At 45.7% G+C, this 219939-nt stretch overlaps 11 protein-coding genes across 65 annotated transcripts; 4 read left to right on the forward strand and 7 right to left on the reverse strand.

Annotated features, from left to right (window-relative positions):
• SEMA6C (semaphorin 6C) lies at positions 2295 to 16443 on the forward strand. 19 transcript variants are annotated; one of them, XM_021089881.1, is made up of 21 exons: positions 2298 to 2575; positions 4545 to 4594; positions 6301 to 6472; positions 7295 to 7403; positions 7877 to 7991; positions 8298 to 8361; positions 8520 to 8576; positions 8934 to 9035; positions 9262 to 9352; positions 9563 to 9682; positions 9874 to 9962; positions 10267 to 10484; positions 10744 to 10875; positions 11166 to 11318; positions 11553 to 11726; positions 11989 to 12135; positions 12443 to 12520; positions 12648 to 12703; positions 12877 to 12921; positions 13303 to 13398; positions 13803 to 16443. In XM_021089881.1, the coding sequence occupies exons 7-21, from the start codon at positions 8544 to 8546 to the stop codon at positions 14846 to 14848; spliced, it is 2580 nt and encodes an 859-aa protein (XP_020945540.1). In that variant the 5' UTR covers positions 2298 to 2575; positions 4545 to 4594; positions 6301 to 6472; positions 7295 to 7403; positions 7877 to 7991; positions 8298 to 8361; positions 8520 to 8543; the 3' UTR covers positions 14849 to 16443. The 19 variants fall into 19 exon arrangements, with proteins under 19 accessions (XP_020945542.1, XP_020945543.1, XP_020945544.1 ...); XM_021089883.1 differs by lacking the exon at positions 7295 to 7403 and having other exon boundaries at positions 2295 to 2575; positions 9563 to 9659; positions 13800 to 16443; XM_021089884.1 differs by lacking the exon at positions 7295 to 7403 and having other exon boundaries at positions 2296 to 2575; positions 9563 to 9659.
• Positions 24843 to 58934, reverse strand: GABPB2 (GA binding protein transcription factor beta subunit 2). Of its 11 annotated transcripts, none has more exons than XM_005663482.3 (9): positions 58587 to 58934; positions 52049 to 52194; positions 49928 to 50095; positions 48867 to 49061; positions 46079 to 46217; positions 37148 to 37264; positions 32923 to 33108; positions 29714 to 29844; positions 24843 to 29566 (listed from the first exon to the last, which is right to left on the reverse strand). In XM_005663482.3, the coding sequence occupies exons 2-9, from the start codon at positions 52154 to 52156 to the stop codon at positions 29267 to 29269; spliced, it is 1344 nt and encodes a 447-aa protein (XP_005663539.1). In that variant the 5' UTR covers positions 52157 to 52194; positions 58587 to 58934; the 3' UTR covers positions 24843 to 29266. The 11 variants fall into 11 exon arrangements, with proteins under 11 accessions (XP_005663539.1, XP_005663534.1, XP_003125819.3 ...); XM_005663477.3 differs by having other exon boundaries at positions 52049 to 52188; positions 58587 to 58900; XM_003125771.6 differs by having other exon boundaries at positions 52049 to 52156; positions 58587 to 58757.
• On the reverse strand, positions 60969 to 66653 carry MLLT11 (myeloid/lymphoid or mixed-lineage leukemia; translocated to, 11). The gene is made up of 2 exons (NM_001244607.1): positions 66498 to 66653; positions 60969 to 62315 (listed from the first exon to the last, which is right to left on the reverse strand). The coding sequence occupies exon 2, from the start codon at positions 62307 to 62309 to the stop codon at positions 62037 to 62039; it is 273 nt and encodes a 90-aa protein (NP_001231536.1). The 5' UTR covers positions 62310 to 62315; positions 66498 to 66653; the 3' UTR covers positions 60969 to 62036.
• Positions 66916 to 75556, forward strand: CDC42SE1 (CDC42 small effector 1). Of its 4 annotated transcripts, none has more exons than XM_005663461.3 (5): positions 67388 to 67527; positions 70602 to 70920; positions 71458 to 71568; positions 72539 to 72627; positions 73302 to 75556. In XM_005663461.3, the coding sequence occupies exons 2-4, from the start codon at positions 70867 to 70869 to the stop codon at positions 72611 to 72613; spliced, it is 240 nt and encodes a 79-aa protein (XP_005663518.1). In that variant the 5' UTR covers positions 67388 to 67527; positions 70602 to 70866; the 3' UTR covers positions 72614 to 72627; positions 73302 to 75556. The 4 variants fall into 4 exon arrangements, with proteins under 4 accessions (XP_013852618.1, XP_005663518.1, XP_020944230.1 ...); XM_021088571.1 differs by having other exon boundaries at positions 67402 to 67527; positions 70738 to 70920; NM_001190193.1 differs by lacking the exon at positions 67388 to 67527 and adding an exon at positions 67647 to 67705 and having other exon boundaries at positions 73302 to 73954.
• On the reverse strand, positions 76048 to 78312 carry C4H1orf56 (chromosome 4 C1orf56 homolog). Its single transcript, XM_001929664.4, has 2 exons — positions 77240 to 78312; positions 76048 to 76367 (listed from the first exon to the last, which is right to left on the reverse strand). The coding sequence occupies exons 1-2, from the start codon at positions 78242 to 78244 to the stop codon at positions 76347 to 76349; spliced, it is 1026 nt and encodes a 341-aa protein (XP_001929699.1). The 5' UTR covers positions 78245 to 78312; the 3' UTR covers positions 76048 to 76346.
• On the reverse strand, positions 79017 to 88501 carry BNIPL (BCL2 interacting protein like). The gene is made up of 10 exons (XM_001928011.7): positions 87979 to 88501; positions 86719 to 86814; positions 86456 to 86520; positions 85986 to 86216; positions 82442 to 82624; positions 82132 to 82234; positions 81575 to 81706; positions 79889 to 79975; positions 79603 to 79701; positions 79017 to 79155 (listed from the first exon to the last, which is right to left on the reverse strand). The coding sequence occupies exons 1-10, from the start codon at positions 88020 to 88022 to the stop codon at positions 79119 to 79121; spliced, it is 1077 nt and encodes a 358-aa protein (XP_001928046.4). The 5' UTR covers positions 88023 to 88501; the 3' UTR covers positions 79017 to 79118.
• On the reverse strand, positions 89117 to 113841 carry PRUNE1 (prune exopolyphosphatase 1). 4 transcript variants are annotated; one of them, XM_013997183.2, is made up of 9 exons: positions 113712 to 113841; positions 111928 to 111998; positions 104272 to 104364; positions 103379 to 103581; positions 100666 to 100850; positions 99021 to 99179; positions 97389 to 97483; positions 94707 to 94865; positions 89289 to 90984 (listed from the first exon to the last, which is right to left on the reverse strand). In XM_013997183.2, exons 3-9 carry the CDS (start codon positions 104308 to 104310, stop codon positions 90556 to 90558), a joined length of 1269 nt encoding a protein of 422 aa, XP_013852637.1. In that variant the 5' UTR covers positions 104311 to 104364; positions 111928 to 111998; positions 113712 to 113841; the 3' UTR covers positions 89289 to 90555. The 4 variants fall into 4 exon arrangements, with proteins under 4 accessions (XP_013852639.1, XP_013852640.1, XP_005663542.1 ...); XM_005663485.3 differs by lacking the exons at positions 111928 to 111998; positions 113712 to 113841 and adding an exon at positions 111661 to 111908 and having other exon boundaries at positions 89120 to 90984; XM_013997185.2 differs by lacking the exons at positions 94707 to 94865; positions 111928 to 111998; positions 113712 to 113841 and adding an exon at positions 111661 to 111870 and having other exon boundaries at positions 89117 to 90984.
• MINDY1 (MINDY lysine 48 deubiquitinase 1) lies at positions 113595 to 126335 on the forward strand. Of its 3 annotated transcripts, none has more exons than XM_001929665.7 (10): positions 113595 to 114321; positions 118580 to 119390; positions 119715 to 119772; positions 121115 to 121179; positions 121999 to 122157; positions 122782 to 122884; positions 123248 to 123390; positions 124905 to 125096; positions 125393 to 125548; positions 125804 to 126335. In XM_001929665.7, the coding sequence occupies exons 2-10, from the start codon at positions 118938 to 118940 to the stop codon at positions 125882 to 125884; spliced, it is 1410 nt and encodes a 469-aa protein (XP_001929700.1). In that variant the 5' UTR covers positions 113595 to 114321; positions 118580 to 118937; the 3' UTR covers positions 125885 to 126335. The 3 variants fall into 3 exon arrangements, with proteins under 3 accessions (XP_001929700.1, XP_020945550.1, XP_020945549.1); XM_021089890.1 differs by having other exon boundaries at positions 114004 to 114321; positions 121999 to 122055; positions 125804 to 126333; XM_021089891.1 differs by lacking the exon at positions 121999 to 122157 and having other exon boundaries at positions 113721 to 114321; positions 125804 to 126333.
• On the reverse strand, positions 119415 to 138936 carry ANXA9 (annexin A9). 12 transcript variants are annotated; one of them, XM_021088525.1, is made up of 14 exons: positions 137173 to 138935; positions 136666 to 137057; positions 136383 to 136473; positions 136091 to 136196; positions 135219 to 135313; positions 134841 to 134969; positions 134053 to 134143; positions 132823 to 132902; positions 132597 to 132656; positions 131876 to 131960; positions 131640 to 131735; positions 131496 to 131554; positions 127804 to 127926; positions 119415 to 119484 (listed from the first exon to the last, which is right to left on the reverse strand). In XM_021088525.1, the coding sequence occupies exons 3-14, from the start codon at positions 136455 to 136457 to the stop codon at positions 119473 to 119475; spliced, it is 1011 nt and encodes a 336-aa protein (XP_020944184.1). In that variant the 5' UTR covers positions 136458 to 136473; positions 136666 to 137057; positions 137173 to 138935; the 3' UTR covers positions 119415 to 119472. The 12 variants fall into 12 exon arrangements, with proteins under 12 accessions (XP_020944184.1, XP_020944183.1, XP_020944178.1 ...); XM_021088524.1 differs by lacking the exon at positions 119415 to 119484 and adding an exon at positions 124359 to 127578 and having other exon boundaries at positions 134856 to 134969; positions 137173 to 138933; XM_021088523.1 differs by lacking the exon at positions 119415 to 119484 and adding an exon at positions 127039 to 127578 and having other exon boundaries at positions 137173 to 138934.
• CERS2 (ceramide synthase 2) lies at positions 145752 to 155483 on the forward strand. Of its 5 annotated transcripts, XM_001929667.7 has the most exons (12): positions 146467 to 146572; positions 149250 to 149438; positions 151487 to 151660; positions 152112 to 152229; positions 152430 to 152548; positions 152771 to 152828; positions 152956 to 153006; positions 153219 to 153311; positions 153497 to 153625; positions 153837 to 153943; positions 154077 to 154230; positions 154399 to 155483. In XM_001929667.7, the coding sequence occupies exons 2-12, from the start codon at positions 149428 to 149430 to the stop codon at positions 154537 to 154539; spliced, it is 1155 nt and encodes a 384-aa protein (XP_001929702.4). In that variant the 5' UTR covers positions 146467 to 146572; positions 149250 to 149427; the 3' UTR covers positions 154540 to 155483. The 5 variants fall into 5 exon arrangements, with proteins under 5 accessions (XP_005663547.1, XP_005663548.1, XP_005663546.1 ...); XM_005663490.3 differs by lacking the exons at positions 146467 to 146572; positions 149250 to 149438 and adding an exon at positions 145752 to 145904; XM_005663491.3 differs by lacking the exons at positions 146467 to 146572; positions 149250 to 149438 and adding an exon at positions 145865 to 145961.
• SETDB1 (SET domain bifurcated 1) lies at positions 154780 to 188217 on the reverse strand. Of its 4 annotated transcripts, none has more exons than XM_005663488.3 (22): positions 187891 to 188049; positions 186736 to 187006; positions 185214 to 185365; positions 175517 to 175551; positions 174521 to 174620; positions 173788 to 173913; positions 173420 to 173621; positions 172787 to 172860; positions 171568 to 171758; positions 170460 to 170589; positions 169244 to 169406; positions 169002 to 169157; positions 167529 to 168152; positions 166684 to 166800; positions 160524 to 160693; positions 159168 to 159796; positions 158536 to 158564; positions 158290 to 158422; positions 157854 to 158019; positions 157257 to 157468; positions 156637 to 156725; positions 154780 to 156172 (listed from the first exon to the last, which is right to left on the reverse strand). In XM_005663488.3, exons 2-22 carry the CDS (start codon positions 186993 to 186995, stop codon positions 156055 to 156057), a joined length of 3876 nt encoding a protein of 1291 aa, XP_005663545.1. In that variant the 5' UTR covers positions 186996 to 187006; positions 187891 to 188049; the 3' UTR covers positions 154780 to 156054. The 4 variants fall into 4 exon arrangements, with proteins under 4 accessions (XP_005663545.1, XP_005663543.1, XP_005663544.1 ...); XM_005663486.3 differs by having other exon boundaries at positions 155350 to 156172; positions 169002 to 169160; positions 187891 to 188094; XM_005663487.3 differs by lacking the exon at positions 187891 to 188049 and adding an exon at positions 188093 to 188217 and having other exon boundaries at positions 155352 to 156172; positions 169002 to 169160.

Here is a 219939-nt window from a genome sequence, read left to right on the forward strand (position 1 = left end):
CTGTACCACCGAAGGACCTGAGCCACTGCAGTGGTAGCATCGGATCTTTAATCTGCCGCACCACAAGTGAACTCTGGTATTGCTTTTTAATCATTTAAAACACATGTAAGTCTTGATTTAATTCAAATTAATGGTCATTTTCTTAAAGACTGGGGCCACATCCCACAGTGGGATTGTACTTGAAGTAAGTGCTTATTATTTATTGGATTAAACTGAGATTTTTAATTGGGCCCTATTTAAATGAGTTCCACCTTACTCCCCATTCACTAATCTATTCAGTGAGCACATATTTGAATACCTAAGCCCTGTACTATGAGTGCTGGGGAGATTTCTTTCAACCTCTAAGTATTTATGTATACACGTATATATATTATGGCTGCACCCACAGCATAATAGTTTGCAAGTTCCCAAGCCAGGCACTGAATCCGAGCCAAAGCTGTGACCTATGCCCCAGCTGTGGCAATGCTGGATCCTTTAAACCACTGTGCTGGGCTAGGGATCGAACCCCAAATTCCATGGTGACTGATGCCGTTGCAATTTGGTTCTTAACCCACTGTACCACAGTGGGAACTCCTGTCTATATTTTGAGGTATCTTTCTCCACTTTTTTTTATTTTTTATTTTTTTGCTTTTTAGGGCTGCTCTTGCAGCATAGGGAGGTTCCCAGGCGAGAGGGTTGAATAGGAGCTGTAGCTGCTGGCCTACACCACAGCCACAGCAATGCAGGATACGAGCCTTGTCTGCGACCTACACCACAGTTCACGGCAACACCAGATCCTTAACCCACTGAGCAAGGCCAGGGATTGAACCTGGGTCCTCATGGATACTAGTCAGTTCGTTAACCACTGAGCTCTTTCCAGCTTTTAAAACAGCCCCAACTGGCCACTGAGTTACCTTGGACCCAAGACCCCCAGCAGTTACCCTTGTGTAAGTATTGTTCCATTGTTTCTGATGCTGTTTGTCTGTTTCACCTCTGCCTCTGTGACTGTGTGTGTATATGTTTATTATCTCTTGCTTATTACTTTGGGGCTTAGCCCAGTCGGTGATGCTACCCACCCCAATCTCAGTCCAGTAAAGGATTGTCTAGAAGTAGCAAACCCCTGCCCATCCTTTCCTTTAGTCCAGAGGACCAGGATGTTTGTGTGTGGGCAGGGGGGCACTCAGATAAAACTATCCAAGAATGCAATGTCTCCCATGCCACCCACTATCCTGGGAATTTTGAGCACGTCTTTTGTCCCAGTCCCCACGCAGGGAAGAATCTTAGCAGGCAATACCAAGGTGGAAGCCAAGCAGTGCTGTCTGAAGTAGCCTCATTCTTCCTCCCCACTGACATTCCTGGGATCAAAGGGTCTTTATGGAGAGTGTGGATGGAGAAGGAGCAGTTTTGCTGTTAGGAGGGCTGCCCAGGGCCCTCTGAGGAATGACGGGACATCACTACCCATGTCTGTGGGGCAGAAAGTCTATGTGGGGTTGGGGAAGCTGGTTACTTTCCCTCTCAGGTCTCCATGTTGCTCCTCTTTCTGTGTGACTCTCTGAGTCAGTTTGTCTCAATCTCCACATCTCTCTTTTGGCTTCAGCCCCGCTCACCTGTCTTATTGGATCAAACAACAGCCTGACTGCGGGCCACCCTGCCTTCCAGGCTCCTTAGTTCCTGGCCTACTAGCCCAAGCCCCTCTTGCTTTGACAGCAGGGATAGGAGGGGAGGAGACGGGGATGAGGAAAACTTCCTGGTGACATCTTCCTTTCCTTTCCCATCGCTCAGGCCCTCAAGTGCATGCTAGGCCTCCCTTATCCTGGTCAGAATGAAACAGAGGAGGCACATGGGAAGAAATAAAGGGGTTGATGTAAAAAGAATAGAGAGGAGGAACAGAGGGTTGGGGGCAGAATAGGGGGGAGGTGCACCCAGGAGCAAGGTAGCCAGAGCCATAGGAGATGAGAAAGGAGGGAGAGAGGGTCACGCCAGCTCTGATAGCCCAGCCCAGCTCAGGTCCCCCGGGTTTCCTGTCTGTCTCTCCTCCCAGCTACTGGCCCTTCCTCTCCTGGTGAGATGTTTCCCCAGGGCTTCTCCACGCTAAGTGTGTGACCCCTCTTCTGTCCTGGTCTCGGGCGACTGTCCGTGGATCTCGCGTCTGGCTTTGGTCTCCAGCTCAGCCTCCCCGCCAGGCCCTCTCGGTGGGCGGTGCTCTCGGCACCCCTCCTCCTCCGAAGCCTATTGGTGGAGAGGTGTCGAGAAGGCGGTGTCTAGCAGGTCTCTGAGAGCTGGATTTGTGGTGGGGACCCCGAGGCGGGCCGAAGGCGGGTCCGGCCGGGAGGCGGGCGGGGCGGCTGGGGCCCGGCCCAGAGCTCCGGGCGGTCGCATTGTTTTCCTCCGCGGAGCCGCGGCAGGAGTGGGGTTTGCCACTGAGACCCGGAGCCCGTTGGACCTGACAGCGCCCGGGAGCCCAGATCTGAGCTCCATCCAATTCGGACGCTCATCACATCTCGCTAAAGCCCCCAACCACGGATTGCGAACTCGGCGCGGTGCGCGGCCGCTGCCCGCCCGCCGCGATCTCTATTCCGCTGACCCGGATCTCGGAGCAAGTACCCCAGAGCAGGGCTGGGAGGCGGGGAGGGTCGGGGCGCCGAAGGCTGGGAGCAAGGTTCCGAAGTGCTAGAGGGACCTGGGAGGGTGCCATCGTGCTATGTGCCTGATAACGGAGAGGGTCAGCGGAGTTGGGGTGTGCAGCGGGAAGAGGGGCCGTGGCCGAACCTCGTCACGGTACTGTTGGACACAGGGTCTGGGAGCCTCTTCCAACCTGGCTTCTTCGAGTCACATCCCTCGGATTGGGGAGCGCGAAAAGGGATTGTTTGAGGCGCGCACTGCACAGAGGGTGGAAAAACCTGGTCCCTTGCCTCCCCAGCAGGGAAATTAAGGCTTCGAGACCCGCGGAGAACCGGACCCTCTCGTTGCCCTTACAGGGATGGGAAGGGAGATGCATCGTTCCAGACTTTGGTATTACGGCTGCACCTCTGTCCCTGTGCAAGCGGGAGTCTGAGCACCTCCCAGGGGATTGGCTTGAGCACAGAGTCGGGAATGAGGTCCCCAAGAAACATCAGTCCTAGTGCCTATCTCCTTCTTTCACCTCACTCGCCCTGGGGCTTTGTTAGATCGAGGTCTTCCAAGAAGGAGACCAGCTGCCGACTGCATCTCGAGCCCAAGGACCCCGCTCAGCGCTGGCCCCAGGCCCGCCTTCATCGGTTCCAAGCTTCTGGCCCTGTTTCCCTGGCCTCGGAGACCCGCCTCTGTTCCCCAACCCCCGCTTCCATTCGGTCTGCGCCTGCAGGCCCCTCCAGCCCCTCCTCCCGCTAACGTGGCTCTGGGACCCGGTCCCGGCCCAGACTCTGCTACCCGCCCCTCTTGGAGCCCCAGATCCAGTGAGGGGGAGACACGTCGAGCCCCTGGCCTCAGGCCCACCTCAGGCGAGGCTCAAGACACCTGGATTATCCTTGTTGGGGGCTGGGTGGGAGAAAGGGTAGGTAGGGAGCCTGGGGCTGAAAGCTAAGAGTGGGGGGGACTGTCTTGGAGAAAGGAAAGCTCCTGTTCAGCGAGGCTCCTTGGTGCGTCCCCTCAACCCTCCAAAGGAAGGTGGATTGGGGCGTGCAACCAGCCTGAGGGCTTCCTGCTATTGTCCGCAGCCGGGTCTCCCCTTCTCCATCCCTTCCCCAGCCCCTGATAGAATCTGGCCTTGACCTGGGCCACTCCCCAGAGGTGGCTCTGCAGGGCCAAGAGGAGAGAAAAGGGCTGTTTCCTCTTCCAAGCAAAGGGAGAACCTGGGAGAGGGAGGAAGAGCTGGCCAGGTCTCCCCCATTTGGAGCAAATGGGGGTTATGAAGCAGCTGGGATTGGTCCCTGCAGGGTAAGCCTTTGCCCAGGCCAGGGGTAGGATGGGGGCAGCTCAGATGCTGCTCCCTAGAATCAGCTATGGGAAACCCTCTTAAAGATACATCACAGTTAAGTCTAGGGGGCCAATGCAATGGCCAACCAAGTGTTTTCAGAGGCTGAACTAATCTAGTCCAAGGTCGGGGGTAGGGTGGAGAGAGTTTTGGTGGGAGGAAGGCAGGGCCTGCTCTCAGGAAAGAAGGAAGGGGCTGGGGGTGCTTGCTAACTGAGCATTTTGCCAGGAAATGAAGAGCATGCAAATGAGATGCAAATTACCCTCTATTGTCCCCAGCTAGGGCGCTTTTGCTAAGGCTGCTGGATTCTGAAGGTTTTAATATGGGAGTGGTCATCATGCCCCCAAAACTCTCCTGGTCACCCCTTTTCCCAAGACTGGTCCTGCAGTTTCAGGAGTTTCTCCCCAGACCCTGCCCCTGCCCTCACATCTCTAGGCATGAAGCAGGGAGCACCTTTGTAATCAAGCTCAATGTCAGTGTGCCCCCACTTCCAGGACAGCATCTCACCTACTCTAGTCTCATTAGACTTCTCTTGAATGGTCACGTTTACTTTTAAGGGATGTGGTAAGGAGATGTAACTCAGTCTCTTCCCTCCTGTCCCTTCTTCCATCAGGTCAGAGGTCTCCTATCCCCCTCAAACCCCCAAAGGAGTCACCACTCCAGGTAAGGAAAGGGCAGCAGGTCCTGAGAGCAGGGGCTAGAAACAGGCAAGACCTGGGAGCAGGAAGAGGGTCTGGCTGTTCTCCCCTCTTGCCAGAGGCTGAAGTTGTTTCCTGGGTGAAGATACCAGTTGCCCAGGGCAACTTGTGGGGGGGGGCAGAGGGGGAGGATAGGAGACAAGCTGTGTCCCTTTCTCTTCCCCTGGGAGCACCAACATCCGGAAACACGGTGGGGGGGTGGGGAGGGAGGCTTGGCCTTTCAGCACCAGAGGGTCGTTAGCTAGCTGACTGCTTTGCCCCTGGGGAGGGGGTCATCATTAGGTGTTCTACCCCTTCCCTTCCTCCAGCTCTCTTGGGACTCTATCTGACGTCAGCCTTCCCACCAATGACGCTGAATTGGGGGTGGGGTACACTTGGATCCTGACTCCAAGGGTGGAATTGTTGGGGAGATGGAATGAGCTGGGCCTGGAAGCCCAGGGTCTCTTCTTCAGGGGATATGGTGGGACAGCAACTAAGGATTGGTGAAGGATAGCTGTCTGTTCACAGAAAAGAAGGAGTCTCACCCTTTCTGACCTGATTTCCTCAGCCTACCCAGCCCCTCACTTCAGCTTCAGAGGGAGGCAGTAAGCTGGTGCACACCTCCCACTGTGGGTTCCAGCCAGGGTCAGCTTGACTGGGGGAGGCTGATGGGTGGGAAAGAGGGCTGTCTCACTGTCCCTTCCGCCATATGTTTTCCTGGACTTTGGGCTACACTTGCCTGCCTGTCATCGAATTATTTATATTTTCATTCCAAGACAGCCTGAAGAGGGAAGGAAAGGAAAGAGGGACATGTTCAGCCACATCTCCTCACCAGTATAGCCCCTTCTATGCCTGGCTTCTCATAGGGGGCGGGTCCACTCTTCCCCCCTTCAAGCACATGCAGTGGTTCTTAGGAGTCAGGGAGGGAACAGGGGGCTAGAGAGCCTGGAAGGGGGCACAGTGGTCGGGCAGACAGCTGCAGCCAGAGCTAAATTTAGCCTCTGATCTGGCTTTGATGCAGATTCATTTTTGGCTAAGAAGCCCCCCTTCCCCCTCCCCTCCCTTCACTCCCTAGCTTCTCTGTAGCAATGGGAAGGCCCCTGAAGCATGAGTTTAGACCAGGACAAAGACTCCTAGGCTGCCTCCCCCACTCTGTTCTCTCCCAACCCTAGACAGGATGATGGCTGCCTTGCTGCTGCCTCTGCCAGGGCACAGTGCCTAAACTGCTCCCAGGGTGCCGTTGGGGGTATGTGAGGGAGGGGGAGGCAGACAGAGTACCCTCTTCCTCCCCCCAGTGCCAAGGAGTCACTATTTATAATTTTAAGGCTTTAGTGTCTAATTATAGCTGAGAAGAGGTTAGCAAGAGGGGGCCAGGAGGTGTCACCTACCAAATGTCCCAGGCCCAGTCAGGAGAGAGGAGGAAAGGCTGAGTGAGAAGGCTGGGAGGGGGAGCGGGTGTGTCCTGTCCTTACCTGGGGTCATGCTGGCAGGCCTCACACCAGCCAGTTTGGGCCAGTTGGAGAGGGAAGGGCCTTGAGTGACAGTGACAGCTGGCTGGGCTGAAGCAGGGCCAGAGAGAGGGTTCTTTTCCCTAGTGCACTGGGTCTTCTGGGGATAGACCAGGGGAGGGGCCCACCTGCTTCAAAGGTGGAGGGAATCTGCCCCTTCCCCAACTCTTCTGCCTTCTTTCAGGGCCAGCATATGGGTGAGGGGGCACCCCCTGGGGCCTGAGCTGCCCCGCACAGGATGCCCCGTACCCCCTACTTCATGCCCTTGCTGCTACTGCTGCTGCTCCTCTCACTTCCCCACACCCAGGCGGCCTTTCCCCAGGACCCCCTCCCTCTACTGACCTCTGACCTACAAGGTGAGTGCCCGCTACCATGGCCCCTCTGGGTGAGCTCAGCACTCAGTCTTGGCAACTAGACATTGAGACCCCTTGTGTGGGTGGCAAGGTACAGGAAGGCCCAGGGAAGCTAAGAGCCTGACCAGAAAAGGAGGGCAAAAGAGTGAGCTGGCACCTCACTCAGTTCTGTCACTGAGTAGGCTCGTGGGCCTACTTTTTTACTTTGAGGCAGCCGTGTTTGGAGGTTAAGAACATGGATTCTTGGCCAGACCAAACTTGAGCAGGTTTGAATCCCTGCTAAGCTGCTCACTAGTTCTTTGAACTTGTCAAGTTTTTAACTTTTTGTTTGCCTCAATCTCCTCATCTACAAAATGAAGATAAGATAATAATAGTATTCTACCTCATAGAGTTATTTAGGGATTAAATGAGGTAGTACAGGTAGAGTGCTGAGAACACCGTCTGGCACAAAGTAAATGCTTTTATGTGTTTGCTATTATTAGCTACAAAATGAACGCTTGAGATTAATTCAGTGGTTCCCAACACCTCTTACCTCGCTCTCCACCACTTCATCACTACTAAGTTTAGGTAGCACTGTAAGGGAAATCATAAGCCAACTTTTTCTGAAAAGGACCTTTATCTATTTGCAAGTTCCTGTTATATACATAGGATTGAGAGTAATTTTAAGGATGAAGGGACTACAGTTGGGTTATTGAGAATAACTGTTGGGGGACAGATAAGAATAGCAAACACGTGTGCCAGGGCACTAAGCACTGCATGTTAAGTCATCTCTCCCTGAATTCTGGGCTCCCTTTGAACGCTGATGACTCTGGTTTCCATGATCAGGCCAGGTGGATGCTGGAGTTGGTCAGAGGAGGCAGAAACCTTGGAGGGCTGAGGTGGCCTGTGAAGAGCCTTGAGGGGAGGGTGCAAAGAGAGGGCTAGGAGAAATGGGGTGAGTAACTGCTCCAGGTGGGACAGTGTACCATGATGGGAGTGAAAGGGAATCTCTAGTCCTAAGGCAGTTCCAAAAAGGGGGTGGGCTCGGTTCTGGAGTCAGACAGACCTGGATCTGAATTGGGGTGCCTGCCACTCCCAAGCTAAATGAACTATTCAGATTTCTTCATGGCCTTAAGCTTCAGGTTCCTCATCTGTAAAATGGGGCCAATGTTAAGTACCTACCTCATAGGGTTGTTGTTTGAAGTGAGACAATGTCTCTAAAGTGCTAACACAGTGCTTGGCCAAGATTAAGTGCTCAGAGTTAGCCGATGCTATATTTATTAATAAGCTTATTAATAGCTTTATTAATACCTCACAGCTCATTTCACATATTATGTCTGTGGCTGGGTTTCATCTGGTTGGAGAGGGTGTTGAGGGAGTGTGTGATATCCTGGCCAGCCCTCAGCACCACCTCTCTGTGCCTTCTAGGTATTTCTCCATTATCCTGGTTCCGGGGCTTGGAGGATGATGCTGTGGTTGCAGAACTTGGGCTGGACTTTCAGAGATTCCTGACCCTGAACCGGACCTTGCTAGTGGCTGCCCGGTAAACTGGCCGTGGCACCATTGTGGGGCTGACATGCATGCTCCTGGGCAGACATGGGACCTGCATGGCCACTGCAGCATCTTGCAGGGGACACATGCAGGTGTACAAGCCATGGGACATGAACATGCTTGGATCCAGAGCACAATTGCCAAGGCATGGAGTAAGGGGGAGGGGAGGGGGCAGGAGGTCTGTACTCTTTGTCCCTGAGCGGCTGAACCTGGGCAAGGTGGGGGTGGGGGTGGGGGCTCAGGAGTATAGGTGGGGTGCTGTGGCTTGGCTCTAATTCCTCCTTGCTTACCCCTTCAGGGATCATGTTTTCTCCTTTGATCTTCAAGCCCAAGAAGAAGGGGAGGGCCTAGTGCCTAACAAGGTGAGGGGCTGTGTGGGAGGAGGCTGAGGCATGGAGATGAGGCTGGTGGGAAAGTTTAACTGGGATCAAGTGGATGGGAAGAAGCCTCCAAAAGGAGCCATATTCTGAGGTGGGTCCAGGATGCCCCATGATTTTCCCTGTCCTACTTCTTCCTCCAGTATCTAACATGGAGGAGCCAAGACATGGAGAACTGTGCCGTGCGGGGGAAGCTGACGGTGAGGAGTGGGATGAAACTCTTAAGGGAAAGAGATGATCCTGCCTCCAGGCTCTATCCAAGTGGCCCTCCACTGTGCCCAATTCCCCCTCCCCCCAACTTCTCTCAGGCCACAGAGGAAAATATATAGGAAAGGGAATTTGGGATCTTTAGCTTCCATTAAAAACCTTACGAAAAAGAAAAGTGAGGTTCTGAGAGCCAAAGAGCCTTCCCAAGGCCACGGGCCTAGCAAATAGCTTAGTTAGGACTTTATCCCACATTGCTCTGACTGGCTCAAGGGGAGTAGCCTTACTTTATGTGACCCTCTGTCTCAGTCCCAGGAAGCCGTGTCGCTGACCTGGTATTTTGGATTCTCTAGGACGAATGCTACAACTACATTCGTGTTCTTGTTCCCTGGAACTCCCAGACACTCCTTGCCTGTGGAACGAACTCATTCAGCCCCATGTGCCGCAGCTATGGGGTACAAAGGCGAGGGGGTGGGACATCAGGACCTAAGTGGGAGGAAGATTCAAGCTGGGCAATCAGTTCAGTGGGGATGGACCAGCTGGGGTGGGGGAATGGGAGTGCCCGGAGTGGAGGGGTCCTGAAGGGTGGGGGAAGGAGGCAAGGGGACATAGGGAAGTGGGCTATGGAGCCAGACTCCCAACACCCCATGGGTTCCAAGAACCTGCTCCCTCTGCCTCCAGATAACTTCGCTGCAGCAGGAGGGTGAGGAGCTGAGTGGGCAGGCTCGATGCCCCTTTGATGCCACCCAATCCAATGTGGCCGTCTTTGCAGGTGTGCACCTGGGCATGTGAGAAGCAGGCAGGTGGCTGGAGGGAACTCCCACATTAGCCCCTTTCCCAATTTGGTCTTCCCCTTGTGCTCCTGAGTGGAGGGCTGAGGTAGGGGTCAGGGCCAGGCTGAAGTAGTGGTGTGGGAGGCCCAAGAAAAGCCAGACCACAGATCCCTGAGCCCTCCCTTAACCCCTGTTATCCACCCCTCCAGAGGGCAGCCTGTATTCAGCCACAGCTGCGGATTTCCAAGCCAGTGATGCTGTGGTTTACAGAAGCCTTGGGCCTCAGCCCCCACTCCGCTCCGCCAAGTACGACTCCAAGTGGCTCCGAGGTCAGGGCGGGCCTAGGGGAGGGAGGCTGCTCTTGGGGAGGAGGTGCAGGGGGAGTACTTCAGCAGGGAGCAGGCAGGTGGTGGTAGTGGTGTGCACGTGTGCAAAGGGGCTGAGTGGGGCTAAGTGGGGCTACGAGTTTCTGAGCAGGCATAGATACTCTTCCATACCTTTCCTGTCCCTCCCTCCCCAGAGCCACACTTTGTCCATGCTTTGGAGCATGGAGACCACGTCTACTTCTTCTTCCGAGAGGTCTCTGTGGAGGATGCTCGGCTGGGGAGGGTAAGGAGGTGGGCACCAGGGGTGGGTAGCTAGAGGGTTCTTTCTGCTGGATTCTGAGGAGCCAGTCAGGGGAGTCAGCCTGGCCCTAATCTCTACAAGGCAACCCCCTGGATTCTGATCCCCGAGCTTGGAGAAGCCTCCAGGCCCCTGCCCCTCCGTTCTGCCATGTCCCTCACCTTGACCCAGATTGACCACACCACACCCTTCCTTTGCTATCTAACCTTTGGCTCTTGGTGTTCTAACTCACCACATTGCTCTCACCCCACTGGCCCTGGGGCTCTTTCTCATAGTTCTCCTCCCCCAGGTGCAGTTCTCCCGTGTGGCCCGCGTATGTAAGCGTGACATGGGAGGCTCACCTCGGGCCTTGGACCGCCACTGGACATCCTTCCTGAAGCTGCGGCTCAACTGCTCTGTCCCTGGGGACTCTACCTTCTATTTTGACGTCTTACAGGCCTTGACAGGGCCTGTGAACTTGTATGGCCGCTCTGCTCTCTTTGGGGTCTTCACCACCCAGACCAATAGGTTGGTACTAGTCTAACTAAAGTGGCCCAATCTGTTCCCTGCCCCACCAACATCCAAGTTCCTCTCCGAAAATCTATTGATGAGGGCAGTGAGGGGGAAGCTTCATTCGAAGCTCCATTCAAATGCCCCCCAGGGGCTGTCCCACCCTCTCAGGCTCCCCTCTAATACGGTACATGAAGGGGAGCTGCAATGTCTTACCTGAGAGGAGCTATGCTGTCCCTTCCAACACCTAGCGCACATCCTTTTCTGGCTCCCTCAGCATCCCTGGCTCTGCAGTCTGCGCCTTCTACCTGGATGATATTGAACGTGGGTTTGAGGGCAAGTTCAAGGAGCAGAGGAGTCTGGATGGGGCCTGGACCCCCGTGTCTGAGGACAGGGTCCCCTCCCCCAGGTACTCAGGATGGGGGTGGATCTTGTGGGGGAAGAAGCAGGCAGGATCGGCTCCCTAAATGGGATTGTGTGGAGGGCAAGGTGATCAAAGCCTGGGGAGGAGGCTGTAGTGCTTTGGCAGTGGGACCAGAGAGCTGTAGCAGGGAAGGGAAGCAGTAGTGTGCGTGTCTGTGTGTAGGCAGAGTGAGGATTATCAATCATGTTTGGGAGCAGTGGGCTCGTGGTGGTCACAGAACCTAACCAAACCCCAGCTCCCTGCCTTAAGGCTGCCTCTTCCTATGTGTCCACCAGGCCAGGATCCTGTGCAGGAGTAGGTGTAGCTGCCTTGTTCCCCTCTTCTCGAGACCTCCCTGATGATGTCCTGACCTTCATCAAGGCTCACCCACTCCTGGACCCTGCCGTGCCACCTGCCACCCATCAGCCTCTGCTTACCCTTACCAGCAGGTATGGGGCTAAAAAATGCTCTCCACTGCCCTCCCCAACTCAGCCATTCTCTTTCTCTGACCTCACAATGTAAATCATATTGGTAGAAAGAAGAACTCATCAAAGTGGAAGGGAAAAAGCTAAGAAGGAAATGCTGTCTGGGCTGGGGGAATGGCTCAGAAGGGGGCAGTTAGACACATGGACTGCCCCTGAAACACTGGTTGGTTTGTCCTGATCTGAGACCTATCCCTCCAGGGCGCTACTGACCCAAGTAGCTGTGGATGGCATGGCTGGTCCCTACCGTAATACAACGGTCCTGTTCCTTGGCTCCAGTGATGGGACAGTGCTGAAGGTGCTGCCCCCAGGGGGGCAATCTGGGGCCCATGAGCCCATTCTGTTGGAAGAGATCGATGCCTACAGCCCCTCCCGGTGAGCCCTTTGTCCAGCAGCACCCCCTGCAGAGATGGGGTGTGAGGTGGTAGATGGGGATATGGGGATAAGGCGGGAAGTCCAATATTGGAAGTTGTGGGGAAGAGAGAGGGGCCTGTCAAGAAGCTGGACACTCAGGAACCCTACCCCCATGAATTGTACTCAGTTGCATGTATGCCTCCCTACCTTCTGTTCATTAACTCACTCAAGGAAAAAGGTGCCTCACCTGTCCCATTTCTGATTCCTTCTGGCCTCACCCTAGGTGCAGTGGGAAGCGAGCAGCTCAAACAGCAAGGCGGGTCATAGGACTGGAGCTGGACACTGAAGGTCACAGGCTTTTTGTAGCTTTTTCTGGCTGTATCATCTACCTCCCTCTCAGTCGATGTGCCCGGCATGGGGCCTGTCGGAGGTGAGAGGGACCTGAGGCCAGGCCCTGCCTGGGTGGGCTTCCTGGGCAAGCAGGCACACAGGAACACAGGCATTGGGGGTGGCAGAGAAATGTAGAGGACAGTTGTGTGTGTTGGGCGGGGGGGGGTGTCTCAAGCATTCTGCAGGTGGGCAGTAACCATGGAGTGAACTAGGGATTGGGGTGGATAGGATGGGAGGGAGTATCAGACTAGGAGTCTCCTGCAGACCAAGGTGAGAGTAGAAGTCAGGGGAATGAAATGTGATCAGAGTGGTGGGGTCCCAGCCTCACATGACTCAGTTTTCCCTAGGAGCTGTCTGGCTTCTCAGGACCCATACTGTGGATGGGATAGCTCCAGAGGCTGTGTGGATATCAGGGGACCTGGTGGGTAAGTGAGGGGCCTCTGGATCTCCTGCAGAGAATGTTCTCCACTACCAAGAGAGGAAACTGTGGATTAGGGTGGGGAGTGGGGGCAACATGTATACCTGCACTGAGCCACCTCCATCTCCTCCTAGGACTGATGTGGATCCAGCTGGGAAACAGGAATCCATGGAAGTTGATGACTGCCAAGGTAAAGAGAAAGGGCAGGGGCAGCTGTAGCCATTGCTGTGCATGGCTCTGATGGCCATAGATACACCAGGTGTGGGCTTTTGTTTTTCTCTTCTGTGGCACAGCCATGCTCATCAGTTCTTCAGGAAGCTTCCCCCTGTTGCCATCTTCACCTTCTCTCTTCTTTTTTCATAGATGGAGCTACTGGAAGTCAGTCTGGCACAGGTGATTCTACTTACGGTGAGTTCGGTTATCCCAACTTCACCCTCTCTTGCTTCACCCACACTCACCCAAATCTGTGCCCCATGGCAGCAACAGACCAGCACCTTGGACACCCTGAGAGTCTCAGAAAAATACTTAGCATGTAGCTCAGGGCTTGCTAAGTCACCTTCAAATACTTAGCATGTAGCACAGGGCTTGCCATATAACATGTACTTAATAGTTTTTGAACAATAAACAGAAGAATGCATTGCATAGTGCGCCCTTCCCCATTCCCAAAAGAAAGTAGAGGCTGCAGTTCTGGACCTCTGGATTCCAAAGGGGGTGCGGGGGACTTGCTGAATGGGTGTCAGAGGTGGAGAGCAGGAGCCTGATTGGCTCTGACCTGGTCTCTGTCACTAGTGCTTCTGGGTCGTGACCCCTCCCCTGAGACCCCCAGCCCCCCCAGTGATGCCCAACCCCGGCCCCAGTCTTCCACTCTTGGAGCTCACACTCAGGGTAAGGGGGCTGGCTGGGAGGGATAGGAGTGAAGTGTGGGGCTGCTGATTCTTGAAAAATTCTTAGCCCCTCACTGGTCGCTGTTTGGTGCTCACTAATAATGCCTGTTTGGAGCTGCCCATCCTGAGAAAGCTGGCCCTCCCAGCCCCACCTCCTTCAGCACCCGCAGATTTGTAGTCGCTCTTGGCATGGCTAAGAGGGCCAGAGTCGGGATGGGGACTCCCTAGGCCCAAGCTCTAGCTCGCGTGTGAGGGGCAGTTCGGTGGGCTGTGTGTGTTGAGGGGTTGAGGGAGGTGATTCCTGAAGAGGGTCAAGGCTGTGTTGGAGTGAAGCGGAGCAGCAGCAAGAGAGAAATGACACTTCGGAACTTGCCACCCTCCACTCTCCTTCCTCTCGGCCAGCAGGCGTGCGCCGAGACCTCCCCCCAGCCTCAGCCTCCCGCTCGGTCCCCATCCCACTCCTTCTGGCCTGTGTGGCTGCAGCCTTCGCCATGGGCGCCTCGGTCTCTGGCCTCTTGGTCTCCTGCGCTTGTCGCCGCGCCCACCGACATCGAAGCAAGGACATCGAGAGTCCAGGGCTCCCGCGCCCTCTTTCCCTTCGTAGCTTGGCCCGGCTGCACGGGGCGGGCCCAGAGCCGCCGCCGCCGCCCAAGGACGGAGAGGGGGCGCTGACGCCCCAGCTCTACACCACCTTCCTGCCTCCTCCCGAGGGCGTACCCCCGCCGGAGCTGGCCTGCCTGCCCACCCCGGAGTCCACGCCGGAGCTGCCGGTCAAGCACCTTCGCCACCCGGGAGGGCCGTGGGAGTGGAATCAGAACGGGAACAACGCCAAGGAAGGCCGGGGCCGCACCCGGGGCGGCAACGCGACCGGCGGTCCCGCGCCGCGCGTGCTGGTGAGGCCGCCGCCGCCTGGCTGTCCCGGGCAGGCCGTGGAAGTCACCACCCTGGAGGAACTGCTGCGCTACCTGCACGGCCCGCAGCCGCCTAGGAAGGAGGCTGAGCCCCCGGCCGCCGCCCCTTTCACCTCGAGGGCGCTGCCGCCCGAGCCCACCCCCAGCCCCACCCTCTTTGCCGGCTCCTGCCTGCTCCCTCGGGACTGTGCCCCGCCTCGGAGGCTGGACGTGCCGCCGGAGGGCAAGGGCCCGGCCCCCGCCGCCAGGCCTGCGCTCTCTGCCCCCGCTCCCCGGCTCGGGGTCGGCGGTAGCCGGAGGTTGCCCTTCTCCACGCACCGTGCACCCCCCGCGCTGCTCACCCGAGTCCCCTCGGGAGGCCCCTCCAGGTACTCTGGGGGTGCCGGGAAACACCTCCTGTACCTGGGCCGGCCTGACGGGTACCGGGGCCGCGCCCTCAAGAGGGTGGACGTCGAGAAGTCTCAAGGGCCCTCGAAGCCTCCCCTCGTCGGGCCTCCCTCCCAGCAGGTCGTCCCTAACGGCAGCCATTTCAACTTTTAAAGGGAGCTGCTCCCAGGCCTCACACCGGACCCTTGAAGTCCGCGCCCTCAAAAGCCAGAGGCGTGGACGCGCCTCCCATGCCAGTTCACCTCCTCCTCTCCTTGTTCTACACCTCCAGCCTTCCTGGACTCTGGGAGTCTCCCGGGGCCCCTGCCTGCCTCGGGTTTATTTATTGACTGCTGCCTGTCTTTCCCCCCCGTCCTCGAGAGAGGAGTGGGAGGTGAGAAGCTCGCCCCCTCAGTGAGCCAGCTTTCGAGGGTAACTGGCCCACTCCCACTCCCCCCCCTCAGCCAAGCTGCCTTAACTCGCCCCTCCCCCCGGGCTTCCTCCACAGACTGGGCCCCGGGCGGGCCGCACGGCGGACGGACGGGGCTGGGCCACGCGTGTTGTGTACAGAGTCCTCGGGCCTCCTGGGACGTGCCTCCTCCTACTGTGTAGGAGCCTCCGCTTCCCAATACAGCTGTGTCCCCGAACCGCTGCCTGACTTTACTCGAGCAGGGGGCGGGGCGGGAATCAGTCGGCTGCTCAGAGCGCGCCTTTGCCCCAGAACCTCTGCCTCCGTCTTGGCCTTGAGCTCTCTCCCGAGTAATTGGGATGGCTGCGGTCCCACCGGGGTTAATCAGGAAAGGTTTCCTGAAGGAGGCAAGCGAAGAAATGGTGCGTGGAGAAGAACCAGGGCCCAGGAGACGCAGGGTAGAAATTTAGGTGGGGCTAGGGAGGGCGCTCAGAGCACGGTTCTGGATTGAGGTAAGAGGGACTTTTTCGTAGCCTGCTCTATGGGGTGGGAGGAGGGTATTTTCGGAGAAATAAAATGAAGCTGCAGCGTAAGTGATTGACGTTTCACGTCAGGAAATCTTGTCATTGAAAAAAAGAATTTGGCTGGAAGAGCCGGGGTCGCATGAGGAGTAAGCTGTAAAAAAAAACAGCAAAGGCTTCAGTCCTGGTGGAGGCAACGGTTTACTCCAGTCGTTACCTAAGCAGCAGCTCCCTTTCGCAGAGGGAGGAAAGGGTCGAGCAGCGTATTCCGCCGCACGCATGCGTAACCGCTTCTCGCGGCGGGCCGCAGCATTGAGCTCCGCTCGCCGGGGATCAGCGAGCTGGCGGCGGGAGGTTCCTCTGGTTCGGGCTGGCTGCACAGAGCTGTCTGTTACTCCCGCGGGCCAGTGAGAAGGGCGAACAGGACGGTCTGCCCCACCCACCGCCGCCAGCTAAGGACACTTAAGGCCTCGCGCGGGTGGTGGCAGCTTTTGTGGATTTACAAGTCTGGTGTTTTACCGGCTCGTGTCTGGAGTATCCGCCGGGTTGGGGCCCGAAGCCACCCTCCCACTGGCGCCGCCTGGAGGCCAGACCACGCCTTGCAGCTGAGGAAGCCTCGCCAGTTGCTCTCCCGGTTCTTTGCCTGAAAGCCTTAATGAGGTAGGAATCCGCTGGGTGAAGAACCCTGAGATGGTTTCTAGCTCCGCCCTTTACAACTTGTGATCCTGCCTAGTCAAAGCTGTACCTTAGGCCCCCATCTGAAAAATGGGGTTGAGAGGCTCAAGTACGATAATGTATGTGAAAACTCTATAGGAGAAAACATGCTATCTTGTAAAATACCTCCAAACTCACGCTTCGGCTATTATTCCTAACTACATCTGCTTCTACTTAGTTATCCATTTCCCTTTGTATCCTTATATTTATAGATTTTACCCTCAAGCTTTTAAAATGCCCTCTGAACACTTTTCACGCTTAGGTTAGCTCGTTCCATCAAATTCGGTCGCCCTCCAAGTCTCCTCTTTGTGCTTGGAGCTTGTTTCACCTGTTTGGAGAGGTCCTTTAGATCTTTAGATTTCAGTTTTTCTCTCACTGGTTGCCTTACCAAAATACTCTGCAATCATTGCTAGTTTCTAGATACTGCAAGAGAGCAAGGAAGGGGTAAAGAATCTTTACAATCACCTGACTTCTTTATCCTCTTCAAACCAAGCCAAGAAAAAGATTTTTTTTTTTTTTCCTCTTCTTCTTTTTCGGGCTGCACCCACGGAATATGGAAGTTCCCAGGCTAGGGGTCAAATTGAGCTGCAGCTACCGGCCTACAACACAGCCACAGCAATGTTGTGGGTTCCAAGCTGCATTTGTGACCTACATCATAGCTCACAGCAACCCTGGATCCTTAACCCACTGAGCAAGACCAGGGATTGAACCTGCATCCTCATGGATACTAGTCAGGTTTGTTACCACTGGGCCACAAAGGAAAAATTTTTAAGGCTGCAATCTTTCATAGATTTGTCCCCTCTGAGAGACAAATCTCACAAAAACTTCAGTTTTTGCCTTGAAGGTTGTCACAAAGCAAGGGGCAAATGATCAAGTATAGACCCAAAAGAGAAGTACAGTAGAAATTTAACCTTGTGACTCTGCAGACAGCAGCAATTTACAAGTTAAAGTCCTGGTTTCAGTTTAATTGTGAAGTATGTTTTAGTATTAATAAAGTATTGCAACTTCTCAGAAACTTCTGGACTCTCAGAACCTTCTCAGGGCTAGTAAGAGCAACTGTGGGAGCTCCAGTTGTGTGGCTCAGCAGACACAAACCCGATTAGTATCCGTGAGGACTGGGTGCGATCCCTGGCCCTGCTCAGTGGGCTAAGGATTTGGCGTTGGTTGCTGTGAGCTGTGGCGTAGGCTGGCAATTGCAGCTCTGATTTGACCCCTAACCTGGGAATTTCCATATGTGGTGGGGGTGGCCCTAAAAAGACCAAAAAAAAAAAAAAAAAAAAAAAAAGCAACTGTGTTGCAGTGAGAGCAACAGTTCTTAGATTCTGCCACTTAATAGTTTTATGGATGACCTTGGCAATTCAATTAACCTCTCTGTGCCTCAGTTTCTGTTGTAAAATATAGAAAGCAATATGCCAACAGGGGTTTAGAAAGCATCATATAAATATATGGGTTTAAATTAAGTGCTTTGTGGGAAATGGTTATTTGCCCAAAATAGACTCCTACCAAGAATGCAATTCATTAACACTCATTAAATAGCTCAGCCTGACAGAGAGCAGTGAATAATAAATTATGAATGGAAGCATTATTATCACTGACAAGAAAGTGTTAAACATGATCCCAATTAGGGAATCTGCTCATCATCTTTTTTTTAAATATGAGGATATTTTTACCTTTATTTGCTTTTTAGGGCCACGCCTGCAATATATGGAAGTTCCCAGGCTAGGGATCAAATCAGAGCTGTAGCTGCCTGCCTACACCACAGCCACAGCAATGCCAGATCCAAGCTGTATCTGCAACCTACACCACAGCTCCCAGCAATGCTGGATCTTTAACTCATTGAGTGAAGCCAGGGATCAAATCCACATCCTCATGGATACTAGTCCAGTTCTTAACCTGACTGAGCCACAACAGGAACACCTACATTAGGATATTAGCTCAAACTTTTTCTTTAGGAAAACCAGAACGTACCAACAGGAGGATAAAGTTGTCATCCCTAGGGATTTCTAAGCTGATTTCTCAGAGGCATCCTGGGAGGTTATGGAGAAACCAGAGCCCCAGTAGGCAGAGTCCATCAGCTTGTATAAAGCTTTGGGGACCTGAAACACAGAAGGTTCTACAGTCACAAAGCTTGAAAAGCTGTTCAGCATATTGGGTTCTTCGGGAGCTAAGTCACAGGAGCCTGAGCTATTATTGTCTCTCAGATTTATATCTCCTTGATGCCACTACCCCACACTTGGGAACCACACAGGTATGAGTCACTCTCTGTTACTTAATCCAGCAGTTGACCCTTCAGAACTGTTGACTCAAAAGAATTTAAGGTTATACATATGAGAGTAAGGCTGAAGTACATGGATAAAATATGAAGTCTATGAATCCAAGAGATCACCTACCTTTAGGGTCCTAACAGGTAATAAGTAGTTGACAACTGGAAATAATGAAGGGCTACTTTTAAAAAGTGTTGGCAAGGGATAAGTCAGGAAAAAGCTTAGTAATAGCCTTTTGCCTGAAAGGACAAAGGGAGGTAATGGTTACGGGGACTTGGGAACAGTGGCCTTGAATCAAAGGATATAGCTAGGCCCAGGTGACCCCAAGGGAGGGAACCTGGGAAATCAATACACAGATTTCAGTCTTTTCTCTCCATCTAGTCTCCTGCGCAGAGCTTCCTATTGATTGAATCCAACTGGAAGACAAAGTACAGGGAGCTCACTGATATCATGCAGGTTAGCCTCCCCGGAAAAAGCACAAGATACAGGAGAGAGGGGAGTTATCTGAAGGAAAAATAGAAGATATCCAGCATACCTGGAGATGAAAACCCCATCCATTCCCCACAAGAGAGCTTATCTTTAACACTCTCCTTGCTCAAGTATTGCTGATCAACAGCTTTGCAGAGATGCCGCATGGATTCTTTTTTTTTTTTTGCTGCCCCTGCAGCATATGCAGTTACCTGGGCTAGGGTCTGAACCTGTGCTACAGCAGCAACCCAGGCTGCTGCAGTGACAAGGCTGGATCCTTAACCTGCTGTACCACAAAGGAACTCCCCTTCCTGGATTAGTTTTGGAGCAAAATTTATTTGGGGGATTCTACAGGAAAGGCTGCTTGGAAAAGTTACTTATCAATTTCTTTCTCTTTTTTTTGGTCTTTTTGCCATTTCTTGGGCCGCTCCCGCGGCATATGGAGGTTCCCAGGCTAGGGGTTGAATCAGAGCTGTAGCCACCGGCCTACGCCAGAGCCACAGCAACGCGGGATCCAAGCCGTGTCTACAACCTACACCACAGCTCACGGCAATGCCGGATCGTTAACCCACTGAGCAAGGGCAGGGATCGAACCCGCAACCTCATGGTTCCTAGTTGGATTCGTTAACGACTGCGCCACGACGGGAACTCCTACTTATCAATTTCTTAATTTCAATTTAAGATGAATTAAACTGCCCAAAGTCAACTGAGGTGGTATTGTGATTAAAGGACAAACTACAGGAGTTCCCATTGTGGCGCAGTGGAAATGAACCCGACTAGGAACCATGAGGTTGCGGGTTCGATCCCTGGCCTCCCTCAGTGGGTTAAGGATCCAGCGTTGTCGTGAGCTGTGGTGTATGTTGGAGACGCAGCTCGGATCTGGCGTTGGTGTGGCTGTAGTGTAGGCTGGCGGCTATAGCTCCGATTAGACCCCTAGCCTGGGAACCTCCATATGCCACAAGTGCAGCCCTAAAAAAGGACAAAAGACAAAAAAAAAAAAACAAAAAAAAAAACAACAAAAAAACTACAAAGGAAACAACACTAATAACTCTATGTAGAAACTGTGGTTTTATTTATTTTCTTCTTGACCTTTTTTTTCTTTTTGGCTGCCCCTTGGGCATTTGGAAGTTCCCAGGGTAGGGATCGAACTCCCATCATAGCAGGGACCTGAGCCACACCAGTGACAATGCCAGATCCTTAACCTGCTGTGCCATTGGGGAACTCCAAAACTGTGGTTTTAGAAAGAACAATTTTTTTTGAGTTATCTATATACTGAAGATAATACACACCTTGCAAGATAGGTATGTTTCCGTGTATGCAAACTACTTAGCTCACTGCCAGACATGTTAACAAAAGCTAAAAGCAAAAAGCTCCTATTATGATACTAGCCTATCTCTTAAACATCATTTTACTTTACAATGAGAACTTTCTTAAACTTCAGGACTGGTTATAGGAGCAGAGTGTAGTCCCATACTTGGCTCAGGGGTGCCCTATATTCCTAACTACCTTAGTGTTATCTATCAGACATCTTGCACAAACCCTACACAGGTGTAATTATCACTAGGTTACTCCCACTTAAACCTTCTCTTGCATTTTCTATCTACCAATCTTCCTGGAACAGAGGGCTCCCTTTCACAGAAAGAGAAAAATCTTAGGAAAGCTGCCCTAGTTCACAGTTGTTTTTTTTTTTTTTTTTTTGTCTTTTTGCTATTTCTTGGGCCGCTCCCGCAGCATATGGAGATTCCCAGGCTAGGGTTTGAATCTGAGCTGCAGTCTCCGGCCTACGCCAGAGCCATGGCAACGCGGGATCCGAGCTGCATCTGCAGCCTACACCACAGCTCACGGCAATGCCGGATTGTTAACCCACTGAGCAAGGGCAGGGACCGAACCCGCAACCTCATAGTTCCCAGTCGGATTCGTTAACCACTGTACCACGACGGGAACTCCCCACAGTTTTTTCCATCATTTAAAAATATTACCCTTCAGGTAACTCCAGGTTGCTATTTCTCCGGTTGCTATTTCTCCCATTCCCTTACAATTTTCCCATATGCCTGATGATTTCTCTCAGTAGGATTTTATTCAACAACATTTTCAGTTCTTTGCTTCTCAAGGCTCTTCAAGTTCCTACTCTTTTTTTTCCTCAGCAAAGACCATATATACCAGATACCTGTCAGGATAACCTTCTAGTTAATATATACACAGCATTTGTTGACTATATGTATTTATCAAAATGCAATTATCTAGGAGTTCCTGCTGTGGCACAGAGGAATCATCGGCATCTTGGGAGCAATGGGACACAGATTTGATCCCCAGCCTGGGACAGTAGATTAAGGATCTGGTGTTGCCACAGCTGCCGCTTAGGCCACAACTGTGGCTTGGAAATGCCCTATCACTGCTAAACATTGACTTTGAGAGCTTACCTGGACATTCTAATGTTGAACACTGATGCTTGTATGTCCTTGACTTTAGTATTATCCTCTGTTATTTAAGAAAGGCATCTCTATTGCCAATGGAGCAGCTTTTGAGAACACTATACACTAGATGGGGAAACCCACCTAGCCAGTCAGATGGGTCTGTTCAACTTGCCTATCGATGGGGACAGTGTCACAACCAGACTGCTACTCATATTTACTTAATAAATGTGTGCTAAATTGCCCTGAGATAACAAAAAGCACCTTATTAGCTAAGAGTACCTGAGAAGTCAACAGAGCAAATCCACTATTTCCAAGCCTCCCTGGGCCTGATATTTCCCCCACCCTGTATCTTAACATTGACTTTATAATCACATAAGGCACAGACTCATTTTCTTCAGCTACTATTCTCCTCTCTTGGTTGTCTGCTTTTAAGGAAGTGAGTGGGGGATGAAAGAAGGAAAGAAGATATAAATTTAACAAGCCAGTCAAAAGCTGTCTCCATTCTCACTTTGGTTCTTACCTCAAGTTACTCTGCCTGTTAAAGTGTACCAGCTGAGGGAGTTCCCGCTATAGCGCGGTGGATTAAGAATTCCGGTTGCAGAGTTCCCATCGTGGCTCAGTGGTTAACGAATCCAACTAGGAACAATGAGGCTGGGGGTTCGATCCCTGGCCTTGCTCAGCGGGTTGGGGATCCGGCGTTGCCGTGAGCTGTGGTGTAGGTTGCAGACGCAGTTCGGATCCCCACGTTGCTGTGGTTCTGGCGTAGGCCAGTGGCTACAGCTCCGATTTAGTTCCCTAGCCTGGGAACCTCAATATGCTGCGGGAGCAGCCCAAGAAATGGCAAAAAGACCAAAAAAAAAAAAAAAAAAAAAAAGAATTCAGGTTGCTATGGGGCATAGGTGCCAGCTCCAGTTTGGATTCAATCCCTGGCCCAGGAACTTATATACTTGGGTATGGCCATAAAAATAAATTTTTTTTTTTGCTATTTCTTGGGCCGCTCCCGCAGCATATGGAGATTCCCAGGCTAGGGGTCCAATCGGAGCTGTACCCACTGGCCTACACCAGAGCCACAGCAACGCGGGATCCGAGCCGCGTCTGCAACCTACACCACAGCTCACGGCAATGCCGGATCGTTAACCCACTGAGCAAGGGCAGGGACCGAACCCGCAACCTCATGGTTCCTAGTCGGATTCGTTAACCACTGCGCCACGTCGGGAACTCCAAAAATAAATTTTTTAAAAAAGGAATATCAGTTGAGGAGTAGTTAGGTAAGGAAAAGGCAAAGGGTGTGTGGGTTAGAAGAGACGCCCAACGGGGAAACCACCCGCCAAAACCTTCCTGTTGCTCCACCTTCATAAACTTGGAGGGGGAAAACTTTTTTTTTAAATGGCCACACCCATGGCATATAGAAGTTCCCAGGCCAGGGACTGAATCCTTTATCCCACTGCTTGGGGCCAGGGATTAAACCTTCACCTCTGCAGCAATTTGAGCTGCTGCAGTCAGATTCTTAGCTCCCTGTGCCACAGTGGGAACTCCCAGACAAGAAAATTTGATATTGAGGTTTATCTGTGACCAGGGAGTAGATACAGTGTTTTCCCAGGAGATAGAAACAATTTTAGTGACACCTAAAATTGCAAGACTTTGACATTTTATTAAGAAACATCTTTTTATTTTGAATGATAGTACAAAAACTGTATATATAATATAGATCTGTATAGGTATACATACACACAAATGCTCACATACACACACACATTCTCATCAGAATCAAAACCTATTTTATTAAAATCCTAAATAAAAAAGGAAGTATATTTAACTTTTCCTAAAACATACTGTACATAAAGCTGTTAGACAACCTGAAAAACTGAAGATGTTTTAAGAATCTAAGTACCCCATCTTCCCTTTCTCTGCTCCCTCCAACACAAATGGCCTTGGCAGAAGGACAGTACATAGGGCAAAGCCAGAAAAGGGAGCTGCTATCATTAATGTTGATAGAGCAAAATGCCTGAAACCAACTAGGAAGCATAGGACCTAGATTAATTCTCAGAAACAAAACCACTTAAGAATAAACAGAAAATATATGGTAGGGAAGGTGGGGAGTAGAAAGGAAAGATTAAAAATGATCTACTAATTAAGTTCTAGTGCCTGGGAAAGACTCAATGAGATAAAAACAATGGGGTCAACCTAAGCAGAAGTAGTTAGAAAAGAGGAGGACAGAGATAGGCAATCAGAATTTCCTGCCATTAACAAGCCAAATTGCTACGTAGAGTCTAGAGTCTAGGGATATCTCCACTCCTTAATTTTAGAGAGCCTTAAAAAAAAAAAAAAAAAAAAAAGCAGCACCAGAGGTTCAAAGCTACTTAATTCAAATTCACATCCTTCTTGTTCCTGGTCTCTTGTACATATTGGCATAGGAAATAAGGTACTAACTCAGAAGGGGTAAATATACATAGAATGGAAATAGATAAGAGCCTAGAGCAGCACATAGGTGGTCTTGATATGTATTCCATTCTAAAGCTCCTTTTCTGGTCATACAGACATCATCATAAGGAGTGGAGAATAGGAGGCCATTCTCCAATAAATTTGGACAAAACCAGATTTCTACTCAATATTAAACTTCTGGGAATAGTTCACTATAGGCCTCAAGTCTTCTAGCTCTATAGGTCCATAATATGATTTATTAGGAGAGAGCCAAAGAAGCTTTCTCAAAATGATCTTTTTAAAGGCTGAGATGTCTATAAACTAGGAAAGGAGATGTACAGAATGTCTATTCCTTCTGCCATGGATCTTTAGGATTTCTTTCCCGTTCAGAGGTGTAAGAAATTGTACAAATTCCATTCAAAATAGCTGCCGCTGGAGTGGAAAGGAGGCTTGCTCTGTTCTGTGGAAGGGTAGCTCCATCTCTACCCCTGACATTGCTCTGAATCTTTCAGTTTACATGATGTCATCACACTATATGCTAAAGAAATCTCTGCAAAGCTAGGTACTGGCTCTCCCTAGGGCCTCACTCCTCAGGTTTCTCATTACTGCCTGCTGAGCATGCCTTTAAGAAAAGGGCCAAAGTAATGCTTTTTTTTCCCTTAGCCCCTTTAAATAATTGAAAGAAACTCCCTAATATGTTTAATGAAATAAAAATATTTCCAGTTTTTACAAGGTACTTCAGAGTTGAACCTCATATAAACAAAGAGAAAAGTGGGGAAATTCATATGTATTTATAAACATAAACAGTAATATGCACACAGCAAAGGAGTGTTAAAATGCCCTGGTCACAAAGTACCTAACTTTAACTGGAGAGCCTTCTGGTAAATTCATTCCTTTTACAGCAATATCAAGAAAGAAAGAAAGTCATTTTACATGCCATAGATTTCTAACATTACTGAAAAGACACAAAAATTTTAATAATGCAATGGTAAGGGTGACAAATGGGAAGAGACAAATCCAAAAATTATGAAACATAAATCTGACAGAGAAAAAGAACATCTTTTAAGGTGCTGAGTTCAAAACACAGAAAACCTAAAGCTAAGTTCTCTCATATTTAAAGAGACCTCAACTCTGGCATTATAATTAAGTAATCCCACTGAGGTAGTGGTAGGAAGGGAATGTACATTTATAGATTTATAAGTAATTTCCCTGAAGCCAGGAATAAGAACAGAAATACTAAGATTTATTTATTTCAGGAGGTTTCCATTGTGGCCTCAATTGCTCAATGGGTCAGGGATCCGGTGTTGCCAAGAGCTTTGGTGTAGGTCACAGATGTGGCTCGGATCCTGTGTTACTGTGGCTGCGGTGCAGGCTGGCAGCTGTAGCTCCAATTTAATCCCTAGCCTGGGAACCTCCATATGCCAAGGATGCGGCCCTAAAAAGACAAAAAAAAAAAAAAAAAAAAAAGAGAGAGAGAGAGAGAGAGAAATTTCTTTCTCTTTTTTAGGGGAAAGCTTAAGACCAAAATTTAAGTATAGGGTCTAAAATTCTTATATTAATACTGACATTATTAAAGCAGCTTATTTTTTTGGCCATGCCTATGGCATGTGGAAGTTCCCTGGCCAAGGACTGAACTCTCACCAAAGCAGTGACCCAAGCCATAGCAGTGACAACACCAGTTTCTTAACCTGGTAGGCCACCAGGGAACTTCTAAAGCAGCTTTATTTTATTTATATATTTTTTTGGCATTTTATAATGATTTTAATTTTTTCCATTATAGCTGGATCAGCTTTATTTTAAAGTAGGCAAGGAGTTTCCATTGTGGCGCAGCAGAAATGAATCTGACTACTATCCATGAGGATGTGGGTTCGATCCTTGGCCTCACTCAGTGGGTTGGGGATCTGGCGTTGCCATGAGCTATGGTGTAGGTCGCAAACACGGCTTGGATCCTGTGTTGCTATGGCTGTGGTGTAGGCTGGCAGCTGTAGCTCTGATTTGGCCCTTAGCCTGGGAACTTTCATATGCCATGGGTGAGACCCCCCAAAAAAGCAAAAAAAAAAAGTAAAGTAGGCAATCATCCTAGACTCCAAGTTTCTTCTGCTTAAGTACCATCTCTGAACCCCTTGTCTGGTATTTAATTCTCTGTAATTCAACCTTGGCAATAAACCAGCTGGACTCTCTTAATCCAGAAGATCTAGCAACATTTCCCCAACTTTCATGGCTGATCAAAAAAAAAAAAAATTACAAAATCATAAAACCATATTGCCTTTTTTTTTTGGCTGCACCCGTGGCAGCAGGAAGTTCCCAGGCCAGGGATTGAATCCAAGCTGTAGCTGCCATCTCCTCTACAGCTTCAGCAATGCCAGATCCTTAACCCACTGTGGGAATTTCAAAACTGTATTGCTATTAATAACTTTAATATTTAACTTCTGACTACTTCAAGGGATCCTGACCTGCCATTCTCTACTGCCATACAACTACAGGGCAAATCTTTCTTTTTTTTTTTTTTTTTTTTTTTGTCTTTTTAGGGTCGCACCTGCAGCATATAAGTTCCCAGCCCAGGGCTCAAATCTGAGCTGCAGCTGGAGGCCTATGCCAACGCTGGATCCTTATCCCACCAAGCGAGGCCAGGGACTAAACCCGCATTCTCATGGATACTAGTCAGGTTCTTGACCTGTTGAGCTACAACGAGAACTCCTAGAGCGCAAATCTTACTTCCCTTCTCTAGGATGCTAAAAGGTCTATGCCAAGTAAATAAACACAAATGTCTTTTTGCTACCCACCACTTTCCAGTCATTTCTCTTCTCTCTCCCTATCTCAAACTTTCCTTTAACACTCTATTCCAGAGACCCCATCATCAAAAATGACTTGGCTATATTCAGTATTTTTCTTGGTGGGAATGATAGGTTCTTACAGAAAAAGAATAAGAACCTCTAAACAGTTCCCTCAAACAGTAGGGCCTCTGCATGCTCATAAGGATGGAAACTCTCTGCCCCTAGTCAGAAGCTACCTCAGGGAGTGAGGTGGTTGGGCCTGGATATCTTCTGCAGAGTTAACCTCCACCCCCTTAACAGGAAAGAAAAAAATGAAGGAATTAAAGTCAATATATAGGAGATCCTGTCGTGTCTCAGTGGAAACGAATCTGACTAGTATCCATGAGGACTCGGGTTCGATCCCTGGCCTCGATCAGTGGGTTAAGGATCCAGCATTGCCCTGAGCTGTGGTGTAGGTCACAGACGCAACTCAGATCCTGCATTGCTATGGGTGTGGGGTAGACTGGCAGCTGCAGCTCTGAATTGACCCATAGCCTGGGAACCTCCATATATCCCGTGGGTGCGGCCCTAAAAAGATAAAAAAAAAAAAAAAAAGTCAATATATATACCAAGAACACACACAAAACACATCTAAAGTGACATTTGGTCCCCCTATAGTTAAGCTAAACTCTGAAATGGCACACAATAGCAGCTGATTGTTAGCACCTGATTCACAAAGACTCAGAAAAAGGAAAACATTGCAAACAGAAATAGGACAATGTGACAACAGATACTACAATTTTACCCTCACCGTTACCTAGGCTGTTCCACTGCATTTCTCCATCATCCCTAACAGTGCAGAGTGATCTCTGATCATTTGGGAAGCGCTCAGTACTTGGTCCATGGAGAAAACGTAGCTAAGGTTGCCAGTTGCCAAGATTAATTTCAAAACTGATAGTTTTGTCTATAAGCTTCTAATAGCCAATTCTGTTTGTTAAATTTGTTTTCGGGAGTTGTATTTTCAGTCTATTTTGAGCCCCAAATGATTCTGCATCTCTAGAAAACTACAGCACATAACTTCACTAATCAAGGTAAATAGAACCATGTTAACTGTCAAGTTTTATTCCAAATTAAAAATGTATGTTTTCCCCATGATCGCTAATTAAGAAAACCGCATTCTAAACAGTCATTCAAATGTTTACTTGGCACATCTCCCTCTGGTTGCTTCTAATTTACAAAAAAGCAAGTAAGCAAGTCCAGGATGATGAGGGCACAATTTCAAAGGCAATAACCTCTGTAAAATAACCTTTCTACAATCCCTTTCTCTCCATCCATAGTCTTTCTTTAAAACAACAAAACAACAAAAAAAGCCCCTTCAAGCTGGCAAAGAAATCCCAGCAACAAAACACTTTTTAAAATGTCTAGGGAAAGGGAGTAGGCATACTGTGAGATAAGGCATAGTGTAAGGTGATGAAATAATCTTTGGTTCCTTACTTAATGGCACTGACAATTATTACTCCCTTTGCCAGCCCACACTGAGCACCTATAAGGCACAAAAGCTCTGTACAAGGCCTGACCTTAAGGAAACAGAGCCGTTTACTCACACCAAATCAGATGGGAGAAAAACTATACAATATACTTGGCATTCATCTCTGCCGTGCCCCGCCCCTGTCTTTTCTTGCATATGAAAGGATACCATGTAAGCTCCACAAAAAAGCATGTTAGAAAACTCAACAAAATTTTATAAAATTAAAAAGTTGACATTAAAGCTTGATATTACATAAATAAATGTTTGGAAGCAAGTTGTTCTAACAACAGACTACCCTCCTGATTGTAATTTTATAAAATCCAGCCAGAGCAAAGTTGGTATTTCCAGACCAGATTGTTTCCTAACTTGGCTACTTTCCAGCATTGTAGAAGCATAGCCTGGAGGATTTGGGGTTTATACACACTTCTCCCACATCAATAATTTTTTTTTTCTTTTTTTCCTTTTCAGTATTTAAAAATTCTGTTTCAGTTTTTTAAACCGGCATCTGAGCTATGGACACATAATGGATGCAAATTTAGTCAGGCAATCACAACTTTTTTTTCAGTGAAATTAACTCAGGATAGTGGGGAGTGCCTGCCTGCTCCTTTGGAAGTGGAATATGTTTCTTTCTCTTCCCCAAAGCTTGCTTCTAATACTTTCTGCCAAATAGTTTTCTTCTCTAACAAGTACACAATAATAAATCTAAGGCAAATTTTCAGGTCACTTGATGGTACAACTATTAAAGGCTCTGGGTGTTTCCATATTAAGAATATTATTTTAAAATCTTTTGAAAATCAGTCATTTAGAAAACAATCAATGTACAACATCCAGCATTTTTTTTTTTTTTACCTCTATGCTTAAAGCAATGATAAGAGCTGAGAAATGTGGTCCTTATTCTTTTGGTCCCTCAGAAGACGTGTTTCCTATATTTGTCTTTGAATTTTCCAGTTGCATTGAGAGCCTTCCTGAGCCCAAGCATTGTACCTTGCTATAATTTTCTTCTTTAGGACTTTCTTAATTTGTATACAATGTTTGTCCTCTGTATTTTCTTTTAAAAAGAGGAGAAAGATGGACACAGTACAAGTTGTGGCCCTTGCACATTAAGATGAAACAGTTTCCATGGAAACTCCAGTATGAGGCTCTGTGGTCCCTACTGCCCTAGTCATTTCCATCTCTCTCTCTTCCATCTCCCCCTCTGTGACCACTACAGCATCTACCTCAGCCACCTCTTCAACCATTGTGAAATCAACTCCATTGGGCTGTTGTCGGGCCATGGCCTCTAGCTTGAGGCGGTACTGTTCTGCCTCCTGCTCTTTCTTTAGGAGCTGGTTTCGGTATTCCTGGGCTCTTCGATTAGCCTCCTGGAGTTGCTGCTGAAGTAGTTCTCTTTCAGTGCCCTCCTATAAAAGCAAACCACCACAGGTAAGAATTCCTGACCACATGTTATTCAGAAAGTAGACAAAAAGATAAAGAAGAGTTCGGACCTTAAAAGTTCTGGCTTTTGAGTCTTTGCCTTCTCTTTTCTCCACCACTGCTAAAAACATTACCTTGCTTTCCTCCACACTGTTTGTCATTTCTTCTATCCTTGGTTTCTTAGTCAGTGGCAATTTTTCTGCTTCTTCTGCCTCTTCTTCAATAACAGTCTCCTCTGCAACCTGACCAGCAGGTACAGTCAGAACTATAAGCCAAAGGACACCAATTGGAGGTGATGAATATATAGTAAAACAAAGAGGTTTGCTTAAATTATAAAATAAACTAAAATATATTCTCTGATCTCTCTCTCTTTTTTTTTTTTGTCTTTAGGGCCATACCCATGGCATATGGACGTTCCCAGGCTAGGGGTCTAATTGAAGCTGTAGCCACTGGCCCACGCACGGCCACAGCAACACCAGATCCGAGCCGAATCTGCAATCTACACTACAGCTCACGGCAACACTGGATCCTTATCCCACTGAGCAAGGCCAGAGATCGAACCTGCAACCTCATGGTTTCTAGTTGGATTCGTTAACCACTGCGCCACAACGGGAACTCCATTTATATAACGTTCTTGAAATGACAAAAGTACAAAGATAGAGAACAGATGAGTTAGTGTTTGCCAACTCTAAGTGGCTGTAGATATGAGTAGCACAAGGGATTCTTGTGACGGAACTGCTTTATTGCTCCACTATGGTGGTGCTCATACAAATCTACACATGCACTAAATTGCATAGAAGGCAAACTCAAAAATGAATGCATGTAAAACTGGAAGAATCTCAGTAAGGTTGGTGGATTGCACAATGTCAATTTCCTGTCTGTAATATAATACTAGGATTATGAAAAAAATGTTACTATTGGTGGAAACTGGGTGATAGACATACAGAATCTCTCTATATTATTTCTTACAACTGTACATAAATAAATCTACAATTATCTCAAAAAGTTAAAATTATATTTAGGTATCAGTAGCCTTTATGATTTTTGTTTAATGCAGAATATTTATTTTGTTTGGCTGATTTTAAAATTAGCTTGTATTCCTTGAATGCTCAACTGATGACAGTGGAAAGCAGCTTAGATATCTAAATGGAACAGAAGTCTTGTCTAAGATTAAAAATTCATTACAGGAGTTCCCATTGTGGCGCAGCAGAAACGAATCTGACTAGGAACCATGAGATTATGGGTTCAATCCCTGGCCTCACTCAGTGGGTTAAGGATCCGGCATTGCTGTGAGCTGGGGTGTAGGTCACAGATGCGGCTCTCGTCCGGCGTTGCTGTGGCTCTCGCATAGGCCAGCAGCAACAGCTCTGATAAGACTCCTAGCCTGAGAACTTCCATGTGCCGCACATGCGGCCCAGGAAAAGACAAAAAAAAAAAAAAAAATCATTACAGATAATTCACAAAATCTCAGTTTTCCTTCTTTGGGCCTGGTTAAACAAATTTGTAAAAAGTAGTATAGTTTAGGAGTTCCAATCATGGCTCAGCTATCCAGGCACTGCAGTGACAATGCTGGATCCTTAACCGGCTCTTCTACACAGGAACTCTAGTAATTCTTTTTATTTTTATTTTTTATTTTTTTGTCTTTTGTCTTTTTTAGGGCTAAACCCATGGCATATGGAGGTTCCCAGGCTAGGGGTCTTATCGGAGCTACAGCTGCCAGTCTACGCCACAGCCACAGCAACACCAGATCCAAGCCAGGTCTGTGACCTACACCCCAGCTCACGGCAATGCCGGATCCTTAACCCACTGAGTGAGGCCAGGGATTGAACCCATAATCTCATGGTTCCTAGTCAGATTCGTTTCTGCTGACTTCCGTTCCATTTAGATATCTAAGCTGCTTTCTACTGTCATCAGTTGAGCATTCAAGGAATACAAGCTAATTTTAAAATCAGCCAAACAAAATAAATATTCTGCATTAAACAAAAATCATAAAGGCTCCTGACACCTAAATATAATTTTAACTTTTTATTTTGAGATAATTGTAGATTTATTTATGTACAGTTGTAAGAAATAAGATCTGTCGTGGTGCAGCAGAAACAAATTTAACTAGGAACCATGAGCAAGGCCAGTTATTAAACCCTCATTCTCATGGATTTGGCGTTGCAGTGAGCTGTGGTGTAGATTGCAGAGGTGGCTCAGATCCTGCGTTGCTGTGGCTCTGGCATAGGCCGGCAGCTACAGCTTAGATTTGACCCCTAGCCTCGGAACCTCCATATGCTGCAGTACAGCCCAAAAGACAAAAAAGAGAAAGAAAAATAACTTTTTAGCCAAAAGATATGTGCATTTTTAATACTTACATATATTGACAATTTGGTCTTCAGAGGATGCATAAATTTACACTCTCATCAATGATTTAGAAGAGTGCCTGTTTTCCCTTGCCCTTGACAAAATAGTGCTTTAATGATATCTCTGTGCAATATTTATTTTTATTTCTGTTGCTATAAGGAAGTAGTTGAAATTATTGTTCTATTTTTCAGAATCATCACTAGTGAACTACTGGTTCACATTATTTGCTCTTTTTTCTACCAGATTATTGGTCTTACTCACAAAATATATATATATTAGGAGAATTAGCCTTTCCCAGCCTGATTTCTATTTCTTTTTCAGAGCTTTTTTGCCCACCTCTCATTTATTCTCTCATTGCCTTATTTTTAGGGGTGTGTTGAGTATCTAAAATATCTTTTTTTTTTTTTTTTTTGTCTTTTGTCTTTTTGTTGTTGTTGCTATTTCTTGGGCCGCTCCCGCGGCATATGGAGGTTCCCAGGCCAGGGGTTGAATCGGAGCTGTAGCCACCGGCCTGCGCCAGAGCCACAGCAACGCGGGATCCGAGCCGCGTCTGCAACCTACACCACAGCTCATGGCAATGCCGGATTGTTAACCCACTGAGCAAGGGCAGGGATCAAACCCGCAACCTCATGGTTCCTAGTCGGATTCGTTAACCACTGCGCCACGACGGGAACTCCTAAAATATCTTCTAATAAACACTTGTCGGGAGTTCTCTGATGACCTAGTGGGTTGAGGCTCCTGCGTTCTCACCACTGTGGCTCTGGTTGCTGCTGTGTGGTGTAGATTCGACCCCTGCCTGGCCCAGGAATTCCCACATACTGCCTGTGTGGCAAAAAAGAAAAAAAGAATACAAAAAAACAAAACAAAACAAAAAACAAACAAACAAAAAAACCAAACAAGGAAACAAGGGAGAACCTGAAATAAACATTGCAACTCTCATTTTAACAACAATAATAATGATAATAAAATAAATAATTGCCTAAGTGGGAAAACTCACCTTGCTGTCCATCTTGCATAGTTACAATAAATGGCTGGCCAATGCCCCCAGTAGGGACTGCAGCCTGGATATTACCGAGGGGGACTCCATCGGTCACTATGGTGATGACTCTCTGGCCTCCACTCCCCACCACTTGCTGGATTGATGAGTCAACAGAATTTCCATCTATGATTTCCTCTGAATTACCTAGAGATGACAAAAGTAAACATAAAACTTCAGCTTTGTGTTTTTAAGGGCCTCACTTGGTGGTATATGGAAGTTCCCAGCGGCCTACACCATAGCCACAGAAATGCCAGATCTGAGCTGCATCGGCATTATTTTCTAAAATGTCTTCACTGACATATTTATTAGCTTTCACTAAGAATGGGTTCTATGTACAAATGCATTCTTTTTTTTTTTTTTTTGTCTTTTGTCTTTTTAGGGCCACAGCTGCAGCATATGGAGGTTCCTAGGCTAGGGGTCTAATCGGAGCTGTAGCCACCAGCCTACACCACAGCTCATGGCAACGCTGGATCGTTAACACACTGAGCAAGGCCAAAGATCGAACCCGCAACCTCATGGTTCCTAGTAGGATTCATTAACCACTGCGCCACAATGGGAACTCCTCCCCAACATATTTGATTTTGGAACTCCTTTTTCTGGAAGCACCTTGAAAGTTGAAATAAATCTGTGGAGCTTATTAGAATATATATATAAATTAGAATAGATCTATTTCTATAAGAAATAAGGGCATTTAGGAGTTCCCGTTGTGGCTCAGTGGAAATGAATGTGACTAGTAACCATCAGGTTGTGGGTTCGATACCTGGCCTCACTCATGGGTTGAGGATCCGGTGTTTCTGTGAGCTGTGGTGTAGGCTGAAGCTGTAGCTCTGATTCAACCCCTAGCCTGGAACCTCCATATGCCATGGATGTGGCCCTAAAAAGCAAAAAAAAAAAAAGAAAAGAAAGGCATTTAATAGTGAATTAACAAAATATATCCAGAAGTCAAAGCAGATAGACAAAAACAGTAGGTGGCTTCGCCCATTTAACAGATCAACAGTAACATATATATAGCACTGACTACTTACTGTGTGCCAGGTACCTTTCTTTTTTTTTTTTTGTCTTTTTTGTTGTTGTTGTTGCTACTTCTTGGGCCTCTCCCACGGCATATGGAGGTTCCCAGGCTAGGGGTTGAATCGGAGCTGTAGCCACCGGCCTACGCCAGAGCCACAGCAACATGGGATCCGAGCCGAGTCTGCAACCTACACCACAGCTCACGGCAATGCCAGATCGTTAACCCACTGAGCAAGGGCAGGGACCGAACCCGCAACCTCATGGTTCCTAGTCAGATTCGTTAACCACTGCGCTACGACGGGAACTCCCAGGTACCTTTCTAATAAGAGCTTTATATGTATCATGTTGAATAAAAATTTTCATTAATAGATGCATATTATTGCCTTTGGAATGGATAAACAATGAGATCCTGCTGTGTAGCACTGGGAACTATATCTAGTCACTTATGGAACATGATAATGTGAGAAGAGTCTATACATGAATGTGTAACTGGGTCACCATGCTGTACAGGAGAAAATTGAAAGAACACTGTAAACCAGCTATAATGAAAAATAAATAAAAATCATTACATATAAAAAAACAAAAAAGAAGATTTTCAGCCTGGGAGTTCCCCTTGTGGCTCAATAGTAATGAATCGAACTATTATCCATGATGTGGGTTCGATCCCTGGCTTCCCTCAGTGGGTTAAGGATCCGGCCTTGCCGTGAGCTGTGGTGTAGGTCACAGACGAGGCTCGGATCTGGCATTGCTGTGGCTGTGGCGTAGGGCAGCAGCTGTAGCTCTGATTTGACCCCTAGCCTGGGAACTTCCATATGCTGCAGGTGTGGCCTAAAAAGACAAAAACCAAAAGATTTCAGTCTTGCTAGTTGTTATCCCTGATGACTATTAGGGGAAATAGTTTGTACTACTAAGAAATTTCTGTATCTCAAGAGTCCCAAGTAGGATTTCGCAATAAGTGGGGTAGAGACAATCCTCATGAGACACACTCAGGCAATTCAGTGGAAATAGACCATTCATACTTCTTAGAAACAAAAAATAGTTAAATGTTACAGCCCAAAGGACCCTAGTAGATAATCTAATCCAACCATCATGCCAAAGATGAGGAGACTGAGACCTAGAGAAGTTAAGTGATTTATCCAACATCAAAGAGCAAATCAAAAGAATAATAAGCACAAGTTTAATACACTGCTTTTCCCTCTGTCATGCTGCTCACTCATACACATTTGAGGAGAGATCTTTATGACTGCTGCTAGTTGGAATAACAGGATTGGAGGAATGTTCTCAGCACCCAAATGTCAATGGTAGAAAGAAATCAACAATCTGCTTTGATTTATGATGGAGCAGACTGCCAGAGGGTTCCAGGAAGATTCTTAGATGACTACTTAGCCCTACCTATGACTCTCTGCCTCCTACTTATATGAAGGCTTACGTCTTTTCCGTGTAGGCCACTAGCTTTGGCTAAATGACCTGAAAACTTTCTGTTTTAAAATCAGAAGAGGGTAGTTCCCATCGTGGTTCAGTGGTAATGAACCCAACTAGTATTCATGAGGATGATGGTTTGCTCCCTGACCTTGCTCAATGGATTAAGGATCCAGCATTGCCATGAGCTGTGGTGTAGGTCGCAGAAGAGGCTAGGACCCGGCGTTGCTGTGACTGTGACATAGGCTGGCAGCTGAAGCTCTGATTCAACAACCCTTAGCCTGAGAACTTCAATATGTAGCCAGTGTGGCCCTAAAAAAACCAAACCAAACCAAACCAAACAAAAATCAGAAGGGTACTATATAGGATATATCTGTAAAAATCTACCAGAAATGCCAAAATAACATCCCAGTGAAAATAAAGGCAAACCCACTGGAGGAACAAAGGATACAAAAATGAGAGAGGCAGCAGTTCCATGTATTTTTTTTTTTTAATGTCACTTTTTTTTTCCCCTGTCTTTTTAGGGCCACCCCCTCAGCATATGGAGGTTCCCCAGCTAGGGGTCGAATTGGAGCTATAGCTGCCAGCCTACACCAGAGCCATAGCAACACAGGATCCAAGCCGAGTCTGCAATCTACACCACAGCTCACAGCAATGCTGGATCCTTAACCCACTGAGCAAGGCCAGGGATCGAACCCGCAACCTCATGGTTCCTAGTCGGCTTCGTTAACCACTGAGCCACGAAGGGAACTCCTATTTTGATACTTTTTTAAAAAAACTTTTTTTTTCTCAGGGCCACATCCGCAGCATACGGAAGTTCCCAGGCTAGGGGTCAAATTGGAGCTGCAGCTGCCAGCCTATGCCACAGCCACATCAGATCCTTAACCCATTGAGAAAGGCCAGGGAACAAACCCGAATCCTCCTGAATACCAGTTGGGTTCATTACTGCTGAGCCACAATGGGAACTCCCATATATTTTGATACTTTAATACAAAATATTTAGGCTGCTATTTTGAATTACTCTATGATAGTATCAGTCAAAACATAACATAGAAAGAGTTCCCTAATGGCCTAGTTGTTAGGATTCAGTGCTTCCATCATTGTGGCTCAGGTTCAATCCCTAGTCTGGGAACTGAGATCCCACATAAAACCACTGCACGCAGTGGCCAAAAACAAAACAAAACAAAACACCCAAAACATAACATAGAGTATTTCGAAAACTCTGCTAATATGAGACTAAACATTTCAATCTGATGTAACTGCAGTCAGGGCAAACAAACTTGAAGCTACAAAAACACAAAGGAATATTTTAGTCATTCTCTGATATTATTCAGTTGGCTGATTATATCAGTTATTTTTCTTTCTGATGCTCAATGACTCTACATCCCTTTTTCCTTTCTCCTAGCTATCTCTAACCACATTTTTTTTTTTTTTTTTTAGGGCCACATCTGTGGCATATGGAAGTTCCCAGGCTAGAGGTCGATTTGGAGCTACAGCTGTCGGCTACACCACAGCCACAGCAGCATGGGATCTGGGACACGTCTGCGACCTACACCACAACTTGAGGCAATGCAGGGCCCCTAACCCTCTGAGCTGGGGCAGGGATAGGACTCGAGTCCTCATGGCTACTAGTTGAGCCATGATAGGAACTCCCTAACCATAACTCTTTAACATTTCAGGCAAATTAAATCTGCTGGAGATTTTAAAACAAAAGAAGAAATGGTGATTTACTCAGCAGATATCCCTTACCTACCTGTGGCTCTGTGTGAACTGGAGAGGGGGGCTGATGCCTCAGCAAGAGCTGCAAGGGTGGCCAGCACTGAGGTAGTAGAATTTGAGAAGTGTACTGCTGAGGAAGCATGGGGGTCACCTATTTCAGTAAAAAAGGCAAATGAGGTCTGGTGGAGAGAATAAATTGAGATGAACTAAAAATGGCTTATTAAACAAAACTCAGCTCTTCACTCTAATGTCCTTAGTCTTGCTCTCTAATACAAACTGTTTTGTCATGCAGAAGTGAGGCTGCTCCTCATATTGGCTATTCCTGTATTCTTTAGTTCTCCTCACCTCTTAGTAATTGGACTAATTACTAACAAGTCTTTATAAATTATATATGTATAGTAAAATTATGCCAATCAGCATGTGTAATTTTATCTCCTGACTGAAATGTGACTGATACACTTACTTTTTTTAGTACTCTTAATTTTTAAGTTTTCCCACTACCTATGCGTAAAGATTCTTTCACAGAGCAAAGAATCTTTTCCCTTTTTTTGGCTGTGCCTGGGCATGTGGAAGTTCCTGGGCCAGGGACTGAGCCTGTCCCACAGCAGTGACCCAAGCCACAGCAGTGACAATGCTCAGTTCTGAACCCACTGAGTCACCAGGGAACTGCAAGAATACTTTTCTGATATGATTAATCTACTTAATTTAACTGGTTTATAAATTTAAATTTCAAAAGATTTTTCCATTAAAAAGATGGATTACCTGTATGATACCCTTTATAGCTACAAACTGGGTTTTTTTTTCCCCCTTTTTAGGGCTGCACCCTTGGCACAGGAAGTTCCCAGGTTAGAGGTCGAATTGGAGCTGCATCTGCTGGCAGCCTATGCCACAGTCACAGCAATGCCAGATCCAATCCTCATCTGTGACTTACATGACAGCTCTCAGCAATGCCGGATCCTTAACCCACTGTGTGAGGCCAGAGATTGAACCCGTGTCCTCATGGACACTAGTTGGGTTCATTACAGCTGAGCCATGATTGGCACGCCCCTATTTTATTCTAATTCTCTCATAAAATACTCAGGGAACCATGGAACTCCCATTGTGGCACAGCAGAAATATACATATACACTCAGGGAACCAAACAGTCTGAGTGGAACATAGTGCTTGACCTCTAGAAAGGAGACTGTATGTATCTATTGACTACAAAAGAGCAATATTCAAAACTACAGCTTATACCCTCATTTTCCTATTTTCATGTTTTTCTTATCACTGAGACTATCCTACCAAATGCTGACATAGGAACACACAAATGAAATAAATAAGGAGAGTTCCCGTCGTCGCTCAGTGGTTAACAAATCCAACTAGGAACCATGAGGTTGTGGGTTCGATCCCTGGCCTTGCTCAGTGGGTTAAGGATCCGGCATTGCCGTGAGCTGTGGTGTAGGTTGCAGACTCGGCTCGGATCCCATGTTGCTGTGGCTCTGGTGTAGGCTGGCAGCTATAGCTCCAATTCGACCCCTAGCCTGGGAACCTCCATATGTCGCGGGAACGGCCCAAGAAATAGCAAAAAGACAAAAACAAAAAAAAAACAAAAACAAAAAAACAAAAAAAAACCTCCCAAAAAACAAGGAATAGCAATTTTTAGGGTTTTTAATTTTTTTTTATCTTTTTAGGGCAGCACCCATGACATATGGAGGTTCCCAGGCTAAGGGGTCCAATCAGAGCTGTAGCTGCTGGCCTACACCTACACCACAGCCACAGCAACGCCAGATCCGAGCCGTGTCTGTGATCAACACCACAGCTCACAGCAACACCAGATCCTTAACCCACTGAGCGAGGCCAGGGATTGAACCCCCAACCTCATGGTTCCTAGCCAGATTAATTGCTACTTTGCCAAGACAGGAACTCCAGGAACAAGCAATTTTTAGATATATCCTTCATGGAGGTTGGAATATATGTGACAATGTCAATGTCACTAGTAATAAATAAAACAACGCTGTTAATATTTTACCACAGTTAAACACCCCCCCACACACACACAATAAGGCTTTTTTTTTTTTTTTTTTGGCTTTTTAGGGCCGCACCTGAGGCATATGGAGGTTCTAAGGCTAGGGGTCCAATTGGAGCTACAACTGCTAGCCTACACCACAGCCACAGCAATTCAGGATCCGAGCCTCATCTGCAACATACACAACTCACGGCAACGTCAGATCCTTAACCCACTGAGCAAGGCCAGGGATCAAACCTGCAACCTCATGGTTCCTAGTCAGATTCATTTCTACTTCACCTTCGAGGGAACTCCACAATAAGGCTATTAATTAAAGTTCAAGTAAGACAAACATCAGGTAGGCCACCAAGCTAAAGAAGAATACCTGGGTAGAACTGCTTCATTAGAAAGGCATTATCTGCTTTTAAGCATGATTCCAACCGAAGTGTACTTTCCCTTTGAGTCAAACATAAATGACTCACCCAACTTCCCCTCAACAGTAAAATTAAGAAAGAACACTTGTGAAATATTAGATGTAGTATTCTGACACACGCAGTTCAAACTGAATAGAGACAATGCAAATTACCTCTTTAGACTTATCCCAGGGAGTTCTAGGAAAAGTATTTTATTGTTCAATGTTAATTGCTTGGGGAGTGGGGGGGTGCACTGAGGGTTTGGGATGGAAATGCTATAAAATTTGGTTGTGATGATCATTATACAACTATAAAATGTAACAAAATTCATTGAGGAATTAAAAAAATAATGTTAATTGCTTCATTCTCCTTAATATAAGACCCTGTATCTAACAAACTAAAATGTGCACGGTTGCTGTTGCTTTTGGAAGGGAAATGGCATTGTTAGTGACAACTTGTTACTTGTTCAAAATGGGGGTTATATAAATAAGATTTTTAGACTAGGATTTAGGGGAGTGTGCTATGATCAGCTATGCAACCTCAATAAGTTAGTGAAAACTAAATCCAGAAAAATAGAGTAACTTGCCCAAGGTCGTATAGCTAGTAAATATAAGAACCCAGATGAGAACCTATTTCATTGGATAGCAAAGCCTCTACTATTTATGAATCAACACAAAACAATTTATTTATTTACTATTATTATTATTTTTAGGGGCGCACTCACAGCATATGGAGGTTCCCAGCCTAGGGGTCAAACTGGAGCTACCACTATAGGCTTATGTCACAGCCACAGCAACACAGGATCTAAGCTGCGTCTTCGACCTATACCACAGCTCAGGGCGACGCCAGATCCTTAACCCACTGAGGCCAGGGATCAAATCCACAACCTCATGGTTCCTAGTCAGATTTGTTTCCACTGAGCCACGACGGGAACTCCAACACAAAACAATTTATATTTGACTTTAGCGTACATCTTAGGATTCTGCAGAAAGAGGAAATTTATCTTCATAACGTTGTTTTGCCCTGATTCATGTTTAAATTAGCGTGCCTTCCAAAATCATTGCAGTTTGATAGTGACACTGATGATGAGGAATATCTTTAGTCACAAATGGGAAACTGAAAGCAAACTTTGTAATCTGGATTTTGGTATCAAAAATATTCATCAAGGAGCTCCCATCATGGTGCAGCAGAAACAAATCTGACTAGGAACCATGAGGTTGCAGGTTCGATCCCTGGCCTTGCTCAGTGGGTTAAGGATCCGGCGTTGCCGTGAGCTGTGGTGTAGTTTGCAGGCGCGGCTCAGATCTGGCATTGCTGTGGCTGTGGCATAGGCCATCAGCTGTAGTTCCAATTCAACCCCTAGCCTGGGAACTTCTACATGGCATCAGTGTGGCCCTAAAAACATTAAAAAAATATATATAAAAAACTTAATCCAGTTGAACAACACAATCTGAATTTGTCTTATAACTTTTCTCTTTTCCTTTATCTACACTGATTAAGCATCTGGTAGGCCAATCCCCTAAACCGGAATAGCTAGGTAGAACTGCTGCATTGGTTAAATGACATTGGAGAGACCAGCTCTAATTATGTGAGGGCTCACCAATTTCAATTTGCAGCTGTCAACATGCAGAAGAGAGAAAAAAGAGTAGCTTTGCCAAAGGCAACATGACAAACAAGATGTAGGTCCATGGGAATCAAGGCTAAGAATCTCTATCTTGAATGTCTTCAACTTTACCATTATAGATATGAGTTTGGAGAATTTTAGCAGTTAGACTAAAGACTTAACTCTGGCTCTTTTTACATGTTTATGAATATATAACTTTACTGGCTTCTAAGAATTTTTGTACTACAAAGCACTTATTCTAATCATTGCGGTTTGAACTACAACAAATTCAAATGGTTGTGTATATTCTGATAACATGTATATATATGTTTAAGCTAAACTTTTTTTTTTTTTTGCTTTTTTTTAGGGTCGTACCCACAGCATATGGAGGTTCCCAGGCTAGGGGTCAAATAGGAGCTACAGCTGCCGGCCTACATCACAGCCACAGCAACGCTAGATCCAAGCAGCATCTTCGACCTACACCACAGCTCACGGCAACACCAGATCCCCAACCCACTGAGCAAGGCCAGGGATCGAACCTGAAACCTCATGGTTCCTAGTAGGATTCGTTTCCGCTGTGCCACGATGGGAACACCTAAGCTAAATTTTTTGAATCATCCAACTGAAAACTAAAGCACAGTGATTTTATTTAAAAGAAATCTTTTTTGGCCATGCCCACAGCATGTGGAAGTTCTCGAGCCCGGGATCAAACCCATGCCACAGCAATGACAATACCAGAGGCCGCCAGGGAATTCCGGACAGTCACTTAAATGAGAGTTGATAGCCTATAAAATGGTCACTACTGCCCCCTTGTGGGCATATGGAGTTCCTGGGCTAGGGATCAGATCAAAGCCACAGCTGTGACTTATGCTACAGTTGTGGCAACACCAGATCCTTAGCCCACTGTGCAGGTCCACTGATTGAACTTGCATCCCAGTGCTTCAAAGTTGCTGCCAATCCCATGGCACCATGGTAGGAACTCCAAAACTAGCTATTGTTGAAGCCATGCTATAAAATGGGTACTGAAATATAGTATCTCAGTCTCGGCCTTCCTGTTGTGGCTCAGGGGAAATGAACCTGACTAGTATCCATAAGGCTGTGTGTTTGATCCCTGGCTTCACTCACTGGATTAAGATCTGGCGTTGCTGTGAGTTGCAGGGTACATCGCAGATGCAGCTTGAATCTGGCATTTCCATGGCTGTGGTGTAGGCTGACAGCTACGACTCTGATTTGACCCTTACCCTGGGAACTTCCACATGCCAAGGATGTGGCCCAAAAAAGACAAACAAAAAACAAAACAACTCAGTTATCACAACAACCTCATAAAGTATGTATTATTGTATCTCAACTTTATATATAAGTACAGAAGCTTAGAGAAGTAAGTAGTTTTTCCAAGGTCAAGCATCCAGTCAGTTAATAAATTGATATTTAACACAGCAGTTCTGAATGCAAAAATTCTATGTATAATGTATATATATATTTTCTATTTTACCACACTGAATCTCAAGAGTAATACCTCATTCAAGATTTTCCTTTGATACTTTACGAACCTAACTGTGAATATAGTTGCTTTTTCAAAAATTTTTTTGCTTTTTGAGGCTCTACACATGGCATACGGAGTTTCCAGGCTAGGGGGTCAAACTGGAGCTGCAGCTGCTGATCTACACCACAGCCGCAGCAACACAGGATGCGAGCTGTGTCTGTGACTGACACCACAGCTCATGGCAACGCCAGATCCTTAACCCACTGAGCAAGGCTGGGGACTGAACCCGAGTCCTCATGGATACTAGTTGGGTTCGTTGCCACTGAACCACAATGGGACCTCCCTTTTATATTTTTAAAATTTTTTTATTTTTTGTCTTTTTCTAGGGCCGCACCATCGGCATATGGAGGTTCCCAGGTTAGGAGTCTAATCAGAGCTATAGCTGCTGGCCTACACCACAGCCATAGCAACTCAAGATCCTTAAACCCACTGAGTGAGGCCAGGGATCAAATCCACAACCTAGTGGGATTCGTTAACCACTGAGCCACAGCAGGAACTCCCCCTTTTATAATTTTAAATGAAAGTCAAAAACAGAAAAAGAGGAGTTCCCTTCGTGGCTCAGTGGTTAACGAATCCGACTAGGAACCATGAGGTTTCGGGTTCGATCCCTGGCCTTGTTCAGTGGGTTAAGGATCTGGCGTTGCCGTGAGCTGTGGTGTATAAGTTGCAGACTCTGCTCGGATCTGGCATTGCCGGTGGCTATAGCTCCGATTCGACCCCTAGTCTGGGAACCTCCATATGCCATTAGATCGGGGCCAAAGAAATGGCAAAAAGACCAAAAAAAAAAAGAAACCAAGAGTTTGTCGGAGAGTTTATTTAAATGAGGACATAAGTTCCCTCACTGTAAAACAAGTATTTGTATGGAAATATTGAAAATCAACTCAATTTGTTACTTTTTATTTTTATTTATTCATTTACTTCTTTGGCCGAACCCGTGGCATATGAAAGCTTCCTGGCCAGGGAGTGAACGTGAACTACAGCTGCCATCCTATGCCATAGCTTCGGCAATGCCAGATCCTCTAACCCACTGTATCAGGCCAGGGATCAAACCTGAGCCTTCACAACCACCGGAGCCACTGCAGTCAGATTCTTAACCTATTGCAGCATGGCCAGAAACTTTACCCCTTTCTAGATACTTTTATTAAAAATGAAAAAAAAAAGTAAAATAAAAACATACAAGTCTCAAAAGATCAACACCTATCTGGAATCTAATGTACGGCACAAGTGAACTCTTCCACAGAAAAGAAAATCATGGACTGGGAGAATAGACTCGTGGATGCCAAGGGGGAAGAGGAGGGAGCAGGATGACTGGGAACTTGGGATTAATAAATGCAGACTATTGCCTTTGGAACGGATAAGCAATGAGATCCTGCTGTGTAGCACTGGGAACTGTATCTAGTCACTTACAGTGGAGCATGATAATGTGAGAAAAAAGAATCTATACATGTATCTGTAACTGGTTCACCATCCTGTACAGTAGAAAATTGACAGAACACCATAAACCAGCTATAATGAAAAGAATATATATATTATATATTTTAAAAAGATCAATACCAAGTGGTTTTCTTTGCTACTTTTTGTTATTTATGTTGTCAAGAACAAATTAAAACTCATACTTCAGCCAAGTAATCACATGTACTTCTTTTTTTAAAATTTTCTGTCTTTTTGCCATTTCTTGGGCCACTCCCGTGGCATATGGATTTTCCCAGGCTAGGGGTCTAATCGGAGCTGTAGCCGATGGCCTACACCACAGCTACAGCAATGCAGGATCCAGGATCTGAGCTTCATCTGCAACCTGCATCACAGCTCACGGCAACGCCAGATCCTTAACCCACTGAGCAAGGGTGGGGACCGAACCCGCAACCTCATGGTTCCTAGTCAGATTCGTTAACCACCGAGCCACGACGGGAACTCCAACAAATGTACTTCTTTATATCAGCACTTCCACAACCATTTATTGCTTATTCTGCTTCATTTGTTACTGCTTTAGGCTATAAGCATTTAACTATTTTCCTTAGCAGTACCATTTTAAAGCACTCTTATATTCTTTCTTTCTTTCTTTTTTGTCTTTTTAGGGCTACACCCAAAGCATATGGAGGTTCCTAGGCTAGGGGTCCAATTGGAGCTGTGGCTGCAGGCACAGCCACAGCCACATGGGATCCAAGCCACACCTGCAAACTACACCACAGCTCACGGCAATACGGGATCCCCGAACCCACTGATCGAGGTCTGGGATCGAACCTGCCTCCTCATGGATGCTAGTCAGGTTTGTTAACCACTGAGTCACAACGGGAACTATAGCACCCTTATATTTTCATGTTGGGGGTCAGACATAACATTTCAACAAATTAATCTATAGAATACTTTATTTTAACACTGTAAGCACTCACATATAATCCCAAAATATGATCTCTTCTCCCAAAAAGAATAAATGCATTAGCTTTAAAATCTGATATAAATTTCCTTCTTCTCCTTGGTTTTTTTTTAGGGCTGCACTCACGGCATATGGAAGTTTCCTGGCCAGGGGCTGAGTCAGAACTGTATCTGCTGGCCTATACCATAGCCACAGCAACACCAGATCCAAGCTGCATCTGCAACCTACACCACAGCTCTTGGCAACACTGGATCTTTAACCCACTGAGCGAGGCCAGGGATCAAACCTACATCCTCATGGACACCAGTCAGGTTCTTAATTAATTGGCTGAGCCAGGATGAGAACTCCAAAGTCTATTACAAATCTTTTATTTGTGGAACGTTTTTATTTATTTATTTATTTATTTATTTATTTTTGTCTTTTTAGGGCCGCACCCATGGCATATGGAGGTTCCCAGGCTAGGGGTGGAATCTGAGCTTCAGCAGCTGGCCTGCACCACAGCCACAGCAACACCAGATCCGAGACTCGTCTTTGACCTACACCACAGCTCACGGCAACGCCGGATCCTTAACCCACTGTGTGAGGCCAGGAATCGAACCTGCGTCCTCATGGATACTAGTCAGATTCATTTCCGCTGAGCCATAATGGGAACTCCAGGGGAATATTTTATTTTATTATTTTTTGCTTTTTTAGGGCTGCACCTGTGGCATATGGAAGTTCCTAGGCTAGGGGTTGAATCAGAGCTGTGGCTGCCGGCGTGTACCACAGCCCCAGCAACATGGGATCCAAGCTGCATCTGTGACCTACACCGCAGCTCATGCAACGCCGGATCCCCGACCTACTGAGTGAGGCCAAGGATCGAACCCATGCTCTCATGTATGCTAGTCGGATTCATTTCCTCTGTACCACAACAGGAACTCCTGTTATTTGGGGAATATTTTAATGAAGGAGTGGGTATCAGAAGGGTATCTATTCATCTCATAGGAAACCCTGGGATTCTGTTCATTTTAAGTCTAAAATAACTGCCAAATTATCAGAATATTACCTGAGGTTGTTTTGGTGTTGGCTGAATTAACAAGGCTTGCGAGGTTGACAACTTCTCCTGACGTAAAGATGAATGGGGTAGCCATAGTCACAGAGTTGGCTCTCTCAGGATTAGCATTCACCTGATTCTGCATTGCTTCCTACAAAACAAGGCAGGATATTTCAAAGTCAGAACACTTACTAGCCTTAATTATACAGTAACGCAACAGCCATTCCCCCCACAATGCTCTATCAGACACACCTAGTTCCCCCACACAATGTCCCAGGGACCTCAGAGTACTCATTAAGACACTGTTTTTTTTTCAGACCAGGGCAACGGAAATGTTAGATTGTTTCTCAAGTTTATTTCTACTTCAGGGAGAGAAAAAGAAAAAGGCGTATTAATTTGCAAAAACTTCTAGACAATTCACTTAACCTCTCTGGATCTTGTTTTTTAGTTTGAAAAATGAACAGGGTAGCCTAAAAAGTAATTTCCAGTACTAATATTCTACGATCAATTATCTACAAGACAATGTGCTAGCTGGAGATCTCTGCAGAGAATCTACAGAGAAAAATATTCTCCAGAGTTTTGTCTGACTACTTCTTCCATTCTGCCATTGAAGAAATTCCTAAGAGAGTACATAACAAGCAAATAAGCGAGTGCCAGATTTTAAAGTCTAGTTCCACATTCTGCACTTTTGCTTCCATGGATATCTGCACAACTTCAGTGTAAAGATGCTTATCTTTATTTCATTTTTTTACTTTCATAAGCAGTTTTCTATAAACATGATCACTACTAAAATTAAAGTCCTATTATCAAAGGGCTCTAAACAAGAAACTGAAAGTTGAAGAGGATAACCAGTCTATAGGGAACCATTCATCAGGAAAAAAAAAAGGCTATTTTTTTATATATAATTACCTCCTTGCTAAGAGCTTCAATTGAAACAGATTATCCATTCTCTGGTTACTGTTAAATTCATTTTTGAATCTGCCTCTTCTATAATCCATTATTACTTCCTTATTAATTCAAGCCCTCATTGGCGATAGCCTGGCCTAATGAAAATCACTGCGTGTTTCTTTCTCTTTCTTTTTTTTCTTTTTAGGGCCACACTTGCTACCAGGCTAGGGGTCGAATCAGAGCTACAGCTGCTGGAATATACCACAGTGGCAGCAACTCAGGATCCAAGCCACGTGTGCAACCTACACCACAGCTCATGGCAATGCCGGATCCTTAACCCACTAAGCAAGGCCAGGGATCAAACCCACATTCTCATGGATCCTAGTTGGGTTTGTTAACCGCTAAGCCACAAAGGGAACTCCAAAAAAATCACTATGTTTCTTTAGCATTAAGTATCTTCTCTCTCATGTGGGCATACCATACTCTAAATTATCATCTTTTAAAAAAATCTAATCATATTAATACTCTATTTAAAAGCTTCTGTTGGATCCCCATTGCCCACAAAATAGTCCAAACTCTTTTGCATGCCATGTAACACCCATATGCCATGTTCATAACCTAGTTTAAATCTCAAGCCTTAGCTCCTGTCACTCCCAAACTGCTTTTCTTACTCAATCTCTAATCATAGAACTATTTACTCTTTCCTGAACATTCCATGTCCTTTCAAACCTGTGTCACTGATTTGCTTTTTCTAGACTAGAAAATAATTTCTTACATCTCTGCCTACTTCTCCTTCAAAACTCAGTTCAGGAGTTCCCGTCGTGGCACAGTGGTTAACTAATACAACTAGGAACCATGAGGCTGCGGGTTCAATCCCAGGCCTTGCTCAGTAGGTTAAGGATCTGGTGTTGCTGTGAGCTGTGGTGTAGGTTGCAGATGCAGCTCGGATCCGGTGTTGCTGTGGCTCTGGCGTAGGCCGGTGGCTCTGGCGTAGGCCGGCGGCTACAGCTCTGATTGGACCCCTAGCCTAGGAACCTCCATATGTCACAGGTGCAGCCCTGGAAAAGACAAAAAGACAAAAAAAAATTTTTTTAAATAACAAAGTGAAATTTTCACAGAAAAAACAATGTCTAAAGCCAAATAAATCTTGTTCTTATACTGGCCACAACATTGCTCTTCGATCACCATGAATAATTCAGGGCTTTACAGAATGTTAATTTAAAAAAAAATTTTTTTTTTTTTTTGTCTCTTTTGCTATTTCTTGGGCCGCTCCTGCGGCATATGGAGGTTCCCAGGCTAGGGGTCCAATCGGAGCTGCAGCCACCAGCCTACGCCAGAGCCATGGCAACGCGGGATCTGAGCTGCATCTGCAACCTACACCACAGTTCACGGCAACGCCGGATCGTTAGCCCACTGAGCAAGGGCAGGGACCGAACCCGCAACCTCATGGTTCCTAGTCGGATTCGTTAACCACTGCGCCACGACGGGAACTCCTAAAAAAAATTTTAAGGAGCTTCCATTGTGGTACAGTGGAAACGAATCCGACTAGTATCCATGAGGCTGGTGTTCAATCCCTGGCCTCACTCAGTGGATTAAGGATCCAGTGTTGCTGTGAGCTCTGTGGGTCCAGACGTGGCTCAGATCCTGCATGGCTGTCGCTGTGGCACAGGCCAGCAGCTGTACCTCCAACTTGACCCCTGGCCTGGGAACTTCCATATGCCATGGGTGTGGCCCTAAAAAGCAAATAAAATAAAATAAAACAAAAAGTTCTAAAGACACTGAGTCACAAGACTGACATACTGAAGTACTACTTTAATACGATAGGGAAAATTCAGTTTTGATTAAGCTCCTATAAAAAATTCTTAACTTCAACTGAAGCATACTGAAGTGGTATTAAAAAAAAAAGCAATACCTGAAGAATGACCAGAATCTCAGCATTGTTTTTCTCCAGGGCTATGTCAAAGGCAGATTTATCAAACTTGCTGAAAGCATGGACATCAGCTCCGTATTTGATAAGTAGCTCTACAACATCTCGATGGTGGTGCTCTGTGGCCCAGTGCAAAGCTGTCATCTTTAGCATGTCCTTGGCATTCACATCTGCACCATTCTGTCAGAGAAAAGTAATTTTTTCAGATACTGGTTATGGTAGCATAGGTGCAATATTCCATCACCAAATACAGAGGATTTCCATAGAGATTATACATATCCAAATTTAGAAATATTTAAGAACTATCAAAGGGAAAAACATGTCTCAAATTCTCCTGAGTGCTGATTGATATAACATCCTACAGGAGAGGATCTTTTAAGGACATCACTGGGAAATTATAACAGATGGGAGAGAAAGTGGAAAAGAACAGATTTTTGTTGCATTTATTAACAGAGTGCCCGAAAAAAACAGGCATAAGTGCAGAGAACACCTGCAGAAGAAAAATGAAGAAAAATCAATAAAGTCTGTTTAGCCTTTAAAAAAATTACACATATAAATAAATATATAATTAGAAAACAAAATCCTAAAGCCATGACTCTTGAAAGAGATGCAACTTAATACTATAAACTATCCTAAACTTAATCTTTCCCAACCTAGCTTCCTACTACCTGTTTCAGTAAGAAAACAAGGAGGTGTATGTCTTTTTATATATATATACATATATATATATATATATTTTTTTTTTTTTTGGTCTTTTTTTGCCATTTCTTGGGCCGCTTCCGCGGCATATGGAGGTTCCCAGGCTAGGGGTCTAATTGGAGCTGTAGCCGCCGGCCTACACTAGAGCCACAGCAACTTGGGATCCGAGCCACATCTGCGACCTATACCACAGCTCACAGCAACGCCGGATCGTTAACCCACTGAGCAAGAGCAGGGATCGAACCTGCAACCTCGTGGTTCCCAGTCAGATTCGTGAACCACTGCGCCACGACAGGAACTCCTTTTTTTAATATATATAATATAGACCTGCCACTATTTTCCTTTACCCTAACGAGCAGTTCCACGATGTGTGCATGTCCATCAGCTGCAGCCATATGCAACGGGGTCCTGTCCACTTTGGTCCGGGCATCCCTGCTAACCCCTGCTCGAAGGAGCACTTCCGCTGTGGAATAATGACCATATTGGGCTGCAAGGTGCAGGGGTGATGTTCCAAGCTGTGGGAAAATAATACTTATTTAATAAAAATAATACTCATTTAATATCAACCATACGCAGAGTCCTAAATCATTACTGGAGGGATACAAATGAACAAGTGATAAAGTCCAGGTTTTTGTCCTTGGAGAGAGAGTCTGGTTGGGCTGATAAGCTGAAGAAATGACTTTTTTTTTTTTTTTTTTGGTCTTTTTGCCATTTCTTGGGCTGCTCCCGCGGCATATGGAGGTTCCCAGGCTAGGGGTCTGATCGGAGCTGTAGCTGCCAGCCTATGCCAGAGCCACGGCAACGTGGGATCCGAGCCGAGTCTGCGATCTATACCACAGCTCACGGCAACGCCGGATCCTTAACCCACTGAGCAAGGCCAGGGATTGAATCCGTAGCCTCATGGTTCCTAGTCAGATTGGTTAACCACTGCGCCATGACAGGAACTCCAGAAGAAATGATTTAATTAAAATTAGTAAAGAAATGGGCAAATAAATATACCACCAATTAAAATAAGTGCTAAGTACAATGGAATTAAGTCAGGTGGACTTATCAGGTAAAATTCCCTAAAGGACATGGTTTTAAGCACGGCTAAGAGGAAGTATAAAGTGGACAGAAAAGAGCATTCTGAGTCAGGGATAAAAGGAAAGCATAGGTAGGTTCAAAAGAATTCTTATGGGAGTTCTCATTGTGGCTCAGCACCAACGAACCTAACTAGTACCCATGAGGACTCAGGTTCAATCCCTGGCCCCACTCAGTGGGTTAAGGATGTGGCATTGCTGTGAGCTGTGCTGTAGTTTGCAGACGTGGCTCAGGACTCACGTTGTTGTGGCTGTGGTGTAGGCTGGCAGCTACAGCTCCAATTCGAACCCTAGTGTGGGAACTTCTATACACCGAGGGTGTGGCCCTAGAAAGAAAAAGAAAAAAGAATTCTTTGGAAAAGAGCAGAGATTAGAAAGTTATATATGTGCAATTTGGAGTGCAAATTTAATTGGCTGAAATAGAAGTTTGTCATCACAGTAAAGCAAAGCAAAAAGACTGATGAGATGAAGTGCCAAAAAAAAAAATTTAGCAATGTCAGTAGCAATAAGCAAGTCTTATAAGAGTTACCTATCAGCATCCATCTTGGCCAGAGATCTATTCTTTTCTTTGTGTTATGCTCTTTATTGTAAGCCTATTTTGTTTATTCTTTGCTTTTCATATATTTGGCCTCGGTGCCTACTGGATTTAACTCATATTGCTTTTTTCAGGTCTATTTATAGAAATGCTAATCTCATAGGTTTGCTTTCTTCCTTTTTGTAAAGTGCTAGGAACTTGCTGGCCTCTAAAGTTATGAATTCATCACTCTAGAATAGAGGACACTGCTCATCAGATTGTTAAAATTAGGTAATGCTTACCAAAATCTGTGAATACTAAGCAAGTCCATGTTATAACCTGGACCTGGATCTTCTGAGATTCTGTTCTCCAAGACGGCTGTCTGAACTCATGAAATTACCCCTTCCTCTTTAATGTTTTTTTAGCAGTGGTAAAGGAAACAAAATGGCTAGACTATTCCTTATTAACCAAGACATTTTGGAGAAAAGGAAAGGAGTTCATTAGTTTAGAAATGCACTCTTACCATATTGACTTTGTTTAATTTCTAGCTAATTACAGAAGCCTATAATCCAAGTGCAATCCAGGGAGAAGTAAACCTTTAGAAAATATTCTAAAAAACATTATAAAAAAGTACAAGTACATAATGCCTTACAATTACCACCTATATGTCCACAGGAGACCCTTTCAATTTGCTAAACTAAAAGAAAAAGAAAACTACCCATTCAGATGAGACAAGAAAAAAAAAAAAAAAAAAAAAAAAGAAACTCTGAGGAGGCTGAGGTAGAAAGGGAATGAAGAAAAATCTATATAGGCTGTTTGGCCTTTAAGAAAAAGGCTGGTAACAGCACATGCTGGGAATAATTGAGAGAGCTTACCCAGTCTGTGGTGAATGGGGCACCATTTGCCATTAATGTTCTGACTTCATCATCTTGGCCTTTTCTTGCTGCTTCTAGCAACCTCTTCCCCAAGTCCACCAAAGACATCTTTATGCATAGGAACACAAGTTTGTGGGAAGCTATAACTTAAACACAAGGAAAGCTTCCTGTAAAATGTTTTTAGAAGACTTCTATCTGTATATATGTAATACAATTCTCAAGCAGACTACCAGGTAAGGCACTTCTTTTTTTTTTTTTTTTTTGTCTTTTTGCTATTTCTTGGGCCACTCCCGCGGCATATGGAGGTTCTCAGGCTAGCGGTCGAATCGGAGCTGTAGCTGCCAGCCTACACCAGAGCCACAGCAACGAGGGATCCGGGATCCGAGCAGCGTCTGCAACCTACACCACAGCTCACAGCAACGCCGGATCGTTAACCCACTGAGCAGGGGCAGGGACCGAACCCGCAACCTCATGGTTCCTAGTCGGATTCATTAACCACTGTGCCACGACGGGAACTCCAAGGCACTTCTTTTTGACCTCACCCAGCACAGTCAGATATTTGAGAAACTTTTAGGCTTTAAATTATAGTTCCCTCACTTTCTGTTTTTTTTTTTTTTTTGTTACTTTGCCATTTTCTTGGGCCGCTCCAGCAGCATATGGAGGTTCCCAGGCTAGGGGTTGAATTGGAGCTGTAGCTGCTGACCTATGTCAGAGCCACAGCAACACGGGATCCGAGCCCCTTCTGCCACCTACACCACAGCTCACGGCAACGCCGGATCCTTAACCCACTGAGCAAGGCCAGGGATCGAACCCGAAACCTCATGGTTCCTAGTCGGATTCGTTAACCACTGCGCCACGATGGGAACTCCAGTTACCTCACTTTTAATCTCCAGAAAAATACTTTGGAAATATGTGAACCACATTACTGCCTTTCTAGCTTAAAGAATAAATAAAACAGCATTTCCTCCCTTTTGAAACAACTACGAATAGGAACAGTATGTTACATGGAAGAATGAACAGAAAACAAAGGATGCTGACTCAAGTTAATGGCAGACATTTTTCCAAAAAAAATTTTAACCATATCGGTGTAGGTACAGTGCCTGAACAAAGAGAAGTCACCGCACCTGTCCAAAGTGTCCTAGCAATACCTAGTTTTTTTTTGTTTTAAACAAAGTAATCAGCTTGGCCAGGTTATATACTTTGTTTAAAAGTATAATTATGTCAGAGTTCCTGTCTTGGCACAGTGGTTAATGAATCTGACTAGGAACCATGAGGTTTCGGGTTTGGTCCCTGGCCTTGCTCAGTGGGTTAAGGATCTGGCGTTGCCATGAGCTGTGGTGTAGGTCGCAGACGCGGCCCGGATCCCACATTGCTGTGGCTATGGCGTAGGCACAATTAGACCCCTAGCTTGGGAACTTCCATATGCTGTGGGAAGCAGCCCTAGAAAAGACAAAAAAAAAGTATAATTATGTCGGAGTTCCCGTCATTGCGCAGCGGAAACGAATCCAACCAGGAATCATGAGGTTGTGGGTTCAATCCCTGTCCTCGCTCAGTGGGTTAAGGATCTGGCGTTGCTATGGCTGTGGTGTAGGTTGTCAGCTGTAACTCTGATTAGACCCCTAGCCTGGAAACCTCCATATGCTGTGAGTGCGCCCCTAAAAAGCAAAAAATAAAAAGTATAATTATGTATAGGAGTTCCAGGCTTTATCTAAAGAAAAAAAAGTATAGTTATATCTAAATATATTACAGCTTTTCATTTAATAATGTGGGCATTATTAAAATTTTTGTGGGAGTTCCCATTGTTACTCAGTGGCAACAAATTTGACTAGTATGCACAAGGATGTGGTTCAACTCCTGGCCCTGCTCAGTGGGTTAAGGATCTGGCATTGCAGTGAGCTGTAAGATGTGGCTTGGACCTGGCATTGCTGTGGTATAAGCCTGGGAACTTCCATATGCCACAGGGGCAGCCCTAAAAAAAAAATTGTTTTTTTCTCTGAAAGCTCATAGGGATAAAAGCATCTGAGTAGGAAAGCTGTTTTTCTTCCCTTGTAAAAGGCATATAGCCAAATCTTGGTTAATTAGGGTAAAAAAAAAAAAAAGAAAGCTATTGTTAAACACAAAATTGAAAGTAATAAACAATGGAAAGTAAGTCTGTTTAAATTGATGGTTACTGGGGCGTTCACTGGTGGCTCAGTGGGTTAAGGATCAGGTGTTGTCACTGCTACGATTCTGGTTACAGCTGTGGTATATATAGGTTTGATACCTGGCACAGGAACATCTTCATGCTCTGGGTATGGCCAAAAAACTTATAATATAGATAAAAGGTACATCACCAAGCTTTAAACACTTCTATAATAATGGATCACAAAGTCAAAGAATGCCCTATACAGGACTGTGTAGAAATACTGGCATGAAGCAGGATTAAATTATCCTAATAGTGAAATTTCAGCTCTATTCTCTACCACAAAAAATATTCAGTTGTACGTTGAAGTATCTGCTTAAGGAGAAATCTGGTTTGCTTCACATTTCTGGGAAGCTGATACCTGTGGAAAACCAGATCCTTTAAATAAACTGATCTTATCCCACTGTAACTGGTGTTTTTAGTACTTGAACTCCAGCAAAATTTTTCTGAACCATCAATTTTGTCCACTATAGTCTGCTTTCATACATACGTTAATTTTTTTTTTTTTTTTTTTTTGCCGCCCCGAGGGATATAGTGTTTCCAGGCCAGGGATCAGACCCGAGCCGAAGTTGTGACCTAAGCCACAGCTGCATCAACACTGGATCCTTAACCCACTGTGCTAGCTGGTACACCCAAGACATTGCCAAGCCAATCCTGTTGTGCCACAGCAGGAACTCCATATATACATTAATTTTATCACTTTTCTTTATGAGTCTGTGCATCAGTACCTCTAAATGACCACTGACCCAAATGTTTCCTCCCATTGTTTAAATAGGCCATCAAAAGCCTTATTTCTTTTTTTTTTTTGTCTTTTTTTTTTTTTTTTTTTTTTTGTCTTTTTGCCATTTCTTGGGCCGCTCCCGCGGCATATGGAGGTTCCCAGGCTAGGGGTCCAATTGGAGCGGTAGCCACTGGCCTACGCCAGAGCCACAGCAACGCGGGATCCGAGCCGAGTCTGCAACCTACACCACAGTTCACGGCAACGCCGGATCCTTAACCCACTGAGCAAGGGCAGGGACCGAACCCGCAACCTCATGGTTCCTAGTCGGATTCGTTAACCACTGCACCACGATGGGAACTCAAAAGCCTTATTTCTTACCATACAAAGATATCGTAGTTAGGAGTTCCCATTGTGGTGCAGCAGAAACGAATCCGACTAGGAACCATGAGGTTATGAGTTTGATCCCTGGCCTCGCTCAGTGGGTTAAGGATCTGGCATGGCTGTGAGCAGTGGTGTAGGTCGAAGACCAGGCTCGGATCTGGTGTTGCTGTGGCTGTGGTTGTGGTATGGGCTGGCAGCTGTAGCTCTGATTCAACCCCTAGCCTGGGAACCTGCATATGTCACGGGTGCGGCCCTCAAAAAAAAAAAAAAAAAAGATATTGTAGTTAAACTTTGGGATTAGAATGTAAACAGGCTGTTACATTAATTATCTAACATAAAAAAAAGTCTCATAGAAATGTGTTCTTCAAGGTTGTTTTCTCCCCCTATTCTCACTCTTTTTTTTTTAGTTAATCTGAAGCATCTATGTTAAACAAAAAAAAGTATACTTTTTTGGGGGGAGGATCTTTTTTTGTCTTTTTAGGGCCACACTCTTGGTGTATGGTGGTACCCAGGCTAGGGGCTGAAATGGCGCTTTAGCCGTCAGCCTATGCCACAGCCACAGCATCACCAGATCTGAGCTGCATCTGTGACCTACACCACAGCTCACAGCAACCCCGGATCCTTAACCCACTGAGTGAGGCCAGGGATCAAACCTGGGTCCTCATGGATGCCAGAGTTTGCTAACCGCTGAGCCACAACGGGAACTCCCTAAAATGTATTTTTAAAATAACTGGATTTGGGGCGCACTATGTGCCGTTCTATCATATACTATGACAACACTGGCATTATCTACCAGATAAGAAATGCAGCCTAGGAATAAGCATGTCTGGCCTCCTTGATTACTAAAAACATTCTCCCTTACTGGATGCACCTCCACTTTCCCTACACACAAAGAGAAGAAACAAAAATCTCATCTAATTTGCCTCCTAGAATACTGGAGATGAATAAAAAAACAGAACCCACACCCTTTCCCAAACCAGCACCCAAGAATTTTCAATAACATGTTTTAATAATTGATGGAGTGCTTGAGCTCTTGACCACAAAGTACTCTATTATCAGAAAGTACTTCCATTCTTTTTTTGTTTGTTTTGTCTTTTTGCCTTTTCTAGGGCTGCTCCTGCAGCATATGGAGATTCCCAGGCTAAGGGTCTAATCGGAGCCGTAGCCACCGGCCTACACCACAGCCACAGCAATGCCAGATCCAAGCTGTGTTTGCAGTCTACACCACAGCTCTCGGCAATGCCAGATCCTGATGGAGGCCAGGGATCGAACCCACATCCTCATGGATGCTAGTTGGGTTCGCTAACAACTGAGCCACGACGGGAACTCCCTCCATAGATGTTTTTAAAAAGAGATGAAAAGTCTACAAATAAATGCTGGAGAGGATGTGGAGAAAATCAGGCTCTCTTACACACTTAGTGAGAGTGTAAACTGGTGCAGCCACTACGAAAAAGAGTATGGAGATTTCTAAAAAAAACTAATAGAGTTGCTATATGATCCAGCAATCTCACTCCTGGGCATATACCCAGAAAAAACCATAATTCAGAAAGATAGAGAGTTCCTGCTGTGGTGCAGTGGGTTATGGATCCAGTGTTGCTGCAACTTTGGCATAGGTCACAGCTGCAGCTCAGATTCAATCCCTGGCCCAGGAACTTCCATAAGCTGCAGATGTGGCCAAAGAAAAAAAATTTTGAAAAGATGTTTGCACCAGCATGTTCACAGCAGCACTATTTCCAAAACCCAAGACATGGAAACAAACTAAATGTCCGTCAACAAATGAATGGATAACAATGTAGCGCACACACACACACAATGGAATATTACTCAGTCATCCAAAAGATGCCATTTGCAGAAATAATGCCATTTGCAGCAAAATGGATGGAGATCATCATACTTGGTGAATTAAGTCAGAAAGATAAAGACAAGTACCATATGCTACCAAGTATGTAGAATCTAAAATACGACACAAATCAACAGGAACTACAGAAGTTCCCTGGTGATGCAGTAGCTTAAGTATCTGGTGTTGCTGCAGCTTTGGCACAGGCCAGTGCAGGTTTGATCCCTAGCTGGGGAACTATTGCATGCCATGAGTGCTAGGGGGTGGGGGGAACCCAAAAAGCAAAAAACGTATTTATAAAACAAAAACAGACTCACAGACATAGAGAACAGAATTGCGGATTCCAAGGGGGCTAAGGGATGGGAGAGAGAAGGACTGAGAGTTTGGGATTAGCAGATGCAGACTAATATATACAGAATGGATAAATAGCAGGATCCTACCCTGTAGCACAGGGAACTGTAATCAATTTCCTCTGATAAACCATAACGGAAAATAACACGAAAAAGAATATATTTCTGGCACAGAGGGTTAAGGATCCCCCGTTGTCACTGCAGCAGCTTGGGTCATTGCTGTGGTGTGGCTTCGATCCCTGGCCAGGGAACTTCCGCATGACATTTTGATTTTAAAAATTAAAAACAAAAAGAGTTGAGAGAGAAAAGTCCTTCTGGTAAGAGGGAGAGGAATGGGATGATGTCTGCTCACTCAAGGAAATCTATGAGATTATCACAATATTATAAGCAACAAGACTTCAATAAACTAAAAAATAAGGAAAAAAAATCTGTGAGAATAGGAGAAAGCTAATGGCAAGGAGAAATGAAATCGAAGAACTCATGATTTGCCAACCTTTTTTCCTTTTTCTATTGCACACGTCCCCACTGGGCCGCCAGCTGTACAAACAACCCTGCAAGAACTGGAGGCGGGGCCCTTGCTGCTATTTCTCAGTTTACTGAGCTCACTAATAATCTTAAGGCTAACACTCGGGTCAGAGAATTAGAATCTCCGTTTTCTCATCTATCACAACTCCCCCAGCGCCTCAGCAATGTTCAGTCTTTCTGGAAGAGTCAACTTGTGGCAGGGAGCCAAGGTCTCAGCCTAGAGGGCCACCCCCGGATCGGGCTCCGCGCTGCCCCCTAGTGGTCACCTCTGTGGCCTTGCCTTCCCTCGGTCCGGCTCCCCAGCCCCAGGTCTTACACCCACCCCCTTCTTCACCTCCTCCTAGTCCCCTCCCCTTCCTCCCGGCAGCATCCCCTTCCTCTTCGTCCCCTTCCCCCAGCTAACCCCGTTCCAGTGAAGGGGCGCCGCTCTGTCTGCACCCAGAGGTCCGGGGCTGGGCTAGGAGGCGGTGCAACTTCTCAAGGCAGTCTTCCTTCCAGCCCTGACGCCCCCCAGAGCCCAGACATCTCTCCTCCCTCCTTACCTCCTCGTCCGGGACGCTGCCGGCTGTGCTTTCGCCGAGCCCGCCAGTTTGGTCCTGTTTCCTTCTCTAGTTAAAGCTCCCTGTCAATGATGGTTACTTTTTGGCCTTTTCATATATACATATTTTGGGGGCCTTTAACCCCCCCTCGTGGAGAAATGGAGGCTGCAAAATGGCGGACCCGGAAGTGAAGACGGCGAATATAATTTCTGGCGGAAGAATCTGTGAAGAGAATGTGGTTAGAAAATCCACATTTGCACTCGAACAGAAGGGTGATGCACCCCTGAGGCTCATTTTCTATTCTCCGAAAGTCTTTTGAGGTGAAGTAGTGCGTATCTATGTTATCTCAGACGGGACTATTTAGCGAGGCGGAGGATTGTCGATTACGCGTCTTACGTGTCATATAGTTCCGGTAGGGGACGGACCTGATGGTTTGTTTTGGCGCCAAGAATCCCGGCGAACCACTGAGAGAAACTGATCTCTGCCTTGGGTTTGCATTTAGCTAGAAGCAACCAGTTTAGGGGCCAGTTTAAGGTTGAAGAGGAAACTGTTTCTCTGTCTCAACCTCGGGCGAAGATGTTTGGGACGTTGCCTGGATTTGTGCGTGAATTGAGCTCTGGTGCCCGACGGACACATTTCTAATTACAGCCTAGAGGTAAAGAGCCTAGAGCCGAGCTGTCAACTCAATGAAACAGATATCGGAGTCTTGTTTGAGGGGGTTGGAGGTGCTGAAAGGGGATGGAACGGGAGTTTGCAAATCCAGTTAGCCACTTTGTTTACCAAACAGTTGATTCCTGTCTGCACCCACCTTTCGCCGTAAGCTGAAGGACAGCGACAAGTTGGGAAAGAAGACCTTCAAAAATAGGTAGACATAGAAAAGGACAGATCACTGCTCCATTTTGTATTCGATTTTGGCTTTTGTCGTTGATGATGGGCCTTTCAAACCCTATGGGGAAGATTTACATGGTTCCCCTCTTTTCTGGATTTCTCTAGATCCTCTTGTTTTTTTGGTTTTTTTTTTTTTTTTTTTTTTTTTTGCTATTTCTTGGGCCGCTCCCGCGGCATATGGAGGTTCCCAGGCTAGGGGTTGAATCGGAGCTGCAGCCACCGGCCTACGCCAGAGCCACAGCAACGCGGGACCCGAGCCGCGTCTGCAACCTACACCACAAGCTCACAGCAACGCCGGATCGTCTACCCACTGAGCAAGAGCAGGGACCGAACCCGCAACCTCATGGTACCTAGTCGGATCCGTTAACCACTGCGCCACGACGGGAACTCCCTCCTCTTGTTCTTTAAAGGACTTAGGGCATAATGTCCCAACTGGTATTTACGGCTTCCCTTTTTATTTGAAGGTCAAAATCTTATCTCATTCATGTTTACATCCTTAGGTTGTCTGGCTCAGTGCCTCATATAGTAGGTACCCATTAGCTATTTGTAAATCAGTACAAATTGTTTATTTTTTATCATTTTTTATTTTTTATTTTTTTTAATTTATTTTTTTCTATTTCTTGGGCCGCTCCTGCGGCATATGGAGGTTCCCAGGCTAGGGGTTGAATCGGAGCTGTAGCCACCGGCCTACGCCAGAGCCACAGCAACGCGGGATCCGAGCCGCGTCTGCAACCTACACCACAGCTCACGGCAACGCCGCCGGATCGTTAACCCACTGAGCAAGGGCAGGGACCGAACCCGCAACCTCATGGTTCCTGGTCGGATTCGTTAACCACTGCGCCACGACGGGAACTCCCCCAAATTGTTTATTTTTTAAATGAGGCAAGTTATAAATAAGCATATAACATATTTGGGTTAATTTGTTTCTTTTTGTAGGCACCTAGGCTGAGATGATGAACGGCAGACTTAATGCCACAGGTACCTCCTGAGGCATCTAGCATTATTACCTCAAATACTTCGTTATTGGGCAAGCACAAGAGTGGCTGGTTACAGCTTTCTCCCAAAACACTTTAAATAATTTTGAGTTGGAGTTGCCCTGTGGCTCAGCAGGGGACTAGTATTCATGAGGATGTGGGTTCAATCCCTGGCCTAGCTCAGTGGGCTAAAGATCCATTGTTCTGAGCTGCAGCGTTGTGGAGGATGTGGCTTGGATCCAGTGTTTCTGTGGCTGTGGTATAGGCCGGCAGCTCCAATTCGACCCCCAGCCTGAAAACTTCCTTATGCTGCTGGTGTGGTCTTAAGAAAAATAATAATAATTTTAAGTTGATTTCACCCTTTTTCTTGTCACCTATCTGTTCAACATAAAGTTCATCATTTTAATGTATAAAGGCTACTCAAATCCTTCTTCCTCAAAGTTAATATTAGATATTATGTATAAGCTGAACGTGGGCGCTCTGTACTGCTTCCCTTGTGGAGAGAGAACTAAGAGTCCAGTCCTGGGATTGAATGTCTTTATTAAAGAAGTGATTAAATGGCAACACAAATCACCAGAAGTAATTTTGGAAGGAGTGGGAACAAGGTGTAGGGTCAGAGTGTGATTGTTCATTTTATTGGTCTCAAGGTGGCTGAAGAACTATGCCTGAGGCCCATTGATCACTATTCTACACTGCAAATGCCAGAGAGCAAAACTAAAATACTAAGGACCAAACCCTGTGCCATTTAGAAACTGAATAAAACCCCACACAGTATCACAACAGTCAGCAAGATTGCATTTTAAGATATGAAATCCCAGTGATTTTCCTCAGCTAGAATTTTCAGCCCACAGCAGCAAAATTGTAAAGTGAGTAGGCTTGAAGAAGCATATATATTGTAACCCTTTTGAGAGCGGTAAGTATTTCTGAAGTGATTCATTGCTTTCCTCTATTGTCATCTCCCATGATGTATTTTTTTCCTCTTGTTTTATACCTTTAACTAGTTCCAATTTCTCTGAGAAAAAGAGTATTACAAGAAGGAGCAGGATCAAAAAAGCAGGAGTCATCACCTTCGCCTTTCAGAAATCCTACAGTCTTGTGGCAGATAATCTCAAATTAAAACTTGCAGGGATTTCATTAACCCTTGAAGAAATATTTGTGTTTACTGGCCTGGAGCCAGAAATTAGAAAGTTTTGAGCAATCTCGAAGCTAATCAAAATGAATTAAAAAAAAAAAATCAATCCTCCATCTTGCACTATTATATGACTCTCTGGTGCCCTCTTTGGGCCTGTTTTCTGGAATTAATATCTAGGGGAAGAGGAGGATTCCCTGTGACCCAGTACTCCATTATTTTGAACCCTTTACTTTTTGGCTTGGAGGGATTTCGAGAGAAAATGATAAGAAAGATAGATAAATAAATTAAATAAATAAATAAATAAATAAATAAATAAAAACACAACTCTGGCAGATTCATCAGCACCACCTCAACACAATAGAGGGGAGAAGGCAAGATTGATAGGGCAAAGGGGTGGAAAGGAAGGGGTTTGAAAGGCAGGCAATGAGGGCATGGTGGTGGGAGAGAGAGGTCTTGGGCTTAGAGCAAGTCCAATTCGAAGGACTGGATGCTGGCAATGGGAGCTCTCCAAAAGTTGAAGGTGCTGTACTCAAGGAGGGCATCGCCTTCAGGGTTTTTCTCCTGTTCTGCTCCGGTTGCTTGCCCCGTCATTTTGCCAACGCTGCTGTCCTTGATCTTGTAGGTGGATGTATCTGATAGACCCAGGCCTTCCAGCTCCGACAGATCCAGTTCTGGAATGGGCATCCTCCAGAAAAGAAAGGAGCTGTACTGGCTACTCACAGGGTCCCTCATAACTTCCTGGAAAGAAACCACTTGTCAGTCTTCATGCTACAGCCACCTCTTTGTGGCCCATGGCCTTTCCTGACTTGGAAACTTTACATCGCCATTTGCCTCTGTACATAGTCCAAGTTCCCTAGAACAAGCTTCAGAAATCTTTCTCTATTGCCATGTTCTATGATTTCCTAACTCCTCCCCATCTTGGAATGGCTTATTTACTGCCTACTGCTTAGGTCTGGTTTTCAAGGCCTTCCAGAATCTGGCCCCATTCTTCCCAGCAGCAGTTCATTCTCTGCTATAATTGTGCTTATTCCTATCTTGCTTAACTCTCTCCACTCTCCATCTTAAAATACTACCCAAGTTTCAAGACTCCATTCAAGTCCCTAGGGGAATCTTTCACCTGAACTCTTTATATTTTACATCCTTGATTTCTTCCTGCCTTTGGTTTAATAGGTCATGGTACCTCTGAAAGGGTTTCCATGATTTTCTACTTTCTGTTTGCTTCCTGGCTGTGTGTGTGTGTGTGTGTCTTTCTGCCTTTTCTAGGGCTGCTCCTGGGACATATGGAGGTTCCCAGGCTAGAGGTCGAATCAGAGCTGTAGCTGCTGGCCTACGCTAGAGACACAGCAACTCAGGATCCCAGCCGCATCGTCAACCTACACCACAGCTCATGGCAACGTCAGATCCTTAACCCACTGGCAAGGTCAGGGATTAAACCCGCAACCTCATGGTTCCTAGTCGGATTCGTTAACCACTGCGCCACGACGGGAACTCCTCTTCCTTGCTTTCTAAAGCCTACTAGAAACTTGCCTCTTCTAGGAGGAGGTGCTTAAACTTAGCACCATCTACCCTATTTCTTTCAGCATTTCCCACAACACCTATGGAGTTTTACCTGACTAAATCACTTTGGGGATACAGATCACTGTTATGTGTCTTGCATAGGGATAATCTTTCTCCTTCAAGGGACTGAGAATTTCCCCAAGAGTAGATACCAGTCTACTTCATACCTTTTTCACAAGTGCTGGGCTTTGCACACAAAACACATTCAAGGCTGCTGATAATTTTCCCTCACTAATACAGTGAATACCTTGCCACTTTCATTTGTAAGCCCACAGATAAACCTTAACAGCCTATTTCTCTCCAACCTACCTCTCCTTCAGAGCAAAACCCAGGTGCTAAAAGAATTTTCTTATGCTATAACAGGATCTCTTTTCTCTGATCCTAATGCTAGAGCATACCTTATGATAGAGCAAATGGATTGGGAATTTCAGGTAAGGAAAGTAAAGTTTAGACCGGAAGAAGTTCCGATAACAGATACTTTTCCTGGTTTTTTTTTTTTTTTTTTAATTGCCGCACCTGAGGCCTATGGAAATTCCTTGGCCAGGGACTAAATCCCAGCTGCAGCTTTGACCTGTGCCACAGCTGCAACAATGCAGCATCCTTTAACCCACTGCACAGGGCCAGGGTCAACCTGCACCTTTGCAGTGATCCAAGCCACTGCAGTCAGATTCATAACCCACCATGCTGCAGCAGGGACTCCACTTTTTCATGTTTTAACTGAGTACTTCTCTCACCTTTTCTGCTCAGCCCACCCACACTCTAATGTTAGGCTATTATACCTCCCTGCAGCCTCCACCCTGCTGCTTACTAGCCAAGGGAAGAGGCAAAAAGCATTGGTTGAAATGTTCTCGAAGGATCAGAAAGAACATTCCACTGCTTCCAAAAATAGAACCCACATCTCACAAAGCCGGTCCAACACTCCATTGGCTCTCACCGGACCTTGAGACTCCTAAATAGTTGCCTGAAATAGGTTCCAAAATGTCCCCATATAATGTGGCGGAAAAAATAGGCCTTAATCTAGAACACAATTATGTATGAGTGTAGGGGCTTTCGGAATGGAAAATAGATAGACTAGGATGTTTGAAAGTGAATTCTGAATTGCTCTTTTTCTTAGGTTCAAGCTCCAAAATAAACTCTGGGAACTAAGCATTACTCAGCAGAGAAGCTGCTTAGAAGGAGGGTAATTCAGAGATTGGAACAGGGTGGGGGAGCACGCTGGAAAGGTGAAGTCATCATCCTGTGATATTCATCCCTGATCATCTCCACAGTAACATGTACAGAGACATGTGCACAGAAAGCTACAGAAAATACTGTTCTTATCAACCAATCAACCCTGTCTTAGGTCTGAGACTATAGACCCTAAGAAGCAAACCTTAGAGTCAGCAATGTGATTGTCTTTTTCCCACAGGGATTCTTCAAACTAACATACGAGTTATTGGTCTATCTAGCTGCCTTCCTTTATATCCCCTCTCTTACCAGTCCTCTCCAGAGTGAGCTTAGTACAATGCTGGGCACAAAATACGTTCTTTAAAAAATAGAATCATAGGAAAAAAAAAAGAATCATGGGGGGTCATGAATTTTAAAACTAGAAAACACCTTAGAAATTATTCAGTCAGTTTGGGTAGGGTCTCATAATCCCCCAGTCTGATCCTTTTATTGTACATTGATAGTTGCCTACAGCCTTATATAATCCTATACCAACATTCTCAAAACTTGCAAGAATTCTTAATTCCTAAAGAACGGATGTTCAATGAGTTAGCTGTTGATTATTTCTGTGATCCTGATCTGAATGGTGAAAAATGCAAAAGGCAGAAGAGAGCAAGATAGAATCTGAGAAAGAGAAAAAGCTCTCTGACAAACTGAAAAAGATCCTTATCTTACAACCAGCATATATATATATATATATATATATATATATATATATATAGAAACTGTCCACACAATTGTCTGGCAGAGCTTCTCTCGTGATTAAAAAAGCTAGAGGAAGTTTTATAAAATATTAACTTTAAAGCTCTATAATCTCTAGCTTTGCCATTGACTCAGAAATATGTACATAATACCAAATGCATCACATTGCTTGACATTCAAGAATGTTGACTACACTAAAAATTGAAGCTAAAATACCCTTTACATTAGTAATGAAATTTTTCAATTTAATACAGTATGAATTTAATTCCCAAGTACCCAGATTTTGCATAAGGTCCCTTTTTAGCTAGCTTTCTCTTCCCCAGATATTCTCTACCCATTTCTCATTTACTTATCTTAAAGGGCTTGGACAGTGTCTTGTACCAAAACACATGCTTCATAAATGCTTAGCACTATCCTTCCTTCATTTTAAAGCATTCAGTTATTTTAGGCAAAAGTAATTTCTAAATATCGTCTGTTCTTAGAGATACACAATTAGCAAATACATAGCATGGTGTGGCTCTCTCTGAGCCACACAGACACACCCAAATACCCTTTGTCCAGACCCTCTGTGGGAATCCAGGGCCTACCCAACAGGGCCTTGCTGTGTCATGCTGCCACCAAAGAAGGGAGGACAAGGGATGGTGGTGGAGGGGAATGGAACCTCTCTGGCATCTCATTGTATGTGTCTTATTCTAGGCTTGGATCTTCTTATTAGCCATGTCTTTCCCCCACATATTTCACAGAGAGGCAAATAAGCATTCCTTTTCCAGAATTTGCTCCCTAACTCTTGTGAATTGTATAGATTTCAATATGGGATCAGGCAGTTCTCCAACACAGAGGCCCCTACCTTCCTATTTCAAGCTGCCTCTTTCTTTGGAGCAAAGGTTTGAGAATGGGAGGAGGCTTAAAAGAAAGGTCAGGATTAATCTCCATGTCATCAAATCTCCCCCGCAGAATCCTTCCTACCAAGACGAATAAGTTTGGGGTGAGGGTAGACAAAGCAATGGCACACGACAGAAAAAAAAAAAAAAAGAAAATACAGGGAAGTAGAGGTTAGAGGGACACAGTAGGACAAGAGATTCATCAAAAACCGGGAGAACAAATTACAGCTTAAAAGAAAGATACTAGATAACTAGACTGAAGATAAATAAAAGAAATAATTTTATTATCATCAGGGCAATATAGGCAAATTGATCAATGGAATGAGATAAATGCTGAAAAATAATTACATGTAAATTGTTAGAAATTAATCTAAAGGATTATAAGGCATGGATGGAGATCTTAGCAAAGACATGTAAAACCGTGAACAAATTACTATCTGCTGTTCACAGCGCTGCCTTCTCTCCTCTTGAACTATCCCCCAACCTCATCCTCATTTGGGGTCTTCAGTCTAACTAGAAACAGCTGCTCTTTATCTTTGCAGCCCCCTGGCCCCCCTCCCTCAGTTTACTTTACCTGTTATCGATGAATTATGAGCGTGTTCCAAAGATGGAGGGAGTACCTCGGAGCTCCGGTGTCTGCTCTGGGCTGGAGAAAAAGAAAGCTACTGGGGTTTTGACGGCTTTGTCTTCTCACTCCCTCTCCCTGTTCAGTGACTGAGTCAGTCTGCTCAGTCTCCCCCTGCAATGCAGCCCCTCCTAAGAAGGGCGGAAGGACTTCCCGCCCCCTCCCTGCCTGACTCGGCTAATTCAAATGATAGGTTCCAGAACACGTTAGGGAGGGAGACAGGATTAAAGCATCTCCGTAGGCTCATTGGTCTGCGCAAAGATTCCTGAGCTCTTCCAGCACCCCCATGCTGACTGAGGGTGCAATGAATGAGCAGTCCGTTGTCCTCTACTTTTAGGTCTATAGATTAAATATCTTAACTCTATTGATGGAGGAGAGGAGTGTCCTTTTATTCCCCAATTTGATTTCAGGTTACGAACTGTTTTTGAGAATCAGAAAAATTCTCCATCCTTCCCGATTTGCCTCCCCACCCTCCCGGCGGGTAAATACACCCAGCTCTATTCCATCTGGTATAGGGCACAGGAAGACTGGGGGCTGTGCGTGCTTCTGCAAATCTCTGAAAAAGGTTGGGGCCGGAGGATTTGGGGGCTCCGCTTCCTCTTGCCCCGCAACGTCTGGCGCGCGAAGAGATAGTGCGATTCCGGAGGGTCCAGCTTGGATGCCAGGCCCTCCTCGAGGGTCCACTTTCCCGGGTTCAACCCGCAGGGGCGGCGGCCCCCGGGGGCTTCCGAGGCCCCTCCCACGTCCCTTCACAGAGCAGTGCCTCCTTAGTCCAGAGTGGAGCTGTGCGCCCGGCTCCCAGCCGGACGGGTTTCGTAATCGCGTCGCGGCCGTTTCCGCCCTCGGCCAGCCCCACCTCTGCCGGCCCGCCCTCGGCTCCCCACCGCGCCGAGGAGCGAGCCCGGGAACCCCACATTGGCGGGCACCGAGCGGGGGCCCCCCACCAGCTGCCGGACGCCTGGATGCCGTAGCAGAGCAGGTGAGGACTGGGAGTCGGTCGCTCGGCCGGTGCGCCCCGCCTGCCCAGCCAGGCGGAGACGCACCGGATGCTGGGGGTGGGGGAGAAGGGCGTCCGCGTCTGCCGAGATGCTGGGTCGGTGGCAGAAGGGGTGCGCTCGGTGAGTGACCGTCCCTGTCCACGCTCGGGCGGTGCACAGGTGAGGCCCATGAAGAGTAGAAGGGAAAGAAGGGTCTGGAGTGTTGGGGAGTTGGGAAGAAAGTCTCTTTTGAGACTCAACTAGCCTCAGTGTTGGCTGTGCCGACAAAGTGAAGCGGAGCTGGTCCGGGAGAGTCTAGATCTGAGACAGGCAGCCACGGAAGGCAGTGGCTCAGTTGGAAAGATTCACAGAGAGGTCCCAATCCTAATTCAGCCTCGGGAGGAGCAGAGACTTTCCAGGTAGAGTTGGGGGTGGGGGTGAGCAGAAATGGAATCTATGTCACTGAATATATTGGGAAGGGGGAGTTTTTAGGGCCTAGCTCTGTTTCCTCTTGAGCCTCCCCAAGACCTACCTGGGGAAGGACACAGTTGGTCCTGGGGCAAATGCTTGTCACTTGACTGAAAGATGGGGTTCACCTCTATTTCTCTAGAGCCCCCGCAGCAGCCCTCCATGTCTGGAGGTCTCCATAGGGGACCAGCTGCAGTCCTGGGCTCATAGCCAGAACAGCCCACTCCATTCTCTCAGTTCTCTTTCTCTTTCTCTCCAGCTGCTTCTTGTGAAGGCTTGTCAGGCAGCGGGTTGGAGGCCTTGAGGCTGGAGGCAGCGGGACCGGGAAAACCGGTTTGGGGCTAGAACAGGACCAGGGAACTACCTCTGTACATCCTTCCTCCCTGGAACCTTTCTCCCCACTTCTCACTCCCCAGTAGTTTTAAAGCTCTTAAGCTCCATTGTGACCTTGATGTCTTTCCAGCTCTGCATTTCACCTTACCTACCAGTTCTCTGCACTATTTGGCTGTCAGGATGCGGCCTTACGTGATCTAATCCTGACCCCTGCTGCTGTTTACCCAGCCCCTTCCCCTTTATTGTGGGGTTGAGACAGTGGGTAGTGGGTTCAGGTGCTCTTCCTCCTGGACTTTCCAGTTCAAGACTTGATTTTTCCTCAACCCATTCAAGATATTTTAAAGGAGAGTGGCAGCCAATCACTCTTACTTCCTTTTCTGGCCTTGTTCCCCTCCCCCGTCTCCACCAGCACATTCACCCTGCCCGGTTTTCTCCTCTCACTCACCCCACCCCCAAGTTTCAGAGACCCTTATGTCCTGTGTCCTAGGGAATGGAATTTCCTGGTCACTCCTCATCATTATTGGACATTTCATGCTGAGTCCCACACACAGTCTCCCTCCACCCAGCTCTGGCCAGGTCCCTGGAACAGGAACAGAAATGTCCTTGTTCCCTCCACTGCCCCTTTCCCTCTCTCTCCTCCTCCCCCTCTTCTCTCCTCTCCCTTCCCACCATCCACTTCTGTCCACTCAGCTTCGAGCGGGGTGGGGGTGGGGGCTGCTGGGGGAGAGGTCGGTCTCAGTACGACCATCTGGTAATGTTGGGGGTTTCCTCTGATTCTTCATTGTTTTCTTCACCCCCCTCCCCCCAACCCTTACCACCCGACACCACCACCATCATGACAAACCCTGTGACTGACTGACTGACTTCCCCACTGACCACAGCTCCCCTCTCTGGACAGCTCAGTTCTGACTTCCTCCCTGTCTCCTTACTCCTCTCCTCCGGTGGTGGGAAGGGAAGTAAGAGAAAGCCCAAACTCCTAGGTTCTATCATCCTCCAGATGCTGTATCTCCGTGTTTGTGTGATCTCCCCTCAAGGCTGAGAAAAAGCTCTCTCAGTCCTTAGATCAGTCTAGGGTGCCGGAGTATGAGGGTTCCAGTCCTGGAGGGCGGGGAGAGCCCTATTTAGGCTAAAGTGTAACTGCCCTGTTGGAATCTCTGAGGTGGCTTATATTATAGAACCAGGGAGTGCAGTGAAAACAGAGGAAACCCTGCAGTAATGAAGAGGGAAGGACGTTTTTCCTTGGAAGCTCCTGCTATTGGAAAGTTCCTCTTGTCTGGTTGGCTGATGAAGCTCGGGGGTGGAAGTGGTGAGGAGGGAAGAGGGAACAGGTCACAGCATGAGGGGAGCGGGGAGGGAGGGAGGCCCAGGCCCTATGGGGTGTGAGACAGAGCAAAGTGGCACGATAGGACATGTGAAGAGGGTGGAGAGGCTGGGAAAATATTCCTCATGGGACAGAAGATAGCTGGCGCAGGTACTTACAATCTGTGCACAGATGATCGCTGTAAGACACACAGAAATACGGCCTTGCCACTTGTGAGCAAACAGAAGTGCACACACAGGAGTGCATTGATATAGAACACAGATAAAACTGTGGGCAGCCTTCAGGAAGGAGCTCAAGGTCAAGTAATAAAGGAACTCTTAAATGGCCTCTGGGAGGGGTTGGATCTCAGTTGAGGGAAATGAGAAACAAGGGCAGGGACCCAAGAGGGAAGAAATTCCGCACTGTAGAAAGTCTTTCTTAGGTTACAACCTACTGCAATTAGTCACCTAGAACCTAGGCAGTCAGGGCCTCTCTTAGTCTTAAGAAAATTAGGTGTTCAGGGTAAGGTAAGGAAAAAGGGAGGGTCAGGGGTGGAGGCCTTGTTTGTGAGAACCAAAAACCACCATTTCCTCTTCAAAGTCACTTAAATGCCCCTCCCCTTCTGCCCTAAACCGGGGAGAAGAGAGGTGGAGCTTGAAGCACCCCCACACTTTGCTCATTTCTGTCAGTGTCCTTTGGTCCCCTCCCATCGTCTCACCCCAGCTTCTAGCCCCCTTCTTCTCCCCCACAACCAGCAACTAACACTCTTTAACCCCTCAGTGCCCTTTTGGTTCTTTTCCTTTCTCTGAGAGTCAGACTTTCAGATCCTTATGTTTGGAGAAGCTTAGTGTTGGTTATAGGACTAGGGCCTTTAAGGGGGAGCCAGGGGATACGGGCTCATCAAGAGGCCTCTCGAGTGGGGGAGGGGGGAATTTCTCATAACTTTTCTTTTCTCTTTACTTTCTGCTCATCCAGGGTTCCAGGTCTGTGGAAGACATAATCTTGTGCCTGTCTGCACACCCACCCCAGTCTCTGGCTTTGCTAGTCTCAGGGTCTAAGACACTGACCTTCACTGCTCAGCTAAGGGCTCCAGGGACTCTGCTTTCTCTAGACCTGTCCAGCTAAGTAAACCCAGGGTGGTGCTACGCCTGAGGCGAGTGAGGCGTGGGCAGTTAAGGCACCAGAGCAAGAGCCCCCTGGGGCCTCAGGCAGAAGACTGAAACTGGAACCATCAGGGAACATGAGTGAATTTTGGCACAAACTGGGCTGCTGCGTGGTGGAGAAACCCCAGCCGGTGAGTCTCCCCAACCCCTATAGAAATCAGTTACCATGTCCTGAGAAGTAGACACATCATCTAGGGGCTGCCGTCCAAAAGCACACTTCTTGCCTCCCTCCTTGTCAGGATAGCTTCTATGGCCAGGCAGGTGTGTACACGGGATAAAGGGGACTTGGTGGACGAAGTGAAGAGTCCTAGCTATCACTTCCTGTTCCTGTCCATTCTGAGTTGGGCAGGGGTTGTAGGTGACACTTACTACCTGTCAGTTTTCCCCATTGTTTCCTCATCAGCCACAAGTGACTTTGACATGTCCTTTCTTTGTCCAGTGTTCACTCTGCCGGCCACTGCCCTTACCATCCTGCCTGTGTCCTCTCTATGTTTATGTCATTCCAGCCTTGCTCTTCATACCCTAGTGATTTCCCTATTGTAATGCAATATGCCCTTTCCCACCAAGCCCTTAGCTCTTCCCTTAGTGGTTTTTCAGACTCTTTTCCTTTCCTCCACTGTGACTGGAGGAAAGGGCTTCAGGCGTAACTCCCTATCTTCTCCAAGCAGAAGAAGAAGAGGAGACGGATTGACCGGACCATGATTGGGGAACCAATGAATTTTGTCCACCTGACTCACATTGGCTCTGGGGAGATGGGGGCCGGAGATGGACTTGCCATGGTAACGAGGGAATGGGGAAAGGTTGATATGGGATTGTGGCCTAGAACTGTGCCCCTTATTAAAAGTATAGAGCATAGCTAGAGGCATAGAAGAATACCTGAGGGAGTTCCTGTCGTGGCACAGTGGAAATGAATCCAACTAGGAACCATGAGGTTGTGGGTTCAATCCCTGGCCTCACTCAGTGGGTTAAGGAACCGACGTTGCCATGAGCTGTGGTGTAGATCGCAAATGTAGCTCAGATCTGGTGTTGCTGTGGCTGTGGAATAGACCAGCAGCTACAGCTCCGATTAGACCCCTAGCCTGGGAACTGCCATATGCCATGGTGCGGCCCTCAAAAGACAAAGAAAGAGAAAGAAAGAAAAATACATGAAAGAAAGCAAGAAGCTAGGGTTCTAGTCCTGGTCACAGGCTGCATAAATCTGAAATCTGGCATTTCAAGTCTCTGGTCTAGGCTTCCTCATCTTTGTAATTAACAGATTGTTTCTCTTTGGGATGGGGGATATATATATATAGTTACTTGGAGGGATTTTTCCAAAAACCATAACCCTTCCTTCTATTAATTAAGAACTGCTGTCTCATCGCCACGGAAGTCATACTGTGGTTGGAGCTTTCGGGCAGGGAAAAGACTGAGCATCTCTGTCTGAAATAATGTTTGATATGCATTTTTGCTCTCTCAAAATAAGGGAAATGGGCTTGGAAATAGCAAAGGAGTCTTTTCACCACCAGTTATGAATCTCAGGTAAATATGAGACAGGACCTCACTAGTAAAACCTATTTTATCTCACTCCCATAAAGGCCAGTGTGAAGGGAGGCATTGAGACTTCCCTTGGAGGAATGGAGGTTAGTTATAGCCTTTTCAGACTGATTGTAGGGAGGTGGGCCAGCCTCCTCCTTGGAGGGCCCAGGGGGGAGGTCTCTTTCTCTGCCGTATGAAGACCTGGTAGAGGGTCTCACATGTGCTTTTTCACAGACAGGTGCAGTTCAGGAGCAGATGAGATCCAAGGGAAACCGAGACAGGCCGTGGAGCAATTCTAGGGGCTTGTAGCTCCAATAGGAATGGTGAGTGATTAGAGAAACCCATCCAACACTTCCAGCCTCCTGCCTCAGAACCGTGATCCTCTGCAAGACTGGGAAGTGAAAGGTGGAAAAAAAATTAGAATGGAAGGGTCAAGAATGCAGGAACTCCTGTTGTGGCTCAGCAGAAACAAATCTGACTAGTAACCATGAGGATGCAGGTTTGATCCCTGGCCTCGCTCAGTGGGTTAAGGATCCGGTGTTCCTGTGAGCTGTGGTATAGGTCACACACGTGACTCAGATCTGCTGTGGCTGTGGCATAGGTTAGCAGCTACAACTCCAATTCAGCCCCTAGACTGGGAACCTCCATATGCTGAGGGTCAGCCCTAAAAAGACAAAAACAAACAAAAAGAATGTAGGCTCCAGGAGTTCCCTGGTGGCCTACCAAGTTAAGGGTCCAGCATTGTCACTGTTGAGGCTTGGGTCACTGCTGAGGTGTGGGTTTGATCCCTGGCCTGGGAACTTCGGCATGCTGTGGGTGTGACCAAAAAAAAAAAAAAGGGAAAAAAAATGTAGGGTCCGGAAAAGCAGAGAGAAAGGGATATGCAGGTAGGTAGATAGAAAAATGAGCACACTGTGGGAATAGTTAAGAGCCTGAACCAAGTGGTGCCTTTTCCCTAAGGTTTTCTTCGAGGCTAAGCTTTTTTTTCTTTAATCAGGTTCTGCTGTGTGTCCAGCCTTCACTGTGTCCAGCCCAGAAGAGATGCTGTCCCCACCAGATGCCCTCCTAGAATCAGTGACCCCAGGGCCCTTCTTTTCCCTGTCTAATAGTGCCTCAGAAGACTTGGGGGCTGGACTCCCTCTACTCCCTCTGGCTGTAGCCCCTCCTGGAGATGGGGTCAAGGCAGCAGGACTGACCAAGTGACTACTAGTTGGCCAGAGGAGCTTAGCTGAAGCCCTGGACACTCTCAGATCTGAGATAGGAGTTTTCTGGGAACCTGGAATGCGTTCCCTTCTCCTGAATGATGGTCTAGGTGCCATATGTTTTTAAACTCAACCTGGAACTCCTTAAATGTGGTAGGTGGGTGAGCGAGATTACCGAAGCTGAAACCGGCTTTGCTGAGAAGCTCCCTACCTCCCTGCCCTTTTCTTTCCTCCTGGAATGAGCTGAAGCAGACGTCAAGCAGGGGCTGGGAGGTGACCACTGGCTAGCCTACTCTTTCTCTTTAGATCTCAGACTTTAAGCTCATAGTCCCTCAGTATTTCTCTGCCAATACCAAGGTCTTTCTCTAGGGAGGCCTCTAACCCTATGTTTCTTTAGCATTGCTCACCCCCTAAGGTCTTTACTTTTTTAATTAAAAAATTAATTTAAGATGATTTCTCTTAATTATCCTCATCCTGCTACTACCTCTCTCCTTAACCCCAACCCTGCCCACAGCCCTACTGTTTCCCATTGGATAAGAGTTAAGGGGCCAGTCTTAACCCGAAGACATTCCATTAAAGTCTTGGGCACCTCTGCCAACCTCTCTGCTGGCCTAGTCAGAGCAGGAGGGGGATCTGGAGAGAAACCCAGAATGCAACAAAACTAGGAGTTATGTCTCAGGGTAGCCTTACTGATCATGGAGGATGGGAGTGGTGGTGAGATAAATAGGTGTAAAACAATCCTCCTTGAGTATTCTTAAGGTCCTCACAGCGTGGGAACAGGAAGACCTCTAGAGCAAGTTTTCTCAAAGTAGGCACTTTTGGCATTTTGGGCTGGATTAATTCTTGGAAGTGAGGGACTGTCCTGTGCAGCATCTCTGGCCCACTGTAGTTATGACAACCAAAAATGTCCCCAGACTTGGCCAAATGTCTCCTAAGGGGCGAAATCACCTACCGTTGAGAGCCGGTGCTCTAGAGTCAAGATATTTTTCTCTTAAGTGATTTCAACTTAATCATCCTAAGTCTGAGCCATGGATTAACTAGGGCCCCTTTTAAAGTAGCCTCAATAGGGCTGCACATAATCTCAAAACATTTCTTTATTCAGTGTATTGCTTGTGTTTGCATGGGTTCATGTCTCTGTGATGGACGTCTACTGTGCCTCTTGCCCTTACGCTCTCTGGAGAAGGGGTTCCTGCGGTGTGGAGGCATGACCAGGGTATAGGGAGACTGGGGGAGGGAGGGAGAGAAAGCAGTAGAGCAGTAGACATCCCAGCTTATCCTCCCCAAATTTAAAGCTCTGTTTCTGTGCCCCAGTCCTAGAACCAGACGCAAATAAGACTCAGGGAGTTTTGTCTGAAGACCAAATCCCACTGCCCACCATGCTGAAGTCTTTAGGTGGGAAAATAATGTTGGAACAGGGTCTTTAGGCACTTTGTTTTCTCAGGTGTACTGGCCCCTTCTTTGCAGGATGATTTGGGAGGGCAGAACAGATGAGCTCCAGCCTGCTGAGAAAGCAGGGGTCTCATTAGCTGGGTAACGGGAAGCATCCTGTTTGATGGGAGTGGGGGTCAGGAGTGTGGGAACTAGAATCTATTCTGCTGACTCCACCAGCCTTCCAGTCCGCCCCACCCACAGTGACCAAGGTTCTAAGTTTTTCCAATTTCAGTGTATTTCCTGCAGTTTTTTGGTGTCTAAACTTGGTCATAGAGATATCCCAGTTCAGTTCCAGTCTAGCTAGTTGCTCTGAAAGTAGCTCATCTTGTTGCCCTAAAGTAGCTCAATAGCCTGAGGGTTATACTAGATCTAAAGGGTTAATAGGATAGGGCAGAAAGATGGGGGACTCCTGGACTCTGGTCACCCTGATCTTGAGCCTTATTCCTATTCTTTGGACACAGTCTTTTGTGCTCTCACCTTTAGCTACCTTCTCTAATGTGTATGCTGCCATCACTTGAACAATATTTAGAGTGATGGGAGTGGGTTTGAGAGTCATAATTTATATTAAAAAGTGTTGGACTTTTAAGTGCATTTTCAAATAAAAAAATTTTAAGTAAAATAGTCCCAGAGTAATCACTACAGGTGTGTGTTCGGTTAAAGGTTAGACATGATTGGAGTTCCTGTCGTGGTGCAGTGGTTAATGAATCCGACTAGGAACCATGAGGTTGCAGGTTTGATCCCTGCCCTTGCTCAGTGGGTTAAGGACCTGGCATTGCCGTGAACTGTGGTGTGGGTCGCAGACACGGCGCGGATCCCGTGTTGCTGTGGCTCTGGCGTAGGCCGGTGGCTACAGCTCCGATTAGACCCCTAGCCTGGGAACCTCCATATGCCGCAGGAGCAGCCCAAAAAATGGCAAAAAGACAAAAAAAAAAAAAGGTTAGACATGATTAATGAAGGCAACTCCTAGAAAGTGGCTGTCAATGGAATTTTGTGCCAGCTTTGCCCTTTCTGAGGAGAGAAGGCTAAATGTTGGGAAGACCACCATCACTTCCAAGAGCTCAACTCATTGTTCTTCCTGTTCCTTTTTCTTGGCATTCATCTGAGATTTTTCAAGTCTTTAAAGAAGTATTTATTTAAAAACAACTTTGGAAATGAGGATGATGAACAATATGAACATTTTTATCCTGGGGGACAGGGAAGCACCAAGCCAGATGCTGCTGGCTACGTTGTTCAGTTTTAAGATTCAAAACACAGTGTCTGCCCCCTCAGGTACCTCTGAAAAAGACACAACACCAAACAAAATTTTTTTCCTAGTATTGTTTTTCTGTACTAAAAATATCCAGTGGGTGCTGGGATTGAAAGAGGAGTGGTTGAAATGCTGACATCTCCTCTTGCAGATGAAGTGGCCACTACCTCTGATTTCTGTTTATCTGGGTAAGGAAACAAAAAGGAAAATATCAGAACCACATCTTTTCCTTTCCTTGCTTCATCTCCTGCTCCCCACAGACCCTTACTCTCTCAACACTACTGCCCACCATTTATGCTTCTTTTTTATATTGGATAATGGTATTGGACACATAAGGAGAAAGACAAAAACAGAAATAGGCAAAATGACCATATATATTTTATCCTTTTTCCCCTCTTTCATAGTTACTGTCATCTTGAGAATAATTTATTTGGTAGCTCTTTTGGTAGAGGAATAACCTCCCTTGGGAATTCTTAGGTTTCTGGGAATAATCCCAAAAGGACAGTTCTTTGGGATAACAGTGGTTAAGAACATCGGCACTAGTGTCAAATAAACCTGGTTTAAATCCTGCGGTGACACTGCCACTTATTAGCTTTGTAAACTTGCTTTTTCACCGGCAAAGTGGGAATTATAATACCATTGGGTTGTGAGGCTTGATCATGGTAAAGTGCATGTTAGGAAGACCTCAGACATTGGTGGCTGTTAGTGTTAAACTGCATTAATAAGATGAAAACTATTCATATCGTCCATATTCATTAATTAGCTTCACATCAATGATTCTTTATCTATAATCTTAACAATTTGTTCAATAATCATCTAATGATCAACAATATGTGTTGCCTAACATTCAAACAGCAGTTGCTCGAGAAACGATAGGTGGATTAATGGCTATAATATTCACATTATTGTTACACACATGAATGCATATTATGAATCAATAGCCAAATACATAAGTAACAGTTCCTGCAGACATGCTGGCTGGCTTAGCAGGGTTCTGGATATCAGGACTTTTCAGGTCCAGCAACAAAGATTGTGGCTAATCATTAAAACACTTACTGGTTGCATCTCTGTGAACACTGAAGACAGGCTGTTCCAAATATCCTCCAACCCAATCCTGACCCGTTTCCAAAAAGCAAGGGCTGGGCTGGGACCGGGACTGGGGAAAGGGGTTGGTCTGAGTCTGGGGACAAGAGGGGGAAAGGTAGTAGTGGTGGTGGCTCTGGTTGTGGTCTGAGTGGTGGTGCAGCTGGTGTCAGGGCAGAGACCTTTGTCCAGGGGGCACTCCTCCCGATCGCGGTTGCAGGGGCATTGGTGGTAGGTGCAGGGCCGGTGCTCAGTGCGGAGTTGGCTCAGTGCCCCAACTCGCAAGCGCCCAGAAAGGCCATGTAGTTTTCCAGCCCGGGTTCGGCTCATAGTTCCGGACTTGCAGTGGCAGTGCCACGGGCCCCAGGGCATCAGCACCAGTTGCAGATCCTCAGGAGCTGGCATGGCTGTAGGTGAGGGTGGTGGCCACCGGTTGCGGGTGGACCCTGCTCTTGACCACTGGTTCAGCGTATTGTCGGAGGCCGACAGGTCCGCGGCGGCCTTCCAGGTGGAAGGCAATGGGCTTGAACTCATTTTGATTTCAGGATCCTGGCCGTTGGCTGTAAATATTGGGGTTGGCCCCCCAGCTGTATTGGAAGTCGTAATGGGAGTCTCCAGGCTGGTGTCATTCCTTCTGGCGTAAATCACAACCCCTTCTTCCAAAGACCCATCCTCTTCTGCCGACAAACGCGACTGGCCACCTGTGGACACGGTGGAGGCCAGGAGCTCGGCAGCGGCCGGGCCTGCCAGGCGGTCGGCCACGGCCACGACGTCGTCCTCATCCTCCATCGTCACCCTTACCCTCGGGGGTATACGGCTCCGGGCGGTGGTCCGGTAGGTGCGGGTCAGAGGGCCTCCAAAGCGGAAACTGTCCCTCTGCGTCGCGGTCGAGGTCAGGCCTTGGGCCCCCGCCGCCGCCCGGGGCCCCAGACTCAGCAGCAGCAGGGCCCAGAGCAGCGCGTCGGCGGCGGGGACCATGGGGCTGGACGGTGTGGGGCTGGGAGGGAGGCCGGGGCTCACACCTTCTCTCCCTCCTTCGGCTCTCTACCCACCAGGTCGTTAGAACCGAGGCCCGAGGGGGAGGGGCGGGGTCAGAGGCGCGCGCAGCCACGCCCCTCCCCCAGGCCCGCTTCCCGCGGGGCGCCGGGCAGGCCCAGGGGCTCAGCTGAACGTCCCAGGGAACCTGTGCTGCAAGGACACTGCGCCAGACCTGACCCTGGCCGGGAAGGGCTTTAATGTAAGCGACTGGGGAAAGAGTAGTTCACGTCCTTGGCGCAGAGCTTAAATCTCTCGTTGAGTTTATTAGCCACTACACATCTGAATTTACTACAGAGGACAAAGACAACAGGTTTTGAAAACGCCCCTCCCCAGGCTCACAGGCAGCAGCTGCGACTACTGAAGGAAAGTGGAAAATAGAGGCGTAGACCTCTGGGCTCCCACCCAGGAGGAGCCCTGCCCTTCCCATCCACCCCTCACCTTCGCAGACTGCTGGAATACCCCAGATGGAAGGAAGCTCAGCCCCAAAGGACCTCAGATTCAAAGAGATGAAGTTATTTGCCCAAGGTTCTACAGCTAAAGCAGCACAGCTTTGCACTTTCCTAAATCAAATGGCATTGCATGCACCCCTCCAGCTGAAATGAAAGTCACCCAGCAGATCAGCTTCCAGACCTTGGAATCCTGCTCTGAAGGCAGGGCCATGGAAGGAAGGACACCCCATTGAGATGTGCAGATCCAGTGGTAATGAGGTTGAGGATGAGATGATTTACAAAACCAGTTCAGCTGTTTCAGGGGTCAGGGTGTAGGCAGAGCAATATCTTTGCTTGGTCCTAAGGCTCTTTATTCCAGTCCTACACTAGGTCCCTCCTGAGCCATGGAGATCCTGGTCCAGCCTAGGAGCAAGAGAGGGAAAAAAGTGGTACAGGAGCAGGACCTGGGTTTTACTCAGGGACTTAGGGAGAGAAGCCAGGTGAACTGGAAGAGCTATAAGATTAGATGCTTGGGTGGGTCTTCATGTAGGATCCTCTCCTCCTTAGCAGCCCTCTCCCACTGGATATTCTCTCCTGTTCACTGCCAGCACATTCCTTCTTAATCTCTAGAGCTGGTCTGAATTGTCTCTAAATTCTGGGGTCTGATTACTCCTTTATTCCTTGATGCACTTAATAGGAATAATTCTTTCATTTGTTCTTACTGGATATAGTAGTAACCTTAATCTCTCCTCTGAAAGCAGAGCCTCTGTCTTTTAGTTCTTTGCATCTTTCCCAAAGCATTAAGAAAGTGGGAATTGGCTTTATACATCCCATCCCAAACTTTTATCCTCAAGCTCAGGCAGGACTCACTGTCTGACAGCTTCTGGGATGTGGACCTGATCCATGGAGATGAGTTGGGCCAGCTCTCCAAGGCTGTTCAGAAAACGGATCTTTCGTGTGAACTTGGAACTGAAAAGAGAAGATCAACCAAGTGTGATTTATGCTGGGAAGAGGGCTCCAGGAGAGCCCTTACAAAGGAAACCAAACAGGTAGAGCGGTTAAGGCTAGAAAGAGTCAGGGTGGGGCAAGGACATCTTAATCTTGACTGTGAAAATGGGGAGAGGGGAAAGGGAGTCCTTGTCCACCGAGCTAGTACCTGATGAAGGGTCGAAGCAGTGCCAGGAATGCCTTCACATACCATGTAGCGTGGACAACCACCAGGGCGCGCAGGTTCTTCCGGAGCCTGAAGAAGAATAGGAGACCATCCTGTCTTCTTCCACCTTCAGTACAGCCACCTTCTGTACTTCGCTTCTCTAATTTCTAGATTTCTCTGACAGTTGGGTCTAATCCCCGTTCCTCTAACTTCAATCTCAGCTCTACTCATCTTATTTAGCTTCCTCATTTCTTTTTTGGTCTTTTTGTCTTTTTCTAGGGCTGCACCGGCAGCATATGGAGGTTCCCAGGCTAGGGGTCTAATGGGAGGTGTAGCTGCCGGCCTACACCAGAGTCACAGCAACGTGGAATCCGAGCTGCATCTGCCACCTGCACCACAGCTCACGGCAACGCCAGATCCTTAACCCGCAACCTCATGGTTCCTAGTCGGATTCGTTAACCACTGCGCCACGATGGGAACTCCTAGCCTCCTCATTTTTAAGAAACTCTCCTTTCAGAATACCTTAGCCTAGTTTTATCTACCCAACTTCCTTCCCGTGCCCTGTGCTCGCATAGTCCCTTTAGAAGACTCCTCCATCCCTCCATGACCAGGACTATCTCTAAAACTTCAGGTGAAGAAGACTGATGAGGAGGAAAAAAAGAAGAGGAACAAGAAAGGTGAGCAAATGGAAGATGGAGGGAAGAAAGAAAAAAAGAAACATTGGTGTGTGGGGATGTTCCATATGGATCAGGGATGAAGGCAGACAAGAAAAGAAGAAAAGGGAGTTCCCCTTGTGGCTCAGTGAAAACAAATCTGACTAGTATCCATCAGGACGTGGGTTCAATCCCTGGCCTTGCTTGGTATGTTAAGGATCTGGTGTTGCCGTGAGCTGTGGTGTAGGTCACAGACATGGCTCAGATCCTGTGTTGCTGTGGCTGTGATGTAGGCCGGCAGCTGTAGCTCCAGTTCTACTCCTAGCCTGGGAATTTCCATATGGGACAGGTGCAGCCCTAAAAAAGTAGAAAAATAAATTAAGAAAAAAAAAAGAAAAGACAATGGCGATGTGGAAAGTGACATAAATGGCAACTCTGTGAGAAAAGGAAAGGGTGCCTTCCATGTGAGAGGCAATGTACCATACTGATTTATTTGATTTTCACAGATACTCAATGGCAAAGGTATTATCCCTGCCATTTTACAGAGAAGGAAACTGAGTCCCAGAAAATTTAAATGACTCACCCAAAACCATACACCTAGTAAATGGTAGAGGCAAGATTTAAAACTAGACTTTCATGGAGTTCCCATGGTGGCACAGAGGAAATATATCTGACTAGGAACCATGAGGTTTTGGTTTGATCCCTGGCCTTGCTCAGTGGGCTGAGGATTCAGTGTTGCCATGAGCTGTGGTGTAGGTCGAAGACTTGGCTCAGATCCCGAGTTGTTGTGGCTCTGGCGTAGGCCTCGCGTAGGCCGGCAGCGACAGCTCTGATTGGACCCCTAGCCTGGGAACCTCCATATGCAGTGGATGTGGCCCTAAAAAGACAAAAAACCAAAAAAAAAAAAAAAAAGGGGGGGGGGAGTGTAGAGAGATAAAGAAAAGCAGAAGAGACAGAATGGAAGAAGAAGGAATAGAAAAATGGAAAAGAAAAGGATAAGATAAAGTGTGGTAGCCCTTTTGTCCTAGAGGCTCACCGCCCATCCAGGGTATGGTAACATTGGCGTAGCCAGCTCAGAGGTGGGACTTGGGCCCTATTTGTGCCTCCACTCAAGTGAACAAGCAGATAATTTTCAGCCACCAGCAGCTCCAGAGTTCCCACCATGTACCTGGGGAAATGAAATTGTTAGGGAAGGTATATGTTTCTGGTTGTAGGGAGTGAGAGGGACATTATTTATAGATTCTACAATCAGTTACTCATCATAGAAGCCGCTCTTTTTTTTGCTTTTTTTTAGGGCTGAACCCAAGGCATATGGAGGTTCCCAGGCTAGGGGTGGAATTGGAGCTATAGCCACTGGCCTATGCCACAGCCACAGCAACGTGGGATCCAAGCTGTGTCGGTGACCTATACCACAGCTCACAGCAACGATGGATCTTTAACCCACTGAGCAATGCCAGGGATCGAACCCTCATCCTCATGGATCTCAGTCAGGTTTTTTATGCACTGAGCCATGAAGGGAACTCCAGAAGAGACTCTTTTTAACTGTGCCCTCCTAAACATCCTCCCTGGAACCCTTTAGGCCTTCCACCTCACCTAAACAAGTGTTCCATGACATAGGTGTAGTTGGGGATGCTGCTTCTGGGTAAATAACAGGAAGCAAAGAGGATGACAGCATTGAGGCCATCACCATGGTAGCCTGGGGAATGAGAAGGGGAAAACTCATTCACTCAGCAAATAAGTGTTGATGGACAGTGCATCTATTTAGGTTGAGAGACTTTGAGGGACTCTAGTTAGTTGCTGGAAGGATTCAGGAAGGATTCTGAACCCAATAACTGAGTTTCCAGCTCAGGTATTTTATTCAAGAAGTCACAGTTCTTACCCCTCCACTTATGCCAGCTATTACCTCCATGAGATAAGACTTTCTTGTAGGGCTCAATGACAGTCATGTCCACTCGCTGCTCCCGCTGTCCTGTTCGGAACACCCTCCAGTGATGACCATCTTCTCCAGCCACATCCCACACACAACCTCTGCCCAGCCTTTCAGCTGCCTCACTGGCCCCTGGATCCTCTGCCCGGGGCAGGTCATCTGAAAAAGAGCGATGGGGACAGATCAACAAGGCAGAACATATACCTTTAGTATCTTGCAACTTCCCTAGACTCCTAGAGTTTATTACTCCATTCTCTAATTCCTCAATTTTCCCCCCATGACTCTAGCCCTAGTTTGTCCAATCAACCCAACCCCTTGCTGGTTTCTCTTTCCTGTGACCCATTATCCCTATTTTTTCACTAGACAATGGCCTGGAGGTAACCTTGCACAATGGTAGGTTGATGGCCCTTGCCGTTTTTTCCAGATTCTTTCTTCCCATGCTTTTCCTTCCTCGGGTGAGCTCATCTCTCTCCGTGTCTTCAACTACTGCCAGTAAGGTGATGATTCCTCTCTAACTGAGACTTCTGTCCTAACGCCAGTCCCATAACCTTAAATGCTTAGAGTGAATACCTCTATTTTGTGTTTCTCTATCAACTCCAAGTCACCAGACTCCAAGTGCAACTCAAACTCATTCTCGTCCTCCTCTCTCCCATACCTCCTTTCTTGATGCGTGACCCCAACCACTTAGCTGCCTGAGAGAGAACTCTATGTCATCTTTCTGCTCTACTAGCCCTTAAGCCAGCTGGGCCCCAGTTCCTCTTCCATCTACCTCCATGATATTCTTTTATCATTCTTTCCACTATTACTGTCCTGGTACATGTTTTTAGCATTTTTCATTTGAGCCTTAGTACTAGCCTCCTAACTTGTCTCCCTGCCTCTTGTTTGTTTTCCTTCATTCCACCTTTTACACCACTGCTAGAGCTTTCTTTCCTCCCCTACGTTTTTCACTCAAATGGAAATATACTATGGGCATGAATTCTGCGTGATCTTTCCATAGCGATAGAAAGAACTGCTTTGTCTTTAAAAATTGTGGCCTAGGAGTTCCTATTGTGGCTTAAAATGTTAAGGACCTGATCTTGTCTCTATGAGGGTGTGGGTTCAATCAATCCCTGGCCTTGGTCAGTGGGTTTAGAATCTGGCGTTGCCATAAGCTGCGGTGTGGGCCACAGCTTCTGACTAGACCCCTAGCCTAGGAACTTCCGTATGCCATAGGTGCAGCCATAAAAAGAAAAAAAAAATTGTGGACTAGTATTTAGGATTCCATTGCATCGATGTACTATAAAATAATTAATATCCTACTAATGTACCTTTAGGTTGTTTTCAATCTTTTCAAAGTAATTAAATCTGATCATCTTACTCCCTTGATGAAAACCATTCAAGGGACTCCCCATTGGCTACAGGATAAAATCAAAACTCCTTAGAGTGGCAGGAAGAGCCTCAATGATTTGACCCTTGCTTACTTAACAGTCTTTCGTCATTCTCTCTTCTCCTCCCAAGAACTTCATATCTGTGATATAAAACATACTTTGGTTTAGTTCTGGGCTCCTAAAATAGCTCTTGATAAAGATGAAGGTAGTATCTTCTATTTGTAACAAGTTCCTTTCAATCACACAAGTTTATGATAATGAGATGACCTTGCAAAGCTCCTCCAGAGGGATAGCTCATTGCCAGGGAACCAGCCAGGTGATCAGAGAGTTGGAACTTTCACTCTCTGACCTTTGAGGAGGGGAGAGACTGTGGTTGTGCTAAACCACTGAGAGTCAGTGATTTAATCAATCATGCCTACATATGAAGCCTCCATTTAAAAAAACTAACTGATGGAGTTCCCGTCGTGGCACAGTGGTTCGGTCCCTGCCCTTGCTCAGTGGGTTAACGATCCGGTGTTGCCGTGAGCTGTGGTGTAGGTTGCAGACTTAGCTCGGATCCCGCGTTGCTGTGGCTGTGGCTGTGGCAAAGGCTTGGCAGCTACAGCTCCAATTCGACCCCTAGCCTGGGAACCTCCATATGCCCGCAAAGAAATAGCAAAAAGACAAAGGAAAACAAACAAACAAACAAAAAAAAACCTAACTGAAGGGGTTCTAAGAGGTTCTGAGTTGGTGAACATGTGGAGGTATTGGGAGGGTGATGCACCCCCAGAGAGGAGCTCCACACCCCTCTCCACATAACTTGTCCATTGTGTTGCTTCCTTCTGGCTGTTCCTGAGCTGTATCCTCTTATAATAAACCTATAATCTAGCAAGTAAACGGCTGTCTTAAGTTTTATGAGCTGTTGTAGCAAATTATCAAGCCTGAAGAGGGGGTAGTGGGAACCTCTGATTTACAGCCTGTCAGTTAGAAGCACAGGTGACAACCCAGACCTGTGACTAGTGTCTGAAGTCTGGGGGCAGTCTTGTGGTTGAGCCCTTAACCCGCGGTGTCTGTATGAACTCCAGTCAAGTGTCATCACTGAATTGTAGGCCATCCAGTTAGGGGAATTGGAGAACTGGTTGGTGTGGGAAAACCTCTACATTTGGTGTTGAAAGGGTAGTGAGTAGAGAAGAAACAAAATTTTCCTTAACATCTAAATAGTCATGCTTTATACTCTGAATCCCTAACATGCTGTGCTATTGTCCACGTTGCTTCTTCCACCTAGAATGCCTCTCCAGGTACCTGATAAGCTCAGAATTGCCTCCTCTGTAATGTCTTTCCTTTTTCTTTCCTTCTTTTTTTTTTTTTTTTTTGCTTTTTAGGGCTGCACTCACGGTATATGGAGGTTCCCAGGCTAGGGGTCCAATCAGAGCTGTAGCTGCTGGCCTATAGCACAGCCATAGCAACGCAGGATCCGAGCTGCGTCTGGGACCCACACCACAGCTCATGGCAACGCCAGATCCTTAACCCACTGAGCGAGGTCAGGGATTGGACCCACAACCTCATGGTCCCTAGTTGGATTTGTTTCCACTGTGCCACGACGGGAACTCCTGTAAAGTGTTTCCTAACATCTCAGGCCCAGCTGACCTTTGCCTTTTCCCTACTTACTCTGTACCCTATACACGTGTTGGTCATAACATTTAACTGCACTCATCTGTATATATGTTTATCTCATACTAAACAGAGAGCTCCCTGAGGGTAAGGATTATCTTATTTTATTTATTTATTTATTTTGGCTGTACCTGCGGACCAGGGACTGAATCCGACCTGCAACTGCAACTTACACCACAGCTGTGGCAACACTGGATCCTTACACTGCTATGCCACAGCAGGAATCTTCTTATAACACAGTTCTAGCTCAGTGACAGCATATAACTGTTATTTAGTAAGTTTTCCTTAATAAACAAAGCACCCTCTTCTTCCCCCTGCCCCCGTCCCCACTACTCCTCTCAGATTTGATCTATAGGCTCTACCTTTCCATTCTGAGGAGCTTTTGCTGATCTAACTTCTTGATTCCCACTATTAGTTCTAACTTCAGTCCCATTAAATCCTCTTGAGCTTCTTCAACTCTGGCCTCTACTTCTACCAGCTCAGTCCTCAGCTGTCCTTCCCACCTTCCCATTCAAATTCGTGTCCGCTGTCCAGCTGCTCCGAGTCTGAAGGTGTCTCCAATTCGTCTACCTCCAGGTCAGAACTGCCATCAGGAGAGGAAGGTACAGAGTGGGTGGAAGAAGCTCCATTATCTCCAGGCCCTTCTGTCAGATTCAGCTGCAACTCTGGGGCAGTCAGACGCTTACGCATGGGGCGCTGGCCACACAGGGCTAAGGTGCTGGGGGTACCTGGGGCTGGAGAAGGGGGAAAAAAGAAGAGAAAGGGGTGTGTGTGTGTGTGTGTGTGTGTGTATGTGTGTATGTGTATGCGGAGGTTAGAATTTCTGTTTGTGTGATAATAGGTGGTGAATTCTAAAGAAGGACTAACACAGGGGCCATTTAGGAAAATGGAAGTGGAACGGCAAAGGGACAGGGTAGCCCAACATGTCCTGGAACTAACCAAGAACTTGAGGCCTGGGTTCTAGTTCGCCTACCCGTCTGTGAGTCTCCTTTAGGGTTCTCAGGATCTTCAGAAGGGTCAGCCTCTTCAGGAAGCAATCTAGGGGGAAAAAGGTGAAAAGGGGGCAGCAGTAATGGCTAAAGGCATTAAGCCATCAATGTATCAATTCTCTCTCCACTATGATTGTATCACCTCTTCCTTTTCCCCACCTTCTGTCAAGTGCCAATTTACCATCCCCGACCTCCGCCCATGACCAGCCCTCCCTTTTCCCAGCCTCTCTCCCTCATACTTCCTCACCTAGGGAATTCTTCATCCTGCCATTCTTCCTGCAGCTCCAGCCCCCCAAGTCTCAAGGATGCTTCTGGCACCGCTGTTTCTGCATTTTCCCTGACCCTGAGATGCCCCGGAAAAAAAAAAAAAAAAAGATTATCATGAGACAAATTAGGCAGTGTTTTGAGGGAACTGGATAGTAGGTGAGAACACAGGAATGCAGAACAGTAATGAAGGTACAGAGCAGAGGGCACGCCTTCAAAAGAATTCAGACTCTTGTCTCCTAGATGTTTCTATCACTTTCACCACTTGTTGAAAGAAATCACGCCTAGGAGTTCCCATGGTGGCACAATAGGAATGGCAGCATCTCTGCAGCGCCAGAATGTGGATTTGATCCTTGGCCTTGCTCAGCAGGTTAAAGGATCCGGCATTGCTGCAGAAGTGGAGTAGGTCATAACTGCGGCTCGGATTTGATCCTATATCTGCCTGGCGGCAAAGAAAGAAAAAAAAAACAAGCAAGCAAGCAATCACCCCTGCTGTTGGGTTTAGAAGCAGAGGAGGGATGGAAGGTAAAGCTAATTATTTTTACCTGTGTGGCAGTTGCTCCACCCACACAGTAGGGGCGAGAGGTATTTCACATTACAATTGGCTGGAACCAGAAAGACCTGCCCAGCTGTCACTCGGCAAAGTTAGGGAAGATGGCACCTAGTCAGGCCTGCCTTTCCTTCAGCACACTGGGGAGTGGTTAGGGGACACCATGGCACAGATGGAGGGAGGGGAAGAAGGGAAGGAGCAAGAGAGATCAGCTGGCTAGGAGAACCTACACTTCTAATTTTGTTCCAGGTCAGCTTTCCCAATGGCCATTCGGGAGAGTGGGTATAAGAAAGAGTAAATTTATCACACGCAAAATATAGAAACTTTCTTTAAAAAGGGGGGGGGCAGTTCTCGTATAGCTCAGTGGGTTAAGTATCTGGCCTTGTCACTGGCAGTAGCTCAGGTTGCTGCCATGGCATAGGTATAATCCTTGACCCAGGAACTTCCACATGATGCCAAAAACAAAACAAAATAATATCCTGGATTCCAATTATCCTGGAAGCCCCTGTTCCCTAATTCCCATAACAAATGGATCTTTCCTACCTAAAGCCACCCCCACCCCTTCTCTGCAAATTCTTTTACAGTTTTGCCTCCTCTAAGAACTTGAGATTTGACTTGGTAAGAGCTGGATGGTGGGAAAGTCCCTCAAAATTAGTCACTCCTCGTTTTCAGTCAAGTTAGCCAAGAACTTACCCAAGATCCAATGTCTTTTCTCCTGCCTCTTGTAGAGTTCCCATCTTCACAAGACTTCCTGTCTTCTTTAAACGCTTGGCGTGGTTGAGGAGCTGGATGTCCCAGCTCCCCCAAACTTCTGTACCCTTCTCTGTCTCAGCTATTGTTGCTCTTGCCTCCGAGGAGGGAGGGGTTGAAGGGAGGTAACCTCACTTTCAAACAGGTTTTGCCACCTCCCTTCCCAAGGAGCAGGTTTGCCCCAAAGAAAAACCATGCCTATGTGGGGGCGGGTTTTGGGGAGGAGAGTACATTTTCTAAAGTGGCTAGTCTTGGGTGAGTCTAGGGAGGCAGTTTTCCACACCCTTTAAAACCATCTGGAAGCTGCTTAAAAAAAAGAGGGAACAGTAGAAATCATCTCGGTTTTTAAGACCACTCTGGGGGGAGTTCCCGTCATGGCGCAGTGGTTAACGAATCCGACTAGGAACCATGAGTTTGCGGGTTCAGTCCCTGCCCTTGCTCAGTGGGTTAACGATCCGGCGTTGCTGTGAGCTGTGGTGTAGGCTGCAGACGTGGCTCGGATCCCCTGTTGCTGTGGCTCTGGCGTAGGCCGGTGGCTATAGCTCCGATTCAACCCCTGGCCTGGGAACCTCCATATGCCGCAGGAGCGGCCCAAGAAATAGCAACAACAACAACAACAACAAAAAAAAAGACAAAAGACAAAAATAAATGAACAAACAAACAAACAAAAAAGACCACTCTGGGCCTACTTTTTGAGCATAAGCAAAACCAAGGACACAGAAGTGCATTATAAGGAGGGTTCTGGAAGAAGAAGCAAATTAAAGGAAAGGCTGGGAGTTCCCTTGTGGCACAGCAGGTTAAGGATCCAGTGTTATCACTGTTACAGCTTAGGTCACTGCTGTGGCACTGGTTCAGTCGCTGGCCCTGGAACTTCCACATGATTTGGGTGTGGCCAAAGGAAAAAAAAAAAAAAAAAAAAAAGGTAAAGGCTGAGGATGAGGGGAGATGTTATTTCCAAAAAGACACAATCGAAGGTGAATAGTAAGTACAGCAGAAAAATGGGAAATGAATCCTGAGGAGGTTAAAACAATTATCAGAGGTGAAGGCCTGATTATAGTTGTAAAAAGAGACAAGACCCCCAAACAGGAAAAAAGTATTTAATACTTTAACAAAATGCAAAATAAAGTACCCAAGTTACAAAACATAAATTCCTTTGGTTCAGTAATCACACCACTATTTTACTTTCCAACAGCTACAAATATCATCTCCTCAAAGGAAGTTATACTGTTCCCCTCATATGAAGACATCATGCCCAAACCATCACGTACCCCACTAATCAGCGAAACTGGTAACAACTTACAGGGAAAAGAGCTGTCGGGTAGGAAAAGGGGGAACAGGGTGGTCTGAAGAAAAAAGGGAGACTACACATGCAGAACAAGTCAGTGGGAGAGAGCTCTTTGCTGGGTCACTATACCTGTACATGCTACATAAGGCTGAGTACTTGGTACGATCACATATAAAGAGACAATCCAGTGACCCTGAGCATTCCCAGGGAAAACCGAAGTAAACAACAAACCAAAAAAACCTCCAGAGAAGCAGAGCTGAGAAAGGATGGTGGCAAGAGGCAGATCACAGAAACCAGCGAGCATCTAGTCCTGATCCCCAGTTTTGCAGATGGGGACGTGAGACCTAGAGGAGTGAGTGTCCTGACAAGAGACACAGTTTATAGTACTTGGTATGAAACCCCATGTTTCCTTTTACGATGAACGAGAGGTTAGACGGATACATCGTTGACAGAGCTGGGCTCCCACTGGAGTTCTCCTGTCCTCTGGGAAGTCCTGTCAGACCTTAAAGCCCTCCCAGATGTCTCCTGAGCTCCAAGAAGCAGGGATCTCCTGTGTCTCTTCGGGATGCCTGTGGCTCTAGGTCAGAGGAGCTCAGAGAAACTGAGAGCTGGGCCACCTCATCAGGACAGAAGATAATGGCCTTTAACCTGCTCCCAGACAATTCCAAAAGAGTCACAATAAGCTCAGAACAGCAATTTGGCCGTCTGGGAAACAGACACCATCCCCTAATTGGGGGGAGAAGGAGGAGTCATGGAGGTGGAAACCAGCTGAAGGCTGAAAACTGGAATAAGCTTAAAGTAGGTATTGTATTCAATAAATATTTGAACTAACAAGAGAAAAAATGGATATACGGAGACAATGAATGTTTGGTTCTATGAGAAATACTGGTTCCATTAAAGAGCCTGACTGAGGGCACTTTTGGAGTATACATTCTTTTGTGCAACTCTGCTGGAAATATGTATGTTATTTCATTATGACCCTAGCAAATGAAATAGAAGAGAGTCAGTGCAGATTTAAAGAGTTAATTTAGTAATAAAATCTGTTTGATTGGTAGAGATTGTGGGGAAAAGGTAGAAAGCCAGCTCAGCTTTCCTTCACTTCTTTCTCCTCCTAGGTTTAAAAGAACAGTATACCAGATCCTAGAACAATGAAGACAGAACTGCTGAAACATCTCAGAACATGCATTCGGGGTGATTCAAGCAACGTCTCTCACTTTCCCCTCCCCTCCCAACAGTCATTTCTTGGAAAGGGAGGCAGTGGTAGATTCTGACAGCGAGATCTGACTACATTTCTCAAAGATGACCTCGGCTGAGAACTTGGGCAGCCCCTGATCCAGAGGGCACTCGTCCACCAGGCTGTTCATGGGCGTTGGGGGCAGTGGAGGCTCCTCCTCATCTTGACTCAGTCCAGAAATCAGGGAGTTACCTGCCCTGTCCAACTCCTTGTCCACCTGCTCCCTAGACACACCCGCTGTTTCAGGCTGTCCTGAAGGGCTCTTCATGGAGTCAAAATATGCTGACAGGGCTTCCTGGAGCAGAGGTAGAAGTTTCTTTCGAGAGACCTGGGTGTTGCCTTGAAGATAGGCTTGGAGGTTAGGGTGGGTGCTTGGAACAGGGACCAGCTTCAGGGATGGAGAATGGGAGCTTTCCAGGACTCCACAGATCTAAAGACAAGACAGGGAGATGGTATATAAGAGGGTGAAGCAAAGAGCTGAGGCGTCTAAGTAACAGGCTTCTCTAATGAGGAGAAAAAGCGTTTTTTTTTTTTTTTTTTTTTTGTCTTTTTGTCGTTGTTGTTGTTGCTATTTCTTGGGCCGCTCCCGAGGCATATGGAGGTTCCCAGGCTAGGGGTCCAATCGGAGCTGTAGCCACCGGCCTACGCCAGAGCCACAGCAACGCTGGATCTGAGCCGCGTCTGCAACCTACACCACAGCTCATGGCAACGCCAGATCGTTAACCCACTGAGCAAGGGCAGGGACCGAACCCGCAACCTCATGGTTCCTAGTCGGATTCGTTAACCACTGCGCCACGATGGGAACTCCGAAAAAGCGTTTTTTAAATTAGGTCATCCAGAGTGGTTTTGTCGCTTACAATAAAAGGCACATCAGTTAATATACATAGTATTTTAGAAACAGAAGAAATGTTCGAGATCATATATTTCATTTTATTAATAAGTAACCAAAGCCCAAAGGAATTAAGTGTTCTGAACAAAATAATGTAGATGATGGTAGAGTCTGAAACAGAACCTGGACTCTTGACTCCTAACCTAGTGTTGTTTCCAAGGGTAATCCTGTGCTCAGAAACTTGAACTCTGGAGTGCCTGTTGTGGTTCAATGATTAAGAACCCGAATCGTATCCACAAAGACGCAGGTTCAATCCCTGCCTCACCCAGTGGGTTAAGGATCTGGCGTTGCCGTGATCGCAGATGTGGTTCAGATCTTGCATTGCTGTGGCTATGGTGTAGGTCAGCGGCTTCAGCTCCAATTTGACTCCTATCCTGGGAACTTCCACATGCCACAGGTATGGTGGTAAAAAAACAAACAAACAAAAAACCCCCCCAAATCTTGAACTCTATCCTTAGCTGAGCTGGGACAAGCATCTATATACTGAGGTCAGGGGAAGGAGAGAAGCCGAAAGAATGAGCAGATCAAAGTGGGAATGGGAAGTTGCTAGGCATTGTCTGGCCATTTTCAAATATTATCTGGTTTGGGGAGTTCCCTGGTGGCCTAACAGTTAAGGATTCAGCATTGCCACTGCTATGACTCAGGTCCGAATTCTGGCCCAGGAACTTCCACATGCCATGGGGGAAGCAAGAAAAAAAAATTATCTTCTGTAACCCTCAAAACTACCTTACAGGTGGAGTTCCCTGGTGGCTGAGTGGGTTAAGGACCTTGTTGTCACTGCTGTGACTCTGGTTACAGACATGATATGGGTTTGATGCCTGGCCTGGGAACCTCTGCATGCTGTGAATGTGGCCAAAAAAATAAGTAAAATAAAAACTGGAGTTCTCTCTCTTTTTTGGCTTTTTTTTTTTTTTTAAGGGCTGCTTATGCGGCATACAGAAGTTCCCAGGCTAGGGGCCAAATCAGAGCTGCAACTGCTGGCCTATGCCACAGCCACAGCAATGCAGGATCCAAGCTGTGTCTGAGACCTACACCACAGCTCATGGCAATGCTGGATTCTTAACTCAGTAATCGAGGCCAGGATTGAACCTACATCCTCATGGATACTAGCCAGGTTCGTTACCACTGAGCCACAATGGGAACTCCAAAACTGGAGTTCTCTTGTGGTGCAGTGGGTTAAGGATCTGGCATTGTCACTACAGCACGTGGTTCACTGCTGTGGTGTGGGGTGGATCACTAGCCAGGGAATTTCCCAGGTTGAGGCAAAAAAAAAACACACCCAAAAAAACAAACCCAACAAACAAACAAAAAACCACGACCTTACAGGTTGATATTACTATTATCCTCATTTACAGGTAGGGAAACTGAGGCTTAGACAGATTAGTAACTTGCTAACGGTCAAGTTTGTATACATAAATTTTTTCGTCTTTTAAGGGCTGTACCCACGGCATATGGAGGCTCCCAGGATAGGGGTTGAATCTGAGCGATAGCTGCTGGCTTACGCCACAGCTCACGGCAACTCCAGATCCTTAACCCAATGTGCAAGGCCAGGGATCAAACATGCGTCGTCACGGATGCCAGTCAGATTTGTTTCTGCTGAGCCACGACGGGAACTCCAGAAGGTCAAGTTTGAATGAAGCAAGGCTAATACTTGAACTCAGGTCTGCTACTAAACCTGGTGTTCCAAATTATACTATTCCTGACAAAAGAGTAAGAGAGGAAATGGCAGGCAGACTGTGAAAAGAGGACTTCTATTTCCCAGCACAGTGGCAGCCTGGGCAATGGTAGAGTCATCAGATACCTGCAGGCTTTCAGAGGGACTGTGGTGGGGAGATTTGGGAAGGCAGGGAGAAGTACTTCTTACAGCCAAAGCAACCTTTCCTTCATGACACGATGAGTAAGAGTACACTGTGCTCAGTACTACACTTTACATGTGACATTATGTTTGATGATCACATCAGACTAATTAGGAGGTGGTAACATGCCACCTACAGACTCAGAAGTCAACTGACTTGCCTTCGGTCAAAGAGCAGGTAAGTGGCAAATCTGGCACAGAAAAGCATATCTATATACCTTTAAAAACTGTAGTTTTGGAATTCCGTGGTGGCTCAGTGGGTTAAGGATCCAGCATTGTCACTGCTGTGGCTCAGGTTCCATCTCTGGCTCAAGAACTTCCACATACCACCAGTGTGGCCAAAAAAATCAACCCCCGCCCCCCCAAAAATTCTGTGGTTCTTTCTACAATGTCAACCTACCTTCCACTGAATGAAATAACATTTTGCTTCCTGGAGGAGAAGAGAAAGGCAAAGAGAGGTGGGAAAGGGTGGACATACCTTTTATGAACAAAAAAGATTATCTGGCTATAGTCAGACCAGTCTTTAGCAGTCCTCACTGCTAAGAAACCCAAAGAATCCCTGGACTGCCTTAAGTCCACTCATTTTTTATTTTACTTTTTTTAGGGCCGAACTGACAGCATATGGAGGTTCCTAGGCTAGGAGTCAAATTAGAGCTGTAGCTGCCGGCCTACACCACAGCCACAGCAATGAGGGATCCAAGCAGCACGTGCGACCTATACCACAGCTCAGGGAAACAATGGATCCTTAACCCACTAAGTGGGGCCAGGGATCAAACCTGCATTGTCATAGATACTATTCAGGTTTGTTACTGCTGAGCGACAGTGGGAATTCCAAGAATCAAGTTTTTTAACTCCAGATTTACAAAATGACCTTTTAACCCAATTTCAATTCCTTCTAAGTAGGGATTATGTCTCTAACTCTCTTTGGAAATTTTTTTTTTTTTTTTTTTTTTGCTTTTTAGGGCCACACCTGCAACATATGGAAGTTCCCAGGCTAGAGGTGGTATCAGAACTACAGCTGCTGGCCTACGCCACAGCCACAGCAATGCCAGATCCGAGCCACATCCGTTTCCACGACAGCTCACGGCAATACCGGATCCTTAACTCACTGAGTGAGGCCAGGGACTGAACCCCCATCATCATGGATACTATTCAGGTTCATAATCTGCTGAGCCACAATGGGAACTTCCCTCTAATTCTCTTTGGAATCTCCCTTTCTCAACAACAGTATAATTAAAAAATATTCACATATATAGAGAATGGAAAAAAGTGGGGAGAGGAGGTTCTGGAAATGGAGTAAGAGACCTCTATAAATATAAGAACCAAGGAGACGCCTTTATAGCACGGGGCAGTGCATACAGGCAAAGCTTTATAGGGCCCTCCGGCTGCAGAACGGAGAGAGACTCACCATCACTCGGAGTGCTGTGTGGGGACAGAAGACAGCCAACTGTCGCACTGGCTCATTGTGAGTGTTGAAAAAGATAGTCATGGCGACCAGGGCATCATAGCTGTGAGCCTGGCAGAAGGCATGGAGATCTGCAATGAGGCCAGACCTCTGCAGAAAGGCCTAAAAGAGAAGAAATGGACAGGGATGAGGGCTGCAGCTGGACCTTCCTGATCACCCTCGACAGAAGATGCTTATGAAGGTGTCTTTGCATGTTAACCTGGAACTTGTACTCCATAAAAGAGGTATCTGGTATTCATCCTGTGCTACTTATGTGCTGGAAAGCAATATATAGATAGAATAGGGAGGAGTTCCTATTACGGCGCAGCAGAAACGAACCCGACTAGTATCCATGAGGACGAGGGTTCGATCTCTGGCCTTGCTCAGTGGGTCAAGGATCTGGCGTTGCCACAAGCGTGGCATAGGCCAGCAGCTGTAACTCCAATTTGACCCTTAGCCTGGGAACTTCCCATATGCTGTGGGTTTGGCCCTAAAAAGCAAAAAAAAAAAAAAAAAAAAAAAAGAATGGGGAGAATAATACAGGCTTTGGATTCAAACAGAACTACTTTGAAAGTTAGCTCTATTACCCACCAGCCTATTTGATCTGGGATCCCAGGACTTAAGTTTCCTCATCTGTAAAATGAGTATAAAACATTTACCGAACACAACTGTTTTAAGAATTAAAAAATCGGGAGTTCCTGTCGTGGCGTGGTGGTTAATGAATCTGTGGTTATTAGGAACCATGAGATTTCAGGTTAAATCCCTGCCGTTGCTCAGTGGGTTAAGAATCTGGCGTTGCCGTGAGCTATATGTGTAGGTTGCAGATGCAGCTCGGATGCCCGCGTTGCTGTGGCTGTGGGGTAGGCTGGCAGCTATTGCTGTGATTGGACTCCTAGCCTGGGAACCTCCATATGCCAAAGGAGCAGCCCAAGAAATGGCAAAAAAAAAAAAAAGAATTAAAAAATCGTAACATACATAACATGCCTGGCATCTACAAGGCTCTCCTGCTCTTGCAATCAAACAAGCAAGGTCTTTGCCTTGTGGGTATTTTTATTCTAAAATAAAACAATGGTGCATACAAATAAGTACAGACACATGAAAACTGCATCCTTGGCTCTTCATTCTTTTTTTTTTGACTGTACCCTTGGATGTGGAAGTTCCCCAGGCCAGGGACTGAACCTGAGCCATAGCAGCAACCCAAGCTGCTGCAGTGACAACACCGGATCTTTAACGCATTGTGCCACAAGAGAACTCTGGCTCTTCATTCTTGGTCTATCTATATTCTTCTCCAAAATCTCATGCAGCATTTCCTCCAGTGAATACCACCAGCTGTTTCAGATCAAGGTTTTTCTTTATCCTTGACATTTCGAATGAGTCAGTTTGACTGTGATTATGGCACTTGGCAAGTCTTTTGTTTTAAGTTTGGTTCCCAAACTAGGTTATGAGTAGCAGGGAAGAAGCTATGCTACTCTGTTTTATTCAATTATTTAGTATTTTGACATGTTATTTAATGGAAAACTATGCAGTCTCTGAGAGTATGTGTTTAGACCAGGTTGTTGGATGGTTTAAACCAATATGACATGGAACCAGGTGTTAAAATACAACTATTGGGATTTCCCATTGTGGCTCAGGGGATTAAGAATCCAACAAGTATCCATGAGGATGCAGGTTTGATCCCTGGCCTCATTGGCCTCAGTGGGTTAAGCATCCAGAATTGCTGTGAGCTATGGTGTGGGTTGAAGATGTGGCTCAGATGCTACATGGCTGTGGCTGTAGCAACTCCAATTCGACCCCTAGCCTGGGAACTTCTGTATGTTGCAGATTCAGCTATAAAAAAGAAAACAAAAAACACTGTCAAAGTGACATTCATTCCCCCATTGGACAAAATTTATTAAGAATCGACTATGTGCCAGTAAAGGTCCTGAAGATACAGCAGAGACAAAAGAAACAGGATCCCTACTCTAGTGAAGCCGATAAATTAGCAGAGGAATAGAGACAATAACCAAGCATACCACAAACAAAGTTTGTTAAGTGCTATGATGTGAACAAAATAAGATAATTTTTAGAGATTTTTGTGCACAGAGGATATTACTTTAGTTAGAGTGGTCAGGAAAAACTGCTTAAAAGAGGAATCGTCTGAGCTAAGTCCTGAATGACAAGGAGCCAGTTCTGAAAAAGGCAAAGCAAGTGCGAAGGCTCTGAGCTGGGAGTGAGCTTGATGGTTCTGCAAGTGGGGTGGCTGCAGTACTATGCATATAGGAATGGGGCTGGAACGAGATGAGGTGTCAGAGAGAAAGACAAAGGAGGGCGCTGTAAACCACAGTAAGTCCGTTAGATTTTATTAGAAGTGCAATGAAAAAGCAGAAAAGGGAGGGGGCTGATATGATCTTACTTATGTCTTAAAGAGACACTCTGACTGCTTTGGGGAGCACCGTTTGTAAAGGTCAAGAGTGGAGGCAGAGAAACCAGAATAGAGGCTATTGCAGCAGTGCAGTGAGAGATGATGGACTGTGGGAGTTACAGTAAAGATGGAGAAAAGTAGGCAGGTAGAAGGTTTATCTTGGAGGTGAGCCTGGAGTAAGGGGCAAGGTTACATACAAAAACAAACGTTTTCTCTCTCCACCCACACCTACACCATGCTCTTACCTCCAAATCCATGTATATTGCGCTAATAGCCACCTTAATGCCTTGTCTGGAGATGGTCTTCTGGTCTTTTCTTAGCATCTGCTCTGTGGTCAGTCCTAGAAAGTGATGTGAGACTAGGGGTTAACCAAGATAACACAGGGCTCTAAGACCAGGAGGATGAGGACACCAAGACAGGTAAAGAAAGAGGAAAAACATAGCCTCTCTTTGGGGCAAAGAACAGGGCTGATAACTCAGGAATTATATAATAGAAATCTACTTTATTTTTTATTTATTTTTTGCTTTTTTTAGGGCTGCACTCATGGCATATGGAGGTTCCCAGGCTAGGGGTCTAATCAGAGCTACAGCTGCCAGCCTACACCACAGCTACAGCAACATCGGATCCTTAACCCACTGAGCGAGGCCAGGGATCGAACCCGCAACTCTTGGCTCCTAGTTGGATTCATTTCCACTGCGCCATGACAGGAACTCCTAGAAATCTACTTTAAAAAATTACTTTAGGAGTTCCCATTGTGCCTCAGTGGTTAACGAATCCAACTAGGAATCATGAAGTTGCGTGTTCCATCCCTGGCCTCACTCAGTGGGTTAAGGATCCAGTGTTGCCGTGAGCTGTGGTATAGGTCACAGATGCGGCTCAGATCCTGCGGTGCTACGGCTCTGGCTGGCAGCTACAGCTCCGATTGTACCCCTAGCCTGGGAACCTCCATATGCCACAGGTGCAGCCTAGAAAAGACAAAAAGACAAAAAATAAAATAAAACAAAATAAAAAATTACTTTAAATTACCAAGTCACAATAGTTACCTGCAGAGCAAGGGACTTTGGGGAGAATGTTAAATGGAAGAAGAGAGGTTTTACTCCTGGTTTCCCCCGTTCTGTGTAGTTTGACCTTTCTAAAGTACATGTGAAACTTTTCTTTCTTTCTTTATTATGTCAACAGGCAGTAGCTAGTTAAAAAATTATGGGGAGTTCCCATTGTGACTTAACAGTAACAAACTAGTATCCTCTGACTAGTAACCAGGAAGATGTGCATTCGATCCCTGACCTCACTCACTCAGTGGGTTAAGGATCCAGCACTGCTGTGAGCTGAAGCGTAGCCTGCAGACAAGGCTTGGCTTTAGTGTTGCTGTGGCTGTGGTGTAGGCTGGCAGCTGCAGCTCCAATTTGACCCTTAGCCTAGGAACTTCTATATGCTGCAGGTGCAGCTCCCAAAAAATAAAAAAATAAAAATAAATAAAATCAATACTTCACTGTCTGAAACATTGAAACCATATAGATGAAGCATAGGAAAAGGGTTGTTTCCTAGAGAAAAATGGAGATGAATTAACAGAAGAAAGGGAATGGATGCAGGCAAGCAAAATTTTTAAAAATTAAAAAAAATATATGGACTTTTTTTGTCCTCTTTCGTGTCCTTTGTATATTGACCCTAAATGTTTCCTCTGTTTCCCTAACCAATTATTTAGATCTCACTCTGAAAATACAGCATGGTTGGCCCATAGTTGGGTTTCACATACGTAGATAAGGAGGGCCAAATTCTTTCCGGTTTAAAGTTAATCTTATGCATGTTCTAAACTTGTCCTGATGCTATTTGAGAATATAATGAACAAGGGTTTTATCCACCAGCTTAATACTTTGTACCTGATACATCAAACTTTGCCTTCTGCAGGGAATCAAAGATGTCGTTTCTGTTAGGCAGATCTGGGAAGAGGGCCTCCAGTTTCTCCACATATTTGTTGTCTTTTGGGGTTGCCTTTCCAATTTTAAGGTCCATGTTGACACAGTCCAGGATGATTGTTCCTGTGGGGAAGGAGGATGACAGAACTCAAATCCTGTGTCTCTCTATTCGCAACCACTAGAACACACATAACCCTCAAACCAACTGGACACAATACAGAAACGACTGTGTGGCAACTCACTGAAAGCAAAACAAGAAACTGGGACAGTGTCCAGAGTAAGACACCCCAAATCCAAGCTAGCGTAGGCAGGAACGGAGTTCCTGTTGTGGCTCAGCAGGTTAAGAATCTGACTAGTATCCAGGAGGATGTGGGTTTGATCCCCGGCCACGCTTAGTGGGTTAAAGGATCCAGTGTTGCTGCGAGCTGTGGTGTAGGCCAGCAGCTGCAGCTCTAATTTGACCACTAACCTGGGAACTTCCATATGCCCCAGACGTGGCCCTTAAAAAAAATAAAATAAAAAATAAAAATGCACATGGGGAAAAGATAGAAAGGAAGTGTGAGCATCTCAATCCTTTTGGAGATTTCGAAACCTAGTCAGAGACAACCTCTCTTCCACAGGACAAATTCCAGTTGGAAGAGGTGGTCTAATCTAATTCTCTCTCTCTCTTTCCTCTTTTTTATTAGAAATGGAGAAAATAAAAACAAGAAAGTTTAGGAGTTCCCCTTGTGGCTCAGCAGTAACAAACCTGACTAATATCCATGAGGACGAGGGTTTGATCCCTGGCCTTGATTAGTGGGTTAAGGATCTGGCATTGCTATGAGCTGTGGTGTAGGTCATAGACTTGGCTTGGATCCTGTGTTGCTGTGGCTATGGCTGTGGTCAGAAGCTGCAGCTCCGATTCGACCCCTAGCCTGTGAACTTCCATATGCCATGGGTACAGCCCTGAAAAGGCAAAAACAAAAACAAAAAAAAATGGAATTCCTGTTGTGGCTCAGCAGTTAATGAACCCAACTAGCATCAATGAGGACTCAGGTTTGATCCCTTGCCTTGCTCAATGGGTTAAGGATCCGGCGTTGCTGTGAGCTGTGGTGTAGGTCTCAGACATGGCTTGAATCCTGTGTTGCTGTGGAGTAGGCTGGCGGCTTTAGTTCTGATTGGACCCCTAGCCTAGGAACCTCCATATGCCACAGGTGTAGCCCTGAAAAGACAAAGACAAAAGACCAAAAAAAAAAAAAGGAAAGGTTAAGAGATTTGTTCAAGGTCACATAACCACTTCCTGGGTGGACAAGGTATTAGAATTAATGTCCTGCTTCTTTGGCTAGTCCTCTTTCCATTATCCAAGGCTGCTAATAGGCAGCTTCTAGGTCTGTTGTTCTGTGCTTCCTTTCTGCTTTTTTCCACAAAGTATTCTGCAGGCCTTTAAAAACAAAGTATCCACAGCCTTTTAATGCCTAATTGCCCCTCAGAAACAATCCTCTCCTTCAATATGGACTAAATGGCTTTGGGAGGGTGTGGTCAGCCTGGAAGAATCAAGACTGTTCGACTCTCCCTTCCCTGGTACGGGAACAGAGAACTAGTAAGGTCCCAACCCCCAAGCCACCATTACCATGCAGAAGGGCTGCGATTTGCAGGTCCAAGATCTCTGGTGCCCCCTGCAGGATTCTCTCTGTCACCAGGGTAGCGCAGGACCCCACCAGCTCAACTGAAACATGGCAAGGAGGGCAGTGCTTCTGATCGATAGGTCGATGGTCTAGCACCTCTGCTACTGCTTCCTCTAGAGCTGCGTCAGTTCTGTGTGGGGAAAAGAGTGGTGTGGGGCAGGGGGAGAGAAAGAAAGATAGGTAGGAGCACTTCAGCTGCACCTTATTTAGGAAGAAAATACAGAAATCTTAGGCACACTTAGACCTCTGATCACACTACCTCTGCCTCATTCCTCTCAATTCTTCTCTTAAATATTACAAGTGAAGTCATCTTTAAGTAGTGTATAAGCAAATTTGATAGTATCTACTACCAGTATCTCACCCACCCATATTTGATGTCCTTTAGGATTGCCTTTCCAGCTGACACCCTGGACACCCAACATTCAAACCTCTCCTGTTCCCTCAATTCACTTAATATCCAAATTCCATGCAGGTCACCAGATCCTGTTGCTTCTATCGCAATTCCCACCCATTCCCTCCTTTCCAACCCTCTGCTACTGCTACTAGATCCCTGCTGATCTTGAACTATTCTAATAGCTCCTTAACAAACACCTGCTTCCAGGACCCTCCTAACCTGTCCTCTACAACTCTACCTGAATGAGCATTTGAAAAATGTAAATTTGAGGAGTTCCGGTCATGGCTCAGTGGTTAACGAATCCAACTAGGAACCATGAGGTTGCGGGTTCGAACCCTGGCCTCGCTCAGTGGGTTAAGGATCCTGTGTTGCTGTGAGCTGTGGTATAGGTGGAAGACGCGGCTCGGATCCTACATTGTTGTGGCTGCACCGTAGGCTGGCAGCTACAGCTCTGATTCAATCACTAACCTGGGAACTTCCATATGCCTCGGGTGCAGCCCTAGAAAAGACAAAAAAAAAAAAAAAAAAAGTAAATTTGATTCTGCTAGGACCTGGAATAAATAGAATTAGTAATAGTTCCCCACTGCCCTAAAATAAAGTCTAATCTCCTTGGCAGGGCCTACAAGGTCTGGCCTCTGCCTACCTCTGTCGTCTTATTTTTTTCTTTTTCTTTTGGGCCACACCTGAGACATGTGGAAGTTCCCGGGCCAGGGACCAAACCCATACCACAGCAGTGACCTAAGCCACAGCAGTGACAACACTGGATTCTTAACTCGTTGTGTCACCAGGGAACTCCTTATCTTTTTTTCCCCCCTACTTTTTAGGGCTGCAACAGCAGCATATGGAGGGTCCCAGACTAGGTGTCTAATCGGAGCTATAGCAGCTGGCCTACACCATAGCCATAGCAATGCAGGATCCAAGCCACATCTGCAACCTACACTACAGCTCACGTCAACACCAGATCCTTCACCCACTGAGCGAGGCCAGGGATTGAACCTTCATCCTCATGGATGCTAGTCAGATTCGTTAACCCCTGACTGCTGGAGCCACAGTGGGAACTCCTCTTTTTTTTTTTTTTTTCCGTCTTTTTATGTCTGCACCCTTGGCACATGGAAGTTCCCAGGTGTGGTACTGAATCCGAGCCACAGCTGCAACCTGAGCAGCAGCTGTGGCAACATTAGATCCTTTAACCCACTGCACTGGGTGGGGAATGAACCTGTGCCTCCGAAGTGAACCGAGCTGCTGCCGTCAGGTTCTTAACACACTGGGCCACAGCAGGAACTCCTTTATCTTTTATGTCCCCCTTCTCCCTCATATTTTATGCTCTGGCCATAGCAACTCACCATGCTATTTCACGCCTGCCTGCATTTGCTTATATTAATTACTCTGCCTGAATGCTTTTCCTAGTTACCTCACCTCCTCGTATGTCAAACAAATACATATTCTTCTTTCGAGACAGATCAAAGATTAACTCTGCAAGGAAACCTCTCCTGACCTCCCCCCTGGTACATTAACCACTCCATCCTTCATGCACCTACTGTCCCGAGAGGGACGGTTATGACTCACCTCTAACACCTATTACAATGACCTGTTTGCCTAGTTCCCTCCTCCTGACTGAAAGCTTCTTGAGAACAGACCCCATCCCCTCTTCATCCTCTAAACAGAAGCATATTAATGAGTGAGTGGACAGATGGATTAGTGCCCTTAGGCTGTCCTCCTGTCAATGTCCTATTATAACCAGGGTGCTCAAGGAAAAAATACACATATTAGTATTAGCGGAGTCAGTCAAACTTGGGAAGGTCTCGTACTCGAGTTGCTTTGTTGGCAGGTTTTTTTCCAAGTTCTAAACTAGGGATGGAATTATTATAGATGTGCACATTTGTTAAACAGACGCTAAGGAGATACTGCTTTCTGTAGAAAATAATTTTGCTACCTTTTTAAAAGTTAAAAATAGTTGTAACCATTATTCAAAGGTTTCTATTACTATAAATCTGCCATGAAATTGTAAAATGATACCAAAGGTAGATTTAAATTCTTTCTGAGTTATCCTTTAGTTGGAACACTCCACGTTTCTACTTCTCTTTATTGCTTGTATAACTAGAGAGCTGACAATATTTTTTATTGCCTTTCTGTATCTGATATCGCCCATCAACTACGATTAACCTGTGAGATCCCTGAGCGCACACCTTCTTTCTTCTTTAAAAATCTGACTCATCACAGCCTATGGCACATGATAAGTGTCGGCTTAGCTTCTTTCCACTTACTTGGGTAAGACATGGTGGTCAACAAGGATGAGGGTGAGCTGGCCTGCCTGGTGCAATGCATGGAGGTCAATCTCATCCCGGAAAATCAAGAGGGACTCTGGAATGTGAATCTTCTGAAGGAAGAAGACGTTGTCACCTCGTAGAGGTAGCTCAGAACGTTTTATATTTAAAACTGGCACAAAGACTTCCTCAGCCTCAGTTGTCTGGATAGGAAAGTGAAAACAGAAGGTATGGCTGTGTTATGTAAAGGGCGGGAAAAGTAACAAGACTATTGGGATCAAGGGAGACGTGATCTTGGCTAAGTCATTGCCTTTCTCAAAGCTGGAATCACCCAGCCTTATCAAAAAATCACCCGACTCTTGCTCTCTCTCCTTCTTAGCAAAAATAGGAAGGGCAACAAGACAACTCATGGAAGAGAACTATTTCTAGATGCTGCCAGGAAGGGACTATCAGTTCTCCAGAGCTGACACGGGCATAAGGAATACACACAAACCACTGATACCCATAAGGAACCTCAATAACTAACTGTTTGAATACCGCTTTATGGTTTCAAATTCTTCAAAATACATTTGCTCATTTGATCCTCACAGCAACACTGCAAAGTATTATTACTTCAGATTTTATAGATGGTGACATGAGACTCAGCAAAGTTGAGGGATTTGACTTACCCAGGGCTACATGCTGCTAAATAGCAGAGCTGGGTCTTTTTTTTTTTTTTTTTTTTTTTAGGGCCACACCCAAGGCATACGGAGATTCCCAGGCTAGGGGTCCAATTGGAGCTACAGCTGCTGGCCTGCACCACAGTCACAGCAGATCCAAGCCACGTCTGTGACCTACGCCACCAGAGCTGGGTCTTGAATCCAAATCTTTTCATTCTGTTCCTGAGCACTTACCTTTGCCAGGTAAAAAGCCAGGGCAAGAGCTGATACCATTGAGTCCAAGTCACAAGCTTCATTTCCCAGCACAACATGTAAGGGTCGGGACTCCTAGAGAGGAAGGAGAATGGGAAATGAACAGAAGTTTTCTCTCCATGTCTGTTTACCTTATAGTCACCTGCACACACATCCTATCACTGATCTTCCTGGAGGAGGTAGGTCAAATACTCTTATGGATCCTCATTTCATGGATTAGAATGTTAGTGAAGTGAGCATATGTGTTTCAGCTAAGCTTTAACCATTCCGCACACATCTAGTTAGTAGAAAAGTGCTCCTTCCTCTCTGCCACACTGTTTCCTTGAATGTTAACTTTCAGAAGTACAGCAGTAAATAATTCTCTGGTTCTTTGGGCACTTGAGAAGGTGGAGCATTTGGGGTAGCTGATGTATTCAAACCATATCAACTCTGGTCTGCGTTTTTTCCCTGTTTTCAAAATAGGGGAAAGAATTCTTGCAATTCTAAATCATAAGAATAGGTGAACACACTTTGAAGGTAAAGGAGTTCCTGTTGCAGCTCAGCAGTAACAAATCTGACTAGCATCCATGAGGATGCAGGTTCAATCCCTGACCTCGCTCAGTGGGTTATGGATCCAGTGCTGCCATGTGAGGTGTACTGTACGTTGCAGATGAGGCTCAGATCCAACATTGCTGTGGCTGTGGTGTCGGCCAGCAGCCGCAGCTCCAATTCGACCCCTAGCCAGGGAACTTCTATATGCTGTGGGTTCAACCCTAAAAAGACAAAAAAAAAAAAAAAAAAAGAAAGAAAGAAAGAAAGAAAGAAAGAAAAGTAAACATAGTATGTCACTGCTGTGGCAAGGGTTTGATCCCTGACCCAGGGACTTCAACATGCCATGGGCATGGCTGAAAGAAAAAACGAAGATCTAGTCCAGTATCCAGTTATCCAGTCCACGAAAACTCCCCCTTACCGTGAGGGGCTTCAATGATAACCAGAAATAATCAACATTCTCACAAGCAAAGAAACAGACGCTTTCCCTAGCAGGTTCAGATTAAAGTAGGAACAGCTGCTACTGCTGCTGCTAGAACTTTTATTTTTAAAGCTTTGAAAAGTCCAGCAGCTGATAAGAACTCTAAGGAGGGAGGCACATTTGCTGTTATGATTAACCTTGTTCCCTTGCATCTCCTTCTCAGAATTTTAAATACATGAAAACCTATAGGTGCCCACAATAGCAAAGACAGAGGTTTTATTTTGAAATATTTATTGAGCATGCCATGTACTGTTCTAATATTTTAATGTGCATTAGCTCGTCATTTAACCCTCAAGACAACTGAAGGAGGAAGCACTATAAGAATTATTATTTCAGGAGTTCCCGTTGTGGCTCAGTGGTTAACAAATCCAACTGAGAACCACAAGGTTGCGGGTTCGATCCCTGACCTTGCTCACTGGGTTGAGGATCTGGCATTGCCAGGAGCTGTGGTGTGGGTCGCAGATGTGGCTCGGATCCTGCATTGCTGTGGCTCTGGCATAGACTGGTGGCTACAGCTCCGGTTGGACCCCTAGCCTGGGAACCTCCATGTGCCACAGGAGCAGCTCTAGGAGAGGTAAAAAGACCAAAAAAAAAAGAATTATTATTTCATTCCAAGTATAAGCATTTGGTCAGGTAGAATGAGACCACAGAGTCCGTGGTTTAGCTTAGGGTAGGAGAACTCTCTCTACCAGTTTACTTTTGAATTTCTATCTCAACCTGCTTCAGAGAGAGGAAGGGGAAACAGACAAATGAAACATGCTAGTTTCTTAATCTCAGCAAGCACTACTGGCATTTTGGACTGGAGGATTCCTGGTTCTGGGGGATGCCTGCGCATTGTAGGATGTTTGGCAGCATCCCCAGATTCTGCCCACTAGGCACTTGCAGCACCCTCAGCCATGACAATCAAAAATGTCTCCACACTTGCCAAATGTTCCCAGGACCGGGGGGAGGGCAAAATCCCCCCCTGTTGAGAACTACTGGGTTACAGAAAAGTGAAAATCCCCTCTGGTTTCTTCAATCAAGGAAGATTTGCTAGATGTTAAGAGTTTAGAAAAGTGGGAAAGGTGTTCAGAGGAGCAAAACATAACAAGGAGCAGTTTATCAAGGAATGTAACTTCAGGAAAAAAGAGAATTTAGGAGAACTTAGAATCATCTTCCCTGTGTTAGTGGTTACTCTCACTCTCCCAGAAAACCACAGCCAGAAAGGGACAATTTTAGAAGACTTCTGGTAGTATAAATTGCCCTATCTAGTAACTAGATGGGACTTTTTTTCCTTTCTTTTTAGGGCCACACCTGCGGCATATGAAGTTCTCAGGCTAGGGGTCGAACTGGAGCTGTAGTCGCTGGCCTACACCATAGCCACAGCAACTCAGGATCCCAGCCGTGTCTGCAGTTCACACCACAGCTCACGACAACGCCGGATCTTTACCCACTGAGCAAGGCTAAGGATTGAACCCGCATCCTCATGGATACTAGTTGGGTTCCTAACCCCCTGAGCCATAAAAGGAACTCTGGGATTTTGTTTCTAATCCACCCTCTTCCCCGTCTCCTACTCCCACTTCTAGAGAGGACAAACACAGGGGTTGTCTGTCAAGGTTTTGAGCAAAGGGGCTCTGGGGAAAGTTTGCCCTTAGATTCTCCCCTGTGCCCAATTCTCTAAGCCTATTTCAAGAGGATGACAGCCAAGACCCATTCCTACTGAAGAGCATGGGAAAGGGAAGATTCTTGTCAATAGTAAACTCTTTGCCAACACAATATGAGAATTTTGTACCCAAGCCCGGGGGCCTATAGTAACTCCTCTGACTTGCAATTCCTCCTTCTGATACCAGAGAAGGCCCCTCTGTTTCCTGGATACCAAGAACTGCCCAGATGGCTGTGGACCAAAGTGACAACAAAGCACTTGAGATAAGTGGCTGCAGAGATAACTTGCTCACTGAAGCACATAGGGAGGGCACTATGTCCTCTAGAGAGGGAACTATATAAACAGGAGAGGCCATATGGCCCTGACTCTGGAGAATAAAGGCAAGAAGAACAGAGAAAAGGCAGAGCAACTTTTAGAGAATCGGGTAGAGGCCTATTGCTGGGCATGACGGGGCCCTCGGAGAAACTTTCCCAAACTCACATTCGTGCTGCTTCATTCCAAGTGGCAGCCAAATCAGAATCAGTCAGATCCCGAGCACCAAGAGAAGACCAAACAGAAAAGGAGAAAGTAGGAACCAAATACAACTTAATGTTTCTAAGCGGAGGAGAAATGCTCCCCAGAGGAAGGTAAATAACACCCTGTGCTCGGCAGAGCTCAGATGGAACCAAAAGGAACTAATACAAATGGAATAATCTGAAAAAAAAATTAATTAATTAAAAAAAAAAAAAAAAAAGGAACACTCTGGGGCTTTCAGTAAATCTTGGAACAGGAGCAGCCAAGGGAGGTGGTGGCATTCCCTTCCCCTGTCAGCACCCACCATTACCCCAGCCTGACTGGTCCGTTCACCACTCCCAAAACATGTGCACATTCCCAGCTCTGTCCTTTGCACTATTTGTTCTGCTCTGTCTGAGAGCAACAGAGCTGCCATTTGAAAAGACCACAGACTGGGCTTGAATCCCAGCTCTGACTTGGGACTTTAGCCTCTCCATGCCTCACTTTCCTCATATAAAAATGAGGATCCTACTGTAACCAACTTCATGAAGCTGTTATGAGGATTAAATGAGATGGAACATGAGAGCATACTCTGTAGTAGTAAAAACGAGTTCCCTCCCAGCCTCTCCTTTCTCTAGGCTTCCCTGTCCAGACAAGCCCTCCCTTACCACCCAGGCCAGAGCGATCTCTTCCTCTGCCTTTCCAGCATCTTGGGTTCTCACAAACTTAACTACTACCTTAAGGACCTCGCTATCTTCATGGGCATGTATTACAAATCCTTAACAAGTTAGGTGACTATATTCTTTGTTCAAATGAGTACACTTTTTTTTTTTTTTTTGCTTTTTAGGGCGCACATATGGCATATAGAGGTTCCCAGGCTAGGGGTTGAATTGGAGCTGCAGCTGTGGTGTACGCCAGCACACCACAGCAACGTCAGATCCAAGCCTTGTCTGTGACCTATACCACAGCTCATGGCAAATCCTTAAACCACTGAGTGGGGCCAGGGATCCAACCTGCGTCCCCACGGATGCTAGTCAGATTTGTTTCTGCTGAGCCACAATGGGTTTTGAGAATGAAAGAGTTGCAATTAATGATTATGTCCCAATAAACTCAGACTGTTCTTGGCAAGTGGGTATATGGATGCCTAACTTACACAAAACCATTCTCCTCTTCATTTAGAAAAAAACATGTTTAACTCTTCCTACACCACAGCCACAGCAATGCCAGATCTGAGCTGAGTCTGTGACCTACACCACAGCTCACTGCAACCCCAGATCCTTAACCCACTGAGCAAGGCCAGGGATGGAACCCACAACGTCACAGTTCCTAGTCAGATTCATTTCTGCTGTGCCACAATGGGAACTCCAAACATGTTTAACTCTTAATCCCCTCCCTATTCCCCACCAACTGACTGAAAGCATAAGCCAAACAGCTTCAATTTTCTGACCACCAGAGAAGAGTTCAGGGCATATATAGCTATACTTAGCGCATGAGGAAACCTGAGCTGCCAATGGAAGAAAGCCAATCTGAGAGCCACAAGTAGATAGAAACTTTTTTTTTCTTTAAAAAACCCACTAGTTGAAATAACTGTATCCTAGTGTTCTTTGTGGCCTCAATGGGAGGAGAGGGGATGGGTTTTAGGGTGGGCAAAGTCAACCATTTCCCTTCTAAGGCAGAATCTGGTCTGATGCCTACTCTACAAAATAGTTAAGAGGGAGAAAAAAAAAAAAAAAAAAAAAAAAAAAAAAGACAAGGAGCCAGAGATAGAGAAGCCTTCCCAGCAGGGAAAAATGGGACTGACTGATACTGAGGCCAGGACTGCAAATTTCTAAGGACAGCCAGCCACTCCTGATTCCTGCCTCAAGCCAGAGAAGTGCAGACAACACAGATTATCCAAACACCCAAACTTGAAAGCAGCCCCACCCTGAAGCAAAGATTTTTTTTTTTCCCCACTAAAAGTGAAAGATGACTCACCATGAATAGGACATTTAGTTAAACAGAACTTCTTTTAAATGGAACAACCTATCTTTGTGGCAGAGACTGCAGAAAATTTCTCTGGTATCAAATGCTGAAAATACCGTATTAACAGGAGAGTTGGCTGAGTTATCAGCTCTTTCTATCTTGTATAAAAGTCAAGCATTCACAATTTCCTAAAAATTATATTGTAGTTAAATAGAAACACTCAGACTTAACAGTGTCTCTCTGTCTAAATCATGTCTTTCTTTTCACAAAAAAACAACAGTGTGGCCTCTGAAGAACTGTATAGGAAGAAGAAAAAGGATATTTTTCTTTTTCTAAATTCATATCCTTTTTGTATTAAAATTATTTCACTATGTACATTTACTACTTTTATAATTAAAAGCAACCTAAATTGTCGTGTCTACCTGTATGTCCTGCCACCAGTTCACCTAATAACATTCTAAGAGTCTAATTTTCTCATTTCTGGTGGTCCTGGCTAGGTTGCTAAGATAGTTCCTCACCTTCACAAGTTCACAAGTTTGGAAAAAGGAAGATCTAGATCTTGTTCCTTGGGGGATGAATGCAGGCAGACTAAGGTCAAGATATCAGCAATACTGAAAAAATCCAGCTTCATACCCTTGAGGGAGATATACTCTTAACCTGGGGCACTTCTGAAGGGTAGATGCTGCAGAACAGATGCATGCAATGAAATGCTATCTGGTGAGGTTTCAGGTTCAAGAACTCTTTTTTTTTTTTTTTTTTGTCTTTTTGTCTTTTAGGGCCGAATCCGTGGCACATGGAGGTTCCCAGGCTAGGGGTCCAACTGGAGCTGTAGCCGCCTGCCTACACCACAGCCACAGCAATACAGGATCTGAGCTGCGTCTGCGACCTACATCACAGCTCACAGCAACGCCAGATCCTTAACCCACTGAGCGAGGCCAGGGATTGAAGCCGCGTCCTCATGGATGCTAGCTGGGTTCGTTAACCACTGAGCCACTGGGAACTCCAGGTTCAAGACGTCTTTACCAAATAGTGGAAAAGAGATTGGTTATTTGGGTTGGGGGGAGGGGGCAGAAATCCAACTGCTTGGCCCTCACAGTGGTGCCAAAAGATTTTATATTAGTCCTCCAATGAATTCTGTGATGGAAATCAGAGGTAATCAAAATGAGTTGGTCCCAAATTGCATTATGCTTTCAAACAACTTCCCCCAAATTTGTATTTCACAAGGAAAAATTTGGTGTAATTGGTGTTAAAATTGAACTTTATCCCCATTCTTCAGGTGAGGACACATTTATGACAGCAGCTGAGTCTGCAGGAGGAATTAGGTGACATTTAGGATTTGTTGAAGACCAGAATCTTACTGCCCAGAGGAATTTGTAGAGTCTAAGATACTTAAAAAGGAAGTATTGTCAACCCCCTGCCTAGGTTTCTCCAGGGACAGTGTAACTTGAAGTAGGGGGACCAGGTGACCAGCTTTTTACTGCTAACTGGGGACAGCAGCCTAATGCTGCACAACCAGGCAGCAAGGTTGGGAGATTCCAACTGGCTCAGAGAGCACCAAAAATAAGCCACAAAGCATTCAGGAGTCATGTTTATAGTTTTGATTCCAAACACACTTTGTGCTTATCCCATCCCAGCTAAGGATGAAAACCGGAGGCTAAGGAATGCAGGTTGTGAGTCAACAGACATACCTGATGTATTGTGTGTGTTTATCTTAAAAACAGATTTAAAGTAAAACACCATGACCATCTTTAATTTAGAATGACTTAGGCCCACCAGACAAAAACCGCCGTTTAGAGACGACTAAGCCGTGGTCACAGGTTCCCTCGTACCCCCCGCGGGAGGGTTACCTGGAGGCCAGTGGGCCAAGGAGGCTTCCTAAGCGGAAAACTGAAAGAGGGGCGAGGTGAAAGGAACAAATAATACATTTCGCGGCGGGCGCAGCCCTGGTCCTTTTGCCGGACCTGATCCAGCGACACTGAGCAGCGGCTCAGCGGCAGGACCCAGACCCACGCTTCCTCCTCCCCACTCTCCGGTAGACCCCAAAGGCAGGAGCCCCAAAAGGAGGTGACCAAGCAGCATTCCCACTCTCAAGCGGTAGGTTCTTGTCCCTCACTCCAAAGGGCCCAAGCCTGATCAGATCCCAAGCTCCCACCACACGATTCCGCGTTCCCTCCACACAGACCCTCGGGACTTCCCAGATCCCACATCTTCGTCCTTCCTGGACCCCAGGCTCCATTCCCTACGATCACAGACAGGGGTCCGTTACCTGCAGAGCGGCTCGACAACCCTGCAGGTAGTCTTCCATGGTGAAGCCCAAGGTGTGCCGCCGCCCCTCTCCGCGGAGAGGTTAACCAGTAAATGCGCCCCGCCCCGGACTCAGGGGCTTGAGGCGAGAGTCAGGAGGCGGGACTCGAACCCGCCATAAAGCCATTCGGCCGGGACCCCAGGAGGAAGTGCGTAAGCGGGCGCCCACGGAATCCGACGTCGCCCCGCCCCCAGAGACAGAAGCCGAGTTCTGCGCCCAGAGACTCACGGGAAGCGCGAAGCGGGTGGTGGTGGTGCAAGGCGTCCTGGGAAATGTAGTCCCAAAACTCCAAAACGGCCCTAAGAATTGAGGGAAGGAGAATTTTCTGAGATCGCTTATTTGACACACAAGTGTAAATGCGTCACATAAACTTTGTGGCATCTGAATTTTCCCTCTTGAGTCAGATTAAGTATAGCATCTTTCTATCTATATATTACACTGACCATCTGGTTGACATTTTAAATCACACTGGGCAAAAACGGCTTTTCAACTTTCTCGAATTCTCTACTTTAACAAACGGTCCCATTGCAATCACAATTTTGTGATTATCCATGTTATAAAAATATTGGAATATGAAAACATCGTAATAATCTTTGGCCTCTCTTCTTAATTCCTACAGCCTCTTGCCAACTCCAGTTGCTGCCATTACAACTCTATAGCCTCTTTTTTTCTATAGCGTCAGCAAATTCTCTTTCTTTTTCCGGACTGTTGTAACTTGGGTTTCTGCTCACCTGCCTCCCTAATTGTTCCAAATGCCCCTGCAGCCTTCAGAGTTGTTTGAAGTTTCATCCTGGAGCAGCCATGTAAGTAGAGCTTGGGGGAACCTTTCAGAATGTAGAGTTGGGTTCCAACCACATTTAACTACCACCTTCCAGCCCCAGGGTAGTGCAGAATACTGCAGAAAATGTGCTTTTTTTTTTTTTTTTTTGTCTTTTTGCCTTTTCTAGGGCCGCTTCCTGTGGCATATGGAAGTTCCCAGGCTAGGGGTCTAATCGGAGCTGTAGTCGCCGGCCTACGCCAGAGCCACAGCAACATGGGATCTGAGCCTTGTCTGTGACCTACACCACAGCTTAACCCACTGATCAAGGCCAGGGATCGAACCCGCAACCTCATGATTCCTAGTCGGATTCGTTAACCACTGTGCCACAATGGGAACTCCGTGATAAATGTACTCTTTTCATCAAATGTTCCCTCATTTATTAATGAATCCCTTTGTTTCCTACCACCAACCTCACACCAGTTTTTCCTGCTCCCCAAGCTCGGAATTGAGAGGAGGTGATAGATGAGAAGCTGAGGCCTGTGGTGGGAACAAGGACCGGAGCAGAGGGATATTGAAGCTCCTGCTTGCTCAGCTAGTTTTCTCCCTGCTTCACTCTTCCCAGAGCCTGGGGCTTCTTACACACCCTCTCTGCACTACCAGGGGCATAGCCCAACTGGTTTCTAGACTAAAAAAGTGAGCAAATACGTGTATGTGTTACTGGGTCACCTTGCTGTGCAGCAGAAAATTGACAGAACACTGTAAATCAGCTATAATGGAAAAAATAAAAATCATTATTAACTATAAAAAAAAAAAGTGAGGGAGTTTCTGTTGCGGTGCGGCGGAAACGAATCCGACTAGGGACCATGAGGTTGCGGGTTCGATCCCTGGCCTTGCTCCGTGGGTTAAGGATCCTGGCATTGCCGTAGGCTGTGGTGTAGGTGGCAGATGCAGCTCAGATCCTTTGTTGCTGATCTGATTAGATCCCAGCCTGGGAACTTCCATGTGCCGCAGGTGCGGCCCTAAAAAACAAAAAACAAACAAAAAAGAGATATAGTAAGGATTTTGAAAGGATAAGGATTTTTCACTTTAAATGAGTAATTATGCTAATATCACGCTGTCTGGCCTGCCTCTGTGGATCCAGAGCAAAGGACTTTTGTACCTAGAGAGAAAGCCCAGATCCAACAAGCTGCTGCTGTCCGGCCCTGCTCCTCCTCCCCACTCAGCAAGGGCCCTTGCTTTTCCCTCTTCTCACCAGAGAGGCACAAGCGCTCCGTCCCTTCCAGCGGCAGGCGGAGGGAGGAGAAAGGGTCTGTTGTTTTTCTCTCCTGTTTCTCTCTCTCTCACTGCTGATCACCAAGCTGCTGACCAGGTCAGAAAGCCCTAATGGAAATCCTCCAGTGCTGGCCTGGCTCCTCCTCCTCCCAGAAGCTTGTCCTTGACTGATTTTTCTTTGTCCCGACGGGAAAGAGAGAGAGAGAGAGAGAGAAAGAAGAAAAAAGAAAACCCACAAACTTCCTTTGAAAACCAGCTCGCTAGACTGGGCCTGGAGCGCACGCCCTAGACTCGGCGACTCAGAAATCCTGGAGACGCTCTGAGCGACCTGGGAGTACCTGGGCTGCACTCCTGCCGGTCTCCACCCTCTTCCAGTGCCCCCGGCCGGCCGTGGGCGTGAGTCCGGAAGTGGCCACCATCCGGCCAAGACTGCTGCGCACAAACCCGTGTAAACCTGTGCGAGCTCTGGCTTTGACAGCTGGAAGGCAGCTGGGAGTGTGGTGGCGCCCCTCACTGCACCCACCTGCCCCATCGTATTGCCAGAGCTGCACCCTCCTTCTGTGTCCTGGAACAGCACCCACTTCTTTAAGGTAAAAACTTTGAACCATTTCCTTCACCTCTTCTCCTAATCCCCAGTCCTCTGTTTCCTCTTTAGCCCTGGGGAGGTGACACTGACTGTTCTTCCACGTTGGGTCTCTACACGTTTAGATTTTGAGAGGCGTTCAGGCAGAAGGAATATGTAAAAGACGCTGCTTGGGTCCCTGTATTTCTTCCTTTTAATGACACCTTCCCCCTCTCCCTTGCTAGCACGTAGACAAGGCACCGTCGTTGACTTAACTCTGAGGAGAACTTCTAAACCATTAGTTCTGTGACGATTTGCATCAGAGCGAGAAAGAGATTAGAGGGGGACAGTAAAGCACTTGAGGGGAGAGTAAAGTTCCTAGGGAGTGCGGGTGGGGGGCGTCTTGTGGAAGCTGGGTACCAGTTGTATATGCTTCTTCCAACTTTTGGCTACTTACTGCCGCTGGCTAGGGGTGGGTCTGGGCTGCTTTACCTCTCACTCACCACCAGAGGATAATTCCAGCTGGAGAAAATGTGTTGGATTTAAGAGGAAAAAGAAAGAGAAATCCTGATTTGTTTGAGTACCTGTGCTCCCTCATTCTCTCCTGCTCTGAAGGAGCACCAGGCAGGTACCTTGAAGAGGAGAAATTCTCCATCACGCTTCCTGCCTCTATTCTGAAGACTTAGCCCATCCAACTTTGCCCAGTTTCTCTGAGACCCAGCTTCCTCCGGTGTCCAGCTCCTGGGTTCTTTTGGTTTACCTGTCTGGCCAGCTAGCTGCCCAGCCCCCACTTAATTATTGATCTTTTCTTTTCTTCCCTGTTTTTCTCTAAGCTTTAAAAAAAGTGTTCCCAGGCTCTTGTTTCTGCTTCCCAGGCTCATCCTAAGTGTCATTTGGGAAAGGAGGAAAAAGAAGACAGAGAGAGAAAAAAAAAAGTGTCAGGCCTGCAGGCAATTTTTGCTATACTCTGATTCTTCTAAATTAACAACATGTAAATGAGATGCAGATAGCATAAATTATATTTGAATCAGGAGGATGATCAATTTGGGTGACTAGGCTTATTTTGGTGACTTTTATATTCTTCAGCTTCACTTCCCAGGCTTTACCCTAGCCCTAAATTCCTGCCAGATTGCAAGGGATTGCAAGAGGAAGCATAGTCTCAGGTTAGGAGGAAGCAAGAGAAAAGATTTCTAGCAAGTTTAATTTCTCCCTTTTTCTCACCCAATCAAGGGGGAAAGGGGAGCAAGGAAGTTGCAGGGAGATATTTTCCAGGGGGCAGGGCTTTGTGGCCTTTTATCATTTACTATCCATGGTGTTAATGAAATGTCTATGCTTAGTGCTGGTAAAGAGCAGGTTAAACAGGTCCAAGGGCTGACATCTAAAATGACCCAGATGGAGTTCCCGTCGTGGCGCAGTGGTTAACGAATCCGACTAGGAACCATGAGGTTGCGGGTTCGGTCCCTGCCCTTGCTCAGTGGGTTACCGATCCGGCGGCATTGCCGTGAGCTGTGGTGTAGGTTGCAGACGCGACTCAGATCCTGCGTTGCTGTGGCTCTGGCGTAGGCCGGTGGCTACAGCTCCAATTGGACCCCTAGCCTGGGAACCTCCATATGCCGCGGGAGCGGCCCAAGAAATAGCGAAAAAGACAAAAAATAAAAAAAATAAAAAAAATAAAAAATAAAAAAATAAAATGACCCAGATGATTGAATTCCTGTCGTGGCACAGTGGAAACGAATCCAACTAGGAACCATGAGGTTGCAGGTTCGATCCCTGCCTTGCTCAGTGGGTTAATCATCTGGAGTTGCTGTGAGATGTTGTGTAGGTCACAGACGCGGCTCGGATCCCGCATTGCTGTGAGCTGTTGTATAGGCTGGCAGCTGTAGCTCTGATTCAACCCCTAGCCTGGGAACTTCCATATGCTGTGGGTGTGGCCCTAAAAAGAAAAACAAACAAACAAAAAAACAAAAAACAAGATCTAGATGGGAATAGACAGAAAGAACATACACACAGGTAGATGAGTGCAGAGGGAGTATATATGTATATATATATATATATATTTTTTTTTTTTTAACCTAAATCAGTAATCAGCATTTTCATATTCTATGTAGTGGGCGAACTACTCGTGAGTCTAGCAGTTTAGGGGGCAAACAAGTTGCTGTCCCAACTCCAGCTGTCAAGGGAGACATACTGGAAGAATTGTGGGGTGTTTTTCATGCCTCTAATCTGAAGTTACTTATCAGAACCAATCTCTGATTCAAGTCCCCTTGGCCTACACTTCCCCTCTCCAGCCTACAGGAAGCCCCTCCCAGAATCTTTTTTGTTGTGGCTTGAGATTGTGTAAACTTCAGTGGAGGTCCTTTGAGGAGAAAGACTTCTTTCTCACCAGCGTTTCTCCTTTACGGGGCATGATACTAACTCTTCATTCTTCACCCCCAGCACTATATGACTGCTTATCTTTTTGCCTTTGGGATGAGGCAGAGAGAAGGTGGCCCTAAAGATAACAAGCCTGGGTGTTCAGGTTGTTCCCTGAACAGCTGGGGGATGGCGTTTAGGAGGGGCGGAGGAATTACTCTTGCTTTGCCTGTGGTGGGAGTTACTGACATGATACTGTGACCCAAAAACTGAGTTTGCCTCTGGGTGGGTGTGGAGCCCATAGACACAACCAAGCCAAGATCTGGAGAAGGAAAGATTTATTACTTGCAGGCAGTAAGGCGAACACTGGGAAATCCTCCCCCCAAATTGGGGAGGTTTTAAGCTAAGGGTACAAGCATATTCCTGAGGGGGCTTGGACAGAGGAGAATTCTTCCATTTGTCATGGGTGTGGACATTAAAAAAAAGGAATTAGGAAAAAGGTCTACAGAATCTAAGCTTTAGTTGATGGAAGTCTGGAGGGTCCAGTGTCATTCTGTCCTCCACTTGGGCAGGGGCCTTAGTTCCTGTGGAACTCCACACTATATTATGTATATTCCTTGAGGAACTAGGATCCTGCCCCAAAGCTGCACTAGTGTTTTGTTGTTGTTGTTTGTTTGTTTTGGGGCACGCCAGCGGCTTGCTGAAATTCCTGGGCCAGGGATTGAACCTGTGCCACAGTAACGACCCCATCCATTACTGTGATAACACAGGATCCTTAACCCTCTGTACCTCAAGATAACTCCCAAGGCTGCACTATTATTTCTTTTTTTCCTTCTTTTTAGCTATGCCTAAGGCATGCAGAAGTTCCTGGGCCAGGGATTGAACCCTTTCCAATGCTGAGCCTTAAACTGCTGAACTACCAGGGAATTCCTGCACTATTGTTTCTTTTCTGGCTTTTTGTTTGTTTCTTTTTTTTTTTTTTTTTTTGTCTTTTTGGGGCCACACCCACAGCATATGGAAGTTCCCAGGCTAGAGGTTGAATTGGAGCTGCAGCTGCTGGCCTACGCCACAGTCACAGCAACTCCAGATCCAAGCCACATCTGTGACCTACACCACAGCTCACAGCAACACAGGATCCTTAACTCCTGAGCGAGGCCAGGTATCGAACCTGCATCCTCATGGATACTAGTCAGATTCGTTTCTCCTAAGCCACGATGGGAACTCCTATACTATTGTTTCTTGACCACTCCTCCCTAGATTCTGCCTTCTCTCCCTTAAGATCATTAATTGCTGAGACCTGTTCTTGAGCCAGCATTGTGGGTAGGCTTAGATCACAAAAATGGCTTATGTCAAGTAAGCCATTCCTAGAGTTCCTGTGGTGGCTTAGTGGTAATGAACCTGACTAATATCCACAAGGACGTGGGTTTGATCCCTGGCCTTACTCAGTGGGTTAAGGATCTGGCGTTGCCATGAGCTGTGGTATAGGTCACAGACTAAGCTCAGATCCCTGGTTGCTGTGGCTGTGGTGTTAGGCCAGCAGCTACAGGTTGATTCAAGCCTTAACCTGGAAACTTCCATATGCTGCGGGTGTGGCCCTAAAAAGAAAAAAGAAAAAAAAAAAAAAGAAAGAAAGAAAGCCATATTCTGGTTACTTTCTCCAGGGATCCCCTAACCTATCTGCTTATCAATGCCTGTTATAGGGGATTAATAACCATCAGTATAGTTTGGGGGTTTTTTTGGCCACGCCTCTGGCATATAAAATTTCTGGGGGGCAGGGATCAAACCCATTCCATAGCAGTGCAGTGACAACATCAGATCCTTAACCCACTGAGCCACCAGGGAACTCCCCCCACTAGTTTAGTATAGTTTTAACATTTCTTTGTTCTTTTAGTCTCTTTCTGTCTTTTCACTATTCCTTGTCCTTACCATTTCAGGGAAACTGACTCCATCCAATGTCTTCAATCCTGCTGGAATCATCCCTTCCAAGCCTGAAGGCCCTGTAGCTTCGTTGGTCCTATCTGGTCACAGCAAGTTAGATGTGAAAGAGCTCAGCCTGGGACCCTTCTGTTTATCCCAAAGCTATCCTACCCAGAGCCAGGAGTGACTGAACAGGCACTAACCAAACCTTCCACACTGAGTTCTTTTTCCAGGACCTTTCTGCGTCTATTTGCTTTCCAGCCCAATGATTTCCTTCTTATCCTATCGTTCTCTCTTTTGCATATCAAGCTTAGATTAGGCCATCCCCAAGGATAGTAAAGTCCTTTGGTGCCCCTCAGTTGACCCCTCCTGACCATGGAACATCATCAACCGGAGCATCCAGCCTCTGGTAAGGCCGGGATTGCAGAAGCAGTCAGCCCCGAAAACCATGAGGTCCCGTCAGAACCAGATGAGCACCCTCAGGACAAGGATGCCAGAGAGGCCGATGGGGCAGCTGGAGAACAGGAGCCAGAAGACCAAGCTTCGCTGCTGGCCCAGGGCCATGATAACCTCGAGTCCCCTCCACCTGATGCCAGCTCCTGCCAAACAGGGCCAGCCCAGGGGACGTGGCCTGAGGTCGAGACAGTGGGGGCCTGCTCCAGGCCCCAGGAGCTTCCCCAGTCCCCTAGGGCCCGACAGCCTGAGCTAGACTTCTACTGTGTGAAGTGGATCCCCTGGAAGGGAGAACGAACACCCATCATCACCCAGAGCACTAACGGCCCTTGCCCGCTCCTCGCCATCATGAACATCCTCTTTCTCCAGTGGAAGGTGAGGGAGTTTGGTCGGGGGCTCAGAAACATTGATTATTCTGATTTTCTCAAACCAGTCAGAACTTGCCAGATTCTTCTTCCTATTTCTCCACCTTGAACAAATGAGATAAGAACAAAACAAAACAATTATCTGTCATAATCCAAATCTCTAGCAAATGGGCATGCCTTGCAGTTTTTCACACTTTCCTTTGCTCCGTTGCAAGCCTTTGCTCCCACCTTGCCGACTGCTGGAGAATGCCTGCCCCTTTCTCTGGGTTTCTTCTTCAGGGCTCCCCAAAGGAAAGCACACCTGGCTAACTCTTTGATCATGCCTTGCCTCTAGGTGAAGCTGCCACCTCAGAAAGAAGTGATCACGTCAGATGAACTCATGGCCCATCTTGGTGAGTGACTGGGCCTTGAAGAAGAATTACCCAGAAGGTTCCAGTGCTATCCACTCAGGCAAAAATCCAGAATTTAAGAATTCAGGACCCTGAAAAGACCAAAAAAATGTTTTCCTCGTGGCTCAGCAGGTTAAGAACCCAGCTAGTGGAGTTCCTGTCATGGTGCAGCAGAAATGAATCTGACTAGAAACTATGAGGTTGCGGGTTTGATTCCTGGCCTTGCTCCATGGGTTAAGGATCCAGCGTTGCTGTGAGCTGTGGTCTAGGTCACAAATGCGGCTCGGATCTGATGTGGCTGTGGCTGTGGCCAGCAGCTGCAGCTTCAATTCAGTCCCTATCCTAGGAACTTCCACATGCTGAAGGGTTCAGCCCTAAAAAGACCAAAGAGGGAGTTCCCTTCGTGTCTTATTGGAAACGAATGACTAGTATCCATGAGGATGCAGGTTTAATCCCTGGCCTCACTCAGTGGCTTATGGTTCTGGCGTTGCTATGGCTGTGGCGTACGTAGGCTAGCAGCTTCAGCTCCAATTGGACCCCTAGCTTGGGAACCTCCATATGCCTCAAGTACGGCCCTGAAAAGACCAAAAAAAAAAAAAAAAAAAAAAAAAGCCAAACAAACAACAAAAAAACCCCAAAAGGCTCAGAGTTCCCTTGTGGCACGGTGGGTTAAGGCTTAGCATTTTCGCTGCTGTGGCTTGGAACTTCCACATGCCACAGGAGTGGCCAAAAACAAACCCCCTGAAGACCCAAAGAGTTCAGGGATCTTAAGTTGCAGGGAGGGTAAAGATCTACTGGGCTTCTCTGCTAGGCTGGGGAATGAAAGGCCAAAGTCAAGATGTCAGGAGTCCTGGGTTGTTGCCCCAAATTTTCCCTTAGCTTTCACCTGTGACCTTGAGTGGCCCCTTTACCTTTGTGGGCCTATTTCTTCCTTTGAGAGGTCAAGGCCCTTCACAACCCTGAAAATCTGTGGTTCTGTGACATTACCTCCCAGAGAAGAGGAAGCAGGTTTTTTTTTTTTTTTTTTTTTTTTTTTTTCGTCTTTTTGCCTTTTCTAGGGCCACTCCCATGGCATATGGAGGTTCCCGGGCTAGAGGTCTAATTGGAGCTGTAGCCTCCGAGCTATGCCAGAGCCACAGCAACTCGGGATCTGAGCTGCATCTGTGACCTACACCACAGCTCATGGCAACGCCAGATCCTTAACCCACTGAGCAAGGGCAGGGATCGAACCCGCAACCTCATGTTCCTAGTTGGATTCATTAACCACCGAGCCACGACGGGAACTCCGGGAAGCAGTTTTTTGAGGCGGTTGGTGGGTAAGCTGACAAGGAATTCTACCTTTTAGGAGACTGCCTTCTGTCCATCAAGCCCCAGGAGAAATCAGAGGGACTTCAGCTTAATTTTCAGCAGGTGAGGTGAAAGGTCTCTGGACATGGGAGTTGGCAGGTGTATAAGGAGACACTCAGCATTGTACAACTATAAATGTAATAAATTCATTGAGTAATAAAAATGAATGTATAGGCAAAACTGACAGGTTTTGCACTAAAAGGAAGAGGGAAAAGGGGAGGGCTTAGTTAAGGGTATGGGATTGAGAGATGCAAACTATTATATATAAAATATATAAGCACACTATTAAGTCAACTATATTCTTACTTAATAAAATACATAAGCAACATAAAAAAAAAAGCGGGGGGGGGGCACTCAGGCTATTGAGAGGTCTTTCTGATGCTTCTCCAGAGGGTTCCTTGAACCTCCTCTCCCTCAGCGGGAGGGAGAGGGTGTATCTCTGTCCTAGAAAATATGTTCATTTGCATAAGATAAGGGAGGGTTGAGAGAGGGAAGGGTGGAATGGCTTATGAGAGAACCAAGGGAGAAAAGCAATGAGATTAACATTTTTTTTCTGGAGGCAGGAGTGGTGTGGGAGGAGGGGAGGCTGGACTATCCATCATTTTCTTTTTTCCCAGCTTTATTGAGATATAATTGACATTTAACCCTGTGTGAGGTGGGTTTTTTTTATTGACGTGTAGTTAATTTACTCTACTTAATTATACGTCATACTTGGGTTAGCTTCAGGTGTACCGCATAGTGATTCAGTATTTTTGCAGGTTAGATTCCCTAATAGCCTGTAATAAGATAATGGGTATAATTCTGTCTATGTACCTACTGTGGAAGTTTAAGATGTACCGTGTGTTGATGTGATCTGCCCGTCTTTTTCTTTCCTATGCCCAGAATGTGGAGGATGCAATGACAGTGCTGCCTAAACTGGCCACAGGTCTGGATGTCAATGTGCGATTCACAGGTGTCTCTGATTTTGAGTATACACCTGAGTGCAGTATCTTTGACCTGCTAGGCATCCCTCTGTACCATGGCTGGCTTGTTGATCCACAGGTGAGGGTGGGAGGGCCCACATGAGACTGAGCCAGCTCCGCTGAGAGGGAAGCCAACCTCTCTGTGCTGGGGCTTAAGGAGGTAGGGCGGAGATTGGCTTGGGAAGGGATTTGGGTTTAGAGGCTGGATCCAGGGCAGAATTCCTTTAATTTCCACTGTTTTGGGGAGTGACATTGAAATACAAGCAAACTCTATGTAAATAAATCAGTTTTGTTTTTTTTTTTTTGGTCGTTTTGCCTTTTCTAGGGCTGCTCCCACAGCCTATGGAGGTTCCGGGGCTAGGGGTCTAATCAGAGCTACAGCTACTGGCCTACACCACAACCACAGCCACAACCACAGCAGATCCAAGCTGCGTCTGCGACCTACACCACAGCTCATGGCAATGCCAGATCCTTAACCCACTGAACAAGGCCAGGGGTCGAACCTGCAACCTCGTGGTTCCTAGTCAGATTCATTAACCACAGAGCCACTATGGGAATTCCAATAAATCAGTTCTTTAGACATCAAAAGTTTCAGGAAGCTTTAGTCATAGGGTTGCAGTCCTTGTGGGCTTGGTTCATTTCCTTCCTAAAAAAAGATCTCAATTTTTTTTTTTGGTACCACCCCACTCCCTTGCCCCTGCAGAGTCCTGAGGCTGTGAGTGCAGTTGGGAAACTGAGTTACAACCAGCTGGTAGAGAAGATCATCACCTGCAAGCACTCCAGTGACACCAACCTCGTGACAGAAGGTGACATCCCTCCCTTCTCTTCTGTGGGTCTTATGTGGAGGGAACGATGGCTATTTAGGTTTAGTGTTTATTATCTGTCCCCTGCCACCATACCCCCCTAGAATGTCAGCTCTGTGAGACAGAGTTTGGAAGATTGTCTGTTTAGTTCACTGATCGATCCCCCAGTACCTAGTGCGGTGCCTGCCACAGAGTAGCTGCTCAATTAGTATCTGTTGAGTGAATGAATACAGCCAGGCTTTAAGGAAGGGATTTCACGAGGTGAGACCGAGCTCTGGGGCTTTGACAGGGGCTCTCTGGATGATCCTACTGCAGACTTGGCATTTAAGCCACCACACTACCCCCTTTCTTGTGCCCTGCTTTCAGGCCTAATTGCAGAACAGTTCCTGGAGACCACCGCCGCCCAGCTGACCTACCACGGCCTGTGTGAGCTAACGGCAGCGGCCAAGGAGGGCGAACTTAGTGTCTTTTTCCGAAACAACCACTTTAGCACTATGATTAAGCACAAGGTAAGGAGGGTTGGGAGGTGGGGGGTCGGAGGGCTGTCACTCCCTCATGCCTTTTTCTTCCGGATCAGTGTTTCTGTCAGGACAGGTTGGATTAAGCTTTGGTAACAAATGACCCCTAAAATCCCTGTGGTTTACCACAGCGAGGGCTTATTTCTCACTCATATTGCATGTCCGTTGAGGATTGGCCACTGTCCTGTCATCTTCACTCTGGGACCCAGGCTGACAAAACAGCCTTTATCTGGAATATAGACGGGAGAAGAGCGAGAGGGATACCACGTCCTTGCTTCCAGTGCTTCTACCTGCAAATGATACGTGTTAGTTCTGCTAGCATCTCACTCCACGGGGAGTAAGCCTGCCATCCGTGGTTCAGGGAGTGTAAAACCTCTCCCAGGAAGGGCTAGTACAATTTTTGAACAACACTATAGTTTTCCAAAGCTAGCAGTTTTTTTTTGCTGTTGTTTGTTTTTTTCTTTTCGGCTTTTTAGGGCCACATCATGGGCATGTGGTGGTTCCCAGGCTAGGGGTCGAATTAGAGCTGTAGCTGCCAGCCTACACCACAGCCACAGCAACACAGGATCAGAGCCGCGTCTGCAACCTACACCACAGGTCATGGCAAGCCGGATCCTTAACCCACTGAGTGAGACCAGGGATCGAACCTGCGTCCTCATGGTTCCTAGTCAGATTTGTTTCTGCTGAGCCACAAGGGGAACTCCCTTGTGTTTTTTTTGTTTGTTTGTTTTTGTTTTTGTTTTTTTTTTTAATGGCTGCACCCAAAGCATATGGAAGTTCCCAGCTTAGAGGTCAAATCGGAGCTACAGCTGCTGGCCTACACCACAGCCACAGCAACGCCAGATCCAAGCTGTATCTGCGACCTACACTGAAGCTCAGGACAATGCCGGATCCTTAACCCACTGAACGAGGCCAGGGATTGAACCTGTACCCTCATGGATACTAGTCAGGTTTGTTACTGCCGAGCCACAACGGGAACTCCTCTAAGTGCTTTGGGAATTAAGTAGAAGAGGGAAGGATCTTTGGTTCTCAAAGCATTTATTCTCGTAACTATCATGGGAGCCCAAAAAACCATGGGAAGTAGGTAGGAAGCAGGATCTTGTGTGGGACCCCAGCCCTGAGGACTCCCTGCTTGACCACAGTGACTGCCATACTCACGCCCAGATAACCACGCACTTAGACAGCCCTTCCTTCTCCCCACAGGCACACATATTTAATAAAAGATCCAATGTGGAGTTCTCTTGTGGCACAGCAGGTTAAGAATCTGGCGTTGTAACTGCAGCAGCTCCGGTTGCTGCCATGGCACAGGTTCGACCCCTGGCCTGGGAACTTGCGCATACTGTGGGTATGGCCAAGAGGAAAAAAAAGATCCACGTGCTCACACTGACGTGTTCCAGCTAACAAACCGATTGATTCAAATGATCTCTGTGCATCTCTGATGAATTCTGGCCATAAGCTGTCTCTGTCACTTGTCCCACCAAGGAACTTTGTCCTCTTCTTTGCAGAGTCACTTGTACCTACTGGTCACTGACCAGGGCTTTCTACAGGAAGAGCAAGTGGTGTGGGAGAGCCTGCACAACGTGGATGGAGACAGCTGCTTTTGTGACTCTGACTTTCACCTAAGTCATTCCCTGGGCAAGGGCCCTGGAGCAGAAGGTGGGCGTGGCTCCCCAGAAAATCAGCGGCAGGTGGACCAGGTATGAGGGGACCTCTGAGGAGGGTGCAGAGCACATGTCCGTTCACCTCAGAGAGCTTTTTGCCATAGGCGAGCTGCCTGCACCTCATCATCTAGAGCCTGGAACATATGACTCCCATGCCCCTCTTCTCTCTCTTATCTTCAGACCCTCTCTACACTTGACTGTGTGTTTTGCTCTGAAGAGGGAGCTGGAGCATTGGAAGCTTCAGGAAATGCTGGTGTGGAAACCTAAAGCTAGCCTGGCTACCCCCCCACCCCAGGCTACCTCACAACTCTTGCTCTGTCCCTTCTCTCTAGGACTACCTGATTGCCTTGTCCCTGCAGCAGCAGCAGCCGCCACCTCAAGGCACATCGGGTCTTAGCGACCTGGAGCTGGCCCAGCAACTTCAGCAAGAGGAGTACCAACAGCACCAAGCAGCCCAGCCTGTTCCAGCACCGGCCCCATCGCTGCAGGTGGGCCAGCTGCGCCCTGCCCTTGGCGCTGCCCCTCGTGTGCCACCCCTGCTCCCCCTGGTCCAGATACTTGTTATTCCTGCTATCATCTCTTCACGGTTTCCCTCTGGGCCCTTCTCTGTCCCTCTTCCCTGGGTCCCTTCCTGTCTCTCTCCCCACTGCCCCTCCTGATCCTGATGACCCTGCTTCCATCTAGAATCTTTGTTCTGTGCTTTTCTATGGTTGCTGGATGACTGATGGTTAAATCTGATACAGGGAAGAGGAGCCACGTCTGGACGCCCAGCTGCCGAGCGTCGGCAAAGGCCGAAGCAAGAGTCTGACTGTGTCCTCCTGTAGCCCCACTCAGTGCCAGGCTGCCTTGCCTCCGCGTTCAAGGACTGGGGCTATTTCGCTCGCTTCTCTAGCTCAGCTTGAGATATGCAGGGTAACTTATTTATGGAATGTTGGGGATTTACCAGGCAGTAAATGCCAAGGTCAGATTTAGTGATATCCTTGCCTTCACATGCTGACTCCTCTCAACCATCCAGGGCCACACTGGGGTTGGTGGGGTAAGGATTTCTGATTCCCAGTTCCCTTTGCCCAACACAGTCACGTGAATATACACTCAGGCTCCAGGGTGAAGTCTCTGTCTCCACACATCTCCCTTACTTCCCACCCCTGACTGGCTGGGTCATCCTGGCTCTCCTGCAGGCCCCTCTGTATCTGTTTCAGGGTTTGAGTTCAGTTTCTAACTGCATTATTTGTAATGCCTTCCTAGGAGTTTGGAAATAAAACTTCTTTCCTGAGATCTGTTGTTTGCCTTACCCTACAGCTATGGGGTTAGGTATTTGACCCAGTTGAGGAATGCAAAAGGGGAGGGGACGGGAAAAGAGGCCAGAGAGGGTGGCCTGTCATTGCTAGTAGAGCCAGCAGGGGGAACCAAAGCCTGCTTTTTCCTTTTTTTGTTTTTGTGTTTCTTTTTTTCTTTTTAGGGTCACATTTGAGGCACATGCAAGTTCCCAGGCTAAGCATTGAATTGGAGCCGCAGCCGCAGGCCTACACCACAGCCACGGCAATGCCAAATCCGAGCCTCGTCTGTGACCCACACTGCAGCTCACACCCATGTCAGATCCTTAACCCACTGAGCGAGGCCAGGGATCAAACCTACATCTTCATAGACACTAGTCGGGCTCTTAACCCATTGAGCCATGATGGGAACTCCTTGTTTCTCTATGTTTGCTAAATCTTCTTTTGGAAATAGTACTGTAAGTGGGGAGGTGGGTTTCCAAGTCCCCATTTTGGACAGATGAATTTGGGGATTGTGCATCCTGCTAACCCAAATCTTTCCAGGCAGGGGAGGGATGGCTTGATTCTCTGCTTGCTTCTCAGGTCCTACAGATGGTCTTTTGCTACCTCTAGCCATTTCTGACCTCGTTGTTGTTCCTGGTTCTCAGTTATTTTGCCTGAAATTTCCTGGGAAAGAGAAAATAATGGAGCTGAGAAGAGACACGGAAGGGAAGGTGGTTGTTGATAACTGCAGTCTCAAGTCTCAGACGGGATTCCTGTTGAATATCCAAGTGCACATCAAAGGCATCTCCAACTTCAAGGCCTGCTTCCAGCCCTGTCCCGCTCCACCCAAACTTCAGTCAGGGAACACAGATGACAGTGAAGTTTGCCAAAAGAATTCAAGCATCAGTGAGATGTTCTAACCAGGATAAAGAAGGATGAGTAGGGCAGAAACTGTCAAAGAGAGCCCATTATCCCGCACCCAAGACAGAACGGGAGGACCCAGGTGTACACATCAATTTGAGATGAAGGCAATTGAGATGTAAAAGAAACATCAAGTTCCAGCCTCCACGAGAAGCTGGAACGTGGGGTGCTCAGTGAAGGGTTATCTTATTTAGAGGTCCAGTTGGTCTCCTGCAGCCTCAGCCAAACTTGGGAATCTCAGACCCTTGAATGCCATGTGCAGATGGGGCAGAGACGTCTCAAAGGTCTTCCGCCCTGCACAGAGCTAGTAGGGCTGATCGGCAGTCCCCTTTCACTGTGTCCTGCAGACCAGAAAGTCAAGTGTTAGAAAGACCCACTACCGCATGGCTCAGGTACTGCATCCTCTCCCTTGTACTGGTCCAGAGCTTGTTCGGTGCCTGGAATCTTGTACTAAATTAATCAAAGATTCATGAGTTCTCCAGGGCATGAATATGCTCAGCTGTGTGTAGGGTGGAGGTAACAGGTGAAGCTCTGGGGATCCAGGTTAAGAACCAGGCAAGTCTCACCTGGAGGGAAGAGTAGAGGGACTTCCCAAATTTCTTTTTGAACTCAGCTCGGATACTCAGAAGATCAGTCTCACTTCGAGAAATAAGGATGCGCATCAGGACTTGGTAATTGGGCTCAGTTTCCTGGTAGAGGGAAGAAACAGAATGGGGAGGTGGTGGTAGTGCAAGTTTCAGAGTAGGGATTGGGCTGCACAGTGAATTATTCTAGGGAGTGGTGATGAGGAGAGAGTCAAGGGAAAAGAGAGTATACATTTTCTAGGGGCCAGAGTTATCTTTGTCCATCCTCAAGGAAGATGATGAGGCAGGAAAGATCAGTTGCTAGGGGGGCAGCTGGAATATTACTCATCCCCTCCGGGTCTTTCCTGGCCCTGCCCCTGGCTTAGAGCCTAGCTTCAAAGGCAGGTTATAGGAAACTTGCTACCTATAAAGACTCACAGCATGAAATCCAAGAAAACCTTTTAACTTCCAACTTAGTAAAGGTCCAAGGAGGATACACACACTCTACCCCAAAACTGAGCTGATGGGGCTCCAATAGGGAGCAGGGTCGGTAGCTTCCTATTCTGATCCTGACTCACCAGGGCCGCATTGCATCCCCATCTTTTTTTTTTGGCCATGCCCATGGCATGCAGTTTTCCAGCCAGAGATTGAACCTTCATCACAGCAGTGACAATGCCGGATTCTTAACCCACTGCACCACCAGAGAACTCCTATATCCCTATCTTTACACATCTTCTGGTTGGACCCCTGGGGTTCAGCATCACTGTCTTGTAGCTGCACCAGGCCTTTTGCCTTTTGGTTAAAGATGATAATGGAGGATTCCATTTAGATATAATGGAGGTAGAGGAGTTCCCATTGTGGCTCAGCGGAAATGAATCTGACTAGCATCCATGAGGATGCAGGTTCGATCCCTGGCCTCACTCAGTGGGTTAAGGATCCGGCATTACCATAAGCTGTGGTGTAGGTCGCTGACACAGCTCGAATCTGGCATTGCTGTGGCTGTGGCTGGCAGCTATAGCTCTGTAGCTCTGATTGGACCCCTAGCGTGGGAAACTCCATGTGCTGGAGGAGGGGAGGACTCAAAAGACAAAAAAAATAAATAAATAAAAATAATGGAGGTAGGAAATTTCACGTGTGGTACAGGGGGTTGAGATCTGGCATTGCTACAGCTGTGGCACAGGTTTGATCCCTGGCTAAGGAGCTTCCACATGCTGTAAGTGTGGCCATAAAAAAAAAAAAAAAGAAATAATAGAGGTATAGTACGTCATCAAGTTATGAGCTATAATTGATTATAATAAATAATGTTATCATGAGTGATTTCTACATAAAGTTATTTTGGTTTAGAGTTCCCTCATGGCGCTTTGGGTTAACAATCTAGTGCTGTCCTTACTGTGGTTCTCATTGCTGCTGTGGCATGGGTTTGATCCCTGGCCTGGGAATTTCTACACGCTGAGTGTGCAGCCAAAAATGAAAAAATAAAATAAAATTTAAAAAATAAAATATTTTGGTTGCAATAAACCTATTTGTGTCATGAGCGGTGCACTGGTGCTGTCAAGATTTCCTAATATCCTCTTTTTTTAGAGTTTCCTCAGTCACTTGACTCATGAAACCTTTCCCAGTACCGACTGAAACTCACATTTATGGACCCCCCATAAAGCATAAACTCCATGAAGAAACAAAGAAACTGACGAAGTGAAAAGAGGAGGATATATATATTTCTACACATATAAAGATATATATACATTTTATATATATATATATATATATATATATATATATATATATATTTATTTATTTATTTTTAGGGCTGCACCTGTGGCATATAGAAGTTCCCAGGCTAGGGGTAGAATCAGAGCTGCAGCTGCCGGCCTACCCCGCAGCCACAGCAATGCAGGATCCAAGCCATGTCCCGGACTTATACCACAGCTCAAGGCAATGCTGGATTCTTAACCCACTGAGCAAGGCCAGGGATTGAACCTATATCCTCATGGATACTAGTGAGGTTCTTAACTCACTGAGCCACAATGGAATTTCCCATACTGTATTTTAAATTGCAAGTATCATTGGGTTTTGTATCGTTATAAAGATGGCTGAGGTGTTCCCGTCATGGCTCAGTGGAAACCAATTTGACTAGCATCCATGAGGATGCAGGGATCAAACCCACAGCCTCATAGATACTGGTTCAATCCCTCAGTGGATCGGTGATCTGGCGTTGCTGTGAGCTGTGGTGTAGGTCACAGAGGTGGCTCAGATCCCACATTACTGTGGCTGTGATGCTGCAGCTCAGATTCAACCCATAGGCTGGGAACTTCCATATGGCACAGATGTGGCCCTAAAGAAAAAAACAAATACATTACAATCATTTACTGCTGCGATATGTTTGTTTTTGACAGGAATTTAAATAACCACAGCTCTTCAAATGAATCTCAGTGTTCACTCATCATAATAGTAGAGGCTTTATTGGATAAATACAATAGTCTACTGTCAAAATGGAAATCTCTGGATGAGAAAATAAGTGCTTCTATGTACTATCTTGAATAGCTGTCAACAGGCATGATGGTTTCTCAACCAGTATACAAAAAGCTATGTCATCTGTCAAAATAACTACTTTTATCTTCTTCACATTTTTGATGAGGTTTTTTTTTTTAGCTTTTTAAGGCTGCACTTGCGGCATATGGAAGTCCCCAGGCTAGGGGTCGAATTGGAGCTACCAGCTGCCGGCCTACACAGCAGTGTGGGAATGAGCCACAGCAATGCAGGAACTGAGCTAAGTCTGGGATCTACACCACAGCTTCAGGCAATGCCAGATCCTTAACCCACTGAGTGAGGCCAGGGATCAAACCCGCATCCCCATGGATACTAGTTGGGTTCGTTACTGCTGAGCCACAAAGGGAACTCCCTTGGCGAGCTTTTCAAAGGGTTTGGGGAACAGTTTTTCTAGAAGACCTGGCTCAGCGAGTGGAATGACAAGATTCTGTTTCTGAAATTACTCAAACCAAGATTACCAATTTAAGTTTGTATAATATGGAACAAAGTCTGACTCTTGTGGAGAAAGGTGGTCTTGGGTGCCAAGAGTATGGGATAGCTTATAGTATAGACCAACATTTATGGTATAGACCATGAGTTGACATATGGCAGTTAAATGTCCTATAGAACCATTATGTGTATTGTAGGGAGACTGTATGACTTAATAGCTGTGTGACCTTGGGAAAGGTACTGAACCTTCTGTACTGTAACTTCTTTTTTCATCTATAAAACAAGGATGGAATGTGGATGTGAGGATTCATTGAAATGTGTAATGTGCTCAGCAGAGGCCCTGGCACACAATGAGCCCCTCAGACGTGGTGGCTCTTTCACTCTGCTTTCTAGTGTTATCACCATCATTGTTCTTCCAACAATGATGAAACCAGACAAGGCAGTGTCTTACAGAGAAAATTCATATCTTTATTTGGCCACCTAAACATTAATTGGGCCAAAGTGTTGGCTTCGATGTCCTGTTGGGTCAACTAATTTAGCTCTAACCACAGCTCAGTTCTCGGCTCTTGACAAGACAGCTTGTAAACCTAGGAAAAGGCAGAAGCTGCCTTGTGTTTACAAAGTAATAGGAGATTGATATGTTAGCCGCAGTGTGAAATGTCCTCTCTCTAGCCTAAGTTTTTTTCCCCAGAGGGCAGGGCAGGGAGGGTTCCTCTCACCTGGAGGGCTTGATGAAGTTTATCAGCAAAGTAGAGCGCTGCGTTCAGGATCACCGAGGCTGGAAGCAGAGGGGGAAAGATGGAGCAAGGGAGCCCCCTTTCCATGGGAGACGCCTACCCCACAGGTCCTGAGCAGACCCCTACCTAGGCTGAGCAGAGCCACCTGGGCAGCTCCGTGGAAACGGTCCCGGATGGTCTTCTCCAGCTCATGCCCCGTACTCCGCTGGTACTGGTGCAGCACTGTGGTGTACATGGCAGGCAGGTAGAAAAGTGGTGGTGGGGGGGATTGATTGTCACAGAGAAGGATGAGCCCTTCCCACCTTCCTCAGCCGAAACTCATCCTTGAAGCAAGATGGGGAGACCGGAAGGCCCATGTGTACCTCGGACCAGGTGTTCAGGATTTCGCTGGGTGAGGATAAAGACCCATGTCTGCTCCGTGCTGGGTCCTTCGGCCCGTTTTAGTGCCTGGGAGGGAGGAGTAAATCAGGATTACTGGTTGGGGGTTGGAGAGCTATTGGTGGTCCCAGAATCCATCAGTGTGGAAAAGATTATTTTTAACCTGTAAATTAGTTCCTTTTATTTATTTATGTTGTATTTTCTTTAAAGGCACAGGGCTTCCGAGAGGGTTCTTACTTCATGGCTTGATTCCTCAGTTTGGGAAAATCCTGGCACTCAAGGAATTAAATAATCCCCAAGGGAGAGACCACCCAAATGCCCATGAGAGAAGAATCTGTGTGTTCAAGAGTCAGAGGCTAGAAGTTCCTGCTGTGGCTCAGCAGTAATGAACTGGACTAATATCCATGAGGATGCGGGTTCAATCCCTGGCCTCACTCAGTGGGTTAAGGATCTGGCATCGCTGCGAGCTGTGGTGTAGGCCGGCAGCTGCAGCTCCAATTCAACCCCTAGCCTGGGAACTTCAATATGCCACAGATTCGGCCCTAAAAGAGGCTAGATGAGTGGAAAAGGCTCCAGGTTGACACACCTGACACCCCATGCATCTTCACATCATTGGGGACTCCTTCTCCGAGACAAGGACAGTTTTGCAGGACAAGCGGGTGCACAGGTCACTCGCTGTGCAAACACCTCAGCCCCCCTGCTCACCTGGACATCCTGTTCTGCTAGGTTATAGTCAATGATTCCAGCGTAGCTCTCACGGCCCCCCTAGGAGGAGAAACTCTCTCAGGAGCAGTCTTTGAGGGGTAGCTCTTTACCTCTCAGCCAACAAACCAAAACCCTGGTCTCCCCCAAAGCCCTCTCCTGTTTATTATACCACAGCTATGTTCCCAGGTGGGGCAACTCCCTTCTCCAACAGGCCAGTCCCCCTCACCTTGGCCAGGGCCAGGAGCAGGTCCCGCAAGATGCCCTTGGTTGCACATTTGATGTCCTCTTCAGCCTCCACCTTGAAATCTGGGGTTGGGGTGGGAGCTCTCTGAATCCTCCTGATTTTTCCCAACGAGGATACCTCTAGAACCTATCAAATGCCCGCTGTACTCTGTCAGTCACCGTCCTCTACTTGATGGCTGCTGGTTCCCAGGATGTAAGGCAGAGGCACCATTGTGGCCCCCCTAAAAACACCCCTAAGCTGCAAGTAGTCCACATGTGCTGCGGACTCTTGCACTAGTGGGTGGCCTTATCTCCAGTTGCCAGTCTGCTGAGGGCAGGGACATCTGTTATTTGAGTGGTGGCCAGACGGAAGAGAGGATAGGGAAATCCAGGAGGAAGGCAAGATGGCTGGGACCTGGTCCCCCTACTTGGAGGTGAGGAAAAGCGATGTGGGAGGTAGAATGTAAAGAAGGGAAAGAGGAGGAAAGAGAAAAGCAATGGAAAAGAGAAAAACAGAAACAAGAAGGGAGAGAGAGCGGAGAAGGGCTAAGGAGATAGGCTAAGGAGTTCCATGGTGGTCTAATGGTTAAGGATCCAGCATTGGCACTGCTGTGGCACGAGTTCCATCTCTGGCCCCAGAATGTCTGCATGCCATGGCATAGCCAAAAAAAAAAAAAAAAAAAAAGGAAGATAGGCAAAGATTGGACATCAAAGGAAAACTGGGGAAGGAAAAGAGGAAAAGATGGAGTATGTTAAGATAAGGATGAGAAAAAGCTAGATACCACTTAGTGGCTGAGGCAGGTGACAGCCAAGCAGAGCCAGAAGCTAGGGGGCTGAGAATTGACACCTAAGACTTAGAGAACAGGTCCCCACCTTTCCCCCTGTCTGCATCAAGGTTCCATTCAGCCTGGGAAGTGGTGAGATAGTAGAATCAGCAAGGGGCTGGGAAGCTGACATGGGTGCCCTTGGAACTATCACAGAGCCCAATGTTGTCATTACCCTGGAAGCCACCCTGGAGCCCCAGATAAAAGTGGTTAATCATTGCCTCTCTTCCTTTAATGATATCTGGCTCTCTCCCTGGGGAGACTGAACCCTGGCAGAGGGGTGGGTGGAAAAGAGACCCCAAGGGAACAAAACCAGACAGGCTCCCAGAGAGCTCGCCTGTGGGGGAGGAGAGGACTGTCCTGCGGATTCCCTCTCCAGCTCTTGGAAGCCCCTCCCTCCATGCTCTTACCATGTCTGTAGACTGCCAGGCACTCCTGCAGCTGAGGCGGGGTTCGGGTGGCAAGGATTTCCATGGCCACATCTTCAGCAGAACCTGAGTCCTACAAGAAATTAGGAGACCGGGAGTTCCCATGGTGGTGCAGTGGAACCAAATCCAGCTAGAAACCATGAGGTTGCGGGTTCAATCCCTGGCCTCGCTCAGTGGGTTAAGGATCTGGTATTGCTGTGGCTGTGGTGTAGGCCAGAAGCTGCAGCTCCTATTCAACCCCCTAGCCTGGGAAACTCCATATGCCACAGGTACAGCCCTAAAAAGCAACAAAACAAACAAAAAAAGAAATTGGGAGGCCACTCTGAGACTGGGCCTTGTCATTAGGATGGTGGAGAGCAGACACTGACCACTTGTCCTTCCAAGGTTCAGTGTGGACTATTTTTTTTTGGTCTTTTTAGGGCCCACCCTCGGCCTGTGGAAGTTCCTATGTTAACGGTTGAGAGAATTGGAGCTGCAGCCGCCAGCTTACCCCACAGCCACAGCAATGCCAGATCCGAGCCGCGTCAGAGAACCATGCTACAGCTCACGGCAATGCCAGATCTTTAACCCACTGAGTGAGGCCAGGGATCGAACCCTCATCCTCATGGATACTAGTAGGGTTCTTAGCTCACTGAGCACTATGGGAACTGCAACATGGACTATTTAAAGGGGGCTTCTGCCAGGTCCCCTCCTCTGGAGCGGGGAAAAGGAAGGCAGGCAACCCTCTCTATCCCGCAACAGTGTTTCCACTCCCAGGCATCTCGGCAAACCTCCTCTCCTGGTACCTTCAAGGCTGTCCTCAACTCCCGGGCATCGAGATGGGCTGCTGGGTGCAGCAGAGCCACCACAATCCTCTCGAGGTTGCCAGAGAGCGCTGCCTGCAGGGACTTCAGCAGATCCTACAAAAATGTCCCCCCCCCACCCAGCAGAGGAACAGGCATGAGGGGGAGGGTCTCAGTTGTGTGAGGAGGTTTGGGAATCTTTGGCTGGTCCTCCTCTCAGACCTGAGCACGAGGCTTCCCTCCCTCACACATGCTGGGTTTAGCCAGGGGACAGGGGCTGGCCTCAGCTGCTACTGCTGTACCCAGGTCTTCCAAGGGGGCCTCTCACCCTCCCCCACTGCTCCTGGGAAGTCAGAGTGGTCTCACCTGCTGGGTGCGCTCCTGGAAGGCTCGAGAGATGAGCTGCCTTTGCTCTCTGCTCCGATTGGTCAGCACGTCCACGATGGCATTGTGGTCCACACCTGAGCCAAGATGAGGACGGGGCTGCTGGTGGGTAGAGGCCAGCCAGGGTGTTTACAGGGTGAGGATGCCCTTACTCCCGACTAGGAGCTTCCAGAGGAGGAGATGACAAAGCGGCATCATCCCCCACTTCCATTTGATCTCAAAGAAGATGACAATATGGCATGCAAATCTGACTCAATCCAGCAAAAGTGTTGAGGGGGAAATGGGCCTTTGGGGATCACAGACTTGGATAAGAATCCCAGCTCTGCCATTATGAGCTGTGTGATCTCGGGCATGCTCTTTGCCTCCCTGAGTTTCCTCATCTGTGAAATGGAAATAGTAAGACTTGCTTCACAGGAGTGTTGTGAGAATGGGGATGACATGCCTACCGTGGTACTTGATAAACAGGAATTAGGGCATTCCACAAACATCTATTGAGTACCGTCAGTTCCTTCTTCCTGGCTCCTTCTTGATCTCCTGACTGGTTTCTTTTTTCTTTCCTTTGTCTTTTTTAGGGCCGCACCCGTGGCATATGGAGGTTCCCAGGCTAGGGGTCGAATTGGAGCTGTAGCCGCCAGACTACACCACAGCCATAGCAACGCGGGATCTGAGCCGTGTCTGCGACCTACACCACAGCTCACAGCAACGCCAGATCCTTAATCCACTGAGAGAGGCCAGGGATCGAACCTGCGTGCTCATGGATACTGGTTGGGTTCATTAACCGCTGAACCAGGACGGGAAGTCCCCTGACTGGTTTCTAAGGGTAGATGCCCGAGTGCGGAGGGAAAGGCGCTCACCTTGGCCTGCAATGGCCCTCAGCAGCCTCTGCACATCCTTGTCCACGCTGAAGCTCAGAAAGGTCCTGAGGGTGCCGAGGGTGCCCAGGGTTCCCCAAGCTGCAGTCTGTAAGACCATGGTAGGGGGTGCCAGCATCTGCCCGTGCCCCTCCCCAGTGCCGCGGCCAGGCCCTTGGCACAGCCTTGAGGTGGGCTCTCCTTTTCCTGTTCCCCATCCCCCACTCCCCCAGCCCCTGGGTTGATTTAACAACAACCACAACAACAAAATTCCTACCATTCCAGAAGCCCCTACCTTGTCAGCAAGGCCCAGGTGGTTGAGGATCTCTTCAGTCAGGGACGCTCCTGTCTTCCCACTGGTCACAGACATGGTGCGTCTGGCTGCCCTGAGGGACACAGAAGCCAGTTCAGGGGGACATCCCAATCCTCCCGGGACTCTTTATGCATCCCCCCCGCCCAAGTCCCAGAGTCTTTGCCTGTTCCTTTCCCTTGTTGCAGAAAAAAGAACAACCTGCTGGGCAGTTTTGAGAGGCCAAGAGGAGGGAAAGAGGGGAGCCCCCACCTTCCCCCTGACTCACCGTCCTTTAGGAAGCAAGGCTTGATCAGGGATGCTGCTAGAACTAGGACCAAACAAACCCTCCCGGACTCTAGGGTGGATCCCAAGGCTCCCCAACTGTCGGTCTAAGGTGGATGACCCCTTTCTGAGGTCCACGTCCCTTCCTTGTATGGCCTGGCTGGGTGCTCCTGGCGCTGTGTTGTTGGGGAGGTGAGGCGAGGTGGCAAGACTAAGTATGTGGGATGGGAGATAACAGCCCCTTCCCCCACCTCAGCCCAGCCTACAAGTAAGGCCGGCCACCTGCCCACAGGGCTGTCTGCCTTTCACCCTCAGGGTCTCTGGCTGGGATGTTTAGGTCAGTAGGTGCAGTCTCTGTGCAGATGTGATTATGTGTTCTTGTGGGTCCATGGGTGCCTGGAGAGGCAAGCAGACACTCATGTTGGAAAAGGAGAACTCCCTTCTTCCTCCCCCAAGAGAGCCCCAAGTCCCCCCTAACCCTCTAGCCTGAGAGCCCAGGTCCAGTGCTTACCCAGAGGTGCTGGGGGCGCGGTGTGCCTGATGTGGGCACCAGCTCCTGTGTGGCCTGGTGTCAGAGAGGGGGGCGTGTGCAGCCCAAGCTGAATACCAGTCAGATGACCTCTCCAGCAGACCAGCCAGGCTGTCCTCTCAGGTTCTGGCCCCTCCCAAGTGTGGGAGAGGACCAGGCTGTACCGGGTCCCGTGTGCAAACACCTCCCTTCCCACAGCTCTCCTCTCAGGAACTGGGCCTCAACCCCTCTGAGAGAACTCTGCTGGCCTCTCAGCAGCTCAGCCCTGGACACAGGAGCCTTTTGTGCATTGCTTTCCGTGCGGGGCCAGGTGGGACCACAGAAGCCGAGTCTCTAAGTCCAGCTTCTGACCTGGCTCTGCCTCTGACTCCAGCTCCCTGGGGGGCAGGTCAGACAAGCTCCAGGCTGATTTGGAGGCTGATAGAGAAAAACCTGTTGGGCCACATACCAGGAGGGCACCCCAGCCTGCACCCCAGAGGAGGGGTCCCAACCCGGGAAACTCCCTGGACTACACTGCCTTATTAGAGCAGTAGTGAGTGGGAGTAAGTGGGAGGGAGCAGCAGAGTGGGCAGGGCGAGGGGGTGTGTGTATATCTCTGGGGAGGGAAGGGCACAGGTATCCCGGGGGGGTGGGAGCAGATCAGCAGAGTCAAGGGGGGAAAATGCAAAGGGTGTTCCCTGTGGACAGAAGCACCCTGCTCCCAAAGGCAGCAGGGATATGAAAGAGGCTCCCTAGGTCCCTGGGTCTTAGATTCCTTCTGTTGCCTTTTGGCTGCCAGGGCTGTTTTAGCGGCAGGTGATGCAACCCCAGCAGCTGGGCTGGAGGCTGTTGGTGCACAGAGCAGCAGGTGAACAGTCTTGGGGAGCCTCAGGGGCCCCGAGCAGATGATTAGTCAAATTGCACAGCAGGCTCCCTAGGGTCTGGGAGCCGTCTCCTTCCGGCCGCCCTAGACAGATCAGGCAAGGGCTGGACACAGAAGCTAGAGGGCTGTCTCCATGCCTCTGTCACTCTTCCACTCTGGGAAAGTCATCACTGGTTTTCCTGTATCCCTGAGGAGGGACCTGCAGCTCTTCCTCAGAGAAGCCTGGCCTAAGGAGATGCTACGAAGGGAGATTTCCATGGTGGCAATCACTGCTCCTCACTTTTCTCTCCCGTTAAAGTAGAAAACAGTTGAACAGAGGTCACCACAAAATATTCATGAGGGATTGAATATTGTGAAATTAAAATATCTGAAGATGAAAAAAAAAAAAAGTAGAAAACAGGCTGTTGGGTGGAGTCAGGGACCCAGGATGTCTGCCTCCAGTCAGAGTTCGCGTGGGCTGTGTCGGCTGCATCGTCTGCCAGCCTTTGTGACCTGAGAGAGCTACAGCCACCCTCCACCTCCCCAGGAGACCCTCCGAGACCAGCAGGCCCTTCTTTGAAAGCCCAGACCAGAACTGTGACTCTCTGCTCCTGATGGATGCGTCCTTATCACCCGGCTCCTGGGCAGTGAAGGCATCTAAACCTGTGATTCCCGGATCCCCGAGGCTTGTTCTGCTGAGCCTCCCTTCTGTGAAGTGGGAGAGCATCACGGCCACATGCAACACACCTCTTTGAGGCTGAGAGTCCTGAATAAATCTTTTTGAACAAGGAAATATGATAATAAAAGAACATTTCCTGATGGCCATCATTAATAAAATGCTGGAGAGGGTGTGGAGAAAAGGGAACCTCCTACACTGTTGGTGGGAAAGTAAATTGGTACAACCACTACGGAAAACAGTATGGAGGTTCCTCAGAAAACTAAAAATAGAAATACCATATGATCCAGCAATCCCACTCCCGGGCATATACATGGACAAAACTTTCATTCAAAAAGATACTTGTACCCTTATGTTCATAGTGGCACTATTCACAATAGCCAAGACATGCAAACAACCTAAACGTCCAGTTGAATGGATTAAGAAGACGTGGTACATATATACAATGCAAGGCTACTCAGCCATAAAAAAAAAAATGCCATTTGCAGCAACACGGATGCAAAAAGAGATTCTCATATGAAGTGAAGTAAATCAGAAAGAGAAGTATAGGAGTTCCTATTATGGTGCAGTGGAAACAAATCCGACTAGGAACGATGAGGTTGAGGGTTAGATCCCTGGCCTCAGTCAGTGGGTTGAGAATCTGGCATTGCTGTGGCTGTGGTGTAGGCCGGCAGCTGTAGCTCCAATTTGACCCCTAGCCTGGGAACCTCCATATGCCAAGGGTGCAGCCCTAAAATATCAAAAAAAAAAAAAAAAAAGAAAGTCACAGATATGGAGAACTTGTGGTTGCCAAGGGGGAGAGGGGAGGGAATGGGATGGAGGCTTTGGGCTTACTAGATGTAAACCATTACATTTAGAATGGATAAACAATAAGGACCTACTGTATAGCACAGGGAAATATATCCAATCTCCTAGGGTAGACCATGATGGAAAATAATTTATTTTTTAAAAAGAAGGTATAAAGATGTATAACTGAGTCACTCTGCTGTACAGCATAAATTGGTACAGCATTGTAAATCAACTACACTCTAATTTTATTTTTTTGTCTTTTTGCCATTTTCTTGGGCTGCTCCCATGGCATATGGAGCTTCCCAGGCTGGGGGTTGAATCGGAGCTGTAGCCGCTGGCCTACGCCAGAGCCACAGCAACGCGGGATCCGAGCCGCATCTGTGACCTACACCACAGCTCACGGCAACACTGGACCCTTAACCCACTGAGCAAGGCCAGGGATCCTGCAGTGTAGGTTGCAACTGTGGCACGGGTCTGATCCTTGGCCTAAAACTCCATATGAGAAAAACAAACAAACAAACAAACAAACAAATCAGAGTTCCCTTCGTGGCTCAGCAGTTCACAAACCCAACTAAGATCCATGAGGATGCGGATTCGATCCTGGCCTTGCTCAGTGGGTTAAAGATCCGGTGTTGCCCTGAGCTGTGGTGTAGGTCACAGATGTGGCTTGGATCTGGTGTAGCTGTGGCTGTGGTGTATGCCGGCAGCTATAACTCCAATTCAACCCCTAGCCTGGGAACTTCCTAGCCTGGGAACTTCCAATGCCTAAAAAGCAAAAACAAACAAAAAAATAAATAAATAAGCAAGCCATAACAACAACAACAACAAAAGTAGAAAACATGTACCAGTTTTTCCTGGAGAACGTGGATTCAGTCCCAGCGCAGCCACTTACCTTCTGTAACCTCAGATAGTTATTTCAAGTCTCCATGTCTGTGTCTCTGTTTTTTCACCTGGAAAAAAAGGGAATACTGCAAAAGACTGAAGTGTTGGGGTGGAGGGGCTGGGGAGACTACTGGGGCACCTGAGGATGGGTCTCCTGGGAGAATTAAACGAGGTAATAGGTATGATGGCATTTGGCAGAGAAAAGTGCCTTGTAAATTATGGTTGCTAGATTTTTGTAAATAGAATGAGTAATTTGTTAGTATTAAGTATGACCTGTGTATTTCACAGGATATACGCTGCTAATAAATTATTCATTGTTTATCTGAAATTGTAACTTAACCAAGCATCCTATGTTTTACCCAGCAACCTGAAAAATGGGACTCTGTTTCAGCATGGTGATAAAAATTAAATGTTCTGGAGCCAAATTTGTTAGACTCAGTTTTTTTTGTTTTTTTTTTTTTTTGTCTTTTGTCTTTTGAGGACTGCACCCTGGGCATATGGAGGTTCCCAGGTTAGGGGTCTAATCTGAGCTGTATCTGGCGGCCTACACCAGAGGCACAGCAACACAGGATCCGAACCGCATCTGTGACCTACACCACAGCTCACAGCAGTGCCAGATCCTTAACCCACTGAGCAAGGTCAGGGATCAAACCTGCAACTTCATGGTTCCTAGTCAGATTTGTTTCCACTGCGCCATGACGGGAACTCCTAGACTCAGAATTCTGATGTATGGTGTGACCTGGCAACCACTTTAACTTTCTGTGCTCAGTTTCCTCCTCGTCAAAACAGAGATAATAACAGTGTTTATGTTATGGACTAGTGTGAGAATTAAATAAATTAATACAAGTTAAGCACTTTAGAAGAGTACTGGGCACAGAATGTCAAGTACACATGTTAAATGTTAACTAATAGGTAATAACAAGTATTGTTATAATGTTATTTTATAGTGATAACTGTTATTAACGTCTCCCTAAGAATTCCAATCTTGGCTCTTCTGCAACTTCTTTCTCGCCAATCCTCAATCTGGCCACAAGAGGCCATTAAAAGCCACAGAGAGAGCCTCGAGCCCCCTGGTGGCCACTTGAAGTATCTGAGGCTCTGGCTCCACTCACAGGCTCACAGGCTCTGGCTCTCTTGACCCTCTTTTTTGGAAGGAAGTACAGGCTCCATCAGGTTCCTAGGTGGACTTGGTGGGCAGGCAGGGTCAGGGAGGAGCCTCAGGTAGACATGCACTCCAGGGACCCCACTGAGACAGACAACAGGACACACGTAGGAGGATTCTTAGGTTGAGTTGTTTTTTTTAATTTATTTTTTATTTTTTATTTTTTTTGTCTTTTGTCTTTTGTTGTTGTTGTTGTTGTTGTTGCTATTTCTTGGGCCGCTCCCGCGGCATATGGACGTTCCCAGGCTAGGGGTTGAATCGGAGCTGTAGCCACCGGCCTACGCCAGAGCCACAGCAACAGGGGATCCGAGCCGCGTCTGCAACCTACACCACAGCTCATGGCAACGCCGGATCGTTAACCCACTGAGCAAGGCCAGGGACCGAACCCGCGACCTCATGGTTCCTAGTCGGATTCGTTAACCACTGCGCCACAACGGGAACTCCCTGAGTTGTTATTATTACAAAAAATGGCTCCACAGCCAGGATCCCTGTGCTTTTGGCTTTCTGCATCCTTCAGAATCTCTTCTGGGCATGTGTTCCAAGTAGGCTTAAGGGGGAGTGAAGGTGAAAGAGGGCTTCTGGTTCCCCAGTCCAAACCTCTGCAGGGGACTGCTGGCTGACCTGCAAGGCTGAATCCTGAATTTGGAGGAGGCAGAAGAGTAGCCCGGGTTCCTAGCAGTGTGAGGAGTATCTGTGAAGCATTTACAAATGCTCCTCTGAAATGGGTGGAATCCCACTCCTCTTGTTCCTGGGTTTTGTTTTGTTCAACTCCAGGGCCAGACTTGAATATGTTTTCAGATTTACTAAAACACCCTCCACCCCCTGTTCTAAATTTTAGAATTGCGGAGTTGGAGGAGATCTTAGGGATGACCTGGTCTACCATCCTCTTGTTACTGACTCCAGGAGGCTGAATGACTTCCAAAGGCTGGAACCGGAATCCAGGTCTCCTAACTTTGCAGTGTTTTCCTCATCATTCAGATGAGGGCATGGCTGGCTTGGGATCCATCTTAGTGGAATATAGGACAAGCAGTGATATAGACAGCCTGAAAACGTGTTCAACTTTAAGTCGATATTGCCATTTTTTTTTTCTTTTTAGGGCCACACCTATGGCACATGGAAGTCCTTAACCCACTGAATGAGGCCAGGGATTGAACCGCCTCATGGATACAGTTGGATTCGTTACTGCTGAGCCACAAAGGGAATTCCCCATATTGCTTTTCTGCAATGCTTTGCATTGCATGATTTTAGAATACTTAGAAACTCCTCCTGAGGGTTTCCATCATGGCTCAGTGGGTTAAGAACCTGACATAGTGTCTGTGAAGATGTGGGTACTATCCCTGGCCTTGCTCAGTGGGTTAAGGATCCAGAGTTGCTGCAAGCTGTGAATCTGTGGCGTAGGTCGCAGATGCAGCTCAGAGCTAATGTGGCTGTAATGTAGGCCAGCAGCTGTAGTGCTGATTCAACCCCTAGCCAGTGAATTTCCATAGGCTGCAGGTGTGGCTTTTTTTTTTTTAAAAAAAACTTCTCCTGGCTATTTTTCCTTTTTGTTTGTTTGTTTTGTTTTTGGCTGTGCCTGTGGCATATGTGGAAGTTCCCGGGCCAGGGATTGAATCTGAGCCACAGTTGCCACTACACCCTCAGATGTGGCAACACTGGCTCCTTTAATCCATTGTGCCAGTCTGGGGATTGAACCCATGCCTCCACAGAGACCTGAACTACTGCAATGGGATTTTTTTTTTTTTTTAATCTTTTGAGGGCTACACCCATGGCATACAGAGGTTCCCAGGCTAGGGGTCAAATTGGAGCTGTAGCCACTGGCCTACACCACAGCCACAGCAACACCAGAGCCAAGTCTCGACTGCAACCTACACCACAACTCACATGGCAAAGCCGGAATCTTTTTTTTTTGCTTTTTAGGGCCACACCTGAGGCATATGGAGGTTCCCAGGCCAGGGGTTGAATTGGAGCTACAGCTGCCAGCCTACACCGTAGCAACAAGATCCTTAACCCATTGAGCAAGGCCAGGGATAGTACCTGAATCCTTATGGATGCTAGTCAGATTTGTTTCTGCTGAGCCACAATGGGAACTCCTGCAATCGGATTCTTAATCCACTGTGCCAGAGTAGAAACTTCTATTTTTCCTTTTGTTATGAAACTTTTTCTCCCCAGAATTCCTGGTAACTCAATCTCTCTGCTCCTGTACTAGCCAAGCTCTACTCTTTTACCCAAAGTGGCTTCTGTGTTGTGGAAGCCAGCCCCACCTGGGAAGACTAAGACCTATTTTCCACAATGGAGGATCCACGTCTTTGCTTGTCCCAGAAGCCTGCTCAGATACCTAATTCCCAGGCTGAAGACCTGATGGTGTCCTCTGCCTCAGGACACCTCAGCAGCCCTTACAGAGGAAGTGAGTCAGGCAGGCAGCTTAGGGCACTTGTGGGCATGGGTGTGGCCATGCCACCCCAGGGCGGTGGGTGGAGGATGGGTCAGAAGAGCAATGATCAAAATCTCCTGGTGCAAGTGAGGCAGAGTGAAAGAGTGTGAGTGAGTGTGAGTGTGTTTGTGTTTGGAAACTGGTACCATCATTCTACTGCTGCCTGAGGCCCAGTTTTGCCTCCTCCTTTGTCTCTGGGGGAGGGGACACCCTGTTATCTTTATTTTTCAGGCCATGACTATTCAGCTTCTGCCCCAAACTTCTGCTCCCCCTGCTATCTTAAAAGAAAGTTAACTGGTCTTCAGTCCTCTGAGGAATCATTTTAAAAGACTGGTGGGACTTTGGGAAAGCCTGGCATCTAGGAAAACTGCCTGAGAAAAAGGGTTTAGAAAGTAAAAGGTTTGAACCAAGTAGGACAGACATGGGGCGGGAGTAGAGAGCTTACTCAAAGTTTAGCCAGGGCCCAAAGAGGAGACACTGGAACCCTGCTGGAAAAGGGAATCTGGGGAAGGCACGTAAGAAAGGTAGAGAGAGGAGTTTCCATTGTGGCACAGTGGTTAACGAATCAACTAGGAATCATGAGGTTGCGGGTTCGATCCCTGCCCTTGCTCAGTGGGTTAAGGATCCGGCGTTGCCGTGAGCTGTGATGTAGGTTGCAGACTCAGCTCGGATCCTGTGTGGCTGTGGTGTAGGCCGGTGGCTACAGCTCCGATTAGACCCCTAGCCTGGGAACCTCCATATGCCATGGGAGTGGCCCTAGAAAAGGCAAAAAAAAAAAAAAAAAAAAAAAAAAAAAAAAGGTAGAGGGAGGAGGTCCTCCTGGGGCTCAGTGGGATCAGTGGCATTTTGGGAGCACTGGCACGCAAGCACAGTGGGCTAAGGATCCAGTGTTGTGACAGCTACAACTGCAGGTTGGATGTGACCTCTGGATATGTTGGATATGCCACAGGGCGGCCAAAAAAGGGGGGAGAAAAGGTAGAGGGAACCGTGGAATTGGGAGATTGAGGGAGGGGCAGTAACAGTAGGGAAGGGGTAGCCGGATATGGTATGCTAATATGATATGCTATTAAAGGAGTTTAGCCTGGGGCAAAGGAATAAAGGGCTAGAGTGGTTGTTGGGAACTGGAAAACCGGGCTAAAGAAGGCTGAAGAGTCCAGGGAATGGACCAACAGGTCTGAATTCCCTAGTGGTAGGTTGGCATGGGCTGGGGCCTCTCACCGCAAAGAGCAAAGGAAATGTTTGGAGGTCAGCTTCTGCCTCCTTCTCCAGAAAGAGCCTTAAGCAAGGGTCTCAAACTGGATTAGTGAGGTCATACATTCTTTCTTAACAGAACTGTCAAAGCCCCTGAACTTGACTAGATAAACTTTGAAACCAGCCACTGTCAGAGGTTCTAATTGTGACAGTATAAAAAGCACCATTTCATTACCGTAAAGAATTCAATTACCTCTACTTAGGGGGCCCTCTCTAAACAAACCCTTAGACACATTTTGGTCACACTCTGTCCTCTGTACGAATCAAGGCCAATTTTGTAGGATAAACATTTTGCATCTTCCTGAAACATTGCTTTTACCAGACTAAGGGAAAAACATTTTACAATATGAATTTAAATACGGATAAACGTGGTCTAGATGGCAAACTCGAACGCATTTTACATTAAAAAGTTGGAGGTTGGCTCCTTCAGAGTCTACTACAGGAGGGTATGTGTACCACTGCGGGTAGGTTTTAAACAGCACTGGGTGGAAACGCTGTGGGTTTTACGGCGGGCTGGGGCGGGGGACGCCCTAGGGGTAGCGGGCTCCGCGCTGGAAGGACAGCGGAATCTCGAGGGCCCGCTGCCTGGGTCGGCCTTGGCGAGGCGCTCGGCCTCGGCGCGCGGCACTTGGAAAGGACTCTCAGGGGCTGCGCCCCCTCCTGCCTCCCAGTAGGGCTGGAGGTGAGAAGTGTGGCAGTCGGTCGCGCAGAGGGAACCGGGGGCTGCAGCCGGGTGCAGGTCGGGGACCGCAGTTGGGGGTGGCCGGGGTGGGGTGGGGCAGGGGCAATACCGCTCTGCGGTCCCCGGTCTGTCCCGCGGTTCCCCAGGGCTACATCTAACCTTTAACGGAGAGACAAGGGGCTGGGAGAGAACCCACACTGCCTGCCCTCATCGGGGGGCTTCTCCCTCGATGCCAGGATGCCAGTGGGCGCGGCTGCAGAACCCGCGCCGCAAGGGCTCGGGTCCCCGGGCCGGGAAGGGGGCGGCGGCAGGCGGCGGGGGCTGGGCGCGGCTGCCCCGCGCGGAGGCCCGGGCCCCTCCGCCCGCCCTTCTCTCCCTTTCCGTCGCCGGGCCGCAGGCCCACGCCCAGTCTCCCGGCTCCTGTGTTGCTCGCGGCCTTTCTTTCCCGGGCTGGCTGGCTGGGCTCGCACTCAGCTCGGCTGGGCTCGGCGGGCGGCGGGCGGAGGAGGAAGGAGGGAGGGAGCGAGCGGGCAGGCGGGCGGGCGGAAGGGGGAGGAGAGGAGCGAGCGGAGCCAGTTCGGAGGGGGCCCGGAGCTCGGACGAGAAGAGAGACGGAGCAGCGGCTCCCGGCCGGGCCAGCTCCGCGACGCCGCCGCCGCCGCCGCCGAGTGAGTCGGGACCCCAGCCCGGGAGCCCGAGGCGCCGCGCGCAGGGGTGGGGCGGGACGAGGCCCGGAAAAGTTGCGAGAACTGGGGGCCGCGCGGACGCGGCTCGGCGGACTGGGCCCGGTGGGGAAGGGAGCGGGCTGAGGAGGGCAGAGGGGCCCGGGGGCACACCCTCGGGCGGCCGGGCGCGGGGCGCCGCCGCGGGCTCGGGGCCTCTGCCCGGCGCGCTCATGGCGGCCGGCCTGGGGAGGGCGGGCCGGAGCGCCTCGCGGGAGCGGCCGGGCCCCCAGCGCCGCCCGAGGGCAGACTGGCCGGGCGCCTGGGCGCGCCGCCCGGAGCCCGGAGGAGCCCTCCTGGGCAACAGGTATGGAACAGGAGGTGGGGCCGCGGGGCCGCTAGCGGACGGCGGAGCCCCTTTGTTGGAAAGTAGAGAAGCCCGGGGATCACTTGCGCGAGAGCCCTCTGCCTGGCAGCCGGCCCGCGCGGCGTGGCCCCTGCCTGGCTCTGACGGCCCCATGGCTAGAGTGGGAGGAGGGCGGAGGGTCTTGCTGTTCTTTCTTACCCGCCTACTGTGCCCAGTCCGGGAGGGAGGTCAGAACGTCCATGTGCTTTACGTGAAACAGGAAGGAGTGGCTCTGAGTTTCTGCCCCGGCCACCCCAAGGCGAAGGCTCCTATACCGTTATGGGGCGTGTGGGCTGGGGAGGGGGAAGCCACTGGAGAGACTGGTTTTCTGGGCCTCGACTCGCTAATTACTGGCCCGGAGGCTCACTGGCTAGTAGGTTAATTGCAGGTGTGTGGTACTAATTGTTGGCCTGAATTTAGGGGTTCACTCTCCCCAAGCCGGGCTCTTAGCAGCAAAATCTGGTCTCAGGCACCTGAGTTGCTAGGTGCAGGAGTCAGGAGGTTCTGAGGATCCTTGAGGAAAGGCATGAGCTCCTTTTCCCAGAGAATTGTATCAGAGAAGGCCTCCAGCAGGCAGTCATTCCAAATCTGTGTTGGAGGGGTTGGTGTCCCATACCAGAGTCCAGGTGACTGGGCCTAATGTGAGCTGACAGCACTTGTGATGGGACTAGACTGCAGCCTCCTCCCTCAGGGCCTGGCCCTAATCATACAGTGACCTGCACAGACTCTCTGTTCTGAAGAGAGAGTTCCTTGTCTTTCTTGGTACCCCACAATCCACTCCCTTCACTGGGGCCTCTGGCCAGCTATCCTCCTGGGAGGAAAGGCCTCCACTTTCCCCTGTCACTGGCCACAGGCTGTCTGAGCCTTTACTGTGCCTTCAGCACCTTCCCCACATCTGGCCTCTTCAACCTGCCAGCCTCTCCCTGCCTCTGGGGGCTGTAGTCTCATGCAGTATTTGGGTGTGTTAGGGCCTCTGGTGGGGCAGTCCAGTTACGTTTTGGGACCTGTAACTGCAGCCTGAAGCAATGGAGCAATACACCTCTTCTTGACTTTATCTGTTGTTTGCAACCTTCTGGTTCATTACCGGCTCTTGCTGCCTGAAAATGTTTTCAACAAGGAGGACTGTTCAGGTCCTCTTCCACTTCTTTTTTTTTTTTTTTTTTGGCCACGGTCATGGCATGTGAAAGTTCCCAGGCCAGGGAGTGAACCCAAACCACAGCAGTGACAACACTGGATCCTTAACCCCCTGCGCCACTAGAGAACTCCCACTTCTTTTTTGTAGTCTCAGGCTTCAGTGGAAGCTGGGAGCCTGCGGGACCCTCTCTTTGCTTGTCTCGCCTCCCTTACTTATTCTACGTTCCTCACTCATTCCCCAAACTCTGAGAGCCACTGGGACTGGTAGCACATTTAGTCTATAAGATCCCTTCCTCATAGTCTCAAACTTCTGGCCTCCCAGCTAGCTGGGTCTACAAGCCCGCATGGTGACCCTCTGCCCCTTTTCATCCATCTCTGAGGGTCTGGGACAGGTTAGTCAGAGTTGGGGCAAAAAATGGGGCCTGGGTGGAGCCCCGTTCTAGTTCCTGGTAATCCAATGCCCATGAAATCCCTGCTCTGCTGGCCCCTCTCCAGCCTGTGCCTCCGAAAGTGGTGTCTGTGTCTCTGAGGCAGGTGTGGTGTGAGAGAGAGAGAGGCAGAGAGCCACATACACCCTGTTTTCTCTTCATGTGTGTCGGGGAGTAAATTCTGTGAGTGGAAGAATATCCATAGGTGTGATTTTCTCCATCAGAAAATGAAGTAACTGTTTCGCAGGCCAGCGTGCCCCAGAAAAGCAGCGTTTGTCTCCCTATTCCAGGGGTGCATCCTGTTTTCTTCCGTCACCTTTCGTTTATGGGACTCCTTGCTTGTCCGGCAGGCGCCTTGGTTCTGTGGGGATGTGTGAGGGAGGCCGTCTGAGAGCCCCTGTTTCCCTTCCCTGTCACATTGGGTCAGAAGTCCTGACCCTGCTGAATCTGGTGTCTCTCTGCTGGGCTAGGCCCTGGGGGCGGGGATGGGGCTGATGCTTCTCTGCTGATGGAAGTACTGGGCAGCACTGTGGTGTGAGAGAGCCCCCATTCATCGGCATTTCTGAACTTCTGACACATCCTTCTCTCTTGCTCACAGCTTCCGTTCTCCCTGCTTGGAGCAGGAAGGGGACAGGTGCTATCTTGTCCCTGGGTTGAGATAGTTGCACTTGCCCTTGACCTCTCTGTGACATTTTCTCTGCCTACCCCCCCCCAGCTCCTCACCTTCTTTGTAGGGATCAGACTGGCATACAACATCCCTGGGCCCCAGGAGTCGGGGAGAGGAGCTCCACTCACACCCTCCAGGATCCCAGCCAGCCCTCAAAATATCTGTGACAAGAGAAACTTCCCTGCCGGTTTCCGAGGACCAGGGTGACCGTGGACACCCTGACTCAATGGAGGACAGGTTGGGCTCCAAGAGACAGAGCAGCCAGGGGACTGGGTTAGGTCTGTTTCCCCACCTCCAATCAGGCTAAGGAGACAAGGTAGATAGGAAGAGCCAGAGGTTTCTTCCACATCTAGGCATTTCTGCCTCGTCCCTTCTCTACTAAATTTTCTACAACTTTTCTCTAGGAAGAGAGTGTTGGTGTGTGTGCATGGTTCTGTGAAGAGAGTTCTACTGTGGATAATTATGTTTAATTTTGTTTGGTTCAAAAGGCTTCCATCTCTTTAACTAATTAAATATTTATTCTGGCTGAGGTGGAGGGGGAAGGGGCAGTGCCTACAGGGAGCTGAGGCCTGGAATGTGTGTGTGTGTGTGTGTGTGTGTGTGTGTGTTGTTGGGGGAAGGTGGAACTGCACCCTTACTGTCAGTGCTGACCTCTGCTTTCATCTGAGAGAGCAGCGACCAGGACTGGGGACAAGAGGGTAAAGTCCTTGAGCTGGAATACTGACCCGTGACAGGCCAAGAGGGATTTCGCAAGGGCTTCTGTGGTGGGTGGGGGCGGAGCTGTGCGGGGAGCGAAGAGCGGGCCAGAGGACCAGCCCGGCTCAGCTGTGATCTGCTCAGCCTTCAGCCAGAGGAGAGGAGAGGAGAGGGGCACCCGTTGGTCTCTAGTTCATAGCAGGGAACGATCTCCCCACTCTCTTTCCTCCCTGGGAGGGGACCACCTTCCTTCTGTGTCAGCTTTTAGTCTCAAGGCCAGCCTGGATACCACTCACCTAACCTCCCACCTGGGAGGAGGAGGGGTAGGGAGCCCTTGTCATCCTGCTGGATTCACTGCTGAGTCCCAGGACTGCCAGGCAGTGTGCTGGTCCCAGCATCAGGAACCTCTTGCTGCCTCTCTAGCTCCAAACATCTCCTGTCCCTGCATGAGCCCCAGATCGTTCCTTCCCTCATTTGGGTATCCAAGTGGTCACTACCAACCTGTAGATCCTTTCTTTTTGAGTGGCAGGAAGGGGGGAGGCAGGGGAAAATAGTAGCTCTTTCCTGAGCTGAGGGAATTTGTGACGGGTGTTCGCCATGCAGACTAGTATTTTATTTTCTAGACAAGACTTAATAAGAAATAGCCTCTAATTCCACCAGTTGTCTTAGTCCGCTGTCTCAATTCTCTGACTCCCATTCTCTGACTCTCTGCAGTCTTGCTTTCATTTTGTTTTTGAGAAAAGGCTTCAGATAGGGTTCTTCTGCCTTCTGTGTAGGGATTAGATGGCTTGGCATAGGGTATTAATCTTGTGTGCAATAGTTTGATGTCCATTGAGTGTCCTTGAGCTCAGCATTATTCGGGGGCATAATTTTGCTTTACTCTGGTCTCTTAATTTTCCGTAGGATCCGATGCCCCAGTGGGTTGTAAGGAAGGAGTAGGAAGGGTTTGCCCCAGCCCCACAATCCTCTTTTGGGCTTCCCTGGCAAGGGAAGCTTCCAGTTATGGTTTGGCTTGGGGGCTAAGAGGGTGGCTGGAGACGGGAGGGTGCCTCTGACTTAAGATTGTTGGCTCTAGCTTCTAGGGCCAGATATCCTACCTGTCCTCCATGTGGGGGAGACCCCAAGGCTCTTAAGCCTAGGGGATCAGGACTTCTGGGGGGTGTTAGTATCACCTTTGGTTGATGTGAATAGCACATGTTAGAATTGGAAAGCCACCATATTAAAGATGGGGAAACTGTAGTTCCTGCTGTGGCACAAAGGGATTGGTGGCATCTCTGCAGTGCTGGGTTTGGTCCCCAGCCTGGCACAGTGGGTTAAGGACCTTGTGTGGCTGCAGCTGTGACATAGGTCGCAGATGCCCTGGACTGGGAACTCCATATGCCATGGGGCAGCAATCCCCCCCAAAAAAAAAAAGAAAAAAAAAAGAAAAAGGGGATTAAAAAAAAAAGATGGGGAAACTGATTTGATACATGGCCAGGACCAGGCTTGAGTTTGCCCCTGATCTTTTTATTACACCATGAAAGCTTCGATCTGTTTCTTCCCCACTGCTGCCCCCTTTGATGTCCTCTACCTTCCCCTTCCTCTTTCAGGATGCTCCAGACCTTATATGACTACTTCTGGTGGGAACGGTTATGGCTGCCTGTGAACCTAACCTGGGCTGATCTAGAAGACCGAGATGGGCGTGTCTACGCCAAAGCCTCAGACCTCTATATCACACTACCCCTGGCCTTGGTCTTCCTCATCATTCGATACTTCTTTGAGCTGTGAGCATACCAACCTACCCCCATGCCTTCCCTGGCTGCCAGCCACAGTTTCTTGTAGTTCAAGTTTGTCTCTTGCTGTTCGATTGGTCCTGGACCCTGGTGTTCTCACCACCCAGGTCCCTGCCTACTGTGTGCCCCCCACTGAAGGCAGCATTGTCTTTCTGAGGGCTCAGCACCCCCAGGCCCTTTCCTTCAATGGTTATTTGTTCTCACCCTCCACCCCGCCTGGTCACTACTGAACACAGGCAGCTTTGTCAGCTATGGGCAGCCTACGACAGCCTAAGGCAGCCAGAGAGACGGGTTGCTGGGAAACTGAGGCCCAGGATAAAGTTGCCTGAGCTTGTAGTCCACCCCTGTAGCCACCCCCCACCTCCCGCCCATCTTAGGGGCTACCAGGAGACTGAGGTGCTTCACGAGAGCCAGACACTTCTTACTCATATCCCTTCCCCAGTTATGTGGCTACACCACTGGCTGCCCTCCTAAATGTAAAAGAGAAAACTCGGCTGCGGGCATCTCCCAACCCTACTTTGGAGCACTTCTACCTGACCAGTGGCAAGCAGCCCAAACAGGTATGAGCTGCAGACCCTGCTCTGGGAGGTACTGAGCTCCGGTGGGGAGTGGGGAGGGGATAGGGTCAGAATGCCAGCTCTGCTGGGTGGAGAGATGGGAAGGCAGTGGGGCTGACTTGGGCCATTAACTGGCGGGGCTGGAAGGTGGGTGCTGCTGAGTTCTGAAGCTGAACATAGATGGGCTTCTTCACTACCTGCAGGTGGAGGTAGAGCTTTTGTCACGGCAGAGCGGGCTCTCTGCCCGCCAGGTAGAGCGCTGGTTCCGCCGCCGCCGCAACCAGGACCGGCCCAGTCTCCTCAAGAAGTTCCGAGAAGCCAGGTAGGAGAAGCTGGGGCAAACAGCTGGTGGCAGAGGGCGGTCTGATGTATTGCTGAGAGGGGCGGGTCATGGTGTATGCAGGGAGATTGTGCCCAGGTGAGGGAAATCTGGTTATTACCAATATCCTTGAGAGGGTATCCAGGGGGTGGTACTTAGGGGTTGGTTGGAGGGCTGTGCCATTCTTCCACCCACTCTCCTAGTCATTTCTGCTTCCTCTTCCAGCTGGAGATTCACATTTTACCTGATTGCTTTCATCGCCGGCATGGCGGTCATTGTAGATGTGAGTGGGGATTACTGGCAGGTGGAGTGGGCATTGCTGGAAGATGGGGGTAGGTTCTCTGGCAAGGTGGGGTGAGGCCACAGAATTTGGGCCCCACTTCCTTTAACCTCTCACCATCTCTCTGCAGAAACCCTGGTTCTATGACATGAGGAAAGTTTGGGAGGGATATCCCATCCAGGTATGAGATGGGTCCTGAATCCTTATATGGGGTGATTAGGACAATCAGTGTAGGATTGGATCCTTGTGAAGAGATGATTTCTGAACAAAGCAGAAGGGACTGGAGTCATGGTGCTAAACATAACCTCAGGGGCTAGGAGGGCTGGGCTTGGAGAGGTGAGACCTTTGGGTCCACTTGCTGAGGTTCCTTACCTCTTTTCTTTTCTCTCTCAGAGCACCATCCCTTCCCAATATTGGTACTACATGATTGAACTGTCTTTCTACTGGTCCCTGCTCTTCAGCATTGCTTCTGATGTCAAAAGAAAGGTGGGTTAGGGGCTGTACCATTAAGCCTAGGAGCCAAGATAAAGCCCTGGGTTGAGGAGCCTCCCCTTTGATTTCTGGGTCCTTTGGATGGAGCTGGGGGATAACTGGAACTAATGGTGAGGGGGAGGAAGACCGGAGGCCAAGGAACAGGAAAAAGTCCACTGGAGGCTACATCTTTTCTACAGGATTTCAAGGAACAGATCATCCACCACGTGGCCACCATCATCCTCATTAGCTTCTCCTGGTTCGCCAATTACGTCCGAGCAGGAACTCTTATCATGGCTCTTCATGACTCCTCTGACTACCTGCTAGAGGTCAGGCTTCCTGGGCATTTCTTCAAACCTAGAGACCCTGGTGCAGTCTCTTCTGTTCTTTTTTTTTTTTCCTGGATGGTGGTGGGTGGGGGTTGATAGTCTTGGAACCAAGGAGGTGGGGGCATGGGGCCAGTGTGGTGAGGGGGACATGCATGTGATTGTGTATGGGAGAGTCAGGAGCCATGATGATGGATGGGGGCTATCTATGCAGTCAGCCAAGATGTTTAACTATGCTGGATGGAAAAACACCTGCAACAACATCTTCATCGTCTTCGCCATTGTCTTCATTATCACCCGACTGGTCATCCTGCCCTTCTGGTGAGTAGGAGGCCAGTCTAAACTCCTGTTCTCAAGAAATGAGGAGGGTTCCCCCACCCCAATCTGTCTACCCTCCATCTTAACCCTCTCCTTTCTGTGTTTACAATTCTTGTCTCTCCCTTCCCATCCCAAGGATCCTGCATTGCACCCTGGTGTACCCACTGGAGCTTTATCCTGCCTTCTTTGGCTATTACTTCTTCAATTTCATGATGGGAGTGTTACAGCTGCTGCATATCTTCTGGGCCTACCTCATTTTGCGCATGGCTCACAAGTTCATAACTGGAAAGGTGAAGACTGTCTCCATTTTGTAGGTCCTACTACCCTCCACTGCCCAAATTCTCTACCATATCAGCAGCCCTCTGAAAACTGCTACAGGGCCTTGGGTGTAGCTGGAAAACGCCATGGGAGAGAGGCAGTCCTCAGGGGTTTGTAACCCTTCTTCTCCCTTTCCACAGCTGGTAGAAGATGAACGCAGTGACCGGGAAGAAACAGAGAGCTCAGAGGGGGAGGAAGCTGCAGCTGGGGGAGGAGCAAAGAGCCGGCCTCTAGCCAATGGTCACCCCATCCTCAGTAACAACCATCGTAAGAATGACTGAACCATTGTCTCTGCTGCCCCTCAGAATAACGCATAAAGCCAAGGAACTACCCCACCCTCCCCACAGGGTCACTTTAAGCTCTGGGGAGAAAGGAGAAATCAAGAGGAGAGTGTTCTCCGTGCCCCCACCCCCTGCTTCTTTGTCACCCAGTTGCCTTTAAACCAAATTTGAACCAGCCAGTCCCCAGGAAAGGAGAGGCTGGTTATATCCTTTGTTAGAGGGGGGATGGTCTTATTTTCCTCTCTGTTTTCCAAGTTGTCCTTTCTATTACTTTCGAGACCTTTCCTGCGCTCTGGGGGTCGGGAGGCTACAACTCACATTCCAATAACTTCAGAATTTGGCCCTAGCTGTCTGCCTTTGACTCCCTGACCTCTAAAGCCAGGGTCGTGCCTTACTGTCCCACCTGTGGGCCTCATTCTGCCAAAGTTGGACCAAGGCTCACCTTCTAAGCTCCCCAACTTGGACCAGAAACCAAAGCTGAGCTTTCACTTTTTCCCTCCTAAGAAACAAATGAACTGAGTGTAGGAGGGGTGCATGTGACCCATATCCTACCTCTGCCAAAAAGTGGGGGCCACACTGGGGACTGCTCAGACAAGTCTTCTGTTACTTCTCTGCCAGCTGTCCCCATAGTCACAGGTCCAAGATCCTAATGCCTCCTTTCTCTGGCCTCTTTCCCTAGGCTAGCCGGTTTGGAGTAGAATGGCAACTAGTTCTAATTTTTATTTATTAAACATTTGGGGTTTTTGGTTTTAAAGCCAGAATTACAGCTAGCACCTGGCATTTCAGCAGAGGGACCACTTCAGACCAAAATGTACTGTTAATGGTTTTTTTTAATTAAAATATATTAAAGATTAAGTGAAACATGGCAACAAGTGTTTGAGACTATTAAGAATTGAGAGAAGAGCGATCAACTAAATAAACTAAGGTAGTCTTCCTCATGCCTTCATCATGGTTATGTAACATTTTCTTTTTAAAATTTTACATGGCAAATGAGAAAAAGCAAAAATAGAGAAAGGTCAAGATTAATGACAGCTGCCCACTGGGAAGGATGGGGGGAGATAATCGCTCATCTAAAGACCCAGAATTGAGAGATGAGAGAGAGAAATCAAATTATAATCTTAGTTTTATCATCTTGTTAAAAGACTTCCAAGAAACAATACAAACCAGGGACTGTAAAATACACAGTCCTCATTCCAGGAATAAAGTCTGTTAGAAGCATGAACACTCAAACCAACGTAGGGTAGGAGGGATGAGCAACAGGAGAATGTCAGGCCCAGGTTAGAATGGTAACCTCTCCCACCTCTAGTGTCTTAGGAGGTGGAGGAGGGCCCCTGCCTGCTAGCACCACATTGGAAGGGATCTCCTGATCCAGAACCCCCATTTCTATCTATTAGGAGCTGGGAGAGTTGCTAGACTGGAGACTTGGGGGGTTAGAATTCAATAGTCAGGAAGACCCAGTTCCTGAGGAAAGGGCAATTCAGGAAGAGTTCAGAAGGTTAGGAAGAAGGCTGTCCTTTAGAGAAGACGGCCTCTGCATTCGATGGCTCCACAGCAGCAAAGCAGCTCCTTGCCTTCCACACTGCCCACCTCATAGTTGTAGTCCCAGGTAAGTTCTGTCCCAGCTCGAATTCTCCTGAAGAGGAAGAAAAGAAAGGAGTGTGGTGAACACAGCAGATAACCCAGGTGCCTGGGGTGACAGAGTATGCAAAAAAAAAAAAAAAAAAAAAGGAGCTCCTGTTGTGGCTCAGCAGGAATGAATCTGACTAGGTATCCATGAGGATACAAGTTTGATCCCAGGCCTTGTCCAGTGGGTTAAGGATCCAGTGGTGCCATGAACTGTGGTGTAGGTCACAGACATGGCTCAGACCTGGTGTTGCTGTGGCTGTGGCGTAGGCTGGTGGCTACAGCTCTTATTTGAGCCCTAGCCTGGGAACCTCCATATGCCATGGGTGTGGCCCTAAAAAGAAAGAAAAAAAGAATATGCAGGTGGAGGGCATACAGAAGAGGCCCTTAGAACTGTAGTAGTCCTTGCCCCCCTCTCCCCCAAGCTTGGGCTTCTTTTCCTACCCAAGCATCCCCTTTCCTGACTCCTCTTACTTGCTGGCAAAGAAGGCCACCCATGGGAAGCGAAGATCATGAGTATCCACGAAGACATTCTGGACAAACAGGTTGGGGCTGCAACTGTGCTGTAGGTTTAAGGACAAGTTCAAATAAGAACTAAGGAAACAGAATCTGGCTTTGTGGAGTGAGAGTTGGATGACAACAATGCCATTTGATCCTCCCCATCACAACAGAGAAGTTTTGAAAGAAAGCTACTTCTTTAAGATCCTCTGAAATTCAAGAATTTGTAACAAGAAAAGGTGGGTTTATAGACTTGTGTTAAAAGAACCAGAAGAGTTCCCGTCGTGGCTCAGCAGAAACCAATCTGACTAGTATCCATTTGGACGTAGGTTCGATTCCTGGCCTCACTCAAGTGTGTTAAGGATCAGGCAATGCTGTCAGCTGTGGTGTAGATGGCAGACACAGCTCAGATCCTGCGTTGCTGTGGCATAGGCCAGCAGCTACATCTCCAATTTGGCCCCTAGCCTGGGAACCTCCATATGCCACAGGTGCGGCCCTAAAAGAAACAAAAACCAAAACAAAACAAAAATAAAAGAACTAGAAATCTGAGGACCATGGGATATTCGGGGCATACAGGTGAGGTTAAGTGGTCTCACATTGAGGTAGCGGCCCAGGTTGCCTTCAAGCTTGGCGTCGATGATGTAGCAAGACTCCTCACCATCGTAGAACTGGCGTGTGTTCTTACGAACAGGCGCGCTCTCCCCCTTTTCCACGGATGCCATGTTGGTTGATTTAATGGCAATCCCATGGGTTGATTTGAGAGCAAAACCCCGGGTTGATTTAACTGCCACTTGGCGCTTCACTGGACCTGGAGGGGAAGGAGAATGGGGTCAGACCCATCCATCCCACCTCATGCCTGGACATTCCACTTTCATTTTCATCCCACCCAATGCAGCTCAGGAATACCAATAAGCGGGGACTCTGAGGCAAAGAGCCTAGGTGTATGTTTTTTCAAGTAGGATTAGATCTGCTGGACAAGGGAGCTGAGGGGAAACAGTAGGGAAGTGGAAAGAAGAGAGGAAGGGGGATGTGTCAAACAATATCAACAGCTGAGCTGGGAGGTCAGGGGGCCTCCCAGAAATGCTTCAACTCTTAGGATCTGAACTTTCCTCTCTACTTCTTTAAAAAAAATTCCTCTTTCCCAACTTGCCTATTGGTTCCTTCCTACTACCCCCCAAATTCTTCCAGACTACCAGACATGTTCTTCTTGTCCTCAAAGTCATCCCCTTCAGAGCCAGACGAGATGGTCTGGATATCATCACTGTCAACGGCTGTGGCTGAAGTCTGACCAGCAGTGGGCTTTCGGCTGGTCCCACTTTCCCCCTCACTTTCTGTGCTGCTGGACAGTGTCAGGATATCCTGGGGAAGCAGAAGGGTGAGAAGAAGGAATAAGAGTAAATGGAGAGGGCCCCTTCAGGTCCTTGCTTTTACCTACGGTTAGGCAGGAAGGGGCTGAGACTACAGATACTGGATGAAGGAAGATGAGGCAGGAAGTCAAGGCCAGAAAAAAAGAAAATATCTAACAATACTTATGGTGAAGGACTTGATGAGGTGGGGAGATGTTCCTTTACTCAGGCTCTGAGTAGAACAGAAGGCTGGGTAAGGTACAGCTTGAGAAAGGTCACTTACATCAGGGTTCGACTGAGCAAAGGCCAAGAGTCGTCGGCTCTGATGCATACTAGTCTTACTTGGTGGGCGGCGAAGTCCTTCAATCTTCACAGGAGAAGGATTGTAACCATAATTTCGAGAGCTTTCAGTAACTCTGAAGGGGGAGGAAGAGATGAGAGGGGTCAGATTATTGGCTGTTTATGAGGCTGCTTTTGTAGGCTTGAGAGAAGGCAGATTTGGACACAGGTCAAAAAGAGAGGCACTTACATTGACATCTTGCTTCGGTCATCAGGGTCCTGGAAGAGACAGCAAGAAGAGTTAAATTTATTTTCATGGTCCTAGATAACAAATCAACAGTTACAGGCTTTAGCTAAAATGACCTCCAAGGCCATTAGCCAGTGAAAGGTACACTATCTAAAGTGGGGTGTGTGCAGAGAAATTACTTTGCAACTTAACAGTAATAATCATTCTTATCAGGAAGACCCCTGGAAGGGGGCATTAAAAAGTGTTCATAGAAAACACCATGGGCAGAATCTCACAAGGGCAAGGAACTCAGTTCACCACCTGTAATGTGCTAAGTTTCAACAACATTAAAAAATATGTAAGATCAGTTCCTGTTTTTCCACTTGAACAGAAGCAATGGTTAGATAACCTGAAATAGTAATTAAAAAAAATTACTTATAAACCCTTCACTTTGGAATGAATCAGATGCTTTTCACCCAGCAGGATGATTTCTATAAGCAAACACTAGGAATATGCTGGGTAGATTAATTAGGTTTGCCACAGAAATATCCATCAAATAATGTACATGTGAAGACTCATGGTGAGACTGCATTAAGTCTGTTGCTGCACTAGTTACACAAAAGCCACACTTGTCAGAGTTTCCGGCCACTGCTTACCTCTTTCTTGGCCTGCTTGATGTCTCCCTCATCCTTGAAGCCCAGCCCTGAGCTGGAAGCCTTCTCAGCCTCCCCTCTGCTTCCCCCAGCCCGGCCTTCTCCACCTTCACTAGTCTTGAAGGATGAACGGCTATCAGAGTCAGCAAAGCCACCTTCATTGACACTATTGCAGCTCAACCACGAAGCCACCTTGTTCTTGGGTGTCTCTTCAGAAGAAGGTGGATTGCAGCTACCTACAGGGATTGATGGGGAGACAGGAATATGTGGTGGCCCGAGGTCTGGGGGACGAGAGTCCTTGGACGGCATCTCAGATAATCCATTCTCCTTCTGGCCCCGGGTCTGCCGCCGGGTAGCATAGCTTCGCCACACTGAGCTGGTGCTGAAGTCCTCATCCTTACAGAAGTTATCATCCGAGCTATCGTCGTTGGACTCTTCCGGGTCCTCGGTACCGCTGTTGCCATCTTCCTGATCCTTCAAGTCTACACCACTGCTGTCAGAGGAACAGGGGGCATCACTCTCATATCCTTCCTTGAAGTTCTCCACACTCTCAATATGGTCCAGATTGGCAAAGTACTCATCACCCATTTCCAGGCCCTCCTTGTCAGCAAAGTCATCTGTCAGGATTTTGCCTAGGAATGAAGAGAAAGGCTTTCCAGGGTCATGAGGATCTTCTAGAAAGAATAAAGTTCCTTCCATCAATACCCAGCCCACCACCACAGAGTCAAATCGCCTCCATTATGGTCTCATTTCTCTTTAATGAGACCTCATTACTGTCTCAACTACTGAGAGTAAGGGTAGCTTACTGTAGTTTTAAATCTTGCCCTTTCTGTGTTCCCATTCTTCCTCTTTGTTTACCAAAACAGAGTTCTTAAGTTATGTTAAATCTCTGGGTGGAGTATAGTGATGTGGGAAAAAATGACACACTGGACTCTATTGTCACATCTCTCCACTGAAACATCATGCCCACAATTTTCATTAGATACGATGGACATGATGTTCTGTTGGCTACCTTTTCATGCTCCTCCTCAGGAAGCACTTTTGTCCCTTCCTGATCCACCCTGACAGGCATATCATTCATGTTCTTTACAGAAGAAAATCCTGGCCTCCTCTTTTTTTTCTTTCTTGGCTGCACTTGGGGCATATGGAAGTTCCCAGGCCAGGGACAGAATCTGAGCCACAGCTGTGGCAACACTGGATCCTTAACCCATTGGACTACAGTAGGAACTCCTGGCCTCCTCTTTCTCCCAGTTTACTTCTTAAGCATTTTATTCTCATAAATAAATGTTCAACTTGTCTCTAATTCAATTTCCCACCAGTCCTAAACCCAGAAAGCAACCCTTTCATTTCATTACCAACCTGCATAAATACAGACAAAGGAGCCTTTGGCAATGTCATCCAAGCAGCGGATACCCCAGCCCTTGTTCTGGGTCTTGAAGAGCTGCAGCCGAACCTGCAGTCCATGTTGCACCAACCGGTTTGTGCACATGTTTGGATCACATTTGCAGCGTTTGTTACACTCATAAACTCTGGGAGGAGGTTACAATAAAATCAATCATAACAAGATCATTAGAATATCCATTACATCCACAGAATTTATAATTAAGGTGTCATTATTTATCAAGTAATGATTTAGATGAGCACTTACTGAACGGTCTATGATCTTTGATTCATTTAGGATTACAGCCCAGAGAAATAACTCAGAAAGGGAAAAAGTGATTGATACAGATATTTATAGCACCACAGTTAGTAAGAGTGAGTAATGAGAATGCCTAACACTTAGAGAAAAGCTAAGCAGCCTATGATATGAATATGGATTAAGAGCCATTAAAATAAGTAGATAAGCTATGTCAATTTGTAGAAACAGATAGGTAAGATAAAAATGTGTAAGAAAAGCAGAAGCCCGTATTAATAGATACTGAAAGGGAGTAAAGATGAGGAACTAGAACTAAAATTCGTGGGGTTCTTGCTTTTGGTAAAGTTGATTTTCATTCTTTTATTCAGTGAACATTTATTAAACCTGAAGAGCTGTACTAGACACTGGGAACACAATGGAAAAGGTGACAATCTCTCCTCCTTGGAAGCTCATATTCTATTTAGTTTAGGGAATTTACAACGTAACTACTTAAAAAATGAACTACTGAACTTAATCAGGGAGATCTAGTAAATATCAACATTAAAGAAAGATAATATAGTAATACTGTCATATTTTCAGGTATCAATGTTTCTGCTCTACTTAATATTAGGATTTTACTTCTTATTTTCTTAGTAGGTAAATTTAAGGAAGACAGTACTTTCAGAAAGATAGCAATAGTACAATCAGTCAAATTCCTCTGGACAGAGATGGTAACAGCAGCTTCTATTTATTAAGCACATATATTTTGTATTTGGCATTACATCAATGCTTTACATACACTTTTATTCTATACTCAAAGCAGCCCTATAAAGGTGTTTTTTTAACCTAAAAAAATATTAAAGCATTTGGAGTTCCCATTGTGGCTCAATGGTAACGAATTTGACTAGGAACCATGAGGTCTTGGGTTCAATCCCTGGCCTCTCTCAGTGGGTTAAGGATCCCACGTTGCTGTGGCTGTGGTGTAGGCTGGTGGCTGCAGCTCCGATTTGACCCCTAGCCTGGGAACCTCCATATGCCATGGGTGCAGCCCTTAAAAAAAAAAAAAAAAAAAAAAAAAAAATTAAAAGCATAATATACACAAAGAGAAGTATATGTAAAAGTCAACAGTGAAATGCATTTTTACAAACTGAACACATCATGTCACCAACACCATATTAGGAAACAACTTTGTCCCACTCCTGGGCATCTATCCAGAGAACACCATGACTCGCAAAAACACATGTATCTGATGTTCATTGCTGCACTATTTTCAATAGCCAAGACATGGAGACAACCTAAAAGTCCATTGACAGAGGAGTGGATCAAGACGTGGTATAGGAGTTCCTGTCATCAGCTGTTAATGAATCTGACTCGGAGCTCCTGTCTTGGCGCAGCGGAAACAAATCCGACTAGGAACCATGAAGTTGCATGTTTGATCCCTGGCCTTGCTCAGTGGGTTAAGGATCTGGTGTTGCTGTGAGCTGTGGTGTAGGTCACAGACTCAGCTCGGATCCCGTGTTGCCGTGGCTGTGGTATAGGCTGGCGGCTACAGCTCCGATTGGATCCCTAGCCTGGGAACCTCCATATGCCGCGGGAGTGGCCCAAGAAATGGCAAAAAAAAAAAAGAAGATGTGGTACATATACACAATGGAATATTACTCAGCCATTAAAAGGAATGAAATACTGGCATTTTTAGCAACATGAATGGACCCAGAAATTATCATGCTAAGTGAAGTCAGTCAGGCAATGAGACACCAACATCAAATGCTTTCACTGACATGTGAATCAGAAAAAAGGACAGAATGAACTTCTTTGCAGAACAGATACTGACTCACAGACTTTGAAAAACCCATGGTTTCCAAAGGAGACAGTTTGGGGGGTGGGGGGATGTGCTGGGGTTGTGGGTTGGAAATCCTATAAAATTGGATTGTGATGATCATTGTACAACTATAAATGTAATCCATTCATTGAGTAATTAAGAAAGAAACAACTTTGTTAGGTCCCTTAAAACCCCACTGGGGGAGTTGTCATGGCTCAGTGGTTAATGAATCTGACTAGCATCCATGAGGATGCAGGTTCGATCCATGGCCCTGCTCAATGGGTTAAGGATCTGGCGTTGCTGTGAGCTGTGGTAGAGGCTGCAGACTCAGCTTGGATCCCGCGTTGCTGTGGCTGTGGTGTACGTCAGCAGCCACAGCTCCAATTCAACCCCTAGCCTGGGAACCTCCATATGGAGGCTGCGTGCCTCCATCCAAGGCCCTAAAACACAAAAAAAACAAAAAGACAACCCCACTGGGGTTGAGAAGGTATTAGTGCTCATATCCTCTGTTTACAGCTAATAAAACAGGATCAGCTCGGAAGGGACAAGGACAGAATTTGAGCTCAGGTCTAATTACCACCATGTGAAACTTTCAGAGTAGCTATATTGAGTAGATTCACTCACTTAACAAAATTGGAGTGGTAACTATGTGCCACACATACTCTGGGTAAATTAGCTCCTGTTGATACAATGATGAGCAAGAAGGAAAAGGTTCCTGCCCTCATGGAGCTACAGTCTAATGGAAAAAAGAAAAGAAACAAGTCAACAGATAATATAAAGGACACGAACAGGGGGCTCAATGAAAGAATTAAGGGAGTGAAAATGACCTAATTTTAGAGTGACTGGGAAAGGTCTCTCTGAGGAGGTGAGATTAAAGCTGAGAGCTCAAGGTTAAAGCAGATAAGCATGCAAAAAATAGTGGAGGGATGCCAAGAGGGCACAGTATGTATGAGGGCTCTCGAGGTAGGCTGGCAAACACTGGGTGAACTAGATCTAGGCACTGAAGAATATCAGTGTGGTTGGAACAGTTTTGGAAGGAGAGAGATAGGAAGGGGCCAGATAGTACATTGTCTTGTGATCCAAGATTAAGAGTTAGAATGAAATCCAGAATGCAGTGGGAAGCTATTAAAGAGTTTTAAGAAGGGGAGTGACATATTTGTTGGTTATTTGAAAATATTTTTATGAAACGTTTCAAACACAATAAACAGTTGTCTACCAGTCAGATGTTAGCAAATCTAAACACTGTTACAAGATTCAATCTTTTGTTTATAATTAAAACATAAGTGATACAATGTAGCCAAAGCTAATAGCTGACACTTCTTTACTTAGTTTTCAATACACGTTCAGCACAAATTCATGATCTTATTTCCTCAGTAGTCTCAATCTCCTCTGAAAGATACCCAAACACATCAGGTTTTCTATCAAACCCCTTTTCCCATGTCTCTCCTGCAGCCAAGTCTGACCTGCTCTCATACTGACTGTTCTCTATATCTGATACACAGCTGTCAGCCTGGAAGCCCCCTTGACTATGTATTCCGTATTCCTCTCTCTTGACTTTTTCCTTAATTTTAATAAACATTTCCAGTAACCTTTTTTTTTTTTTTTTTTAGGGCTACATCTGTGGCATATGGAGGTTCCCAGGCTAGGGGTTGAATTGGAGATGCAGCTGCTGGCCTACACCACAGCCACACCAGATCTCAGCCACATCTGTCACCTACACCACAGCTCATGGCAACACCAGATCCTTAACCCACTGAGTGAGGTCAGGGATCGAACCCACATCCTCATGGATACTAGTCGGGCTCATTACCACTGAGTCACAATGGGAACTCCAGTAACTTTTTGAGAAGGAAAATAATGGAAAATTATGAAGTATTTCATGTCTAAAAATGTCTTTAGGTTACTTTAACGCATAACTGATAGGTTTCCTGGGTTGAGAACTCTAGGTTAGAAACAATTTTCCCTAGAATTCTGAAAAGATTCCTTAATTGCCATTCTAACTTCTAATGTTATCTTGAAAAGGTCAAAGTCACTCTGAATTTTTATTTCTTCTATGGTCTCTTTCTCTTCTCTAGAAACTTTTACAATTTTTTTCTTTCTTTCTTCTTCTTCTTTTTTTTTTGGCAGCACCTGCAGCATGTGGAAGTTCCTGGGCCAGAACTGAACCTGTGCCACAGCAGCAACCCAAGCCGCTGCAGTGACTACTGGATCCTTAACTTGCTTCGACACAAGGGAACTCCCTAGGATTTTCTTTTTGTCTTCAGTGTTCTATGGACATGAAGTTCATGTTTTACCGTGTGTTTTAGTGGGAATCTATTTTTCTTCCGTTATGGTAGGACCTGATTGGTCCTCTCAATTTGGAAACACAGATCCTTCCATTATGGGAAAATATCTGAATTATTTCACTGATGCTTCTTTCCTCTTTTGTTCTGTTAATTATTTTGTACTTCCCCCACCTCCCCCCTTTTAGGCTACATCTGCAGTATATGGAAGTTCTTGGGCTAGGGGTCGAATCAGAGCTACAGCTGCTGGCCTATGCCACAGCCACAGCAATACCAGATCTGAGCCATGTTTGCAACCTACACCACAGCTCATGGATCCTTAACCCACTGAGCAAGGCCAGGGATTGAACCCACATCCTCATGGATACTAGTCAGGTTCTTAATCCTCTGAGCCACAATGGGAACCCCAATTATTATGTATCTTGAGCACTAATTATTTCACTTATTTAGCTTTTTTTTTTTTTTCCTTCAGAGCTGCATCTGTGGCATATGGAGGTTCCCAGGCTAGGGGTTGAATTGAAGCTGTAGCTGCCAGCCTACACGACAGCCACAGCAACATGAGATCCAAGCCACGTCTTTAACCTACACCACAGCTCACAGCAATTCCGGATCTTTAACCCATTGATCGAGGCCAGGAATTGAACCTGTGTCCTCATGAATACTAGTCAGATTCATTTCCGATGAGTCACAATGGCAACTCCAGGAACATATTTATATAGATCCAACTTACCAAATAAAATCCCACTCTTTTCACTCTTTCCCTGATTCGTCCTTCTCACATGCTGGCTCAACCGCCTCTACTCAATCTCTAGTTGAGAGCCTAGGGCTTCCTCCTGGCCCCTTCTCTTTTCTATTATCAATATCCTTTCTATAGGAACTCATCCAGGCTTTAAATACTGTTCCTGAGCTGAAATTTCTAATTCTTTGTGCCCAGACCTTACATTTCTCCCCTTCTTGAAAATGCCTTCTTGACCTTTCCACCTGGGTTGCTAACGGGCATCTCAAACTTAACATGGCCAGAGCAGATGAGTTTCACTCAGACCTGCAACTCTGGCTCAGTTTTCCATTTCGGTAAAAAGCACCAACATCCACTTGGTTGGTCAAGTATAACATTTAGGACTTGTTCTTGATTCTGCTCCTTCCTTCCGATTCCACAATCTACCAGGTTTTGCAGCTCTACTTCCAAGTGCATCCCCAATCTATCCTCTTTGAGCTCTACTGCCACCTTCATTCTAGCACAAGGCCCACCAATCACTACTTCACCGATATTCCTGAAATTATCTAATTGGTCTTCAAATCCTATTTTGTTGCCCTAAATTTAGACTTAGTTTTCATAGAGAAGTCAGACTAATCTTTAAAAGGCATCATTTGCCTGCTTAAAATTCTCCAACAGCTTCCTACTCTACCATGAATTTGATTCTGAGTTTTATTCTGATTCACAAAGTCCTATATAATCAGGCCCCAGCCTATTTTTCTCTGACCACATCTCACTTGCCAGACTAAACCACAATCTGTTAAAATAATTATATAGCTATAATTAAGGTCATCTTTTACTGCAATAGAAAATTGCTAGACACTATTCAATCATTATATGCCTTCAGTTCAAGGAAAGCCCAAGGAAGAAACATGTGCTGGGAATTTAGTAAGTAAGATTTAATTGATAAAATGTCTGTTCCGGTTATTCTATTTTTGGCTCCAAGTTTTAGAATACTGATAGTTCTTACAAGCACAGGGAGAAAAAAAAAAAAAAAAAAAAAAAAGAATTACATCTCTGAAGTGCTTCACTTTCCCTTGACTACTTACCCTGTGGGCAGACACTCTTCTAGTCTCTTGTACTGGTAGCCAGAATTAGGGTTGATTTGGCCACCTGGGGTGCAGGCTGTAGCCTGGATAGTTAGCTGATGGCAGGCACACTTGGATCTGTGTAAAACAGAAGTGCAGAATAGCTAGATCTGTGAGACTTTCTTTAGAGAGAGAAAGTACTACTAATAAAAGGATGGAGATAAGATGATGACATTTCTTTTTCTTCTCACATACACGTAAATGAGAAAGCAAAAGACAGTAAGAATATGACAGAATAAGACAAAGAGACTGAGGAGTTCCCATTGTGGCTCAGCAGAAATGAATCTGACTCGTAACCATGAGGATGTAGGTTCAATCCCTGGCATTGCTCAGTAGGTAAAGGATCCGGCATTGCTGTGAGCTATGGTGTAGGTCACAGACCAGTGGCTCAGATCCTACGCTGCTGTGGGTATGGGGTAGGCCGGCAGCTGCAGCTCAGGCTTTGACCCCTAGCTTGGGAACTTCCATATGCTACAGATGTGGCCCTAAAAAAAAAAAAATGATAAAGAGACTAAGAACAAAACAAATTGTAACTGAAAGCATGATCGAGGGAAGCAAAGAAAAAGAAGAATCAGAAACAAACACAAGACACATATACCCAGGGTTACACAGTGGGGCCATGTCAGCACCCAGCCTGTCTCATAGCTTTCATGGAGGCCTTACAGGAGGAGCTCCAGCTAAGGAAGGAGGTAAAGTGAGGTAAGGAAAGGAAAAAGGAGTGCAGATACATGACAAAGGAAGAGTTAGAAAGAAAAGCAATTGTAACAAAGTTGGAGGGAAGGCCACCAATTCCCCAAGCAACTCACTTGTCGCGGCACCCATCTTTGCAGTCACAGCCAACCAGAAATTCAGGACCTGTGTTAATGAAAACACCCTTGCCCGGGATTCGTTCCTTGCTGTAGGCCACTTGGGGTGGGGGAGTTGTGTCAATCTCATTGACACAGGAGAGGGGAACATCTTCCTTCCCATAGGTGATGTCCAAAATATAGTAAAAAGGCTTATAGGGCTGAAACTTTCGGTCCACAAGAACATATGGATCCAAACAGAACATCTCCAGGAAGAGGAAGTCACAGCCAGTCTCAAAAAGGTAGCGCTCAATTTCCTGCATTGTCCGAAGGCAGAGGCCACAGGGTGTCTTATAGATAACATGAAAGCCCATCTTCCGGTTAACTCGGCGCCGGGCTGTCATCCTCCGGAAGTCATACAGTAGTGGGACTAGGAGAGGGTTCTTGCCCCGATACTGCTCATTTCTCATAGGTCTGACTCGAGACAGACAAGTATAGCTGCACACGTGAGGTAAGTAGAAAAGCTTCTCCATGGGGGCGCGGTAGGAGGGCTCTGCAGGGGCCCGCTCCAGCATGCCATGGAAGGCTGGGGGTGCCGGGGGAGCTGGGGGTGTTGGGGCAGAGGTTGTTGAGCCTAAAGGTGATCTGTAAATGACAGGCAAGACATCAGATAAGAAGGCAATAGGACCTCTCTGTTGTATAATTAGCCTATCAACTGGCTAAGCCCTCTCTCTAACCTTTCAAATAGCTGTACTCTTGGAGCTAAAGATGATACACGAAAGTCAAATTTCCCCTTACCTTACTAAGCCTGGTAAAGTAACACCCTGGTTACTCTTTCTTTGTTCCTTCTCTTTCGGCCGCCTGCAGCATATGGAGTTCCCGGGCCAGGGATCCTTCCAAGCCGCAGTCCTGACCTAAGCCACAGCTGTGGCAACACTGGATCTTTAACCCACTGTACCCGGCCAGGGATCAAACCTGTGTCCCAGTGTTCCTAAGACATCGCCAATCCTGTTGTGCCATAGCGCGAACTTTGTTCCGGTTATTACTGTGGACAGACTGATGATATCTCTATTTCCGTTCGATACATTTTCCTGCCTATGAATTATGGAAGTAGAGTCCAGTCTTCTACCAATGCTTGTTTTTCCTGCTATCTGTCCTATAAATGTCCTTACTAACTCTGATAATTCAAAGCAAGAGGCTAAAGAATTCCCCTTCCCCTTCTATTATAACAATGATGACGCCATATTCAGTGAGCAGTCTTAACAAATGACTTTCCAGTGTCTGTATTTCTAAGCCTCTAGTTTCCAATTCAGTTACTTCTATGTTCGGTTTCTTGGAGACTTTCAAGGTTAAAGCTTTCTTTTCAAGTCCAAAGTCCTCACCATCATAATCTTAACTAGGTCCCCCTTGTGGCCAAGGAACAGTGACCACTATACAGTGACCACTCAGTCCATACTGCCAACCCCTCCAACAGAAAGCCTGAGACTTTCTTACCTATATGTCTGATTGATCCCTGGTTTCCCAACAGGGGCAGTTTCACTGAGTGCAGGGGATGTAGGGGAGGAATGACCAGAGCCCACAGATCCTGGTCGGAAGGATGTGCTTTTTTTGGCTACCTGCTTTCGAGATTGGGCAAGCTGGCTTTCCAAGCTTCTAGGAGATTAGAAATCATATGGTAAGGGATACAGAAATTATTACATAAAAGAAACTAGAAAAAAAGAAGAAATAGCACTCACTCATTGTCACCTGCCTGTGGGGACAGAGGTGGACCTGGTGGGGCGGGGGCAGGTGGGACAGGTGAGGCTGTAGGCTGTGGGGGCTCCAGTGGCTTAAACTGGGTTCCAGTACTGGTCAGATCCTGAGTATACTGGACCACAGGACCTTTGCTCCTCACAGCACCTATAGGAAAAAGGAAACACCAAGAAGATAATAGCTGTGTCATTTATATTAGTGCACACACTTCAACCTCAATTTATAATAGAAAAATGCAATGATGGAGACATTTTGGTTAAGTGCTAAGACTGTTAGATCTCATTATTTACACTGATGAGTGGGAATACTGGCACAGGTTTTTATTTAGACAGTGAAGATTTTATCTTCCTGCCTCAGACGACTTACATTAGTAATTATGCTACATATTTTGTTGCAATTTTAAAAAAAATGCATTCTTTGATCAACTTAGGTTTATCAGGAAAAATTAACCAGAAAGTATGCAAGAACATATAAAAATAAAGACAGTTTGGGCTTTTAAGAAAAACTGACCACAGGAGTTCCTGTAGTGGCTCAGTGGTAATGAAGCCAACTAGTATCCATGAGGACGAAGATTCCATCCCTGGCCTAGCTCAGTGGGCTGGGGATCTGGCGTTGGCATGAGCTGTAATACAGGTTGCAGACTTGGCTTGGATCTGGTGTTGCTGTGGCTGTGGCGTAGGCTGGCAGATACAACTCTGATTCAACTCCTAGCCTGGAAACTTCCATATGCTGCAGGTGCGGCCCTTAAAAAAAAAACTGTGACCAAAGATCACAAACAAATCAGATAATCCTTATGTGGAAAACAGAGGTAGGTAGTCACTACCACCAATACCTCTAACCTAAGGCAATTGTTTCAGATTTTTAGGTGGTTTTTAGAACAAATCAGAGCCACAGAACGTGGAAGGAGCGCCAAAAATCCATTACCACCACTGGAAACAACCCAACAGGCACATGTCCTGTTTCCAATGAGTAAGTAGTGTCATCCTCACAAACAAAGGATAGCCACTGTAGGAGTTCTCCAGTGGCCTAGAGGTTGAGGATCTGGCATTGTCACTGCTGTGTCCATATTCAACCCCTGGCCCAGGAACTTCTGCAGACCATGGCAAAAAAAAAAAAAAAAAAAAAAGATAGCCATTGTATATAAATCCCTTCCCTGTTTGTCCATTTCTTCTCTCTCTCAGGGTATCTTTGAGGACATACCCATATTTGGACGTGTCCTGAGCTGTCCCCCTTGCTTCTTCTCCAGTGCAGAGGCTGAAGATGTCTTCATGCTGAACATGGGCTCCAGCCGTGTAGAGCCTCGATAGATCCATTCACACCTTTTGTCATCCTGAGGGATTGGGAGGCAGAAAGGGTGAGGAGAATGGGTTAAAGGCTGGAATCTGTCCTGCCATTTGTGAAGAATATATATGATGTGCCTCCCTTAGAGGAAATCTCTCCGATGAGCCCTGAGTTCCCTGAAGTTATTTAATAAACTCATGTGCCAGGCTCCATGATGGGTATCAGGAATATTTTTTTCAAAAAACCCCCAAAGCACATATATTCCTGGTTTAAAACATCACAAGAGAGAAAGATGTTTACACTGATTATAAGAAGTGTAACAAGGATCACAAAGCCTTAGGATCAGAGGGCTGAGATAGCTCAGAAAAGAAATATAACTAAGAAAGGTGTGAAAGGAGAGCTAAGGATAGGTACAGAAGACCTAAGAGTTAAACTGGGCCTGGAAAAGGCCTCCAATTCCATCATCCCTCTTTTTTGTCCTACTATGCTACCAAAACCCTAACCCTGGGCAAACACAACTAGCTGCCTTCCTTGTACCTACATACATTGTGGATACTCCTGGAGAAAAATGAAAACAACCATCATGAAGATTAGTGCCACAATTAAATTCAGGGAATTTATTTCCAACAAATTCATAGAGGAACAAAAAAAAAAAAAAGAAAGTAAAATTCAACCCCAAACAGTGAGAAAAGGTAAGAGGATAAGAAAGAGGGAAAAATATGGCACAGCTACAAAATCATCCTATTACTATTTTTTTGTCTTTTCAGGGCCACACCTACAGCTCATGGAGGTTCTCAGGCTAGGGGTCGAATTGAAGCTGTAGCTGCTGGCCTACGCCACAGCCACAACAACGCCAGATCCAAGCGACCTCTGCAACCTACACCACAGCTCACGGCAATGCTGGGTCCTTAACCCACAGAGGGAGGCCAGAGATCAAACCTGCGTCCTCACGTCCTTATTATTGTTGCCTTGTGCTCCTCCATCCCACCCAGACCCCTGCCTCCAAAACTCTTCAGAAGAAGAGTACCAGGAAGAGGATCCTGACTAGGCTGCCGTCCACCTCCTCGACTCGGGACTTCCACCATGTGCCTTCCCACTCAGTCTTGATGAGCTGGCCACTCTTGAGCAGCACCATGGGGCGGTTGGGGTAAGCAGTGATATACTCCTCTATGAAGTCTCGGCAGGAGATGTCTTCTATGTCCTCCCAAGTCTTTTTCACTGTCCCAAGGAAGAAGCAAGGCTGAGAGAGGGCAGGTAGGGCATGTCTTGATAGGAAAAAATAGTTGGCAAGGAGATATTTGGTATTTTTCAAGTTGAGAGGGAGAGAAAAAATAAATGAAGAAATCATAATCTCAAGGGAAGCAAAACCAAGACCACCTGAAATGTAATACACTTATTGTGTAAAAGCACATGCAAATTAAGTAAATACCAAATAAGCAATATGCAAACATAGGTGGGTCACTTGTTTTCACAAAAATGGATGTTTCTTCTTAGGAAAAGTCAAATGGAAATTCTTGCTAACTTGATAAGCCTAAAGGTAAATCAAAAAAGAATCAGGCAGCACCATGAATTAAAAAAAAAAAAAACAACGAAAAACAAAAACTGCCCTTTCTTCTCAAGCTCTATCAGGTTTTTCAGACCCTGAATGTATTTATGCATGTTATGTGGAAACATAGACATGTTAGCTGACTCTTCTACAATTAAAAACAGTTGCTTCAGCAAGAGTCTCTCCCAAGCTAGAGTCATAAGTATAGAGGACACCCCATCTAACACAGCTTCTCTAGAAAGCACCATGCAGACTACAGGTTTATATAAATGTTAGATTAAGCATGAGACTAGAGAAGTAACATTTTCTCAAACCTAAATCACTTAGAAATGAAATCAAAACACTTCTACAATATGAACATCCACTCAAGGTCAGTCATGATTTTCTAAAGTCTCACTCTTTGGCTGCAAAGACCCAGCACTAGAGGTGAGCAAATAAAACTGTATTTCTCAAAGGATGTTAATCAAACTTAGGCTCTTTGAGACTAAAGCACCCAAAACATTAGAGCATGTGGCAGTTCCTGGGCCAAGGATGGAACCTGCCACAGCAGCGACCCAAGCCACTGCAGTAACAACGCCAGATCCTTATCCCACTGCGGCACATGAGAACCCTGGGCTTTTTAGTTAATTGTCTTAAGAAGAAATACAAGGTAGAGAAGGAAATGGAAAGAACTAATAAGGAAGAAAGGAGGGACACTCACGTGGCCGGCAAATGGGATACAGTTCAGACTCGGTAACATAGGAAGCGTAGCCATCATCAAAGAAAATGAGAAACCTGAACGGAAAGAGTGATGGTAGAAAGATCAGAGGTTATGATTTTTAACACGACCTAAAGAAATTATCTGATCATAGCTTCTACTCCTCTGGATTATAAACAGGACACACTCCAGGGAAGATGTTCCAGTGAAATACTTTCTTCTAGCATTCTTTCCTCCCATCCCGAGTTAAGAATTCTCCCTTAAGCTTACCAACATATCCCCACTTTCTCAAAAGCTATTTGGTCTTGTTATACTAACAGATTTCTACACTGCTGAAAAACATTTAGTCTCCATTTTTTTCCTTCTATATGAATTCTCTATTCCCCTAACCATTAATCAATCTTGATTATTCTCCACCTACTGAGTTTTCTTCTTGAGAAAAGGGAAAAAAAGGGGGGGAAGTGGTGAGAAAGAATCACCACCCAACATGACTCCTGTGGCAAAGAAAGAGAAAGGTTTTCTGGCCACTGGGGACTAAGAAGGCAAAAGCTAATTGTGAGATCTGGACTATGGCTTGAACAGGGCAGGTGCTGTGCTCTTGGCTTCTCCTCTCTTTACATTCCTCTGTCCAGGTACCTGTTCTTGTTTTTGACGTTTGGTGTCTCAGCTACAATGCCAGCATAGAGCCAGACCTGATTCCCATCTTTGTATTTGGCCACTACTCGACTGCCCACATACAGCTTGTCAACAGGAGGGTGGTGGTCATAGGCAATATGGTTCCCTGACAGTAGACTCTTTCCTTTGTTGTCAAATTTCACCTTGTACTTCTTTCCTGGCCCTGAGTAAAAGAGAAAGATAAACAAAGTTTTTAAAAACCATAAGTTTCCGTGTGAATTCGGGTTGCTATGTGAGACACAAAAGGCAAGACTGTTGGGGAAAGAAACAATCAGCAATGGAGACCTGCAGGTTGTCTTTCATTAGTTCTTCCTCTAGCTTGAACATACCAACTGTCTGGATGGCAATAAGGGTGCCTTTGTGCCATGTCTTAGTTCTCTTCTTGCCCAGTATGCGCATGCCGACTGTCAGGTCACCATCTTTGGTCAACTCTCCAGTCATCTGACTCAAGGTTCCTAGGAAAAAAATCAACGTTGTTCTAAAGAGATATAGCATAGACTGGAGAGAGAATGGAAAAATAAAGAGGGTACTTGGTTACTGTGGCAAATTGGGTAACCTTTGATCCACAGCCACTTTTACTGCTGTCTTGGTCAAGGGCAAAAATATATGACACAGCCGACTGGACTGTTTATACTAACAGGAAAAACTTGAATAACTGAATGTAATTCAAGAACATCTCATTTTAACCAAATAATTCAAACTCCTTATTAATAACATTACCCCTCATTAAATGTCAAATAACATTTATAAAACATTTTCCTGAGAGAGATCTCTTAACAGCACCATTCTACAAAGCTTTGCCACACCTCTTTTTAAGAGTTTTGAGTCACTGTCTTCTCTCTAACCTGCACCTGGAAGAAGAGATCATAAACATGGAGCTAAAACGGTATTTGGAAACCGAGCAGACAAAAGACTTAAGTAGATAGCAAGGAAAACCTGTGGTGTTAAAAGAACTCAAGAGAGGTGAAGGATTCTGAAATGCCAAAACAAAACCAGTCACCCATGAAATCTCTGTAGGAATTCATGACCCCTCCCTATACTTAGGAACCTCTTGACCCTAACCTTTGTGAAGATCCTGGGAACTGCTCTTCTTGTTGACGGCATCCATGAACTTCTGGACATCTTGAGCCGACTTTCTTAAGGCAGCCATAGCTTCACGAAGCTGTAATGAAGGGGATGAGGGAAATAAATTTTAAAATAGCACGGGCTAAAAACAGTTTGTGAATAAGAATTTTTCTTTTTCTGACTGCAGCAGCTTGGGTTGCTGTGGAGGCGCAGGTTCGAACCCCAGCCCAGCGCAGTGGGTTAAAGGATCCTGCGTTGCTGAAGCTGTGGCTCAGATTCAACTGCTGGCCCAGGAACTTCCATGTGCAGGGGTGGCTGGCCATAAAAACAAACCAACCCCCCATTGCCCCCCCTCAAAAGCCTAAACAATAAAAACCCTCTTCTTTTCAAAAGTAAAATAGAATTGAGTTATGTTTAGAAGCTTATAGCTACTTTATCAGGCAAAACTGCCCTTTCTGGATTCCCGTTGTGGCTCAGTGGTTACAGAACCTGACTAGCATTCATGAGGACGCAGGTTCGATCCCTGGCCTCGCTCGATGGGTTAAGGATCTGGCACTGCTGTGAGCTGTGGTGTAGGTCACAGACACAGCTCGGATCCTGTATTGCTGTGGCTGTGGTGTAAGCTGGTAGGTACAGCTCTGCTTCGACCCCTAGCCTGGGGACCTTCACATGCTGCGGGTGTGGCCCCAAAAAGACCAAAAAAAAAAATAAAAAATAAAAAAACCAAACCTGCCCTTTCTCACAAAACTGTTCAGAAATCGGTTTTGGGAAGCTCTCCTTAATTAATTTCACCTAGCCCATCAGTGCCAAACTCTACATTAATACAGCACTCAGTGCATGCATCTTATAACATCTATTACAGAACTGCAACTCATAGGGCTGATTAGAGGGTGAAAGATTATGTATCGATGGCTGAACTGACTGGTCAGGCCAAAAGTTTCTTCCATTTTCATACTCTTATCTTTCACCCTTCTCTTACCCTTCTCAACTCACCTTCTGATCTTTTGGAGTTCTGCTCCCAGCATCCCCTATGGATGAGAAAAACTCTGAGTGTAAGAATTCTTTATGTAAGAATTTCTGAGAAATCAAGAAGTAACCTACTTAAAAACATTACCATGCACTGTGTGTATGTGTGTGTGTGTATATATGTATAACTGAATTACTCTGCTACACAGCAAAAAATTAACACAACATTGTAAATCAATTATACTTCTATAAAAATATGTACAATAAAAAAGCATTATCATGGAAACATTATTGATAATAACAGTAAACTAGATATACATAAACGTATCTATGTAAAAGTACCAAAAGCATCCAGAAAGATACACAGCAAATAGGCGACAGTGTTTTTCTGGAGGTAAAGTATGGGGACAGATGATAGTCTTTAGTATTTGGGGTTTTCAAATATTTGAATTCTTTTTTGGCTATACCTGTGGCATATGGAAGTTCCCGGGCCAGGGATTGAATCTAAGCCAGAGCTGTGACCTAGGCCACAGATACACCAAGGCCGTATTCTTAACCCACTGCACTGCACCACAGTGGGAACTCCCAAATATCTGCTTCTTATAACAATGATTTATTTATAGGCTAACTGATTTGAAAAATAAAATGTGATCAATGAATTAATAAGCAAAAATGTTTCTTGAGTAGTACTGTCCAGTAGAACTTCCTGCTATGATAGACAAGTTCTCTATGTGCATTGCCCAGCCTGCTAACATTTGGCTACTAAGCACATGACATGTGGCTAGTCCAACTGAAGATGAATTTTAAATTTAATTAAAATTAAAAAAATTTCAGATATAATTCACATACCAAAAACTTACCCTTTAAAAATGTTTAGTACAGTGTTTTTTATTCACAAGTTTTCACAGCCATCACCACTATCTACAAATCCTAGAACATTTTTATCACTCAGAGGAGAAACCCTCCTAATGAGTATGGGGTTTCTTCCTGGGGTGATGAAAATATCCATTAGCAGTAATTCCCCATTCCACTCTACCCCCAACTCCCAGCTAATCTACTTTCTGTCCTATGGATTTACCTATTCTGGACATTTTATATAAATGGAGTCTTATTTTATTTTATTTTTTTGCCTTTTCTAGGGTCATTCTTGCGGCATATGGAGATTCCCAAGCTAGGGGTCTAATTGGAGCTGTAGCCACTAGCCTACGCCAGAGCCACAGCAACGAGGGATCCGAGCCGCGTCTGCAACCTACACCACAGCTCATGGTAACGCAGGATCCTTAACCCACTGAGCAAGGCCAGGGATTGAACCCACAACCTCATGGTGCCTAGTTGGATGCGTTAACCACTGTGCCACGACGGGAACTCCTAAACGGAGTCTTATTACATGTGGTATATATCATGTGAGATATATCTATGTTGCCACATTTATCAGCACTTAATTTCTTTTTATGATTGAATAATATTCCACTGTATGGATATGCCATATTTTATTTATCAATTCATCAGCTGATGGACATTTGGATTGTTTCCACTTTTGTAGCTGTTACAAAAAATGTTGATATGCACATTTGTGTATGAGTTTTTATGTGGGTATACCTTCTCGTTTTTTGGGGGTATATGGTTGGAAGTGGAATTTTAGGCCATGAAGTAACACCACATTTAACTTTCTGAGGAATTAAAAGACTTGTCCAAAGTGGCTGTACCATTTTACAATTCCACCAGCAATTTAGAGGGTTTCAATTTCTCCATTCCCTTGTCAACGCTTATTTCTAACTTTTTTTTTTTTTCTTTAGGGCCACACCACAGCAGATGTAAGTTTCCAATCTAAGAGTTGAATCAGAGCTGGAGCTGCTGGCCTACACCACAGCCACAGCAATGCAAGATTGGAGCAGCTATACCGTACGTCATGGCAATGCCAGTCCTTAACCCACTGAGCAAGGCCAGGGATCGAACTCAATCCTCATGGATACTAGTTAGGTTCATTACCACTGAGCCACCAGGAGAACTCCAAATACATTCCTTTTAAAATAAGCCATAAGGCATTTCTTGGTGGCCTAGTGGGTTAAGGATCCCACACTGTCACTGCTATGGCTCAGGTCACTGCTATGGCGCAGGTTCCATCTGTGGCCCAGAAACCTCCTCATGTTGCAGCCAATTAAATTTTAAAAATAAATAAGTAAATAAAATAAGGCACAAAACAAGGAAGCTCATCATCATAATCCCCATTTAACAATATAATAAAAAAATAACAATATAATAAAAGTCATAGCTGGTGAAATATAAGAAAAACAAAAAACTTTTCTTCTATAAAAACAGGAAAGGAAAAACTGCAGCTATTTTCAGATGAAAGTTTACTTAAAAAACTTAAATGAAATCATAGAAATAAAAATTTAGGGAGTTCCCGTCGTGGCGCAGTGGTTAACGAATCCGACTAGGAACCATGAGGTTGCGGGTTCGATCCCTGCCCTTGCTCAGTGGGTTAATGATCCGGCGTTGCCGTGAGCTGTGGTGTAGGTTGCAGACGCGGCTCGGATCACGCGTTGCTGTGGCTCTGGCGTAGGCCGGTGGCTACAGCTCTGATTCAACCCCTAGCCTGGGAACCTCCATATGCCGCGGGAGTGGCCCAAGAAATAGCAACAACAACAAAAAGACAAAAGACAAAAAAAAAAAAAAAAAAAAAAAAAAGAAATAAAAATTTAGAAACATTGCCAGATACAAAAATCTATATATAAAAGTCAACCACACGTCTATACATCAGCAACAATTAATTAGAAATACATTTGTTGGAGTTCCTGTCATGACTCAGTGATTAATGAATCTGAATAGCATCCATGAGGATGCAGGTCTGATCCCTGGTCTTGCTCAGTGGGTTAAGGATCCGGTATTGCCTTGAGCTGTGGTGTAGGTTGCAGACACAGCTCAGATTCTGCATTGCTGTGGCTGTGGCATAGGCCAGCAGTTACAGCTTTGATTCGACCCCTAGCCTGGGAACCTCCCTATGTCATGGGTGCAGCCCTTAAAAAAAAAAAAAAAAAGAAAAGAAAAGAAAAGAAAAGAAATAAGGAAATAAAAAAAATAAAAATAAAAAAGAAATAAAGTTGTTAAAATATATTTTTTTGTGGCTACTGAAAATGGTAGGAATAAATCTGACCAAAAATGTGCAAGCTTTCCATGGAGAAAATTAATCAACCTTACTGAAAAATGTGAAGGACTAAACAAATGATCTTTGTATAGAACAGTTAAATACTATGAATCATCAACTAGCTCTAATTTTTTTTTTTCCTTTTGCTTTTTAGGGCCACACCTGCAGCATATGGAGGTTTCCAGGCTAGGGGTCGAATCGGAGCTATAGCTGCTGGCCTACACCATAGCCGCAGCAACTCGGGATCCTAGCTGTGTCTGTGACCTACACCACAGCTCACAGCAACGCTAGATCCTTAACCCACTAAGCAAGGCCAGGGATCAAACATGCAACCTCATGGTTCCTAGTCAGATTCATTTCCGCTGCGCCACAATGGGAACTCCTACCCCTAAATTGATCTTTTGACAATATCAATAGTTTTGGGGTTTTTATTGGTGGGGGGGAGAAGTGGGGAACATGACAAGCTAATACTCAAATATAAATATAAGCACATCAGATGAAAAAGAACCAAGACATCTGTGAAGAACAAGAAAATGAGGTTACTAGAGTTAACAAATATAAAAACTTATAAAGCCACTGTGATAGAAAGTATAGAACTAACATGGGAAGAAATGACAGACCAATGAAATGGAATACAAAGTCCACAAAAAAACCCAAACATACATGGCAATAATTTATGATGGAACAGGCAACGTAAATCAGTAAGAAGGGAATGACTCCAACAATGGTGCTGGAGGAGTTCCTGTTGTGGCGCAGGGGAAACGAATCTGACTAGTATCCATGAAGATATGTGGGTTCGATCCATGGCCTCGCTCAGTGGGTTAAGGATCCAGTGTGGCCGTGAGCTGAGGTGTAGGTTACAGACGTGGTTCAGATCTGGCACTGCTATAGCTGTGGTGCAGGTAGCTCTGCTTCGACCCCTAGCCTAGGGTCCATATACCACAGCTGCGGCACTTAAAGGAAAAAAAAATGGTGCTGGAAAATTGTTTTAAGAACAATATGATGAAAAGAAATTACCTCAAATACTACAGAAAAAATAAGTTCCATCTGATTAAAGATTTAAATGTAAAAGGCAAAACTATGAAACTTTCAAAGACAATATAAAAGAAGATCTTTATAGACTCAGGGCTACTGCCCAGATATAAAAAGCAATGACCATAAAAGAAAATGCTAAAGTTTAAATTTCTGTTTATTAACAAATAATATAAAAAGTAAAGACAAACCATAAGTTTGAAGTGGTATGTGCGATTCATAACTGCGAAAGATTAGTAATTATAATTACAGAATAGGAAGACTTCCTATGAATCAAGACAACAACTGAGCAAATGGGCAAGAGACATGCACAGGTACATCAAAGGAAAACTACAGATGACTTGCAAACACATGAAAAGATTCTTAAGTTCACTGGTAGACAGGGAAATCAAATTTTAAAATCTCAATACCAAGTGTTGTCAAGGATGTGGAATAAAGGACATTCTCAACCACTGGTGGTACAAATACAAACTGCACAACCCCTATGAAAAGCTGTTTGGCCATTCATTATCCAGTAAGGTTGAAAATTCCATATTCTAAGAACTAGCAACTTTTATAGTACATATCCAAAAACATTTTTTTTTTTTTGGGGGGCTGGACTTGCAGCATATGGGTGTTCCTGGGCCAGGGAATCTAATTCAAGCTGCAGCTGCAGCAATGCCAGATCCTTAATCCACTGTGCTGGGCTGGGGATCGAACTAGCACTGCTACAGAGTCAGTGCTGGATCCTTAACCTGCTGTGCCACAGCAGGAACTCTCTAAAAAGATTCTTGCACATTTGCATCAAGAATCATGTACAAGAATATTGAGAACATTATTTATAATTGCAAAAAACCCCTGAAAATAAATGAAGTGTCAACTGTTAGGAAACTAGATAAATTGTGGCACACTCATACGATGGAACACTGTACTGCAGTAGCAACTGAACTAAGTATCACACGTCAGCAGGATGTTGAAGAAGTCACTGAAGAATGCATACAGTGTCTATGATTCCATTTATACAATTTAAAACTAAGCAAAACTATAGCACTCTGGTAGTAGTGATGTGAAAAGATCAGCTACTTTTTCCTCTATACAAAAAACAAGTATAAAACTCGACAAGGAGTTCTCTTGTGGCACAGCAGGTTAAGGATCCAGCTCTGTCACTGTTGTGGCTTGGGTCACTACTGTGGCAAAGGATTGATCCCTGGCCCAGGAACTTCCACATGCCACAGGCATGGTAAAAAAGAAAAAAAAAAAAGGAAAAAACTGTCACACACTTCAAGGCACTGGAAACTGGCCAAAGGCAAACAATAGATTGAAAAGTATTTATTCCAGAAAAACTGCTAAAGCTTCTGGTAACAAAGGTAGGAGTCTATGGATCTCTTGCCTGTGGGTAGCTCCTGTCCCTATTCCACCTCCAGCTTGGTATGTGAAAACTGTAGCTTTACCGTCAAAGCACTAGCCATGACAGCTAGCAGTTTTGTCTAGTCTGAGGCTGCAGCTCTTATTTAAGGTGAACAGCAAGTCAGTCAAATTTAACAAGGAGGTTCTGAAAAGGAGAAAGCCATAGATAGAGAGGCTTAAGTAAGTTCTCCAAACATTCTTGGGTGACTGTTAAAATATGTACATGCAAAGAGGAAACAAGAGAGCCTGGTAAAAAATGAAACCCAAGGTCAAATAAAAAAATAAAATCACTAAGGAAATTAGAATTTATGAGTTAAATGAAAATACAACATTATAAAAAGATGTGAGATGCAGCAAAGCAATGCTTAGAGGGAAATTTAAAGCTTTTTTTTTTCTTGCCTTTTACTGGGTGGGGCCTGTGCCTGCAGCATGTGGAAGTTCCCAGGCCAGAGATCAAACCTGCACCACAGCAGCAACCAGAGCCACAGTGGTGACAATGCTGGATCCTTAATCTGCTGAATCACCAGGGAACTCCTAGCTTTAAACATTTATACTAGAAAGGAGGAAAGGTCAATAGTCTCAGTTTTGACTTTAAAGAACCAGAAAAGAGCAAGTTAAACCCAAGTAAAGTGGAAGGAAGAAAATAAAGACCAGAATAAAAACCTATGAAATAGGAAAAAAGCAAAAATAAATCAATGAACCCAAATACTGGTTCCTTATAAAACAACAAAAATTGATAACTCTGTAGCCAGACTAAACAAGAAAAAAAAAGAGAGATCCACTTGGATCTGATCCCTGGCCTGGCCACTCCATATGCCTCAGGGTGGCCAAAAAAGAACAAGGAAAAAAATGAGACCTAAATGATCAATATTAGGAATAAAAGAGACATCACTACAGAACCTACAGAAATTAAAAAGGATCATAAGGGAATACTATGAACTTTATGGCAATAATTTATACATCTTTGATGAAATGAACAAATTCCTAGAAAAACACTAATGAACAAAAGCAACTTGAGAAAGAATAGGAAATCTAAATAGACACACCAGATAAAGAAAATGGATTAGTAATTAAAAGCCTTCCCACAAGAAATTCAATATGATATCCTGGATTGGATTCTGGAACAGAGAAAGTCCAGAAATCAAAGCCTGAAGTTTAGATAAAAGTAATACACCAATATTTATTTCTTATTTCTGACCAATATATACCCTGGGAACATACTAATATTTGAATAAACTGTTGAAAGATATGCAGGAACTCTATTATCTTTGCAATTTTTCCATAAATCTAAAATGATTCCAAACTCAAAAGCTTATTTTGAAAAATCTTTCCACAAAGAAAAGTCCAGGCCAAGATGGTCTCATTGCTGAATTTACCAAACATTTAAAGAAGAAATAATTCCATTTCCATAATTCCCAACTTAATAAGGCCCATATTACCCTGATATCAAAACCAAAGACATCATAATAAAACTATAAACCAAAAGCCCTCAAACATATGTACAAAAATTGGTAACAAAACACTGGCAAATCTAATTCAGCAACATATAAAAAGGATTATACACTAAGACAAAGAAAGGGTCAGTTGGGAGTTATTCCAGGAACAAAGTTTGGTTTAATATCCAAAAATAATTTTTGTGGATGATCCCACTGTGGCTCAGCAGGTTAAGAACCCAACTAGTATCAATGAGGATGTGGGTTTGATCCCTGGATTCATTCAGTGGGTTAAGTATCTGGAGTTGCTGTGAACTGTGGTGTATATCATAGACATGGCTTGGATCTGGTGTTGCTGTGGCTGTGGTGTAGACTGGCAGCTGCGGCTCTGATTTGACCCCTGGCCTGGGAATTTCCATATGCTGCATGTGTGGCCCTAAAATACAAAAAAAAAAAAGTTGTTAATACGAAATAAAGGACAAAAGCCATATGATTGTCTGAAGACAATACCAAAAGGTAGCTGACTAAATCTAAGGAGTTCCTGTCGTGGCTCAGCGGTTAACGAACCTGACTAGCATCCATGAGGACATGGGTTCCATCCCTGGCCTCGCTCAGGGGGTTAAGGATCCAGTGTTGCTGTGAGCTGTGATGTAGGTCACAGACGTGGCTTGGATCGTGCGTTGTTGTGGCTGTGGCTGTGGCCGGCAGCTACATCTCCAATTTGACCCCTAGCCTGGGAGCCTCCATATGTCTCAGGTGTGGCCCTAAAGAGACAAAAAGAAAAAAAAAAATCTAAGATTGAATTAAAAACTCTCAGCAAACTAGGAATAAAAGCAACTTCCCTCAACTTGATAAAGGATACCCAGAGCTCACATCATAATTAATGCCTAAAGACCAAATGCTTCCCTCTCAAGACCAGGGATAAGGATGTCTGCTTCAAAACCTTTTTTCAACACTGTGCTAGATGTTCTAGCAGGCATGATAGGGCAAGAAAAAAAAAAAAGACATCTAGATTAGAAAGAAAGAAATAAAATGACTGTTTGCAGATAGCATGGTCTAATATACAGAAAATCCTAAGAGATCCACAAAAAACTTCTACAATAATAAGTAAACTTAATAAAGTCACATGTTACAAGAACAACACAAAATCAACCATATTTTTATACTTAGGCAATAAGCAATCCTCAAATGAAATTAAGAAAATAATCCCATTCACATTAGCATTTAAAACAAATAAAATACTTAAGGGAGAAGTACTATGTTCATGCATTAGAAAATTTAGTTATTTGTTAAAAAGGTAATACTCCCTAAATTGATCTTTAGATTCAATATAGTTCCTATTTAAAGTCCTACTAGGCTAAAATAAATTGGGGGGGGTAGAAACTGATAAGATGATGCTAAAGTTCATCCGGATTATATATGAAATACAAACGAATTTGGAGGACTTTCACTAAGTGATTTTAATACTTACCGTAAAGGTATAGTAATTAATAATTAAGATAGTGTGGTGTTGGTATAAAAACAGGCATTTAGATCACTGTGATTTAGATTAATGTGATACTCAAATATATGGCCAGTTGATCTTTGATAAGGATACCAAAAGGACAATCTTTTCAACAAATGGTGGAACAAGTAGATAGCCACAAGCAAAACCAACCAACCAATCACTTTCCACCTTTACCTTAGTAGCTTTTATTCTTCAAAAGACACCACTAAGAAAATAAAAAGACCACATCTGGGAAAAAATGTCTATAAAACAGATCAGATAAATGAATTGTACCTAAAGTATAATAAATGGATGAAAACATGTGGTATATCCATACAATGGATCCGTTCAACAAAAAAGGAACAAACTACTGATAGAGAACAAACTACTGATACATGGATGAACCTCAAAAGAATTATGTTAAATGACAGAAGGCAAATATAAAAGACAACATGTTGTGATTCTATTAATATGAAATTTCCAGAAAAGGCAAAAATTTTAGAGAAAGAAAGCAGATCAGTGGTTGCTTGGGGTTACAATGGAGACTGATGACAGGAACGAGGAAGCTTTTTGAGGTGATGCAAATGTTCTAAAACTGGATTACAGTGAAGATTGCACTAATGTGTAAATAATTCACTAAACCTCAATTGTACACTTAAAGTGGGTGAATTTTTTTTTTGTCTTTTGCCTTTTTAGGGCCGCACCTGCTGCTTATGGAGGTTCCCAGGCTAAGGGTTGAATCGGAGCTACAGCCACTGGCCTACACCGCAGCCATAGCAACATGGGATATGAGCCCCATCTGCAACCTATATATATCAGAGCTCAGGGCAACGTCGGATCCTTTAACCCTAAAGTGGGTGAATTTTATAGTATGTAAATTATATCTTAAAAAACTGGAAAAAAATTGTTAAAAATAGAAAAAAAACCCAAATAATCTAGTTTTGAGATAAACTAGATTAGAACAGTGCTACTATACTAATAGTGCTAATGCCATCAAGAAGAAAAGCTGGGAATTTAGAATAAAGGTTACAGAGAATGGGGGAAGGAGAATAATTCAATCAGCAAGTAGCAGGTAGGGACAATCTATGATACAAAAAACCTTCCATTTTTTTCTGAAACAAATGAGTCCAACAGTTTGGAATACTGAGTAAGAATGGTTTCTCCTCTCTTCTTTTATCTGCTCATCTTCCCAAGCTTCAATTTCAATCCTAAGACTGTCCTATCTATAGCCTCATCTCTTACCTGAATCAATACTGAGGACATCATCATCTTCATCAGGAATCTCAATTATTTCTGTAGGCCGGGAAGCTTCATCCTCAGAGCTACTGTCTCGGTATTGTAGTCCCAGTTTAGAATAAAAGTCCTTCACCAAAGACTCACAATTAGTCACTGCCCTAATATTGGAACACATGTAGAAAAGGTCAGAGCCAGCAGAAACAGGTGTAAGAGCCACTAGAATATATATATGTATATATTATTATTATTTTTGGGCTGTGCCCAAGGCATGTGGAAGTTCCTGGGCCAGGGATTGAGTTCGTGCCACAGCAGCGACCCCAGCCACAGCAGTGACAATGCTGGAATCTTATTCTACTGCACCACAAGGGAACGGCTAAATATATTTAACTATATACTGACCTCAATTTAAACTGGCCATATTCCAAAGAGTCTCAGTTTCTTTTCTTTCTTTTTTGTCTTTTGTCTTTTTAGGGCCGCACCTGCGGCACATGGAGGTTCCCAGGCTGGGGTCTAATTTGAGCTACAGCTGCCAGCCTACACCACAGACACAGCAACACCAGATCTGAGCTGCATTTGCAACCTACACCACAGCTCACGGCAGCGCCGGATCTTTAACCCACTGAGCAAAGCCAAGGATCAAACTCGCAACCTCATGGTTCCTAGATGGATACATTTCTGCTGCGCCACGACAGGAACTCCTCTTTTTTTTATTTTTTATTTTAGGGCCGCACCCGAGGCATACTGAAATTCCTAGGCTAGGGGTCTAATTGGAGCTGCAGCTGCTGGCCTACATCACAGCCAAAGCAATGCCGGATCTGAGCTGTGTCTGTGACCTACACAACAGCTCACGGCAATGCCAGATCCTTAACCCACTGAGCTGGGCCAGGGATTGAACCCACATCCTCATGGATACTAGTCAGATAGCTGAGCCACAACAGGAACTCCATGTCTCATTTCTGAACATAAAATGCTTTCCCCACAGAAAAATGTTTAAATAGTGGTTTTCAGGGAAGTTTTTCAAAAATCCAAAATACGCCCAAAGCATGGTCCTTTCAACCTTACTTCATCATTTACCTTCTTGTTGTTTAAATATGTGTTTTAAGTGACAATTAGAGCACCAGAAATAAAATTTTCTGGGGATTTAGGAGTAGAAACAGGGCTCTAGGAACTTATTAATACTTCACAGTTACATGAAACAGCAGGTCTTTACCAAGTGCACTCCTAGATGATCCTACTACAAAATCAAAACAATTAATTGTTCTGATGTAGAGTGAAGGATAAAGAAGGGAAATGGACTTAAGACTTGGACTTCTAAAAAAAAAAAAAAAAAGACTTGGACTCCTCTATTGCTAATCATATATTAGCCTCTGATAGATAAACATTATATGGGTGGTATGAGGTCAGATTTTGGCCCCTAACCTTTGGGGAAGGGTAAGGTTTTACACATCTGTACCTTCTGAAGTATAAAGTGCACAATGTCATCAATAATTATGGACAGATTTCCTTCTATTTCTCAAAAGGTCCTTACTTGGATGCATCATCAAAGAGCTGGTCAACATGGGCCACCTCGGATTCCTTCTGTATTACCCAAGTCTCCAACTCTGCTAGTTGCTTCTTGCGCTGCTGTACACAGTCCATCTTTTCCAATTCTTCATCAATGAACTGTCGAAGTTCTTCCATAGAGATACCCAGTTCCTCAACGACTGCCTGTTGCAGCTCTGCAATTTCTTCAGACTCCATTGCAGCTGCTGCTGCATCCAAACCAATGCACCCAGGGAGGGAGGACATACTGTTGTCCTCTATATAGAGAGCAGGAAACTAAAATTACTATAACGACAATACAGAATTTCAGTGACCTAACAAAACTCATTTCTACTCTGCTATTTGTTACTCAAATATATATAGGTAGGTTTGATTCCATGTTCTTTCTCCCCATTCTCCAGTGTCTGAAGCTGAGATTTTGCAGTTCTCACCTCTTGCAGGCTAGACTACAGACCTGAATAAAACGAAAAAGTTTGAGAGGGCGTGGAGAACACATATTACGCAACAGGGAGCTATCTAAAATGTTTTAGGAAACTGAAGAGAATCAACATATCGAAGAGATTTCTGTGACCTGTGTTCTTTAATTAACTAATTTGATATATCCCTGTTTGCACACCATGACTAACCTGAGTAAATATCCCCACCTGGAGCAGAGGATTTGGTCTGTAACTCAATAATTTCTTTTTAATTACTTTTCCCCCTACATTACTTTGCTTTCACATGGCAATTTACATTTTTAAAAAGTCTGTAATACTTAAGCAGACAAAAGCTTGCAGCAAAGAGGTTTCCCCAAAGTGAAAAGAAATAAAACAATTTGGGAATAAAAAATGTGGCTGCCTCAAATCGTCAATTCAAACGCCCCCACACTTTGGTGTTAACTGCTTTCCTGATCAAACGGTTCAAACAAAACTGACGCCAGAATGCCGCGCGACCCCAGTGCCAATTTTCACCGTCTCCATTTTTCTTTTGCCCACACGCCGCCCCACCCCCGTGTTACTCATTTTAGGGGTGCGTCCCACCCACCCGCGAACCCAGCTCAACCCCGCCCCCGATAGTCTCTCAGGGAAGACTTCCTACCCATCCTCACCCGACCTCCCACCACAAACAAACCATTCGAGATAAGCCCTTGGTCTCCAAATACCTCAATTAACAGTGTTTCCCACACCTCCCTGCTTCCAGCTACGATGGCTCTTTCTCACCGACCAGACCCCACGATTCAGGGGTCGGCCTCGGTAGGAAAGAACGAAACCGAAGGGAAAAGGGAGCAGGGGGAGGGGAAGAAGCGTGAGGGAGGGAAGGGGAAGAAAAAAAAAAAAAAAAAAAAAAAGACGCCGGAAGCAAACCTGAGGCGCTGTTCCGGTCGCCACGACGGTAGCCTGACGGGGTCAAATTCAAAGAGGCAGGGCGCCCCTAAAAGGGTGAGAAACGCCGCCTAATACGCATGCGTCAAAGCGGAGCCTCCCGGAGCACACGTGAGAAGAGTCTGGCTAAAGTAGGCGTGGCCTGGGGTGCATTGCAGAAGCTCCGCCTCTTCCACCACTCCAAGTGGTGGCAGTATTGCCAAGAGCCAAAAAGGATGAAAAGTTGTCTTTTTGGCAGTTGCACAATATTTCATAATATGACATAATAACCCATATTTTGAAATCTAGTTTTCAGTTTTTAGCCACTACAAATCACTCAGCAATAAACATTAAAATGGAGTTCCCCCTGAGGCTCAATGTGTTAAGAATCCTGGGTTAGGAATCCAGCTGGGGCAGCTGGGGTCGCTGTGGAGCTACTTAGAAACCCAGGCGGATGAGTTGCCCTGCCATAATGAGAGAACGCTAGAGGGTCTCGCGCTGGCAATTAAAGTGACTCTGGGCACTTTAATTTACAACTCATTGGTTGGAAATGAGTCATAAGGCCCTACCCAAACACAGAGGGGCCAGGAAGAACATTCACTCCAGGGAGGGAGAACCAGATGTATTTGATGAATCAGCACTGTTGACTACCACGGAATCTCGTCATTGCTTTAATCTGCCCAGCTATCTTTACACTAACTGCACCTAACTTCATTAAAAAAATATATAAACCTGGGGAGTTCCCGTAGTGGCTCAGTGGTTAACGAATCCAACTAAGAACCATGAAACTTCGGGTTTGATCCCTGGCCCCACTCAGTGGGTTAAGGATCCCACATTGTGGTGAGCTGTGGTGTAGGTCTCAGACGCAGCTTGGATCTAGCATTGCTGTGGCTCTGGTGTAGGACAGCAGCTACAGCCCTGATTAGACCCCTAGCCTGGGGACATCCATATGTTGCCGGTGTGGCCCTGGAAAAGACAAAAAGACAAATAAAATAAAATAAAATAAAAAAATCAGTGTTGGAGTTCCCGACATGGCTCAGCAGTAATGAACCCGACTAGTATCCATGAGGAAGTGGGTTTGATCCCTGGCCTCGCTCAGTGGGTTAGGTATCTGGCTTTGTGAGTTGTGGTGCAGGTCACAAATGTGGCTCAGATCTGGCGCTGCTGTGGCTGTGGTGGAAGCTGGCAGCTGTAGCTCCAGTTGAACCCCTAGCCGGGGAACTTCTCTATGCCATGGGTGCAGCCCTAAAAAAACCCCAAAAGAATCACTTTTCTAGACCATCACTCTTTCCCTACAGAGTTAACTCCTCCCTCTGTGGTTCTTTTATCTTAGTTCCTTTCCACTTGTGAGTTATCTATGTGTGTTTTCTCTGCTGGTTTGTGATCAACTCAAGGCTAAGGTCCTGTCTTAATCATCTTTGTTTCCCCTAGCATCTGACATATGGTGCCCCGTTATATCTAATGATTGAAGGAAATCTTTGCTCTGCCCTGATTATTTTTCTGTTAGTTAAATTCTCTTAGTTTTCTGATGTGTGTGTGGGTGGGCTGGGGGTGGAAATGAGGAATGGGGGGTGTTGAAGAGAAGCAGGAGGTTTTGGAGCATCTTATTCCAGCCTGATTTCTTCATTGCTCTGAAAAGCTGAAGCAATCAGTCCAGTAGATCAGCAGTGGGACTCAGGAAGTGTCTTCAGAGGACTTACTACTAAATTACAATCAGGGAGCCTGTTAGAGATCCTAAATCTCTGGTCCCACCAAGTGGGTCCTGAACCAGAATCTGAATTTTTTTTTTTTTTTTTTTTTTGGCTGTGTCCATGGCATACAGAAGTTCCAGGACCAGGGATAAAACCAGTGCCACAGCAGTGACAATGCTGCATCCTTAACCCACTGCACCACCAGAGAACACCAGAATCTGAATTTTAATGAGAACTCCAGGTAATTTGTTTGCTCACTAGAATTTGAGAAGCAGTTGTAGGAAAGACTGGTTTGAGATGTATAGTCCTTCCCAGGACAATATTTAGGGAGACAAGTTCTGGCTTTGTTTTTGTTGAGGACTAAATACTATTGTCAGAGATGATCAGGACCTGATATAAATGATTCACATTATTAAAAATTACAAATTATTGAGATAGACAGCTTATTGCCAGTTTAATAATATAGCATAATAAATAACTGGTGCATCAGTTGGAATGCTCATGTTGCTGCGCTCCGCACGTTGACCCCTGTAATCCGTTGTGATACATTGAAAAATCACAACCACATGCTGTTAATACTTGATCATGAGAAATCATAGCATGGGGACCAGAACCTTGGAATGCCAAATGATCCTTTCCTTGCAGACAGATTTAGGGTTCAGGTTATTAGATCATAATCTGAAGGTTATTGTGTGATCTTAGAATCAAAACAAAGGAACACAGGGATTAAAAACTCAGAAAATTTCAGGCATCAGTAGTGTAAAGGAGTAAAGTGGGATGAGGACTTGGGTCATCTAGGAAATTCACGTCTCACCTACAAGGAGCAGTTGCTGCTTAGCTCCAGGTAATTTTTTGTCCTGTATGACAGATGTAATGCTGTCAAATCTCCCATTTTTCAAGTGAAGTTAATCTATTTTTTGGAGTTCTTGTTGTGGTGCAGTGGAAATGAACCCCACTAGTATCCACAAGGCCTCCTCAGTGGATCAGGGATCCCTTGTTGCTGTGAGCTGTGGTGTAGGTCATAGATGCATTGGATCTGGTATTGCTATGGCTGTGGTGTAGGCCAGCAGCTACAGCTCTGATTTGATCCCTAGCCTGGGAACTTCCATAAGCCACAGGTGCAGCCCTAAAAAAAGCCAAAAAATAAAAAAATTTAAAAATCCGTTTTCTTTTTTTTCCTTTTTTTGGCAACTCCTTGGCATATAGAGTTCCTGGGTCAGGGGTCAGATCCCAGCCGTAGTTGGGTAGTAGCGCAGTTGTGTAGTTCCACTGCAGCTGTAGCAATGCTGGATCCTTTAACGCACTCTACTGGGCAGGGCCTGGGGGATGGAAGCTGCATCCTAGCATTGAAGAGATCCCATTGCACCACAGCAGGAACTCCTAAAAAATTCTTTTTTTTTTCTATGAAAGCGTCTGAGTTTTGAATGTTGACAATTCAAAAATTTTGTAAATTCTACCAGACTCTAAATCAGCAATACCTTTGAAATGACATAAATGCTAAATTATCTTCTATAACATTATTTGAAACAAAATATTTAGAAACAAAATAAACCTTCATCAGCAGGGGTAGGTTAAACCTTATGGCACCCCCAAATAAGGGTATACTCTTTAAAAAAAAGAATGTGCTTTTTTTTTTTTTTTTTTTTTTTTTTTTTTAAGGTGAATGAAGCTCTTTGTGCACTGATATGGAGTGATCTTCAAGACAATTTTTTAAATGAGAAAAGCAGGTGCAGAACATGGTACATACCATTGCTATTTATGGTTAAATAATGGCAAAAATATATTTTATGTATTTTTTTCTTCTTACAATAAAATATCGCCCGATGGATATTGAAGAAATTAACATTGGTTGTCTCTGAAGAGGGTAACTGGAAGAGTGGGAGACAAGAGTGGGAGTAAAGGAGGTTTTTACAGTACACCATTTTATATCATTTGAATTTTGACAGATGAAATTGGGTAGTTAAGGAGTTCCCGTCGTGGCGCAGTGGTTAACGAATCCGACTAGGAACCATGAGGTTGCGGGTTCGGTCCCTGCCCTTGCTCAGTGGGTTAACGATCCGGCGTTGCCGTGAGCTGTGGTTGGTGTAGGTTGCAGACGTGGCTCAGATCCCACGTTGCTGTGGCTCTGGCATAGGCTGGTGGCTACAGCTCCGATTCAACCCCTAGCCTGGGAACCTCCATATGCCGCGGGAGCGGCCCAAGAAATAGCAACAACAACAACAACAACAAAAAGACAAAAAAAAAAAAAAAAAAAGAAAAGAAATTGGGTAGTTTATTCAACAATACTCATTTAAAAATAAAAAGAAAAGAATGGCCATAAAGATATACATATATGCAAAAATAAACTACCTTAATAGCGGTTATCTCTAGAAAGGATTGGGAAACAAGGCAGTATCTAGGAACCTTCTGCATTTTTATTCTTAGGTAATATTTGAAAAAGATTTTTTTTTTTTTGGTTTTTAGGGCCAAGTCTGAGGCTATGGAGATTCCCAGGCTAGGGGTCTAATCGGAGCTATAGCTGCCGGCCTACGCCAGAGCCACAGCAACATAGGATCAAGCTACATCTTTGACTTATACCACAGCTCATGGCAACGCCGGATCCTTAACCCACTGAGCAAGGCCAGGGATCAAACCCAAAACCTCATGGTTCCTAGTCAGATTCATTTCCGCTGTGCCACAACAGGAACTCTCGAAAAAAAAATTTGTTTTGTTTTGTTTTTGTCTTTTTAGGGACGCACCCAGGGCATATGGAGGTTCCCAGGCTAGGGGCTGAATCCTATGCCACAGCAACACCAGATCCCAGCTGAGACTGTGACCTACACCACAGCTCATAGCAACACTGGATCCTTAACCCACTGAGCAAGGCCAGGGATCGAACCTGTGTCCTCATGGATACTAGTCAGATTCGTTACCCCTGAGTCATGATGGGAACTCCAAAAAAAGTTTTGTTTTTTTTTTTTTTACCATGTGCATTTATTACTTTTATGGATGCTATTACTTTCAGAATAATTATTTTATTTTTATGAATGATTTTTATTTTTTCCCATTATACCTGGTTTATACCTGAATTTTGACAGATGTGTTCTGTCAATTTTCTACTGTATAGCAAGGTGACCCAGTCACACATATATATGTACATTCTTTTTTCTCACTCCGTCATAAGTGACTAGACATAGTTCCCAGTGCTACACAGCAGGTAGGATAATAATTTTTAAATGTAACCTCAAAAAACAAATATAGAACCCAGCACACACACACATGCTTTGTAGATTATACTGGAGGAGATCTGGCCCCATAAAACTTTTCTGCAGACCAATCGGTTTTCTAAGTGGCCAGCTTAAGGTAGGTGAAAGGAAGGTTTAAGGACACCAGATTAACAGAGATAATGTGGGCAAAAACCAGGCAGATCCATGGTCTGTGGGCTGTAACTCCCTGACTCTCCACATGAAGGACTGTCTGCTGTCCAAGGCTAAGTTGCCTTCTCTCCTGAACCGTATTCACTTTGGCCCTATGTGAGTTTGCCTTGGGTTGCTCCTCTTTCTCTGCTTCTACAGATGATCCTCTTCTGACTGAGGCATTCTTTTTTCTTGGATAGGTTACCAGAGAAAGTAAAATAACAGTCTAATCTCTGACCCCCGGATTTCCTGTCGTGGCTCCACGGTAACGAGCCCTACTAGTATCCATGAGGACATGGGTTTGATCCCTGGCTTTGTTGTGGGTTGAGGATCCGGCATTGCCGTGAGCTGTGGTATAGTCCAGCAGCTACAGCTCTGATTTGACCCCTAGCCTGGAAACTTCCATATGCTGCAGGTGTGGCCCTAAAAAGACAAAAATAAAATAAAATAAATCTGTGACTCCCTGGTGACTGTATATTGATGTTTTCATTAATCATGTGTCTGTCTTGGAGTTGCTGTTGTGGTGCAGTGGAAACGAATCCGACTGAGAACTATGAGGCTGTGGGTTCAATCCCTGGTCTCACTCAGTGGGTTAAGGATCCGGCGTTGTTGTGAGCTGTGGTGTAGGTTGCAGACGCAGCTCGGATCTGGTGTTGCTGTGGCACAGGTCAGCAGCTATAGCTCCGATTTGACCCCTAGCCTGGGAACCTCCATATGCTGCGGGTGCGGCCCTAAAAAGCAAAAAACAAAAACAAAAAAAACCCATGTGTCTGTCTTGCATTATATTTTTTGGGGTAGGGAAAAGGTTAATTCCTGAGCTTCTGGAGGGAACACATGTTAGCCCTCTGGAGGTTAGAATCCCAAATCAAGGTGTTGGCAGGGCTGCGTTCCCTTCAAAGGTTCTGGGGAGGATACTCCATTGCCTCTTCTAGCTTCTGGTGGTTCCAGGCAAGGATTCTTCAGCTTGTGGTTGTGTAACTCTGATCTCTCCTTTTCATCTTTCTCTCTGTATCTTCTCTTCTGCCTTTTTTTGGGGGGAGGGGGGCTACCCCCATGGCATGTATAAGTTCCTGGGCCAGGGGTAAAACTCAAGCCATAGATGTGACCACTGAGCCACAGCAGTGACCATGCCAAATCCTTAACCGCTAGACCACCAAGGAACTCCTGCCTTTTTTTTGGTTTTGTTTTGTCTTTTGTCTTTTTAGGGCCACACCTGAGGCATATGAAAGTTCTCAGACTAGGGGTCGAATCGGAGCTGTTGCTGCTGGGCTACACCAGAGCCACAGACACCAGATCTGAGCTGGGTCTGAGATCCACACCACAGCTCACGGCAACTCTGGATCCTTAACCCACTGAGTGAGGCCAGGGATTGAACCTGCAGCCTCATGGTTCCTAGTCAAATCTGTTTCCACTGCGCCACGATGGGAACTCCAGGAACTCCTGTCTTTTATAAAGACACTTGTCATTGGATTTATGGCTCACCTCGATATTCCAGGTTGAGTTTATCTTGAGATTCTTAGCTTAATTATATCTGCAGAGACCTTCTTTTCAGGGGTAAGGACATGGACATATCATTTAGAGGGCCCCCTTTTAACCCACTAGATGTTATTTTATACTTGTTGGTTGTCAGGGGTCTTGGGTGCAGGCTTTGGTGGAGCCTTATCACCAAGACCCTCTCTCTTGCTTTTAAGTTCTTTTCTTGTCTGCCAACTTTTCCTTCTGCTGCTGCTATTTCCACTGCGTGAACATTAAGTGTTGCCGATTTTTGTTCTTAATCTCCGAAGTGCTGAAACCTGGGGGAAAGGCAGCCACTTTTGGGGGTTGGACCCTGCTTTCTGTCATCCCATCCTCAGCGACTGCAGCCTCCTGAGGTTCTTCAGTGGTGACTTTGTGTTTCAGGGCTTTCTTTCCGCTGCCACCATTCTTATCCTTGGCCTTCACCATGGTGTTTTTGCTCTCCTAGGTGTTCTTTTATAGATGAAGAAATGTAGGCTGAGGGAGATTAAAGAATTCACCCAAGACAAATTAGTTCCCCTCTACCACAAAGCTCTGCCCACTTGAGAAAGGCATCAGCTTTTTATAAAACCTCATACACTGAAAAGGTCTTGTTTGATTCTTATCATAGATAATTGGTACCTCCTGGCCTCACATTTGTGTAATTAAAGAGACCTCTTAGGACCACCTCTAGGAGGGCTTCTAGTTTTATTTTATTTTTTCACATTTCATAAAATTTGCATTTATTTTTATGAAATGCCTGTGTTTCTGTTGCTGTTTGGTTTAGGTTATCCCACTTTAAGGAAATATCACTTTAATGATCTACTTTGAGGTGGTTATCCATGTAGAATTCTTCAGTTTATTTATTTATTTCCATGATTCTTATTTTTTCCATTATAGCTGGTTTACAGTGTCCTGTCAATTTTCTACTGTACAGCAAGGTGACCCAGTCACAAAGACATATATACATTCCTTTCTCTCACATTATTATGCTCCATTATAAGTGACTAGCCATAGTTCCCAGTGCTATACAGCAGGATCTCATTGCTTATCCATTCCAAAGGCAATAGTTTGCATCTATTAACCCCAAATTCCCAGTCCATTCCACTCCCTCGCCCTCCCCCTTGGCAACCGCAAGTCTGTTCTCCATGTCCATGATTTTCTTTTCTGTGGAAACGTTCATTAGATTTCAGACATGAGATATCATGTGGTACTTGTCTTTCTCTTTTGACATACTTCACTTAGTATGAGAGTGTCTAGTTCCATCCACATTGCTACAAATGGCATTATTTTGTTCTTTTTTTATGGCCGAGTAACACCTTCTAGTTTTAGACACACCTTACCAAGCATCATGACATTATATTATACTACATCATAAAATTATGGCCAACTATCTTAAGAATATTAGATACTGGAGGACTGAAACCCATGACCTTATTTATTTATTTATTTATTTTTATTTTATTTTATTTTATTTTTTTGCTTTTTAGGGCCATACCCACGGCATATGGAGGTGCCCAGGCCCAGGGGTTGAATCAGACCTACAGCTGCTGACCTACACCATAGCCACAGCAAAGCAGGATCTGAGCCCCATCTGTGACCTACACCACAGCTCCCGGCAACACCAGATCCTTAACCCACTGAGCGAGGCCAGATATCAAACCCATAACCTTGTGATTACTAGTCAGATTCGTTTCCATTGCACCACAGTGGGAACTCCCATGATGTTATCTTAATCAATAAGTTCAACCTATCTCTGTCCCACTTTGGTAACTACTTCTCTGAATAGAAACAATACAGACTAGCTTGTGTTTCATCCCTCTTAGTATTCGCCATTCACCCTCATGGGCTTATTGTGGAATGCAAGAATGATAAGGCTGAGAGATAGGGAGGTAAAATAATATAAGTCTGCTTCATAAATGTCTGTATAAAAGCTTTCAAATCCCCTGTGGAGGAAAGTCTACTAGGCTTTTTCATAGTTCAGCTAAGAGATGGTTCTGTGGTTGTGGAGCTTGCCTCATAGGGATTCTTCACCAGCTTGGCACACCGAAAAATCATCACCGTAAGGAACAGGAACAGAACAACAACAAAGGCAATGGCAAAGCCTTTGTCAACATCCACACTGCTGGACAGGCTTGAATCATCCATGAGAACATACACCTCTTTACCCTCGTCCACTGTAGTTACTTCCTTAGGTATACCTTCGGATTTGTCATAGTCCTAGACAAAAGAGGATAAAACAAGTTTATTGGTTTGTATATGTATGTATGTGTTAATAATTTTATGTGGAAACTAAAGAGAGTTTTTGAAAAAAAAATCAGCAAGATTTATTTAAGAAGCACTTAGGAAACTGCTAACATTAGTAAGGTGACTTTCAAGATATACACACATGGAAAAGCTGGAGGACTCCTGCAAAGCAAAACATGGGCAAATATGTTTAGCTCAGAAATCAACGGGGGCTTCCTTGACCTATAGGATCCAGGTAAAATTGTCTTGACCACCCCAATTCGGTGTTAAGTCCAAATCATTCTCTAATATTTTTTTTTCAAATTCTAAGAGTACTTGCTGTAACTAGTTTATTGTGGAGTCTTAACTTACTAGATGTGAATATAAACTTGTGTTATTTTTTTCTAATCACTGTTTGTGCTGTCATTCCCATCTCTTAAGGCAAAATCAAGCGTACCCCAGTAGCAAGGAATTTCAGTTACTAAGCCTTAATTCACCAAAACAACACTGAAAAGAACACAGTCAGAGGTCATTCTTGTCTCAATTTCAACGCTCACTATAAAGCTACAGTTATTAAGACAGTGTGGTATTGGCATAAGGATAGACATATAAATCAATGGAATAGAATTGAGAGTACAGAAATAAATTCACATATGTATTGTCAACTGATTTTTGAGAAGGGTGCCACACCATTCAGTGAGGAAGGAAAACAAATGATGGTGGTACAACTGGATGACCATAAGCAAAAGAATGTGGTCAGACCCTTACTTCCCCCCAAATACAAATATTAGCTCAAAAAAGGTCAAAGACCTAAATGTGAGAGCTAAACCTATAAAACTCCTAGAAGGAAACAAAGGAGTAAATCTTCAAACTTTGGATTTGGCAAATATTTGAGTTTTTTTGGATAGATCAGAAGTAGATTTAGTTCAAGAGTTACGCATTTCATAGGCAGTGTGGGCCATCTCAGAAGGTGAGAGGCCATGAAGCTGGGTTTTGCTTGTTTGTTTTCCTTTTTTTTTTTTTTTTTTTTTTTCTTTTTGCCTTTTCTAGGGCTGCTCCCATGGCATATGGAGGTTCCCAGGCTAGGGGTCCAATCGGAGCTGTAGCCACTGCCTATACCAGCAACTCGGGATCCGAGCCACATCTGTGACCTACACCACAGCTCACAGCAACGCCGGATCCTTAACCCACTGAGCAAGGCCAGGGATGGAACCTGCAACCTCATGGTTCCTAATTGGATTCATTAACCACTGAGCTATGTCGGGAACTCCTGTTTGTTCGTTTTCTTTTTTGGCCACCCCACAGCATATGGAGTTCCCAGGCCAGGGATCAGATCTGAGTTGCAGTTGTGGCTTACACTGAAGCTGTGGCAACGCCAGATCCTTTAACTCACTGTGCGGGGCCAGGGATTGAACCTGTGTCCTGGTGCTGCAGAAACACTTCTGATCCAGTTGTGCCATAGGAGGAACTCCTGGCAAAGAGTTTTTAGATGTGACATCAAAAGCACAGGCAAAAAAAGAAAAAAATAGGTAAATAGTAATTCATCAAAATTTAAAACTTTTGTGCTTCAAAGGTCACGGTCAAGAAAATGAAAACACCGGGGCACTCATGGCCGCAGAGAAGAACCCCCTGAGCTACCTCGCGGCCTATGGCAGCAGCAGCTCGGGCTTCTCTCGCGAGGAGAACAGCAGCGAGCCAGAGAAAACGAGTCACAGAGTCTGGGATCCGGCGACATAGGGGGGGCGGCAGCCTGGCCCAGACGAGCTGTTCTTGTTCCGGGGGCGGGGGAGGGGGGCTTTCTCTACAACCTGCTCAACAAGCAGGTGGACTAGGAGTGGCACGTGGTCAAGGGGCCAGAGGAGCCTCCAAAGGAATTCAAAATATGGAAGTCAAACTATATATCTCCTTCCGAGACCTTCTCTGCTGAGAAGAAACCTCCGCCTCCAGAGCTGGACATGGCGATAAAATGGTCTACAATATGCAAGGATAATGGTGAGGATGCCCCACCGAGTGCTAAGAAAGCCAGGCTTCTGCCTGAAGTGGAGGAGACAGTAGAGTCAGATGATAAAAAGCATAAAATAGAACCAGCAGAACCAACAAAAAAGGAAAAGTAAATAGAAAACAAATGACAAGCATTTTGGGACTGCGAAACTTGTTGAAATGGTCCTTTTTGGCAGAGTAAGTTGATAATGTAAATTATTATGGAACAACATCTTCATGAAAGTACATGTTAATTAACTAGTAAGTATTGCTGCAGGAACTTTTCACTGTAGAATTCATTTTTTATTTAAAAAATGTATTTAGGAGTTCCCGTCATGGCTCAGTGGTTAACCAATCCGAAGTTGCAGGTCTGATCCCTGGCCTTGCTCCATGGGTTAAGGATCCGGTGTTGCCCTGAACTGTGGTGTAGGTCGCAGACTTGGCTGGGATCCCTCGTTGCTGTGGCTCTGGTATAGGCCGGTGGCTACAGCTCCTATTGGACCCCTAGCCTGGGAACCTCCATGTGCCACAGAAGCGGCCCTAGAAATGGCAAAAAGACAAAACAGAAGCGGCCCTAGAAATGGCAAAAAGACAAAAATAAAATAAAATAAAATAAAAATACATATTTAAAACTCAGATGGTAACTTGTGATTGTGAAATTGACGACACAGAAGTATCTTGCTGTCACAGAATTGATGACACACTTTGACAGTTTTGTCCCATGTTGACATGCCAATGTTCTATGAACCTTTTATGAAGGAATATATTTTTAAAGTAAATGTTTTGTTATGTACTGTGAAATTGTAGGGTGCTTTGCAACAGTGTTTGTACAGTGTAAATAGATCATGGAAATAAAATTGCCAATATTACCAAAAAAAAAAAAAAAAAAGAAAAGAAAATGAAAAATCCCACTGAGTGGGAGAAAATGTTCACAGATCTTATATCTGATAAGGGACCTGTATCCAGAATATCTGAAGTATTCTTACAATTAAACAATAAGAGGATAAATAACCCAATTAAAAATTGGGCAAAGGATTTGAATAGACATTTCTCTAAGGAAGATATACAAATAGCCAATAAGCACATGAAAAGATGCTCAACATCCTTAGTCACAGGGAGTTAGTAATCAAGAGGCATAAAATTTCAGTGAAGCAAGATGAATAAGCTCTAGAGCTCTGCTGTACAATATTGTAAGTGTAGTTAATGATAATGTATTGTGCACTTAAAAATTTAAGAAGTTAGATCTGATGTTAAGTGTTCTTACCATAATAAAACAAAATTTGAAAAAAGAAAGAAAAGAGGTTGGATGAAGCAGTCTGTGGTAGCAGAGAAGAAGGCATAGTTGAGATCAAATTGATCTAAGAGGATTTTTTTTCTTTGGGACCAGATGTGGACTCCAGCTAGGGACCAGCCTGGGGGCAGCGGGTTGACATAAAAGAGAATCTAGCCCAAGAGGGCCTCCTGCTAGGATGAAGTTACCTAACAGAAAATGACTGGAGGTGAACTTGGATTCAGAATCGTAAAGACCAGCCAGAGGTGAAACATTGACCTGGAGGGATCTGCAGTTAGATAACCCAGTGAGGGAATTTCTGAGGAACTGATGAAAAAAAGCACATCATGAGAGAAAAAAAGAAAAAGAAAAAAGAAAAAATAAATAAAAAGAAAAGCACATCATGAGAGAAAGAGTCCTGATCATCATCCAAGACTAGAGGGGAAAAAAAAGGCCAGTACATTTGTTTTAAAAAATGGTTTAATGGGGAGTTCCTGTCGTGGCGCAGTGGTTAACGAATCCGACTGGGAACCATGAGGTTGCGGGTTCAATCCCTGGCCTTGCTCAGTGGGTTAATGATCCGGCGTTGCCGAGAGCTGTGGTGTAGGTTGCAGACCCGGCTCGGATCCCACGTTGCTGTGGCTCTGGTGTAGGCTGGTGGCTACGGCTCCGATTGGACCCCTAGCCTGGGAATCTCCATATGCCACAGAAGCGGCCCAAGAAATAGAAAAAAAAAAAAAAAAAAAAAAGTTTAATGGGTCTTTTGGTGACATACAGAGAAAACTAAAATGTTATTTTGTAAAAGATTAGTTGGGATGATGAGAAGCAATATCAAGAATTTTGTTCATAATGGGCGGAGCTGTTATTTGGCAGAGAATTGGAAGGTAGTGGTTCTAAGACTGAGGGTGAGAGAAAAACGAGTTTGGTAGCTGGAAGATGTGGGAAGATTGGTAGATATTTGTACCATCTTTAGGATATATATATCTCATTTACACGTGTATTACATTCTTCATGTGTCTTATCCTTTCCACAGTGTTCTTTCAGAGCAGGGTCATGTGTATTTTTAAGTTCCACATTTCAGTGGCCTCTCACTCTACATCTGTTAGTATCCTTTGGGCCTACTTCCAAAATACATCTCAAGCAAATTCCCTTTTCTGCCTTTCTTTTTTTTTTTTTTTAAACCACTTTTTTTTTTTTTTGTCTTTTGTCTTTTTTTTAGGGCCGCACCTGTGGCATATGGAGGTTCCCAGGCTAGGGGTCCAGTCAGAGCTGCAGCTGCCGACCTATACCACAGCCACAGCAATGCGGGATCTGAGCTGAGTCTCTAACCTACATCACAGCTCATGGCAACGCCAGATCCCTAACCCACTGAGCGAGGCCAGGGATTGAACCCGGGTCCTCATAGTTCCTAGTCAGGTCAGGTTCGTTAAACACTGAGCCACGACGGGAACTCTGTAAATTCCCTTTTCTTTATCCCTGTGGCCATCACTGTGTTCTAGGCCATCAGATGCCAGACAGTTGTAAATACTCTCTGATTTCCTGAAAACAATCTTATTATTCTCCAAAACACAAAGCAATCTTTAATAAATGTAAATTGATCAATCTTCTGATTAAAATCCTTCAGAAGCTTCCCACTGTCTTCAGACTTCTTAATGGGGTTCCAAGTTTCTCCATGATTTGGTCTAATCTTGTTTCTTGCCCCTCTCTCCCTTGTACTTTTTAACCCAGCAGTGCTGGACTTCTCACAGTTCTATGAGTTTTGCACAATCCTCCTTTGCTTCTAAGCCTTTTCTTTTTTGGCCACACCTTCGGCATGTGGAAGTTCCCCTGCCAGGGATTGAACCCAAACCACAGCAGAAACAATGTCAGATCCTTAATCCACTGAGCCACCAGGGAATTCCCTCCAAGACTTGACTTTCTTTTCTTTTGTCTTTTTAGGGCCACATCCATGGCATATGGAAGTTCCCAGGCTAGGGGTCTTATTGGAGCTGCAGCTGCTGGGCTACACCGCAGCCACAAAAATACAGAATCCGAGACACATCTGTGACCTGTGTTGCAGCTTGCGGATCCTTAACCCACTGAGAAAGGCCAGGGATTGAACTCTCATCCTCGTGGATACTAGTCAGGTTCTTAACCTGCTGAGCCACAACAGGAACTCCGGTAGAGTTGCCTTCTCTTTTCAAAAAAATAGTTTTATTTTATTTATTTCCCATGACATGCAAAAGTTCTTGGGCCAGGGATTGAACCTGAGGCACAGAGGGGACAATGCCATATCCCCAACCACAAGGCTCCTAGGGAACTCCCTCCAAGCCTTTTCCATTAACATTATCTTTGCATTATTTCTCTCTTTCTGTATTCAACTTTTAGGCTTTTGCTTAAATTTTAATTTCCCAAAGAGATATTCTGGTAACATTCACTATAGTTTAGTGTAATTATTTGGTGTCTGTCTTCTCTGATAAAATAGTAATCCTACATGAGAGTAAGGACCCTATGTAATTTGTTTTTTATCATAAAAGTCTGGGATATATTAGATGTTTGATAAACACTGTTCAATGAATGAATGTATGCTCACTTTGCAAAAGTGAGCATGTAAAAATGTTTTTTGAATGAATAAATGACTTTGAGAATGTGACATTGAATTAAGAAAGAAGACTTATCGATGTAAAAGAACATAGTGTCAGCAAAGTGGTAAAGAAGGAATCCAAACTTTAGTAGATTCAGCAGGAAAGGACAGTGAGCGAATGAAGACAGTAAGATTTTAAATCATCTATGAGGAGTTTGACTAAGAAAGAAGTAGAATAGCAGCTAAAAGCCTTCTGCAGAATCAAGTGAAGGATTCCTTTCCGAAGGCAGAATAGAAAGCTACCGGGTAGGATGTGTTTAGTTGCAAGTGACAGACAAGTCCACTTAAATGAGATTAAACAATACATGGCATTTATTGACTTATGAAGCTGAAGTCCAGAGTAAGGCTAACTTTAGGTATGGTTGGATCCAGAGATCCAAGGCATTATCAAGATTCTGCCTTCACATGTCTATCTTTTTTGTGCATTGATTTTTATACCAAGGCTGGCTTCCTTGTGGCAGCAAAAATAGCTCTAGCAAATCCAAACCCCACACATTCTCCCTTCATATTGTCTCCTCCTCCCCAATTCCAGAGGAAGAGAGAACACTTAGCCAGGATTCTCATATGCAAGCAATAGAAACAGAGTTTTCCTTACTTAAGCAGAAAAGAGATCAGGGGGTTTCCAGAATCAAACAGAAGGAGAACTGACCTTATGAAACAAGCAGAAACCAAGAGAGGTCAGGCATTGGGAACCACAGGAAAAGTCTGGTTTGGGTACTATTGGCATTGGACACCACTACCCTTGGACACTGCTGTTGCTGAGCACTGCCACTACTGTCATTGGATACTGCTGCCTCTGCCAAGCCTGAATTATAAATTGTGTCATCTTTATGTCACTCAATATTCCAGTCCCTGGCCGGAGCATCCAACTGGTCAAGCCTGAGTTATGCACCAGCGTCATAGCCACCACGGGGTGGAAGAGAGAATGTTTTGTTTCTCTAGGCACTGTAGTGAAAATGAGATTCTGTCTCTCACTGAATCATGAAAAGGAAGATTTCTCTCAAATAGGAAGGGATTTTGGGTGTTGAGAGGACAAAAATTGATATTTATTTTTTGGTCTTGGCCCCAATCTAGCTATACGCTATTTATGACACTCACCTAAAATTTAAAGGCATGGAAAGATTGAAAGTGAAAGGTATGCTAGTTAAATACTAAACAAAAGAAAACAGAGGCACCACATTAATATCAGACAAAATAGACTTTAAGACTAGAAGCATTATTAGGGATACAGAAGATTAATAGATGATAAATGGTAAATTTCAGTAGGAAGATATAACAATTCTAAATTGTATACACCTAATAAAATAGCCCTCAAGATGAGGAAGAATAATAGGATCATAGGAAGAAATTGATAAAAACTGCCGGTACAGTGGATAGTTTACACATTTTTTCTCAATTATTGATAAGTCAACTAAGCAAAAACACTGATGATATAGAATACTTGAACAATACAATTAACAAGCTTGATTTGTCGAACCCTGAATCCAACACTTAGCAAACTCATACTTTTCCATATATTGTTTATGGAATCCCGTAAGTTGGGTTTGGGTTATTTTTATTGATTATGTGAGACTAAAAACATCCTAATTCCATGTTTTAATTCCCCTTCTGCTTAGAATAGCTAGGATGGTTTTTGTTCTCTGCAAATAAAACTTGATGGATACAGATACCAAACTGAGTTTATCCCAGAAGTGGAAGTGTAGTCTCTATACATGTATATATATGTATAAACCATATGATACCTCAGTTGTTGCAGAAAAAATTGATAAAATTCAATACTAATGTAAAACATTCATATCTTAGCAAAATAGGGGTAGAAGTGAACACCTTTAACCCAATAAAGGGTATCAACAAAAAAAATGTACATCAAACTGATTTCCCGTTGTGGCACAGCAGAAACAAATCTGACTAGGAACCATGAGGTTGTGGGTTTGATCTCTGGTCTGAGAGACTTCAGGGATTGAACCTGCATCCTCATGGATAGTAGCTGGATTCATTTCCGCTGTGCCAAAACAGGAACTCCCAAGATTTTCCTTTCCTTTAATTAAATTAAATTAAATTAACTAATTTATTTATTTTTGTCTTTTTGCCTTTTCTAGGGCTGCTCCCGTGGCATATGGAGATTCCCAGGCTAGGGGTCTAATTGGAGCTGTAGCTGCTGGCCTACACCACAGCCACAGCAATGCGGGATCCGAGCTGAGTCTGCAACCTACACCACAGCTCACGGCAATGCCAGATCCTTAACCCACTGAGCAAGGCCAGGGATTGAACCCGCAACCTCATGGTTCCTAGTTGGATTCATTAACCACTGAACCACGATGGGAACTCCCAGATTTTCCTTTTAAAGTCAGGAACAGGATTCCCATTGTGGCGTAGCAGAAATGAATCTGACTAGTAACCAGGAGGTTGCGGGTTCAATCCCTGGCCTCACTCAGTGGGTTAAAGATCTGGTGTTGCCATGAGCTATGGTGTAGGTCACAGACATGGCCTGGATCTGGCATTGCTGTGGCTATGGTGTAGGCCTGCAGCTGTAGCTCTGATTCAACCCTTAGCCTGGGAACCTCCATATGCCGCAGGTGCAGCCCTGAAAATAAATAAATAAATAAAATTAATTAAAAAGTCAGGAACAAGTCAAAGATGTTCACTAGCTTCACTTATATTCAACATCATTCTGGAGGTTCTAGCCAGTGCAGTAAAATAAGATATATATATATTATATATATATATTATATATTTTTTTTAAAAAAGAAGAGTTTAAAAAGAAGAAATACAAATGCTCATTATTCACAGGCGTCATTTCCTACAGAATAGTCCATAGAAAATATGAGAAATTAACAGTTTAGCCAGAGAATTCCCATTGTGGCTCAGTGGTAACAAACCCAACCAGTATCCATGAGGATTAGGGTTTGATCCCTGGCCTTGCTCAGCAGGTTAAGGATCTGGTGTTGCTGTGAACTATGGTGTAGATTGAAGACGTGGCTTGGTTGCTGTGGCTGTGGTGTCCACTGGCAGCTGCAGCTCTGATTTGACCCCTAGCCTGGGAACTTCCATATGCCTGCAGATGCAGCCCTAAAAAGCAAAAAAAAAAAAAACCAAAAAACAAAAAAAACAAAAACCTAAAAAAAAATCTAACAAAAGTTGAGCAGGACCTGTTTGGAAGAAATTATCAAACTTTACTGAAAGTCATTAAAGAACACCTAAGTAAATGGAGGCATATATCATATTATAGACTGAATATGGTAAAGTTATTAATACTCCCCAAATTAATCTTTAGATGCAATGTTAACTCCACAAAAATCCCATCAGGGTTTTTGCAGGGGTTTTTTGTTTTGTTTTAATTTTCTTTCTTTTTTTTTTTTTTTGGGCCACACCTGTGGCATATAGAAGTTCCCAGGCCAGGGGTTGAATCAGAACTACAGCCTACACCACAACCACAGCAATGCCAGACCCAAGCTGCGTCTGCAACCTATACTACAGCTCATGGTAATACCAAATCCTTAACCCACTGAGCAAGGCCAGGGATTGAACCCGCATCCTCATGGATACTAGTTGGATTCGTTACTGCTGAGCCATGACAGGAACTCCCCATCAGGATTTTTTGAGGAAACTGACAAACTGATTTCCTTAAGTGTACATGGGAGCACACAGGCCCAAGAATTAAGACATTCTGAAGAGAAAGATCAAAGTGGGGAGATCACCCAGATCAGTTATTAAGGTCGATTAGAGAGTTACAGTATTTTTGACAATGGGATATACGTGCAGGTATAGATAATAGACCATTTGAGCAGACTTAAAAGCCCAGAAACAAACTGCACTGGGGAAACTTGAGTTACAACAGAATGAACATTGTTGATCACATAAAAGTGGACTATTTAATAACTGACACTGAAAAATAGGATATCCATTTTAAAAAACGCATCCATAGTATTGTCAAGAGCAAACTCTGAAACTTTGGAAGAAAACATAGAATATCTTTATGACCTCTGGATAGGAAAAGCTCTCTTAAACAAGATACAAATAGTACAACATTTTTTTGTTGTTGTTGGCCACGCCTGAGGCATTGGATTGAACTTGCATCACAGCAGTGACCCAAGCCGCTGTGGTGACAACGCTGGATCCTTAACCCACTGAACTGCAGGAGAACGCCCTAGTTCAACATATTTTTATTTTATTTATTTATTTGCTTTTTTTAGGGCTGCACCTGCAGCAAATGGAAGTTCCTGGGCTAGGGGTCGAATCGGAGCTGCAGCTGTCAGCCTATGCCACAGCCACAGCAACACAGGATCCGAGGTGCATCTGCCACCTACATCACAGCTCACTGCAATGCTGGATCTTTAACCCACTTGAGTGAGGCCAGTGATGGAACCTGTGTCTTCGTGGTTACTAGTCAGGTTCGTTACCACTAAGTCACAACGGGAACTCAACAACGTATTTTTTGAAAGATTGATAAGTTTGGCTTTAGAGTTGAGAATAGCTGATCACCACAGCCACCTTAATATGAGTAAAAATACAAATCACAAACTTGGAAAAACACTTTTTTTTTTTTGTCCCACCTGTGGCATATGGAAGTTCTTGAACTTCCACAGCTATGCCACAGCTGCAGCAATGCTGGATCCTTAAACTGCTACAGCAGGAGCTCCTGAGAAATGTATTTTTAACAAAGATTAGTATCCAAAATTAGAAAAGTTACTCCTCCTACTCAATAAGGAAATGAAATAACACAAAAGAAAAATTAGCAAAAGACATGAACTGGCATTAAAAAAAAAGAAACATGAATGGTACATAAATACATGAAAAGATGTTCAATTCACTACTAATAATTGAAATAGAGATATTAATATTTTCATCCACTAGATTAGTAGACATTAAGAAGTCTGATAGGAGTTCCTGCTGTGGTGCAGTGGGTTAAGAATCCAACTGCAGTGGCTTGAGTCACCGCAGAGGTGAGGGTTCCATCTCTGGCCAGCACAGTGAGTTAAAGATCCAGTGTTACTGCAGCTGTGGCTTAGATCCAATCCCTGGCCAAGGAACTTCCACCTGCCGTGGCCATTGAAAAAGAAAGTCTGATAATACAAAGCGTTGGCAGGGATGTGACTCATCTACAGTTCTTATACATTGCCTATCAGCAGTATCGGAGTACAAACTGACGAAAAATTCCCTGTAGGAAACCTTTTAGCATCATCTGGTAATGTTGAACATACATATTCTTCACAACCCAACAATTCCACTCCTGTGTAAAGACCAGGAGAAACATAAAAGAATGTTTTTGAAGCACTCTCCATACAAGCAAAAACTGAATAACTCCAATGACCATAGCCCGGAGAGTTGTTACATAAATTGCAGCAGAGTCAAAATTGAATATTATCAAGCAGTGAAAAAAATGAGCGATCCAGCTAGAATTGCATCCAACAACATGGATGAATCTTAGAAACATATCAATAAGTGAAAGAAGAAAGTTTCAGGGAGTTCCCGTCGTGGTGCAGTGGTTAACGAATCCAACTAGGAACCATGAGGTTGCGGGTTCGGTCCCTGCCCTTGCTCAGTGGGTTAAGGATCTGGCATTGCTGTGAGCTGTGGTGTAGGTTGCAGACGCGGCTCGGATCCCATGTTGCTGTGGCTCTGGCATAGGCCAGTGGCTACGGCTCCGATTCGACCCCTAGTCTGGGAACCTCCATATGCCGCGGGAGTGGCCCAAAGAAATAGCAAAAAGACAAAAAAAAAAAAAAAGTTTCAGAAGATTGCATACATTATTGCATTATTTTTAGAAATCTCAAAACAAAACTAACTAATGTATTTTCAGGAATGCATGTGGTATGTGGTAAATCTATTTTTGAAAAAGCAAAGAAGTGATATAGAAAGTTCAAGGTAATAGTTATTTCTGGGAGGGCGGCAGAAGATGACCTAAAGGAAGGAATACTCAGGTAGATTCATTGATAATGATCATGCTATAATTTTAAAATTGGGTCATGGGTTCACAGCAGTTAATTTATTACTATGTTTCATAACTAAAATATGTTACTTTTTGTTTGTTTGTTTTTTTAGGGCCTCACCCACAGTATACTTAAGATCCAGGCTAGGGGTCGAACTGGAGCTGTAGCCACCAGCCTACACCACAGCCACAGCCCAATCTGAGCCGCGTCTGCAACCTACACCACAGCTCACAGCAACACCAGATCCTTAACCCACTGAGAGAGGCCAGGGATTGGACCTGTGTCCTTATGAATACTAGTCTGGTTTGTTACGGATAAGCCACAGCAGGATGAGCCACAAGGGGAACTCCCACATTACTTCCTTTGAATGTATCAAGTATTACAAAAGTTAAAAAGAAAAAAGAATTAGGTTTGAGGAAGGCAGGGAAAAGAGCAATTTATTATTAGGAATCCAAAAATTCTTTGAGATACAGTATTCATTGGCTCCAGAGATCACTATGTGTACTGTGGGTGTCCTCTGAAGAACCAAAAAACAGCTTAGGGAAAACTCATTGGAAAAGAAAAGTTTTCCAGCCATCTCTCTCTCTCTCTCTTTTTTTTTTTTTTTTTAAGTTTTATTGAAGAATAGTTGACTTACAACATCTGATTTATTTTTAACTAGAGATTTCCCTGGGGGGAAAAACTCATCCTAAGGGAAGAGACAGGCTGGGTTCTGGTTTTAGCTAGAGTCAGAGCAAAGGTAAGATTCTGACAGTACAATCTTTATGAGGTAAAGGGTTTTTTGACCCATCTCCCTGAATTTACTCAAACCTCAGTCCTAGGGTATGGAAGGGTGAAGAAACTCTCCTTTATTTTTGCTCTTGTCACTTTATTTTTCCTACAGATTTGGGTGGTTTGGTAATTAGAGATTATAAACAGGTCTTAACCCACTGTGCTGGGCCAGGGATTGAACCTGCGTCCCAACACTCCTGAGACACCACCAAGCTTATTGTGCCACAGCAGGAACTCCTAGATATATTTCTTTAGTATCTCTTTATATGTGCAGGCACATACCTTCTCTGTATTTGTTATTACATTCCCTCAAAAAGGTCATATTATTTTACCCTGGTACTTAAGATATCTCACTAGATCCCTTACTGCCTGGATATTTCATTAATTTCCCAATGTCTCCTCTCAACTATTGCATTTCAAGAGACTCGGGTCTTTAATTTCCTGTCATTTATTCTCTCTATCACAGATTCCTAGCTATTATTTTATATACTGTATAAGCGGTCTCCATTTTATAAAGTTAAAGAGAAAAATAAACAAAAATATATACTTCCTAAATGAAAATAAATAATTCCAAAGCAACCTGCTGGTAAAAGTGTGAAAGGAACACAAAGGGAAGAATCAAAAAGATTTTACTGGAGAGGCAAATACGCGAATTGAACTGAGGCCTGAGAATGAGAAGTTTACCAAGAGGACAAGCAGGAGATAAGAAGATACTTCAAGCATAAATATGAAAGCTTAAGGGAGGACAGCTTAGAATGTTTGAGAAAGAGCAAGTGTTCAGTAAGTATTTGAAGTGTATTCTCCCACTGAATAGGCAGGAACGGTAGCCTAGGTCAGTATGGCACATTCAAGACCTTGGACTCACTTTGCAATGAGTGGGGAACCATTGAAAAGTGTTTAAGCATGAAAATCACACCATTAGATGGTTGTGTTGGAAAAAGACTGGCAGGAATTGGGGGGGGGTTTTGTATGGGACAATTAACCTGATATCCTTCCATTAATATGAGCTTCTAGAAGGCAAAAATCAAACATTTTTGTTTTTTTGACTTCTCACAGCAGAGATTAGCATAGTATCCATGCCCAGCAGGAAATGTTTATTGATGAGATTTCAGAGTCAGAAGGAACACTCTGCTTGGGTGAAGAGAATGGACAGGCTGACTCTTGTTTGATCAACAAACTCAGCTGGGGTAAATACAGTTGTAGAAATCTTTTTGCAGGTGATGGCTGAGCTCAACCTAGAATAAGGAAAGTACACTCCAAATGATAGAGACAAAGAAGCATGGGAACTTTGGGAGGAAATACTGTTTAATTCAGTATGCTGGAGCTCACAATACATGAAAGGTATAAAAATCACAGAACCTCAGGGTTGGAAGGAACCTTTAAAAGTAATCTCGTTGTGGAGCTCCCTTGTGGCCTAGATCCAGCGTTGCCACTGCTGTGACTTTGGCAACAACTGTGGCACAGGTTTGATCCCTGGCCCCTGGCCTGGGAACTTTTGCAAGCCAAGAAGATTAAAAAAATAAAATAAAAATAACTTCTTGAAAAAAAAAAAAAGGCATCTTGGGAGTTCTTGTTGTGGCTCAATAGTAACAAACCTGACTAGTATCCACGAGGATTCAGGCTCAGTCCCTGGTCTCAGGGATTAAGGATCTGACATTGCCACGAGCTGTGGTGTAGGTTGCAGACGAGGCTCTGATCTGGCATTGCTATGGCTGTGGCATAGGCCAGTGGCTACAGCTCTGATTCCACCCCTAGCCTGGGAACTTCCTTATGCCCCAGGTGCAGCCCTAAAAAGCAAAAAAAAAAAAAAAAAAGTCATCTTGGAGTTCTCTTATGGTTGCAGTGTGTTAAGGACCTGGCATTGTCACTGTAGCAGCTTGGGTCACTGCTGTAGTGTGGGGTCTGATCTCCGGCCAGGGAACAAGGGAAAGGGGATGTGAAGGTGGGAAGGATTGGGAGTTCAGGATTAGCAGTCAAACTATTATACTTAAGATGGATAAACAATAAGTTCATCAGTTCCTACTGTTTAGCACAGGGAACTATATTCAGTATCCTGTGATAAAGCATAATGAAAAAGACTACAACAAAGAATACATATATGTATAACCGAGTCATGATGTACAGCAGAAATTAATACAACACTGTAAATTGACTATACTTCAATAAAATTTAAAAAATTAATTGTTGCATCAGTCTTCTAATCATTCCTGCAAAACCTCTGAAAGTACATTGCATCTAAAGGTACAGGTGTGGCAAGCTCAGAAGGTAGAAACTGAAGTTCAGGAGTAAAGAAGAGCAAGATCTTTATTCCTGAGTCACCCAAGGATAGGATAGTTGAAATCACAGAAGTAGATGAGATGGTCCAAGGAGAATTAGAAACAAGGGAATGTTTGCATTTATGATGGAGGAAAGAGGTCAAGGAACCACAGATGGAATAGTTTCAAGTAGGTAAACCAGAAGAGATGAGAGAATTTCAGGGAGGTGGCTGGTTTGCAAATAATCCTGTATGCTACAGAGGGATGGAAAACCTTAAATATCTAGAAACTGGAAAACATCAAGTTTTTGTTTTTTTTGTTTTTTTTTTCCTGGGCATCTGAAAAGATACCCAGTTAACAGTTTTACAATATTTTGCACATATACAAATACTCTTCTTTGATATGCAGAAAAATAGCTATTTACAAAGACTTTGTTGTGTATTACTATTTCTCTTAAGCAGATAGTTATCTGAGATTTTTTTTTTTTTCCTTTTTAGGTCTGCATAGGCAGTATATGGCAGTTATCAGGATAGGGGTAGAACTAGAGCTGTAGCTGCTGGCTACAGCCACAGCCACAGCAGCCCCAGATCCAAGCCACATATGCAACCTACACCCTGGATCCTTAACTCACTAAGTGAGGCCAGGGATTGTACCAGTATTCTCATGAACACTATGTTGGGTTCTTAACCCACTGAGCCACAGTGGAAACTCCCATCAAGTTATTTTGGCTTCCCCTAATTAAATCTGAATTCCTGAACTTTGACTCAAAGGTCTCAAACTTCTCACTTACAGCTGTCAAATTCCAGGAAGCTAATTTTGCTCCTGTTAGTCTGAGGATATCTTTCCTCTCCCTTAAAAATTAACATATAACCTTATTGAAAGGAGGAAAGAAAAGAGATGATGTTGTTTTTGTTCCAAGTATGATGTGTATGTTTTTTGGCTTTTATTTTCAAGTGCAAGGATCCAATCCAGGTTTTACACGGCCTGACATTTATACACTTGGAGGTCCCTATCTTTAAGAAAAAGCATACAAGATTTTAAATACAAAATTAGTTAAAAGTTTTTAGAATGGGTAAAAAACCATAACAAATTATTGGAGACTTGGATATTCTGTTTCCATTCTTCTGAAACCTCCTAGATAAAATAGCTTTTCTTGACAGGTATAAATGACAGATAAAACAGTAAATTCAAGATCTGTTTTCCAAAGAGAAGACTTGCCCTAGAATTTTTTTAGTGGTTCTTAAGGTTTCTATTTTGAGTTGAATAGTAGTACTGCTCAGGATTAGAGTAGGGAAAAGAATCTATTGGTTTATGTAAAATTCAGTCCTGCTAAAGTAGGGAACAGAATAACAGTATTCATTTACATGACTGCAGCAATGTCAGTTCCTCTTCCACTTAACTTCCAAAAAAGATCAATCACCTTTTCCTTTCCTTGCGTTTTTTTTTCCCCATCTGTAGTACCCATATTTTTTCCATCTGTAGTACCCTATATTTTTCTTTCTTTCTTTTGCTTTTTTTTTTTTTTTTTTTTTTTTGCTTTTTTTTTTTAGGGCTCTACCTGTGGCATATGGAAGTTCCCAGGCTGGGGGTCGAACGGGAGCTACAGTTACCAGCCTTCGCCACAGCCACAGGAACACGGGATCGGAGCCATGTCTGCGACCTACACCACAGCTCATGGCAATGCTGGATCCCAGACTCACTGAGAGAGGCCAGGGATTGAACCCAAATCCTCATGGATACCAGCTAGATTAATTTCCACTGCGCCACAACGGGAACTCTGATTTCTTAAAACAAACAAAACCCCACAACCCAAACTTAAAAAGGCTCAGCTTTTTTTCCTGGCCATAAGTTTAGTCTGAAGGGAGAGGTGATGGTGAAGAAATATCATCATAAAACTTTCTTACTATAATCCTTAAAATCAAAGACATCCTCTAGCTAACAGGACTAACAGAAGTCCTCCAAATTTGCTTCAGAGCAAGACTATGCTCAAGACTTCCCTCTCAGATGAAAGTTTCACTTTGCAAAAAAAAAAAAAAAAAATCTCTAAGGAGAAAAAGCTCTTTACTTCCCTCAGACATTTCCCTAGTAGTCCCCAAACTTGCAGAAAGAAGAGTTGGAATTATTCCCATAAAAACTTCACCAGGAAGGCAGGACGGGTACTTGCCCTTTGAGAGAGAGCTATCCGAGGCTGGCTGTTGGCAGGGCAGTCTCCTACTCAGGCATATCTCTTGGCAGCCTCTCCTCTTTTCATCAGACCCTTCTTACAAAAGGAGAGTGGTTGGTGGCTCTTTCCCTTTCCCACTCCCACACTGAACTGTGATGCTTCATGAATAGTTCAACTAAAACAGGATCACGTTTCAGACACTCCCATAGTGAGTGAGAAAACGATCCCACTAGATTAAATTGGAGCCTAGATCAGTAGAAGTATATTTCCACAACACTGCCAGGGCTGGGACAGCCAAGGTTAATAGTTCATAGTAATACCTTCTAAGTGGGATCACGTGGGTGGTAGAAGATGGTTCGGTAGCCAGCTTTTCGGGTCTGTGCAATGATTCTCTGCATTAGCAGCATCCCCTGAGAAATTGCTAGAAATGTGAATTCTTGAATCTCCCATACCTGCCTTAAAGAATCAGGAACTTTGGAGGTGTCTTGTCAACAAGAACAGTGGAGCTCTAAAATCTTCCCTTTTCCTCAAGAAGAATTTTCTTAGGACATTTGAATCAGAAAAGACAAAACTATTTTACCTAGCATTAGTTATTATACACATACATATACCTTGAATGCAACATTTACTATCATTTCCTGTAAGGTTTTATTGGATTCATCACAGAAGCTTCTATAGAGTGTGTGTGTGTGTGTGTGTGTGTGTGTGTGTGTGTGTGTATACACTTGTAAGTATACAGAATATTTCTGGAGGGACATCCTCCAGGGCTTCAAGGTAAGAACTGGGAGGATTTTTTGTGGGGATATTATCTACTCAAAATTTATTTTGTTCAAGCAGATAAGTTTTCAAGGCGTTATGACACCTTGAAAAAAAGTAACTCCTGAAAGGTGTGCTGTATATTTAATACATATTCATATTTACTGATTGCCTACTAGATGTCAATCACTGTGCTAGAGGCTGGGGCAGAATGGAGAATGAGGTATAGTCCCAGGCTTCAAGCTTTTCTTTTCCCAGGTAACACGAATTATAGCAATAAAAAATATTTTCAGTTTCCAAATTTCTCTTGTCCTTGACCTTACCATCTCAAATTATGTGCAGAAGTTGAGGGACGATAAGGGTATTATCTTTTTCTTTCTAGGGTAGGAAAAACTGAAACAAAACCAGGCTTTGGGGCTCACAGTAATAGCTTCCATCTATTTAGGTTTTTTTTTTTTTGCCTTTTCTAGGGCCGCTCCCGCGGTATATGGAGGTTCCCAGGCTAGGGGACGAATCAGAGCTGTAGCCACTGGCCTATGCCAGAGCTACAGCAATGTGGGATCTGAGCTGAGTCTGCAACCTACACCACAGCTCACAGCAACGCCGGATCCTTGACCCACTGAGCAAGGCCAGGGATCGAACCCGAAACCTCATGGTTCCTAGTCAGATTCATTAACCGCTGTGCCACGATGGGAACTCCACCTTCCATCTATTTAGTGATGGACCTTGAAACAAAATTGTTATATATTTGTTTTTTATAATTACAAATGAGATGTAAACTCATATTAATTCAAACATTACAGATACACATACCAAAAGATAAAAATCTCCCATTAATCTCATTCTTCAGAGATACCTGGTTAACAGTTTGGTGAATTTCTCCAGCTTCAATTTCTGTATTTACTAAAATGTGTATTTTTATTCACAAGGTAATACTTTTTTTTTTTTTTTTTTTTTTTGTCTTTCTAGGGCCATACCCACAGCATATGGAGGTTCCCAGTACTAGAGGTTGAATTGGAGCTGTAGCCACAGGCCTATGCCTCAGCCACAGCAACTTCAGATCTGAGCCGTGTTTGCGACCTATGCCACAGCTCACAGCAACACTGGATCCTTAACCCACTGAGTGGGGCCAGGGATTGAACCCAAGTCCTCATGGATACTAGCTGGGTTCGTTACTTCTGAGCCACAGTAGGAATTCCCAAAATAATACTTATTTTGTGCTTTTTCACTTAACAGTGTATCTTGGCCAGTTTTCATTTTACTTTGTATTTTATTGCATTTTATTTTTAAAAAGCAGATTTTTAAAAGAATTTTATTATAGTTGATTTACAATGTTCCCTCGATTTCTGCTGTACAGCAGTGACCCAGTTATACATATATATTTTTTCTCATATTATCCTCCAGCATGTTCCATCACAAGTGTTTAGATGTAGTTCCTTGTGCTATACAACAGGACCTCATTACTTATCCACTCCAAATGCAATAGTTTGCTTCTACTAACCTCAAACTCCTAGTCCATCCCACTCCCTCCCCATCCCACTTGGCAACCACAAGTCTGTTCTCCATGTCCATGAGTTTATCTTCTGTAGACAGGTTCATTTGTGCCATATGTTAGATTCCAGATATAAGTGATATCATATGGTATTTGTGTTTCTCTTTCTGACTTCAGTTAGTATGAGAGTCTCTAGTTCCATCCATGTTGCTGCACATCTTTTCATTTTAATACATACACATCTACTTCATTCTTTTTAATGGCTACTGAGTCCTCAGGTACTCCATTGCATAGATCTCCCATGGTCCATTTTCCCTATTAGTGGGCATTTGCATTGTCCCTATTATTATATGAACATTGCAATGGATACCTTTTTTTTTTTTTTTTCTTGGCTGTGCCTGTGGCATACAAAAGTTCTGTGGCCAGGGACTGAACCCTCTCCACAGCTGTAACCAGAGCCATGGCAGTGACAACACTGGATCCTTAAACTGCTGAGCCACCAGAAAATTCCTGCAGTGGATACCCTTGTACATTTCTCTGGGCACCTGTGGAAATGTTTTGTGGGATAAACTCCTCAAAGTATTAGAAATATAAATGCTCAGTTATAGGCTATGGATGTACAGAATTTTAATAGGTATTGTCAAATTACACACTAAAAAGATTATAGCAATTTGTGCTTCATTCCTGTTTTTCATTTGTTTGTTTGTTTTTTATGGCTGCATCCCCAGCATATGGAAGTTCGTGTGCCGGGGATTGAATCTGAACTCCATCTGCAGAACTCATGCCTCAGCAGTGACCCAAGCCTCCGCAGTTGGATTCCTAACCCACTGTGCCACAGTGGGAACACCTCATTCCTGTTTTTTTTTTTAAACAGTGTTACCAATATAAGTTACTTTCAATCTCTGAAATGCTTGTTGAGCAAAAAAGAATATCTAAGTTTTTAAAAACATTGCATTTCCCTAAATGCTATGGTATTTTAACTTCTATTGTTTACACATCTTTTGTAGATTTCCTGCACCCATCCTTTTCCTTCTTTTGATTGGGCTATTCATCTTATTGAGTTGAAGAAGACATATATATAGACATATTAAAATATATTTTTACATATAACTTTTGCGATTTGTGCTGTTCCCGTTTCCTATCCTCTGCCACTCTCACTCCCTCCCACGGCATGTGCAAGTTCCCAGGCCAGGGATCAGAACCACGCCACAGCAGCAACCCCAGCCACACCAGTGGCAACACCAGATCTTTAACTGGCTGAGCCACAAGGGAACTCCATTACTCCCTCACTTTTGAATCTGCTCTTTGTCAACATCAGCGCCCAGATTTCAAGCCTTTTCTTAGCCTAATAACCTCTTTCTGGCTTCTCTTGTTTCCCTGACCAGTCTCATCCCTTTCCACACACTTTTTTTTTTTTTTTTGTCTTTTTGTCTTTTGTCTTTTGTTGTTGTTGTTGCTATTTCTTGGGCCGCTCCCGCAGCATATGGAGGTTCCTAGGCTACGGGTCCAATCGGAGCTGTAGCCGCCAGCCTACACCAGAGCCACAGCAACACGGGATCCGAGCCGCGTCTGCAACCTACACCACAGCTCACGGCAACGCCGGATCGTTAACCCACTGAGCAAGGGCAGGGACCGAACCCGCAACCTCGTGGTTCCTAGTCGGATTCGTTAACCACTGCGCCATGACGGGAACTCCCTTTTCCACACACTTTTAATTGTCATTTTAAAAATTAATTTTTAAAAATTAAAGTACAATTGATTTACAATGTTGTGCCAATTTCTGCTGTATACAAATATGCTAAGTGACGCACACACTCTCTCTCTACACACACACACACATTCTTTTTAATGTTCTTTTCCATCATGGTATATCCCAGGAGATTGGATATAGTTCCCTGTGTTATTCGGTAGGACCTTGTTGTCTATCCGTTCTAAATGTAATGGTTTACATCTACCAGCCCTAAACTCCCAGCCCATCCCTCTCCCTCCCCCTCCCCCTTGGCAACCACAATCTGTTCTCCATCCTCATTTGTGCCATGTTGTAGATTCTACATATATGTGATATCATATGGTATTTGTCTTCCTCTTTCTGATTTACTTCACTTAGTATGAGAATTTCTAGTTGCATCCATGTTGTTGTAAATGGCATTATTTCATTTTTTATGGCTGAGTAGTATTCCATTGTATATATGTACCACACCTTCTTAATCCATTAATCTGCCAATGGACATTTAGGTTGTTTTCATGTCTTGGTTATTATGAACACTGCTGCTATGAACATAGGAATGCATGTATCTTTTTCAATGAAAATTTTGTCCAGAAGTGGGATTGTTAGATCATATGGTGGTTCTAGTTTGTTTTCTGTTTTCCATAGTGTTTTCCATAGTGTTGCACCAGTTTACATTCCTACCAGCCACGTAGGGGGGTTCTCTTTTCTCCACACCCTCTCCAGCATCTGTTATTTGTAGACTTATTAATGATGGCCATGCTGACCAGTGTGAGGTGGTAGTTTTGATATGCATTTCTCTAATAATTAGTGATGCAGAACATCTTTTCATGTGCCTACTGGCCATCTGTATGTCTTTGGAGAAATGTCTGTTTCAGTCTTTTGCCCATTTTTTGTTTGGGTTGTGTTTTTGTTGTTAAATTGTATGAGTTGTTCCACTCCACGCACTTTTAAATTTTGTTTCTTCTGCAGCTCTAGAATTGTCCATCTCCAAGATACTGATCTAATTTGTCAATCACTTCACCAATCCTGGGTAAATTGTTCTGTTCACTTTCTTTCCTCAGGCTTCTGATTGGCAGAAAAAGTAATAACAATGCTCCATAGTTTCATGAAAATTTATGCCTTCTCACCTTGGACCCTCAGAGCATTTGACAATCTTTGCTTTGTTTGTTGTTGTTGTTTTGCTTTTTAGGGCTGCACTGCACCCACAGCATATGGAAGTTCCCAGGCTAGGGATGGAATTGGCCACAGCCACAGCCAGGGTGGGATCTGAGCCACATCTGCAACCTTATACTACAGCTCATGGCAACACCAGATCCCTGACACACTGAGCAAGGCCAGGGATCAAACCTGCATCCTCATGGATTCTAGTTGGATTCATTTCCCTTGTGACACGAAGGGAACTCTTGACAATCTTTGTTTTCATACTTTTTATTCATATACTTCCCAATCAGTTGCCTACAGTTGTACAGCTATATCTAACACCATTTCTGCCGTTTACTCTCAGTGGAAGTTTCAGCTATTATTTCTCTTTGAGAATCAAAGCCATTGAACATGAGTTAAATTCTCTTCTAGTTCAAACAAAATGTCTATACATTTTCAGTAAAATGTTGCCTTGGTCTTCCTTTCTTCCTTCCTTCCTTCCTTCCTTCCTTTCTCTCTCTCTCTCTCTTTCTTTCTTTCTTTCTTTCTTTCTCTGCCCTGAGGCATATGGACTTCTGGGGCCAGGAATCAGATCTGAGCCGCAGTTGAGACCTAAACCGTAGCAGCTGCAATGCTGGGTCCCTAACCCACTATGCTGGGCCAGGGATCAAACCTGCATCCCAGGGCTCCCAAGACATCACCAATCCCATTGTGCCATAGTGGGAACTCCTGCCTTGGTTTTTCTGAGAGTAACATTTCCATATGCAGCCCTAACCTATCTTCTTGTTCCTGCTAGGACCAGTCCTACTTGTTTTCTTCCTTCATTTCTACCTTTCTTTCATTTAATTTAATTAAAAAATTTTATTGGAATAATGTTGGCTTACAAAGTAGTGTTGGAGTTCCCGTCGTGGCTCAGTGGTTAACGAATCCGACT

The sequence above is a fragment of the Sus scrofa genome, chromosome 4 (assembly GCF_000003025.6).
Source record: "Sus scrofa isolate TJ Tabasco breed Duroc chromosome 4, Sscrofa11.1, whole genome shotgun sequence".
NCBI lineage: Eukaryota > Metazoa > Chordata > Mammalia > Artiodactyla > Suidae > Sus > Sus scrofa.

Coding starts and splice junctions, on each gene's coding strand:
- MINDY1 (XM_001929665.7), top strand. CDS start 118,938: ATGGAACATCATCAACCGGAGCATCCAGCCTCTGGTAAGGCCGGGATT. Junction 119,391..119,714: donor TCCTCTTTCTCCAGTGGAAG/GTGAGGGAGTTT, acceptor CCTTGCCTCTAG/GTGAAGCTGCCACCTCAGAA. Junction 122,158..122,781: donor GCTGGCTTGTTGATCCACAG/GTGAGGGTGGGA, acceptor TTGCCCCTGCAG/AGTCCTGAGGCTGTGAGTGC.
- CDC42SE1 (XM_013997164.2), top strand. CDS start 66,916: ATGGAGGAGAGGAGTGTCCTTTTATTCCCCAATTTGATTTCAGGTTAC. Junction 67,528..71,457: donor TGGATGCCGTAGCAGAGCAG/GTGAGGACTGGG, acceptor TTCTCCAAGCAG/AAGAAGAAGAGGAGACGGAT. Junction 71,569..72,538: donor CCGGAGATGGACTTGCCATG/GTAACGAGGGAA, acceptor GCTTTTTCACAG/ACAGGTGCAGTTCAGGAGCA.
- GABPB2 (XM_005663482.3), bottom strand. CDS start 52,156: ATGTCTTTGGTGGACTTGGGGAAGAGGTTGCTAGAAGCAGCAAGAAAA. Junction 37,265..46,078: donor CAACACCAAAACAACCTCAG/GTAATATTCTGA, acceptor TTACTGAAATAG/GTGACCCCCATGCTTCCTCA. Junction 29,567..29,713: donor ACAGTGTGGAGGAAAGCAAG/GTAATGTTTTTA, acceptor TTGCTTTTATAG/GAGGGCACTGAAAGAGAACT.
- C4H1orf56 (XM_001929664.4), bottom strand. CDS start 78,244: ATGGTCCCCGCCGCCGACGCGCTGCTCTGGGCCCTGCTGCTGCTGAGT. Junction 76,368..77,239: donor TGTTCACAGAGATGCAACCA/GTAAGTGTTTTA, acceptor TTCCTTACCCAG/ATAAACAGAAATCAGAGGTA.
- SEMA6C (XM_021089872.1), top strand. CDS start 7,717: ATGCTATATTTATTAATAAGCTTATTAATAGCTTTATTAATACCTCAC. Junction 9,036..9,261: donor CCATGTGCCGCAGCTATGGG/GTACAAAGGCGA, acceptor CTCTGCCTCCAG/ATAACTTCGCTGCAGCAGGA. Junction 11,727..11,988: donor GATGCCTACAGCCCCTCCCG/GTGAGCCCTTTG, acceptor GCCTCACCCTAG/GTGCAGTGGGAAGCGAGCAG.
- BNIPL (XM_001928011.7), bottom strand. CDS start 88,022: ATGGGAACTCTACAAGAGGCAGGAGAAAAGACATTGGATCTTGG. Junction 79,976..81,574: donor TACCATACCCTGGATGGGCG/GTGAGCCTCTAG, acceptor ATTCTTCTTCAG/GCTCCGGAAGAACCTGCGCG. Junction 79,702..79,888: donor CTGCTTCGACCCTTCATCAG/GTACTAGCTCGG, acceptor TTCTCTTTTCAG/TTCCAAGTTCACACGAAAGA.
- CERS2 (XM_001929667.7), top strand. Junction 151,661..152,111: donor ATTCGATACTTCTTTGAGCT/GTGAGCATACCA, acceptor TCCCTTCCCCAG/TTATGTGGCTACACCACTGG. Junction 153,007..153,218: donor GGGAGGGATATCCCATCCAG/GTATGAGATGGG, acceptor TTTCTCTCTCAG/AGCACCATCCCTTCCCAATA.
- ANXA9 (XM_021088520.1), bottom strand. CDS start 136,457: ATGTCTGTGACCAGTGGGAAGACAGGAGCGTCCCTGACTGAAGAGATC. Junction 136,197..136,382: donor ACCTGGGCCTTGCTGACAAG/GTAGGGGCTTCT, acceptor ATGGTCTTACAG/ACTGCAGCTTGGGGAACCCT. Junction 131,961..132,596: donor TAGCAGAACAGGATGTCCAG/GTGAGCAGGGGG, acceptor CCTCCCTCCCAG/GCACTAAAACGGGCCGAAGG.
- PRUNE1 (XM_005663485.3), bottom strand. CDS start 111,699: ATGGAAGACTACCTGCAGGGTTGTCGAGCCGCTCTGCAG. Junction 103,582..104,271: donor TGGCTTTTTACCTGGCAAAG/GTAAGTGCTCAG, acceptor TTTCCTATCCAG/ACAACTGAGGCTGAGGAAGT. Junction 94,866..97,388: donor CAATATACATGGATTTGGAG/GTAAGAGCATGG, acceptor CTTCTCTTTTAG/GCCTTTCTGCAGAGGTCTGG.
- SETDB1 (XM_005663486.3), bottom strand. CDS start 186,995: ATGTCCTCCCTCCCTGGGTGCATTGGTTTGGATGCAGCAGCAGCTGCA. Junction 158,020..158,289: donor TTGCTCAGTCGAACCCTGAT/GTAAGTGACCTT, acceptor CTGCTTCCCCAG/GATATCCTGACACTGTCCAG. Junction 157,469..157,853: donor GGACAAGAAGAACATGTCTG/GTAGTCTGGAAG, acceptor CTTCCCCTCCAG/GTCCAGTGAAGCGCCAAGTG.
- MLLT11 (NM_001244607.1), bottom strand. CDS start 62,309: ATGAGGGACCCTGTGAGTAGCCAGTACAGCTCCTTTCTTTTCTGGAGG.